The sequence below is a fragment of the Mus musculus genome, chromosome 5 (genome assembly GCF_000001635.26).
Source record: "Mus musculus strain C57BL/6J chromosome 5, GRCm38.p6 C57BL/6J".
Lineage (NCBI taxonomy): Eukaryota > Metazoa > Chordata > Mammalia > Rodentia > Muridae > Mus > Mus musculus.
The window spans coordinates 90,135,287-90,397,541 of record NC_000071.6 but is presented as its reverse complement, the minus strand read 5'-3'; the positions used below and the strand labels follow the sequence as shown (position 1 = coordinate 90,397,541).

Below are 262,255 nucleotides of genomic sequence, written 5' to 3'. Positions count from 1 at the left end.
TTTTGTTTTTTGAGACAGCGTTTCTCTCTGTAGCCCTGGCTGTCCTAGTACTCACTCTGTAGTCCAGGCTAGCCTCAAACTCAAAATCCACCTGCCTCTGCCTCCCAAGTGCTGGGATTAAAGGCGTGTGTCACCACTGCCCAGCCATAATTCTCTTTTACAGATGCTTTGGTTATAGGAAATGAGGAAGGATTTTCCATAGCTCCCAAAGAAGACGGGCTCATTCAGCACTTGTCCCCCGCGCTGTACAGTGGACGGTCATTTAAAATACTGTACTTCCCAGAATCCTCCAGCTGTCACTTGGAATCTACTGTTTAATGTTACTCCTGAAACTCTGATTTGGAAGCGGACCATAGGAAAGAGGACAAGGGGATGAGCACCCACCCTGTTGCAGTTAAGTGTGACAAACTCCTTCATTTCCTAAGCTGGGAGCTGAGGAAAAGTGAGCTGACAGCTTCCCTCCCAGTGAGCAGAAGGTATAGGTCCCGAACCTGTCCATCAGTGAAGGCTCCCTATCTGATTGGCTGAGATCATGTGCTGCTATGGCAACTTCCTGGTCATGGTGGAAGCACAAGTACCATAATTTTCAAATGTTTCATTGTAGCACCCGCTGTCTCATCTTTGGTGACCCAGTTCTGCAATACGGATTTGGTCATAGTTCCTGGAAACTTAAGGGAAAAAATGTCCTTTTTCAGCCCTTAGAATTCTAAGTAAGCCATTTACCAACTGTCGAGAGGAGTTTAGATAAATGTAACTTCTTCAGAGCCATGTTTAGCATATGTGAGCCTGGGTTCTATCCCAACACCATGTGCACATAAAAAGAATCCTACAGGAAGGAGCGGGGCATAATAAAGCATACTGTAACTTCAGTACTTGGGATTATGGGGGCAGAAAAGCAGGAAATCGGGATATCTATGCTACAGAGCATGTTCACAACCAACCAGGGATATATACACTGTCATGGGGTTTCCATTGCTCTGAAGAGACACAATGACCAAGGTGACTCTTACAAAGGAAAACCACTTAATTGGGGCTGGCTTACAGTTTCAGAGGTTTAGTCCATCATCATTACGGTGGGAAGCATGAAGGCATCCAGGCAGAAAAGATGCTTGAGAAGGTCTGAGAGTTCTCTATCTTGATCTACAGGCAGCAGAAGGTGACTGTGTGTCACACTAGGGCTAGTTTGAGCATAGGAGACCTCAAAGCCTGCCACCACGGTGTGTTACTCCTTATGGACCAAGCATTCAAACACATGAGTCTATGGAGACCAAAGTTATTCAAACAATCACACAGTGATTCCGTTAAAAAAACAAACAAACAAACAAACAAAAACATCAGTGGGTAAAAGACACTTGCTGTGCAAAGCTAACCACCTCAGTTAAATCCATGGAAATCACGTAAAGGTGAAAAGAGAGTATCAACTTCAGAGAGTTGTTCTATGACTTCCAAATGTGATCTATGGTGAAACTTACAGAGACACAAAATAGGTTTTTTTTAAATATGGCTGGCAAGATAGCTCAGAGGTAAATGCACTTGCTGCCAAGCCTGAGAACCTGAGTTCAAGTCTCAGAACACTTGAAAACCAACTCCCACAAGTTGTCCTCCAACCTCTGTAAGTGCCACACAAGCACCTTGCCAATGAGCCCCCACCCCCACTTTAATTAATGAATTGAAAATAAATAAAAGAAAAAAAAACAGAATAGAGACAAAGCCAGGAGATGGCCCAGGCAGTAAGAGCGCCTCCTTCTGGAGGATCTGGGTTTTACTCCCAGCACCTACACAGCCCTTTACAACTGTGTGTAACTCCAGTTCCAGGCAATCTAAAGAACGTTGCTGGCTTCCGTGGACACTCTGCATGTGATACACTTACATGCATGCAGGCAAAACATCCATTCATATTGAATAATAAAATGTAATGATAATGATAGTAAAGGCAGGGGCTGGTCGGTGACTCACTGGGTAAGAACTTGCTATTCTACCATGTGGTCTGTCCTGCCAGGGTTTGGACCCCAGGAGGCACACGGAGACCAGGGGCTGATGTCTGGTATCCACCTTATCTTTTGAGAAACAGTCACTGCCTAAGCTTGGCACTCAGCGATTCCGTGTTCAAAATGTAAATGCTCAGCTCCCTCTTCCTGCCACCATTCCTGCCACCTGCTTCCATGTGTCCCCACTGTTACGGACTCTAGCTCTCTGGAACTGTAAGCCAACTTTTCTTCTATAAGTTACCTTGGGTGTGGTGTTTTATCATAGCGACAGAAATGTGACTGATACAGGTGTATATGCAACCAGACCAACAACGTATGAAACTCTGAGCAAATGTGCAGGGGAAACATGCACAGACTCCTGATGAATGGAAACCGTGGCCCTACTATACGCAACCTTCACCAAGCAGCAGCTCCTCTGCAAAGGAAGCTGAGAAGAACAAGTGTCTGATGTTTTCACTGTCTTTGGGGGTGGGGTGGGGGTAGGGGTAGGGGGTGGGAGTCTCTTTTTATATCATCTCTAACCTTCATGGTCTCTAGACCAATAAGATGGCTCAAATCCTTGCTTTGTATGAGGAATGTGAAATGACAGTCTCAGACTCAGGCTGATAAACACTCACCACATTTACAGTCGTGGGAAGTTCAGAGAACATAGGAAGTCAAACTACTTAATGAGCACCCAAACTTAACGGCGGGTGTCGTCCATGTTTAAAATGTTGTACACCTTGCAATTCGCAACTACAATCTTTACATTTTCTAAAGACACCCTCACACCAGCACGAGACAGAAACGAGGGCCTTTTAAAGCACTGAATGTGACAGCAAATTCGTGAAAGGGTGTCAGATGCCTTTGTTAAAGGGTCAGCTAAGTAGGTAGATAATGTAGTTCTCTACAGCCGGGCACTGAGAAACTAGAGCATCAGTTGCCATGAAGAACTATGAGTACAGAGGGTTATATAGATATCACTTTTTAAAGACTGCTTTTGAAGCGCCCCCTAAAGAACAAACTCATATAGGCACTTGTGTTACTAGGCACGTTATCATACAGGAAAGGCTCAACAGGACTGTGTATGTGGTGTTAAGATGGGGCAGTTCAGATTCTAACTGTCTACAGTAACTGGAGAAGTGCCCTAGAGGAAAAAAAAAAGCCGGAGAGAAGTTAGGAGTCACAGTCCACACTGGAGCACACACCAGTGACACAACATATTTCTGAAAAGAGCTGTTAAAGTGTTTGGTGTGCTTGATATGCACAAACAAAGAGTACTTTGTAGCAGAACTATGGCATGTGGGGAAAACCTCTAGGAAGAAACTGCAAGTTTCACAGAAACTCATCTCCAACCTCAAAGTGAAGTCAGACACAGAAAAGCTGAGTATTCCAGGCATGGTCCCACTTAAAAGTCTCAGCAACGCAAAAATATTCCTACAAATAACACAGGGTTAACTTAGCCAATGTAAAACACACACACACACACACACACACAAACATAAATAAATGACTCATAGAAAACCAATCAATAGAAAATTTTTCGCCTTAGTTTTTAAAAACGTTGCCATCTAGTGGCTTGCCAAAAAAAAAAAAAATAGTGACTCATTCCTACATGCCGTAGAAGATGTTCCTTTGGCATTTCTCAGCTATATAAATCTACCCATGAATCTGTTCAAGAGAGAGCAATGGACTATGGGGTTTTGGAGTTTTGCTTCATCATTGTTTTAGTCAGGACTTCTATTGCTGCACAAACATCATGACCAAGAAGCAAGTTGGGGAGGAAAGGGTTTATTCAGCTTACACGTCCCACATTGCTGTTCATCACCAAAGAACGTCAGGACTGGAACTCAAGCAGGTCAGGAAGCAGGAACTGATGCAGAGGCCATGGAGGGATGTTACTTACTGGCTTGCTTCCCCTGGCTTGCTCAATTTGCTTTCTTATAGAACTCAAGACTACCAGCCCAAGGATGGCACCACCCACAATAGGCTGGGTCCTCTCCCCTTGAACACTAATTGAGAAAATGTCTTACAGCTGGATCTCCTGGAGGCATTTCCTCACCTGAAGCTCCTTTCTCTGTGATAACTCCAGCTTGTGTCAAGTTGACACACAAAACCGGCCAGTACAATCCTGAATGCCAATAGGTTGATTGGCAGCAGGAAGGTGCTACTCTCTTTAATTCACATAATAACCGTGCTTATTTCCCAAAGTCGACAGGAAGTACTAAGAACATCCACATGAGGTTGTTTAGAAGAACCTAGCATCACAGGTTCGATACCTAAAGGTGACCAGAATTATATTACATAGTAAGAGGTAGTTGGAAGATAACAGAGTTCTCAGTGGCACTGAAGTCTGAGCGTGACATTCCTTGACATGTGGCAAATGTATAGGCAGCTCCAGTTTGAACCCTGTGTCTTTCAGGATTTATAGTAATAGCACAGAAGCACATGGGCACTACGTGGATGGTGGTTGGTAATGGCGTTCATTCTCTAATATTAAAGGGACCCTTGACTCAAACTGACGGCGATATACCATAATGATGTGTTTAAAGTCCAATTCATACCTGATTTTGTCTCTTACTTACTTTCTACAAGGAAATAGAAGACATTCTATGAAAACTTAAATGAAATAGCAGGGGGAAGTGGGAAAGGCCCCAATGCAATGCATTGAAACCGTCTGTCATGAAGACATGGTGCACTCTCCATTTAGAGCATCCTTTAAGATGAAATGTTGCTATGTCACAATTTGGTCTCCAAGGTTAGCCTTGGGGCTTGGTTTAAATTGATGTCACCCACCCAATGAAGCAAAATGAGATGAGTTTAAGAATCTGTTTGACAAGTGTCTCCTAAGATCTGTGAGGATGTGATGATAAAATGTTATACAGATCTATGATGGAGAATTTACAGTGAGACAAGTAGCTGTGTTCTTAGGATTGGTCAGTAGACTAGAGTCATTTGGGGGAACAAGGAGCATGCTATAGGCAGTCATAAACATGCAATAGCCTATAACCAAATCCTGCCAAGTCCCACCTGAGAAGCACATCTCTACCAGGGTTTCTCTGTATAGCCCTGGCTGTCCTGGAATGCACTCTGTAGACCAGCTGGCCTCAAACTCAGAAATTCATCTGTCTCTGCCTTTCAAGTGCACCACCACTGGGTGGAATTTTTGTTTGTTTGATTTTGAGACAGTATCTTATAGCATTCGCTGGCCTGGAACTCAAGATGAAAAGCACAATGGCCTTGAACCTGAGATACTCCCCCTGCCTCAGCCTCCTGAATACTGGAACTACTGGTGTTCAACACTATGTTTGGCTTGCACTTTCATTTTGGAAGTGAGTTTTCTTACTTGCCAGGTGTAGGTCAGATTGCTGAACCAATTAGAGATGAAATATTTTCAAACACTATCATTTAATATATTATAAAATCTAATCAATAGTAGCATTAGATATGCTTTTTATATTATTTTATTTTGGTTTTTTGTTGTTGTTGTTGTTGTTGTTGTTCGTTTGTTTGGTTTGGTTTGGTTTGGTTTTGGTTTTGGTTTTTTGAGACTGGGTTTCTCTGTGTAGCCCTGGCTGCCCTGGATTTTACTCTGTAGACCAGGCTGGACTCGAACTCAGAAATCTGCCTGCCTCTGCCTCCCAAGTGCTGGGATTACAGGCGAAAGCCACCACTGCCCGACTTTATATTATTTTATGTTAGTAAATATATTTTAAGATGGTAATCCTCAATATGTTTTTAATGTAATATTATTATAATCCCTCCCTCGCTCCCGTCCCTCCCTCAAACCCCTCCCAGGATCCCCACAACTCTCAGTGATAGCTTCATTTTCTTTATTATTACGTATCCACATGAATAGATGTGTATATGTGAATGTTTAATTATGTATAAATACAACCTGCTGAGTTCATTCTTACTGTCTGTGTGCATTTGGTTTCAGGGCTGGTTACTCTACCTTGGACAAACAAAAGGACTCGTCTCTGTAAGAAGTTAATTCTCCTATCAGAGGCATCACATGCCTGTAGTTCTTTGTCTAGAAGTAGGGTCCTGTGACATTTTCCCTTTCACATGTTAACATGCCTATTGATGTTGCCATTGTCCTGGTCGTGTGTGTGTGTGTGTGTGTGTGTGTGTGTGTGTGTGTATATATTTTTTTTCTTAATGTTAATTATGCATCCTATGATTCTCATATTTCCCTTACAAACAGCAGCACAGCAGGATTTCCAAAAGTTCTTCCACCAAAGTTCATTTAACCATTTTTTTTATCACTAGACATTCATATTTTCCCCTTGACATTCTATAAAATCATAATCCACATCATATTACTTTTTTAGTGTTTTCACAAGAATAGATTCCTATAATTGTTAGATTATCAGAAGAGAGCCTAACAGTGGTGGCGCACGCCTTTAGTCCCAGCACTAGGGAGGCAGAGGCAGGCAGATCTCAGAGTTCAAGGCTAGCCTGTTTCACAGAGTAAGTTCCAGGACAGCCAAGGCTTCTCAAAGAAAATGTGTCTCAAAAATCCAAAAACAAATCAAACTAAAACAAGACTAAAAGAAAACATCGTATATAACTTTTTATATGTGTTGCCTAATAACATCACAAATAGTTTGAACAATATATTTGTCAACAGCAAATACAATTCCAATGTCATTCCATCACTGGCCACTTTAATTTTAATGCATCTATAATATAATATATTAATATATTTATATAAGAGTAAAATTCTTATTCAATAATATACTTTTAATTATTACTGAAACAATATTTTTAATTTTAATATTACATGATTATTTTTTATTAATTGATCATATTGCATCATCTGTTCAGTTTATTGGAGCAAATTTATTAAGCTTAGTACTTAGACTAACATTCCCCAATTCCTTTAATTCAAATATTCAGATGTGCCCTTATATTTTGTAAGCCACTTTAAGCTTGCTTCCTTGGATGTGAGTATTTCTGAAGGTTTGGTTTGTCAAATGGTGAAATAATTATGTTCAGCTGGCTTGCAAGTTGCAGCAGTCACTCCTGGCAATGACTTAGTTCCTCCTGCCTCACATGTCACACAGCCTTCTTCCAGGTACTGAGCTGCTCTGAAAGCTTAAATCCAAATCTTTCACTGTGAATCTCGGTTCAAGTTCATGTGCAAAACCCTTGCCCGTTTCCCCTCATCTCAGTAGCTCCAGAAAGCTGTTGCTATCTTTTTGAAATGTTTTTCACGGGGCTTGCTAGAGCGGTTTGTTTTGATTGGAGTCTTCCTGTGCTTCTCTTTTGAAGATATTATATTTTATTTCCAGTCACTTGAGTTCCTTCACGTGTTTATTTGTCTCTTAGTATCTAAGATCGTTCCCACACTAACACTTAGAGGTACTGAAATATGCTACAGATGATACTAAAAGAATAGGAAATTCTCTGGATTACCAGTATCAGCGGTCAAGGAAAGTGGGAGGAGAGGGGGAGGAAGAGAGAACGAGCGAGAGAGGACATAACTTTTGTAATTTTTTTTACAACAGATACATGGAACATAAATTGTACGTCTTACGGGGTAATGGCTGTTTTCATTTCCAACGTTCTTGCTGCCATTCTTAATAATGAATTCTATAATGAGTTCAGATCGACCTTAAGCACTCTGTAATTAGAGGTATAAGTTTTGTATCATCGTCCCAATCCGTGTGTGCCTAGATTCTGTGAACAGGAACGTACACAGTCGGAGTCACGTTGCCCAGAGCTACAAAGAGAGCCTTTCAGCTATGTGAGAGCAAGCCTTGGCCTGTTAGTTTTAACTTTTCTATGTCATTGGAACGCCTATGCTTGCTGTCTCTCTGTGGCCACAATAAGCAGTAGCAGAGTTCCTGCGCACAGAAAATAGCATCCGGGGGGTGAGGGGGACCCACGAGGAACAGAAAGATTCTGGAAGAAAACCCTGGCTGGGTACAACTCAAGCTGTAAGCGGGCACTATTGTTTCAACTTTCTGTCCGCAGTAGGATGAGGAAGAACCGGAGTTGGGAGATAGGAGGGAGAGAAAGTACTGGAAGGTTTTGCATAGCTGCACTTGAGTGTCATAATGGTCTTGGTCTTGTGACCCCTCTTGTTCACTCAATATGGTCAAGTCACTCTGGAGGACAGTGAAATTTTTTTCATTTTAAACTTTACCACCTTCAACAAACAAGCTTGTAGGTCATTTCTCACACTTTACTGACTAATGAGATAGTTTTCTTGTTATAGCAGTGGAACCAATAGGAATTATGCAAAGTTATTATCATGATTACTTTTGTGTTTGCTATGAATTCTAAATATTTTTCAAAGCAGAATATGTCAAAATATATTGAGAGTTTCAATAACACACAATTTCCTCCTAAATAGTTCATAGAAACTGAGAAGTTTTGAAAATACCTTATTTGTCAGTACTTGGGAGGTTAGAGCAAGAGAATCATGAGTTTGTACCCAAACTTGACTATTTAGCGAGGTCTTGTCTCAAAGTCAAACCAAAACAAAAGATCTATTATAGATATAAACACATAAAATCGTAATACTCAGTTCTTTAATTCATCTGAAAATATATACTTTATGCTTTTTTAATATATATATATTCTTCCATTTAAAAATCACAAAAAACATTAAATTTTATGCATTAAGAGATCCTGTCTCAAAAATAAAATAAATGTTATGCATTAAACTATCGAATTTTTTCAAGTACTTAATGAATCATGGCCTTTATTTGGATATAGGTTTGTTGTGTGTCCCTCAAAACTTGAATCCAGATTTGATTCCTATTATGAGGGGGTTTGTTTTGGGTTTTTTTGGTTGGTTATTTGATGCAGGGTTTCTCTGTATAGCCCTGGTTGTCCTAGAACTCACTCTGTAGACCAGGCTGGCCTTGAACTCACAGATCTGCCTGCCTCTGCCTCCTGAATGAAAAGGACCATGCCCGACCTATTCTCATGTATTAAAAGAATAGAAACAAATGAGATAGGGTGAGTTCAGGGTGCTATGGCCCTTGGAGTTCTCAGAGTCTGAACCACCAACCAAAGAACACATGCTGGGCAGGACCTCGGCCTCCCTGCTCATATGTAGCAGATGGGCAGCTTATTCTTCATGTGGGTCCCAAATAACTGGAGCAGGAGCTATTCCCAAAGCTGTTGCCTGTACACGGGATATGTTCTTCTAGCTGGGCTGCCTTGTCTGGCCTCAGTGGGAGAGGATGTGCCTAACCTCACAGAGATTTTAAGTGCCAGGATGGGAGGTCCCACCTTCTCAGAGAAGAAAGGAAAGGGGGTGGGGGAGGATTGGGGAAGGGTTTGACAGGAAGGAGAGCAGCAAGTGGAACACAAAGTGAATAAGTAAAAAATAAATTAAATTGAGACGGGGGGTGGGGTGGGGTGAGGGTGGGGGGAAGAAACAATCCAACAATGGTTTCTGGAAGTGACAGGTTTACTTCCCCTTTTTGTGTCCAAAGTACCTGAGAGAACAGCTCTTCGGAGGAAAGGTTCATTTTGGATCACTGCTTTAAAGGGTTCCATGCGTGCTCAGCTGGACAGAACCTTACTGTGGCAGAAGGGTATGGCGGAAGAGCTTCTTCACCTTGTGTTGGACACACAGAGAGCATGAGGGAGATAGCAGAAACAGGAAACTCCCAATGTTGTGTTCTCCAGCGATCTACATCCTAAAGTGTGGGGAGGAGGGCATGTCTCATACAACCCATATCAGGTGGTAAGAATTATGAGAAGTCAGCATCCTGTGAACCCACGGTTGGATCCTGTCTATGCCTTGTCTATGCAGAATACCATCTGTGCTTTGGTATTCTGTCAACAAGAGTGCCATCAAAATACAAACCCTAAGGCTTCCACTTGCAAACTCATGAGCCAAAATAGACCTGCTTCCTTCACAGTCCCCCCAATTCCATGTGGGTTACTGGCATCAGAGGGTGTAATTGCATCTCCATTATGTCATCCCCTTTCTACTGTTCTAACTTTTGATTGAAGGTTGATACTGAAAGCAATGTTTAGACATTCTGCAAACTCTTACGCAGCTAATATTGAACTGATGTTTTCTACATCACCATTTCTCATTGTTTCCAGTTTCTCAAGACCACAGAATCTTCTCCTGTAGAATTTTCCTACTTGATTCTCAACAATCTGCAGTGTTCTCCTAGTTGGCTTGTACTTCAGTCATCCACATGTTATCTGTTGAATGAAAAGATGGCACAAGTTCCAGAATCAAACAAACCAGCTTAAAATAGGCATCCTACCATTGACCATGAGGTTCCTTAACTCTCTATTTGCCCTTGTTTCCTTATCTGTCAAAAGGAGGAAATCTAGTGTCATATGTGTGTTGTAAAGGCTCAAAGAGGCAGCTCAGTGGCAAGAGGGAAGATTAGAGGCCACATCTGTGAAATTGGAAGGATATGGCAAACTCACAAAAACAAATGTTGTATGTTGCCTCCTACATGCAGACACTAGAATAAACATACACGAATACTGTGTGTGTGTGTGTGTGTGTGTGTGTGTGTGTGTGTGTGTGTGTAACATGAAAGTTAGAAAGAAGAAAGGAATAGAAGAGAGACAGAGAACAGAACAGGATGGTGAGGGTAACTTGTCAAAGTATCTATTGTAGTTGAATGAAAACGTCATTAGGAAATCCATTTCTTCATACAAATGATATAAGCTAATGATATTTTAAGTACCATGAAAGCAAGATGAGCAAGATAACTCAAGTCTGTGATCCCAGCAATCTGAAAGGCTGAGGCCAGGCAATTGATATGAATTTTGGGCTATGCTGGGCTTCATAGTAAGAACTTTTCTCAAAAAACAAAGCAAGCAAACAAACAAACAAAAATCAGACAAACAAAAAGATCGCCAACATCAAACAAAGTACCACCTAAAAGTGGAAGGAAGTGGTTGGAGAGATGGCTCAGTGATTAAGAGCACTGACTGCTCTTCCAGAGGTCCTGAGTTCAATTTGAAGCAACCACATGGTGGCTCACAAGCACTTCTTTCTTTCTTTCTTTCTTTCTTTCTTTCTTTCTTTCTTTCTTTCTTTCTTTCTTTCTCTCTCTCTCTCTCTCTCTCTCTCTCTCTCTCTCTCTCTCTCTCTCTCTCTCCCTCCCTCCCTCCCTCCCTCCCTCCCTCCTTTCTTTCTCTCTCTCTCCCTCCCTCCCTCCCTCCCTCCCTCCCTCCCTCCCTCCCTCCCTCCTTTCTTTCTGAAACCAAATGCACACAGACAGTAAGAATGAACTCAGCAGGTTGTATTTATACATAATTAAACATTCACATATACACATCTATTCATGTGGATACGTAATAATAAAGAAAATGAAGCTATCACTGAGAGTTGTGGGGATCCTGGGAGGGGTTTGAGGGAGGAAAGGGAGCGAGGGAGGGATTATGATAATATTACATTAAAACATATTGAAGATTACCATCTTAAAATATATTTATTAATATAAAATAATATAAAGTCGGGCAGTGGTGGCTTTCGCCTTTAATCCCAGCACTTGGGAGGCAGAGGCAGGCAGATTTCTGAGTTCGAGTCCAGCCTGGTCTACAGAGTGAAATCCAGGGCAGCCAGGGCTACACAGACAAACCCAGTCTCAAAAAACCAAAACCAAAACCAAACCAAACCAAACCCTTTCGGTTTTTTTGTTTGTTTGTTTCTGTTTTTTGAGACATGGTTTCTCTACATAGCCCTGGCTGTCCTAGAACTCACTTTGTAGACCAGGCTGGCCTCAAACTCAGAAATCTGCCTGCCTCTGTCTCCTGAGTGCTGGGAATAAGGGCGCCACCATGCCCAGCCTTTCTTTCTTTTTTTATTAGATATTTTCTTTATTTACATTTCAAATGTTATTCCTTTTCCTAGTTTCCCCTCTGAAAATCCCCTATCCTCTCCCCTCTCCCACTGCTCCCCAATCCACCCACTCCTGCTTCCTGTCCCTGGGGCATAGAACCTTCCCAAAGCCAAGGGCCTCTCCTCCCATTGATGGCCTACTAGGCCATCCTCTGCTACATATGCAACTAGAGACACAAGTTCTGGAGGGTAATGGTTAGTTCATATTGTTGTTCCTCCTATAGAGTTACAGACACCGTTAGCTCCTTGAGTACTTTCTCTAGCTCCTCCATTGAGGACCCTGTGCTCTGTCCAATGGATGACGGTAAGCACACACTTCTGTATTTGCCAGGCACTGGCAGAGCCTCTCAGGAAACAGGTATATCAGGCTCCTGTCAAAAAAAATCTTGTTGGCATCTGCAATAGTGTCTGGGTTTGGTGGTTGTTTATGGGATGGATCCCAAGGTGGGGCAGTCTCTGGATGGTCATTCCTTTAGTCTCTGCTCCACACTTTGTCTCTGTAACACCTTCCATGGGTATCCTGTTTCCCCTTCTAAGAAGGATCGAAGTATCCACACTTTGGTTTTCCTTCTTGAGTTTTATATGTTTTGTAAATTGTATCTTGGGTATTCTGAGCTTCTGGGCTAATATCCACTTATCAGTGAGTGCATATCATGTGTGTTCTTTTGTGGTTTGGTTACCTTACTCAAGATAATATCCTCCAGACCCATCCATTTGTCTAATAATTTCATGAATTCATTGTTTTTAATAGCTGTGTAGTACTCCATTGTGTAAATGTACCACATTTTCTGTATCCATTTCTCTGTTGAGGGACATTTGGGTTCCTTCCAGCCTCTGGCTATTATAAATAAGGCTGCTATGAACATAGTGGAGCATGTGTCCCTATTACAAGTTGGAACATCTTCTGGGTATATGCCCAGGAGTGGTACTGCTGGATCTTCTGGTAGTACTATGTGCAGTTTTCTGAGGAACAGCCAAACTGATTTCCAGAGTGGTTGTACCAGCTCGCAATCCCACCAGCAATGGAGGAATGTTCCTCTTTCTCCACATCCTTGCCAGCATCTGCTGTCACCTGAGTTTTTGATCTTAGCCATTCTGACTGGTGTGAGGTGGAATCTCAAGGGTTGTCTTGATTTGCATTTCCCTGATGATTAAGGAGGTTGAACATTTTTTTTAGGTGCTTCTCAGCCATTCCTCAGTTAAGAATTCTTTGTTTACCTCTGTACCCCATTTTAATAGGGTTATTTGGTTTTCTGGAGGGGTTTATTTTATTGTATTTGGGTTTGTTGTTGTTGTTTGTTTGTTTGTTTGTAGAGACAGGATCTTACTGTGTATCTCTGGCTGTTCTGGAGCTCACTTACATAGACACTCCAACCACTCACTCTAGGCCCTGTTCTATTTTTGGGAAAGGGGATTGGATCTTCTATTCTGATCTTTTGCTTGGTATGTTGCCTTATGTGTCAGAATCATTCTGTTTTTGTCACTATGGCTCTGTAGAATACTTTGAGATTGGGTATTGCGATCCAGTGTTTTTTTTTCTGCTTAGGATTGTGTTAGCTATTTAGAGTTTCTGTGTTTCCATGTGAGTTTTGAAATTTGTTTCTAACTCTGTGAAAAAAAAATAAATGGCATTAGGACTTTAATGGGATTTCACTGAATCTGTAGTTAGCTTTTAGCTTATTTCATTATATTAATTCTGCCTATCCATGAACAAAGGAGAGCTTCTTACCTTCTAGTGTCTTCATTAATTTTTCTTTCAACATCTTAAAGTTTTCTGTGTAAAGAACTTTCACCTCCTTGGTTAAGTTTATTTCTAGGTATTTTTTTTATAACTAATGTGAGAGAGATTTTCTTCCTTCATTTTCTTAGAAAGAAAATGGTCACAGTTATAGAGTTGATAAGTCATATGTCTTAGTCATCAATCTTACAGGGAAATTAGCTGTATAGTAAAAGTTTTATGTACCCTTTTTTCAAATCAGAAAATATAGACACAATTCCCATTGGTTTTCTTTATGCATAGTACACCACTATCTTTGATACAAGCCAGATCCTGGAGGAGATCCAAAATGACTCAAAGCAGGTATGGACATCCCTGGATACAAAGTTTCTACCGTTTGTATAGCTGCCACCACCTGGCACCACACAAGTCTCCAATGTTGATACACAGTGAGTAAGCAAGCCTTCTACTAGAAGATCAGCTGATTTCAGTATCTAGCCACAAGTCCTTAAAATGTTTTTCCTGTACCTTTCACCAGTACTTGCCTTGTTTGACAAAGTATTTCCCACTCACCACTTCTTATCATTTTCTTGCATTTCCTTTTTGCAGATCAATAGACATGTCCTCTGTCTTCCAGACTTAAGTAAGGAGCTAAGAATGGCAGCCAAGTCTTACAGAGATATCTCCAGTAGGGGGCCACCTTCCCAGGGCCACAGTGGGTAGAGAGTAAAACTACATGCAACAGTCTCCGGATCACCTTTAGAAACATGTCTGAGCTTGTCCTCTGTTCTCTTACTTTAACTGTAAGCACTCTCTCCCTTGAAGACACAACCTTCCCTCAGCCCCTTTTAAGGGCAGAACTGTGGACAGGTAAGAAAGAAGGTTTTCTCTGATGACTTTCATTTTCTTAGCAAAGCTTGAGAGGTGAGCATTTTTATAAAGTGACTGGCTAGTTGAAGCATCCATAATTTGAGCAGTATTATAGTCTATCTCTAACCAATCAGTAAGCCTTATTAACTCACTTCTACATTTTACTTGAATTCCACCACTGCTACTGACCTCCCTGCTTAGGTAATGGTCTAAGACAGCATAGTATCTTTCTTGGATCTACCAAGTTAGCCTCCAGCTAGTAGACATGTGTCCTTTGGGCTACTTCCACAGAGGCAACTAACATCTTCAAAGCACAGATCATAGCATGCTCTGAAATACATCTCCTTCCCAGTGTACCTTTCTTTGAATAAAGATAGAAATCCTTACAATACCACTCTATGACTGTCCTTTTAATTCATTTTATGGTGTGTGTGTGTGTGTGTGTGTGTGTGTGTGTGTGTGTGTGTATGTTCTGCATGCATACTTGTGCCCCTGGAAGTCAGAAGGATAGCAGATCCCTTGGAGTGGTAGTTATAGGGGGTTGTAAGCCACATGACATTAGCCCTGGGATCTGAACTGTGATCTTCTGGCAGAGCAGTAAACACTCCAACTGGTGAGCCATTCTTCTAGGCCCTCTGATTAGCCTTTGCTTGCTTCTTAGACCCACCTGGCAACATGATCTCCATAGTTCTCTGAAGTAGTGAGAATAACAACCTCTTTTCATTCTTTGGCACTGGCATGATTTAAGCTTTAGGCACATCAGGGCCCAGGCCTGATTTTGTTCACTGTTGTATCAAGTTCTAGTCCCATAATTAGTACATACATGGTAGGTTCTCAATAAGTGTCTCTTGAATACCTGAAAAATTTAGCTCACTACTCTTGAAGATGAAGAAGATGATTCAGACTCTGTGATTCCACTCACAGCAGCTACCCAGTGCTCAGGACTGTTCCTTAATCTATACAATAATGAGTTGCTTGATTTGTAAAACAGAAACTCTTCACTTTGAGGATAGATATAGATATAGATATAGATATCCTAGATTTATTGTAATAGCTCTAGCTCTTCACTAGGAATCCAGTGCCTTTGCAACCTACTCTGAATACTGAAGAGAAGCAAAAAACAAACAACAACAACAACAACAAAAAAACCCCAAGAATCAATCAAACAAACAAAAACAGTGAGCAGTGATCTGGACTTTGCCATTGCATCTATGAGAATGGTATTAATAAAGTAAAACTATATGAATAACTACTGATGAGAATCTTCATGTACGGCCCACTGATTTTGAGAGAGTCAGTGTGGCTCCTGACCAGAGGTGGGTGCTGCCTCCTTGCAGAATCGTAAAAATAAAGTGCTTTGGAGTGAGAGTGACCATTGGTACATTTTTTGAGCAAGCCAAGAATCAAAAACAGGAAACCAAATACTGCCAAGTCTAGTGAAAAGGACAAGAGCACAGCTATAGATCTGGAGTGGAGCCAGAGGCAGACTCCAGATGTCTGCAGGCTCAGTGAGTGCGAACATGGAAGGAGGAGGCCCATGAATAGTAATCCTTACGAGAAGACCATAGCAGTCAAGTGCCTGGGTGACGTGCCAGGTCTTGCTAACTTACAGCACACAATTGGAACACAAACTCCCCTTTCTGATTTCCTTTCTCATATATATTTTCTGGATATGAGAAAAATTATATTTGCATTTTTGTTTTCCCATTATATACCCCCAGTTCCTTTAGACCACTCCAACTCCTCTTATATTAATATATATTCCTGTCTAGACTCTGGATATTAGGAGAAAAGTGGGATTTGCCTTTCTGGGTTTGGCTTGTTTTGCCTAGCACAGTTATCTCTAGTTCTAGACATTTTCCTAGAAATGACATCATTCTATCTTTGCTTAGAGCTGAATAAACTTCCACTGTGTATCCATCCATCTCTTGAAAGACATCTAGGCTCATTTCTTACCTTAGCTATTGTGACTAGAGTAAAAATAAATATGTAAGAGTGTAAAAGGAGAGAGAGAGAGAGAGAGAGAAGAGAAGAGAAGAGAAGAGAAGAGAAGAGAAGAGAAGAGAAGAGAAGAGAAGAGAAGAGAAGAGAAGAGAGACGGAGGGGGGAAATGAGATGAGAGAGAGAATGTGTGTGTGTGTGTGTGTGTGTGAGAGAGAGAGAGAGAGAGAGAGAGAGAGAGAGAGAGAGAGAGAATGAGAAAGAGAGAAAGAGAGAGAGAAATTGAGAGAGATTGAGAGACTCTTTCCAAAGAGAATGTAAGAATGTCCAGGGGAAACCCTGGAAAATCTAATCGTGTTCTCTAACCGGTTCCCTAGAATCAGACCTACATAGTCACTACTGACTTCTGTGTAATATGGACAGCTTCAGGCTGTCTGGCCCCTCACTTGTAGAGCATTAAGTGCTCTAGATTGATTATGGTCTTTCCTTATTGTCTGCTTGCATGGACTCAGCTCATGACTTGCCATTGTCTCCTGGTCTTTTCTCCAACCTCCAACACTGACTCTTCACATCGACAACATTTCAACCACTTGACCTTTATACATTTTCTTCAGTCAATCACTTGTCCCTAACTTGTGCTTCATTTTTCTTCTAAAAGTTTCAGATTAATCTACCCGATTAATTACATCTGGATCTGGTAAACTTCATTGCCTGGTATGCTGCCTAACTTGTCCCAAACCTTCCGATAGTAGCAAAAATGGGAACTATATTTATTTAAATACACTCATTATCTGCAAACTTAGCTAACATTTTCTATTTGTCAGCTTGGATTTCACTAAATTCATCTTAAGTTTCTAGAGGAGTGGATTGGTTCTATATCCATTCTTTAGTCCTTATGACTATTTTATATAAGTGAATTGTAAATGAAGTATGTATAAATATCAACATTTAATTTCAGATGAAGTCTTCATAGAATGTTACATGCAACTAGATCCCATTCAAATAAATTAACTAAATTCCTATATTATCTTCACAAACATATTCTTTCAAAATGACATTTTAGGGGTTGGTTTGGTTTGGTTTGGTTTTGGTAATATGTGTTGGATTTTTTATGCACAGAAATTTTACAACTTGCAGGAGCCTCAGAAATTATTCAGTATATTATAGCATCTCAATGTCAGTGTTGATTTTAAAGGTTAAGGGCAAGCATAAAATCATCATGCTATGTTTTGAATACTGTGTGTGCTTGTCTAGAGAAGTTTCATGTCTTGAGCTGCTCCCTGGCCTTAAAGAATACTGGGAGGTATGATTTTAAAAGGTGAGACACAGTGAGAGATTTGTGGGTTAACCCAAAGTCCTTGGAAACACTTGTGACAGCCCAGAGCTCCCATGGCTTCCAGTTCTGTGATGTGATTTCTTGTTACCATACATGTCCCTAGTACAACCCAATCAGCTGTGATGTGTTATCGCCAACAGGGCTGTCATTATAGGTTAAACTGCCTGGAGCGTGGAGTTGTCTGGTCTCAAAATCTGTGAGCCATAAACCTCTTTCCTTTCAAAAGTTAGCCTCTGCTAGGCTTTTCATTACAGTAAGGAAATCTAACTAATATATACAACTTACTGGGGGAAGCTTAGGATGGCTTCCCTGAAAAAACGATACTCAGGCAAACTCTGGAGACCAGAGTTAAGTAACTGTGTGGAAGGGAGGTAGAGATGAAGTGCCTGTTGAGTCTGGACAAATGGAAGTTGGCTGGTTTGCCTGAGATTAGGAAAAGGTGGCTTGAGATAAACAAGAGGTGGCAAGATTTGATAACTTCCTTAAGAAGTGTGGACTCTAGCCTAAGCACAGTGAGAAACATTTTCTGAGAAGCATAATATGGGCTGGAGAGAGGGCTCAGCCATTAAAGGTTAGGCTTGCAACCAGAAATATAAGATGTGTCCACATTAAAAACTCAATTTGGACTTTGATTTCTCGTCAAAGCAAGTGATGAAGAACTGGAATTGTTGATCCTCCTAAGACAACTAGGGGAAAACAGATTCACAGAACAATGGCTTTCAGGACAAGGGGTATCAGACAATGAAGGTCAGTGACGTCCACCCGAAGAAAGCCAAACAAATGAGTCACACTGCACCATAATGCTAACAAAGTGTCTAGAAAATTCTCTCTAGACTCTAGGGAATAGAAATTGGGAGTGAGAAGAGACTGGGACTCTAGGCAAGTTAGGACGGCTAGAGTTATTGGGAAAGCACCGTAGAGAAGAGTCTCCAAGATCCCAAGAGAATTTCTTGAATGTTCAGGTAAATACCAGTCATTTGTGTAAGGACAGTACCCGCATGCAGGAGGGAAGGCTCATGACCAGAGCAAACAACCTTTGTAGGACACGTGAGGGCTGTCTGAATGCCTGCTCTCTGCAGTCAGAGGTGAACGCCTCTTCAGAAGATGACAAGGCAACAGAGACATCTTGCCTCAGTGTTATGCTTCACCCCAGAACAAATATTGGTTTGGTTCTTATAATATTGCTTAACAGCAAAATATCATCGAAAGAGTGATAAGAAGAAAATTGTATGTTAATCAAAGGGAAAAGGTGTTGATATAAAGAAAAAAAGATGAGAATCGGTTTCTTATCAGGAGCAATGTGAGCTACAGGACATAATAATTACATACTAAAAGTACTAAAATAATCCCCCAACAACTTGGAGTACTTTAATCACTGAAAATAGTCCTCAAAAGCCAAAATGAATGAGGACTTTAGACATTCTTTAAAAGGTGGAACAAATTCACCACCAGCAGATGCACACTAAAAGAAATGGTGGAGGAAGTCTCTTAGCAAAATTAACAATGATTAATATTTTATTAATAATACTTTAATAACTAATAAATATTAATAATAACAATGCTAAATGGATTCAAAAATTTATATAAAGAAATGGAAACCAGAATGATATAAAGAAATGTGAGCAGAAATGGCCACCAGAAGGATGAACAAAAAGAGGTCTTTATTCAGCCATCCTTAAAAAGCAATGATGATAACTAACTTTTTTGAGGCAGTATCTTTGGGGGGATGAAGAGAGGTGAATAAATGTGTGTCTCTCTCTTTGTCTCTGTGTGTGTGCAAGCGTGTACTTACCATAGAGTTCAGTAGGTAAATAGGGTATTTGCACCAAGCCTGAAAACCTGAGTTTAATCCCAAGACTCACACAGTAGATAGAGAGAACTGAATTCTGCAAGTTGTCCTCTGACCTCTACACACAAGCCACAGCACGCACACACACAAAATAAATAGATAAATAGGTAAATTCAGTTTTAAAACATAATGAAATTGTTATTCTAAAAGACAGGTCAGAAAGAGAAAGGGGAAAATACATGAATCAAACAAACAAGAACGTATCATAGTATTAAGCCAAATTACTAATGATTGCATTAAATGGCAATGGTGTAATTGCTGTCATTTGAAATCCTCAAAATACAAAAAAAAAAAAAAAAAAAAAAAACAATATAAAAGACAAAGATTTGGGCTGCAGAGATAGCTCACTGGCTAAGTACATGTTCTAGTCTTCCAGAAGCTGTGAGTTCCCAGCACACACATCAGGTAGCTCACAACTGCTCCGGGGGATATGATGTCTCTGGCCTTTGAGCACACCCACGCTCTTGTACTCACACTCACACACTCACACACACAAACACATAGCCACCACTAAGTCTTTAATAAAAACCCATAGAGAGTTAATAGATACAAATGTTAAAGAAAAAAAGAGTAATAGGAACCAAAAGAAAGTTAGGATAGTACGTTACAATAAAATAATCCCTCTTTCAAGGTAAATGATAGTACCAGAGATGAGGGACTTCTGCTAGAGAAACTCCTTGGAAGACAATAATTATACAAGACTACTATAAAAGAAAGAGTAATGAAATAGTTCTTTAGTTATTCAAGAATTTGAACCTATAAAAATTTCCCACAAAAACTATAGGTCCATAAGGATTCACTGATAAATTCAACACAACAATAAAGCAAGAGACAACACCAGTTTTATACCAGCTTTCTAAAAATAGGTGAGACAGACAGAAGCTTTTTGTTTCCTGCTTTGAGGACAGAATTGGTACCCAAATCAACCAATGATCTAAGAAAACTACAGACCAATAAATCTCATAAACACACCTGCATGGTTTCCTAACAAAATTCTAAATTGTAATGATAATATACAAAATGATGATACACCATGATTAAAAGGTATCTTAGGAGTACACACTTAATATAATACCCAATAATCAATCAATGCAATTTATCAAACTTAGAAAGAAAAGAAAGAAAAATAAGATCATCTCGATAAATACAGAAAGGGTATTTTAGGATACAAAAGTTGTGTCAGATAGAAGCTCTTGGAAAACCAGTAACACGAGGTGACATCCTCATTTTTAGGAATGTCACCTTCTGCAGCTCACTTTCAGATATGATTATTCTGAATCTGAAGATGGGAGAGTTGCTTTTAGAATTATTTTAAAAGAAACTCCTTAAATCTCTCTCCATCTGAACAGATTCACAGATTAAATTTAAAATATGGAGTTTGTTGTGATCTTTATTTAAACACTTCCCTCCCTCTTGTTTCCTCCCTCCCTTCCTTCCCCTCCCCCCTCTCCCTCCCCTTCTCCTTTCCCCTCTAGTACAGCTAAAAGCATGTAGTTCAGCCCAGAAATCTGCATGCTCTGTCTTCACTGTGGCTATGTGTTTTGCCCAAACCCTATACTCAGTCGCCTTCTTTTATCTTGACTGCTACAGTGCTTGCTCACTTATATAAAGATTGGTGATCACCCACTGATGTCACAAGGATTTCCATTTCTGTGAATACACTGAGATCAGATAACTAACCACAACTCCCAGTTTTAATTCTATGTATTTGTTCATCACATACGTGTGTGTTTGTGCATCATATCTTAGGGATAGGTCAGAGCACCACTTCTAGGAATCTATTCTCTCTGCCCACCCTTTGAGTTGGAGAGTAGGACGGTGCCGGGAAATGCAGATCCTCTCCAAAGCATGTCCTTTAGATATTCTACTTCCATTGCTAGAGAAACAGTCAGAAAACTTCCAGTCAAACCTCATTCTAAGGTCCTCTGCCTTTTACATGCCACGTAATTTTGCTGAAAGGTGATCATGCTATACTGAGTCAAGGGAACTGTAGACGTGCAGAGGGAGGAGATACATTCTACAGTCTTGTGACCGAGTCCTTCGCTGTTAGTAAGCCTGGGAACAGACACCGTGAGCTCTCAATGCTTTATCCTAAATAACCCCTGGGCAGATAGTTCTTTCCCTCTGTTTTACTTTGAGGAAATCTCAACAAGTTAGGTCATTTCTCCCGAGGGCAGGTCCTGAAGCCAGAAAGCTCCGACAACAGGAAGAAGGATTTTCTCTGCTATTCAGCACGAGAATTTGCTAGTGTTTAGAGTGGGAAATTTGGACCCTCTCCCCAGACATATTAAGATCTGAATCCCCCGACTTGCCCATGCTGTGTCTCCAGCAAGCTCACGGGTTGCCGCTGAGATTTTCCTAACCAAGCGCTGCGTCCCACAGATGTCTCCACTGTTACAGTTCTCTAGGTCTACCAGTCTGTCTCACGGATCTTGGAGCTATAGTTCTCCCTGTGAACTCATACCATCTAAAAATTGTTTTGTTTGGCCAGGCCTTTTCCTTGTTACCAGCGTGGTGTGGCATCTTCTAAACTTCCTACGTGCTACAGAAACCCTGTCTGACTTCTTAAACTTCCGTTATGTATGACGATGCAGATACTCGGTTGTATTTCATTTTCTTGGTTAAAATGTATACTGTAAATACTTGCATATGTGGGGTTCCAGGTGATATCGGCCAGTTTCTTGTGTGAATTTCAAAGGATGAACTCTTCCCTTAAGACTCCCTGGATTCTGGGGCCACAGAGATGGTTCATATTCTAATCTGTTCTGAGTCTGCACCCTGAAAACGTTTCTCTTGACAGTCAGTCAAAAGTTACAAAATTCAGGAACAACACACACATCCCTGGACAGGAGTCTATGCAATACCCACTTTAAGTCTTGCAAAGAAAAGGCATTGCTAAACCAGCATAAAATGGAATATAAATAACTGAAGGTAGCTCGTTTGCACACTGAGCAAGATTTCAACACGTATTAATTGGTTGCTCATTACTCTGGGGTATTTTTCTTTTCATTCTGGTTATCCACTAATCTCTAAGTTTTTTCATCCATTTATTCTTCTTTATCTAACATATGACAGGTAGAAAGCAATATTGATTATAATTTGGGTCTAAATAAAATTTTGTGCAAAAAAAAAAATTGAGCCTAAAACTAATACAGATAATGGATCTGAGGATTGTGGTGTGTCCCTAAAATTCCTGCACTTGGGAAACAGAGGTCAGAGGGCTGAGAGTTTGAGGCCAGCCTGGGCTATGAAACAATACTTACTTGAATAGTTTATGTAGCAATTCTACTATTCAGAAGTGCTCAGTAGGTAATGACTATGGGTTCTTGGACTGTCAGCCCCCAGACCTCAGCTTAATAGTTTACCTTGGCTATTAGTTCTAGAACTAAGAAAATTATTAATGTTACAAAAGAGACTAGAGGGTAAAGGGGACCATAAAACATGAGTGACAAGAGATTAAGGAAAAGAGGATTGACGTCGTTGATGAATAAGTATGAGAGAGAGAGAGAAAGAGAGAGAGAGAGCATCTCAACGTCTAAGATCCTTAGCATTTCCCACAAGACCTGTCCAATTTGTCTTCTCCCATCCTTCCAGATTCATCCTTGTAAACATTTTTCACTCATTTTCCATGTTTTTGCCTACATTTTCCCCACGTTTGTAGCTTAGTATCATCTATTTATTTATTAGTTCTGATACTGGAGCTCAATTTCAGTCCTTCTTGAGTCTTGATAAAAACTTTATCACGGAGCCACATCCCAGGCCAATACCTCTTTTTCTTAGTATGGTTTAAAACTTGTATGTATGTATTGGCAGCTACATACCACAGCACATGGATAATGGCCAGGGACAGCTTGTAGGAGTCAGTTCTCTCCTTCTACCTTGACGGTCCTTGAGATCAAACTCAAGTCTTCAGGATTGGTGGTAACCAACTTTACTTTCACTACCTGCCATGCCCCCCACCCCTTCAAATGCTCCTTTGTCTAAACATATTCTTTGCTCTCTTCCTCTGCCCTAAGAACTTCCTATGACAGAGCTCTGTTTAAAGAAGGGTCTATTGTTGACATATCTTGCAACCTAGTCAACCATCAAAGTGGGATTGTTTGCTCTCTGTCCTACCTCAGGGAAGTCCCACTTCCCCAAACAAGAGTTCCCGGGTCAGATTTACAGCAGTCTTGTACCTGCCTCTCAGTGCACCAGTACTTCTTTCAAAGTGTGAAGACTACGTATGGTTTGCTCACCGTTTTCACACCTAACACAGTGCCTGGTGCACTAGCGGTTTTCATCCTCATGTTGGAGAAAATGTTAATTTTTATCTTAAATGCCCAAATTTTAAAAGTCCACAAAAGTTTTTTAAAAAATTAAAAATAGCCAAAACAATTGAAATAAGTGAATAATATGACTAGATGAATTGTGAGAACTTATATAAAGCACGCCTGTATAAAACATCTGGCCACCTCAAAAGAGCATTAGGACAGTGTAGCATGGTCATCTGTCAGACCTGGCTATAGAACAGGATTTGTCTGAAATAAGTTGACATAACCATCACCTTTCATATATCATAGATGACAGTTCTGTAAAGTGACAAAAAGTGCATTCATTGTTGTTTGAAAATACATCAGTGGATTTGTTGTTGTTGTTGTTAAATACTCAAAAAAAGACGCAAAGGTCTGTATAAAAATGTCAACAGAGGCTACCTCTAGTTGATATTTTTGTGTGTATTTTGTACTTCTTATTATTCTATAATGAATATAGGTTTGTTTTTGTTGTTGTTGTTCAAATTCAAATTACTTTTACAAGGATGAGAAGTCAGATGGCGTTATGGAGGTTACAGTGGAGTAGCCTGAGTGATCAGGAACAGGACTGACTACTACAACTGTATAGGTGAAATACGAGGTAGTCAAATCAGCCAGTGACTAGGAGAACAAAAGTGTAATTAAATATAGAGAGGAGGTGGGCGGGAGGTGTCTTATATGGATTGCTATTGCCTTGGTAAAACACAGAAAGGACCAGAGAAACTTGGGGGAGGAGAGGGTTTTTTGGCGTACACTTCCACAGCCCAGTTCATCACTGAAGTCAGGACTGGAACTCAAATAGGGCAGGAACCTGGAGGCAGGTACTGATGCAGAAGCCATGGAGAGGCGCTGTTTACTGGTGTGCTTCTATAGATTGTTTAACCTGTGGAGAGCCGTGCCACGAGCAATCGCCATTATAAGATGGCACTGGCTTCCACTGCGCCTAACTAGTAAACAAGCCTTATGCGCAAGTGCAAGAGTGAATTCACGCCTAGTCATTGCCCATCTCGCGGAGGCGTAGTAATGGGGTGATGGGCGAGCAAGGAATCAGGAGCTGTCACGCCACATCAGGTGCTGAAACGTCACGCTGCGGGCTATATAAGCAGCGGCATTTTCCCGGTTCGGGGATAAAAGCTTTGCCGCAGAAGATTCCGGTTGTCCTGAGTGTGTTCTTGCCGGCGGGGACAAAAGCTTGGGATATTAACCTGTTTTCTTCTGGAACCCAGAGCCACCAGATCAGGGGTGGCCCCACAATGGGCTGGGCCCTTCACCATCAATCTCTAGTTAAGAAAATGCCCTACAGGCCTGCCTATAGCCGGATCCTTTAAAGACATTTTCTCAATTGAGGTTCCGTGCTTTCAGCTGAGTCTAGTTTTTGGTAAGTTGACATAAAACTCGCCAGGGCAATTGACCCCTTGTCAACTTGGCACACAAATATACCACGGTTAGCCATAAATGTTCCTTTCTTGCCTTATCTCCAAGAGTACACATTAGCATTAACATCACAACATATAACATTTTACACATTTTTAAAGTTCCACAGTTTTTACAAATTTGAACACTTTAAAATTCAGTTTCTTTAAAAATCCAAAGTCTCTTTTAAAATCTAAAAATCTCCTTAAAAATTCAGCCTTTCAAGCCGGGCATGGTGGTGCACACCTTTAATTCCAGCACTCAGGAGGCAGAGGCAGACAGATTTCTGAGTTCGAGGCCAACCTGGTCTACAAAGTGAGTTCCAGGACAACCAGGGCTATACAGAGAAACCCTGTCTTGAAAACAAACAAACAAACAAACAAACAAACAAAAACTTCAGTCTTTCAACTGTGGATGCAGGTAAAAAATAATAATAATAAAATACTTCCTTACTTTAAAAGGAAGAGCTAGCAAATAATCACAATCTGAAGGAAGCAAAACCAAATGCCCAAACTCCAAAAGTATAAATAACTCAACGACCGACTTCCTGAGACTCACTCAGGATCTTCTGGGCTCCTCCAAAGGCCGTGGGTCACTGCTCTGTCTCTGTCCTCTGCAGCATTCCCAGCTTATTTTCAAGGCTCCAGCTGGTTCCACACTACTGTTAATGCTGTCCTAGATGGTCATCCCATGGCACTGGCATCTCCAAAACTGCTGGGCTCTCTTGCTGCAACTGGTCTGCACTTTCACCAATAGCCTCTCATAGGCTCTCTTCAATTTCTCTGCATAACCTCTTCAGTCCTGGGCCTTCAACTGCTACCGAGGCAGTACCTTCACTGATGGCCTCTTCAAGCCTGTCACAGTGCCCAGCCTCAGTTGCTTTCCATGACCTGTTCATGCCTTCAAACGGAGTACCACTTGGTTGACTCTTACATTACTGAGTTCAGCTGCCAGCAAGGTACAATGTTGGCTGCCTCTGGAGCACAGCTTGCATGTGCTGACTCAGAGGAAACACCTCAATGATGTTGGTCTCTTCTTAATCACTGCTAATTTTTTTTTCTTTTCTTTCTTTCTTTCTTTTTTAGCTCCAGCTGACCAGGATCTAGTATCCCAGCAAAACAAAGGTTTCACTTTAGTAGTCCTGGTATCTTGTTAATCAGAGCAGATTCTTCAGTCCCAGCGAACCAGCACTATAGATTTCTTCTTTTTTTCCCATAAGAAGCCTTGTTAGAGTCTTTGCTTCCCTCTGAAACTTCACAGGCAAGGCCTCCATTATCTACACTGTTCTCAATGTTCTTATCTTCCAATGACTTTTCTAGCCCAAAGTTCTAAAGTCCTTCCGCAATGCTTCCCCAATATGGTCAAGTCTGTCACAGCAATACTCCATTACTCTGGTACCAACTTCTGTCTTAGTTAAAAGTTTCTAGAACTATCAGGGATGGAGGGAGAAGGACAGTCTGGAGGGTGGGAGAGATGTTTGGCAAATGGGATGAAGAGATAGCCCTGCCGCTGCTGAGATTCCCCTAGCCCCTCCAGTCTGGTAGGAAAGGGGCAGCCTGCAACACCCAAGAGCAGGTCTGTGTCTGCTAGATGCTCCAGACAGGGGGCTGGAGGTGGCTCACAAAGGCTCGCGCTTCAGGGAAATGATGATTCTGCTACCTAGTTTCTCTGCCAGGGTGCATCGGTCCTTGACCTCCTCGTATCACTTAGATTGTAATTCATGCTTGATTCCTGTCAGCTTCTTCTTGATGGCATCCTTGGAGCTGGCATAGATCATTTTGCTTTTAAGGGGTGCATTCTTGACAGTTCTGGCCTTCCCAAACCGCTTTTGATCTTCTGATTCCTCTTAGGTTGAAGCAGACCAAGTCCCATCCTAGGCACTCAGTTTGGGGGGAGCCTGCATTTTTTCTTTAATGACACCCCTACTCTTCATCCCTCCCCATCCCATGCTGCCAACTTCTAACCACAATAGTGACTTGGTGCTTGTCTATGACCCTCCCTGCACCAGCTGGCTGCCCTCCCCTTTCCCTTGATTTTGGCCATTCACAGGGGAAGCAGGACCAGTAAGGACCTTCAGTTAAAACAAAACAAAACCCCAACAACAAAAAGGCTAATTAACAATGAAAAAAAAAAAAGGTTTCTATTGCTGTGATGTAGCATTATGGGCAAAGAAACCTGGGAAAGAGAGGGTTTATTTAGCTTACACTTCTACAACACAATTCATCACTGAGAGAAGTCAGGACAGGAACTCAAGCAGGCCAGGAACCTGGAGGAGGGAGCTGATGCAGAAGCCATGGAAGGGTGCTGCTTACTGGCTTGCTTCCATGGCTTCCTCAGCCTGCTTTCTTCTGGAACCCACAACCACCAGCTCAGGGGCATCACCACCCATCACTAGTTAAGAAAATGCCTAACAGTCAGATCTTATGCAGACATTTTCTTAGTTGAGGATCCCTCGTCTCTGACTCTAGCTTGTGTCAAGCTGACAATAAAACTAGCTAGGACAGGGTGGGTATGACTTAGTAACCTTGAGTATGCTTAGATTATACTGAAAGCTCAGAAAAATATTGGCTTACACATTCTAGTATCCACTGGTAGTTCTGGATCTTAATGAAGTTAGGAATAAAGGCTGCATGTTAGCCTTAAGCATGGTTGGTGGAACTGAAAATATAGAAGCAAAATAAAAGTTAGGGAAAAGGTGTGGACTGATGTGGAACTCCTGAAGTGTGAGCCCTGACCCAGGCAGAAGAAAGATGTATGAAACACTTAGTAAGAGTGATTAGAGAGATAAATAGCCCAATGTTTATGATGGGAAATGAAAATGGTCAATGATACTGGTGGGAAACCTCGTTGAGATCTTGCTTTCTGTAAAAGAACCATGATTCATTCCTGGTCTTTTTCTACATTTGCAGAGGCAAGTGAGTAGAATAATTAATAAATCTGTGAAGAATGTGTGATTTAAGCTGTTTCTAATCACATAATAAGGCTGTCCAGAGATCAAATTCTTTCATTCCTCCATGCTGTCTTTGTCAAGCATTGCTGGGGACTGGAAATATAAATTTCCCTCAGTTTTGGAGGCAACATACTTGAATATATACACATATATGTATATATACACGCACATACACACACACATATATATACACATACATATGTATGTATATATATTCAGTTTTCATATATATGTAATTATTTGAATGTTTTAAGACTTATTTTTAGTTGTTTCTGCCTTTTTCCAGAGGTGTTTGTAATTACAGGTGGTCATGAGCCACCTAACATGGGCACTGGGAATTGAACTTCAGTTTCTGTATAAGAGCAGTATGTGCTCTTAACTACTGAGCCACCTCTCAGCCCTGCTTTTATATCCTTATTGGTGATGAATATGCTACCTCAGGCAATTTCCTCCTATCATTAATATGGTGATATTTTTGGCCTTCATTTGTACTCTCCCCCACCCCCGCCCAACTACTTGGAAATTAGGCAACAGAAGGGAATTCTTATACTGGGACTCTCTTGGAAACTTTAATAATAGATGTTTAATACTTGAAGCACCAGGTAAAGTTAGGGAGTCAAAATGTAATCTGAAGCTGTGTGTGGTGGTTCACGTCTGCAATCTGAGCACTTGGGATGTTGAGACAGGATCAGCCTCTCAAACTCTCTCTTCAGATTCTGATAACAGCAACAAATAGTTTCAAGATCACATGGCATTTCACTGGTATCAAGAGGGTGGAACATGAATTCAGTAGGACTCCCATTTGGCCTGAAACTGAGCATACTACCAACACGCACTTTATTTCCTAGAATTCAATCACCTGGACACAATCACATGAAAACACATGAGGTTTAGTTTATTGGTGTGCCTAATACATGGCCAGCCAGTTTTGGCTACAAGGCTGACAAAGGGAGAAAATATGTAAAAATTTACTAAGTAAAATATATTCAAAAATAGATACAAATCATTCCAGGGGACTTGACTATCCTAATAGTTTGGATTTACCTGACAAACCCCCAAAGATTATCTTTCATTTCTATACAGCAAAGCAAGAACTTTTTCCAAATAACGAAGTTGCATTTCATACATAATGTACAACTATGAAGGAATGAACCTGAGTAAGTTACAAAAGGGAGCCAAACTTTGTGAAGGACTGAAATCAGAAAAACAAAAAACAGGCCAAAGAGAGACACTGAAACCAGAATATAGTTGGAGAGTTGACTGACCTTGCATGAGGGCAAGGAGTTCTGTCATTCTCTCCATACTGAGAAAAGATCAGCCCATCTCTAGCATTTGGAAAATTGAAGGAATTTGCAGTCAATGGCCTCAGTCTTCTTGTGAAACTGTTAGTCAGTCGTATAATAAAACGGGGCTGGCACTCAAAGATTGCAAAAGGTATGGAGGTGGAAAGTGAGACAAAGGTGCTGAAGAATACAGAAAATGGACAAGATCCCGCTGAAACCATACAGTCCAAATCCATGGCTATCAGATACACAATAGTGTTCTGTATTATGTTGTATACTGGAACTCAGCTTTAGGCAGATGTTTAGCATTTTGTATATTTACTATTACACACAGAGAAGCCCCTGGAAACACAGACTCTGATTTCAGAGATAACACACACAGTAGACACATGAAGTTTTGCCTCAATGAATTGATTTAGTCATCACCAATTCGTCTGTGGTACTCCGTAGTGTACTGGCAACTGCCCACATTTCATATGGTATGCCAGTACTAAAAAGAAAATGCAAAAAAAAAAAAAAATTAAAAAATAAATAAAATAAATCAGGCACTCAGCTAAACTTAGAAGTCTTAAAATGGTAACTTTGTCAGTTGAGGGACTTTTTTATCTTGTGCCAGTACATCTGTCTTTGATGTTTGCTTTATTTTCCTTATGTCACTACTCGTACTAGCCCAGAAATGGCTAATTCTGAGTTCAATAAGCTACATAAACATGACACGGTGGTGTACAGACCCATATAATCTCAGGAAGATCGCCAGTTCAAGGCTAGCCTGGGCTACACTGGAGACGTCTGTTTGAAGAAGAAAGCTACATTTCAATCGGTCTGCAAGTTTTCTAAGTACTCAAAATGATCTCAGAATCCAGACCGAGAAATGCATACGATGATGGCCCAGCTCCCACACCCACCTCTTCGGAAGTGTATAGTCTTAAAAATCACTAGATTCCGTTCCTGCACATTACAAAGGTGTACAAAATAGTCAGATTTAGGAAGCCTAGGACCCGAGACTCAAACTCGGACAAGAGTTTTCTAAGTGAGGACGTGATCGCTCCAAGGGATGGTGGAGGGGAAACAGTTTTCTTTTGGACCTGACTTCAGTCTCTCTCCTCTCACGAAGTTCTCTCGGAAGATCCAATGCTCTCTGGCTTAGGCGGTGGAGAAAATGGCCAGGCAGGAAAAGTCCATCCAGGAGGTCCGGGGCGAGGCCCCACCTCCCGGATCTGAGGGGCCAGGCCTCGCGCTCGCCCAGCTTCCCCCGCGCTTCTGCGCTCGCCCCCGACTTAGCCCGGGCCCCACTGCTCGCCATCCCACTGCCTCTGCTTCCCTGCGCCCACGCACGCACGCTCGATCGCTCGCTCGCTCGCGGGGGAGCCCACTCCCCGGCCCTGGAGTCTGCACTTGGGAGAGGCAGGCAGGGCTCCGCGCTCGCGCGGCCGCCGCGGCGCCGGCTGATGGCGTCACCCGCGCTTCCGCCTGCGGCTGCGTTCTAATACGAAGCCAGGAAGGAAGGAGGGAGGGCTGCAGGGCTGTGTGTGTGGGGGAAGTAGCGCGGAGAAGACAAGCCACCCAGGCGCTCGTTCGCCCGCCCGCTTGCTCGCTCGCTCGTTCATTCGCTCGCCCGCCCGCCCGCCCGCGGTCCCTGCTTGCGGTCCCCGCTCAGACTCGGTCTCCCCAGAGGAAGCCACTCCAGGCGCACTCCCCCGGCGGCTCCTTCCGGACGCCTGCTCGGCTTTCCCGGGCACGGCGTTCGCGCTCCGCCTCGCCCCCCCTCAGCCCTCCCGCTCTCTCTCCCTCCCTCCCTTCCCTCCCTCCCTCTCTCCCTCCCTCCGCCAAGCTCCCCGCCCTTAGTATCGCGAGACGAGGTGAGAGCTGGCGGAGCGGCGGCGGCGGCGGCGGCAGTAGAGGTGACCGAGGCGGTGGCGGCGGCGGCGGCCCGGAGCGCTGTGTCGGCCCCGGCGCGACCGAAGTCGCGGTAGAGCGGAGCCCCCCCACGCCCCTCCCCCGTCCGCGTCCCCCACCCCCTCTTCCCGCGGGGATGGAGAAGGCGACGGTTCCGGCGGCGGCTGAGGGAGAAGGGAGTCCCCCGGCGGCGGCGGCAGTGGCGGCCCCCCCCGCGGCGGCGGCGGCGGAGGTCGGCGGCGGGGCTCGCCCGGCCTCTTCTCCTCGTGGGATGGTGCGAGTCTGCGACCTGCTCCTGAAGAAGAAGCCACCGCAGCAACAGCAGCAGCAGCAGCCGCCGCACCACAAGGCCAAGCGGAACCGGACTTGCCGACCCCCGAGCAGCAGCGAAAGCAGCAGCGACAGCGACAACAGCGGCGGCGGTGGCGGTGGAGGAGGAGGAGGAGGCGGCGGCACCAGCAGCAACAACAGCGAGGAAGAGGAGGACGACGACGACGAGGAAGAGGAGGTTTCTGAGGCAAGGGCCTGGTTTCACCTCGAGGAGGGCGGAAGGGACCGTGGAGGGCCTAAGGTGGGAGGGGACTCGCGGTGGGACCGAGCCCTCGGGGCTTACGATCTGCCCTGAGGGACCGGGCTTTCGGCTGCCCCCTTTCTTTGCTCGGCCTGAGTCGTGAGGTGTGGGGACGTGGGGGAGGGTAGCTGACACGTGGGGGTGGGAGGACCGGAGAGTGCACGGAGTTGCCGAGAAGCTGGCTAGCCGAGGATGCTGCTTCGCAGGGTGAAGGGTGGAGGGATTGATTGGTCGGATTCCCGGGTGGCACTTTGGGGCCGAAGGGTGGTCTCTCTGGGGCCAGTAAGGCCACCTCATTCCCGGGGCGGGGGCGGAGCTAAAGCGGGAGGGGTAAGATAATAGGTAGGAGAGTCTCCGGGGGACCGACTGCGAGCTTGGTAGTTTTCTGTCAGTGGAAGGTGGCCGGGAGCAGTTGTGGAGGGGCGGTAAGATTGTAATGGACTCGGAGCTAAGTATTTGTATCTGGGAGAGACACGTGAGAGGCTGTACTTTTCCATACTGTTTTGCTGCAGGGCTTTTTCTTTTCTCTTTCTCTCTCTCTCTCTCTCTCTCTCTCTCTAAACTCGTGGCTGCTGAAGTACTCTTCGCTTCCTCGATTTGTGAAAGATTTATGGATGAGCCGATCTTCTATCCCTCCATATGCGTTTACAAGTGACTTAGTACGTAAAAATTGTTAGGTGCTCTGCGTGTATGTGTAATAATCCATCGGGTTCTCCCTTAATAAGAAATAATCAAACCATACCCCGCTTTTATTTAATTAACTTTATTTATTTATCTATTGTAAAGTAAGCAGGGATGAAGTGTCTGTTTTGCACCCGGGCATGGTTGTGATTGGGATAGGGAGGCCTTATGTTCTAGTGATCTGGTTTCATAACTCCTTATAGTTTTTCCTGGGTCTACAGACAGGCGGCGTTGTAGGACCTTATTCCTTTTAACCCAAAAGCTTAATGAACCATACTGATAGCAAACTATGACCTACCAGTTGTTAGTTCTTTTAGAACAAACCCTTTTGTCAATATTAGGAAATGGAAGCTTTAAACACCCAAATATGGAGGAAATAGTAACTCGAGGCAGCAGAGGGAAAGAAGCTGTAAAAGTTGATTCTAAAGAGAAGACTAATTGAATTATCCAGAAATACTGCGTGCCACACTAGAGCCTGGTAAAAGGCTGCTTTTGAGTTAATTTGATTTCTTCTTTCCCATCCAGGTTCTGTTTATGTAGAGACCTTGGAAAGAGACTTGAGGCTCACCTGTTAGCAATAAGACAAACATTTTTTCCCTAACCTTAGATGAAGCTACATCGTAGAAAAAAGTTCTAAGAGTAGGAATATATATACCTCCAAACTTGTCCCTTCTGTTATTTCTATTGGGCCTATTGTGGTAAATGTGTATGGGTAGTTTGTACTTGCTTATTGATTGATTCTGGACAGCGTGTTGCTCAGGCTTCATTGTAAGCAATGTAGGCAAGGCTTAGTGTCTAGCAGGCCTAAGGCCCTAGACACCCTTAAATCAAACAAACACAAAAGAGAAAGCAAAACTTTAATATTGAAACAATGATGAGAAGGACGTGATGGAATCCTTTTCTGTTTTGGTACTTAGAATTGGCCAGCTTTATAGTTCTCAGAAGTGGGAAAGACTTTTCCTCTGCAGCTCAGCCTCTTTATTTTAAAAATAAGGGCAGCAAGGTTTAAAGGATACTGGAGGATAGTGTCTGATAGTTGCAAAAGTAGGAATCAAAGTTTTTAGAGACTCAGTGACATCTGTACATTTTGTCTCCCTTCTGACCTATTTCAAAAACTGGTGCTGAATTTCAGGTTTAGCAACTGTGAGTAAACCACCAGTAGTAAGATTTTAAGTTTTCTAACATTAAGCTCTGGTTTGGAACAAGGCCGTATACTTAATGTAATACTTAAAGAAGAATTCTGCTACAAACTGCACCTCCCTAGGTAGTTTTGTCCATGACCTGATATTTCCTCAAGTTGTATAGATGGCTTGAAGCATGTGGGTATGTTCCTTTTGTAGGTCTGAGTTTTTCATCTGAGAATATGTACAATATGTACTTTGACCAGCTAAGACAGTGTTGATCCTTACTGTGTTTTGCACTGCCATCTTCACAAGTAAAGCAATAGGTTTGTCATTTGTTGGGTGAAATATATGTAATAAGAAAGCTGAGCCATTAAAGAAATGTCTGTAACACATGATGAGAAATGGGCATGATAGAAAGGACTGGCCTGCATGCTGTGATCAGAGTGAAGGGGTGAAGCTCTGAGCTGTGTGCTGCAACTTGGAGTCAGGTGGGCGGGTTGGGTTGTGCAATAGTTTCTTTTCTCTTTCACTGTCTTTACATGTCTTCAGAAGTTTAATTTTCAGGACTTGGGAAGTGTACTTTTTTTTTCCCCAAAATTATTTTGGCCTACACAGTTTACAAATGCAGATAATCTGATCCTTGAACTAATTCTCCTGTAAAAATCATCAAAAGGTTAGGAGAGCATCTGAAAGTGTATACTTCTGCGGTGTCTCACTTGAAGATGTTGAAGGATGACAACATGACAAAAAGAAATGTTAGCTGGACATCCTATGTCTGGTGAAAGAGGAAAAATGGGAGAGAACATGGATTTAAGTAAGAGCTTTATTTGTAAGTTTTAGTACCTAGTTGCAAGCCCTATTTATCCTTTAGAGTAGGTATCTCCAAAGTATCTCCGATTGGATGGAATGGTTTTGATGCTCGTATAGCCTCAGCTGTACCTGGAAAGCGTGCAGAAGATTGAAAACTTTTCCTCTCTTCCCTTCTTTTGGCACAAGACTTTACCTCTAAGTTGAAAGTCTAATTTGCTCAGCTTTCAATGGGCTACTGACTAGTAAGGAACAAAATATATTTCCCAACATAGAAACACGTTGTACATTGGATTGAACTAAATATTTACAAGAAAAAGGTAGAATTGGAAGAGTTTATACTTCATTTCAGAAATAATATTGCATTCTATTGAACACACTTTGGGATATGAGTGGAAGGCAGCTTTCTCTGAAGCACAATTCAAAGGGAGGAAATGTTAATGATAGAACTTTTAAGTTCAAGAGCAATGTTGTTGAAGAGAAAAGAATAAAATATAAGTATGGTGAGAGTCGATCAGAATTCCACCTATATTTGAGGAAAAAGATGTGCTTTTTTATTTTAAATAAGAAAGAAACTTAGTGAAGAACTTTAGACAATGAGGGCCAGTGAATTAGTGTTGACAGTACTGAGGATCTGCAAGGCCAGGAGACTTGCATCTGTAAAAGAGGTAGGGTTGAGGATGAGGGAGAAGGGGAAACTATCATTAAGACTCTGGACACTAATTTCTTGTTTCATTTCTTTTGTTTTTAATGGAAAGATGCTAGGCTCCACTGTTGTAAATACATGAGATCAGAATAGGCCAGAGAACCTTGCCTGTACTGTTTCCCCAGTTCTGTTTCTTCAACTAATGTAGCATTATTTTTAAAATGGATAACCTTTGAAGAATTTCTCTCTTAATTATTTCCTTATCTTCTATTTGAAAAGGACTTGATCAAAAAGAAAAAAAGGGGGGGGGGGGACAGCATACAGATCTGTTCCGTCAACTAGTATCAGTTTTAGGGAGAATCCAGAATTCATTTAGGGACTCATGAATGGAGTTCCTTCTTCCTTTCTTGTCTTCCTTAGCCTGTGAATAGCTGATGTTTGGACACCGTCAACCCCCCACCCCCCACCCCAACACCACCAGTTTTGTTTTGTTTTGAAGACAGGGTCTCACTGTATAGCTCTTTCTGTCCTACAGCTCACGCTGTAGACCAGGCTGGCCCTGAACTCACCAAGATTAAAAGATACACCATTATGCCCAGCAGTGTCTTTTAATTTCTTAATTACTGTGAGTTATGAAACTTGCCTAGCGAGAGAAAACAAGTTAAACTAATCATCATTGGCTATTGAATGTCTAATAGGTGCTTTATGCCTCTAATATTCTAACATACTTAAAAAAATAGTACTTGAGTGCCCATTGTGTATGAAGACTTAACTAATGGTTCTGAGCATGGACTGTATGTGGAGTTTGTATTCAGTTTTTTGACCCATCACTCACTGGTGTTGTGGTCTTGGATCAGTTACTTAACCTCTCTAGCTCATTTTCTTATATATAAATGGGGATAATAGATCCTACTTTACAGCAGTTAAGAAAGTGAAAGGAGTTAATAGTTTTCATGTTTTCTCATTTTACATCTCCATAACGCTATGAAGTAGGTGTCACCATGTTTATTTCATTATTCAAAAATGAGTTCCCACTGGGTATGTTTTAGTCTGCATTGAGCAAGCAATGATAAACAATGTTTTTAAAAGACATGTACATTAAAAAATGTACCAATGAGTAAAGAGAGGTTGGGAAAAGTGTAAGAATGAGGTTTAATGGTTATATATTCTGTTTAAGGAATGAGTTTCAGAAGTATAAAACTTTTGCGCCAGGACCAGTTTGCTGTGAAGCCTGGAACTCCCATGATAGAAAGGAGAGAACGGAGAGAACTGACTCCCACAAGGAGTCCTCTGACCTCCTCACCCCCAGTCAGCCACTGAGTTTTGAGACATTGATTTTACAGGCAGAGATACTAGTTTAAAAGAGGTTTACGTGACTTTGTGAAGGATGTATATCTAATGAGTGTCATAGCAGGATTTAACCTCGGTTTGATTCCAAACATGCTCATTCGTTTATCACTCATTTTTTATTATGCTAAAAGAAAGATATTTCCTTTAAAATAGAGGTTTTGACCTGGAATCTGGATAAGGTTTATGTAATCATTTATTTTGGTTTGGATTTTCTTTTTAACTTTTCCCATAGACTTGTAGCTTATATCTAGCTTTTTATTAGATACCCAGAATGATGTTAATCTGGCATCCCTTTATTTCGGTCTAACTTGTATAAACTGCTTCAGAGGAAGTCAGTGGTAACAGAAGGCCTATCAGGAGAAGTAGTGCCCTCTCTTTCTTTTCTTGTGAATCTTTACCTTTAAGTGACCTAGCAGTTTATATCTAGAGTATTAGGACTATTAGGTCTGAAGGCAGAACCTTGGCTTTGCTTTTTTATGTCTTCTACAGTACAGTAGTATGTGTCCTATAAGTCTTAAGAGTCTTAACCGTTTGATTTTCATGAAGCCAAATTTCAAGTATGAATATTACATAAATATTCCTTATTATCTACTTTTGTTTTTAGATTTATTTATCTTATGTATGAGAACACTGTCGCTGTCTTCAGACACACCAATGGAGGACATCAGATTCCATTACAGATGGTTGTGAGCCACCACCATGTGGTTGCTGGGAATTGAACTCAAGACCTCTGGAAGAACAGCCAGTGTGCTCTTAACTGCTGAGCCATCTCTCCAGCCCCTTATTAGCTACTTAATCTGGAAAATGTTTGGAACATCATATCTTAAAGAATTTATTTGTACCTATTTATATTGTACCCATACAAACTATTTTTTAAATTGGATTCTAATTCTTAGTTTAATTGCCCAAGCTTATAGTCAGAAGTGCATGAGAAGTCCCCTAGATGGGATTTTCTTTTTTTCTCTTTTTTGGGGAGTTGGTGGTTGTCCTAGAAATTGCTCTGTAGGCTAGGCTGGCCTCCAACTCTAGAGATCCCCCTGCCTCTGCCTCCGCAGTGCTGGGATCAAAGGTGTGTGCCACCACTGCCTGGCTAAAAATAGTATTTTTTTTTAAGATTTGTTTATTTATTATATGTAAGTACACTGTAACTGTCTTCAGACACTTCAGAAGAGGGAGTCAGATCTCCTTATGGATGGTTGTGAGCCACCATGTGGTTGCTAGGATTTGAACTCAGGACCTTCGGAAATGCAGTTGAGTGTTCTTACCCTCTGAGCCATCTCACCAGCCCTAAAAATAGTATTTTTATCTTCATAACTGTCAACATTGACTGGTTTTATGTTTTTGCTTAGATTGTTTTTGAGAATTTCATGTTTGATTTCTTTATACTGGGCTTTTTTCTTGGTGATTTGTTGGTGCTGTTTATAAGTATTCTTTATGTCATTCCATATATTCTCTTTGTTTTCACAGTATAAAAACAGTATTTTGCTTAGTAAAATGTACTATTATTTTATGACTCATAGGACACTCCACACAAGAGACCTTCCTTGACCCCATATATAAAGATTTTCTAGAGTTTTTCTTTTGGTAGTAAGTATTCTGGTTCCCAGAGAAAACTTGGTACACTTTTTGGATACAGGGTTTGATTATTTTGTAAATTTCTCTCCTACTGTTTTTTTTTTTTTAATATGAATTGCCAAGTCTTCAGAGAACTTTGCCCTTTCCTTCTTTCCCTCTGGTTTCTATATTTACTAGCTAGTCTTTTGTTGGTCTTGCTTCCCTCTACACACCTCACTGCACATCCTTTGATGATTTACTGCTTCTTTTGGGTCTTGTTTTTAATTTGATCTTACGTGATTTTTGTCTCTTCTGTTTTGTTATGTTGTCTATAAGCCAGTCAGTCACCTTAAAATTGGTATCTCCAGTCTAAACTTGTTGATTTCAAACTGTGGCCACCCAACATTTGCACACACTTTTCTTTGTACATCTAGTCTTCTGGCCCTTCTCCCTTTTTTCCTGACTGCTTGAGGACATTGGAAATAATAGTTTTGAATGATTATCAGTCAGGAATTAATCAGAGAAGTGGATTTATACATGATTGGCAACTACCTGGTTAGCTAGATAGCATTCAGAGATTTATTAAAGGGAATTAATTGACTTATAAGATGGTAAGGGCTGCCTAAGGAAGCCCGTCTGGAAGGCAGTTAGGAATCGAAGTACTCTCCAGTGACTCCTATATTTCACACATGGTCAAGAAAAAGTCACCCAAGGACATAAACAACAGTCAAAAGAACACTCCTCCAAAGGGCCAAAATGTGGAAGGAGCTTGCACAGGGGCCAGCACGTAGCCTTCCACAGCTGCTGCCCCAGAAGGACCGCAGTGACATCTGTCTACTACCTTTTTCTTCCTCTCTAAAGAAACTTTGAGCAGAGTTACCCTGTTCTAGTCACCACTGGACAGTGCATTAGGCAAAAGAGGATTTGCTTTCTTTTTAGCTTGCAGAGTACTGAACTGGTGACTTCTACTTTTGAGTTGTTTGTAGTAGCTGAGTGAGATTTTGAATTGATTTTCTTAAAGGAAGGAAAGATAATTAAGTCTGAGCTCACTTATCAAGGACAAGTTTAGACTGGAGGTACAAATTTTAATGTGACCGACTGGCTTATAGACAATATATCAAAACAGAAGATGAGACAAAAATCATGTAAGATGAGATTCAAAACAAGACCCAAAGGAAGCAGTAAAGTAAATAATCAAAGGTTATGCAATTAGGTGGGTGGGGGAAGCCGGCCGAACAAAACAACCCTAGGACATCATTGCTTTGTAGCCCTGTGCATCATGTAGTTCAGGTTGGCGATTTATGGTGGTATACATGTTGGGGTCAGGGGACCACTTCTCTCCTACTCCATGGGTCCTGGGAATACAACTCAGTTTTTCAGGTGTGGCAGCAAGCATCATTAGCAGTTGAGTTGTCTCCTGGGTCCTGATCACAACTTTTTGTGATCATTAATGCAGTTTGGTGATAAAACTTTTGTCAGAAATTTGAGAGATTTCAATTTTTATGTGACATAAGCAATATAGTAAAAGATCTATATTTTTTTTAGGATTTATTTTTATTTGTATGCGTACACCTTAGCTGTCTCCAGACACACGAGAAGAGTGCATCAGATCCTATTACACATGGTTGTGAGCCACCATGTTGGGCGTGGTTGGGAATTGAACTCAGGACCTCTGCAAGAGCAGTCAGTGCGCTTAACCACTGAGCCATCTCTCCAGCCCGGTTTTTTGTTTGTTTGTTTGTTTGTTTTTAAATAAGTAAAGAAAAAAATTTTGATTATTCCTGTGGTAAGTCTGACCCTTCTCCCTTATGTTTCCTGGCCTCTTGAGGACATTGGAAATAATATTTGAATGATTTTTCAGTCAGGAATTAATCAGAGAAACAGAACAGGTAGGGGATGTATATATGATTGGTAACTACTTGGTTAGCTAGATAGCATTCAGAGATTTATTAAAGGGAATTAATTGTCTTATAAGATGGTAAGGGCTGCCTAAGGAAGCCAGTCTGCAAGGCAGTTAGGAATCAAGTTCATGAGCAAGCTGAAACTGATGGCCAAAGGCTGGAGTTGTTCTTCCTAGACACTTAGAAACAAATCGTGAAGAGAGAACAATTATCGACTCTGCTTTTGATCAGAGTTTGATTTTTGGTAGCAAGAACAAGGTTTCTTTTAGGAGCTCATTTGAGTAGGTCATGCTCACTAAGAAAAAATCAACTTTGCTTTAGTTAATTGATTAGGGATTTACATCTTCAAAATCTCAAGGCAGGACTACATTAGTATGTGATTGAAGATACTGTTTGCAAAAGAGTGGGTGCTGCCCTCCTTTCTCTTTTTTTTTTTTTTTCGGAGACAGGGTTTCTCTTTATAGCCCTGGCTGTCCTGGAACTCACTTTGTAGACCAGGCTGGCCTTGAACTCAGAAATCCACCTGCCTCTGCCTCCGGAGTGCTGGGATTAAAGGAGTGCACCACCACGCCCGGCTTCCTCCTTTCTTAATCTATTTAGAATAGCTAACTAGATTGTCTGTCTCATCAGAAGCCATCACCGGTAGGAAAGTAGCACGTCTTAGTCCGATCTTTGCTACTGTTGGCAGAAGAAAGATTGCTTTACAGCAGAACTACTACTGGGTATTTTAGAGTACCACAGCATCCTTGTTTAGGCTGAAAAGTAGCTGACCACGGGGCCTCATGGAGTTTGGGACTGGCTCCTTTAGGCTCCCTTAGTCTCCATTTCACAGGCTGTCTTTGCTTGCTCGCTCTCTGTAGCTAAACTTAGGAATTTGTTGTTGATACATAGCTAGCACCCTTCAATATGTTTTTCTGCTTTCTTGAGAGCTGTGTACTTAATAGATATGTTCTGGGCTCTCTTTACTATTGTAGGCAAGGGATTTCCCAGTGTTTCCTAAGTATAACCAGAGGCCATTGCTTTCCATCTTGGAACTTTCCAAGTTCTGTGACTTTGTAGTTTAAGTTGATGCCTTCTGATTGCTGTATTGAGGAATTAGATGAGTGATTGATATGAAAACACTCAGACATGTGCTACACACAGGGTAGAGTGGGGTTTTTTGTTCTTGTTGTGGAGTATTTTGTTTGTTCTTTGTTTCCTTTCTCTGACACTCTGGGCAGAGAGATCCACGGATCTAAGGTCTAGCTGTCTTAACTACTTACTGGATCACCCCATAAGTTGTGTTGCCTAGTACGGTAGTCACTGGTTACTGAGCCCTTGAAATGTGGTTAGTGCTATCTGAGAGTCTGAGTTTATAATTTTGCTTAAATTTTGAATTTACTTTAAGTAGTTATGCACGGCCACTGGCTACCATATCAAAGAGTGCAGACAGAGAACATTCCCATCAGCACAGAACATTCTGATAGCTCTACCTTGCAATGTTGATTTGATCTAAAAATTAGTGTAGCATAGCTTACCAACCAAAATGCCTGTGTTCCAGATGACCAGGACTGAATCTTGTATCAGGCAATGTCTGTGTTTAGTGATAAAGCCTTTAAAGAGTAATTGAGGTTAAATGAGGGCATATGGATACGTCCTACTCTAGTTTGACTGGTTTCCCTATAAAAGGAAGGTTAGCTACAGAATCAGATGTGCACACGGAGGAGGATGTATGAAGGTGAAGGAAGAACGTGAGCATCATCTGCAAGCAAAGCAAGGGGTCTCACGAGAAACCAAACTGCTGATAGAAAACTGTGAGAAAACCATCTCTGTGGGAACCACCCAGTTTATCTATAGTATTTTATATGATAGTCTTAGTGAGTTCATATGTGGCCTGTAAAGAATAGGAAACAGAAGGGTAGTCACGGATAGCCTCCTTTTATAAGGATTGGCCAGGGAGAGTAAATGTTGCTTCTTGTCTATATCCCCATTGGTCAGAACTTAGTTTCATAATGTAGTATTTAGTTGTTGCTATTTGGCTCTGTGCCTAGATAAAGCTTATGGGGAACTGGCTTTATACTAAAAGAAGGACTATGTGGACTTTTGGGAATAATTAGTATCTTACAAAGTTCTAGGATCACCTTGTCTTTTTAGCTAACAATACAAGAGAAAATGTCTCTACTGGTTTTCTGAAATAGTCTTGTTGGCCTAGCTGGGCTGTGGCTTCATTCAGAACTAGCTTCTATTCACTATGTAAAAGGTGAACTAGAGGAGTTTATTCCCACCTGAGTCTCATGGAATGGTTTCCATTACTAACGTGACTAGATGGGAAATGGAAAGGGAAAGCATAGAACCTCAAAACTCTATATATCTTGAGCCCTTCTATGTCATGCTTTTGTTACTTCCCGCTTGTTATCATACTTAGATTTCATAGAATCCTCCTAATTTTGTCTCTGCCTGGCACATTAACTTACCCTCATCTTTCTTTTTCCCTTTACTATCTTTTCTCCCAATATCTCATTCAGTTCTCATTTAATAAATGGCTACTCTTTCTGAAATGAAGGTCATTACAGAATAAAACTGAAGCTCCTAACTTGGTCTGCAAGACTTCTACTGGCTGCTTCCATTATCATTTGTACCCTTTTAGCTGGTCCTTATCTTTTTGTCATTCTGAGCTAGAAGGTTCTTACCTTAGAACCTGCGATTTTGTTTTTGTATGTGTGTGTTGGGGTCTTTTACCTAGACTGTTCTTCTCTTGGCTCTTGGTTTTTCTGCATCTTTTAAAAATTTTACAATTATTTTATGCATGAGTGTTTTACCTGTATCTTTGTCAATGCACACCTTCCATGCCTGTTATTTATGGAAGTCAGAAGAAGGTGTTGGATGCACTGGAACTGAAGTTACAGGTGGTTGTGAGCTGCCATGTGGGTGCTGGGAATTGAATCCATGTCTTCTGGAAGAGCAGCCAGTGTTCTTAACTCCTGAGCCATCTTTCCAGCCCCTCTTGATTTTTCTTATCCTTTAGGTTTCGAGGTAGCTTCTTCAACTCTCTCTAGGTTATTGAGGGAGATTGGCACATCTACACCTTTACATTTTTACCACTAAGTTGACTAGGATGAGAAACAGAAGTCCCATATTGTTCCTTCACTAAACTTTAGCAATACATATTTGAGTGGGTTTTAAAGACTATTGACACTTTTTAAAAAGGTGTGTGTGTGTGTTTTCTCATTTGTGTTTATGTTTGCCTATGTTATGTGCCTTGTTTGTCGGTACTGACGACATGGATATGTGTTTGTGGAGGTCCAGGATGTATTATTCCTCGATTGCTCTCCACTGGATGAAAGCAGTTCTTACTTGAACCCAGCAGTGTAGTTAGTTGGCTGTCTTGTTCCAGGTGTCTACCCAGTCTGCCTCTTACACATTGGGATTACCAGATGAGCTGCCTGCCTGCTGGGCTTTAACATGGGTGATAGGGACACAGCTCTGTCTATCATGCTTGCACTGCAAATCTTCTATCCACAGAGCCATCTCCTCATGTGATGCTTTTATAAAGTGACAAATCAGAAGTGTCTGTGGTTTCATATGATTAAGTGTAGTATTTTAGGCTGCTTTAATGATTTAGAAGATACGGTTTGTCTGAATTTTTTTCATTGATTTGTTTATTCACTTTACACCCTATTCACTTTGCATCCCACACCCTCTTTCTCCTCCCACAGCTCCTTTCTCCTTTCTTCCTCCCCTTCTCTGAGTGGGTGGGGCCCCCTGGTATCAACCCTATCCTGGCACATCAGGTCTTTGTAGGATTAGGTGTATCCTCTCTCCCTGAGGCCAGATAGGGCAGCCCAGCTGGATCCATAGACAGGCAGCAGATTCAGGGACAGCTCCTGCACCAGCATGAAGACCAGGCTGCACAGACCAGACTGCTGGGTAGGTCCAGCTCATGCTAGGCTCTTTGGTTGGTGATTCACTCTCTGGGAGCCACCCCCAAGGTTCAGATTAATTGATGAAATTGGATTCTAACTTGCCAGAATTATCTTTTGCAATGTCAGAAATATTTTTATGTGTTTGATAGGATATGCATTCTGCCATTATGTGTTACACAAACACAACATGCTCTTTTTGTTTTGTTTTGTTTTTTCGAGACAGGGTTTCTCTGTATAGTCCTACCTGTCCTGGAACTCACTTTGTAGACCAGGCTAGCCTCGAACTCAGAAATCCGCCTGCCTCTGCCTCCCGAGTGCTGGGAGTAAAGGCGTGCGCCACCACGCCTGGTGTACACAACATGCTTTTAGTTTTCAGGCTCTTCATCTTCTTCACTAAAGTTACACAGCTTCCTAGGATAGTGTGTGTGTGTATGTGTGTGTGTGTGTTTAATAATTCAATTTTATGTGTATGGGTGTTTTACCTGCATTGTATGTCTGCGAGGATGTCATCCCCTGGAACTACTTACAGACAGTTATGGGCTGCCATGTGTGTGCTGGGAATTGAATCCTGGTCCTCTGAAAAAGCAGCCAGTGCTCTTTAATAGCTGAGCCATTTCCAGTTCCAGGTCTCATTATGTTTCCTTGGCTATCCTGGGATTTCCCTGTGTATTAGACCAGGTTGGGCTTGAACTCACAGAGTTCTCCTTGCCTCTGTCTCTCCAGTGCTGAGATTAAAGTCCTGCACCATTATGTCTGCCAAGTTAGGCAGTTTTCATACAGCTTTTAAACATTTGTTGTGAATTGTTGTATGGTTCTTATTGCCATCATGAATTGTATTTTCCTTTATATCTTTAAATTAGTTATTGATGAAGTATGAACACTATTGTTTTTATCTTCTGCATGACAGCTGAACTTTTAGTTTATTCTATTGAGTTTTAAAACTGTCATGTTGAGTCTAGTATATTTTTTTTGTCTTCTTAGATTTTTATGCCAAGTGTTTTTCCTGTTCTGTGCCAGTTTTAAAAGGCCACTGTCAGGGCTAACACTCTGTCAGACTCTCTCCTTGTCTCCCCTTACTGTATTAAAGCTGTGTCCCCATTAATTATGATGCCAATATCTTTTAGCATTATAGTATATCGTTTTCTGTAAGCTCATTCAAATTTTACCAGAAATGATAAGCTTATCAAAAAAGTTTTTATAAGAAAGTTGCATTTGTAGGACTTGTTTGTATGAGATAGGGTCTAGTCATACTGTCTAGACTAGCTTCAAACTTGGAATCCTCTTCCCTCGGGTTTTAGTGCTGGGAATAAAGGTGTGTGTGTTACCACAGCCAATTGAAATGCGTTTTTAACACATTGGGCTTGATTTCAGAAGTATTCTAGCTTACGTTTTGTGAAGATTATTTATTTCACTTGACTATCCTGGAACTCACTCTGTAGACCAGGGTGGCCTCAAACTCAGAAATTCACCTGCCTCTGCCTCCCAAGTGCTGAGACTAAAGGCGTGCGCCACCAATGCATGGCTTGGATTCATCTTTATATGTGCCCATTTGTATATGTTAAAGACCCACACACAAAATATTTAGGGGCTGGTAAAAACTGAGTACGGCATGCCTGTGATCCCAGTGCTGAGGCTGTGGAGCCTGGAGGATCTCACTCTAGCTGAGCTCCAGGCTAAATGAGAGAGCTGCCTTAAAAGACAAGGAGCTGCTTCAAGTTTACCTATGGCCTGCATATTAATTTACATCCATTCAAAGTGTGCGCATGTACACAGGTACATTCTGTGAATCTTTCTACACAGAAAATTTATGTACACAAATGAGTTTCATATGTTCTTTGATAAATTGACAAACTAATTCTGTCTGGTTTTCATGTAACCCAGGTGTGTGTGTGTGTGTGTGTGTGTGTGTGTGTGTGTGTGTGTGTGTCTGTCTGTCTGTCTGTTTGTGGCTTGCTGTCCTGGGGATTAAATGCATATTAAGGGCCTGAGTTAAATGCCTGATTTTGTTTGTTTGTTTAGGTTTTTTGGGGAGGGGAAAGGTCTTAATACTAGCCCAGATTGTTAGTTCTGCCTCAGGTTCCAGGATTGATTACAAGTGTGTATGTAGTAGCATGCCTTTCTCATGGAGTCCCCTTTTGTTAGATATTTTTTTTTTCTTCCTGTGTAGGCCTGATTTCTTTCCTTCTTTCTCCTTTTTATAGATTTCTAGCAAAACAAACAAAACTTTTATTAAGAAGAGTTGCAGCCACTCGTAGTGTCCTTTTACGTGGTCATTGGTTTCATCTAGATCAGTGATTTTCAACCTTTTTAATGCCGTGACCACCTTTAATACAGTTCTTGATGTTGTGTTTAGCCCCGGCTGTGATATTATTTAGTCGCTAATTAATAACTGAAATTTTGCTACTGTTTTAAATCTTATGTAAATACCTGATATGCACGATATCTGATATACAACCCCATTGGGCTCACAACCCACAGGATGAGAACAGGATGTAGATTGGCTGTGGACCTACTTAGTGCAGGATAGACAGTGACTATTTTGTAGTTCTCTTGACTGTTGCTCTGGTCTCTTTTAAATTTTTTTTCATCTTTATTTTAAAGTATTCTATTTTTTCCCACTGTTAAAATACTGAATTTAAAGCCAATATTCAATTAAATATTTAGTTTAAATGCCAGGCAAGCACTCTTAACACTGAAGTCTGCAGCCCTCCTGTATATATTCAGATAAACTGTAAATGGTTTAAAACTCACACAGTTACTCTTCATGGAATAATGAGACTAGAACTTCTCTAAGATTTAAAGTGGATATGTTTCCTTCTGTGGAGGGAATAGGACAACATCCTTCAAAGAAAACCTTTTAAAAGTTTCTACCAGAAATATGAAATTGTTGGTAGCATTCAATTTTATGTTGTTGCAATCTTAAAGATATATTAACTTTCTTTGTTAGGTTACATAGTAAATGTTGTCTGAAAGATCAAAACAGTAGAGTAAAATAGAGAATAATAATAATAATTATATATCAGGTATGTTTTTAAGCTTTATTTTCTACCTTTTCCTCTACATTTTCTTACATGTGTATAAATAACATTTATAGAATCAAAAGTTTTGTTTTGCATAAATGGAGATGTTTAAAAAGTAGTTCCTGATGCTTCTTATTTAGTATCAGTTTCTATGTGTGTGTGTAAGTGTGTAAAGAGGTCAGGACGTTTTGTGGGGTCCACTTTCTCAGCCTTTATGTGGGCCTCAGCCTTTAGATCATGCTTACATGGCCATCCAGCACCTTCATCTGCTACTGAGCATCTTGTTAGCCCCATGCTCTGGTTTTTAACTCTTACTTTACTATTGGTGGCAACATACATTTTTGAAACTGTAATATTTGGAGAGAATTCCACTGACTGATCACTTCTCTGCATATTTAGTAGTAAATCAAAAACATAGTTAGTGCTTATTACTAAGTCCTAAGCAGAGTTTTGATTGCTTTATGTATATTCCATAATGGTAGGGCTCATCACTCCATTTTATAGTTGAAAAACAAGTTAAGACATGGAAGTGATTTTCTTGAGGTTAGAGTAAATGGTAGAATTGGTATATGTACAGTATCCACTAAAACTGACTTTCTTAAATGCTTTTGCTCTACTGCCTCCTTCCTGTGAATTGCTTAAAAAATGGGTTTTGTATAAATTACAGAATCCAGCAAATTAATCTCTCATCTGGGTCTTTTAGATCCCTAAGGATGGCTTTAGTCTACTGTAGGTGTAAGAACTACTCCCTACCAGACTTTGAGTGTCTTGTCCATTGTGTTCTGTTCTTTCATCCTGTTGGTTTCCTAACCTCCATCTTGAGAATATTCATGTAACTGATCTTGATGCTTGATGTATAGATTGTGAAGGTGATCAGTAAATCAGATTCTTCTCTTTACACTTTTGTTAAATATCGTATAAAAATACCACTGTGTAGATAACTTGGTATTGTACGTTCTCAAAATGTAAAGTGGGAAGAATGGCCATTCTGCCAGGTAAATATGACATGGTGGCTGAACCTTTCAGACCCTCTAACAAAAGCTTTGTTAAATGTTCTTAAAAGTAATAACTGATTGTAAATGAAACCTTGTGAACTTAGTGTTTCTATAAATTGTTAAAGTTGAAAGGTAAAGAATTTTAGAGAGCCTTGTGAAAAATAGTTATTTAAGGTATTTGGCTATTTAAAATGTTTTTATTATGTTTACTTGTGTATGTTTGCCATGGCACACATATGGAATTTAGGGACAACTTGGAGGACTTGTGGGTCCTGGGAATTGAACTTGGGCCACCAGGCTTAAGTGGCAAGCACTTTTATCCTCTGAGCCATATTATGTGCCTTTGACTAAACTTTTAAAACATTTATTTAGAACTCTCTTTATTTCTCTTAAGTAAATGGGCAATGTTAAGGTTTGTGTGCCTTAATGAAATACTAGGGTCCTCCGGTCCTCCTGTCCTCCTGTCCTCAGTACTGTAACAGTTTAGTTGTTAGGTTTGAGTTATGTCTGTCTGTCTGTCTGCCTCCCTGCCTATCTATCCTGCTTTGCTTACATGTGTATCTGTGCACCATTAGTGTGCTGGTGTCCATGGAGGCGGGAAGAGGACAGCAGATCCCTTGAAACTGGACCTAGAAAAGCTGTGAGCTGCCATGTGGTTGTAGGGAAGGAATTGGACCTAGATCCTCTGGAAAAAGCTAGAGCTCTTAACCACTGAGGCTCCCACAGAAGAAGAGTGGTCATATTCTAATACCTGTAAAATCTGAGTACTTTACAGATACTGTACTTAATGTTGTGTTTGATTTTGAAGTCATCTTTGCACTTTGTTTCCTAGCATTATGTCTCCTGGATTTATAATTTGAAATTGAGCTATCTTATTTTAGAGTCCTTCTTTGGTACTTCCTGATTTGAGGCAGATTATTTAATCTTGTTTTCTTCATGTTCAATCTAATGAATTTTTTTTATTTTTAACAGGATCTCTTTAAATTGGAGTTTTTTAACTATTCAGCTTAGGATCCTTTTTCTGTTGAAGACTTCCATATCCATCTGCATACATAGGTATATAAAATAGGTGTACATACAGATAAAACATGTATTGATTCCTTTGCTGAATATGTGTGTGTGTGTGTCTATATATATATACACACATATATGTGTATATATACAATTTATCATATTTGTAAAGATGAAGGCTAATTTAAATACTAGTAGGGTGGATCTGCTTATTCATTTTTACAAAAGGGGTTGAATCTTGATTGAATATTTGATATTGCAGGACATGGTATTTTCAATATTTTAAAGATTTCACTGATGCATTGATTTTTATAGTCATCAGTGCTGGAAAGCTGCTTTGTATAAACGAAGAACACAGAATAGCAAAAATGTGTCTAGGGCCACCTCAGAAATCTTTGAAAATTCTGTTCTAATCCAGAGTCAAAATCATTAATATTTTTATATGATACCCATAGGCAACTCAGACAGCAATTTAAAAAATCAAATATTATATTGCAGTACTATCTGAAAAATATTAATTCAATATATGATGAAGAATGATAGTAGGAAAATATTGCAAGTCTTTATTTTCTATATTTAAGTATATTTTTATAAGTTCAGAAAACTGTATGTACAGTAAAAACGCTTTAATCCAAAACATATATGATAGTTTTGAGTCATTGTTGCTTTAAGTTTTATGTTATATTCAGAATCAAGGACTGTAGTGAAGTTACATAGGCAACGTGGTTGAAAGCTGTCAGAAACACATTAAATTCATTCTGAATTTGCTTTAGAATTTTTGTTGTGCGTTTAGAAGCTTGTTCTTTTGAGACAGCATCTTTACCATATAACTGGCTGACTTGGAATTGGCTCTGTAGACCAAATTTAACAAAGCTGTACTGGATTGCCACCTAAGTGGTAGTATTAGCAGTACCACCTTGCCTATTTTTTTCCTTGTTGTTTTCTTTTTCCAAACTTTTGATTATTTCAGAAACTACTTAGTATTGCCTTTTTTTTCCTTTTCTTTTCTTTTTTTTTTTCTCTCTCTAAAGAATGAAGATACTTTACATAGATGACTTAATATATGGTTTTTTTTTGTTTGTTTGTTTGTTTGTTTGTTTTGGTTTTTTGAAACAGGGTTTTTCTGTGTAACCCTGGCTGTCCTGGAACTCACTGTAAATCAGGCTGGCCTTAAACTCAGAAATCTGCCTGCCTCTGCCTTCTGAGTACTGGGATTAAAGGCGTGTGCCATCACTGTCCAGCCTTAATATATAGTTTTACATGTTACTTGCTAACTCATTTTCAACTTAATCTGAAGTTTGGATTAAATTTTTTTTGGTCAGGAACAATTCGTTTTACCTTTTTAAGGTTGCGGTCAACTATTTCCTTACCTCAGCCCTCAGTAATTATGTCAAGCAATTACAGAAATTTCCATTTGAGAGAAGTTGCCATATAACATTTGAGAAACTATAGTTGATTCAAATGTTTTGTTTGTTTATGTGTATATGGTGTGTGAGTGCATTCCTGCCTGCCGTGGTGTGGGTGTAGATGTTAGAAGATAACTTTTGAGAAGTTGGTTCTCCCGGTCTGTGGATTACAGAGATAAAGTGCAAGTCTGATGTCCTGCCCAGCAAATCATCTTACCAGAGCCAATGAGTAAATTTTATTTTTACTCTAATTTTTTTAAGACATATTTTATCTAGGTGTGTGTGTTCATGTCCACAGAGGAGGCTTGGAGAAGGGTGTCAGGTCCCCTGGAGCTGGAGTTCCAGGGGTTTGCCAAGGACCCAGTGTGGGCCCATGATTAAGCAGTAAACACTTGTAGCCACTAGCCATCTTTCTAGCTCCTAATTAAAAACAAAAAAGTTACTATCTACCATCCTTTCTTTTTCTTTGATCAGCCAGGAAAGAAAAAGTCCTGTGTGAGAATTAGCTTTTGTAACTGCTGTCCTCTCCTTGGATAGATGAAGGGCTACATGGAAAGCTTGAGTTATGATTAATAAAGTGCACAGTTATTGCATCATATTCTTAGCCACCTATGAAGTTATAACTATCTTATTGATAATTGATGAAAATTTTCTTTGAAATTAGTAGACTTACATAAATGATCTAACATTTTTTATACTTCCTTTCTCACAGTGTTGATTAATGATAGTAGTCTTGGTTACTCTTTTGTTCCTGTGAAGAGATACCATGACCAAGGCAACTCTTATAAAAGAACACATTTAATTGTGGGCTTGCTTAGAGTTTCAAAGGTTTGGTCCATCATCAGAGCAGGGAGCGTGGCAGCATGCATGCATGGCGTGGAGCAATAGTTGAAAGCTACATCCTCCTAATGGAGACTGGCTACTTCTCCAATAGATCAATAGGTTTGTTTCTTAGCATTTACATGGTCTGGTATTCTTGAGCTTGTGTATGGACATACATGCAGGCAAAAAACTCACACACTTAAGAGTCATTTTCTTAAAAATATAGACCAGTGGTTTAGAAGACTGATCATTGAGAAGTTGCATACTGATGGGAAACACTAAAGCTGAGTTTTCTCCCTGTGACAGCTCTGTAGTGATCCCTCAAAGGGGTAATGCCTCTTTGTAGTTTCTAGCCCAGGCCTAGAGACAATTTAATGTAATATGTTTCTTAATACATTGTAGTAGGAGTTTGAAAAGAAGAGTATCAAGTCTCGTTATTGAAGTAATTGCTTGCAGGTCAGCCATTCAAAGTTTGTTAAGATAGATTAGGCTAGAATTAGCATAATGATAATGTATCTTGACATCATACTATTGAACAATATCAGGGAACCTAGACCAGCAAAGAATCAGGGGAAGAGAGCTAGTGACAGCGAAAGGAGTCTCTAAGCATCTGGGATTGTTTTATATCTCACTTCTTCATGCCTCTGGCTTTTAAGATTTTTTCCCTTAGAATTTCAGTGTATATTCCCAGGTCACTTCCAACTTATGTATGTGGGTAAGGAAGTGTGTGTATGTGTATGTGTGTCTGATTTTTCTTCGTTAGTGGTTGCTTTAGAGAAGGGAATAGTTAAGTACATTGCTAGCTAGAATAAAAGTACTATACCATCAGTTGATTTAGACTTTTAAAAACCCAAAACAGGGGCTGGAAAGATGGTTCAGTGGTTAAGAGCACTGATTTCCAGAGGTCCTGAGTTCAATTCCTAGCAACCACATGGTAGCTTACAACCATCTGTAATGGAATGCCCTCTTCTAGTGTGTCTGAAGACAGCTACAGAATACTCACATACATAAAAAAAATCAAAATCAAATAAAATGAAAGATTGAAATAATTTCTCTTGTGCCTGTAATTTTTTATATGAAAATCTTGCACAGTGCTAATAAATTTGAAAAGTGGATGGAACTTAAAAATAGAAAATATTTTGTCAGTTTTAAATATACATAGATCCTATTATGTGACTACTAGAAAAATAATGAATTCATGGTGTAACTACTTGTCATGAGGAGAGGTAACAAATACCAAGTGTCACACAGACACAGCTATTACTTCAGATGTGCTGGGGGCACCAGTTGAATTCTTTGCTTTGCTTACTATGTCGCTTAAGTTTATATAAGACTGCTTAAATCATATTCTGTATACGGGATACATCAAGTTTAGAATATATGATATTTAAATATAATACTTCTCTTCTGTGCTGTTCTAAGTTGAATTTTATGTTTTATTTAGTAGTTAGATTTGGGAAGAATAGAAAAGGACTGTAATGAGAAAAAAATGACTATATTAGACAGATGGTAAACTTGGCCAGGAATCATGTAGATGGAGTTCATGTAGATTATGAATTTATAAAGTACACTTTAAAAAAAAATCATTGTTTATCTAGTGTGCAGTCTAGATCTTAAAACCTGGTAAGTACTCAGTAAGTGTATAAATGAATGCTCAAACTGTTAATGATGATCTTTAAAAAGAAAGTTACTGGCTTTAGGCCAGTAAGGCTTAGATAGTAAAGCCCAGCTTCTAACAAACAAACATAACAAAAATTACTTTGGTTTTGGGGTTTTTATATAAGCCTGAGAAAAATTTTATTTAGACAATAAAATTAAGTCTTTTAAGATATTTAATATAGAGAGACCATAGTGTCGTATTTAGAACATACTGTCAAATATAGGATATATGTTAGAAAACGGGTAGAAGTTACATAGTGCTCCGTGGTCAAGCTCTTTCAGTACTAGGACTAGTAGTGATACCATGCACTCTGGGGGGCTGGGGGTGTGTGTGTGATTAAAAACAGGAGTATCAACAATTTCCCAGCCATTTAACATTTTGTATGACAGCCTGTATGCCAGTGCTGTACAAGACTGTCTCAAAAATACTAAAACAGAAACAGAAGACTCTTTAATGTTGCCCATTCTTCCTCTTAGTATATATGCATGGGAAGATTACTTTAAAATTTCTCCTTTGCAAATAGATGCTTTGGCTGTGTATGGTGGTAGATGCCAGTAAGCCCAGCAATAATAAGATGAACTCTAGATTGAGCTACTGTTCTCTGTTATCCTGGACTACATAGTGAGGCTCTCTAAAAACAAACAAAAATCTCCACAGTAAATAGAAAGTAAATCACAAGACATAAGTTAATGCATTTAATCATATTTTACTTAATAAGAATATACTCAAATGTTCATGAAGGTTCTGGAATTTTAGTATTATTGAATTCTTTCAAAGATATCTATTTATTCACAGTCAATTTCAAGTAAAGAAAGCCCCAGCACCAAACCTTGGATGCAATTTGCATTTTAACAGTAGATTACATTTTTCAGACCAGATTATTTTATCCCATTCTTCTGTTCTCCAAATGCGTACATTTTGATACACTTCGCATTGTAGCACTTTAAACTAATTAATTGAAATTAATATAGCAAGAATTTATATATATATATATATATATATATATATAAAGGGAAGAAGTTAAACATAAGGTGTAGCTTCTGAGCCTTTAGTATAAGCCAAGATACTTTCGTGAATAATGCTGATTTCAGATCTAAGATTTGTCATAGATTTGTGTTAGTAATATTTTGTACTTGTAGAGAAACAATATCACTATCTAGTTATATAATACTGAAACATTTTTATACATATGTCTCTTTAGAAAGTTACTATATGGTTTATTCTGACATATACAGAGAATATATACTGAAGGCTGTTAAATATAGTGTTTGAGATGTTACGGATAATATAAATACCTTTCAGTAGTGGACTGAAATATGTTGCAATGCTGATTTTATTGGAAATTAGAACAGTTGTCAAAAATAGATTTTACATGTGCAAGTTGGAACATATGTTGTAGACTATTTCTTTTAAACAGGTTGTTCCACATACAGTTTGCATACACAGTCCGGTATGGTTTGGAGAACTGGGGCCAAAATACTCCTAGTCCCTTATATAAAATGTATATAGGTGTATAACTTTTGTGCAGCTTCCTATACTTGTTTTAAAAGGTTAAGAGCAGTTTCAGTAGGAAAATGAATGTGACTGATTGCTAACTTGAACAGTTTAGCTGTAGAAGAAAGATATGAAGGTTCTGTTGATGTCTTTCAAGATTTCAACACTATTATCTACATCTTTCTCCAGACCTAGAAATAAACAGCTACCTGTGATTCAGCAAGTGTTGATTCTTCTCCTTTCCATGGACAAACTCTTGATGGTCCCTCAGATAATTCCTTCCAATCAGATTTAACTCTTCGCCCCTGCCCCACCCCCTCCTGCTTACTTAAGTCATCTTTAGATTACTTAGATACATATAGTATGTGTGTTATGTAAATGGTTGCATAGTTGCCGTTTTTTGTCATTTCTGTTTTGGAGTGGATGGAATCCATAAGTGTAGAACCTGTAGAAACAGGGACAGCTATGCATAGCACGTTTCCATTTGTGTAAAAATAGTCTTACACTACTAAGGTGTGTATGGAAAATGTTATAAACTCAATTGGTTACACCTCTTAAGGAGGATAAGAGGTTTCCTTTTGTCTGCTTTTTAAGTCTATTTCGTGGTGCTGACACAGCTCAGAGTCTTACATATGCACGGTCAGTGTCCTACCATTGAGCTGCATCTTCAGTCTTGTGATGTATTCTGTTGTATGTTTGTTAGTGTTTTCAATGCTTATATATTACTTTATATGGAAAGACTATAGCTAGTAGAAGATAAAATAACTTAAAGGTAATTAAAAGTATCACTGTGATAAATTAGACATATATTTATACTCTTGTCATTTTATGACATAACCAGATTAGGACAGATATGGAGTAAAACATAATACACTGACATAGTTTTCTTTCAAAAAAATCTGTATTTTGTAACCATTTTCACTAAATTATTTTTTAAGTCTTTATGGTCTTTCACTTATGCTTGATTAGGCTATTCTCTAGCTGGTATTTTTGTATATGTCTCTAAACTGACATATACAATGTAGTTGATAATGTACAACATTATCTGATAATATAGGGGCAAAATTCAAATACGTTTTGAGAAATGAATTTTTTTCTTAGTATGTTTTTCTGTGGATTGTATCTTTACAGAGTACCTCTTTTGTTTGAAAATGTGGATTTTGAAATCTCACCAGGTTTGCTTGCCACCACCAAAAATAAACAAACAAATAAAATTTAGGGAACACCTCAATATTCAAAATGGTGTTCTGGCTAATTAACACATTTGTGCATACTCTCTGCCTTAGCTGCTGTTTTTTAGTTTTCTTGTTAAGGAAACCAATTCTGAGCCTAGATGCTAGTAAACTTTTGGCTGTATACTCCTTTTTAATGTGAAACTTTACAGAACATTTGAATTTTATTTTAGTAAATATTTTAAACATAAATAATTCTGTAAATTATTTTTATATATTAAAATATAGTTGTTTGTATTGTCATGTTAATTACTTTAATATCTTTTCCATTAGGGGGGAATGGTCTTTTTTCATTGAAATCTTTCTGAACAACTGACATGGGATATTTTTTCCCCTAAAAAATAAAGTTGAACTGAAGAATGATGAATCTTAAGGCTGATGTGTATGCATATCCTTTCATAGTATTTTGCTTGTTTTAACATTAAGTTTATATTAGCAAGATGGCTTAGAAAGGAAAGTTAATGGAAAATAAATATTTTGATGTATAACAAAATATTACAGAACATTTGGAATGTGTTCTCTTCATCCTGAATTTTGTACAGTTGGTTTTCTCCCTCTATCTTTATGTGGTTTCAGACTTAGGTTTGTATAGCTTTTACCCACTGAACTATCTTGCTAGCCCTGAGTGAGTATTTGGTTTGAGTTTTGGAGGAACCTATTTGTTTTTGAATAAGACATTTGAGAAGCCTTTAAGAAATGAGAATGAATGTTCTAACCATTGAGTCCTTGAGTTTAAACATATCTGATAGTGAAGTTCTGAGGGTAAGAAAGTTTGATCTTTAGTTTGAAGATGAAGTTTATTTGAAGCTTAAAGATTGCTTAAAGAAAGCTTAAAGTTGACCTTGAAGGTAGGAGGTAATGAAATTCAGATTGCTGGTTTTACTTTGTGCTGCGTTCCAACGGGGAGATGTTTTGGAGAAGCTGCCAAGTAACTTTGCCACACATAAATGCGGACACCGCATGTGGGCCAAGGGCAGCAGCATTTATGATACTACTTGTTTGCCACTAGCTTCACTTAGTCCCACAGTTCTAGATTAAATGTGGTTTTGTTTCTTATGTAATTCTGTGCCCAGCCTGGGGCATTGTTTCCTTATTGATAAAATGTAAATAATATTATCTGCAGAAAGGCTTCAGTAGCTGATTCTGAGAGTAATATCCAGAACCAGCTGCCTTGATTCACCAGTTTTAGTTCCTCAGCCAAGTCAGTTTAGCTAGGAATAATTGGTCAAGCAGCTTGTATTCTATGCCCTGCTTTCCACATCTTTAAAGTGGTATGATAATAGCACTTTAAGACAGTGGAAATTGTGTGAGTTAATAGACACAAAGACATTTCAGTGGCATATAGTAAACCCACTGTACTTAACTAGTGTAAGTTACTGTCACATAGTTGGCTTATTATGAGGGCAAAATAACATGTTTCTGTTGTTTTTTAAATCACAAGACGAAACTCATGTGTGACCTGCCACAGTAAAGGTGTCTCTTATACCATAGATACTTTACCTCACTTCATCTCTTATAGACTTGTTAGGAAGAAACCCGATATTGGCTACCCCTAACATACTTTCTGATATGCAGTGATTACGCCAGATGCTTTACAATATTTATATTAATAGGGAAGCTACATTGTTGTGATTAATGAAGTTAAAGGCATTACCAGAAAAAAGAATATACACTGCAGTATTTAGTAGATGTTAATTTTGTACTAACAGGATTTTGCAAACAGATGAGTTTATAGGAAAGCAGTTTACTATTTAAAAAGTCTGCATTAAGATAATTCTTACACTCTTTAAGTCAGGTACGATAGTTAGGTATATGGTATACTATATAGTCTATTTGCTTGGTGCCCCAAATTCCTAACTTAGCATTATCATGCCTCCTTTGCATCTTTAATACAGCAGTTAATCTCAGTGTAAGACTTTACAAAGGATAAATTGCTGTGTAACCCACTTGGACCTCTTTTGTTCAATCAGGAAGCCAACATGTTAAGTAGCTTAAAAATAAAAACACATACATATTCTTGTAGGAAAATTGGGATTTTATAATTTGCAATGGTAAAATGTGAGCTTTTTACCTATGAAAATGATTTGACAGAAGTTTGCTTCAGAATAGAGCTTCTGTGTCTTTAAAGACTACGGCCTGAGTCACCCCCTGCTCTTTTGGTAGATGCCTGGCTGGCGAACAGCTACGCTGCTTTAGGCATGGAATAGAACATTCCATTTCCTGTTCCCTTGCTGACACAGAGGAGTGTTCCTGCTGGCAATGATCTAATCATAGTGCAGTAAGAAACATGGCAGTTTGATAAAACATGGTGGAGACAGCGGCTGAAATGGAAGCATATGTGCTAGAAGACATTCTTGAGGTAGGGTTAGGTCTGTAAATGAAATGAAAGTTGAAATTTGAACAAAGAAATCTTATCTGCTAGAATTGTTTCACAGATGAATAGATTAGGGAGCAGAGAGAAGCAGAGCATAAAAAGCAAGATCCGGACAGACCTTATTTCCTGTGAGGATGTGTCAATCTGCTTCACATGATTATTAAACTGTCTAAACATCAGGTTTTATAAATTGTAGATGTGTTTGGTAGAAAAAAGAGAGAGAGGGTTTGGACTTAATTAAAAGCCTTGTGCTGGTGGTGACCTTTAGATTAACTCATTAGAAGGTGGGGTCTGCAAAGCAGCTTGAAGTAGGTTTAGTATCATATGTCTTAGGATTCATTTACATATCTAAGCCTAAAGCTGTGCTTGCAATTCTTATAAAAACTGTTGGTTATTTTAGCCTGGTAATATAATTGCTTAATTTAAGTGGTACACTCTGATCCTACATTTTCCATGTGACTTTATTGTAAAATAAATTAGGAATTTAATTTAAAACCCCTAAAATTTGAGTTGTGATGCTAGAATGCATATTAAAATCTACTCTGACTTAAGACCATGAGTATTTCAAATTATACATTTTTTTCTTATTACATTAGTTTTAAATGACACTATTTGAATAGAAAGCAGTCCAAGGAAATGGGTGCCAAAGTGCAACTGTAATTGATTATGGTCTTGGTTGTAGCATGCTAGCAAAAACTGTATTTACGTAAATCCCATATCCTTATCTGTGAGGATGCAGGGTTGTTATTGTGGTGGGCACTGTTTTTTCTTTCTCCTCTTTAAGAAAAGGAATAAAAAGCCTGGCTATTCAGATATCGAGGCTTTATGGTGGTGTAAGAATAATTGTTACCATTTCACTGTCTTCAAAAGAGAGATTTCATTGTGGGGAAAGGGCTTGGGAGCTGCTGCAAAGGGAAACTAGGCGGGGCCAAGAGGAGAAAAAAAAGCCTATGCGCATTATAAAGTGCTGCATGATCAATGAGCATTTTCTGGAGTCTTTCAGTGTGTGCCTGGAGCTGACATTGCAGCAAGTCTCAGGGTTCTGCAGAGTGAAAACTGATTCCATTGTATTACTACCTCCTTGCAGACACCTGCCAACCGCCCCCCCCCCCAAACCTTATTGTGTAAGTTGAATTGTGTGGTTAATTTCCATTCTCTCCCCTACTTGGCCCCTAGCTTTGACCCTATTAGTTAGTTTCCTTTAAAATGCTGTGAAATTATTTACTGTGAAACAGTGGTATACAGGTTCAGTAATTACAGGCGGTCACGTGACTTCTTTGGCAATCCAGTTTAAACAGACCTAATTTGATTTTAAAGGGCTGGTGGTGCTTTTTAATTTGTTCTTTAAAAGATTTGCTTGTATTTTATAGAAATGTGATTCATGGAGTTTTGATAAACCTATTTAACAGTTTTCTTAGAACATTTAAGATTATAAAATATTTTAGAAGTCTTCATTTTCTTAAGGAAAAAATACTTGATAAGAGTTTTATACTTTACAGATCCTTTCCTACTGGCATAGCAGTTGCTTATAATTATTTCCATTAAATGCCAGGTTTAGATGCTGCATCATATATTTATTCATTATTATCTGTTATTAAAGTCACTGTAATTTTGTTTATCTTAATTTCCCACCTATTTTAATTTGGTTTCTTTATACCTGTTGCATTAAACTCTACAGAGTAGGTTTCTGTTTAAAATACTACAATTTAATTTAGTTGGCAGAATAGATGTGAAAATTTGCAAGTAACAAGAGGATTACCTTTCAAAAGCGAAAGTATTTAGAACAGTACAAGGCCAGAATAAATAGGCAAAGAATATATTTTCTAACTCTGAATTGCACCATTTTCAAAAGTGTCTTAATAGTGTAAGTAAGTATACAGATCTTATATAATGAGCTTTCCAGAGAACTAACCTTTGGCTCCCCCCCCCCTTTTTTTTTTTAAGAGCTTACTTATTATAAATGTCCATGATGGATAATGAAGTGTATCTGTCTAGCAGTGCCATTCTTATTGTATATAACATTAAGCCAGTAACTTTAAGTGTGCTATTGTATTTTTGCCTTTACCATTTTAAATTTATTAAAAATACAGATATTTAAATATTTAGATATTTAAATTTATATTAAATAAATATCAACTTTTTTCCTGGTTTGTAACTTGACTCTTTAAATCATATAACTTTTAAAGGTTCTCTTATTAAATCTTAGAAAAAAGAGAACTTAAAACCAGAAATACAGATGTATCCATAGTACTGTGGCTCTGTTTTTAAATTTAATTTTTAAACTTTTTTGTGATTTACTTTTAAACCACACTTTTAACATCTTAAACATTTTAAATACAATCACAAGTATATGTATATATATATACACATAAACATGAAGAATAGTTGACATTTTAAATCTTTAAGATCTTGAATGAAATAAATTTCTGAAATTTAAAATAAAACTAAAAGGGATTTGTTATAGATTATATGATTGCTTTTTCAACTGTCCAGTTTGGTGAACAAGAATAATTTGGTTAACTAATCGGTATTTATCTTTCCAAACTAAAGTTGTCAAAATGGTTCTGTTCTGCTAAACTTCTATAAAAGGAACTAATAATGCTCAAGATAATAGAAAATTATTAGAAATAGGATAGGCTTTCATCCAGTGTATAAATACTTTGGTTAATCTAATATTTGTTGTTTTGTATAGACGTGGTTCTAATTTCAGAATGTCATGGTTTTCCTGTCAGTGATACGCAGTAGCCTGTCTCAGAATCCTCAGAAGATCAATGGGTAGAAAATACCTCAATGTTATGAGGCAGAGAAGCCTGATTTGGAGTGACTGAGAGCTGTGTGTTTGTAGAAACTTGAGGACTATGTATAGGTTTTGTAAACAACTTGAAATTCAGGAAATTATTCATCTTTTAATTAAATTCCAAATCCTTTAAACTATATTCTTTGGTTTTATTTATAAATAATATTCTTTGGTTTTATTTATAAATAAATTTCTGAAAGCAAGAATATTGAGTATAATTCTCATGCTCAGTCTTGTATCTCTTTGTCAGTTAAAGCTAGGATTATTGATTCATGTTTGATGTTATAGGTCACAGTATTTACAAGGTAAAAGGTCCGTCTCCATGTTCATGGCTTAAGCAGTTGACTGCACTCCTTTAAGTTGAAGCTGAAATAATAAGTATAATATTGAAATTAAGTAAACACATTTATCATATAACCCCATTGTATTATATACTCTTACTTGATATGCATGGGGTTTTGTTGGTTTGTTTGTTTTTTTTAAAGTAAGATTGAAAAAGCCATAAAGCAGTTATTTATTTTTCATTTGTCAAGAGGTGGGGCAAATGATAAATCATTCTATGTGTAGTTCAAGTAGGGAATCTCTGTGTAAATGACTGTTTTTGGAAGTGGTTCTAAGTCTCCCATGCAAGTAGTCTCTCCTCAGTTACTGGCTATATTTCTTTTTATATTATAAAACATAGCAACACATTTAACACATATTCTACTAGGAAGAACTGGATGGAGTAACCCTTAGGTCACAAATATAAGTGCTGTAAATAAGCTTAAGTATGTAAATTGTTTCAGTTGATCCGTAATTTCAATTCAGAAAGGTTTCATAATTAAAATGAAATATGTTGGGTGAGTAAATATCATGCTGATTCATTTCTGGTTTTGTAAAGTACATGTAGTGTGAGCAGATGAATACTAGAAATTCAGTAGTTAACCCAGATTATTTTGTTTCACAAGGTTAAAATTTAAGAGTACAGAGGAAGAAATTTTTGCCATTAAAGTCTAAAATTGAGAACCTATGTCGATCCATGTTTGTTTACTAACATTTACTGTCTAAATAATTTGAGGTCTATTTTTAGAAGTATCTTTAGAAAGCTGAAATTTTTCATTAATTTGATTACTCTTTACCTGTACTTGCTCACAGCTGCCTGGGTAAGAGACATTTGTCTAACTGTGGAAGAGTCCTGGGTCGCTTTGAACTCAAGAGTTCTCTCGTGCCTCTAGTGTAGCTGCATCTTCTAAACGTACCACCACCATTCTTGCTTAAATTGGTATTCTAAATTTTTTATTGTTTGGATTTCATTGTAACATTTTCATAGGTTGCCTTTTTATGTGTATATGTATTTATGTATATTTGTGAGGGGCTGCCAAGTATCACTTTTAACACTTAAAACTATGTACATATAATACATACATGCTTAAATATAATGCACACACATGTTCTTTTGGCTATAATTTTTGATATAAACCTGTTATTAGCCTAGTTTATTTTGGAATAGTAAGCAGAAGTTGCCACATTACTTTCATACCAACTTTGGGAGTGCAAAAAGACCTCTAAAAGCTAAGTTTATGGTAGTAATTCCATTATCATTTTAGAAACATTTTAATGGCTTATAGAGGTCCAAACTGTTTACACAAAGGTAGAAATAAATACAATTACTTCCACAGGAGAATATCAGTTTCAGATGAGGCTATGCAGTGAGCTTCTAATCTCACATTGATTGTTGTAATCTAGTGGTCAGTGCATTGTGTGGATCATGGCGTAGAATGATCTGTGTGATCCAGTATTTGCATGCATGCAACAACCTTGAGATCTTTCTCATTCTGCATTGTTGGGAAATTCACTGAAGAGCTCAGTTTGGTAGGAAGTAAACTTGATTGTTAGTTGGTGAGCATCAGAGTTCTGCTTTATTACTCGTTTAAGTGTGAAGGCCTGTGAGATGACTTTTGGTTTCATGAGTGATTGGATTAATATTGACTATTAATAACTAGTTTACAGATGAAGTCGGACTTTCAGTAATTGGTTAGGAGTTATAAATAGTTTGTTTACATTAGTTACCACTAATGATGAACTATATTAGCTATTTGTTGAATATGTAAGTTATTATCAAAGGGGGAATAATATGCCAAGTACTGCATAAGATGTTTATTGCTCTAGTGAATCTAAACAGTTCTATGAGGGACCGACTTCATAAAAGGAATAATGAAGTAACCTATATAAACATTGATCACAGTAACATACATAGTCAACAATTAATTCTTAGACTTGCTTTTAAAGTAGCAGTAACATTATGTGTCATGTTTATGCTATGATCCATTTGACAGATGAAAAGTTGATCTTGAGAGCTTATTTAAATAATCTTTGTAGCCTTAACATTCAAAGTACTTAAAAGTTAAGGGCGCAAAAGAGTTTTTGATTATGAGTTATGTCTATCAATATTTGTAGTATTAGCAATATCAGTATTTCTAATATTGAAAGTTAAAATGCCTAAAACTTACATTTGCATGTTTATTTAAATACTATATTTATTGGCATATATATATTTAAGTTATTTTTCAGAAAAACTAAAACGTGTTTAGTGTTGCTTTATATTTCTGCAGATTTTTTTTAAGTCTGCCTTAATAGAAGTAACTAAAGTATCATCTGCTTGTATATTCACTGTATAATAAATTGTTTTGGTAAAGTCTCAAGAAATTGAAGTGAGCAGTGATACAGGTTTGGAAAAAGTGTTAATAACTCAGATAATTGTAGGTATTCTTCTTAATGCCTCTCACAACTTGTACAGGTGGGAGTTTCTTTTTAAATGTGCATGCACTTATGTGTATGTGTTTGTATGTTTGGACCCTCGAATAAGGATGAGGAGACTGTAGACAACTTACAAGGAGTCTGCTCTTCCTATATTTGGGTTCTAGGGATAAAAGCTAGGTTGTCAACAAGAACTGGTAGTTTCTTAAACATGGAATCTGATAAATTATTCTTGTATTTTATGTTATTATAAACTTCTGTACTTTGAATATGTCAAAAACATTTTTATAACATACTAATTATTTGTGGGGTTTTGTTGGTAGGCTGAGATGTCTCAGCCTTCAAAGGCAAATGAATGGCTACCAAACCTCACAATCTGAATTTGGTCCCTAGGACCTACTTGGTGGAAAGAGATAATCGACTCCCACAAGTTCTCTAACCTCTTCACCAGTATTCCATAGCATGCACACACAGGTGCATGCGCGCGAGGTGCGCGCGCACACACACACACACACACACACACACACGTTATGTACCTAACATAGAAATGTAATTAATTTAAAGAATCATATTGTATAATGTTATCAGTACTGTCTAAACATTGAAAACTTGGCCATGCTGTGTTATGGTACAGTATCTGATGTTTTCCAGAATCTGCTTCTTCCGGGAAGCCTGAATTTAATAGTTAACAGCATATACTGTGAACAGTCTTTCTTGAAATGACATTCTCGGCTTCATTCATTTTTGAGAGAATGTCTACCAACTGAATCTGAATAAAAATTTCTTTAAAAAATGGCATCTCATGTTTTGTTCTGGTCACATCCTCAGGTTTTTCTTGAGGTAGCTATCATACACATTTAAGCAGAAATGCCTTCAAATTTACTATATAGAATTTTTTAAAAATGGTATACTCATGGTTAAAGATTGATAAGTTGCTGGGGCATAATGGCAGAACGCCTACAATCCTTGCTGAAATGTCCAAGATTCTGTGAGCTCTAGGATAGGATAAGATAGCCACAGGGTTCTGGCCAGCCTGGACTTCCAAGAGAAACCTTGACTAAGTAAACAGATGGGGGGGGGGGGGCAGGGAGGAAGGAGGAAGGATGGAAACAAAATAGGTGAACGTTTTTTACTGTTTTGCAAAAGAAACCGACATTATACTTCTTTGCCCTCACATCTACATTGATAGTAGGAAATCTACTACTATAGTAGGAAAAATACTACTATCTAGTATAGATTTGTATGTAGAGTGGTCTTCATTTGTAGAATCCAGCAGTTTTATGATCCATTACTTTTTTAGTGTATGATCTGTATGATGAATAAGCAAATAACATGCCAGGGTTTATGTTGTGCTTAGAGTCAACTGAGAGCGGCGGGGGGTGGGGTGGGGATGATTGGTTGGTTGGTTGGTTACAGGCTCATATCAGCATGCCAGGGCTTCTGTACTGCTTGGAGTCTGCTGCTGTGCTTTGTGTGCACTGTACAAGAAGACTGCTACCTGAGACCATCTCCTAAAAGTAATTGTGACCTTACAATACTTCTTGAGAGAGTCTTGGGTATCTGAAGAGGTAGATAACCTACTTTACTGAAGTTAGGTCCCAGTGATGACATTTGAATAACTATTATTTATATTTTAGACTTAGGTAAGCTTCATTCTAATGTATTTTGTCATTTTATTGAATTTATTAATTCACCGCGGTCTAAATTTGAGTCCTGTCTTTGTTACTCAGGATTCTTGGAAGTAAGGCATCTGAGGGCTTAAAGTAGTGATTGGTTACTTTTCTTTTAGGAGTTTCTAGATTATTATGTGTATTTTTGAGTGCCTGCATGCATATATGTACATGATGTGTGCCTCGTGCCTATGGAGTTTCTGAAGAGGGTGTCAGATCCCCGGGACTAGTAACACATGGTTGTGACTAGCTACCATGAGGCTGTCAGGAACTGACGCTGATTCTCTAGAATAGAAAGTGCTCAGAACTGCTGGGCTGTCACTCAAGCACCTAGGAACTGATTTTGTTGTAAAACAGTATTAAATACCAGTTATGTTAGAGATATTTAGAAACAGAAATGATTTTATAAATCCTAGCAGATACCATTTTTCTTTAATCTACATAATTAGGGATTACTTGTAAGTTGTCTGATCACATGGTCTGGGAAGTGAGAGTACAAGAGTGCAGTGGTGGCACAAGCCTTTAACCCCAGCATTTAGGAGGCAAGGGAGGTGGATCTCTGGGTTTAGGGAAAACCAGAACTACACAGAGAAACTGTCTTGGAATACCAAAGAGAGAGTCAGAAGACAGAGACATGAAACATTTATTTCAAGTTTAAACCATTTTCTTTTTCTTTCCTTCTTCCTTTTTTGGGGTGTGTGGGGTGATCCTTTATTAAGCCAGGTAAAGAGAGAAGGTGGCAGAATTTGCATTAAGGCAGAAACAGCTCTGAACAATTTTCACCTTGAAGGCTGTAGATTTCTTTTTGTCTTTGTGTGCTGACATGAATGCTGCTTTGGTTTTCATTCACTCCCCAGGCTTTTTAGTTTTTTGGTTTTGTTTTTTTGGTTTTTTTTTTTTTGTTTTGTTTTGTTTTGTTTTTTAACTCAGAGACTACTTTGAAAATGGCTGGCAAAATGACTTTGTGGGTAAATTGCCACAAAGTCTAAGTACCAGGATTCAGTTCCCAGAACCACACGGTGAAAAAGAAAGAACCAGTTCCTGCACCTCCATATTTATATTGTGGTAATGAGTGTGTGTGTGTGTGTGTGTGTGTGTGTGTGTGTGTGTGTAAACCAGTTCCTGCACCTCCATATTTATATTGTGGTAATGAGTGTGTGTGTGTGTGTGTGTAAACACTAAGCCAGGGCAGAAAGTGCTTGTTACACAAGCCTGAGTGCCTGAGTTTGGATCTGTAGCACCTAAGGGAAATCTGTGGGCAAAGTGGATTCCAGCAATAGAAGGCAAAAAGAACAGGATCCTTGGGGCTCTTTGCTAACTAGCCAGGGCAGTAGGTGAAGAGGACCATTTTCTCACACACAGGACAGTGTGTGTGTGTGTGTGTGTGTTGTTGTAGTAGTTGTTGTTGTTGGGATTGGGGGGACAGCAAAGCTTCAAACTCAGTTTGGCTCAATAAACACAGTATGGTATTGGATAAATCTAACTTGTCTTTACAGTCTTTGGTCTGTCACCTCACCAATGTAGTCAACGTGCTACTGATAGACACGTCAAAGTCCTACCTTAAGCTGATCTTCCCCTTGAATTTTTCTGTCTAACTTCCTTTTGTTCATTTCCTTCTCCTACCTTTTTTATTCTGAAAAAGTAATGAAACACTTTACATTTAAGATACTTTATAGTTTGTGTTACATCTCTGATTAAATGGTAATAGACATGGGGATTTTGACTCCTAGATTTAAAAAGTAGTTTGCATATGTTTTACATGTATTTATGTAAAGCATTATTATACTTATGTGATATAATTAGACAAAAATAATTTAAAGTAATTTATAGAGCATATACTCCATAAAAACTAAAAATAAAACCAGTATGAATAAGATAAGATTAGGGCTAAGGGCACAGCTCAGAAGTGTATATGCAATAAGCGTTTTTCATGTTAACTGACAACCAGTTCTAAATGTGGAATTGGATGAATTTTGATACGTGCATAGTTGATAGCTTCTTGGTACATGAGACAATCTGGTGAACTCATATTTCTCCCAAACTTAGATCTGAGGAAACATTTTATCCTTTGACCTCAATAATGGAAATATACAGCACCAAGCTTCATTTGTTTCTATAGAGTATTAGCCAAAGATTTATTAACAAAATGAATTTGGTCAAAAAATAATGAAGCACTCAGTTATCATATGTTCTGATTTGTTTCAGGCTAGTATTTAGAACTTCTGGAGTAGAGGCTGCAAATTGGTACGGTTGTGGTATGCTTTTGACCCTTGAGGTGAACAGAGTGCACACACTGCATTTTCTTGAACTTCTCTCTGCATTGGTGTGCAGTCTTCACAGTTAGCACTTTACCTTGCAAATAGTTTGGTGAATTTTACAAGTATCTTATCTGTTTAATGTTGTAGATGCTAATTCTTATTTAAAAATTAAATTCGTGTGTTCATTTTATTATGTGTGTGGTGTGTGGCAGCTCACATGTGCCATTGTGCACATGCAGAGGTCAGAGGACAGCTCTTGGGAGTTAGTTCTGTTCTGTCAAGTTATGACGCAGATCTTTAGGTTTGGTGCAGGTGTCTTTGTCTGCTAAGCCATTCTGCTGGCTTGATAATTGTTATTTTCTAATTGTTTGCTGCTGCTTCGTGTATAAGAACACAGTACATATTCACCTTGTAGCTTGTAAGGTAGCTAAACAGCTCTCTCTATATCTCTATATCTATATATCTACATATATAGATATATATCTACATATATAGATATATATTTGGAATTTCTGTATTATTTTTGGTGTTCTTTCATCTTATAAGAAATTGTATGTTTAGTCTTAAATAGTTGAGTTGACAGTTGCTAGGGATGGTGGTCGTGTTTGTGTTCATCTTTGTTTGCTTCCCTGACAGTAGGCTAACACATGCATCTGCTGTCGAGCCCCGCTTTATAGGGCCTCATGATTGACTAGCTTTCTAACTTCCCCACACCCACCCTTGCACTTCCAGTACTGGCCGTTTGTTCTCTTGCTTCCTTTGCACCAACATTGGTTCACATTTCATCTTACTGATATTGTTTCATCTTGTATTTTATAGATTTTTGCCAATCATTGTCTGTGTTCTCATGTTATATTTAATTTAGTTTTGTTTCCTAGTTTATGGCGAAACCTTTCTGTTTTCTTTTTATTAGCCTTCATGAGCTATACATTTTCTTCTATGGACTGCTTTATGTATATATCACATCTTTTGATACATTTTTTGGGTCAATTTTCAGGTTTCAGTGTTTTTAGCGTTCTCTTAACGCTTCATTTTTGATTCATTTTGTCTTGTTCAGTTGATTTCATTGTACAATTAAGCTCTTCTGCCTAACAGTGGGGCATTTGTTTCTATATAATGTCTATATAATGTTTATATGCTGTTTGGGGGAAGAATTTGAGAATATAATTATATAGATCATTTTTGGTCATATGGTCAAATTGGAAAACTTACTTGGAAAAGTTGTGTGAGCTGTTTAAAGTTGATTGTTACATTTCTGAATATGTTAGAATATTATGGGTTTCCAATTTAATTATATGTAATCAAAAATACACTTAGAGTTCATTTTATTTAAATCTGTTGAAATTTGTATGGACCATTTCGGTGAATGTTTGACAGGTACTTTAAAGAATGTATTAATTGTTAATGTGTACCATAAATGTGAGGCAGATTAGATTAACTAATGATGCGTAGATCTTTTACATCCTTATGGATTTTCTGTCTACTTGTTCTGTCGCTGAAAGACATGCTAGAATTACAATTCAATTATAATAATAGAGAGGTTCATTCTTTTTCTGTCAGCTTTTACTTTGTGTATTTTGGAGCTTCACCCTGACATATTTGCAAATTTGGGACCATTTTGTCTTCCTGTCAAAATGATCCTTTTAATGTTACTGTAGCTTTCTCTTTAGTTTTGTTAATGTTGTCTTGAAGTATACTGTTACTAATTTTTCTGTGAGAGATGCTCATGTGTAATATCTTCTTTATGTAAAGGATATTTCCTTGGAGTGGTTTGCCATGTAGATAATTCTTGCTTTTTTCTTTTTAAATCAGTCTGTATGTTTTAGCTGGTATTTAGTTCATCTCTCTTATGTAATTATAACTTTTGTTTTCTTTTTTTGTCTCATTTGTCATTACTCCTTTGTTTCATGCCTTTTTTGTGTGTAATTTTATGCATTCAAATTTTAATTGACAAGTCAAATGCATATTTATATTTTAGAATATGCTTCAAAATATAATTTAACATTAAAATATTTTAATATTTTATTATTAAATATTATGTTTCTGTTTCCATGTTCTCATGATAGTTTCTGTATTTTTAAAGGTTAAGTAGAGTATGTCCATTTTTTTTATCAATTCGTCCCTCTGTGGATGCTTTGTTTGAAGAGTACAATCTCTTTGAAGTAAAGAAAATACAGATTTATTTCTCTAGAGTGGGGTTGGTGAATCATGGTAATTCTGTTTTTAGTATTTTGAGGAATTTCAATACTATTTATATTAATGGCTTAATATACATTTCTTATAGTATCATATCAGTATTCTTTATTCTACACATTCTTGCAAACCTTCATTGCCACTTGTCATAATTTTTTGGTTTTGAGATACCAGTTTACTAATGTAGTCCTTCCTGACTTCAGATTCACAGTGCTCCTGCCTCCCAGGTTCTGTCATTAAAGCATGCATTACCTTGCTTGACTCGGTTGTTTTAATAATTGTCATTGAAGCAGGTATAAGGCATATCTCATGATGATTTCCAGTAACTTCTTAGAGGTGTACTGACTTCTCTGTGTATTTGTTGGCTGTCAGTTTTCTTTAAAAAAAAAAAAGTCTGGCAGAATGTCTAAATGCTTTTTGTTCAAGATACTATTTTAATCTTTATATAATAAACTTCATGGTTTAATTATTATCCTTTATCTGTCCATCATTGATTTTTGTCTTGACCTTACATTATTATTACTATTCTTATGTTGAAAGCATGTCCCAAGATGATTAAATTGGAATCTCTTGAGGGGGTGGAGAAGAAGAAAAGCAAATCTCAGTGTCCCTCATCTCTGGTAATGTGAGAATGATTGGAAATAGAAATTGTACGTAGACATTGCCATGTCTACAGTTTCCTCAAGGAGTATTTCATGGTCTGTCACAGTAGGCATCTTCAGTATTTAAAGAATTCAGACAAAGGTGTCCTTCACTAAGTCTTTTCAGTAGTCATCTCTGTAAAATACAGTTCTCATGAAATGTGTTTACTAATAGTACAAGCATATCACTGTTACAAGAACAATTCATAATTTATATTGTCTAGTTTTGTAAAAGACAGTAAATTCATACATTTTATTGCAACACTGAGACACTACACAAAGAAGCTGTGAATCTGTTCTCAGAGACTTTTTAGTGCATTAAAAACAAACAAACATGGAAATGGTTTAGCATCTCCAACCAAAGGCCTTGGCAAAGTTAAGTGTCCTTAGTGAAATTAGGTACGTTAAACAAGCTGCCTTCCAGGTTTCCTGTGCTGTTTTTGGCTTGAACTACAGCCAGAAATCAGATGAAGTTCCTACATTCATGAGGTTTATGAGGTTTATATTTTATTTGGCAAGACTGACAATATGCAGCTAGTTAAGTGAATGCCCTTTTACATATGAATAATATTAACTAGAATTATTATAAATCTAAAGCTTGAGCAGACTGTAACAAGAGGGTTTGTTCATAGGGACTTAGTGACAAATTGAGCAGATACTTGAATGTTGAATTCCAGATAAAGGAAACTGTAAGTATAATGTTTCTGAGGAAAGCCTCCATGATTGGTAATTTGAAGGGGAAGAAACTGAGAGACAGTAGAGAGGATGGTAATTTCTATAAAGAAATAGGTGAGACTTTTTTCCCCTCAATTGCATAGAAGATTGCTGTGAGGTTTGTGAAGGGAAATGGAGTGTGACTTGTTAACCTTTCTGGAGTTTTCTCCCCTTCCTCCTTCGTTTGTGTACACGCAGTGCACTTGGCATGTGCACATATGGAACCAAGCTAGCCTATGTCATTTGGGGGAACCTGTGGAGCCTCTGACCAATAATGTGTAGTTATCTCATGCCTGACACTAAGATTGTCATTTAATAACACCTGTCTTCTGGGAATAGCATTGTTTGTTCACTTATGCAGGATAGTTCCATTCAAACATTTTGTTGTTTTAAATTACATTTTTTAATTAACTTACAAACAAGAGTGTTTCCATAAGACTTTTTCAAACATCTTTGTTTTAGTCAGCTTACTTCTTTTCCTGTCTCCACATCCAGATCCCAGTGCCTTAATTTCTATAATGTAAACACTACTCAACCATATCAGTAGGAATATAAACTGTGATGTGGTAACATTATAACTTGATTTCCTATTTTCTATCACAGGACCTCTCCTTTTAGAAGCTGAGAACTATGCCCACCCAAGATACCTAATTAATTTGTAGTTTAGTTGGTAGGAAATTAGCTTGACTACTTAATACATAGCCACAGACAAATAGAACATTGGTCAAATGGGAAATGGTATAGATCTCTTAAAATTGAATGTATTGATTTTTTTCATATATTTTAGATGTAAAAAATAAATTCTAGTACTTTAAGTTGAGTTTTACATATAATACTGTGAAACTTTGATGTAGACATTCAGTGGCTCCAACCTAGTTTGCCTGCTAATACTTGTCTGTCAAGATACCATAATAATGTCACTGAAAAATTATGCAGCACCTCTTGGATTGATGGATTTTTTTTTTAGTTTAATTTTATCTTTCTAGAAAAAAAAATATTATAAAGAATTACTGTGCTGGCAAGATGGCTTATCAAGTAAAGCCTGTAGATATACGTTTGATAGCTGGAACTGACATAAATGTGAAAAGAACAAACCAACTCTGCAGAATTTTCACCTAAACTCTGCACATGTATACATACCTATGGTCTGCATTCTCATATACACATACATATACACATGCATACAATACTATTTTTTCAAAGTACAGGAAAATCCAATGAGTTACTGTGCACTTTTCAAAGCTCAGCATGGCGGTGCATGCCTCTAGTCCCAGCTCTTGGAAGCAGTGGCAGGCAGATCTCTGAGTTTGAAGCCAGCTTGATCTTTGTAGGGATCTCTTTGGTCAGATTGGTTTTTGTAGGCTTCTTAAGCCTACATGGTGAGATCCAGTTTTATAACTGTACCACTCTCCTGAATTACAATTTCCAGGGCTTGTGTTACTAAATTGAAAACCATTTTATTAGATTATGTTCTTCCCCCAAACCTTGCCCAGGATGAATAGCAAAAACCTTTTAGTTACAGAAAGCTAGTAATACTTCAGACATGTGAAATGGTTCTTTGAGAGGGTACTAAACATGGAAGCCACAATCCATATTCATTATTTAAATGTGTATTTTAGAACATAAAAGAAGTATTTAAAGGTTGGATTTAAAAGTAAGGAATGTTGTCTATGTTTTATGAAACAATTCTATTCAAAATCTATAGTTGTTAATACTTTTAATATTAATTGCTGTTTTGATTTATTTTCATTTTATGTGTTTGAGTATTTTGCCTGAAGAGGACAATGGATCCCCTATAACTGGAGTTCCAGAATGTTGTGAGCTGCCATGTGGGTTTTGGGGACTGAACCTGTCCTCTTCCAATACATCAAGTGCTTGTAACAGCCCCTAAAATTACTCTTTTAGGTTATCTGGCACACTTTCCAGGGCTTATGTAACTACTATTTAGGATTTTCCAGGTAAACCAGTTTCATAATAAGTATAATGCTGCATTTCAATTTGCAAATTCTACAATTTTATAACTCTAAAGTATTTGGGGCTTTCCATTTCCTCCTTTCTTGACCACTACAGTGAAGTCAGTGTATAGTTAAAATATAATACTTAAAAGGTTTCTGTAATAATAATAGAATTGATAGTGAACCTAGTTCCTTTTTTTTTTTTTGTTTTGTTACTTTGAGATAGTGTCTTACTATGTAGTTCTGGCTGACCTGAAACTCCCAGTGTAGACCTGGGTGGCCTTGAACTTGCAGATCTGCCCTCCTCTGTCTCTGCAGGCTCAGATGAATGGCAAGTGTAACCAAACCTATATCAAGAATAAATTTTTAGTAATCTTGTTTAGTTCCTTAAATTTTTTTCCTGCTTTTTGACCTTTTCATAAGCCATGCATATTATTTTGGACTAATCTTCTCTAAACAGAGGAAGCAAATGTGGGTAGTTGTCATATCTTCTGATGTGAAGGAGAGGAACACTGCTTTATATCTGGGTGTTATGAAACTTAGTATCTATATTCCCACAATTTTTAAAACTAATCTGTATAGGAAATGCAGTTTATTTTAAATTTAGGATTTCTCATTCTAATTTAGCCTAAATTTATGCTAATATAAATATTCGAAAGACTTACCATAAAAGTGGCTAATTTCTTCCCAGTTTTATTACTTTGGAATTGAATAGATACCCAAGCAAGCATAATATAGTATATTTTTCAGCATATGTATCTTTAGATTTGTATGAAATAAGTTAAAGGTCAGAGCAAAATGCTAGTTTAATTTATCTTTGCAGTGGGGTTTGCCACGCTACACATGTCGGGGTCAAGACAACCTGAGGAGGGAGTCAGTTCTCATTCCTACTGTGTGGCTCTTGTGGCTGGAACACAGGTCGTTGGGCTTCATATCAAATGATTATTTTGAGGTGCCATTTCATGGGTCAGGAAATTGTGTTTTGAATGACTTTTTACTTTTGAGAGCAAGTTTGTTCGACTGGTTTTGGCTTATCTTTCTAACCCAGAATGCCCTAGAAAGTGGAATCCTCCTGAGTGTTGGGATTGCACTGGTGAGACATCATTTCTGGTTTCTATTTTGTTGAATACCTGTAATGTTCTTGGGGATGGTAACAGCTTGGGTTGTATTTAAGTATTTAAGAACACATGCAGGAAAAGGTAATCTAGGCATTCTGTTGATACAGAGCTGGAGCTCAGCTGAGAAATTACTGAGAGACATTCTGCAAAGTTGGTAGTGAAGTAGGTCATTGTTAAAATGTGCTGTTGTTGATGAAGTCACCCTGCCATACAGTTTTAAAAATACAAAAGGAAATGGTGTAGAGGTCACATTTACATAAGTTGGTCAAAGAATAGAAGTTAATCAAAAATCTAAAAGTTCTGCATTAGAAAACCGGACAAAAAGAGTAAATTAAAGAAAAGTTCTGAATAAAGGAAATGGTGAAGTTTAAAAACAGAATCTCTAAAGGAATGATTAAAATTGAAAGAGAGGCTGGGCGGTGGTGGCGCACAAGAAGGCGAATTTCTTAGTTCGAGGCTAGCCTGGTCTACAAAGTGAGTTCCAGGACAGCCAGGGCTACACAGAGAAACCCTGTCTTGGAAGGGGGGGGGGGGGAGGTGAAAGAGAGGAGGGAAGAGATTGAAAGGATACATCTTGTTTGTTGACTGTGTAAACATGATGTTGTCAGGAAGCCTGACATTTAATATTTATTAAATGGCTAGTAACAGGGCCAGTGATGCCTCAGTGTACAAAAGTGTTTGCTGCCAAGCCTAATGCCTTGGGAACAATGACTGCTAATAAGTGTGATACTCAGGACCCACATGGAAAGAGAGAACCAGCTTCTTACAAGTTTTCCTCCGATGTCTACACAAGTGCTATGACACATTCCTGCCTACACACACAGATAAGTGTACTTTTGACAAGATAGACCTTAGTAGTACTTTCCTAACGTGTGAAAAGCTAAGTTTTGATTTGCAACATTTAGAAAATAAATAAAATTAACAAGGGACTGCTATGAATAGCTTTATGCCCATAAGGTTATGTTAGAAGAAATGAACAAATTCTAGAATACCCCTAACACCAAATCTTAAGAATCAAAACCCTGAAAAATCTGTTTGAGAAATTGTTTATAATTTAAAATGCTCTCACATAGACATCTTTCTGTCCAGATGGCTTTGTGTACAAACTACACGGAGTATTAAAGGGATATTCTCCATATATATACATATATGTATATGTGTGTGTGTGTGTGTGTGTATACATATATATAGTGGAAAACAGACAGCATTGGTGAATCACAGTCCCATGTTTGAGATCTGCATCAGTTTTATTCCAAACAATTATAAGACAGTTACAAGGGGTTTATGAGATACTTCTATGGTGTAGGCACCTTTTGCCAAGTCTGACTACCTTCTCCAGAATCCAACTGTTAGAGAACTGAGTCCTCCAAACTATCTTTTTCTCTTGCCCGTGTGTACACTTACAGAGTAAGTAAGCAAATGTGATTTTAATATGTGGAAAACAATATGTATCATCATGGTAGAAAAAAATCTTAGTAAAATAGTAGCTAACAGTCAGGCAATACAGTGTGTCAGATTAATGATGTGTACGTACAGTAAGTAAACTTGTTTGAACATTAGTTGACCAGTGTAATTCATGATGTCAACATACTTGAAGGAAAAATATTTTAATATCTCAAGTAGGTACAGAAAAAGGTCAAACTTGATACCCACCGATTAAAAGCTGATTATAAGAATCTGACCTGATAAGCATCAGAAAAACCTTTGTAGCCAGTGTAACACCTAGTATTGGTGCAAGTACCAATTGTAATACCACTGAAAAATGTTAAACAGTTAGGAATCAAATTTAATAAACAATACTTTATATGTTGAAATCTAAAAAAAATTGTCAGAGAAAACAGGTGGCTTAAAAAAATGAGCATATAATTGGATTATAAACCTAATATTGTGAAAGATGTCTATTCCCCTCATGGTATATATACATTGAACACAATTCCAGTCAAAAATTCCAAGCATTTTGATGGGATGGAGTCTTTGGGTTTAGCGGTGACATTTTAATATTTGTATAGGAAAAGCTGTGGAATATCCAAAATACTTTTGAAAAGTAAAGAAAAAAATTAAGATTTACTATAAACAAAGTTTTATTAACCATAACCATTATAAAGCCATACTCTTAAAGACGGTTTGTTCCATTGATAAGAGAAACATAACTTAATGAATTAGTTTGAAATTCTGGAGAAGATCCATAATACACATGATAACTTAGTTTTTGTCAGAGGTGCCAAAGTGATTTAATAAAGAAAATAGTTTTCTTAATGGTACCAAAATGTTCAAGTATCATTTTTATAGGAAGAAAGATAAGCTCAAAACTCATATATGCAAAAACTCACTACTGAATTATGGATGTAGTTGTATAAGACAGGACATTACACATTAGGAAAAACGCATAGGAGAAAATTTTTATAACTTTTGGATATTTTAGATAGGATACAGAACAAACATAAATGAAAATGAGAAATTTGGACTTTAACAGTATTAAAAGCCTGTTTTTCAGATGCTATTGAGAAAATGCCTACAAGAGAGGAACCCACCAGTTAAAAAACCCATGGTAAACCACATGACTTATAAAGGGCTTTTATACCCTGATAATCAGATTTCCTACAGATCCGTAACGAAAAACCCAATAAAAATTGAGAACGAACTGCAATAGACACTTTAGCTTACAGAATATTTTTTGGATATAGAAGTAGACATAATATGAATAAAGAACACAATACTTGGAATTTTAAAACTTTTATATACAAATAGCATTGATTGAATTGAGTCTTAACAGTACGTGATTTGGGGGTGCTGGAGGGCTGGCTTGGTGGTTAAGAGTATTGACTGGTCTTCCAGACGACTTGGGTTCAATACCCAGCACCCAAAAGAGGGCTTACAGTTGTCACACAGAAATACATGTATGCAAAACACCAATATATGCAACAGAAATAAATTTTTAAACAGTATTTGATTTGATACCAACACCTTTCTCATTAAAAAATAATCAGGCTGGGCAAGGTGTATCCCAGTCCTCTAGTGGCAGAGATGGTTTCTCTGTATTCAAGGTCATCACTATGTTCTACATTGTGAGCTCCAGGGCAGCCAAAACTTCATAGAGAGACCCTTTCTCAAAATAGTAGTAGGATTAATTGGGGAACAATGTGGTGGTGTGCACCTCTAATTCCAGCACTTGGAAGGTGATGGTTGAAGGATCATGGTCTACCTGGACTTCTTGGAACTCTAGCTAAAGACCAAAAGCAAAGTTACATGTTTTTAAGTGAATGGCATGTACCAGCGGTTTAAAAGTTAATCTTATATGTTTCAAATAACGTAAACTGTCATACTAGCTATTGGTATTTGTGCTAAATATATAGAAATAGCTAGATAATTCCTTTTTTGGGATCTTTGAGGTTGGAGATAGTGGTGAAACATCTTTGTGTAGCTCACTTGGGCCTAAAACCAATAGTTCTTGAATGCTAAGATCATAAGCACGGGTGAATGCTAGGATCATAAACACCTGAGACTATGTTCTACTGTGATTCTTTAGTGCCTGAACTCCCAAGTTTTTCTTTTGCTGAAACCACATTCCAGAAAAATGCACGGTCATTTTTGTTAGTTTTTAAAAATGTTTTATTTATTGTTGTTTCATGTACAGTAGTGTTTTGCTTGCATGTATGTAAGTACGTTGCATGTATGTATTGTTCAGGAGGGCCAGAATAGCGCTTTAGGTACCTTGGAACTGGAATTATGTTTGTGATGTTTGTGAGTGGTCATAGGGGTGCGGGGGACTGAATCTGGGGCCTTGGAAAGAGCAGTAACTGCCCTTAACTGCTAGCCCCTAATTTATAAGTTAAGGAATACGGAAGAGTATAGATAACTAAGAGACAAGATTCCCTCACGGATTTAAATTTTTTTTTTTTATCTCTGTTAATAACCTTGGTTTATCAGTCTTGACTGTGTATACTTTACTTTAGATAAGATAAACACATTTTCTGCAGTGTAGTTTTACTATCTAATATAACTATAGATATTTAATAGTATAGAAATTTTTGTACTTCAATATTCATATATTCATTTGATACATATTTTTATCTATTATGCTTAATGTTAAAACTCTAGTGCAAAAAAATTGGGCTTCTGTTAGATTCAAGTGAGAGGAGGTTAACATACTTGAGGAGCCAGCAGTAGTATTTAGTATGAAGTTTTGCAGGCTAAAGTGGTGAAAGGTGACAGGCACACTGAATGGTTTTTGAAGGGGGGGAGCCATGGTTATGCTAGGTAAGTACTGTGCCTCTGAGACACACTCACAAGCACCTATTGTTTCATTTTCAATCTATTCACCCACTGTTGTATTGATGTATATGAAGGTAATGTATAGCCTTTTTTTCCGGTAAGATCAGTATTGTAATGAACAACCATGTACATATATATCTTTGTTTTAGTGTGCAAATATTTTTGTAGATATAATTTCTGGAAAGAAAAATTTAATTGTTGAAATTTTATATTCTACCATCCATCTCAACTTTTAGACATTATTTGCCAGTGGGTATAAAATTAAATCTTATTTCAATTTGTATTATCTTATTTTTCAATAAAGTTGAGCATATTTATGAGAATTTTGTTTCAATTAAAAATTATTCACAAACTTTGTACATTTTACCCTTAGTAAAAATTTAAAATTTCTTTCTCTTACTAACATAATATGCTATAGTTTGTGATATTTTAACCTACCCTATGAAGTCTCTTATTTTGTAGCACTTTTAGATTTATTTTTATGCTGTCAAAACTTTACCAGTCTTCTCATGTGTCTTTCCCAAAGAGTTCTTATCAACAGTATCAGAGCACTTTAGTTCTTACATTTTCTTGTTCAATAGTTTTATTTATGTTACTAGTAAATTTATTTTTAATAATCATGGTAGTGGCCAAGTTAACTTTTCATGCTTCATAATCTTTTCTCCCACAGTAAATTGTTGATTGATACTTTCTTTTCTCCCACTAACATGGAAATCACCTTGATCATATTTTAAGTCCCAGATCATGTGCTCTAGATTCAATATTCTACTGTTTTGATTATTTTCATTTCATATTTAACAGCACCCCTCCCCACTGTCTTTTTCCAAAAATTTTTTTGGCAATTTTTGTGTATTTTCTCTTCCAGATGAACTTTAGAGTCAACATGTCAAGTTCCATTAAAAATCCCTTTGGGATTTTGATTGGAAGTGCATTGAATTTACAGATTAATTTGGGGAGAATTGACATCTTTACACTATTGAGTCTTCCCATCCAAGACCATGGTATGCCTCTCCATTTCTTTAGGTGTTCTTTTATGTCCTACAGTACAAATTTTATACAATTTTTTAAAAATTTATTTTGATAGATTTTTACACACATTTTTTAAAGGTATTTTCCTGAATATCGTTGTTATTATTGTGAGGAATATCTTTAAAAAAATATTTTCTAATGGGCTATTGCTGTTGTGTAGGAAGTCTATTTTTTATTATTATTTTGGTCTTAGTTTAGTTTTGCTGATTTCTATTTAAATTCTGGAAAGATAATTATGTTTTCTGTAAATGTTATTTCTTTTTCAATATCTATGCTTAGCAGTATTTTGGTTTTTTTTATATTTTTACTTTTTATTTATTTTTATTTTTTATTTTGGTAGGTTTTCAGAATAGCTGCTGTTCTTTCTGATTTGAATGTCCTATTCTTGATTTAAATTAAATGCTTTTCATTTTAAAGCTAATGAACACTCAAATTTTTAATAGAGAATAGAGCGATTTTTTTTTCCTCATTCAACAGGCACTTTTATGGTCGTTGACACTTTTTTTTTTTTAAAGATACATTTATTTTATGTATATGAGTACACGGTACTATCTTCAGACACACCAGAAAGAGAGGATCAGATTCTATTACAGGTAGTTGTGAGCCACCATGTGGTTGCTGGGAATTGAACTCAGGACTTCTGGAAGAGTAGCCAGTGCCTTTAACCGTAGAGCCATCTCTCTAGCTCAATACTTTATTTTACGAGGAAGTTTTAATCATGTAATATCGGGTGACTATGAACTCAGAGACCTACCAGTCTCTGCCTTCTGAGTGCTGGGATTAAAGGTGTATGCTACCATGCAGGGCAGTAGATGTTTACTTTAACCATACAGTTTTGTTGAGATGACACATGTTCTTTTTCACTTATAATATTTAATGTAATGACTTACGTGTTTATAATAGTTGATCATAATTTTGTTTATTTTAAATATTCCTTCAAGGATCTATTTAGATAATGTCAGAAACTGCCTCAAGTTAATGGCAGGATAGTTGCCACCACAATGACAAGTATTTGTATGGCTCTAAAACCGATTGCAAGTAGGTGAGAAGGTGGTATTTTAAGGCTGGTGTTATATTAGGTAGGAAGTGAGAGAATGGGTGTTGTGTAGAGTGCAGAGGACCAGACAGAGCCCGTTAGTGTGACTTGACGTGTAATGCCAGCTAGGAAGGTAAGAGGGCACGGATAAGGAGGGGAAAGCAGTCCCCAGAGGGAGAAAACAGTTCGTGCTTTGGAATTTCTTGTATCTTCTTTCTTATGGATACCCTTTTTATAGTACTGATACCATTTGCTAGTATATTTATTTTATTTAAAAAAGGATTAGGTGTGTTACATTTACTTAGGAGGCTTCTTCATAGGGCTGTGTGTGATGCGCTTGGTCGTATTCCCGTGTATTTTCCAGCGTTTGTAAGTAAGATACCCTGTTTGTTGATTATTATGATACTGCAGTTTTAATGAGAACCTTTTGTAGGATACTGTCCATCTCTCTCTCTTACGCTTGCTTCTGCACTTGTGGGAGCATGCGTCTCCTCATGCATTTTCTTTGAAACCTCGTCCATGACGATTGACAGAGCTTCACTTGCTTTTGCTGGACTCGTCCTACAAGTTGTCTTCGCTTTATTCATCCTGATTTGTAATTTTAAAATCTTAGATTTAAAGCTCTAATGTTTTTCTTTAAGGAAAAGGGTTTTGATCAAATCTTTCAGAAAGTAATTTCTTTTTAGATTTTTATTTTTTCTTATTAATGGATATTTTCTTTTTTAAAAATTTCAAATAGAATGTCAAACTATTAGTATTTAATATTCTGTTTCTTTATTTTCTGGACCAAGAACTTAACCTCATACATAAATTGCAAGGTCATCTCTTTCAAATCTTTTGAGTTTCTTCTTTTCCTAACGTATGTTCAGATATCATAATGTGCATATTCATCATTTTCTTAGCGAGGTAATATGCAAAACTTGCCACATTGGTGTTTTGTTTTGTTTAGCTGCATATAGTGGTAGTAGGTTGTTGTATGCTCATGACTGAACCACCCTGGATATACTCACTGTCTGCTAACATTATAAGATAGATACTCTTCCTGTGTAACTTGTTTTGCGTTATTTTGTAACTGATAGTAACTACTATCCTTTGATTGTGATTGCTGTTTCATCTATTTTCAACCCCTTTTCTTTAAAAGTTTTTATTCTCTGTGTGTGTGTTAAATGGTAAGAGTGTTATAGAAAAATCTACTTGAAATTTTAGACCATATAACTTTTATTTTAAACATGATTAGTCTACTTTGTAAAGTTTATACTTTTTAAAAACTTAATGCTAGATGACATTAGTGGTTTTGACTGACATGTAGACAGATAAGTACCTCGAAGCTTACAAATAGAAGTCATGTTTTGTGTCACTTCTATCAAGAAGGCTATGTTACTAATCACTAGTACATTCTTACATAATAGATCTTAGTGAAAGTATAATATTTGTGACATGGATAGTTCCAAATGTAAAAATACAGGACTGGACTAGTAATGATTTGTTATTTAGTCATGTTCACTTTCATTTTGCTAACTTCTATCTCAAAACCATGAGTCTTGCTATTCAACTTAACTCTCCCACCCCTCTTTAAACAAACAAACAAACAAACATGTATATGTGTTCATGTCTGGTGTGAATGTGGGAGCCTGCAGAAACCAAAGGCATTCTGGATCCTCTGGGCGTGAAGTTGTTAAGTGGTTATGAGCTGCTGATGTAGGGTGTGGGGAGCTGGTTTATCCTGGGTCTTCTGGAATAGCAATACGTGCTTTTAATTGTTCAGCCATATCTGTAGTGCCAATGTGTTCCTTTCTCTGGTTCTCGGGATTTATTTATTTGTTTTGTTCTGGCTTTTTAAGACATAGAATAGGGTTGAGATGACAGTGTTAGCTGTTCTTTGAATATCAAGACTCAGATTGTATGCAGTGACTTATGAATCCACTTCTGCATTCTGGAATCCAGTCCACTCGACTTAAACACTCATCCTGAAGTATTTTGGATGTGAGGGTGGTCTGTGTCTTGTTAATCAGCTGACCCATCACCAAAGAACCTACATACTCAGCCTGTGTGGAAAACAGTAGCATTTAAACACCTTTTGTGGCTTCAAGCTACCAGCACATAGGCACCTCTCAACATCCTTCATCTTCTCAGCTTTTCTCTGAAGAATTTGGCCTTCGCCATAACATGCTGTATAAGGAGCCTGCCTTTCCCCAGAACTTACAGTAGCCTGCTCGCACATCAGAGATGGCAACAGCTTCAGCCTTGTTGTTTTGTAGAATGAGCCTGTTTCCGGATTAGTGTTCACAATTTGGATAGGTTGCCAGTTGGGTAGAAATCCTGATTCTTTAAGTGGTGATTCCTCACACCAACTTTCCCAAAAGTCGCCCAGATGTTTGTTAAAGTTGATTTTGCTATGCATGCCACCAGCAACCCCCATCTTTCTAGGTGCTTGTGGCATTTATTGATTGCTCTGGCAGCCGTGGCTCAAGAGGTCCTGAAATGTCCAGGTCTTCACTAGTCTCCTTGGCATGGTGGGAGCTGAAAGGAAAGAAAGTCCCTCTTTTAACCAAAAAAAAGAAAAAAAATGTTTAAATATTTGTTTGTGTTTGCATGAGTGTGATGTGTGTGGGTATACCATTGTTCTGTCATGTATGTGGAAGTCAGAGGACAACTTGGTGGAGTTGTTTTTCTCCTACCTTTCTATAGGTTCTGGGGGGCAAGCTGAGCCACCTCCTAACCCCATTGATTTTATAAGATTTCAAGTGTTTTAAAAATATTTTACTGCTGAAAATCTTTGGAATTATATTAGTTTAAAAATGATTAACTCAATTAACAATTGTAATATTTTCTGAAGTCTCACTCTTACAGTACTGGGCCATGTGTAAAAGAACATTGTAATGACTAATTATAAATACTTATATTTACAGTGAGTCTTCACTGTATCCAGGTAACTGGGAAGTACAAATAACTTTTTTTTCTGGCTTTGAAAGACAGAAGTTAGGATCAAACAAGATTTTACTTGGAAATTTGTGGGCTAGGTCAGTGGCACACCACTTTACTGCCTAGCCTGTTTAAGGCAGGTTATCTCTAGCAATCAGCCACTTTGATAACATTATAGATTCAGATTTGTCCCTTAAATTTGTTTTGTGTTTGTTTTTTGAGACAGGTTTCTCTGTGTAACATCCTTGGAACTTACTTTGTTAGATCAGGCTGACCTTGAACTCACAGAGATCTGCCTGTCTCTGCCTCCTGAGTGCTAGAACTAAAGGTTAATATATTAAAACCATGTTGGCCTTCATTCCTTAAAGTTTTATATCTGCCATTTTGTGCTGCTTTTTAGTATCTTTTATATGCAAAAGATATTTTCTTAATGATTAATTCTATCAGTATTCAGAAACATGTTAAATTATGTTTATTTAACCTGTCATACTGAATATTACTAGAGAATCTTGAGTTTAGGGTTTAGTTCATGATCACAGCTTCAAATAGCTGATGCTTTTATGTTTTATTATATAATTATTATAGTTGTTAGAGGTTCTATATGTGTAAATATTCCATTTTTTCATTGAAATTATCAAATTGATTATAAGAATCACATATAGATACTAAAAGTAGATTCATAAAAAAATTCATCAGAGACAAATAACTTTTAATTGTAGACACCTTGTTATGGAGCAAATGGCAAATCATTTGTTGTTGTATAGGACATTCGTAGCTGGTTATGGTGGCAGCAAAACATACCTGTAGTCTCAGCACAGAGGAGGTGGAAGCAGGAGGACTATTCTTAGCCAGATGGAGTTCTAGACTAACCTGGGTTACATAGGACCCTCAAAACAAAACCAAAGAAAGGGACTTTTCCCCTAATGTTTATTTATTGATGGACTGATTGAGTGTACAGATGCACAAGAGAGTGATTTTGGGAGTCAGGTCTCTCCTTCCAACCATGAGGGTCCTGGGGATTAAACTCGGGTCTTCAGCTTTGGAGACAAGTACTTTAACCCACTGAGGCATCTTTGCTAGCCTGGAAATTTTTAATGAGCCTTTTAGTCAAAATATGAGGTTCTTTTCTTGAAGCCTACATTTTCAAAGTGTAAACTTTTGCCAGAAGAGAACAAAATTGGTAATAATGGTGACTAGTACTGCCAAAAGAAATGCAGAATGTTGAATTTCACATAGTCCCAATTTGAATACACTTATGTTCATAGCCAAAGCTTCTCTAGTATAATAACTCATACTTTATATGTAATATATTAAAACTTTCTTAATAGGTTTCATCTTTGAAGTCCCGTTTATCTAAAACAACTGCTTTCATGGTATCTTAATTATGTGCCTGAAAATTTTTGCCTAAATGAAGTCTTTCGGTAGGTTTTATAAACTGAATGTTTCAGCATTGTATAAAGGTGCCCTATTCCTTTAAGCAATGCTTGTAGAGAATTGTTTTCTTCCTATCTATTTAATGTTCTTTTTTTAAAAGTCTATTTCATACTCCTTTGCACTTAGCATGTTTTTCTGTATTGCATATTTATGGAAGACAATGATTATAATAAAAGTACTCTTGTGTTACTAATAGCTAACTTATTGCTTTGAATACAAGGAATAATTGGTGGCCAATGTTTGCTGAGTGGAGTTGTGAATGCCCATTAATTAATGTATACTACTTTCTTATTCTTTGGATTTAGCTACAAGGTTAATAGAGTATATTTTGAGAAAAGAAATAGCTTAAATTACTGATGTTCACATTTGGTCCAGATTGTTTTGCTACTTCAAATCACCATATGACATGTCTTTTTGTTTTGAGTATAAAACTACTAGTGTTAATATCTATTTGGATTTTACCATTGTTAAAATATCTTTTTGGGTTTTTTGTTTTTGTTTGGTTTTTTTTTTTTTTTTTTTTTTTTTTTTTTGGGTTTTCGAGACAGGGTTTCTCTGTGTAGCCCTGGCTATCCTGGAACTCAGAAATCCGCCTGCCTCTGCTTCCCGAGTGCTGGGATTAAAGGCGTGCGCCACCACGCCCGGCTTTGGTTTTTCATTGGGGAAGATTTAATAGACTACTATTATCACTACTGAAACTGAGCAGTGGTGTTGCACTCCTTTACTCCCTTCACCTGGTACACAGAGGCAGGCGAATCTCCCGAGTTCAAGGCCAGCCTGGTCTACAGAGTGAATTCCAGGACCACCAGAGCTACTCTGAGAAACTCTGTCTTGAAAATAAAATTTTTTAAAATTAAAAAAAAAATGGATAAAAACATACTTCCTAATATTCACAAATTATTAGTACCTAATATTTGCTTTTAAAAACAAATTAAACTGAAGCAGTCTTTGCAGTAAAGTCACTACAAAGTAAGACTTTAACAAACACAAAAAGAGACCAGTCCAAAATGCCTTTATTATACATATATGTAGCTCTAATTGAACGTTCAGAACTTTCTAGAGCTGAAGACGAAGCTTATTTGGTGGTGTGCTTGCCTAACATGCACAAAGCTTAAATATAGATAAATATATTAATTATATTTATATACATTTGTAAAGTTTAAATATAAATAAAGCATTGATGCATAAAGCATTAATACCTAGTTGGATCCTTGGTATTGCATAAAACTGGACATGGTGGTATACATTTGTAATTTTAGCAAGTTATCCAAGTTCAGGATCATCTTGGCTGAATAAGTGAGTTTGAGGCCATTAGGAGATACATGAGACTATCTCGGCAAAACAAAGTAAGTTTTCCCAAAAAATTCCTATTCCTTCTCATATCTCAAATGCCCTCTTTCTCTATTCGGCTGGTTCAAGCCAGGTTTCAGATAGGATCTGTATTATGATTTATTGTTGTTGCTTGAGTCTTGTTAACTTAGAACAATTCTTTAATCTTTGCTCCCATTCTGCTTAGTAGAAGAAAATAGTTTTACTCTAACTGTTGTACATTTTTGATTTATGTTTGCTTCTGTCTTCTTCAGAGGTTCACTACCTCCTCAGGTCTGTGTGTTTGTTTTTGTGGGGGAAGGAATTGAGAAGGTAGTTTTTCTTTCCCAAGGAGACATTTGGCTGTTTCTGGGTTCGGTTGTTAAATTACTACTGGCATCTGGTGAGTAAAGGCATTTTATCCAGAATAGTTGTAGTGCTTAGGTTAAGAAAAAAAGGTTCATCTCCTGGTGTGCCTTATGACGATTTTCAAAACTGAGTTATTTCTAAAAGCCCTACTAAATTCTTATTTATTGGGAAAGGGGTGATGTCAAGACAACCTCATAGGGAAGGGGTGGTTCAGTGGGTTAAAGGCATTTGCTGCCAAGCTTGATAACCTGAGTTTGATCCCAGGAACCCACATAATACAAGAAGACAATTGACACTTGCAAGTTGTCATCTGACCTCTATACATGCACTGTTGGATATGTCTCCAAATAGAAATGAATAGAATTTATTAAGAGAACAGTACTTCCTAGGAGAGATGCTTCACATTGTATGGTGCATCCGGGCCTAAAATGTTTGATTGTACTACTTTTACTTTTAGTCATTAGTGATGAGGTCATTTAGGAACCTTGATGTTTAAATAAAACATTTAAAGTTAGAATTTTTAGTGCTTTATAAGCATACAGCTGCTTCTTGTTCTAGCGTAGGTGTTTGTTGTTTTGTTTTGTTTTGGGGGCGTAGGGAATACTGAATGAGTTGGGTCTAGGTTTTAACTGGTCTTCTCTACTACATTGAGTTTTTTTGAACTTTTTTTTTCCTTTTCTGTTACACTGAATTAGACCTGTGATTTATTTCTAAGATTTTTAATTTTCTTTTCCAGCTTTCTGTCTTTAAATTTGTCAGGAATTTAATGCAGGCAGATTCCTTCTCCAGGGACAAGCTCCCACTTACATATTCCATCCCTAGTGGTCAGCCTTGGGCATGTGTAAATAATGAGCAAAGGTAAATAATCTCACATGCACGTGTACATACATTTGTGTGTGATGTTGACTTAATAATTAAGATGGGATCATGAAGATTGGAGGACACACTAGAGGAGTTGAAAGTTACAGAATGAGAGACAGGAGTGGTAGAAATGCAGTGCTTACATATGAAATTCTCAAAATGGAAACAAAACAGTGGTTGCATTATCATTTTTATGAAATACTACTCAGTTCTAACAATACATCCACCATATTTTAAATATAGTAGTTGTCATACTTAAATACTCATTAACTTTGATACCTTTTAAGGGATAAACTAGTAGCATTTATTTACACTTTATGAAAGTCTGTGTTTCATTTAAAGAAAGAAAATAATTGAAAAGGCTTAGTGCATGGCTTAGTGCCAGAGTGGTTACTTAGTACACAAACAAGGACCGGAATTCATCTTGCAAGCTGCAAAAATTAAAATACTGTTTAATTTTCCTATTTTGATCATTTGAAATTTTTATGTTTTCAAACGTGGTTATGGTCAAGACTTACTTATAGAAATTATATAATAAAATGAGTTAGATTTCAGTGCAAACATTTCAGTTTTTAATCTGCACTATTTTAGTTTAGAATGTGATAAGGAGGTATACATGCATGCATAATCTAGTTTAAATTTGAATAAGAGGCTATTTTGAATATTTATAAGATTATATCTCTCGTGTCATTTTATCTGTGTTTATTAGGAAAAGCACATGCCTTAGGGTTTTACTGCTGTGAACAGACACCATGACCAAGGCAAGTCTTATAAATGATACCATTTAATTGGGGTTGAATTACAGGTTCAGAGGTTCAGTCCATAATCGTCAAGGCAGCATCTAGGCAGGCATGATGCAGGTAGAACTGAGAGGAGCTGAGAGTTCTACATCTTCATTTGAAGGCTGCAAGCAGAATACTGACTTGCAGGCAGCTAGGGTGAGAGTCTTAAGCCCACACCCACAGTGACACGCCTACTTCAACAAGGCCACACCTCCAATAGTGCTACTCCCTTTCCCCCATAGGCTTATTCAAACATACGAGTCTGTGGGGACCAAATCTAGCCATAACATAATACGTACATTTAGTCCAAAGTTCAGAGTCTCTTCTGAGATCCATCCAATCACTTAACTGTAATCCAGAATCAAGACAGGAAACCAGGTAGGCAAACTCCAGACTCTGCATCTCTGAGTCTGATGTCAAAGCTGTCTTCAGATCTGTCAACTCCTTTTTCATCTTTGTTGACTGCAACAAACTGATTTTCCTGGGCAGGATCCACTCCCTGTTAGCAGCATGCCTCAGGAGATATCCTATGGCTGTAGTATCTTGAAAATCTTCAGGTCTCCAAGGCAACTTCAGTATCACAGCTTCTTGTTTCAATGTCTGTGATCCACACATGATTTTCTGGGCTCCTCCAAGGGGCTGGCGTCACTTCTCCAATTCTGCTCTCTGTAGCACTCCAAAGTCAGATTGGTCCATTCTACTGCCACTGCTGTTCTTGGTGATCATCCCATGGTACTGGCATTTCCAGTATGCTGGGGTCTTCCACATCACCAATAGCCTCTTATGGGCTCTCTTCACGGTGCCAAGCCACAAATCCTTGCATGACCCCTTCAGTCCTGGGCCAATACCACCTGAGTGACTTACACATTACCAAGTACAGGTGCAACACAAGGTACAACCTTGGTTATCTCTGGAACACAGCTTTTTTTGTGTCTCAGAAAATACTTCCCAGAAGATTTCACTTCAATGATGCTGGTCTCTTCTTCAATCACCACTAATTTATTTCCAGCTAACCAGTGTGAATTATCCCAGTAGTCCTTTCTGTTCTGGACTCTCAAACCACATGGCCGAAGGTGCCAAGTTCTGCTGCTTGCTGGGGCTTGAACCTGGCTGGCTTCTTTGTTCTATTATGTTATCACCAGCTTTCTTTTTTCCAACTGCCTACGCTTGGCTGTCCTGGATCTTGCTTTGTAGATTGACATTGATTTGCGTGGTTCTGTCTTCTAGGATTAAAGGTGTGTACCATCATACCTGGATCTAAACTTAGCTGGATACAATCTTGCCCCAAAGTCACATTCCCTTAATTCAGTTTAATATCCTTGAACACAGGATTCAACTTCATTTCACATCCTCGTGCCCCTTCTATACTCAAACCGTATATTTTATATTTTTCCTTACTAAGTTTGCTATACTTACTCAAAAAGCTCTTCATGAGACTCAGCCAGAGAACAAAGTCTATGTTGGGTGTTTCTGAGAGTTCCTTTTTCAGTGCAATTAATCTGAGTCTCTTTATCTTTACTTCAGGCAGACTCTTCAGACAAGGGCCAAAAAAAAAAAAAAAAAAAAAAAGCTACATTCTTGACCAAAATACTACAAAACAGTCTGTAGGCTACGTATTGAAATTCTCCACTGAAACCTCTTGGACCAGGTCCGCACAATTCATATCACTCCCAGCAACAGTCTTCCATATTCCTAACTAGTTCCAAATCCAAAGTCTCAAAATCCACATTCTTCCAAACAAAAGCATGATCAGGCCGATCACTCCAGTCCCTCGTGCCAACTTCTATCTTAGTTAGGATTTTACTGCTGTGAATGGACACCATGACCAAGGCAACTCTTACAAAGACAACATTTAGTTGGGGCTGAATTACAGGTTCAGAGGTTCACTCAAGGCAGCATCTAGGCTGTCAGAGCTGAGAGTTCTACATCTTCATCTTAAGGCTGCTAGCAGAATACTGATTTACAGGCAGCTAGGGTGAGAGTCTTAAGCCCACACCCACAGTGACACGCCTACTCCAAGGCCACATCTACTCCAATAGTGCCATTCCCAATCTTTCTATTTTGAAAAGGAATATTGAATATTTCTTATTAATACTCTGGGGATTGAACTCAGGACTTGGTGCTTGCAGAATATGAATAAGATCTATACTTAGAGCCTCCATATGGAGGAAAGGGTAAACAGGGTTACAGGAGCAGTTTCTTGATTTTTTTTCTCTAGTTGTCTGTAGTCTTTTACCACCCTACACATGCTGTATTATATTCCTTTTCTAGTATTATTCACTTTTTGTAAGTGCTCATTTAAAAATAAATAAGTTCCTCGCCAGTAAACTTGTTTCTATACATTGATGTGTAAATGCAATAGTAAACACTTGATAATAGGATGTCAATGGTATGTGTCTAATCAATGAAGGGCACTTTTGTTCCTTTTATATAAAATTTTATAATTAGCTTTTCTTTCAGTATACCCTAAGCTTTTCAAAAAGGGAAGAATCTCAGAGTCATCTGGTCATTTTAAAATCTTTTTTAAAAAATTCAATGTGGGGCTGGTGAGATGGCTCAGCAGGTAAGAGCACCCGACTGCTCTTCCGAAGGTCCAGAGTTCAAATCCCAGCAACCACATGGTGGCTCACAACCATCCGTAACAAGACCTGACTCCCTCTTCTGGTGTGTCTGAAGATAGCTACAGTGTACTTATATATAATAATAAATAAATCTTAAAAAAAAAAAAAAAAAAATTCAATGTGTGTGTGTGCGCGCACGTGTAGCAAGCAGACGGGTGGATCTCACAATGGTCCTCTGGAGATCAGAGGTCGCGCAACTGTGGATCCCAGGGATTGAACTCAAGCTGCTGTCTAGCTTGGCAATTTTCAATTTTTTTTCTGTTTTAACTACTACAGTTTCATGATTACTTAAAGTTGATTATTATACTTGTTGGTTGTAAGTTAACATTTGTTTTCACAGAGCATAGAAACCATGTAGACACAAACACATATGTGGAATAAATTATTGATATGGGGTGGAGGAGCAGGTATGATGAACATGTGGCAGTTAGAGGGCGGCTTGTGGGAAATGATTCTCTCTTCCCGACACATGGGCTCTGGTCAGAGCCCTCCAGTCTCGGCTGCAAATGCCTTTACTTAGCCAACTCATAGGCTTTGCACAGCTACTCCTTTCCCCGCTGTGTGTATTTTCCTATGATATAGGACATTGTTGTTCTATACTCCTGTATCTTTTAGCCAGGTTTGTAACAAGGAATTTAGATAATGAGAAAGAAAATCCCTCATTTTGAGTAAAATACAATTTTCTTGATAAGTTTTCATTAGGCTTAGCAATGACACATTGTAATGTAGGGGACTTTATAAGCCACCTCCCTGCAACCTATAACCTTAATTCTCCTACTGTGAATTCTACATTGTTACATCGGACTAAAATTGCATGTGTGTCTGCTAGTGGAACATTCTATTTTCTTCTCTCATCTTATACAGACTGGTTATTTTGGCTGTGTGCGTTGTTTCTTTTGTCTTTTTAGATAGTAGGCCTGAACACACACTCGTGGGTGAGTGTGTGTGTGTGTGTTTAATTTACATTTTATGTGTATCAGTATTCTGCCGATATGCATGTCTGTGCACACTTGAATGCCTGCTGCCTGTAGAGGCCAAAGGAAGGTCTCAGATTCCCCAGAAACTGTAATTGTGAGCCACTTAGCAGGATCCTCTGAAGAGTATCTAGTGTACGTTACTGAGCCATCTCTCTAGGCCCCCAGTCTGCGTAGGTTCCCACTGCTTCTCAGTATGGTCTCTTGAGTTCAAGATTTTCTTGTGGATTTGACAGCATAGCCAGCCAAACTATCAAAACCAACCAACCAACCATACTTGGTGTGGTGGGTGGGGTTTTACTACCTCAAATTTCTTTCTATTTGCTCTGGTTTCTTTCTTGCGAATATATCTAAAACAGGTGGGCTATACTTCTCAGGCTCTAAGAGATCATGTAAGGCTATTAGGTCAAAATTGTTATCCTTAGAATACTAAGATGCTATTAATTGGTTTTAACGCGTTGATTTGTACTGATACTATAAAAGCAGAAATAAATACTTTTTGTTTCCCTATGGTTATAGCACCAAAGTAAACAAACATTTTTCATTGCTGTACACTTGGAGTTAAATAAAGAAAATACTTCAGACTTCACTTCTCTATTTTTTAAATGGTTATATGTCTACATATGTGGATGTGTCCACAGGAGTATAGGTTGTAAGTTTATGTAAACTCCCCAAAGTAGATGCTGTGAATTGAACTTGGGTTCTTGGAAAGAGCAGTCTTTATGTACTTTTAACTGCTAGGTCATCTCTACAGTCCTCTTTTCATTAATTTTTTGAAATCTAAGAAAATATTTCCGCAACATGGTTACTTGTTGCTGAACAGTACAACTGGCAAACGGTCACTATTAATTTGGATTTTTAACATTCTCAAAAGTGACTCTAATGAACCTACCATTTAAATTGGTACTTGTTATAATGAAATAAAGTTAAACTTTGATGCATAAATTGTTAAAAGTTTAAAATTCTTTTTTTTTCTTTTCTTTTCTTTCTTTTTTTTTTTTTTTTTTTTTTTTTTTTTTTGGTTTTTCGAGACAGGGCTTCTCTCTATAGCCCTGGCTGTCCTGGAACTCACTCTGTAGACCAGGCTGGCCTCGAACTCAGAAATCCGCCTGCCTCTGCCTCCCAAGTGCTGGGATTAAAGGCGTGCGCCACCACGCCCGGCTAAGTTTAAAATTCTTATTTGCTTAAGCCTCATAACTTCCCAATATTTACACTTCTCTGATGAAATCATTGGTGATACTAATAAGTGTACTTTCTGCAATATTTTAGTTTAGTATTTAACATGTAAACACCAGTTAATAAATAGCTCTTGTAGGAAGTGTGTTCAGTCCTTCATAAGTGCAAAAAAGTCAGGAAAGTCAAGTGTTTAATTAATTTCCTAAGCAGCTGGAACTGAGAAGGGTACAGGATTTATGTTCACAAGCTCAGGTATATCTCATTAAAACTTGAAAGAATGCATATGATTTGAGGAGATAAAAGGATTGCAGTTGCATAATGAGTTATGCTGTTTTGTTTTGTTTTGTTTTGTTTTGAGACAGAGTATTTCTGTGTAGCCCTGGCTGTCCTGGAACTCACTCCATAGTCTAGGCTGACCTCAAACTCTAGAGATCTGCCTGCCTCTGCCTTCTGAGTGCTGGGATTAAAGGTGTATACCACCACCACCCTTCGAATAATGAGCTCTTTAAATTGTCAACATTGATTTTCTTTTTATTTAAACAATGGGCTTTGGCTGTTTGAATTTATTTAGTATTGCTACTATACTTATCATTGGTAATTAAAATATTTTTCTACCTCTGATCTTATTTTGTTTTTGTTCCCCTCCCTGATTTCCTGTCCTTTCTTTTTCTTTTTTTCTGTTTTCTGTATCTGTTTTTTTAGGTGGAGTCTTTCATTTTGGACCAGGATGATTTGGAGAATCCAATGCTGGAAACAGCTTCCAAGTTGCTTCTATCAGGCACTGCTGACGGTGCTGACCTCAGGACAGTAGATCCAGAGACGCAGGCTCGACTGGAAGCTTTACTAGAAGCTGCAGGTATGCTGTGTATTCTTCATAGTTGGATCTCCTCTGTTATCCCTAGCTTGCTACTTAACTGTAAGTGTGCTACTCTATGTTTTGTGTAATGACCATTCATAAATATTAATTACATTTCAATGGAAGTGTCATGACTGAAAACATTGTCATGATAAAATTCACTATGGATTAACATTGGTAAATTTAAATAAAGTTTTAATTGAATTGAAATCTATATAAAATTTACATCCCACTTTTTGCCTTACTAAAAAGGACTTTATATACATGATTCTCAGTACTTAATAGATACAGTATTGGAATTTGCGTACCCCCTAAAGACTCTGATTAGTACTCAGAGTTATCATGTCCAGAGCAGTGGAAACTAGCAATTCCCCTATTTATATTCACAGCTAAAGTGCTGCTTTCTGTCTTCTGCTTGTGCCATACCTGAGCAGGTCTGCTTAAACACTCTGTTCTTCACATTATACTTTTTCCCTGAAGATGTCATTGTTCAGAATGGCCTTGTAGCCATGTGTGATGACTAATAATCTAAGTAAAGTATTTGGGAAGCTGAGGCAGAAGGCTTGTTACAAGTTTATTTCAGTCCAGGCTAGCCTAGCCTAGTACACCAAAGAGGCCTCTAGACATGCTATGTAGTGTTCTTTAATCTAAGAAAATTGTAATGTGTTTTATTTGGAAAATATATTAGGTAAGATTCAGTGAAGCATAGCTTTTTTGCAGTGCTGTTGACTGTTATTATTAATGAATAAACTGTATATTAATATCTTTAACACAGAGCACACATGAAACTAGGTTATAGTTTGGAGAAACTTTTACCTTATGCTGGCACAGCCTTACCCCATGTACAGTGCAGGCTATATTCTTAAACTGTGTTATTTCCATAGAGTGGATTTTATTTTCTCCTTAAGAACATTATTTTAATTAGAGAATTATATATATTATTTCTTCTTCCTCCTCATTCTGATTTTTGCTTCTCCATTCATTTCTTTTCCTTTTTCAAACAATAATTTAATTTCATTCTTTATGTGTACTGCTGTGGGGCTGTCATCCCCTGGAACTGGATTTACAGACAGCTGGGAGCTGTCGTGTAGGTGCTGGGAATTGAACCAAGGTCCTTTGGAAGACCAGCCAGTTCTCTTAATCGCTGAGCCATCTCTCCAGTCCCTTTCTTTTCCTTTTTAATGGAAAATTTCACACAAAAACTTAGAATAGCATAACAAACCCTCTGATTGTGATGTTCAAGTTCAGTAAGCATAAGTACTTGGGTAGTCTTGTTTTATCTTACTCATTACACTTTGTTGATATTTTCATGTTTTGTTTTGTTTTTTTTAATTTGGAAGTTAATTCTTCCTTCAGTTTTTTGCTGTTTGGATTTATTGATTGATTGATTGATTGTGTATGAGTACACTGTAGCTGTCTTCAGACATACCAGAAGAGAATATCAAATCTCATTACAGTTGGTTGTAAGCCACCATGTGGATGCTGGGAATTGAACTCAGAATTTCTGGAAGAGCAGCCACTGAACCATTGAACCATCTTTCCAGCCCTCCTCATGTCTTTGAATATAGGTCTAACTTTTATGTGATTTCATTTATAAATTCTTCCATATGTATCTAAGGAGTTCCTTAAAAAGACAGCCATAAAGACAATCAAGGGGAAAAATAGTAGAAATTTACTATTAATATTTCTAAATATCCTGTCATTGTTTAGAATTGATGAATTATTTTATATTGTCTAGGTTTTTTTGTTTGTTTGATCGATTTTAGAATGAGTTTCTGGTACTCTTTTAATTATTGAGTCATTTCTACAGCTCCAGAACACTTTTCTCCAGAGAGATGTGTGAAATGTGCAGATTTTTTTGTTGGTTTTGATGTAGCTGTAGTTGGTGGTGGTGGTCTCTGTTTTATTCCCTTATTTTTCCTGTTAGGGGCTAAAGTTTCTGAGATCTTGTGAAAATGTCCTGCTGTCCTCATGCATAGTAGTTTATGAGTTGAAGTTTAGTTTAAAAAAATCATTACCTCTTATTTTTAAACTCATTGCTCTTTAGTGTTCCAGTTGAAGTTTGATATTACAGTTGTGATAGTTTTCCTCATCTATACACTTGTTTTCAGGCTTTCTCAGAATTTGTTTCCATTCGAAAATTGGTTGCATTGCGTTGTCTTTTCAAATCATAAAACTTTCTTTGACCCTGAGTTCTGTTATAACCAATAGCAATGACATAAAAAAAAACCAGATTTCAAAAGATACATATCTCTTTTGTCAAGTGATGCTTTACATCCTGAAATATTCACTGATTTCCTATTGCGTTATTATAATTTATTTTTAATGCAGCCATGAGAAACAATATTCATTTGCTTTTTAATTTCTGTGTATCAGATATTAGGACATAATGTGTCTGAATTGTCTTGTCTTAAGATCTTGTAGACTGAAGCCACCTGTGCTAAGTTTTTACCTATCTACTGTGAGGGAAAGTTTATTTCTAATTTCATTGTGACTGAGAGATCAGTTCCTGGCTATGGTAGTTCTGAGAGCACCCTTCTGTCCCACAGACACTCAATTGGATCTCCCCTTGCTTTCTTAGGGTTATGCACATTGCTTCATCCACAGATCCTCTTCATCTTAAAGACTTACTTTTTAAATTCCCTGCCTTTGTTATCTCCAGGCAAAGAATTCTTTCTACTGTCCATGAGTTTCTGATTGGTTTGGACTCACTAGGATAATCTGTTTGATATAGTATAACTTCATGTTGGGAGTAAACTTTATTATATGTGTAGTTTTGGGAGGTAGACTGTAGAAATTGATTCAATGGTTTGTAGCACTTAATGTTCTTGAAAAGGACCAGGGTTTATTTCCCAGCACTTAAGTGCTGGCTCACAACCACTGTAACACCATTTCCAGGGGAGTTGATCCCATATTGTGACCTTTCTCCTCATCATGCATGCACACAATACATATACATTGCATACAGTAAAACACTTAAAAACATGTAAAAAATAAATAAGCCCAAGGGAAATAAACAAAAGAATAGTATATAGGATATGTGTAACAGTGTTAGTTGGTAGAACATTTTGGTTTTCCTAGCTGTGATTACACACAGAAGCTTTTATTTCTTTGGGATCACTAATGTATTAGTATGTAAGTCTTCCCTCTAAGTCTGTTGGACTTTTTTTTGAGAGACATGCTTGCAAGTTTTATAGTCTTTGCATAATAAGCTTGACTGCCAACATTGTGGTCCTGGGAGAGTACAAAGGAGGCTGAGGGCAGAGTAGGGGTACTCAGAATGTCGGCATTCACCCTCTGTGCTCCTCCTTACCCAGTCGGGGTCCTTTGTTTATGATCTCCTTATTTCTCTTCACTAGCTGTGTATCAACTTAATCTACTCTAGTTACCTTCCCGGTAGTAACTTAGATTTAATGATGTATCTTAGTTTTATCAAGAATGGAATTCCTTTTGCATTCTAAAGTCTATGAGGAAAGGGAGAAAACAATTATTCTCTCTTATTCTTAAATCAAACCTAGATATTGTGATATATTCTCTGTGCTAAGTTTTGTACTCCTGAGACAGAGTGCCTTAGGTCATGCATCCAAGAACATATGGCATGGATAAAACCTCTAGGTTCGAGGAGAGTTATTTACCTAAAGATTAGAGACAGATATATCCAGTATAGTATATGAAGGTTACTTGTTAACATACAGGTTTTAGTAACCTAAGTTTTGCTTTGTTTCTGTTTGGGTACTTCCATATTGCTGTGAAAATACTGTAACAGGAATAGGCAAGTTATCGACGGCGGATGGTAAAGCCTTTGCAGACCCTGAAGTGCTCCGCAGGTTAACATCGTCTGTCAGTTGTGCGTTGGATGAAGCTGCTGCTGCACTTACCCGGATGAGAGCTGAGAGCACAGCAAATGCAGGGCAGTCGGACAAGTGAGTGCTTTGTGTCGTGTTCCATACAAACGTGGTTTTCATAGGAATGAAAATAACTAATATTTGTTAAGCTTTTTTTTCTTTTGCCTGATACTGTGTCTACTTAGTGTGATACCTTTTTTTGTGTATATGCCCAAAAAATCCATACCTGTCAAACTTCTTAACATCAGTTCTATAAGTAAGCTGAGAGAGAGATCTTCAAGTCGGTGGAGTGTGCACCAGTCTATAAGTAGTGCTGGCAGCAGTTAGGGTCTGGCTGGCGGCTTTGTTAAGAGACTTTGCTGCTTTCCTCGGAAGCACTGAGTTTAGTACCTGGCACCCCCATTGGGTGCTGACATCTCTCACCAGTGGTTTGTACACACAGAAACATACACATAAAATTTAAAAATCAAAATAAGACTTTTCATTTACTTAGGTTGCTTTTTATGTATTAGTGACAAAGAAGTCACTGCTAGTCTATCAATTGTGTTACTTTTTTTCAGTTTATTTGTATAATTTAGACCCTTTTAAAGGATGAGGTTTAGTATTTGCTTTCTATTGTTTTAAAAGAGTCATAAAACCTTGTTTCTAATAATCTGAATGTCAGGCCAGGAGACCTTAACGTGGCTCTCATGCCTTGTATCTGTGCTTTTAGTCTTATTAAGGATTCAGTGTAAGTAATATTTTAAGGTTTTCTAGTGCTTTATAATGAAAACCATATTTCATATGTAAAATATGGATGTGTTGGATGTGTTGTGGAGCATGATCGAAGCATCTGAAGAAGTAGCCTCGTCCAATTGAACATGAAGCTATATGGGGAGATAGCACAGTGGGTGAAGTTATTGCTGAGCAAGAGTGAGGACATGCGTGTGACTACCCAAGCACAAGGAAAGCCAGGCACAGGAAGTGGAGACGAGAGAAGTCCCAGAAGGTTGAGGGCCTGCTAGCCTGTCCTGTCTCAACAAGGTAGAAGAGCCCTGACTGTGAGGCAATTATAGAAGTAAATACTTCCCTACCTACTCATTTATTAACATTACTTGCTCCCATCTTGTGATACTCTTTTATGGATGTAAGAACTCCGGTAGGTTTTTATAATTAGTTAGGTGTCTTCCATATTTTATGAATTTTTTAATTTCATATAAAATTTCTAGCAATTGAACAAAAGTTTAATGTATATTTTCGTTTCAACATTACATTGTACATAACTGAAAACATTTTAGAGTAGTGATAATTTTAATTAGATGACCTGGAAACCACTACTGGTATGATGCAGGTTTTCTGTCATCCCGAGGTGATCCTGTTCATCTCTATTCCCACTGTAGCCGCAGTCTGGCAGAAGCGTGTTCAGAAGGAGATGTAAATGCTGTGCGGAAACTACTCATTGAAGGTCGGAGTGTGAATGAGCACACCGAGGAAGGGGAGAGCCTCCTTTGTCTCGCTTGTTCTGCTGGGTACTATGAGCTTGCACAGGTTTGTGTCCGGAAAATAAACCTTGAAAAGAAATCTCTCAGCCGGGCGTGGTGACACAAGCCTTTAATCCCAGCACTTGGGAGGCAGAAGCAGGTGGATTTCTGAGTTCGAGGCCAGCCTGGTCTACAGAGTGAGTTCCAGGACAGCCAGGACTACACAGAGAAACCCTGTCTCAAAAAAAACCAAAAAAAAAAAGAAAAAAAAAAAAGAAAGGAATCTCTCATTTACTAAGAAAAGAATGAATTTTTGTCCATTAAGCTAGTTTTAGTACATTGCTACATACGGCTTGTATATATTTAACTCTGAGGAATTTTACGAGTTTATGTAGGTCTTATATAAATAAGTATATTGAAAACTTTCAGATTTTATTAATAATCTTTAGATTCTATTTTTTTCTTTGTCAAGGTTTTATTGGCAATGCACGCAAATGTGGAAGACAGGGGAATCAAAGGTGACATCACACCTTTAATGGCTGCTGCTAATGGAGGACATGTCAAAATCGTGAAGTTGCTGCTAGCTCATAAAGCTGATGTCAATGCACAGTCTTCAACAGGTCATGCATGCTTCTGTTCCAGCTCCATTTGCTTGTAGCTTCCCTTTTAATAATAGTTTTCTGTATGATTATTCCCTTTTAAAGATTTAACAGTTTCTTAGAAGTGCTACATATTTGAATAATTTCTATAAGGGTTAACTATACAAATTTAATACAATTTATATTAATATATAATTATACATTATACAATTAACATATAATTTATAATAATATAAAGTAACATCTCCTGTTTTGTTTATGAGACACTCTTAGGTTCTTTTAAAATATATTAATTTTTTAAGCACTCAGTTTGAAAGACTGCTCTGTAGTTGTAGAAAGGTATGATTTATACGTCTCAAAACCTGGCTTCCTTTTTATTACAAGTACAAGATAGGGAGAATAGGAAGAACAGTAAGGACTTTACCACGTTCTCCTAATTTTGCTAAATTGTGGCCAATGAAAAAACTATAAAAAGAGGTCCAATGGCCCCCAATTTTAGCCTTAAATATTTCTAGTTTCTCTGGCTCTAACAGTTATGTGAAATTGTATTTTGTGAGTTTTCTTGGGATTAAAAAAATCAAATTTAGTTGTGTTTTAAATAAAAGTCTACATAATTTTTTTTTAAACTTTTTTACTTACCAAGTTGGGATCTCTTGGGGAGTTTTTAATCACTAAGCAGGGAATCTTTGCTCATTGTTTTGTCTCATGCCTTTTGTTCTAGGACATGGGAGGCTGAGTCAGGAAGGTTCTGTGTGTTTAGACCAGCCTGAACTACACAACATGTTCCAAAAATAAAAATATGAAATCATTTGACATTGATCAGTTAGCATATGGGTTATATATGAGAGGTTTGGGGTATAATACCATTTATTAAAAATAATGCTTTATGAAACATTTTTCTGATTAAAGTTAACTATAATCTCATTTGGGAAGGAAAAAGTTAATTTCAGGAAAGAAAGTCACAGTTCACTTACAATTCTCAAAGTTTTTTTTTTCCTTTAATTTCAAAGTAAAATATAAGTATATCAAAGTAATATAAGTAAATACTTCTACATTCTCTGTCCTGCCTCCATTACTTTGAATTTCCCTTCTAAACCCTCTTATGTCCCTCCCTCCAATCGCCCCCTCCAACATTCCTTTTTTGCCACTCACTTTCAAACTGGCAGTCTCTTTTATTATTAAATGTTACCAATATATGTATGATGCAGAAATATGGCTGACTGAGTTGACTTAGCGTGGGTTGTCTGTGTATTATTTTAGTGGTGCACTTGTTATTAGATAACCAGTTAGAGGGCTTTGGAAAAGGCTGACTCTGTCAGCAGTCATTAGTTGCCTACAGTTCTTTGTCTAGGGCTGGGATCCTTTGAGATTTCTTATTTCAGTGTTAGTGTGTCTATTAGAATTATTGATTGTTCAGGTCTTGTTTAGGTAGCTGTTTTGTTGTGGTATCATGGGTTTGGCTTCCCTGTCATCTGTCAGTTCTCCAATCTTGATAAGTTTATTTGATTTTTCTGTTATTTGACATGTATTTTGTTTCTGTTGTTTGGTGCTACAAGGAATTGAGTTCAGAATCTTGCACCTGTTAGGCAAGCGTTGACCAAATAAGCTAAGTCTGAGGCCTTTTAGTTCATATTGTAAGCCAGGCACTAACCAAGCTTTCTAGGCTCTCTTAGAGTCAGAGTGTGACTAGGGCTGGCCTTAGGTTTTCCATCCTTTTGTTTTAGCCTTCTCATAGTTGGGATCAAAACCCATCCACCAGGCACAGCTTGATACTGTGTTTAAATAGAAAGGGAGGATAGGAAGTTGATTTCAGAAAAAGAAAGTACAGCCAAGTAATGAAATTATATGTATCTATTTAGTGTTTATTATGGATACAGTTTCCACATTAGCTTTTGTGATATAAATTGGTTTTATGTGAAAAAGCTTTACATTTATTTTTATTTATGTGTGTGCGTGCATGTGTGTGCCATGGTGCATGTGGGGAAATCAAAGGACAACATCCAGGACTTAGGTCTTTCCTCCTCCTCCTCCTCCTCCATGTGGGTCCCCAGGATCAAACTCAGGCCATCCAGCCTGGTGGTATGTCCATTTACATGCAGAAGCATCTTACTGGGTCGAGGTGCACGTGCATGCTTGTGTTTGTGTGTCTGTGAGTGATATTAACATCTTTTCATTGTTTTCTTAAACAGGCAACACAGCTCTCACCTATGCTTGTGCTGGAGGCTACGTAGATGTTGTAAAGGTGCTCTTGGAATCCGGTGCTAGTATTGAGGACCATAATGAGAATGGTCACACACCTCTTATGGAAGCTGGAAGTGCTGGGCATGTGGAAGTAGCCAGATTGCTGCTAGAAAATGGAGCTGGCATCAATACGCATTCCAATGAATTTAAAGAGAGTGCCCTTACATTAGCTTGTTATAAAGGTATCATTTAAATCTTTTTGTGAAATGAAATAATGAAATTAAAATCGGTTTCTAAATTAACAATAAAACATAGTATATAGTGTTATTAGACATGAGTAAGTTTGTTTAAAGTGTTTTATAACTAATATTTAATATTGTATAGTCTCAGCATTGTAATTTTGTCAATGGAAGTGACAATCCAACTCTTTTATCAGAAAGCTGATGATTTTATGTGGTTACACTTTTTGATGGTTTTCCATTTTGGAAACATTTTACCTTTTGCAAGAAGATACATGATAATTAAATGTCAACCAATGTGAAATTATTACTAATATGGAATATGGATTATTTGGTGGGCCAAATATGTCCACCTACAAGAAATCAACATAAGAGATTTTTGTTTGTTTGTTTGTTTGCTTTTTTTTTTGTTTTGTTTTGTTTTGATTTTGATTTTTCAAGACAGGGTTTCTCTGTGCAGCCCTGGCTGTCCTGGAATTCACTTTGTAGACCAGGCTGGCCTTGAGCTCAGAAACCTGCCTGCCTCTGCCTCCCAAGTGCTGGGATTAAAGGCGTGCGCCACCATGCCCGGCCTAGAGATTTCTTAAAAAAAGTCAAAGAGTCACAGTTTTCATACTCTACTGGTATGACAAATATGTGACTATAAAGTGAGTGTTTCTTTTTTCCGTTTTTTTTTTTTTTTTTTAAGATTTATTATATCTAAGTACGCTATAGCTGTCTTCAGACACAGCAGAAGAGGGCATCAGATCTCATTATAGATGGTTGTGAGCCACCAATTGGTTGCTGGGATTTCAACTCAGGACCTTGGGAAGAGTAGTCAGTGCTCCTAACCACTGAGCCATCTCTCCAGCCCCCTTTTTTTTCTTTAAAGAACCTAAAAATGAGCCATGCAACTTTGTGCTTGCATCTATACCATGGCACATTTAGGTCATAAAACACCATTTCATCTGAAGTATTAAGACAAAGGTTTTGCAAGTGCAGATACAAAATGTAAGGACCCTTCAGGTCTGTCCTCTGCGTAATCATGTCACTGAGGGCCTTTTCACGCCGATCACATGCTCAGCCTGTTATATGCTGAGATGTGTAAATAGTTAAGATTTACATTGTTTAATTGTGAGTGTGTGATGTTAGCAGATTTTCATGTAGCCAGCACAATTGAAGTCACTTACTGTCCTCTCCTAGGCACAAGGGCTGCTCTTCATTAAGGATTGGAGGAGTTAAGCTTTGGGAACTTTGATTGGATGACTTTATACAAACACTTTTGAACCCAGTACTGGTTCCATTGCATTACTCATTCCCAGCTGGCTAGAGCACTTGGTGACAGATCTTGTCTCTTACCTTTCTTTTGTAGCCTACTCTACTTTCTAGAGAGCACCTAAGGTTGAGTGCAAACTTTAGTTTGAAGCTAGTTAGAAAATTAAGCTAGTGGAATGCACCTGGAATACTGACAGGGATCAGTGAACTCTGTTAGTTTCTTTTGTTTCTATTGGGATTACTTGAGAGTTTGACGAGATAGGAAAGATATAGACACAGACAGACTTGAGTATTGATATATTGATGAGATAGTCAGCCTAATCACCAGGTAGTAGATAGTGTGCTTACTGTCTTGTTTTAGTGCGCCTAGGGCTGTTTTATTTTTTCCTTTCTGGTCTAATTCTAGTTGATTATAAATTGATTATAACTCAGTTCATATTACTCTCTTACATAGTTAGTATCCAAAGTACTATTTATATATATAATTGGTCTACTTTTTAGTCACTTTTTGAAGTTTCTTTGAAAGTGTGCATTTCTATCATATGTATTAGTAATAAAAGAATGCATATAATTCAATGTTTTAACAATACTTTCATAAATGGGGTTTACAAATTATAAATAAGAGTCCCCTGAACAGTTTGTTAGTTGTAATTTTAAGCACTTGGTCTCATAAGGTAATAGCTTCAATGATTTTCATCCCAGGCTACTTCTCTTGACAAATACATAAAATATAGCACAGGAGCCAAAGAGATGGCTCTGCAGCTAGAGTGATGGCTGTTCTTACAGAGGATCCGATTTCAGTGTGAACACACCTGCCTGGCAGCTCACAACTCCAGCTGCAGGGGATCTGTTAGCTTCTGCTGCTCTCTATGGGCACTGCAATCAGAGTACAGACACATAATTGAAAATGGCAGAAAGATCATTTGAGATGTTGGGACGTGACATCTTTGTTTATTTGCACCAAAAATGATCTATCACTTTTATTTTAAGAATAGTTTTTGAAAATAAGTAAGTAATCCAACACAATTTTGATTTAGGACATCTAGAGATGGTGCGATTTCTTTTGGAAGCAGGCGCTGATCAAGAACATAAGACAGATGAAATGCACACTGCTCTAATGGAGGCTTGCATGGTAAGATGGATAAAATGCACATAGATTTTCGTACTATTGGGAGTGGGAGAGCTACTGGGAAGTAAATAGCCTTTCTTGTTTTGCAAAAGCTCTTATTTTGTCTTACTTTATTGTGGAGCAGAATCTCAGCTGAACTATTATTTTTAAGTTGTACTTGGTGATCACATGTAATTCAAGCATTTAGGAAGTTGAAACAAGATTATTGCTGTTATTTTGAGGCAAGATTGGACTATATAGTGAGTACCAGCTCAACCATGGTTATATCACAAGATTCTGTCAAACTATAAAGAACTGCCAGACAAGATTTCTGCCTTCAATCCCAGCAGTAAGAAGTCAGAAACCAGTGGGTCTGTATCAGTTTCAGGACAGCCTCCTGCCCATAGTGAGTTTCAGGACAGCCAGAACTATGTAAAGAGGACCAAAAAAGCAAGTGTGTGTATATACATGCACGCATACACACACATATGCATGCACACATCTTTGAAAGCAAAATATAAAAAAGAATTGTATAGAGTTTGTCTTTGAAATTTAAATTATGTTAATACTCTTAAAAATGTTTGCATCTTAAATTTATTTTCTTTACAAAAGAGATGTATCTAAAAAAAACTATAGGAAGATTTATAAGAAATGTTGTACAGTTGTCATTTAGTACTTAAATTATATATTGCTTTTTTATTTTCAGCCCTGTATTTGCTTTAATGAATTTCTCTTTTGTGCATGTATAAATTTTTTTGGAGCTTTTGAGTTCCTTGTCTGGCGTTCTTATGAGGATCATAAGAGACCAACACACAGCAACAATATTGATGTTTCCAGTAATCTCTCTGATAAGGAAATTCAGTCACTGTTACTACCTTATACCACAAAAATTCGTGGTATTTAGACAGAGGAATTTTTCTGTAAATACATATACTTAAAAAAAAAAACCAAAATCACAAATAAATGCAAATATTTGGGCATGGATCTGATACTCAGTCTCAATAAATAATATAGATAGGTAGGTAGGTAGCAAGCATAGATAGATAGATAGATAGATAGATAGATAGATAGATAGATAGATAGCAAGCATAGATAGATAGCAAGCATAGATAGATAGATAGATAGATAGATAGATAGATAGATAGATAGACAGACAGACAGACTTGTAATCCCAGTTATTAGTCACAATAAAAAATAATGGGTGGGAGTTCGGGCTGATGGATGTGATCAAAAGGTGCATGAATCGAAGCCAGGCATTGGGAGATCTCGCTAAAAACTTGAAGCTCTGAATTTATGGAAAGCATTTCAAAACTGCTAAAATAGTAATGTTACTTGGAAATAAGACATTAGAGGTGTCAGATATGTCTTGTTCTTAGGCCAGGGTGGATATGACCTTTAGAGCAAGGCTTGAGGAAGTATATGAAGGATTAAAAGAAACTAGTTATTGAAAGGAAAGCACAGTGGAAAGGAAATTCTCATGTAGTTGCCAGTAATAAGCTACCTTCTTTTTCTTTTCACTTGTGTTTAAATAATGAACAACGAACAAAACCTCATGTGCACATTGCATTTACTCATTTCACACACGGTACAGTGTATTCTACGATGTTTGAGATGCTGTTTTCTGCCTGCCTAATCAAGTTTGCTCACTCTTAAGAGCTTATGAAAAATTTGCTTTTCTGTATCTGAGCTTTGTTACTTATCAGTTAATTGTCCACTGTGCTCTGCAGGCTCTCTGTGACCTTAGATTTGTCTTAATCCATGTACTTGCCATTGCTTCCTTGATGGCTGATAAGCACTTCTTGATTACAGGCATCCTTCTCTAATTTGCTTTAAATCCCCAAGCTCCTAGTTTTTAGTTCTGTACGATAAAAGGGTACTGGCAACACAGCATATAATTACTGAAATGTCAGATGTAGATTATTCTAGTGTGAGGGAACATCAACAAACTTTCGTGTCAATACATAATTTAGAAATTTTTAAATTTGAAGGTTTTTTTTTAATGGTGCTAACTTAATTTCATTTTTAATTGCTTATGAATAGGATGGCCATGTTGAAGTAGCTAGGTTGCTTCTGGACAGTGGTGCTCAAGTGAACATGCCAGCTGATTCATTTGAGTCACCATTGACTTTGGCTGCATGTGGAGGACATGTGGAACTTGCAGCCTTACTTATTGAAAGAGGAGCTAGCCTGGAAGAGGTCAATGATGAAGGTTATACTCCTTTGATGGAGGCAGCTCGTGAAGGACATGAAGAAATGGTGGCGTTACTTCTTGGCCAAGGTAAGCACATCTAGCTAATGCTAAATAACAAATCTATAGAACACAAGTCTCTTCAACACAAGTTGAATTTCTGCACTGAGCTGTTGCTCCCAAACTTCTGCTTTGTCTGCTGTAAAATGACTCACATACCCTGTTTAAACAAATGATGTAGAACTTTCTTCAATGTAGAACTTTCAATATTGTGTGCTATGAGAAAATAAAAGAACAAACAAAAATCAAGTTCAAATGGACAATTTTCTTAGGGTAATATGAGGTATAGTTCTTGAAGCCTTGAATGTAATGAGGGAAATCTTTAGAGGTAGAACACTTCCCCATAAGTAAGTGTGTGATAGAACCAGTGCCCGATGGAGGAGCATGGGGAACACTGCTGTGGAGGTTTAAGCCATGAAATGTACAGCAGGCCAGATGAGGATTACACACTGTAATCCCAGTGATAGGTGCCTGAGGCCAACCAGGGCTTATATGGTGACACTCTAGGAAAAGCAAGACAACACAGAAAACCAACAGGTACATCGGAAACTGTTTCTCATAGCATGAGGATCTTCTGGAAAAAGAAAGGTGGTCTAGTAGTTTAAATACCTTACATTTAGATGATAATTTCCTACTAGATTTATTTTTCATCCAATAGTATTTTTTAACATTGTAAAATCTGATCCATTTAATACAAGGAGGCACATTTTTTGTTTTTATGTATAGGTTCTTTTGACTAGAACTCTAAGGTACAGATTTTTGAAAAGTGGATTCTTTTTAAAAGTGAGTCATTTACACTGTGTGGTAATTTTGTTACTTTAGTCAGTTGTTTCTGTGGGGGTGGCTCAGGAAGCTCCTACAACAGTGCTTGTCATATGGTGCTAATTAAAATCAACTCTGGTGTGGTGAGAGTAATGATGGTAATGATGTTGCCTATGGTAATTCAATTAAGAGAATTAACTTCAGCTTGTGCAGCCTTATGTAAAATGCTGCTGTAAATAAAACCAACATAAGGCCTTAGGGATATGTTGCTCAGGGATGTAGTACTTACTCAATGTTCTCAAGGACTTGTTCCCCCTGCCCCCCAACAGCTCACACTTGCCTAATATGGCAGGCCATGGGTTCATTCTCCAACACTGCCCCTCCTCTAAGTTCAAATTATGTATATAAATGTACCTTCACAGTCTGTACTTTGAATAGTGTCCAGGAAATAGTAATGACTTAATAAATGTTAGCTACTGTAACTGACATTGTATCAATTGATACTGTAATTGGTAAAGTATCTTTATCACCTACCCTCTTAATGCGAGGGGATTTGGGTAATGTTATGACTCCTTTTAGTTATTACTGGTTCCTTTTAAAACAGATATAACAACTGCATTTATCAAACACAGACTCAATGAATGTACATTGTTTTTATTTTTTTATTTCCAAGAGTAGGGAAGAGATATCTCTATTCTTTTAGATATATTTCATTAGAAAACAGTTATGTTTTGTTTGTATCTGATTAAATGCATGAACTTCCTTTAAGTTGAATCTTTATTTTAGGAGCAAATATCAATGCACAGACAGAAGAAACTCAAGAAACTGCCTTGACCCTGGCTTGCTGTGGAGGCTTTCTGGAAGTAGCAGACTTTCTGATTAAGGCTGGGGCTGATATAGAACTAGGGTGTTCTACTCCTTTGATGGAAGCTGCTCAAGAAGGTCACTTGGAGTTAGTGAAATACTTACTAGCTGCAGGTATGCTTTTTGTTTTCAATTTGGGAATATATTGTATGATGTAAATAAGTATCACAGCATCCAAATATGTTTAGGTTGTTTTGGTACATAGAATATATTTTGAAAAGTTAGGATATGCTTCGTGTATGTTCTGAATAATTTACCTATCATAGGAAATACTTGCAATTTTAACTTCTTTTTAAGTAGAATTTTAAAGTATTTTTTAACTTTTTTTTTTTTTCAAAAAAATTTTTTTTGTTTGTGGTAGACATGCCACTCACTGTGCATATGTTAAGGGGTAGAGGACACACCTTGTGGGAGTTAGCTTTCTTTCCTTCATGTAGGCTGGGGGACCAAATTTGGGTGGTCAGGCTTTGGCAGCAAGTGGTGTTACCAGCTGAGCCATTTCTTGCAGATTTCCCTCACACCCTCTAGTAAAGAGGCTGTCAGTGTGCTCATTCTAAACATGGATATGGATATTCTGTCTGATTTAGGAGATGGGGACTATCATGAAGAAATAGGTTTATGTTCATTTTTAAAAAGTAATCATATGTAACTGTTACAGGAGCTAATGTTCATGCAACGACAGCAACAGGAGACACAGCTTTAACATATGCCTGTGAAAATGGCCATACGGATGTAGCAGACGTCTTACTCCAGGCAGGTGCAGATCTGGTAAGCTTTGTCCCTTAAATCTTCATCTGTAAAATAAGGAAAGAGTTAAGGCATCGTAGCACATTCCTATGTACTCGGAGGCTAAAGCAGGAAGATGCATAAAAGTTTAAGGGCAGCCAAGGCTGCCTGAGTTCAAGGTTTCCCTGCAGTGCATGGTAAGACCCTGCCTAATCAAACAAAACCAAGAAATCAATTCAAAGACATATTTCTCCTACCTTTGTTAGCTTTTTTCCTTATTTAAATTTACACAGTCTGGTTTTTGGTTTTTGTTTGTTTTTACACATTATTTAGTCTTTAGTCTTTGTTCTTATTTTTGTAGTATTATTCAGTTCACTAATCTTATTCCTGTTTATGCAGAAATTTTTTCTGCTAGAGATAGTTCTACAAATTAATTTTCCTTAGTTGTTTATTTAAGGCAAATGTGACTTATAAGCATTTCTTTGTAGGTTGGGGAAAAAATTGCCTGTATAAAAAGCACCATAAAATGTTGAAAAAGAAACAGTATTTATATACATAAATTACTTAGAAAGGTAAAATATATTGTAAGTTCATTTAATGCTGGTTATTAAGAAATGTCATAGGGAATGCACAGAAAGTAAGAAAGGTCAGAAGGTGTAGCTAGTTATTTGATGTAGTTACTGGCTGGGTGGGGTTTGGAAAGGGAGGCCTGGAAATGGTATGACAAGAGATGCATAATTGGAAAAAAATTTGTCAGAGGAAGTCTTAGAGCTTAGAAGTTGTCAAGTTCCTTTGTGTAAGGGAAGAGCTATTCTCACTGGAGCACTTAGGAATTCAAATGGAACCTCAATTCCATAGGGAGTTTAAGACTAGACTTCACTACATGAAACTCTCTTTTAAAAAGTAATATGTGTTTGAGGAGATTATAATCTGAGCATTCAGAAGACTAAAGTAGGAGTTTCATATCCAGTGCATACCTGAGATACGGAAGTAGGTTGACCATCTACTTCCTGGTATCTAGGATTACAGGTGTGTGTAATCACCAACTTTAGTCTTCAAATTATTACAATAGCACATATCTATTTTAATTGAAAGCATATTCTTTTTAGTTTGCTCATTACATGAAATATTTATATGTGTGTGTGCATATATGTATGTGGGATATGCTCAAAAGTAAGCCCACTTTTCCTTTTGATTTGCATGAAAAGAGTAATTGACTATTGGCTTTAGTTATCAACTGTGGTTTGGTTTGGTTTTGGTTTGGTTTTTATGCTTTTGTTTTAAAACAGGAACATGAGTCAGAAGGTGGAAGAACTCCTTTAATGAAAGCTGCAAGAGCGGGTCATGTTTGCACAGTCCAGTTCTTAATTAGCAAAGGTAAGCTTATGTAGAGGGATTCTGTGTGAAGTATCTTCCTATATGTATGCTAAGGCATGTTGACATTGGAAGGCTAAAGAACATCTTGTGGTTGTTACATCTCATGGAGAAGGATGCTCTTCACATTAGTAATAAACTTATCATATATACTAGTTGTGAACTACTATAAACCAAATAACCCCTCTTTTTGGAGAAAGGGTTTTGGAAACACATGTAGCTTTTGCTGTCCTTGAACTCACTCTCTATAGACCAGCCCTCAAACTCTCTGAGGGAAAAGCTTACCTGCTCTTTCCTCTTTATACAGAAAGATGGGAGAAAAGCATTGCTTGGTCTTTTTATTCCTTGTGAGTTTTTTAAATGTATTTAGACCATAGAATACTGTGTTTGTCATTTTGAAAATAGATTTTATTTCTGTGAATTAAAGTTACATGTATATGCGGTTTTTGCCTTTGGTTTATATTCATGAGTGCAGTGCCCATAGCTGCCAGAAGAGGGCATGAGGTATAGGTGAGAAGCCTGGTGTGCGTGCTGGGAAGCAAATTTTGGTTCCCCAGAAGAGTCTAGTACTCTTAACCATTGAGTGAGCCACTTTTTTTTTTTTTTTCTGTCCCTGTATTTTACTTTTTTAACATAGTAATTGCCTTTGGTATAACACAACCTTTTATTATCTTTATTTCCCCATATTAAATCTTTTATGAAAGAAATATATTTTCAGGGGATTTGCTTCAGAATAATTTTGTATAGGAGAGAAAAGAAAGTTTTTGAAACACAAGAGGCTGTTTATAATTAATGAGACTGAGTAATGAGTGCGTGAGGTTTCATTGTCCCATTTTCTTTAGTCTATGATTATCTCCTTTTTCATAGTCCTCAGCCTGTAAAATGAGTCAGGGAGGAAAGGTATTTCTGCTTAGTCCTGAGTTTGATGCTTGGAAACCACATGCAAGAAAGAGAAAATCAACTTCTACGAGCTGTCCTGCTTCCACACGCACACCGTGCCACATGTACACCCCTATATATTTGCTTGCAAGCATAAACACTAAATAATCTAGCATCTTACCATTGGTGCTGAAAGACTGCATCAGTGGTTAAGAGCACTTGCAGTTCAGTTTCCAGCACCCACATGAAGTAGCTCACAACTTCCTGTAACTATAGCTCCAGTGGGTACCAATTTTAGTCTTCTGTATGCACATGGGGGGAGGCACATAATCACACATAGGCACACACATATACATGTAATTCTACTAATGTGTTCTCCCCTCCCCCCCTCCTCCCATTTTTGTTTTAGGAGCAAATGTGAATCGAACCACAGCTAATAATGATCATACTGTACTGTCCCTGGCTTGTGCAGGAGGTCATTTGGCAGTGGTAGAACTACTTTTGGCTCATGGAGCAGACCCTACTCACCGTTTAAAAGTAGGTAACTCAAGTACTTAAGGCAGCATCATGAAAACTTCTTCATCTTGAACATAATAAAATTATCATATATAAGCTATACCTGTAATGACACTCTGAGTATTAAGTTACCTGATGTTAATGCAAAAACAACTGTCCTGTATTAGCTATTTAAGTTAAGTGTATCTGAGACCTAACTGCTTTCTTGTGTGTTCATTCTTCTAGGATGGCTCAACCATGTTGATAGAAGCAGCAAAGGGTGGCCATACGAGTGTTGTTTGCTATCTTTTAGACTATCCCAATAATCTACTTGCAGCCCCTCCACCAGATGTCACTCAGCTAACTCCCCCATCCCATGATTTAAATAGGGTAAGATTCAAAACTAAAGCACCGCATATTTCCTTTAGCATTTAAATAATTTTCATTTAAACTTTTATTGTTTTTAACGTTCTTTGTATAATTATGTCAAGGCGAATGTATATCTAGTAGAACATTTTATTTTTGGATTGGTAGAATTATGTTTTCCTCTTTAAATTATGATCAGGAATAACAGTTCAATTCATAGTCACTTTTTAAAAATCAAAGAATAAGGAAAGTAATTTGTAAATATGTCATTGTCTGAAATGGATATTACATATTCTTAACAGTTCTGCAGTTTATTAGCATGATAATAGATCGAGCACTAACGAGTGACTGTCGTCCTTTTTCCTTAGGCACCTCGAGTACCAGTTCAAGCACTGCCCATGGTTGTCCCACCTCAGGAGCCTGACAAACCACCTGCCAACCTTGCTGCTACTCTTCCCGTTAGGAGTAAAGGTCAGTTATACTTCTAAAGATTGTTCTTACATGTTCAGGTGAAAACAAAAGAATAACCAGCCCTTACTCTTCAAGAGCAATGCACTTACTAAGTTGGAATCAGTAATGTTTTTCAGGTGAAAGTAAGAAAACAAAAACTAGCCCTTAAAAATTATTTTCACCAACGAGGAAGTTTCTTAAGTTGGTATCATTAATGTCTTTTTGTTTGTTGTTTGTTTTAAACCAATGAGAAAAAGCAAGTTTCTGGGAGGGAAAATAGGTGCTAAGAGAAACTCAGAAGAGATTCAGGTGGTTCTTTTTGATGGAATTCTGACTACTAACCAAACCTAACTCTTTGTAGTGGCATGAGGCAATAAAGATTAAGAAGTTGGATCAAATATTAAAATTCAATGTAAAAGCTGGTTTAACATAGATTTATATCTTAGATACTTTTTCCTCAGCCTAATATTCAAAGATATGTAAGATGTAATACATTCATTATATCTTAAAATACCAAGGTCCTTTTTTTTTTTTGACTTGTATATGTCATACCATGCCTGTTCTTAAGTATATCCCCAATTACCAGTTTAAGTCAGTTTTTCCTTTGAAAAGTTTTACATGAAGAAATTGTGATTTTTTTTTTTTAATTTTAATTTTAATTTTTTTATTTTTTTGCATCTTGGTTTTGGCTACCTGTGTTCTTTTACCAACAAGTATGCTATGTGTTCCTAGCAGCTCTTTTCGGTCACTACAAGCAGCCTGTTGTCTTGGCATTCTTTTCGGTTGTTTCTAAACCTGTTAGCCAGACCAGTCTGTTTTCCTGGCTGTCAGACGGTAACAGAGGATGGCGTAGTCTAGCATCTTTTCTTCCAGGGACACTAAATCCCAGTTCTCTATTGGCTAGGCAGCTGTGTGAATATGCGAGTTTCTATCTCTTTCCTTTGTCAGTCTTATAGATGGTAGGTCCCAACGAAGACATATATTTTAGTTGGATTTTAATTTCTTGGTACATCTCAGTGGTTTGGGTTCTCTTTGTGTGTATGTGTGTGTGTTTATAAAAGGCACAGCTATTTTATTAAGTGTGGAAAATCATTTTTCTGATCTTATGATGAGTTGTTACATCTGACCATATGAAATACTACACGTAGCCTTAGACTTGACGTAAACTGCACCACTTAGGTGTCACAGCTTACATCCCTCTAGTGTCTTAATTTTAGCCTTGTGGTATTTATAAAATTCTGAACTTTACTTCCAGATGTTACTCTATGCACATAAAATACATACATTCTATATTTATGATAGAGAAGGTGGACTTGTGTTTAACTACTTAAAAGTACATTTCACCTTCATGGATATGATAGCTTGGTGCATAACTGTTGGCACTAACCCTCCCAACAGTAACTCTGTAATGAGGATGCCATTCACGTGCACTTCTGAGGGGGTTTCTTTTTCACACAGCTGCTTCTAAACAAAAGTCCAACAGCCATTTGCCAGCAAACAGCCAGGATGTACAGGGTTACATCACCAATCAGTCTCCAGAGAGCATTGTAGAAGAGGCTCAGGGAAAGTTAACAGAACTGGAACAGAGGATAAAAGAAGCCATAGAAAAAAATGCACAGCTGCAGTCCTTGGAGCTGGCTCATGCTGACCAACTCACCAAGGAGAAGATCGAGGAGCTGAACAAAACGAGGGAGGAACAAATTCAGAAGAAGCAAAAGATTCTGGAGGAGCTGCAGAAAGTAGAGCGAGAGCTACAACTGAAAACTCAGCAGCAGCTTAAAAAACAGTATCTAGAAGTTAAAGCTCAACGAATTCAGCTTCAGCAGCAGCAGCAACAGTCTTGCCAGCATCTGGGACTATTTACTTCTGTTGGGGTTGGAGAGCAGCTTTCCGAGGGAGACTATGCACGGTTACAGCAAGTGGATCCTGTTTTGCTTAAAGATGAACCCCAGCAGACTGCTGCTCAGATGGGTTTTGCACCAATCCAGCCTCTGGCGATGCCTCAAGCTTTGCCTCTGGCAACGGGTCCCTTGCCTCCAGGGTCCATCGCAAATCTTACAGAACTTCAAGGAGTGATAGTTGGACAGCCAGTACTGGGCCAAGCACAGTTGGCAGGGCTGGGGCAAGGAATTCTCACTGAAACACAACAAGGGTTAATGGTAGCCAGCCCTGCTCAGACCCTCAATGACACGCTGGATGACATCATGGCAGGTGGGTTTATATTGTTATGAGCAGGTATCAAATATGATTTGCTTAAGGCGAGTAAGAGTGTGCCAGCATTTTTTTTTCTTTTTCTTTTTTTTTCTTTTTTTTTTTTTCCTTTTTAAAAAAAAAAAAAAAACATTGCTCAATATTCAACTTGAGAAGTATTTTTTTGGACTCTTGACCCATTATGTCTTTAGAAAAACTACATTAAATAGTTCTCAGATGGCTACAGGTCAAATTAAAGATTAGCTCATACACTGTAAATGAACAAATCTGTCATGGCTGGGAATCTGTTTTTCAGTAGTGGGTTGAATCTTGGTTTTTACTTTTGGTTTTGTTTTTCCACTTTAAGTTCAGAACACGGGTTGGGTTTTGGCATTTTTGCTTCTGTATTCATACCAATAAAAGGGAAATTGATAAAAATCTAGGTACAAAGGTAGTAGGACATATTAGGAAGTCTACTTGTGATTGAACAAAAACCCAAAACTTTTATACTAATGTACCAAGCTTCATGGTGGCTAAAGACAAGCAAACAACAATCAAAGCAGACACTTTGACAACATAAATAAAGTATCAAACAAGTAGAGTCTGATTTTACTGTATGTCAGTAATTTTTATCCCCTGTGAATGTTAATGTATAGTCTGTTTCTGACTGTATTATGGGAAGATATTTTCCCCATGGTAAATGACATGTTTTTAAATGTGTAGCCAGTAAGATTTTATTCTATTTTAACAAGGACTGCACTTTAAGAAGAGTGTTAATATTGCTTATTTGGGATTGCAATTTTGTAAATTGTTTAACAGAGTAGAATAAGATTTCATAAGGATATAGGTTATAAGAATGCTAACTGAAATAATTTTTCTTCAGGAAGAAAACTTGATAAGGAAGGGAGAAATAAATAGTAAATGGTTGTTGAATTTTGATACGTTTCTTCTGCTATTTTCCCATTTTTTACATTTATTTGTTTTTACTTGGGTTGTTTAGTATTTCTACTTTGAAAACTCTGAGAAACATTTATTATGATGGAGTCATTATTGTAAGGTTCCTTTCTTGAAAGAAAATATGCTGTGTAGTGTTTAGATGTTTAGATTGAGATAACATTAAGAAACTGAGAAAAACAAGTATATGCATTTCAAAAACTGTTATAGTTTCCCAATCCTTTTATTTTTAATTTTCTTAGCAATATGTAATATGAAAATCTGTTAGAGGCTGGAGAGATGGCTTAGTGTTTAAGAGCACTGACTGCTCTTCCAGAGGTCCTGAGTTCAAATCCAAATGATAGCTTACAACCATCTGTAATGAGATCTGACGCCCTCTTCTGGTGTGTCTGAAGACAGCTACAGTGTACTTAGTTAGATACTATAATAAATTTTTTTAAAAAAGAAAAAATCTGTTAATCTTAAGAGTAAAACTACACCAGTAAGATTGCTAGTAGTGACTTATAATAAGAATTGTAACAATCTTAATATCTATCAGTATAAGATTTTCCAAAACTTAAAGCCCTGTTAATCATCTCTAACTAGTCATGATTAGATATCTAATAAACTTTAAAGACTTTAACATTGAATGACCATGCATAGTAGCATAAATTAATACTATGTCCATTAAGTTAGATTGTAATTCCTTATTATCTCAGGTTACCAAAGGGTTTTAGTTAAGTTTTAAGTGTTATTTATTGATGAAATGAAGACTTGGTCGTTCTATACCAATGACTGTTGGAAATTTGTTTTTAATGTGCTATCAGAGTTTACCTGATGTTCATGGGCTGATGTAAAAATTTTTAATTCTGATAGTCATCAGATGTTTGTAAAGCAGCATTTTCTATTGATTCATTTATTCCCAAAATTTCTGTCTGTGTGTTCAAGATTTTTCCTTTATAAAAGTTGTTTTTGTTTTGTTTTGTTTTGTTTTTTACTTGAATGAAGATTAGATTTTAGAGTTACGACAAATTTGTTATTTTCTAAAAAGGTTACTTTTGTATCATGCTCTTCTGTGTGGGTAAAGAGAAGTGCCTAGCAGAGAAAGAACAGAATTAATCTTACTGTCTGCCTGCAGATCATTCCTACCTAGTATCTCATTCGTATTCACATGCTGTGCACATACATGTGTGCACTCTTACACACCCCTTTTCTGTATTCTGATTGTTTGAACAACTTCTGATCGTATTTGTCCTTTGAGTTGACTAAAGATCCTTTTCACCTCTTATGTTGGGCTTCGTGTGTAATGAAGCCTCAATTGGGCTTCTTCCCTCAGCACTGTCCCCTAATTCCTTAGGTCTCATTTGTTAGGTTTCTCCTAGGACTCTCTCATTTCTTCCCAGTACTTAGCTGGCTAAGTCTTTAACCTGCCTTATTTCCCATACTCACCAAAGCAAAACTGGGTACTTGTTTAACTTCCCCTAAAACATGCTTTTGTTCTGTCTATATACTTTTCCAATCCCACTTTTAACTTTTCAAACATGTGGTTTTTGTTCTCTAATTTGAATTTTAAAATGTAAAGAAAAGAAAACGGAAAAAAAAACAGCTTAATACTAGAATTCCTTTAGCTATGTAGATGTTTAAAGCTTTTTCTTTTTATCTATGTAGTACATGGTGGAATGGTGAGCACTTACTCTTGATAAAGCAGTTTCAGAGGTACTCCAAAGGAAATGAGGGTTTTTTTCTTCAAAACTTTAGATGAGATGAAAAGAATTAATTTGAAACATTAAAAGTAGTTTTTTTATGTTCTCTAAAATACATTATTCCAGTTGGAATGTGGATTAATTTGCTAATTTTTTAATCCATTTAAAAATCATAGAATAAAAAGTTTGTGAGGGCTAAGGATATAGCTCAATTGGTAGAGAGCTTGTATAGCATCCATATATACCCTGGGTTTGATCCCCAGGACTCAATAACTCCACCTGTAGTGGAACAGTTTTACAATCCTGGTACAGAGGAGGTGGAGTCAGCAGTTGTGGACATTCAGGGTCATTTTTAGCCATTTCTTTTTTTTGAAAGCCTGTCCAAAAGAAACATGTAATCTATCTTAAGAGCTGTAGATTTTATATGATTTTGAAATTCATATATAGGATAAAAAATTTCAATGAAATTATTTGATCCTTAAGTCTGTGCGGTGGCTCGTGCCTGTAATACCAGCAATCTTGAGGTAGATTCAGGTCAGAATTGCAAGACTGACAATAAATAAATAAGCCAATCCTGAACAGTTTCAGAGCCGTTAGATAATCAGTAGTACATGCCCCTTATCTTGGTCTGCTTCCTTAATGATTAAAGTGTTATGTTTGGTTTTTTTGTTCCTTGTTTTTCTTTTGACCTTTAAGTGGACTAAAAATGTACAATCATAGAGTTTGTGTTGCTATAATGTACAGTGTATGTTTGTGCCTGACCTAAGGATTATATGTAAAGTAGATTTCTTAATGGATAGTCATGTTTATAACTGTTGGAAGATCAATTTCAGTATTATTTGTGGCAATATAAGTTCTTTTTGCCTGGTTTCAGATTCAGCTGTGAAACATAATTGTTTTCTGTCTGTAGCCGACAATACTTGGGAAACACACATCTACACTCTATTCAGAGATTACTGTCCAAACTTAATACTAATGCAGCAGCATTCTTACTGTGGGTGAAGAGAAGATGTTCTCACATTGACTTCAGAATTGAGTTATCTGGAGAATAAAATCCCTTAATCCAACTTCCAGTCTGTCCTATGCTTCTTTAGCATTCTCCACCTCAAGTACAGACTAGCCATTATTTGAATCATATAGTGGGTGAAATAAGATCATACCAGATTTCCTACATAGAAACATCAGGGTCCATACTGGGAGGATGATTGTGTAAAATATATTTATTTCTAGCCTAATCTTAATTTTGTTCTGTCAGTGTGATTGTCCGATTGAATGTAAGACACTTTATTCCTCTCAGAATAATTCTTAATGTAAGAAAATCTATATCTGTGTGAGAGTCAAACTTTTATAGTTGAGAAAACCATCACACCGTGTTTCAAAGTTACTATTGCCCTGTAGTAGTTAGTATATTTTGTGTTTCGGGTAGTTTTACTTTGAGGATCTTCCATCCCAAAAATGAAGTAACTTTTATTTGCTCCAAAATATAAGGTATGAAGTTGCCACTTTTTAAAAAACAAAACAAAACACCCTTCCCCTTTCATTCTATCATTTATTCCTTTTCTAGTAATTTTAGTACATAAAGCTTTTGTTTTCAGGATTATTTTGATTGGAATATTTTTTGTTTACTTTAAATAAAAGAAAATTTGTCTTTCAGGTGGATTTTATGGGAAGTGTATTAATCAATATACATTCTAATTTGGGGTTCTCCTCCAATCAAAAATCATCAGAGAATTAGTTATAATAGCATTTTAGAGACATTTTGTTGCAAAAACTCTTTAATACTTTAAAATATCTCTTGCTAACAGTGTTTCCTCCTTATTAAGTGCAGTTATTTTGTTCAACAGCAGTCAGTGGAAGAGCATCTGCAATGTCAAACACTCCTACCCACAGTATCGCTGCTTCTGTTTCCCAACCTCAGACTCCAACTCCAAGTCCCATCATCTCTCCTTCAGCCATGCTACCTATCTACCCTGCCATTGATATTGATGCACAGGTAAGCTCCGCATTTAGGAAAGATGGTTTTCCTGGAATCACACTGCTTTTAGTGATCTTACACATCTAAGATTTTGTTGTCAGAGACTCCAGATACAATTAAAAATTAAAACCCATTTAAAAAAAAAAAAGTATCAAGCCAGACAGGCATGGTGGCTCACACCTAATTTTGCATTTAGAAGGATAAATTATTATTACATGAGTTCAAGGCCAGCCTGGACCTTCATAGTCAGTGCCATGTTCTGGCTGAGTTAAAACTTTAGGGTTGTTTGTTTGTTTTTCTTTTCTTTCCTTTCTTTCTTTTCTTTTTCTTTTTCTTTTCTTTTTTTGAGACAGGGTTTCACTGTGAAGCCCTGGCTGTCCTGGAACTCACTCTGTAGACCAGGCTGGCCTCAAACTCAGAAATCCATCTGCCTCTGCCTCCCAAGTGCTGGGATTAAAGATGTGCGCCACCACTGTCCAGCTAAAACTTTAGTTTTTAAAAGACTAGAATATAAAAGGAGTATAAAAGCAAGATTAAAATGAAACCAGAGCTGTGATCCCAGCCTTTGGGAAGTTGGGTAGAGAGGATCAGGAGTTCAAGGTCATGCTTAGTTGTGTAATGGTTGAAGCTAGTCTGGGTTGCATCACACCCTGTCTCAATAGAGCAAACATTAGGATTGCTGTATATCTCCTTAAATAGTCAATGGAGTGTTTATAAAAGAAAAGGCTGGGGCTGAGACTGTATCAGTGGAGGAACACTTAAAGGCCTGGGTTTAGTTTCTAGCTTCAACCAAAGGTGATTCTGTAACTTAATCAACTTCATGTTTCTGAACATAATATAGTCTTAGTAACTTTTCCCCCTTAAGACGGGGTATCTGTATAGCCTGGGCTGGTCTCCCAGCAATCTTCTTTAAGCCTCCTGAGTGTTAGGATTAGGCATGAATAACCACACCTGGCTCTATATTATATTTTTAAATTATGATGGAATTACATATTGTTTATGAGGAAATATATAGTAATTTATGCAATTTTAACTAATAGCAGATTCTATTGAGGGAATAGAAACACTTTCTTTGGATTAAGAATATATATGAAGTGAAAAAAAGATACTGTTACAGTTTAGAAAGGGTGAGCTCTATTAAATAAGCTGCTGCATTAAAAAAATTAGTTGCTTCCCAGCATTAAGGAGATGGAGGCAGGCGGATTTCTAGATGAGTTTGTGGCCAGTTAGGGCTGCATAGTAAGACCCTGTCTAAATAAGATTAGTTGACTGTCAATGGCAAGACTTCTTAGTGGTTAAAGATGCTTTTCATCAAGTCTAATAGCCTCAGTTTGATCACTATAATCTAAATTGTAGGAGAATAAACCCACTTACCACTTTTCTTGTGATCTACATCTGTACTATGCCATGTGTTCTCACACACATACACATATAGGTAGGTAGATAAGTAGATAGACGCATACATACATTACATTACATATTTGTAAATTCAGCATGATGTCTCAGGGCAAGATGGGATTGACAAATTTGCTTGTTTATATCTTGACAAGGCCAAAAGATGGCAGGTACGGTGCTACAAGCCTATAATCTCAGTGCTTGAGAGATAGAGGCAGGAAGGCTACATAGTAATTCTGAGAATGTCCTGGACTACAGAAGACCTTTGTCTCACAACAAATCAATGAAGTAAAATTAAATTAAAATTTAGAAAGAAAAGACGAAAAGATTAAGAAGTGTGTGAGGAGAGAGAGGCTATTAAAAAAGGTAAAGTTATGGTGGTGGAGTGATGGCTCATTGGTTAAAAGCACTGACTGCTCTTCCAGAGGACCCCGGTTCAATTCCCAGCACCTGCATGGCAGCTCACAACTGTCTGTAACTCCAGTTTCAGGGGACCTTGTACCCTCACACACATGCAGGCCACAAAAAAAAAGAAAAAGAAAAAAAAAAGAAAAAGGAAAAAAGGTAAAGTGATAGTAAGAAAATGTAGGATTTTGATGAATATCTGGGGTGAAGAAGTATATGCTGTTAAGACTTAAACCAGCTTTTTATAAATTTGAGTTTCGAGGAATGTGTGTATATACCATTAAAACCATGTATTTCAGAGCTATAGCAGTTCCTTTTTATGTATGGGTTTGTTTGTTTATTCTTAGACAGGGTCTTACTGTATAGACCAGACTAGCCTGAAACTCAGAACCGCCTGTCTTTGCCCTCCTAAGTGCTGGGATTAAAGGTGTGTATTACTACCAGACTCACACCTGGTGTGTTTTAACTTTCTGTTTATTTTGTTCGGTGTGTGGGTATTTGAACAGCATGTTCTTCTCTGTTCCACAAGCATGCTTGGTCTCTATGGAAGCCACTAGAGTCTGTGTCATAGTTTTCTGAAACAGCCAGCCATGAGCTGCCATGTGGGTGCTGAGAAATGAATGTAGGTTCTCTGCAAGAGCACCAGGTACACTGGCTCACTGAACCCTCTCTCTAGGCTGTAATGTTGCTGGAGGATAAAGAAATCCTGCATTCCTCAGACCACACCACTTACTTTACTATCTGGAATAGAAAAGCATTTGGTTGGTCATTTGGCAAAGGAGGAAAAAGCGAGGAGCCTGACTTTAAAACTACAAAAACAATGTGCATTTATATTTATTATTGATCAAATAGTAGAATTCAGTAAAACTTGGAATTGAATATGCATTATTTCCCTTGTCCTTTTGATTTTGAGACTATTGCATTTGACCCAGAAGTGTGTTCTGATTTTTAGGGGACCAGGAAACTGTGTAGGGGCCCTTAGTACAAAGTTAAGTTCTTGTTTTCCAAACATTTAAAAATGAAATGAGCCTAAAACTGTGTGCCCAAGCACAATGTGATTTTACTGAGTGTTAAGTTATTAATGATAAAATTATTTTACTCAAACACTTAAGCAACAGCTATGTACATTAATGGAGGATTTACATAAATTAAAATGTACTTTTGTTTATATATAAAGATTTGACTGACAGTTGCTAGGCAGTGGCACACACCTTTAGTCCAAGCACTCACAGATCTCTTGAGTCCAAGGACAGCTAGATTACAGGACAGCCAAGGCTAAAACAAAGAAACCCTCTCTTGAAAACAAAAAGTGATCTGATGATGGATCCTTAAAATACTCATGTTTGGGAACTTGAGCTCACCAGTTAGGATTGTCTGTTGCTCTTAAGTGGGTCCCACTGTTTTCCAGCATCTACATGGTGGTTCACACCCATCCTTATCTCAAGTTCCTGGTGACCCAGTGCCTTCTTCAGGCCTCTGAGGGCACCAGGCAGTAATGTGGCACACATAGATGTAGGCAAAACACACATAGAATAAATGAATCTGAAATGAATGAATGAATGAATGAATGAATAAATAAATAAGTAAATAAATAAATTGTTTTGTAAATCCCTGTCTGGTTTCTACATTGAGCCTTTAAAAAACGTGTTGCACTTTTGCCTAACATGACATAAGTTTGCTATTTGTGCTTATCTAGAGATAGAAAAAATCTTTGCACATTAGAAAACAAACAGAACAGATAAAATGATAATTATTACACTTCTTCCTGATTTAGTTATTGAAATTGATTTAGAAATTTTGCTTCTGTGTCAAGGAGGTACATCAATATAAAAGTTAAATTCTTTTTTTAAAAAAAATATAATCTCTAAAAACACTTAATACTAGAATAAAAATCCCATCAACTCTAATGTTAATAGGTAATTTGTATGACCAAAATGTGCTGAACACACAAATGATCTTCTGAGTACTACCAAACTAAAGAGCTACTATGAGAGATTGAACATTCTCAAATGGGATAAAATGTCCAGGTTTCTTTTAATTAGTACTATTCAGAGGTAGAGGTCCTGACCTTGATTTCTAGCACAAACTAGGCAAAAGGCTTTATGAAGTTGTAAATAAAATTTGGAGATTAAAGTGCAGTACTCACAAATTATTTCTTGTTTCTATGAAATCTGATTGACTCTTGTAGACATGGAGGTAAAAGAAAGAACTAGTAGTTTTGCTCACGGTTTGTAAACGCTTGTATTAGCCTCTTTGCTGTCATATGTACATTATGTATGTCTGAACTTCTTGCCTTTATTTTTAAACTGCTATGGACTTTTCTCAAGTTAGAAGTAATATGAGAAGAAATAATTTTTATAATGTATCCATTATTTCCATCTATTTACTATCTCTTCAAAGGTGTAGATATGGGCTAGGACTATGGCCTAGGTGGTAGAGTACGGCCTAGCACACAAAGAATACTGGGTTTCACACCCTAGCACCATATTAATAAACCTGTTATGATGATCTATACCTCAAATTCCAGCACACAGGTTGAATCAGGAAAATCAAACGTTCAGTGTCATCCATTAGTACAGAGCATGTTTGAGGCCAGCCTGGGTTACATAAACTATGAAGTTTAACTTGGCTTAACATCAAGACTCAAATTATAGCTGGATGTGAATTATAGTGGGGCATAACAGCACATGCCTGTGATCCTTAGACTTTGAAGGTTGGGGATTATCTCAAGTTGTAGGTAAGTCTAGAGTTCAAAATGTTACGGACAGTGTTCCTCCCCCAATTCCTAAAGAGATAAAACACAGCTGTAAAGTGTATGTCATTGTCTTTTACCTCAATTGCCTAAGTCTTAGGTAGATGGGTTTTTTGCTTGTTTTTTCTGTTACTCTGCATTTTGTAATCTAGAGAAGAGTTTCACTAGAGTGATAGAAATACCTGAGGAGGCAATACTGTGCATTAAAGTCTTCTACTGTGTTCTGGGAAATCTGAGGCAGAGGGATTGGGAGTTGGAGCCTGGCATGTATTAACAAGACTCTGTCTCAACAACAACAACAACAAAATAGTTTAATTTAAAATTGTGGCTTGTATTAGTTGGAGAGACTCTGGGTTTAGCACTTGCTGTTTTTGCAGAATACCTATCACCCATGTGGCAGCTCATACCTGCCTCTAACTCAGGTTCTGGGAGAACTCATACCCTTTCTTAGCCCCTTCAGCACACAGACAGAGAGGTCCTGAGGGCAGCCTACATTCATTCTGTCCCTGCTTCATAAGAATTGTGCTTAGAAAAGCAGTTCATTAAAATTAAGTTTAAATTTGGTGATTTTTCTCATCTATTTGATACCTTAAAATGTTAGTTTAGTTAAACTTGCACATGATTTAGCTGTATCAGGAGATGAAATATTTGAAATTGTGAAGGTTTTCTTTATGCAGGTATTTAAAAGTACTTAGGTCTTTCGGTCCTTCCTGGTTTTAAATGTAAATATTTAGAAATAATAGGCTTATTATTAAATAATCGAGGCTAGCCTGGTCTACAGAGTGAGTTCCAGGACAACCAGGGCTATACAGAGAAACCCTGTCTCGAAAAAAAAAACAAAAAACAAAACAAAAAAAGAATAGGTTTGCTTCCTATACTAGATTTTTAAAAATTTGTATAATAATTAGCTTATTGAAGGTTTCATTTTCCTACAATACTCTCATGTTTTGTACTCCTTTGAATTAAGTCATGTGTATGGTTGTATCACCTAGTCATATAAATAGTAAAGGTGTTTGTCTGTTTTATTCATTGTTTTTGAGAGTTTCTCACTGTATATCGTTGGCTATCCTAGAACTCATTATATAGATCAGACTGGCCTCCAACTCAAACATTCACCAACCAGTACCCAAATCTCTGAGAGCTGTTACCATGCCTGGTTTTTAATACATGCACGCACATACAAACACACGGCGTTATTTTTCTTTCCTTTTTCTTTCTTCTTCTTCTTTTTTTTTTCTTTTCCCTATGCTTGAGATTTTACCTTAGGTACTTGAAATAATGCAGTACCTGTTTGGCCAGTATATAGTGTGAAGTCCGTAAAGGATCCTGACCTCTCAGGCACGCTTTCTTTCTTTTTTTGCACTGTAAATCATTGTTAAAATTCCAGTTTGTATTAATGGAGTATAAAAGCAAGATGATATCAATTGGAAATTGTGCACTTTGTGGGATAGAAGCAGTCTTCAGAACTTTACAGTTCTTATGTTATCTTCAAATCTTAGTCCCTTTAAGTTATTAATGAGAGAAATAAAACAGAGTGGGCCTCCTCCTCCTTTTAACTAACTTCAATTCCCTAAAAAATTTGACAACTCTCCTTACTCAGCTTTAAAATTTTTTTGATTTTTCAAAATAAATAGTTCTAGGTGTTTTTTTAAAATAGCTTTTACTTTAATTACTTTAAATTAAATTAAATAGTCATTGACAAGATCCTGCGGAATCCTCTACTTATCAACCTAACATGGAACAGAGCACTTGGGGGAAATGATGCTTAAAATTAATATTAAATATATGTTTTATGATGAGGGAAATATGTTTTGTTGATCACCTATTTTTTCATGCTTGTCTTTTTCATATTTTATATATTTTATATTTTCTATATATTTTTCTGCATTTAAGTGGGACATTGCTATTATAAATTACTCTCCAGAAGAATTTTTACACCTCATAACCTAAACCTATCTGTAGATTGCATATAAATACAGAGACTGTGGGTAGGGTAGGACAGGTATTTTTAACAGTCTCAGAATACTTGTAGATTTTCTTTGTGATACGGTTTGATATATAGAGTGTCCTTCTTTAAAAGCCCATCTTTAGTAGACAGTTTAATGTGGCCATCAAAATCTGAGTTTCTGTTTCCTTTTTTCTGAAATAAGACACAGTTTCTTTTCTTTCCATTTTTTTTTTAATGTAAAACATGAAATGAAGAGCATATACTGAAACAGAACTGTGACTCATTGACGTTTCATGTCCTTCTCCATTGTTGTAGTTGGTGCGTCTCTCCCTTGTGGCCACCCCTGATCTCTGCAGTCAGTGGCTGTGTCTCTGCCAGCTCTTCTGCAGAGCATCTATTGTGGCTCCCTCTCCATCACTGACTAATAGGATTTTTCTCATTTCTTGACTCTTGATCAGTTACACTTTTTGTCTTGTTTTTAGTTTTTTTGTAATGGAATTTGGCACTTATAGTTACTAGGAGGCTTTTATTATGTAAATATTAGTGTAGAAGAACATAAATATTTTATATAAATCTGTATTAGTAAGTCTTTGGTTATGTGACTTTTTTACAGCTATTGTCATTCATTGAACATTCCATTGATGTTTCCTGAACAAAAAAGAGAAAACAGCATAAGTTCCTTAGCTTTTTAAGAGTTCCATGGGCACCAAGTCTTTAATCCCTATGCATGCACAGATCTCTGAATTCAATGCTAGTCTGGACTATATATAGTGAGAGCCTCTCAAAAACAAGCATAACAAAGACAATTTTTTAAATCATCTGTGGATAGATAAACACTATGGTAATAGAATATAAACATCTTTTAAGATGAAATGGAGCTAGCCTGATACAGTTGCATATGACAGTGATTCTACTCTTACTGAGTTCAGGTGGGATTGTGAGTTCCCAGGCCAGCTTTAGCTACATAGCAAGACAAATGTCAGAACAAAGAAACCACAAAGGAAAGTAGAGACACATAATTTAGAACATTTTTAATTACTGTGTTAAAAAACAAGAAGAGCCATGCATGATGACACATAGCTTTAATCTCAGTACTCAGGAAGCAAGTCGTGTCTGTCTTCAGAGTGAGGCCAGTCCCCCAAAGAAAACCCACCATAATACATTGGGAGGCAGAGGCAGGCAGATCTCTGTAAGTTCAAGACCAGCCCTGTTTACATATAGAGTTCCAAGAGAGGACTACATAGACCCTGTCTCAAAGCATGACTTAAAGGATTGCAAAGCACATGGTCAGTTTATCACCTGAGAATGGTTTTCGTATTGAAAGACCCCATTACAGAGGCTCCTCTTACCCAGTTTGTGAGCTTGTCAGACTTCTCAATTTTATACATGGATTTCTTTTGGAAATACTTTTATTTATATTTAAATCCAACTACATAGTGGAAAAAGTACATTCACATCTTCATTTTTTTCAGACTACCTAAAACATTTTGCAATGTTTTAGTCAGACTGGTTAAGTTAAAAAATGCTTTGCAAACCGAACCAGGCAGTTTTCTGAGTTTGAGGCCAACCTGAGTCACAAAGAATATTCCAGGCCCCCAAGAGCTATAGTAAGACCCTATCTCAAAAGCCAGGTACAGTGGCATTCAGCTGTATTCACAGCATTCATAAGTGAGTAAGATCCTGTCTCAAAAAGAAAAAAAAAGGGTTGTGAATCTGTTAGTATTCACACATTACTCCAGAAGTTAATAGCATGATTAGCCTTCAGTTTTCAAAATACAGTGTGTTTCACGTGTTTTATCTCTTAAAGAATTTAGGGCCTTTATTTACAATTAGGTTACTTGAAAACAATTGTTTTGGGTTTTTTTCTTTTTCAAAGCAGAGTTTCTTTGTGGAACTGGCTCTGCCTCTGCCTCCCAAGCACTGGGATTAAAGGCATGTGAAACTATGCCTGCTACATTCTTTAAATTTTAAGGCTTTTAGCTTGGGGTGGTTTGTGGCAGGGAAGGGGATGTCAAAACAACCAACTTGGTCTCTGTATGGAGGAGTCTTCATCTTGTATGCTGTAAATTTTTCTGCTCTAACTAGTAGTCCTCTATTCCTAACCTTTTGTTCCCATTCTCAATGTTATACCTGATCTTTTCTGCTGGTTTTTCGTTCTCGATGATTATTTCCTCATGTACACAGGCTAGTGAAAATCGCCTGAAGCCATCAGAAGAATTCTCTGCTGATCTTCAGAGCACTCTCTCTGTAGTCCTTTCCTCTTTAGACTCTATTTTCAGCTAGGCTCTGGCTACCTGCCATTCCTACATTTGCATTTCTCCGCATTTTTTCCTTTGGAACCACCTATCTACCCATATCTCAACTAGTGTGTATGTGAAGGTTTGTGCATGTATGCACGTCTATATATGTGTGTGTATATTTTATATATGTATAACATATGTATATATATATAGCATATAAATTATAGACCAGGTATGGTGACACCGCTCTATAAATTCTAATAGTAAAGAGGCAGAGGATAAAGGAAGGAATGATAAAAGTTCAAAACCAACCTAGTACAGTGATGTTCCATCTCAAAAATTTAAACAATGTTATTTAAAAATAGTGAATATAATGTTTTAGTAGCCTTTGTACTATGTAAGTCACTGAAGCTAGCATATGGAAGAGGCTTCTAATTTCAGCACTCCAGTGGTGATGATCGCAATGAAAAAGAGTTCAAGGTCATCCTGAACTAAGGCAAATCTGAGCTATGAAGTTTCAGAATCACCACCCTAAAAGAAAAACAAACCATAGTTTGGCTAGTCATTGATAGAAGAGTTGTTAGTAAACCACATAGCATCCTAGTACTTGAGGAGGCCTGAGGCAGGATATTGTACATTCCAACCTAGCATGGACCACAGATTTTGATGTCCTCACATAATAGAGTGGTACATATGTATCTTTGTGCTTCTCATTAACACTGGAAAGTATTCAGATAAACTAAACTGATCTCTTTTTTTTTTTTTTAACAGACTGAGAGTAATCATGATACTGCACTAACACTTGCCTGTGCTGGTGGCCATGAGGAACTGGTACAAACACTACTAGAGAGAGGAGCTAGTATTGAACATCGAGACAAGAAAGGTAGCCCTTATTTTTGTCAGTTTTTCTTTATGGAATGTTTATAGAAACTATGTATTTATCAACAGCTTATAGCCAAGTATTGGTGCTTAGGTGTATTGGAAAAGAGTTGTTACTGGTTCTTTGCTTAACATATAGTAAGATGATCTTTTTCTTTCCCCAGGTTTTACTCCACTCATCTTGGCTGCTACAGCTGGTCATGTTGGTGTTGTAGAGATATTGCTGGACAATGGTGCAGACATTGAAGCCCAGTCAGAAAGAACCAAGGACACACCACTGTCCTTGGCTTGTTCTGGGGGCAGGCAGGAGGTAACTTTTCTCTTTAGCAAATATGAACTCATATATTTGTTTTCCATATAGGAAAATATTTGCCTGATTTATTGAAATTACTGTATAGGAATACGGTTAATACAATGTTCCGAGAAAAGTCATATATTGTATAGGGGAAACAGGTTAAATACACCAGTTATACTATCTTTTTGGAGTCACAACTTTCCAGTTTTAGATTTAGAAATTGCCCTGTCATCCATGTAGTTTCCTGTTCAGTGTAAAAGGCTTGTTGAGCCCGCCTGAGGACTCCAGATCTCCAGGCAGGAGGGGAGAGAGGCTTTCTGAAGTTTTCCTTTGACCTCCCCCGTTCTCGCTGCTGCACATGCTCACACACAACACAAATTCTATCCAATGTTAAATCTAGACGGTGTTACAATTTCTATCCATTGAAAAATCAGGAGCGTGTGATGGCTTGTATCTTTAATATTAGTACTCTGTAAGTAGAGGAAGGCAAATCTCAGGCTTGTAGATCAACTTGGTCTTTGTAGAGAGCTGTAGTCCACCCATGGAGACAGTGCACATAACAAAACCAACAAAACCAAAAACCAAAAACTTTTGTCTTAGTGTACTAATGCTGTGAAGAGACTACAGCTATTATAAAAGAAGACATTTCAGTTGTGGACTACCTTAACAGTTTCAGAGGTTTCGTCCATTATGGTCATGGCAGCATTCGAAGCTGTAGGAGCTCATTTCTGAGAGACTCTGGGTTTGGTGTGGGCTTTGGAAACTTGAAAGCCTACCCTGAGTGACATACTTCATCCAGCAAAGGCCACACCACCTGACCCCTCTCAAGAAGCACTGCTCCCTTATGACCAGGCATTCAGTGTAGGAGCCTATGGGGGCTATTGCTATTCACACCTCCACAGTAGCTTCCTGTCAATTCCTAATCATGATTTAGCTTGAAATATCCATTCCAGATAGAAGTTCAGTGGCAGAAAATTTTGCAGTTAAGTCTTCTATAAGTCCTAATCATGAGTTAGCTTTAAATACTACTTTCACAAATTAACAGATATTTTATTTTTAAACCAGAGAAATGTAAATTAATTTCCTTGATTTTAAAACAATAGGACATACTTTTTTGGGTTATTTACAACAAAAAAAAACAGGTGGGCTAGAGGTAAACTTATTAATAAATATGATTGATTAGCATGTTTAAGGCATTGGGTTTCAACTTAATATACATCAAAGCATAACCAAGATATAAGTTACTTCTGATGGAAAACTCTTGCCTATAAACACATTGCTCTTATTTGGTATCATTACAACAGGTATTTTGAAATAATTAGTATGATCTGGAAAAATCAATATAAAATTACAAGAACATTGCCTTTACATAATGAGATTTAGAATTTGCACACATTTGTCCTGTGATAGGTACTGTAGAACACTCAAAATATTTAAAACAGATATGCTTTGTGCCTGTTATTGGCATATGCTTGTAATCCCTGGACTTGGGAGGAAAAGTAGAAGAATTAATGTAAGCTTAGCCTATATAGTCCTAGGTCATGGCTATACAATAAAACACTCCATTAAAGTAATGCAGAGTAGGCTTATGGCTAGGCCAGCATACAAAGCGACTTGCCGCAGCCTGACTTATGATTTCCCACACACATGCTGATTAACAAATTTTTTTTTTTTTTTTTGGGTTTTTTTTTGGTTTTTCGAGACAGGGTTTCTCTGTATAGCCCTGGCTGTCCTGGAGCTCACTTTGTAGACCAGGCTGGCCTCGAACTCAGAAATCCGCCTGCCTCTGCCTCCCGAGTGCTGGGATTAAAGGCGTGCGCCACCACGCCCGGCTAACAAATTTTATAAGAAAAAGAAAGAAACAAAACAAAACAGAAAAATAGCTCATTGTGTCAAAGTGCACAAGAGACTCTCTGCCTCAGTGAGATGGAAACTGAGAACCAACTAATGAAAGTTGCTTCTGCTCTCTGCCACCTTCCTTATGAGGCTGCATATGTGCAACCATACAAAAAAAAAAAAAAAATGAAAGCCACTTACTCTTGCTGGCTTTAATGAAAGTAATCTATATCTTTATCTAAATAAATGGGCTTTAACAGACACGTCTCTGAATGGCCAAAAAGCTCTTGATACTCAACATTTGGCTCTCAGAGAAAAGTGCACTTGAGTCCCAGCAGTAGTGTCAGCCTTAGCTCCTGCATTGTTGATGGAGTTATTTCTAACTGCTCTTGGAATAATTCCAGCTGCATCTTAGAGAATTATACATCCAAGACAACTATTAGTAGTTAAGATTTAGTGCTGTGCCCACAGGCACAGACTAATATATTAAGGTTATTTAGGTTGCCAATATATGGAAAACAATTTTCAACTCTTCTGTTTGCTTAACAACAACGACAACAAAAACCACCATACAGATTGCCATTAGTCCCAGTGCTCAGGCCTGAGAGGCAGTCACATCTTATCCATTATCAGCCTGGCCTGCATGGTAATCACCATGTCCAAAAAAGAGGAGTGCTTGAAGTGATTCATGTGTGTAGATAAAATGGATCTTGGATAATTATTTTTGTAAATATAGAAATAACAAAAGTACTCATTTCTGAATATTCTCCCAAACTTTTGGGGTTTGAATCTTCTGTGAGCTCTTTATAAGGCTGTTGTCATCTGAGGCTGTAAGAATGAAAGAACTTATTTCCTTATATAACAGAAACCGGAAAGATACATCTAAAATTATCATTATCTTTAGAAAACATAGTCTACCTTTTTTTCCCTCCTTTAGGTGGTGGAGTTGTTGTTAGCTCGCGGTGCAAATAAAGAACACAGGAATGTTTCTGATTATACACCTCTAAGCCTGGCTGCTTCTGGTGGCTATGTGAACATCATCAAAATACTGCTAAATGCAGGAGCTGAGATCAATTCAAGGCAAGCTTTACTTGTCTATAGAAATTTCATTAAGAATATTGTGCTATAAATCTTTGGAGAATGCTGTTTTAGTGGTTTAAACAGTTTTTTTATAATTTGAAATAAAAATTTAAGATAGGTTTTATTCAAATATTTTAAAATGTTGACATAACTGAAAAATACAAACTGCTGTTTCTTAGGGTACTAAAGGCATTATTCTGAAACAGGTAAATATTTGGTTCATCATCATAGGATGGAGAATTTATTCCCTAGCTAGTTATTATATGCCATCTACTAAGAGTTCTCTGAGGAAGTTTTAATAGTATCTCAAAAGATGCAAGGGCTCATAAAGGTAGTTAAAATTTTAAGTAATCCTATAGAATCAAGAGTTTAGCCAGACTGGGTGGGTGATCCATTCCTGTCATCAAAGCATTTTGGGAGGTTGAATCAAGAAAATCAGGAATTCAGGTCATTTTGAGCTACCGTAGCTAGTTAGTCTGTCTCAAAAAAATGCAGGAAAATTTTATATTCAGGTTTTTTTAATCTTTGCTATACCTCTGCTGTGACACAAAGTTTTTTTCATTTTGTTCTCTCATACTTTTTAATCCTAGAACTGGCAGCAAATTGGGCATTTCTCCACTGATGTTGGCAGCTATGAATGGGCATACAGCTGCAGTTAAGCTCCTTTTAGACATGGGCTCTGACATAAATGCTCAGATAGAAACCAATCGGAACACTGCCCTTACATTAGCCTGCTTCCAAGGAAGAACTGAAGTGGTTAGCCTTCTGCTTGATCGAAAAGCAAATGTTGAACATAGGGCTAAGGTAAGAAAAATACTGAAATTTATAGTGTTTACTCTTAGGTACTGTGACAAAATATCTAAGAAAATAATTTTAAAGAAGGAAAATAGGTTTATTTTAGAGGTTATGATTTCATTACTTTCTAGCCTCATGCAAATGCGCGGGCATACATTTTTTTAAAGGTACTAATAAGTTATTAGCTGAAAATAATGTGGTTTTGTAAAGGTCAGGATACGTTATGAAGTGTCATTCACATCAACGAACTTGTATCTTGTACAGATTCTATTCCACTAATTTTAGGTAGAATTAAAGTTTTAATTAGCTGTAACTCAAACAAGTATCAGTACAGATATTTATGGATATGTGGAAACTATACCATATTGTTCCCTCAGATTGTTAACATTTTGGCTGTTTCTGGTCTCTTCCATAGTTTGTTTTTTTTTATTGTTTTTTTTTTTATTTATTTATTTTCCATTAAACCTAGACTGGCCTCACACCATTAATGGAAGCAGCGTCTGGTGGTTATGCAGAGGTGGGCCGAGTTCTTTTGGATAAAGGTGCTGATGTGAATGCCCCTCCAGTGCCCTCCTCCAGAGACACAGCTTTAACCATAGCCGCAGATAAAGGGCATTATAAATTTTGTGAACTTCTTATTGGCAAGTATGTCATGAGCATATTCTTTGTGTTATATATGTGTGTTAACATTCTGAGGGCAATGTCACTGTGTTAAAAAGTCAAATGCAATCTACACTTTCCTCTTTCTTTGGGCTTCAGGTTGACAGTAACTGTTCTGTGTCAGACAGTTGCAATTTTAGTTACATGATAGCTACCTGTCAGTTTTCCAGAAAAATGCTTGTGGGTTTTGGCTTTTGAACTTTAAAATTTTTAAAAGACTTATCTGTGTGTAGTGGCACGTGACTTTAATCCCAGCTCTTGAGAGACAGAGGCAGGTAGATCTCTGTGAGATAGAGACTGAACTGGTATGGATATTCCCTCGCAGGATGCTGTTCGTCTCCTTGACACTATTTATTTAAGGTGCTGAATGAGTGTTCAGAGTTAGTAACTTTTTAAAAGGAAAGCACATTGAATATATAAATGTTTAATTTGACAGAAGTTCTCTGTAATACAATTTGTCCTGAATTTTTTTCCTCTTTAAATTTTCATGGCAGTTTATTTTTACTGCTGCCCCATCATTCCATCTCATGTAAGAAGCTGTCTTCCATTTCCAGGGGAGCTCATATTGATGTGCGAAACAAGAAGGGGAACACTCCGTTATGGCTAGCAGCAAATGGTGGACACCTAGATGTGGTTCAGCTACTGGTGCAAGCAACTGCAGATGTAGATGCAGCAGATAACCGCAAGATAACTCCGCTCATGGCTGCATTTAGAAAGGTAGTTCTTATATCCTCATTCTCTTGCAGCACTGCACATGGCCAGTTGTGTGGGAGAACACGGCTTAGTGATTATTCTGAACTTAGTTCTGTGATGTAATAACTTTGATGAAAGCAGTAATACTATGTGCAAATGAGATGCTCTACTTGCAAGCCAAATAGATCTAATATTTCAAAAATCCTGCAAATGTGATTCATATTGGATATTAAAGCTAAGGATAGTTGCAAAGATATTCTAGGGTGACTGGCTGGATGACTCCGTGAGTAAAGGTGCCTGTCATGAAAGCCTGACAACTCCAGAATTGTCCTCTGACCGCTACATGCATGCCCTGGCATAGCCGCCCCACCCTCCACCCCAATCATGGGTATATACACATGGAATAATAAAGTAAAATAAGGCATGTATTCTAAGGTATACATTTGAAATCTAGTTATAATTTTGTCTCACAAAATAACATTTGGATGATTTCTTACATTCCCATTAAACAGTAAGTTTTATTGTTGGTTTTATTCATTCACCTGGGTTTTCTGTTATTGGCTTGGTTTGGGCTTTGTCTTTTTTTTTTTCTTTTTTAGTTTGGCTTTGATATGGATTCTCACGAAGTTGCTTTGGCTGGCTTTGAACTTTGCTGCAACTTACAGATTATACTTTTTCCTCTGTATAAGAGTGCTGGGATTGAGCTGGAGGGATGGCTCAGTGGTTAAGAGCACCGACTGCTCTTCTGAAGGTCCTGAGTTCAAACCCCAGCAACCACATGGTGGCTCACAACCATCCGTAATGAGATCTGACTCCCTCTTCTGGAGAGTCTGAAGACAGCTACAGTATACTTTAAAAAAAAAAAAAGAGTGCTGGGATCTATACAAGTGAGACTGGCCTTTTGTCAGTGAAAAGCCTATCAACAGTTTAAGGAAAAGTCAGTGTACTATATTTAGAACTAGGATTAAAATTTTTAGATGGAGCAGACACAACTTTTTATTTCTCTAGTCCAATTGCACAGAACTATTACAGGGTGTTTTGGCCCAGGCTATCTTGAAACTCTCTCTATAAGATGACTTTAAACCGTAGATACTCGTGGGTCAACCTTTCTGAAGGAGACACTTATATATAAACCCATCATTAGGATTATAGCTTAAAGAGAGAGTAGTTGTCTAATTGCGTGAAGGTCTGAGCTTTACCCCTCCCCCCACTACTACAAAAACTTTTCATTCATAAAGCTATCTTATGGACAACATGTAGTATTTTTAGGATGTAAGTTACATGATATCATTTTTCTTTCCTTTGAGTGTATTTTTATTTTTTCTACCCTTGGAGATAAGGTCTTGGCAAACTTATGAAGATCTGCCTGCCTCTGCCTCCCATGCTGTAGTTAAAGGTGAACACCACCACTCCCAGTTATGTATTCTTGTTTTTTATTCCTCCTTGCCTCTGGTTCGTGTAAACTACACAGACACTTGCTCCCTTTTTAGCATTTAAGGCTACTCTTGGCTCAGTGGCGTCTTTTCATATTAGAATCTTAACTCATTTGCTATTGAAGCCAGCACAGTTTAGTCCTTAAATCTCAGCTTCCATTATGAATCCCTAATGAAAGAGAGTCATGCTGTTGTTTGATCTTTTTCTTACCTCCTGTCTGGTTACCTTTGTTCTTAACTGGAATGCCCATTATTTTTCTAGTTATTCATTCTTTGGGGGATTTTAAATTTCCCCTTCACAAACTGTTCCATCTTGTTGGAGTTCATATAAAGGTTGTAGAAGTTCTATAATGCTTTTGCAACCCTTTGTTATGTCCTCATTTATTCTTTTCTACAAGTATTGCAATTACAAAAATAGATCGCCAAGTCCAGCAGCTTGCCCACCTAATTCTTTCCCTCCTTCCCTCTTATAAATGAATGTTAACAGGAAAGGTGATGTATTAGTGGTAGCATAGAAGCATTTTAAGGACTATAAGTATTCATTTAAAGCCAAGGATAAAACATACAAGTGCAAGTTAAAGGAAGAGAGAGCCTAACTTCTCTCAGTATTTTGGAAGCTGGGTTAGTACAGTCTGCCTTACATAACAGGTTCGAGACCAGCTTCAGCATGGGGAGTGCTCATCCTTAAAAGGTGGAGGGGCCATACACCTTTATTTTCAGCACTCAAGAGTCAGAATCAGGCAGAGATAAGCCACCCTGGTCTATCGACATAGTGACCCAGGACAGTCAGGGCTACATAATGATCTTCTGTATCAAAAATAGGCAAATAACTTAAAGCATGACAGAGTAAGAGCAAAATGGCTTAGCAGGTAAAGGTACTTTCCATGCGCACCTGCCCATGTAGAGGTGCTAGAAGGGAATTGAATTCATACATGACATAAACACATGAACATGTATATAGGAGAAAGTTTTTCCGTGTATATATACATGCAATACTAACTACTGTCTACCCATATTACCTAAATTGTAGGTATTATCTCAGAAATTAGTAAATGCTGAGGAAAAAGGACAGTAGGCTCATAACCAGAAGATGTGTGGGTATAGAGTTTCTTTCTTTGAGACTGTTGTGGGATACTTGGTCCTCACACTTAGCCTCCCTCACTTATGATTGTGATTAAGGAATGGGCAACCAGACCTCTCTGGTAACAAATTGTTACCTTTTTATTGAAGCAGGATCGTACTCTGGTCCTGCCTGTCCAAGGCTTGCTGTGTAAACCAGATTGGCCTTGAACTCTCAAAAGTCTTTCTGCCTCAGTCCTGGAATTGAAGGTATAAACTTAGAATTAAAAAATTAAAAATGAGTGATAGCAGAAAAAAGGATGATGACATTTATAGAATATTTTCTTACTGAATGTTTCTGTCACTTCATGCTGATATCCATTCTTTTATTCAGAGCGTTTTAGAATGTTAGTCCACATTGTTCTTTATTTTAGGGGAAGGCAACATGAGAATGAAAAATGGAACAAAAGACTGTTCTTTCCATTTATAGTATAAATACAAAGGTCTTCACTTTGCATCATGAACATTAATGTCAATGTTAGTTCAGACAGGGGATTTACTGAACTCTGTTAGCATCTGCTTTTGATCTAACAGCAATATCTGCTTTTAGGGTCATGTGAAGGTGGTGCGCTACTTAGTCAAAGAGGTCAATCAGTTTCCATCAGATTCGGAATGCATGAGGTATATAGCAACCATCACTGATAAGGTAATGTGGGGTTTAGATTCACTGTATATACAAACTGGGGATTAGTTTTGGTTAATACTGCTTTTGTGCCCATAGAACTTGGTGGGAGCAACAAAAAAAAAGTGTAATATTTATGAATTTTTAAAAGATGTAGCTAAATTTGTAATGTATTCTGAGAAAAATCTTAGTAGAGCCTTATTCTCTAGCAAGAAACCTTGATTCCTTAAACATCACAGAAATTGGTGGAGCTATAAATTTGAGGAGGATTCATGGCTGGAGGTAAAGTTCAGTGTTAGAGCAGTGGGTCCTGCATTCTTTTCTGCCCCAATAGGATTCTGTTTTGCCCAGCACTTGTGGCTTGAATTTTGGCAGGTGTAGGAGAATATAAATCCTACCAGAGAATTAATTGATAGCTCCCACTATCGTTTTTGACGTACCCCTCTATGTGTGTGTGTGTGTGTGTGTGTGTAATCTTGACGAAGGCCAACAAATCCATAATGTATTTTGTTGCATCATAATGAGCAGCTCTCCATTCATTTCAGTGTTTACATGAACTTGTTCATTGTCCTGCCTAACTCAGAATTGAATGTTTTTTATGAGGAATTGGAGGTAGGGTTGTTGTTTTTTTTTTTTTTTTTTTATTCCACTCCCTGGAGACAGGGGAACCTCTATCTCCATAACCCTTGGTACCCTGTGACTCACCATGTAGAACAGATTGGTCTAAAATTCAGAAACCCACCTGCCCCTGACTCCTGACTCCTGGGACCAAAGGTCCCAAAGCACTATCGCCCAGGCTTAAATAGTTATTTTAGTATTTTCTTGCTTGTTTTTTTGTTTTGTTTTGGTTTTTCAAGACAGGGTTTTTCTATGTGTTCCTGGCTGTCCTGGAACTATGTAGCTTCTGCCTGCCAGGTTCTGGGATTAAAGTTGTGTGCCACCATGCCCAGGCAAATTTTTTACTACTAGGTAATGAAATGTTCCTTTGTTGGTTTTTTTAAGTGTGTTTTGAGAATGAAATCATTAAATGACCCTGTATATGTCTTTACATCTGTTTTTTTGCTGACATTGATCCCATTTCTTTTCTTGTTTGTTTGTTTGGTTGGTTTGGTTTTTGGAGACAGGGTTTCTCTGTGTAGCCCCCCCGCTGTCCTGGAACTCACTCTGTAGACCAGGCTGGCCTCAAACTCAGAAATCCGCCTGCCTCTGCCTCCAAGTGTTGGGATTAAAGCCAAGAGCCACCACTGCCCGGCTATCCCATTTCTTTTTAGCAAGTTAACCAGTACGCAAAAATTATAGCTGTGGTGTGTATTTGTTTTTGTTATTAGATTTATTTATGTGTTTGAGTTATTTGCCTGCATGTATGTATGTACACTATGTGAGTATGCATTGTCATAGGCCTAAGATAATGTGTATTAGCTCTTTCATAGATGTTTTGAGATTACTCTGCCTACCCCCAGCTTGTTTTTTAAGTACCTTAATGAATGTCGTGTTTGTAAGACTCTTTAAGTATGAGTTGTCGTTTGAAGCTGGAAATATTTCCAATTTTTCATTGTAGGAGATGCTGAAGAAGTGTCATCTTTGTATGGAGTCAATAGTACAAGCCAAAGACAGGCAGGCTGCTGAAGCAAATAAGAATGCCAGCATACTACTGGAGGAGCTAGACCTGGAAAAGGTAACAGATGCCTCTCTGTGATACCTTCATCTTCTATAGTTTATCCATGTGTTCAATTCTGTTTTCTTTCTCTTCAATTTGTCACAAATTGTTGCAGTTGCTAATACTGTTTAAATGTTTACTTAGACTGTGTATCATAGCACTGGAGCAATATTGATCCCACCCCCCACCCCCACCCCACCCCCAGCCAACAAGGGAAAAGTAATTTTTTTAAATCTTCTAGATACATTCTATCTAGATTTTAGTCTTAACTAAATTTCTCTTGATTCTCAGCCACAACCATAGACTATATTTTATGTCTAGGGCTTGGGTCACTTTTCCAGTTCTGCACACATCTTGTCTTCTAGGCTCCAGATGCCTGTAATCTACAGCTGCTGCTGTTCATGGTGGTCATTTATGGTACTGGTATTTCCAAAATACTGCTGTCTTTCACTGTAACTAGGCTTCACCAGTAGCCTCTCATAGGCTCTCTTCATGGTGCCAAGCCTCAGCTCCTTTACATGACCCCTTCAAGTCCTGAGTTTTTGCAACCTTTCTTGGCCTCTCACAGTGCAGAGCCTCAGCTGCTCTTCAGGACCCCTTCATGCCTTCAAAACCAGTACCACTTGAGTAACTTTTACACATTACTAAGTCCAGCCACAGCACAAAGTACAACCTTGGCTATCTCTGGAACACAGCCTCTGTGCTCTCAGGAAACACTTCCCAGAAGATGTCACCTCAATGATGCTGGTCTCTTCTTAATCACCTCTAATTTCTTAGCTCCAGCTAACCAGCATCAATAGTCCCAGTAATGCAAACAGCACACCCCCACATCATGCACTAACTACCTGGGGTATCCTATTCCTTATTGACACAGTCCTCCTTTTTGACCCATTATTTCCCTGGATCATCATACAGTTTTGTTGTTTATTTTGGCTTGAGACAAGGCCACAAGTCTATCCTGACTCTCTGGATTCTACCTTCCACTGCTGGGATCACGGGTCAGGGCCCTTGCTCTCCAGTGACTTTCACTTACCTAAAACCATAAGCTACATGTTTATCCTGTTATTTCTTTTGTGTGTGACTATGTGAATGTATATACGGGTGCTTACAAAGCCAAGAAGAGGGTGTCTGATCCTCAGGAGCTGGAGCTATTGGTGTCTGAGATGCCTGAGTTGGATGCTAAGAACGAAACTCAGGTCTTCCGGAGTAGCATCAAATATGAAACTGCTGAGTTGTGTCCTTTTTTCATGATGCTAACTCTATTTGCATATCTGGGAGAATACATAGTAAACATGATCTTTAGCCATGTGGGGAGGTGGGGGAAGGAGAAGGGAGCCAGGTACAGTAGCTAAGGGTACAAAAGGAACAGTTAACCAAGGTGGTTAGATTATACAGGAAAGAACAGCTCAGCCCCCTGGGCTGAAGAGTTCAGGGTAGGGACAGAGTAAGAATACAAACCAGGAGGACCATATAACAGGTAGGGACTGAGCAGTGTTGAGAGAAGCTGGTGGCCAGGTTGGCTTTGATAAGGTAAGGCCTTTTGTCCTGCTTATGAAACTTAACATTAATATCTGGCTGACAATATCCCAACTGAAGTTAGATCTTCCCTTTAAACAAAGTTAATAGTTTTAGGATTTTTTGAAAATACTTAGGAAGAATCTAAGGTTGTCTAAGGCCTTGAAATTTACTGGGTGTTTTTACAAAATAGAAATAATTTTTAAATTAGTATGTGTCTGCAGTTGTTATTCAAACATATCAAAGAGGTTTTCCTCAGACACTGGGACAGTGTACTCATGGTGCCAGGCACCATTCTCAAAATGCAGTCTCAAATTCCATTAGTCAGGGCTTTATAAAGGCAAAACTCACAAAGCTATGTATTTCATAATGCCTTTGTGCCGCCAGGAGCAAGAATGTACACTGAAGCACTTTCCACCTACAGGAGTCAAGCACACGTTGCCTACATGCCGTCTGGGGCAAGCAAGCTTGTTCACAGAAGTAAGAGTGCTGGGCAAGATTAGGCAGTTACAAGAACATTCCCCATTCTAGGGCAAGTAGGGCTTTTTTTGCTTAAATCGTGGGGCTGGTGAGATGGCTCAGCGGGTAAGAGCACTGACTGCTCTTCTGAGTTCAAATCCCAGCAGCTCACAACCATCTGTAATGAGATCTGATGCCCTCTTCTTGTGTGTTTGAAGACAGCTATAGTACTTATAATAAATCTGTGGGCCAGAGCGAGCAGGGACTGAGCAAGTAGGGCGGACCGGAGTGAGCAGAGCAAGCAGAGATCCTAAATACAATTCCCAACAACCACATGAAGGTTCGCAACCATCTGTACAGCTACAGTATACTTACATACATTCTCAGCTCAGAGACTAACCCAACTCAGTTAAGGCCTCATCTTCCTCCCCCTGCCTTTAAAATCCTCCATTCCTGGTTTGCCTTAGTTTCATTAGTAAGTTACTACCCCCCACTCCTATCAACAGAATTTTATGTTTAAAGTCAGGAAACAAGGGTGTTTAAAGTGTTTTAAAATTCACCCTCTAGTGAGCATTCAAAAAGAGAAGCTTTAAAGTGACTTTTTCCTGCCAGTAAATCCCAGCTTGGAACATGAGGAAGGAGGGTCACCATGAGTTGGAGTACAGCCTGTTCTGCTCTGTGTAGTTAGTTTGGGGGTGAGAGAGTGTGTTGAACATCATGACAGTCTTTATCACCCTCCCTCCCTGCCTGGCCTGGCTTCATTCTAGGTGTCATTAGGTAAGCAGCCTGTCACTGTTCTGTATCTTCAGTTTGTATGACATCATTTTTTGTCAACTGTTTCCTAAAAATTTGCCTTTACCACTTCTTCATTATTGTGTGTATGTTGGGGGATACAGAGGGGAGGCAATGATTCGGTGCGTGAGGATGCTGAAGGCATTGGATCCTGCTGGAGCTCAAGTTAGAAATGATTGAACCATCAAACAAGGCTGCTTGGAGCCAAACCGTCTTTTGCCAGAGTAGTATAACCTCTCACTCCTGAACTCTCTCCAACCTTAAAAAAATTCCTATAATCATTAAAACAATTTTTTGAAGTGATAATTGCTGAGCCATATCCCAGACTTCTCTTTTGAGACAGGGATTGAGGTGTAGCTTATATTGGCCTCATACCCTTACTTTGGCGAGCCTTGAACTGAAAAGACCTTTGCTTAAAAACAGTAATTAAAACCTTTAATTCGAGTGCTCAGGAAGCAAAAGCAGGTGGATCTCTCTGAGCTTCAAGCCAGTCTATTCTACATTGTGAGTTCAAGGTCCGCCAAAGCTACATAGTACCTCCCAAAAAAGGAGAGGGTAGTATAGTATAAAAATGATCATTATACTCCTAATCTGTGTGCATTACTGTCCGCCTCTTCTTTTTTCCCCCAATCCTTCTACTTTTATAAGTCTGTAAGAAATTCTTGCTTGGAGCTTATTCTTCGGCCCAGAGTGGAGATACTGCCCTACCTGTGTCTCCCCTCTCTACAGTCACTGTCTGCTAAGTATGCTTTGTGTCATTTCTCTCCAGCAGCGAGTTCAATTCAGTGAATTTTAATGTTTTTAAATTGCCTTCTAATTAATGTTACATGACTACTTTTATTCAAAGTAAGTTTTATTTTTATTTTTCTAATAGTTAAGGGAAGAAAGTCGAAGGCTGGCTTTGGCTGCTAAAAGAGAAAAGCGAAAAGAGAAAAGAAGGAAAAAAAAGGAAGAACAAAGAAGGAAATTAGAGGAAATTGAAGCCAAAAATAAGGAGAACTTTGAACTTCAAGCTGCTCAAGAAAAAGAGAAACTTAAAGTTGAAGGTATTCTTTTCCAGCTGAGCATGCAGTCAAAATCAGCTGCACCTAGTAGCCCTAATTCCAGTTATATGGTAGGCTGAGGTAAAAGGATCATGTTCAAGTCCTGTTTGGTCTGCAGAGTGAGTGGCCCAGTGGCACAACTTGATTAGATTGTCTCAGAATGCCAGGAAAGTAGTGCTGGATCTGTCTCTGGTCTGCTCAGTTGTTTTTACTTAAGTATTTGATGACCACAGGTTATAAATGTAGTTGTCTCATTTTGTTTACTCACTTATTCCCCGACTTTATATTAACTTACATTCTAAAAACCTTTTTTGTTGTCGTTGTTTTTTTTTGTTTTTGTTTTTGTTTTTTTCGAGACAGGGATTCTCTGTATAGCCCTGGAACTCACTGTGTAGACCAGGCTGACCTTGAACTCAGAAATCCACCTACCTCTGCCTCCCAAGTGCTGGGATTAAAGGCCTGCGCCACCACCACCTTGCTTATAAAAACCTCTTAATGGACATTTTCTTCCATTCTTGATTTGTAAAACCTTTGGGTTCATGTCTTTCTCCCCTTTTTTTGAATTTATATAACCACATATAATTGACCACTTGAGTATTTTCCCATAAGTGATTTATTCCCAACTGTTTCCAAATATTTTCTCTTGCTGTCATATCAGTCTCATCAGTGAATGACTAACTCACTATTGCTGCTTTTACAGAAGAACCTGAAGTCTTGACAGAGCCTCCAAGTGCCACTACCACCACTACCATAGGAATATCTGCTACATGGACTACTTTGGCAGGTTCCCATGGTAAAAGAAATAATACCATAACTACAACCAGCTCAAAGAGGAAAAACAGGAAAAATAAAATTACTCCAGAAAATGTTCAAATTATATTTGATGATCCACTACCAATCTCGTACAGTCAGCCAGAGAAGGTGAATGGAGAGTCCAAGAGCAGCAGCACCAGCGAGAGTGGGGACAGTGACAACATGAGGATTTCCAGCTGCAGTGACGAGAGCAGCAACAGCAACAGCAGCAGAAAGAGTAACAATCATGCGTCGGCTGTGGTCACGACCACTATGGCCAGCAAGAAGCAGCCGTCTGTTCTTGTTACATTTCCAAAAGAGGAGAGAAAATCCGTTTCGGGCAAGGCTTCTATAAAGTTAGTTCCAAGTTCTGCTTTTACTGGTGCTGTGTTAAACACCTTGTGAGACAAGTAAATTACCAAATACTTTTGTATGGTAAAGAATACTAAGATGTTGTTTAGATTTTATGCTGAGAAAATAAATAATTTTCACTATGTAATTTTTCGTGATTGTTAAACTTAGCTTATGAAAAACATGGATAGTGAAGCTGGGTCATGCCTGTAGTCTCAGCCTTTGGGGAGGCTGAAGCAAGAGTTCAAAGGTTCAAAGCCAGTTTGGGCTACATGTTGACTTCAACATTCTTTTAGTATCTCAACTTAAATACCAATTGATGTTAAAGAAATTGGAAGAAATTCATTAACAAAATAAGACATATTAGCATTCATATTACTCATTTCTGCAACTGGTTACGTGGCCTTAATTGGTATTTATAACTATTTTCTTCTACTACCCAATCATTATTAATGTACTTTCCCTCCTTTGTTAAAGATTGTCAGAGACTGTCAATGAAGGGACCAGTAATTCTCTGTCAACTTGTACAAAATCTGGTCCGTCTCCTCTTTCCTCTCCAAATGGGAAGTTAACAGTAGCAAGTCCTAAGCGTGGGCCAAAGAGGGAAGAAGGATGGAAGGAGGTCGTAAGGCGGTGAGTGACTTTTGGCTTATTAGTTAGACTCCTCGAACTGTTCCCAAGGTTACAGACACAATCATGTCCCAAACCTCGATCTGGTCAATGGACAGCCTTTTACAAAGCGAGTCTTTAAACCCTGTCTTTCAAACATGAATAAACTCTGGGAAAAGCTGTGCTTCTCAAGAGACTCCTTTTTGTGGGGATGGAACCCAGGCCCTCTGCCGTGCTAGGTGAGCACTTCTGAATATCCGCAGTCCAGTTTGTGTTTTCATTTGAGACGAGGTTTTAAGTTTGGACTAACTTCTGATCTTTCCGTCCTCACCTCGGTGCTTTTCTAGGATAACCACATAGGGCTATTTATTGAGGCAGGGTTTAGCCTCCTAAGTCCTCAAAATAAAAATGACAGGCATGTGTCAACACATTATTGCTTATTCTCTCAAACTCCACCCCCCGCCTCCCCACCCCCCACACACATACTTTTTTTTTTTTTTTTTTTTTTAATTCAAGGTCTGATTGTGTAGCTCTGGGTAGCTTGGAGCTTAGATCGCCCTGTCTCTGCCTCTGTGTCTTAGGGATTTGTTTCTGTGAAGAGACACCATAGCAAGGCAACTCTTACAAAAGCAAACATTTCAGTTGGGGCTGGCCATTATCATCGTGGCAATTTTGCAGACAGGCATGGTGCTGGAGGAGCCAAGAGTTCTACATCTTGATCCAAAGGCAACCAAGAGGAGACTTTTCTTCTTCATTGAGCAGAGCTTGAACCATTCACAAAGTGTCACTCCATAATTATGGCCAAGCATTCAGCACACAAATCAGTGGGGGCCAAACCTATCAAAACCACCTCATTCTACCTCCTGAGTTGTGAGATTACTGCCATGTCCAGCTAGACTATGACTTTATGAAGTGTTCTCTTTAGCTACTGTTAGGAACTTATGTCGGCCTTTTTATTTTTCAGCAATGGTGATAAAATAAAACCAAGGGCCTCCCAGGTGCTAGGGAAGTGCGCTACCACTGAACAATCTCCCCAGGTTATATACCAGTTTGAAGATAAATGTGCCAAGCCAGGTAGCACTTGGGAAATGGAAGCACTGGAGGATCTGTAGTTTAATGTTATCCTCAGCTACATAGTGAGTTTGAGTGTTGAGATCCTCATTGTTCACAACATACAAATAAAATTGTAATTTTATGGGTACCTGCTTTCAATTGCTAACACCCGTATGGGGACAGCTCACAATTGCCTGTGTAACCATCATGTAAGGACATTAGACATCCTTTTCTGGCCTCTACAAGCACCTGCCCATACATGATATGCAGTCAGTCATATAGACACACATAAAGTGAACCATTTCTTCCAAGTTGTCCTGTGAGTTTCATATGACACATGGTTGCCTTGCAATACAATGTAAAAAAAAAGTCCTTGTAATTTTGCAAAGCCATGCATGATAATCCATGCCTATAGTCTAAGAACTGGAGAGTTGGAGACAAGCTTGTTTGACTTGGAAGCCAAGCTAGGCTACAGTCTTTCTTACGCAGTCCACACAAGTGGTACCCACTGATTAACACTGCTCTTCCTGATACCAACTTCCAGCTTTTGGCAGATTAATTTAGGTGGCTTTTCTTCTTTTAATTTCTAGTAGGCTTTTTGTCCCCCTCATGTGAGTTCAATGAACTATATATCAGATAAAACACCAGAAATAATTAAGTCAAACATAGAAGTGCCTACAAAATGCCTTTCTTGGACTTTAGGATAAATTAGATCCTTTAACCATCCCTGTTAATTTGTATCACAAGAATTTGCAGTAGCCGAGTACATACCTACCTAGTATATGCTTCAGGGATTAATAGGATGATAGTCAAGAGAGCAACAAGATGTGAAATGCTAGGCTAAGACAGGGTGTAGACCAGGCTAGCCTAGAAATCAAAGATCCATCTGCCTCTGCCTCCAGATTATTGGGATTAAAGGGACCTTTTAATCGCAATATCTAGCCACAGCATAATAAAAAAGTACATTTAGTCTAACTTCCAAAGTCACCATAGTCTATAGCAGTCTCGACAAAAGGTTTGTTTATCTGGATTAAGAATAAATAAAACGCTGGTGTGTGGTGGCTTAGACCTCTAATCCTAACATTGGAGGCAGGCCAATATCTACTTTTCTATCCACCCAAAGATACATACTGAGATCCTGTATTTACCCAGTATTTAAAATCAAAAGAATAAATATAAGCTTATTTAGCAGGTCAATTCTCCATTTATAGTAATAATTAACAAAAAAACCTTAATAGTAAAACTTTCTTACTTTCATTATAACCACTAATGTTTTAATTTACTAATTTATTGTTGATTGAACTTTTAAACAGGTCAAAAAAAGTATCTGTTCCATCAACTGTGATATCCAGAGTTATTGGAAGAGGTGGCTGTAATATCAATGCTATTCGGGAATGTACTGGTGCACACATAGATATTGACAAGCAAAAAGACAAGACTGGAGACCGGATAATAACTATAAGGTAAAGCTTTGGTTTTGTGTTTTCTTTTTTTTTTTTAAAGAATTTTTATTTATTATTATATGTAAGTACACTGTAGCTGTCTTCAGACACACCAGAAGAGGGAGTCAGATCTTGTTACAGATGGTTGTGAGCCACCATGTGGTTGCTGGGATTTTGAACTCTGGACCTTCGGAAGAGCAGTCGGGTGCTCTTACCCACTGAGCCATCTCACCAGCCCGGTTTTGTGTTTTCTTTGTACTGTAACTCAACAGAGTAAGAACCATTTGAGTAGGGGAGTAGTGTATCTGTGTGTGTGTGTGTGTGTGTGTGTGTGTGTGTGTGTGTGTGTGTTGCACAAGTTATTGTATGTACACTCACACTGCCAGAGAAGAATATCCCCTCAGTGAACCTGAAGCTTGCTGTTTGGGCTATACTGACTGGCCGGAGTTGCCAGGATCTTCTTCCATGAATAATGCGGATGTTATAGTCATTTTTATGTGGGCTATATACATTCAGCTCTTAGATGGCTGTTGAGGATTTGAACTCATGTCCTTATACTTTGTGCAGCAAGCACTCTTATCCACTAAGACATTGTCTTAGTTTGGCTTTTCCTGTGTGAACAGACACCATGACCAAGGCAACTCTTATAAAGACAACATCTAATTGGGGCTGACTTACAGATTTAGAGGTTCAGTCCATTATCATCAAGGTGGGGGAGCATGGTAATATCCAGCAGGCATGGTGCAGGCAGAGCTGAGTTCTGCGTCTTCATCTGAACGCTGGTAGCAGAATACTGGCTTCAAGGCAGCTAGGATGAGGGTATTAAAGCCCATTCCCATGGGAACACACCAATTTTTTTTTTCCCCCCTTTGAGACAGGGTTTAAAGGCATGCGCCACCACACCCGGCTAGGAACACACCAATTTTTTGGTTTTTCAAGTCAGGGTTTCTCTGTATGTATAGCCCTGGCTGTCCTGGAATTCACTCTGTAGACCAGGCTGGCCTCGAACTCAGAAATCCACCTGCCTCTGCCTCCCGAGTTCTGGGATTAAAGGTGTGCGCCACCACGCACAGCAGAACACACCAATTTCAACAAGGCCATACCTCCAAATAATGCCATTCCCTGGGCCAAGCACATACAAACTATCACATTCCATTCCCTGGTCCCCATAGACTTATTCAAACACATGAATCTATGGGGGGGGGGCCATACCTAGCCACAGCATAATAAAAAATTTAAAAAGTCTCTTCTGAGATCCACCCAATCGCTTAACTGTAATACCCAAATCAAGACAGGAAAACAGCTGGGCAAACTCCAGACTCTGCATCTCTATGTCTGATGTCAAAGTGGTCTTCACATCTCCAGGCCCTTTCTCTTTTCCTGGACTGGTTCCACATCCTGTTAGCAGCATGTCTCAGGAGATATCTTATGGCTCTGACATCTCAAACATTTTGGGGTCTCCAAGTATCACAGCTTCTTGTTTCAGTGTCTGGGATCCACACATGATCTTCTGGGCTCCTCCAAAGGGCTGGCGTCACTATCTCTGTGCTCTGTAGCACTATAACCTCCAGCTGATCCACTCCCACTGTTGCTGCTGTTCTTGATGATCATCCTGTGGTACTGGCATCTCCAATAAGCTGGCTGGGGTCTTCCACTACAACTAGGTTTCACCAAAAGCCTCTCACAGGCTCTCCTTTTAGTGTCAAAGCTCAACTCTTTTGCATGACCCCTTCAGTCCTGGGCCAAACTGCATTTAGGGCTGAACCTTCACCAGTGGCCTTCCATGGACTCTCTCAGTGCCAGGCCTCAGCTGCTCATCATGATCTCTTCATGCCTTCAAAACCAGTAGCGCCTGGGTGACTCTTACACATTACCAAAAGACAGCTGCAACAGGGGAAAATACCTTGACAATCTCTGGATCACAACTTCTTTGTGCTCTCAGAAAACACTTCCCAGAAGATTTCACTTTAGTGGTGCTGGTCTCTTAATCACCTCTATTCTATTCTATTCTATTCTATTCTATTCTATTCTATTCTATTCTATTCTATTCTATTCTATTCTATTCTATTCTTGATTGATTGGTTTTTCCAGGGTTTCTCTGTGTAGCCCTGGCTGTCCTAGATCTCACTCTGTAGACCAGGCTGGCTTTGAACTCAGAAATCTGCCTGCCTCTGCCTCCCAAGTGCTGGGATTAAAGGTGTGTGCCACCCAGCTAATTTATTTTTAATTCAAGTTTTTTAAGATTTGTTATAAATACACCATTCTACCTGCATGTATGTCTGCAGTACAGAAGAGAGCACCAGATCTTATTAGAGATAGTTTTGAACCACCATGTGGTTGCTGGGAATTGAACTCAGAACCTCTGGAAGAGCAGCCACTGCTCTTAACCTCTGAGCCATCTCTCTAGCCCCCTCACCACTAATTTCTTATCTCCAGCTAACCAGCATCATTTAATCCAGTAGTCTCTTCTATTCTGGACTCTTAAAGCCAGAGCCAAATAACCAAAGTTGCTGAGTTCTGCTTTTTGCTGGGGCTGGAACATGGCCTACTCTTGTATTCTATTATATTTTCACCAGCTTTCTGTTTCCCAACTCCTTCATTGCCTAAGCTTGGCAGTCCTGGAACTTGCTCTGTAGACTGACTTTGAACTCAGAGAACTAACTTTGAACTCATAGATCTGTATGCCTCTCTCCTAAAACACTGGGATTAAAGGTGTGGTCCACCAAGCCAGGATTTAAGTTTTTGTTCACCTAGAACTTGCTCTGTTGGACCTTGAACTCACATTTTGTCTTCCTCTTCTGGGAGTAAAGGTGTGTACTTCCATGCCTGGCCCTAAACTTAGCTGGGTGGATTTTGCTCCAAGGTCACTCACTACTCCCTTAATTCATTTACTATCTGTGAACACAGGATTCAGCTCCATTTTACTTCTGAGTGCCCCTTTAATATTCCAACCATATATTTTATATTTGTCCTTTCTTCTCAGCTTGTTCCTTTTCATTAAAATGTTTTTCATAAGAGTGAACTTTAGTAACCATACAACAGAAATTACCCCAGGCTGTTTTGAGACTTCCTTTTTCAAAGGAATCTAAATCTCTTGGCCTCAGGCAGACTCCTAGGACAATGCAAAAAAAAAAAAAGTCACATTCACCAAAGAACCACAAAAACAGTCTCTAGGCCACATACTGAAATTCTCCACTAAAACCTCGTGGGTCAGATGGTCACAGTTCAAACCACTCTCAGCAACAAAGTCTTCCACATTCCTTCTAGGATGACCCATTAAGACCCACTTAAAGCATTCCAGTGCTTTCCAAATCCAAAGTCCCAAAATCTACATTCTTCCAAACAAAAACATGGTCAGGCCGATCACAGCAGTACCCCAGTCCCTGGTACCAACTTCTGTCTTAGTGTTTTACTGCTGTGAACAGACACCACGACCAAGGCAACTCTTATAAGAACAACATGTAACTGGCTTACAGGTTCAGAGGTCCATTCAGTCCATTATCATCATGGCGGGAACATGGTGGCATCCAGGCCGGCATTTGCAGGCATTGCTGGGAGTCCTGTTTCTTTATCTGAAGGCTGCTAGCAGAATACTGGCTTCTAGGCAGCTCAGTGAGGGTCATAGCCCACACCCACAGTGACACGCCTACTCCAATCAGGCCACACCTCCAAATAATGCCACTCCCTGGGCCAAGCATAAACAAACCATCACTGGCATCTCCTCAGCCTTTATGTATTTAAAAGATTATAGTTTTAGAAGAGTTGTAATACAGGTATTTAATCTCAGCAGAGGCAGGCTGACAGAACTCTAAGTTTAAGGCCAGCCTGGACTTTATAATGATTTCCAGGACAGCCAGAGCTCTGTAGGGAGACCTTATCCCCCACATACACATCCCATCCCCCAAAGTATGAGTCTTTGGGAATATTATTCTCAGGATTTTTTCTAATGAATACATTCTTATGATATGTTTTAAATAATGTTATAAAAATTTGAGATAGTTAAAAATTTGTCTAGATTCTTGAGTAATAAATTTCTTACACATTTTAAAGCAGGGAGTTATTTTCTCTCAATTACTTTATAGATTTTTGTTGTGAAATGATATCCTTAGAATTTGAACTTATTAATGTAACATAATCAGTAGTGGCAGTGTAAATATTTAACCTGAAAACTCAACAAGTGTGTCTGCTGAAATACTCCAAGAATAAAGATGACAGTTTACGACATTATAAGGATGCAAAAGCTGTACTTAAAATAGCTATAGTATAAGTACATTTTGAAAAGCGGGTTCTCAGGGTAGGGTCGGAGGAGAGATGGCCCAGCAGCTAAAAACACTGACTGCTCTTCCAGAGAACTAGGTTTCGATTCCCCTCACCCACACGGCAGCTCACAACTGTCTATAACTCCAGTTCCAGGGTATCCAGACATGCAGGCAAAACACCAATGCCCATAAAATAAAAAGTAATAAATTATTTAAGAGAGAGAGAGAGAGAGAGAGAAGGAAAGAGAGAGAGAGAAAGAAAAAGGGAGGGAGGGAGGGAAGGAAAAGTGGGTTTTCAACTGAGTGTATACTAGGACTTACAGGTTTTTTTTTCTTTAAAGTAGGGAGACATTTAATCCATTTCATTTTCACCTTTTCCTCTGCTAGATTAACTTGCAGAATCCAGAGGAAAGGCAAGTAAATACCCTTTCTGGGTCATTTGTTCTTGAGGTTTCCATATGTAAACTTAAATCGGGCGTTTTCCTGAAGAGCCAACGTTCTAGTTTGCTGTCATTGTTGTTGCTGGCATTGTTAGAATTCCTCACTTGTTTTGAGAGGTTGTCCTCCAATGCTGTTCATAGGGAAGCCATTTAGGCAGTAAACTTATCTCAGATACTAAGATCAACGACCAAATCCTCTTCCCTTGCTTAGTTGTAAAGTGTTTCATGTTTACTTGAACATTGGTGTTTTGTTTTTTGATTTTACAGTGTTAAAAATTGAATGTAAATTCTCACCAATGAGCTACAATTCCAACTTTTTTTTTTTTTTTTTTTTTTTTGTTTTTGAGACCGGGTTTCTCTGTGTAGCCCTGGCTGTCCTGGAACTCACTCTGTAGACTAGGCTGGCCTTGAACTCAGAAATCCGCCTGCCTCTGCCTCCCAAGTGCTGGGATTAAAGATGTGCGCCACCACTGCCCGGCCAATTCCAACTTTTTAATAAGATTGTTTTAAATATTCATCACCCTTTTTGAGGCAGGCTTTCTATGTAACTCTTTACTAGGCTATGTCTTAAGTGTTAAGATTAAAGTCTTGCACCAACACTCTAGGCTTACCTTCTTTTCCCCTTTTTCTTTTAAGGCCTGCTCTCAGTAAGTAACTCAGGCTGGCCTGGAACTCACAGATCATTCTTCTGCTGGTACTATTGGCATTGAGTACCAGTTCTAGTTATTGACCGTATATTTATCTTCAAAATATTATTGTAGGCCACACAAGCTTTTATGTATAATCTGTTTCCTAATGATAAATCATGTTACAATAGGAGAAATAACATTTTAGTCTAAGGAAACAATGGGAAGATTTTTTTTTCTTTAAAAATAAAATAGAGGCTGGGACAGTGGCTTAGGAGTTAAGAGCACTTACTGCTCTTATAGAAGACATGGTTTCCAACACTTACTTGGTGGCTTACAACTGTCTAAACAGTTATACATGTGGACATAATCTTTTTTTTAAGTCACTTAAGGGGTGTGTGTGTGTGTGTGTGTGTGTGTGTGTGTGTGTGTGTGTGTTTGGTTTACCTGTTTAATGTGTGTTTATACATGCATACATGTAAATGTCTACATGAGAATGATAGACTGTACTACTAGAAAGTAGTGAAATTAAGGCTAATTTGGGGGCCATTTTTTTATCTGTTGATCAACATGCAGGGGTGGCACTGAATCAACAAGACAAGCAACTCAGTTGATCAATGCTTTGATCAAGGATCCAGACAAAGAAATTGATGAACTTATTCCAAAGAATCGTTTGAAAAGCTCCACAGCAAATTCCAAAATCGGGTCCTCAGCACCTACCACCACTGCTGCTAACAGTTCCTTAATGGGGATCAAAATGACAACTGTAGCTCTGTCGTCGACATCTCAGACTGCCACTGCACTCACCGTTCCTGCCATCTCTTCTGCATCCACTCACAAAACCATTAAGAACCCTGTGAATAATGTGAGGCCTGGGTTTCCAGTTTCTCTTCCATTAGCATATCCTCCTCCACAGTTTGCACACGCTTTGCTTGCTGCTCAGACTTTCCAGCAGATCCGTCCACCACGGTTGCCCATGACCCACTTTGGAGGTACTTTCCCACCAGCTCAGTCCACTTGGGGTCCTTTTCCTGTCAGGCCTTTGAGCCCTGCCAGAGCTACTAACTCGCCTAAGCCTCACATGGTGCCTCGCCATAGCAATCAGAATAGCAGTGGTTCTCAGGTGAATTCAGCAGGTTCTCTAACTTCAAGTCCAACAACTACAGCCAGTTCATCAGCTTCAGCGGTGCCTGGTACAACTTCAAATGGCAGTCCAAGTTCTCCTTCAGTCAGAAGGCAGCTTTTTGTCACAGTTGTGAAGACATCCAATGCCACAACCACAACAGTCACAACTACAGCAAGCAACAACAGCACCGCACCCACAAACGCCACATATCCTATGCCTACTGCCAAAGAACACTATCCAGTATCATCCCCATCTTCCCCATCACCACCAGCCCAGCCAGGAGGGGTTTCTAGAAACAGCCCTTTGGATTGTGGATCAGCATCCCCAAATAAAGGGGCATCTGCTTCCGAACAGGAAGCAAGCAGTCCACCAGTAGTAGAACCTGCAAATAGCAGACCCCCACACAGCAGCAGTTCTTCTGGGAGCTCATCAGGTCATTCCACTCAGCAGCAGCCTCCGGGATCTGTTCCTCAGGAGCCAAGACCCCCTCTTCAGCAGTCTCAGGTTCCTTCCCCGGATGTGAGAATGACTGTTCCTCCTACAGCAACAAGTTCTGCTCCAGTGGCGGTGCCTTCTACTGCGCCTGTGACGTACCCTATGCCTCAGACACAAATGGGATGCTCCCAGCCTCCTAAAATGGAAGCCCCTGCTATTAGACCACCCTCTCATGCCACAGCTGCCCCTCACAAGACTCCAGCTCCAGTGCAGAGTTCATCTGCTTCAGTCCTCAATGTCAATCACATTAAAAGACCTCATAGTGTCCCCTCCTCTGTCCAGCTACCTTCGACCTTAAGTACACAAAGTGCTTGTCAGAATTCAGTACATCCAGCAAATAAGCCTGTTGCTCCCAACTTCAGTGCCCCATTACCATTTGGGCCCTTTAGCACATTGTTTGAAAACAACCCTACTAATGCTCATGCCTTCTGGGGAGGACCTGTTGTTTCATCTCAGTCAACACCAGAATCTATGCTGTCAGGAAAATCCTCGTATTTGCCAAATTCAGATCCTTTACATCAGTCAGATACTTCCAAAGCACCAGGTTTTAGGCCACCATTACAGAGACCTGCTCCAAGTCCCTCAGGTAAGTGTATTTATTTGTTTGACATTATGTAGTTACTACTTGACATAGATGATACAAAAATTTTGGGCTACTTTATGATGTCCTTGCTCTGTGTATAGGCTACCTGTATAGAGAAGAGTTTTTGTTGTGCACTGCTATTGTTTCTGAGACAGGGTCTCAACTATGTGTAGCCCTGGCTGGCCTAGAATCAGGACTGTAGAGGAGCCTGGCCTTGACTTCAAGGTGTTTGCTGTGGTGCCCAGCCTTAGAGAGTTTTGTTTTATCTTTTTTGGTGATAGAGGTTGTACCCATTTGGTTTATGCATGCTGGATGAGCACTTTATTTTATCAGTGAGGTAGACCCCAAGTGTGAGAGGGTTTTAGTCCCTTTATACACTGTTGTATCATGTGCATTTGTTTAGTGTAGTGCTTTTATTTTAAAGTCTTTTCAAAGCTAATAGTAAATTTTGTCTTGAATTTACCTTATAAAGTTAATAGGTCTCATTTCTCCTCATCCTAGCCCTGCTTTGAAAAAGAAGTTTGTATTTGTGGGGAAGGGTGTGGTTACGGGATGTTTTGAGGAATGGAACCAACATTGAGAGGCTGAAGAAGAGTAGCCCTTTAGCACAATGTTTGATAATCTTACTAATGTTCATACCTCTGTTATTTCATCTCAGTGAACACCAGAATCTATGCTGTCAGGAAAATCCTCGTATTTGCCAAATTCAGATCCTTTCCATCAGTCAGATACTTCCAAAGCACCAGGTTTTAGGCCACCTTTACAGAGACCCACACCAAGTCCAAGTTATAAAGTATAACTTGGAAAAAGCCAGTAAAGGCCATGGTGATGCATGCCTGCAGTCCCAACATGTGGAAAGGAGTTGGTAGGAAGACCAGAAGTGTTAACATACCGATCTTGATTAGGGCTACAGGAGATCCTGTCTAGGAAGGAAGGAAAACAAAGGTTTTACATTAATAAAGAGATGCTGGCAATTTTATTAAATTGGAATTCATTTCCGTTTGTCTTTGTTTTAATATGAGAAAGATGTCCAGCTACACCTTCTAATGTGGTAGCCATTTGCTACTTCTTTCATTTCTATTTAACAATGAAAATTGACCAGGTACAGTAGTGAATACCTTTAATCCCAGCCTTGGAAAGCAGAGGCAGGCAGGTCTTCCCAGCCAGGGCTGCATAGTAGGTATTACCCTGTCTAAAAATAACACTTTCATCTTCTTAGTCCAAGTTGTAAGTACTGTGGACTACTGGCTACCATTTGGACAGGAAAATTATGGAACATTACTATTTTAAGGGAAGTTCTTTTTGACAGCACTGGTATTTACAGAGGATTTAAAGAGTTTTTAATTCTGTTATACTTTTTTAAGTTCACTTTTTTTAGATTCATAAAGGAGAAATTGTAGTTTCTCATGTAAATATCTTAGATGACTATAGCATGTACACTCAAGAAGTAATTAGTATTTGGCAGTTGGTTTTTTTGTTGTTGTAGTTGTTGTTTTGTGGTTTTTGTTTTTTGTTTTTGTTTTTGTTTTTTCCTGAGACAGGGTTTCTTTGTGTAGCCTGGCTGTCCTGGAACTCACTCTGTAGACCAGGCTGGCCTTGAACTCAGAAATCCTTCTGCCTCTGCCTCCAAGTGCTGGGATTAAAAGTGTGTATACAACCACCTGGCAGAGATCCTGTCCCTTTTTTGTTTTTGTTTTTGTTTTTGGTTGGTTGGTTTGGGGTTTTGGGTTTTTTGGGTTTTGTTGTTGTTGTTGTTGTTGTTTCAGTTTTTTATTAGATATTTTCTTCATTTACATTTCAAATGCTATCCGAGAGTCCCCTATACCCGACCCCTGACCTCCCTACCCTGCTCCCCTACCCACCCATTCACTTCTTGTTTTTGTTTTTTAACTAGTGAAACTATCGTGGTCAAGTAATTGAGAAAATCTACGTGAGAGATGGACATACTATATAGTCTGTGGTTTACATGATCTGATCCTATTTACAAATATTCTAAGGAATATTTTGTTTTATTTTGGGGGTTGGATTTTGTTTTCTGAGAGTGCTGGGATTAAAGCCATGTTCCTCCACTACCAGCAGAGTTCTTAATGTGTGTTTCTCAGCTTTCCATGTTCTAGAGTTACAGGTTTTACTGTAGTCACATAGGCTGGGGTAGAGTGATGGGGGATTCCTGTTGTTTTTTATTTGAGGAAGGGCCTTGTTGTGTACCCTGGCTGGCCTGTTGCTAGCTAGTCCAGGCTGACTCTGAAATCTGATGAGTCTTTCCACCTTCTGCCTCTTCAGTGGAAGGATTAAATGCTTTTACCAATGTACAGTGTACCCTGACAACTACTGATTTTCCTTCCCTTCTTGTTTCTTTGTTCTTAAGATGGGCTTTTCCTGGTCCACCTGACAAGGGTCTTGCACAGGCAGGTCTTGAACCTGGCTCTACCTTACCAGAGCTGGTATTATAGGCCTGTGCCACCACACCATGGGCTCTCTAAGTAAAGTGTTACCATAGCTATCTTTGTTCATTCTCATACTATTTATAGCTAATTTTATATTTAATACATGGACAGAGACCATGTGACATGCAAATACTCGTGAACATACAATTCAAAAAGATTCAAAAAGAATCGTACTTTAAATAAAATGTAGTGCATTGCTGCACACAGGTAAGAGCATTATACTACACATTTTTTATTTAAGTTTATTTATTTATTTATTTATTTATTTATTTATTTATTTATTGGTTTTTCGAGACAGGGTTTCTCTGTATAGCCCTGGCTGTCCTGGAACTTACTTTGTAGACCAGGCTGGCCTCGAACTCAGAAATCCGCCTGCCTCTACCTCCCGAGTGCTGGGATTAAAGGCGTGCACCACCACGCCCGGCACATTTTTTATTTTTATTTATTGTGAGACAGATTCTCACTGTGTAGCTTTTGCCACCCAGGAATTCACTATATAGACTAGGCTGGACTCAAAGTCACATAAATTGCCCTGCCTCTGCCAGCCTATATCTTTTTTATTACTAGTATGAATGATACTGTTTTCCGGTGTGTGTTGGTTGCATGCATATATGTACACCAATGTTTGCCTGTTGCTCAGGGAAGTTAGAAGACACTTGGATTCCCTGGAGCTGAGATAGTTGAGCCATCCTTTGGGTGCTGGGATCCAATCTCAGGTCCTCTGCAAGAAGAGCAAGTGTTCCTCACTGCTAAGCTAGCTCCAACTCCAGCTCCAAGCCTGTGGCTCTTCTTACATAAACAGATTGTTTAAAGAACAGAATGCAGACTAGTAAATATTGTTCCCTCATTCATATTATCCTTTTGTTCATCTCTTTTTATGAGGGAATGCTTTTGAAAGGGATCTTTCTTTATAGATGTCAAACTTGAATTGTGGCCATTCTCCACCCCATTGGGATTATAGACGTGTATGACCTTGTGAGATTCCCGGTACGTGAGTGTGCCCGTTTTTGAGTTAGAGTCTCCCTTACATCAAGTCTGGCCTTGAATTTATTATGTAGCCAAAGATCATCTTAATCTGACCCTCTTGACTATCTCCCAGATGCCGGCATTACAGGTATTTGCCACCACACCCAGCTAAGAAGTTCTCTCTTTTTTTCTCTTCTCTCTTCTCTTTCCCTCCCTTCCTCCTTCCCTCTAAAATTAACGCATCTTCCAGCCCTCTCTTGGGGGGTAATTGCTGTAAGTAATGATGGTCTTCTACATTACAGGTATTGTCAACATGGACACACCATATGGTTCTGTAACACCTTCTTCTACACATTTGGGAAACTTTGCCTCAAGTCTTTCAGGAGGTCAGATGTATGGGCCTGGAGCACCTCTTGGAGGAGCACCCCTTGGAGGAGCACCTACTGCTGCTAACTTTAACAGACAGCATTTTTCCCCACTTAGTTTGTTGACTCCATGTTCATCAGCATCAAATGGTAAGTGTCTGTATCCCAGATCCTTAAAAGCAAAGAGGTTTGAGATCTGTAAATACAGGATATTTGCTTTTAAGACAGGCTCTCCTGTGTACTGGGCTAGCCCCAGCTTCGTTGCTTCCAGTTCCCACAAGCTGGAAATACGATCTTGTGCTACTTCGAGCAACTCACACCAAATTTGAGATTTTAACCTCACCATAACTTTAATGCAGAAAGGAATGTAATTTTTAACTCAACAGTCTGTGTAAAATTTGTAGTTTTTAAACCATTTATTGGGACTAGAGAAATGGCTCAGTACTTAAGATCACTTGCTACTCTTGGGGAACCCACTTTTGATCCCAGCACTTATTTGATGGCTTATGGTCGTGTATAACTCCCGTTCCAGGCATCTGACTCCCTTTTCTGACCTTCATGAGCACCACGCCTATATGTGATACACATACATAAATGAAGGCAAAATCTTCCAAAAATCCTTTAAAACCTACTTTTTGAATGGTGGTGAAACCAGAGTGTCTTTCCTGCAGTGAAGCACCTACTTAATGTCAATTTACATTTATTCTTCAGATCGACTAGTGATAGAAACGATTTCTAGCTTTATAAAACATGTGACTGGAAAGCCTAGCATTATGGAACATAGTTATAATTCTAGCTACTTTAGAGACCAAGGTAGGAGAATTTGTATTTCAGACAGCCTCAGTAAATTGCCAAGCACTTAGGCAATAATGTAAAAAACGGTCTCTAATGCAAATAGAAACACTTGTCTGTATAGACAACAAAAACTTTTCCACACCTTTTAAATTTTATCTGTGTAGTGCTGACTGTCCAGGAGCTCAGCTGGAGTCATGGCTGGTTTCAAATTCAGATCCCATCCCCTGGCTTTTTGTTGGTTTTGGTGTTTTGCAACAAGGCTTCTCTGTTTATACCTAGCTATGCTAGAACTCACTCTGTGAACCAGGTTAGCCAGTGCTTAGATTAAAGGGTTGCACTGCCACCACCACCCTGCTTTTATTTTTTATTAGTAATATATTTAAAAACTTCAATTTCTAATGGGCATATAAAAGTATCCCAGTTTGTGTTAATAGTGTATACCCCCAGATTCTAGGCTTGCAAGGCTAAGACAGAGGGAGGGTAAGTTAAAGACTTGCCAGCACCTATATCAACAAACAAAAAAACAAACAAAACCTATTGTGTTTGGCTGTGAGACAACTCTCCAGTATACCTCACCCCCATTATTTTAAGACGATTAGATGGTCATTACCAAAACTACATCTTGTGTAATGCCAACAATCCTGTTGATAGATGATGAGGAATTGCTTCCAATTAGTATTTTATAGTCATGTGGAAAGTACTGTGTGTAGCAGCCTGGTGTTCACTGATTTTTCTCCTCCTAAGCTAGACTTCACTGACTTAGATACTGCTTTGCATCGGAACAACTGTCCCAAGTTACTTTTCTGTTGCTGTGAAGGCAACATGACCAAGTCAACTTACAAAAGAAAGAATCTCTAGGGAACCTACAGTTGAGGGGGTTAGAGTTCATGACCACTGGTGAGGAGCATGGCTGCAGGTGGGCTAGCACACAGTGGAGTGTGAGGTGACAGCTCAGACTGCATCTACAAGCATGAGAGAGAGATGTGGTGGGCGTGCACTAAGATGGGGATGATGTGGGCCTCTGAAACTTCTGCCCATCACCAGTGTCACACCTCTTTCAAAAAAGCCATACTTTTAGTTCTTCTCAAACAATTCTACCAACTGGAGACACATAAGAGTCTGTGGGAGCCATTCTCACACAACCACATTTTTCTCCCTGGCCCCCATAGACTTGTGGCCACAGCAGAATACAAAAATACTCTTAATACAACTTCAAAATTCCCCAGTTTCAGTCTCAAAACTATTTAACTGTCCAAGGTCTCTTCTGAGACTCAAGGCAATCTTGACTCAAGGCAATTATAAGCCCCCTATAAAATCAAAAATGAAATTTCATAACTCCAATATGATGTCAAAGCACTTAAATCAGTCTGCCCTCCCAACCTTTCTGATTGTTACCGACTTCTCTCTTTTGGCCTGGCCACACACCTGGCTTTATGGCTTTCTTAACCCTGGAGGAAGAGTTCGCAAGCCAGAACCACATTTGCCCTAAACTACCAAATCCTACTGCCTGCTTAGGGTAGGACCTGGCCTTGCCCTTCAGTTACATTTGCATTAATCTGGTGCTCTGCTTTCCTCCTGCATTTTCTCTGTTCAAGCAGGAAGGTTACAGGTGGGGGCTGGCCCTGAGGCACCACTCCTTCTATTCCATTATCTATAAAACCTCTCCTAATCTCTTTCAGCCTTGGTCCATCATTAAATTCCCTGGTTCTCCTTTTCAAGCTGAAAATTTTCATTTATTTTTCCCCAGCCTTCTCATTTTCATTGTAGTGCAGAATGAGAGCAAGTCCTATTAACCTATTGAAAAGTCAGAATTAGGCTATCGGCCAGTGAAATTTGTCCAAAACTTCTCAGGCAGATTCTTTTGACAAGTACAAAACAACAACAAAACAAAAAAAAAACCAAACTTCATTCTTTTGTGAGAATAGCGTATGAAAGATCTCTACTCAACAGTGCTAATGTTCTTCCCCTCCGAAACCCCTTGAGCCAGGCCTCCTCAGTCAGTATAGCTCCCAACTGTACTGTTTTCTATACCCCTGCTATGGTGGCCCATTTAGCATCTCCCAGAGTGCTCATCCACTTTCCTAGTCCAGAGTCCAATGAAAATCTTTTACATTCTTCCCAAAAGAAACATGACCAGGCCTCTTGCAGCAATTTAGCCCATCCCCAAGTACCTACTTCTTTCTGTTTTCTGTGAAGAGACACCATGACCAAGGGAGCTTAAAGAAGAAACAAACAGTTTATAGAGGGTGAGCATCCATAAGCATCCTGGCCGGGAGCATGGCAGCAACCAGGAAGCATGGTGCTGGAACAGTAGCCAAGAGTGCAGACCTCCTCCACAGGGGAGGGCAGAGAGACAAACTAACCTGGAATGCCTTAGGGGTTTTTTGGTTTTTTAATTTTTGTTTATATTTTTTGTTTTTGTTTTTGAGATGGTATCTATAAAACTCTGCCTACCCTGAATCACGCCATAGACCATCTTGGCCTGGAATTTCCAGAGATATGCCTGTTTCTGCCTCCAGAGTGCTGGGATTAAAGGCATATGGTTGGGCCTTTGAAACCTCAAAGCCAGCTGGTCCCCAGTGACACGCCTTCAACAAGACCATACCTTCTAATCTTATCTAAATCTCGTACTGATTTGAGACTAAGTATTTGATCTTAAGAGTCTCTGAAGAGTCATTCTCATTCAGAGTACCTCAACAGGAAACACAGTTGTTTTCGAAGAGTACAGTTTGAGGGAACTGGAGTTACGGCCCAGTTAATAAAGTACTTGTCTAGTACACACAGTATTTGAATCTGATCTCTAGCACTCATGAAGAATCTGAAGCTCCGCGGCAAAGGCTGGGAACTGGCATGCTGATGAACCAGTGTAGACCTGAGTGCAGCTTCCTGTAACCTTGACCTGTGAAAGGTGGAGCAAGAAAAGGAATCCCTAGGGCTTGTTTCTGTTAACCTAGCTCCAGTTTCACCGAGAAACCCTGTCTCAAGGGCAGAGGAATTGAGCAGGTTGGATACACAATATCCTCCTACGGCAGGCACACCTGCACAGAAACTTGTGCGCGTATCATCACACTTGGACACACAAATACTCATTATTCTTAGCTATACAGAGATCAATGCCAGCCTGGGGGTAGTGGGCATGCACTTAATTTAAACATTGTTCTTTTAAATGTTTTGATTTTAAGCCAGGCGTGGTGGCACATGCCTTTAATCCCAGCACTCTGGAGGCAGAGGCAGGCGGATTTCTGTGTTCTCGAGGCCAGCCTGGTCTACAGAGTGAGTTCCAGGACAGCCAGGGCTATACAGAGAAACCCTGTCTCGAAAAAAAAAAAACAAAAACAAAAAAAAAAAAAGTTTTGATTTTATATTAGCAGCAGATATTGGCTTAATTAAATAATAGGATGGTGATTTACTAAATGAGTAGCTCTCCACTTTGTAGCATTGAGATCATTATAGTCTAACATTAAATCCTTGGCCTTTTTATAAAACGTGTGTGGGAGGGGTGGGTTATTAAGAGTTGAGCTCAGGGAGGGCCTCATGAATGCCAAGTAAGCACTATATTATTGAACTAAATTGTTATTGTAAGTCAGTTCTTAATTTCCAAATATGTTGCTTTTAAAGACAGAGTCTTATTTTGTAGCCTAGCCTGGCCTTGAACTTGTAGTCTTCCTGTATTGTGTTTTTTTTTGAGACAGGGTTTCATTATGTAGCCTTGGCTGTCCTGAAACTTGCTATATAGAGATTCTGCTCTTGAACTCACAGATATCCTCCTGTCTCTGTCTCCAGAAGGCTGGGATTATGCGCCACCATGCCTGGCTGCAGTCATCTTGATTATACCTCTGTAGCTCTGATTGCAAATGTGCACCATCATGCTCAGCTTAAACATTCTTCTTAAAACAGAACAGAAGAGAAAATTGTTTCAAAGCAAGAAAGAGGCTGTTGAGGAAGGAGGAGAAGGATAAGACAGTGATGGGAGTAAGGGAGGTAAAAATAAAGAATATGGTGTATATATACGAACTGGACTCTTTGTATGGAATTCAAAAGTAATATTAAATCTCAGCTATCCTCAGAAAAACTAAAATTTGGTTTTGCAAAATTAAATATTTTACAGAGTACCTGTATAATATTTCAAAATATCCTTTTTCAGAGTCTCCAGCACAGTCTGTATCCTCTGGAGTTCGTGCACCGTCTCCTGCCCCATCCTCAGTACCTTTAGGGTCTGAAAAGCCCAGCAGTGTCTCTCAGGACAGGAAAGTACCAGTCCCAATTGGGACTGAGCGTTCTGCACGGATCAGGCAAACTGGAACTTCAGCTCCATCTGTTATTGGGAGTAATTTGTCTACATCAGTAGGACATAGTGGCATCTGGTCCTTTGAAGGGATTGGTGGCAATCAAGGTATGATATGCTGTATATTACTGGAAATGAAGTTTATTCATTTAGCTAAATATTTTAATCAGTTTCACATTCACTTAATTTTTTGAGATTTTACTTTTTTGGTTTTTCGAGACAGGGTTTCTCTGTATAGCCTTGGCTGTCCTGGAATTCACTCTGTAGACCAGGCTGGCCTCGAACTCAGAAATCTGCCTGCCTCTGCCTCCAGAGTGCTGGGATTAAAGGCGGCATGCACCATCACGCCCAATGAGATTTTACTTTTATGTGTGGTGTTTTTCCTGCATATGTGTCTATGCAACACTCATATGCCTGGTGTGTGAGGAGACTAGATGAGAGCATTGAATCCCCTGAAACTGGAGATGCAGCCAGTTGTTAGCTGCCATCTGGGTGCTGGGAATGGAACCATCTGTCTAGCCCTCATCATTCCTTTAAAGGATCTCTATTCCTGTCTCTTCAGTTAGACTAATCTTCTCTTAGTTCTGGTTTCATGTGCTCTTTCCCTCTGCACTTACTCATCTCTTAAAATAATCTAATGACGTAAACAATATTGGTTTATTAAGAGTCTCCTGTAGACCGTTGAATCCTTGAACTAACTATGTCGATGGATGAGGCTAGCCTTGACCCTGGTCCTTTTGCCTTCACGTCCCAGTACTTGATTGCAGGTGTTTGCTATCTTGCCCTACAGAAGTCTCCTTGTATTTTCATTTTGCCATATTAAGATGTTGGTGTTTCCTTTGAGACGTTTTGGCTTCTTCATAGCTTTGATTTTCTTTTGTAGTTTGGTTGTCATTGTTGCTGCTATTGCTATTTAAGTGAATAAATGTTTATTTAAGGGATTTCTCATGTAAATCCTCCACTGTCCATTAACGTTTCTCATGGTCAAGATTTCTCAAGATTGCCCTCTCAAATAACTGATGTATTCCGGTTGCATTGTTAGAATACTCACACAATTCTTTTGTGTGTTATTTTATGAATTAGTGACATTTGTGACAACTTCAGAATTCTTCATATGAAATTGTTAGCATCTTATTTCTTCAGACATTTTACTTTAGGAATCGTATTGCCCTTCTCCCTCTCTCTCCACTTACTAAGGATGAGTTTATATCATACTCATTTCTAAGAGAACAAGTTCATTAATGTCATAAATCTGTAGGATACACCAGTGCCTAAAATCAAAAGACAGTCACTGTTTCCTAATTGTCTTGTAGTTTCTTCCCACACTTAGAGTGAGAAAAGCAATTCCATGCATTTACTATACCAGGCATTTCTAATGATGTGTAATTTTTTGTTTTATGATACTGTTCACTAAGCAACATGGATATACTGCTGTAAACATAGCAAAAATAGATTATTTTGAAAGAATTCACAATTTGGTATAAGTTAAAATAGGAATTAAAAAGCCTTTTTTAAATTTTCTTTTTTTTAAAGCTGTGTCTTGATTTTGAATGTTACCAACGTTTGTTTCCGACTTTCTTTTCTCTCAGACAAAGTGGACTGGTGTAACCCTGGGATGGGAAATCCCATGATTCACAGGCCAATGTCTGACCCAGGAGTGTTTTCACAGCATCAAGCAATGGAGCGAGATAGTACAGGGATTGTAACCCCTTCTGGTACATTCCATCAGCATGTTCCTGCAGGATACATGGACTTTCCTAAAGTTGGGGTAATTTAAATACATATTTTCATTATTACAAAAGATCTTTTTGTTTGTCTGATTGTTTGTGCTTGTTTATCCCTAGTCATCTTTCATTTCCAAGTGCATAAGCTGTGAAGTCTGGAGCTTGGCAGGTCAGACTGGCTAGGATAGTCTTTCTAGCCATTTAGGGGACTCCTATTTCAGCAGTTGTTTGTTGGTTTGTTTGGTTGGGGTATGTTGTTTATTTAGGGTTTTTTTAGATTTTTATTTTTACTTATTTGTACATGTGAATATGTATGTGCACATGAATGCAGATGCCCACTGAGTCCAAAGAGGGCATTTGATCACTTGGAACTGGAATTACAGGAAGCCATGAGCCATCAAAAATAGAAGCTAAGAACTGAACTCTGGTATTCTTCAAGAGCAGCAAACACTTTTAACCGTTAAGCCATTTCTCCAGCCCACGTAGAACCCTTTGTGGGGCTAGGATTACTTTCTGCTTGTGGTTTTTTTTTTTAAAAAAGATTGATTGATTGATTGATTGATTGATTGGTTGATTTAAAGATTTATTTATTTATTATATGTAAGTACACTGTAGCTGTCTTCAGACACACCAGAAGAGGGAGTCAGATCTCGTTACGGATGGTTGTAAGCCACCATGTGGTTTCTGGGATTTGAACTCAGGACCTTCGGAAGAGCAGTCGAGTGCTCTTACCTGCTGAGCCATCTCACCAGCCCTCTGCTTGTTTTTTATTGGGTTTGGGAGATTTTTGTTCATGAGACAGAGTCTCAACAGGTAGCTCTGGCTGGTCTGGAACTCTGTGTAGACCAAACTGGCCTCCAACATACAGATATCACCTGCTTCTGCCTCCTGGATATTGAGGTGAAAGGCCTTGGCCAGCGTGTCTAGCTAAATAAGTGCACATCAGAGAATACTTTCTGGATTCTGTGAATTACCTAGGAGTTCATAAAGTCAATTGAGACTTTAAAATCAATTTTAGGAATCTTGGCTCTTTTGTTTTTCATTTCTGTTTCTTTTTGTTGTTGTTGTTGTTGTTATTTAGTTTTGGTTTTTGTTTTTTCATGGAGTATGTATTTATCCCTGGCTGACCTGAAACTCACTCCATAAACCGGACAGCCTTTGCCTCTCAAATACCTCTTTTTGTTTTCTGTGACAGAGTTCTCTCCACATAGTCCTTATAAGATTTTTATTGTTTATCAGAGGTAGGATGCTAAGAAGAAGATAGTGACTTGGATATTAATCTCTCTCTTTCTCTTTTTGTCCTCTTTCTTTAAGAGTATGCCTTTTTCTGTATATGGGAATGCAATGCTTCCTCCAGTAGCACCTATCGCTGATGGTGCTGGAGGACCCATATTTAATGGCCCTCATTCTGCAGAACCTTCTTGGAACTCACTGATAAAGATGGTTTCAAGTTCCACAGAAAACAATGGTCCTCAAACGGTAAGGCTGATTATTCAGCAAGCAGTCACTTACATGTTTACAAAATATGAAGCAAATAGAATTCAGGTAAACCATGGTAGCTTTAGAGCACAGAGAGTGCATCCAGCAGAGGACATTGGCTATATAGATGAAGTACATCAGCAATCTTTAGTAATATGGTACTCAGTTTTTAAGTTAATTATGGGAATCTATTTTATATTTTATTCTGTAGCAGATGATATGTAGGAGAATTTAATTATATAGCTGGCCGTGGTAGTGCACACCTTTAATCTCAACACTCAGCAGGTGGATCTTCATAAGTTATGGGTTAGCCTGGTTTACATGGAGAGTTCCAGGCCATCTAGGGCTACATAGTCAGGTCCTGTTTTCAAAAACAAACTAAAAAGTAAGATGCAAAGTGATCTTCATGTAAAATAATCATATTAACATTACTATTTGCTACTTTGTTAAGAGTTCTACACTATATGAAAACCTAGAGCAATAATTATACACTTGGTTTTGGACAGAATGTATCTGTACATTTTTTGTCTTGTCTGACAGTCACTAGATACCCCAGGCTGATCACAAACTTAAGGTACAACTGCTTCAGCCTCCCCGGTCCTTGGATAATAAGAATAAGGAACTGTACTAGTCTAATCTGAAGTTGCCATGGGGTCTGTTCAGGGTCTCTGGAAAATCACCCTTTCACAGCAGTCTCCATGCTATTAAGTAGCTTTAAAGTTGTGAGCACCTCCTCCTGTTAGGATTTCAGAAAGAAAAGGGAAGCACGGAGAGCAGATTTGGTAACTAGAAGGTGTGGCTTAGTGACAGGACACATGCTTAGCATCCTAAGTTCCCAGGCTCATTCCCAGGCAGGGCTGCGACATACATTATTGATTTTTTTCTCTAGTATTTCCTAATGTGCTGCTGTCTTTTATTTTTATCCCTACCCACTCCCACCCCCACTCCCTGGGTATTGCATGTTTTATTTATCCAGTGTTCAGAAATTGTAGTTTTTTTAAGTGATATTTTTTTCCAGTTTGTGAGTGTGTACCTGTGTTTATGTCTGTATCACATGCATGTTTTGTGCCTTTGGAGCCCAGAAGAGTATCTTGGAACTAGAATTATAGCCCGTTAAAAGGTACCATGTAACCCTAGGGACCAAGCCTATGTCTGCTACAAGAGCATCCTGTGCTCTTAGCAATTGAGCCATCTCTGCAGGCCCCGCCTTTTATTCTTCTGTTTGAGTTCTTTGACAAGAGGTCTCAAGTAACCCAAGCTGTCCCTACTGTACAGATAAGGATGACCTTGAACTCCAGAGTATTTCCTTTTCTTTATTAGGACTAAATGTGTTGCCAAATCCAGCTATATGTTGACGATTGAATGAGATTATGTTGTCTTAGTCCATAAATGTTTCATTGTTTGTCCTAGTATTCTAAGTATCTGCCTGACTTGTATTTGGTGACACGAATGCTCTGTTTGTAGGTATGGACTGGACCCTGGGCACCTCACATGAACAGTGTGCACATGAACCAGCTTGGCTGATGAGGAGAAGCCTGGTAGCCTGCAGATTCCTTTCATTCAGAGGAAATCACAAGTGGCCGAGAAACATTTTTATGCTCCCAAATCATTCTACTGATGTGCTTGACTGAAGTGTGTAGGCTTTTTGCAGAAGAACTTACTAACTGACCTATTTTCTGTGAACATTTGTGACAGCCAATTCTCCATCATCATCCGTTTTTACCTTAGTTAGAATTTTTTCTTATCATTTTTCTTCTTTCTTTCCCTCTTCTCCTTTGGACATAACTTTCTGTTGACGCTGTTCTTTGGCTGGTTGGTTTTAGTACTGTAAACTGCTTCTGAGCAAACACGGAAATTTAGCAAAATTATGTAAACTTGATCCTGAAGTTTTAGAATGGCAAATAAATGTACAATTGTTTACATAACAGAAAAGGCTAAGCAGAAAGTAAATTTCAGTGTGTCAGTCTAGAGGCTCTACTTTATGTAGACTTAAATTCATGTGAGATATGTACCTTCATATTCAGAAATCTGGATGTCTCCTTCATACATTAAACTATTAATAAGCACCACTTTTCTACTTGTATATTTTAAGCATAGAGTAAAATGATGGGCATTATCAACTGATGTTCCCTGCGTTAGCTCTGAAACACCCATCTTATTCCCTGTTGGGTTTGATTGTAGCAAGGCAGATAGAAGAAATTTCTGATTTTTCCGTGTCTTTATTAAATTTGTCACACTTTTCAAACTCATGCACACACATCTCTTCAGTTTGGACTCTCTCTTTGCCACTATTGCTACTTAGTAAGATTCTCTTGCTCAATAGTGAGAACCTTCTTGTAAAGTTTTTTCCCATAGTGGCTGTGACACAGATGTGGAGCATCTTCAGTGGCACCAGTGGTTTTTTCTAACCAGAAAGCTTGAGACTTTTGAGCAACTTAAAAGCCACCACAGCTCTCAGTCAGCATATATTGTTTATTTTTAAAGATTTCAGCATATTTTATATTGGATGATATTGATTCTTAACATTGGCCCTTCCTGGTCAGCAAGAGTCAACATGCAGTTTTCCCTTTTCAAGCATCTATGTCTTAGTTTGAAAGGCTCCTCTCTCTGTAGTTGTTGGTAGAAATGAAAAGGATGAACAGCTAACTTGGGCCAACTCAAAAAGGAGTGTTTGGGTTCCTTTTTAAAATGAATACACGGATTATAAATTAAAGTCTCCATTTAACTTGTTTATATGTGATTCAGGGCCACACTAAACTACTCAGTGGGAATTATATATTCCAACCACTTGAAACAATAAACAATAATGTATACAAGAAGAATATGTGTCCTGCCCTGTCTCCTATGGAAAAGTAACTCACATGATTGAAATATAAAACAGTTTATACATGAGAAATACTGTCATAATACATGTCAAATACTATCAATTTGGTTTTTAATTAGAGACAAACTTAACACTGTAAAATATGAACTAAAGCTTACACATGCCACCTAAGGTTGATAATAACATTCATTGGTTGTCATAGTATGTGATATGATTTTATGCCTGTAGTGACCTGAGTGAAGAGGATAAGGTAGTTTCTCAAACCCACCCAGCACTCTGGATGCTAAGTATATACATTCAGTTCCACCTTTGCTTAATACACACAAAATAGGAGGAAAATAGCCTACAAATACAGCCATGAATTTAAAAGAAATTTAAAAAGCACTTTACTTACACAAAGCAACAAAACTGCATGATGTTAATATTTTGTATTGAATTTTGCCACGGTTCTGTCTTCTTTGCTCCCAGAAGACTTTTCTGAGATACCTAGAGTTATTTTCTGCCTAAAATAATAGAGTTGGAGAACAGACACTACTCAGGGTGTGCTGCCACGTGTGAGTAGTGGTGTTCACCACACATAACCTCCTAGCGAGTGTCTTACTGAAAAAGGAAGAAGGGTGGGAAAGCGAGTATTTTCTTGGTTTTAAAATGTGGAGCATGGAAATAGATTTGAGCCCTGTCTCTCTACACTGAGAGAGCAGGATGGCGCCATGGTTCTAGAAGTTTGTACCAGGAACATTTTTCAAATACATTTTTATACTTCAGATGTAATATAGAACATTTTATTTATTTAAACAATAAAAAAAAAGTTCTTGAGACCGTGCAGGTCTTTTTTTTTCCCCCCTTTTTGAAGTATGTGATTATCTCTGCACACTACATAGTTTGCTTCTTTTTAAGAAGCGACTTAACAGATAGCTGTGGTGCTGCACACCTTGAAATCCCAGCAGTCAGGAGGCAGAGCCTGCTGAATCTCCGAGTTCAACCCACCTGGTCTACTTAGTCCTTCCTAGGACAGCCAGGGCTACAAAGAGAAACCCTGCCTCAAAAAAGAAGAAAAGCGGGGAAAGTGTGGCAGATGTGGAGCCTGGCAGAAGGGTCTCTTCAATTCAAGACCAGCCAGGTCTATAAAGTTCCAGGCCCAACAGGGCTACATAGTGAGACCCTGTCTCAACTTCCCCCCCAAAGCAAAAATATACCTGAGTCTGACTTGAAGGGGTTATTTTTTATAATTTCTCATAAGAATTTGCCTCATATGTATTTTCTTAAATTTTCCTAAAGAAGTTTAGAAATTTTATTTGGACTATGAGCCCTGTAAAATGACAATATAACTTATATTAAAATTTTGAGCAGTGTGCTAATATTCTATAATAAACATGTTGAGGTTTAGGGTTTGAAGGTTAGTAAGATACTTGTCTAGTATATGTCATGCTGCTTAATCCTAGCCCTGAAAAATTCAATTGCAGGTGGTGGCACATGCCTGGTGCTTGTGGTCCCAGCACTTTGTAGCTGAAGTTGGCATGGAACACTGGATCTTCCTGCCTCTGCCTACTAAGCGCTGGGTTTCTGCTGAGCAGGTGCTGCTTGCTTTCATCCCATCGTAAGGTAGAAAAATGGTGTGGAGGGGGAGGCCGAAGATTGTTATGCATTCCTTGAGTTTGCTATGTAGTCTAGGCACTGACCTCAGCTTGTGGCAATCCTCCAACCCTTGCTTTTTGAGTGTGGATACAGATCTGTGCCACTGTACTCCTCTCCCTCCACCCACCCACCCACACACACACACACATACCCCCTTGGATTAGACTGGAACTCAGCAGGTAACCCAGGATGGCCTCAAGCATACCTTGCTGCCTCTTAAAAACTGTGTGTGTGTGTGTGATTGATAGATTTACTGTGCAGGTGTCTGAGACCAGAAGAGAGAAGAGGGTGTTGCTGGGGTGGCAGATAGTTGTTTGTGAATGGCTTGAGGTCAGAGCTAGAAGGTGAACTTGAGTTCTCTGAAGGAGTAACAGGCCATCTCTCCAGCCCCCTTAGATGGTTCTCTTCAAAGAAGTCAAAAGTTAAGAAGAAAAATGAGTTGTATGACACAAGTAAAATTGAAAAAATTGATGGCAAGTACTGAGAAGTGTGTGTGTATTTATACACATTTATATACAGAAACATTTATATATTTTATATATATTTCAGGGAGCTATTGCAAGCGGTGGCCCCTTAATTTTTAGGTGTTCAGAGAAGGATCTTGGGAGAGACCCAGACTTGAATTCTTAACCTCCCTTTGCCTCCCTCAGGCACTAGTGCATGAGGTTTTCTCAAAAGTACACTTCAGCCTGAATTACAGTGAGTCCTTGAATAGCCTGTGCTACAGAGAGAACATATTGTATATCTCAAGGGCCTATGGGGGAGGCATAAAGCTATGCCTGATAACCTCAATCCAATCCTTAGAATTCTCAAGTGGTCTCTGATACCACATGAGTTTCCTCCTCAGGGTTAGTGTTAGATTTACAGACACGTCATATGCACATTATTAAGAAGACAAAAAGTTAAATATGCTCATATATGCAACATCACAAAATAAGTATTAAGAAGTTTAGTTCACATAACAATATATGGGTTTAGTTTTTAAATTTATTTCCATTACTTTGACATGAATGCAGGTGTGCAGTTTTATCAGAAGAGGTTGTCAGTTACCTGTAGCTGTAGAAAAAAATTGTTAAAGATTTTAATAACTGCTTGAAATTTTTGGTTTAGGGTTTGTGAACAATAGATCTACAAATAACAGGCTTATTTATTACACATAATAAATTTACCTACTTTCCCAGTGTTGAGAATTAATTCTAGGTTCTCATGTATGGTAAGTTGGGACTTGGGGGAGTTGTTTTTAAGTAACTTCTCTGGCTTAAGGCCATCTTGGAAGGGCCTACTGGATATTAACAGTTTTATGGAAATACGGTGGTTTCTTAAACTAGCAAGAGATAAGTGAGCTGTTTTTAAAAGGGATTATGCTATGGGAACTAAAGGCAGGTTACCCAAGTTTCAGAAAATACGCTATCTGACAGCTTTGGTAGGTGTTCAATAAAGTAGAGGACAGTGTCCACAGTTTGGCTTTACCAAACATGGGAGAGGTTTCTAAAAACTCAATTCACTTTGGCCTACCCTAGGAGTGGGCACTTCGTTGTTCCATTTATTTTCTGTTGACAGGAACACGAATGTGAAAAACACACAGTTGTTAAAAGCCCTGTGCATTCCATTTAACCGTTGAAGCAAAATTGTGCTGTTGATGGAATTCATTTTGTAAAATGAAAAATAGTATTTTTCCCTGCTCCTTATTATGATGGTGATTCTTCTTCTTATTTATTTATTTCGTTTTTTTCTTTTCTTTTTTTTTTTTTGGTTTTTCGAGACAGGGTTTCTCTTTATAGCCCTGGCTGTCCTGGAACTCACTCAGTAGACCAGGCTGGCCTCGAACTCAGAAATTCGCCTGCCTCTGCCTCCCAAGTGCTGGGATTAAAGGCGTGCGCCACCACTCGGCATTTCTGCATTCTGTTTATAAAGGAATACAGAATGCTAACCGGAACAGATAAAGACATTTAGGTCTTATTATAAAGTAGAGCTGCCTAGGGGGATAAAGGACGCAGACTTAACACTGACCGAGCCAGAAACACTATTCCCAAAGTAGGTGTTTCAGCAGTGCGTAGAGAAAACGGAGATAGATGCTGCGCGCCTTGGGCGGAAACAGCCGAGTCACAAAAAGTACTCAAGCCACAATTTCCTTGAGTGGAAACTGAAACTCAACAGCAAGGCAGTTTGCTCGCCCCGCCTACCCCTGCAGTTCCGGTTCCCGCTCTGAACTCCACCCCAGCAAGGAAAGGAGTTAAGAGAGCCTCAAGCGGCTCATTGCCGCGTGGGAAAGGCGGAGTCTTACGTCATCTCTAGCGCGACACTGGACAGGGCTTTCGGCTGGGAAGGTCAGGCGTGGCCTCGGGTTCGCGCATGCGCGCAACCTCCTGGTGCTAGTGCTCTAGTTGGCCGCCCGCTCCGTGTAACCATGCTGTGCCGGTCGTGTGCCGGGTGGCTCAGGTCGCTGCCCACCCTGCGGCTCCCGGCACCGGGATCACCGCCCGCCTGGAGCAGCGCGCGGCTCCCAGCCCTTCCGGTATGGGCAGCCGCTTCGGTGTCTGCGGCCTCTCCAGGTGGCTGGTATGAGGCCCTGGCAGCGTCGGCGCCGGTGCGCACCGCGGAGGAAGTGCTGCTGGGCGCGCAGGAGGCTACCGGCCTCCCCTGGTGGAGCAACATCATACTCAGCACCGTTGCCCTGCGCGGTGCTGTCACTCTGCCCCTGGCCGCCTATCAGCACTACATCCTGGCTAAGGTGAGGGGCGTCGGTCCCCGTGCTGCCTGCCTGCTAGTGTTAACATGGAGGCTAAAATAATTTAGTTAGCATTGCATGTTAAATGATGGTTGGTGACTCGAGTACCTTCCAGTTCACCCGACCTACCAAGTATTTATTCGAAATACAAGTGCCTCCCAAATGTTCGGTTGAGACCAATATTCAGAAGAAATGGCACGGAGGAACCTGAAACATTAGGGTCATAAACATTTTAAGAGTCTGCAGCATCATTTGTCACTATTGATACTGCTCTTTATTACTAGAAAGGTATCACTAAGTTAGCAGTTTCCAGACATGAATTCTTCCTCTGGGCCTACCACCTACTACCCTGTATCTGATGGATTGAAACTTCGAGTTGGCTTTTTAGGAACTCTGTTCAGTGGAATTGGTATAACGTTACCTCCCCCATGGCTGTGCCTGGGGGTGGGGGTGGGGTAAGTCAAGATTTTAATTTGAGTCACAGAGGATTGCCAGGAAGGGAGCAGCAGCATTGAGCCAGGAAGCATTCACAGTGAGGTGTTAACACTGGAATGCTGTTTTCTCTCTCCTGGGAAATGTAGGGATGGAACAGTAAGAACCAGGATGCAGTTTTCATTTACTCGAAATCCTATGGAGGAGGTGCTGTTAGATATGCTACATACTGGGAATCAGGATTTCAGGTTATGCACAGCCAGAAACAGAAAACATCAGGTACCCATAACCAAGAAGTTGCAGTTGGTTTAACTCAGTATGGTTGCCAAGATCACGCAGATAGATGTACAGGCAAGGAATTTAAATCTGGGGTCAAAGATACTTTAAGCAAACTAATATCTAATAGAGTTTTCTTAAATGTTTTCGATTACAAGTGTGATCAGTAAACAACATTTGTATATGGTCTAGGGAACAGAGACTAGAACTGTGAGTTTGGTTGTCCTGACCAAATGCTGAGTGGGGGAGGAAAGGGATTATGTGGTTTGTAGGTTATATAGTCTATTGTGGAGGCATTACAGAGCAGGGACAGCAGCAGAGTCCTTGGAGGAACACTGCTTACTGGCTTTTTATACAGCTCACGTTCACATGCCTGGGGCTGGTGGCACACAGTGTCCTGTGTTCTTCCATGTCAATTAGTGATTAAAAAATGCCCCATAGGCTAATCTGATGGGTGAAATGTCTTAGTTGAAGGCCCTTTCTTCTGGATGTGCCAAGTTGACAGCTGAAGCTAACCATGCAGTAGTTATCAGTAAAGATCCTTTATGAACTCATCAAACAACTTTTTTCTTTAGTTAGGTGGAAAACTTGCAACCAGAAATAAAAGACATCGCCAAGCGCCTTAACCAAGAAGTTGCAGTCTGTGCCCGTCAGTTTGGATGGTCCAAGAGAGTGGCTAGGTATGCAGCTTTGGGTCTGCGGTCACGAAAATGTGTGTGTGGTGTGTGCGTGTATACACGGTTAGGTATTCTTTTGATTGGCGTATTCATATTAATCACTATGCTGCATGGTGGTTTTATGTATTGGAATGGAATCAAAGAAAGGAAGAAACAGGCGTTATTCCAACTCCTGTGAAGCTGAATCGTCCTCCTATCTCAGCCTCTCTCTCAGCTCTGAGATTACAGGTGCAGACCATTGTATCTGGCTCTGTATGTCAGAATATGACAGGGTTTCATGTGCACCAGGGATGCCCAGTGGGTAACTGTACCCAGGAATGACCTTGAACTTCTAATCCTCCAACCCCGACCTCCCAAGTGCTTAGATTACACATTTGTGATACCACACCTGGCCTGTGTTCTTGGGAGCCACTGAAAAGATAAAGTCAGTGAATTAAATACTGTATTAAGATTTGACGTAAGTCAGTGGAGCTGGGCAAGTAATGTGCCACCATGCTTGGCAAATTCTATTTAATGTGAGCTTTGTCATCTTTATTTGGTGCTAATACAAACTTGACATTGCACTGAAGAGCAGCTGAATCAGCAATTAAGAGCACTTGCTTTCATTTGTTTATTTGTTCGTTGATGTTTTAATCTAAGACAGGGTTTCTCTGTATAGCTCTGGCTGTCCAGGAACTCACTTTGTAGATCAGGCTGGCCTTGATCTCAGAGATTCGCCTGCCTTTGCCTTCTGAGTGCTGGGATTAAAAGCATTGGTCTCTGTATCTTGCCTAAAGAACACGTACTGCTCTTTCGGAGGACCTAGGTTTGATTCTCAATACTCACATGGTGGCTTATGGCTGTTTGTGGCTTCAGTCCCCGAAGTATCCAGTACCCACTTCTGACCTCTGAGGGCATCAGGCATTCATGTGGTGCAATTAAATACATGTAAGCAAACCACTTATGCACATAAAATAATAAAACAAATCTTAAACAAGAACAGCAAAGAAAACTTGACATGTAGGGAAACATTGTAGCTAAACAGTTGAGGCAAGACATTATTAATCTCAGTACTGTGGAGGAAGACGTGGGTATATCTCTTAAGTTCCCCCAGCCTGTTTTACCTAATGGTAAAACCCAGGCCTTTCAGGCCACAGACTGAGACCTTGTCTCAGAAAGAGAAGAAACTAGAAAGTGTATGTATTAATGCATGAAACATAAAGCCTTATTTGTTACATATAAGCTTAAGTACGCATGGTGTTTTGATATTTTTATGAAGAGAAATCTGAGAGCTAGAGCAGTGGACCAGGACCAGGTGAATAGTTAGCTGTCCATTTGGGTTGCAGACGGCTTGATGAAGTGACATTTATGATGCCTTCCTTGCCTGTACTACACTGGTCCATTTTGTTGGATGACCTAAAAATTTTAAGGACCCGGATGTGCAAGTGTACGTAGAGAAAGAAAGTACAGATAAAAGTAGAAGGGTCTAGTGTGTGCTGTCTTAGTTCAGCATATTACAAATTGATTAAACTCAATACACCAACTAAAGGCCTATCTTGTACTAAATGTGTATGATATGAGATTGAATATGAGGAAGAAACTGGGCAAGGTCAGCGGTGGGCACACAGGAGGCTACCCTGGGCTAGTGCTACCCTCCCTGCCTCAAACAAAACAAAACAAAACAAACAAAAAACCCTCCAATAATCCTCCCTCAAGACCTTGGCCTAGAAAGTAAGACTTAACAGTCAAAAGCAACAGTTTAGTGTGGCTGCACGTAATCCCGAGATCCTGGCACTTCGGAGGTGGGTATGGGAAGGGTAAGGTAGCCTTGGCTACCAAGTTCAAGGTCATCCTGGGCTGTCTGAGGCCACATCTCAGAAAACCACTAACATAACTGAGCTGGGTGTAGTGCTGCATATTTTAATCCCTGCATCTAGGCAGCTGAAGCAGGTGGATCTCTGAATTCAGGGCCAGCTTGGTACTGACTGAGTGCCAGGCCAGTCAGGGCTCACAGTGAGACTCTGCCTTTCAAAAGCAAAAGAATCTGATTTGGTGAACAGATTAACATAGCCCTTGGTGGGAAGTTGATTTGGTGAACAGATTAACATAGCCCTTGGTGGGAAGTTGATTTGGTGAACAGAATAACATAACCCTTGGTGGGAAGTTGATTTGGTGAACAGGTTAACATAACCCTTGGTGAGAAGTTGATTGAAAACACTGGAGGCCATTTTGGCAGTCTCAGACTATACACTGTTGGAACCCCCAGAACAGAAGAGCTATTTTAGGAGGTGAAGTAATAGTATTTGCCTGAACTACAGAGTTAAGTAAAATATGCTTTCAGCTGTAATATCTGTAGTTAAAAATGTGTTAAACTTTGTTGGTCTTGAAACCCCAATACACTTTTTTTTTTCTTGATTTTGAGACAGGAGTTCATAGATAGCCCAGGTTTGCCTTATTAAACTGGCTATGTAGCTGGAGCCTGGCCTCAAGCAGTTAGAGACTGTGGTAAATAAAATTATTTTTAAAAACCTTATTGGCTAGAGATCATTAGATACTAAAGCTGTAGTCTGACAGTATCAGTAGAAGGCTACATGCCTTCTGCTTAGTGGCTGTCCCCTACTGGTTACCATGGTTTAAACCCCTTTCAACCCTTCGGCCATCGCCACAGACTGCTGTAGGGTGACCCTTCTGCCGGTGGTCAGGTGTCATTCCCTCTGCACCTTCCCCGTAGACTCACCTATCTGAAGAACATGCGGAGACTTATCTCAGAGCTGTATGTCCGTGACAACTGCCACCCTTTCAAAGCCACGGTGCTGGTCTGGGTCCAGCTTCCAATGTGGGTTTTCATCTCTGTCGCCCTCCGGAACCTCAGCACTGGGGCCACACATTCAGACGGTAACTATCGCAGAAACCCTCATCTCTCAAAATCTTCAGGGTTGCATCCCAGTAGAAAAACAATCTTAGCTTTTATTATTACCATTTACTGTCTTCCTTACATACAGAATTCAGAGTCTTAAGTATAAACACACAATCTGTGTTGAGAACAAAAACTTGAGAAAATGAAACACAAAAAAAATATTGACTATAAATAGCTTGAATACAAAGGATGCAGATGTTTGAGTGAGGCTCTCTGGGAGTGTTGGGCTGCTCCTCTGTGTATGTTCCTGACAGTTCTCAGCTGTTCTGAGCATTCCTGTTTTGTGTATCCACTGTTTCAGCAGGCATTTCTGTTCAGGAACAGTTAGCTGCTGGCGGGACGCTGTGGTTTCCTGACCTCACCGCAGTGGATTCCACCTGGATTCTGCCTGTCTCTGTTGGTGTTGTCAACCTACTGATAGTGGAGGTCGGTGCCTCACATTGGGGTTGCTGACCACTTCAGGCACTGGGATTGCCTACTCCGGGGGCAGGAACTGTGTTATGCCTTCCCTTCCAAATAGCCATGCACGACTGTAGCACCCAAGGATTTATGAATCCCTGTGGAAGAAAGAAAAGATGGGGCTAGAGAAGTAGCTTGGTGGTGAACACTGGCTGCTCTTGCACAGGTCCTGGGCTCGATTCCCTGCACCCACAACAGACTTTACCTTCTGTTGCTGGGATAAAGTATAGAAACACATACACAAAAGCACAGGGTTTGTCAGTCACTCTTCAGCTACCCACAGTGCTTCTGAACTCCATGGCACCAGGCACACGTATGGTACATAGAAAACTGAAGTCATCGGTGAACTTTTGTTGGGGAAGGACGTCATGTGTAGTATAAATGTTCTTCCTTAAGAACACTCCGTGTGGCTCTGGTTTGTGCTCAGTGACTGTCTGATAGTAAGAAGGCAGTGATGGATGGAGGCTGAAACGAATTACTGTCAGTGCTGACAAAGAGCTCTAACTCTACACTGCGGTGTGCCAGCGACTGAACATTTGACACAGATTACCTAATCCCGACCAACCCAGTGAGAATTACACGGTGGTTATTTCACTTTTAGGGAGGGATAGCAGTGCACAGAGTTAGAGCTTGTGTAAGATGATAGTCTCTGGGATACAGGGCTGCCGGATGTGGGGACACCTGTCTATAATCTCATCACCTGCAAAGTGAGCCACTCCTGAAGTCAGCAGCAACAGCAGCAGGAGGCAGCTTGCCTCTGCAATCAGAGCCCTGCTTCACAGGCAGAGGCTTAACTGGCTCCCAGCCTTGGAGATAGACAGTTAGTTATGTAAGTTCATTGATGTTGAAGTTGTTGTGTTCAAGTGCTGGGTATGGAGGCCACGGCCTTGTACACACTAGTCGAAGTGCTGTGCCATTGAACCAGTGCCAGCCCTTAAAGGTACTGATAGAGGCTGGTCTCAAACCAGCTTTTAACAGACCATGGGGGTCCACGCCTGTGATCCCAGCTTAGGCAGTGTTTGAGGCTACCCTAATCTATTGAGTGAGTTCCAGGCCAGACAGGGCTGTGCATAGTGGAACCCTATCAGAGGACACTAGCTGGTCACAAATCCATAGGCTAAAAATGACGTTGAGTTGCTGATCCAGTTTATCAATGCAGGGATTATAGCAGCGCCTTAAAGCCTAGGCGTCAGCTGGTGTTTTATTTATCTGATTTAATGTGTGCTTTAGTAATCGTGGTGTGTTCTACTTCAGATTTTTGCTCTACAAAAAATTGGGACGTCTCGTTTTCAAATGTATGTTACAAATTTTGTCCGAGCTGTATCCGTGTTGATGATTCCAGTTGCTGCAACAGTACCCTCGGTGAGTAACATAGCATTGCCTAGGACCATGAGGCGCTTCCACGCCTGCCGTCCTGCCTTGGGGATTCCTTTTACCCACAGGACCCTTGCTGTTGAAAAGGATTGCATAACTGTCGTCTGTATCACTGCCTGACACTGAGCACTGCCTAGACTGAGTCACCTTTCACGTGAATGTGTCCAGCTGTCCTGTCACTCCCTGCTCCCCGTCCTCTATTTTAATCTGACAACACCTCCATAGTCAGGTCGCTACCTACTCCACTAGCTAAGATATTTGAACAACTTCCATATAGACTGCATCATGAACTAAAGTACGTACAAGAGGAAAAGTCCATATGGATTCCTGAGGACATCTTAATCTTATGTGTTACTGTGGCCTTGTTCACTTGTCTCTGTTGAGACCTAAGCAAGGTTTTGAAAGAAATGGAAGAACAATTGATTGTTCAGTCTTTTCCATGGTTTCCACAGATACTTTAGAAGTTGTCAAAAGTGCCGGGCGTGGTGGCGCATGCCTTTAATCCCAGCACTCGGGAGGCAGAGGCAGGTGGATTTCTGAGTTCGAGGCCAGCCTGGTCTACAGAGTGAGGTCCAGGACAGCCAGGGCTATACAGAGAAGCCCTGTCTCGAAAAGCCAAAAAAACAAAAAAAAAAAAAAAAAAAGAAGTTGTCAAAAGCGATGTCAGGTTGGTTTTCATCTTTACTCCACGCCAACATGAAGCCAGTAATTGGCATTCAGTGGCTGGCATTAAGGTTGGATGAGCAGGTAGGAACTTCCCACCATCCTTGGGGATCCACAGCGATGTGATATTGGTGTGAAAGTGTATTTTTAAGTTGGTCCCTGTGCAAAATAAGCTTCCATGTATCTGAAGCCCACCTGAAATGGTGGCTATCACAGCGCTTTCCCATGGGGGAGCATTGCTGTAAGATTCTGTGTAACCCAGCACGGCGGCAGAAGAAACCCCCGATGAAGCAGGTGTGCCAAGGATCGAGCTCAGAGTTTATAACAGATGTGAAACGGTGTCTTAACTCTGACCCGAGTCCAGAGTGGTCCAGATGAGAGATGAACTCCACAGGGGCATCCAGAGGCCTGCGGCTGCTTCCTGCTCCATCACACACTGCCTCTGATACGTGTCCTCATGGCCACGGTGCTCATGGTGCCTGCTGGAGCAGGTTAGGTTGCAGACAGCAGAGGGTGCCTCAGGTACACATGGTCCTTCTGAGAAGTGTTGCTAGGTGTCCCACCGAAGAAGAAGTGTCCTTATGTCACATTTAATCACATCTAATTTAAGAGCCTAGAAAATATGTATAGTGGCTTTTTAGATATCATATAGCCAGCAAAGTTAGGGTTTTGTTTCTTAGCAACAAAAGGAATTATGTAGATGGCAGCTTATGGTTCCATCTGGTTGCACTGAAAAGTGTGGTGAGCTAAAGGCTTGGCATTGCTTGTGTGAGCTGAAGGTGGTGTCCAGCCACTGTCCCAGCTACTCAGAATGTGACAGGGTGCATGTGTGGTTGTCACAGACAGCCTCCTAGAGTCGGTTCTCCCTTCCCCCATGTGAGTTCCAGGAGTTACACTCGTGTCATCTGGGTTGGGGCTGAACGCTGGTGCACCGTGCCGTTTGTAGGCATGCTTATTAATGCACCTAGTATGTCACCTCGAGTCTCCCGGCGGTACAGTGAGGCAGGCCCGCTACAGTCTCGCTGAGTGATGAGCCTGAGCACGGGAGGGAACTTAACGCTGACTCTGCTCCTCGGGCTGCCCTTTTCCAGGCGCCTCAGGTACTGACTAACTGCTGTGCCGATCTGCCTTTGGTGTGTTCCTTCTGCCCTTGCGGTCTCTCTGTGGGTACTGTGTTGTGCTTATCATTCTGTACAAATGCTCTCAGAACAGCACTCTGAGGTGGGAACAGTTGCTGTCCTGTTTATAGGTAGGAAACAAGCAAGAGCAATGACCAATACAAAGCCGGAGGATAGAGAACAGGACTCAGACTTAGAGAGCTTCGTCCATTTGGGGCTCAACAGCCACATAGTTTTACTTCCGAGACCTGACTGCCTTCTGATGCTCAAGCAAAGCATGAGACACACGTATGTTTACAAAATCCATGTATGTGTAGGAAACACGTGTGTATAGAAAGGCTTCAGGGCTTAGTCTGAAGTGCCACCCTGGGTTGTATCACAAAAGAAAGTTGATAATTCTGTCTTGAAGAACTAAAGAGAAATCCGTCCTGCCGACAGAGAAGCTAGTCCACGCTCTCCGGTAGCTTGCTCAGAATGCCAGTGCTCTTTACCGTCTGTGCCAAGCTTGGCCATGCAGGCCCAGCTGCTGACCCATGTGTTCTCTCTAGGCGCTTGTTCTCTACTGGCTGTGCTCCAGCCTCATGGGCCTCGCACAGAACCTGCTGCTGCGCTCCCCTGGGTTCCGCCAGCTCTGCCGGATACCACCAAGCAAGTCCGACTCAGAGACCCCGTACCGAGACCTCTCTGCTGCCTTTTGCGCCAAGTTCCTTTCAAGAAAACGATGAGAGTCCACTCCCAACACCCTTGAAATAATTACAAATGTCACTGTCAGTTTCATGCATTGAATTTGGAAGTCTATATTTAAATATCATGAAGCACTGTGGGAAATTCAGATGTATTTGACGTTTAGTAATTAAAAACTAAATATTCAATTGTAAGAGTATAAAAATAACATAGGATGCCTGGCCTTATTCATAAAAATCATAGTTTTGCTGAGAACAGGATTAGGTCCTGTGTGATCTCTACCCAACTGTCCACAAATAAAGTTTTGTAAGTTAAAGGCTCTGGTGAGATAATTTCTTTCTTTCTCTCTTCCTTGCTTTCTTTCTTTCTTTCTCTTTTTTCTTTTTGGATTTTGTCTTATATAAATTATGAGTGTTGTTGTGGGGGTATGTGCATCTGTGTATAAGTGTGCTGGAAACCAGACTCTGGAAAAGCAGTATATACTCAACGCTGAGCGTCTCACAAGCCCTCCAGTGAGGTAACTCAACCACTGAGCCGTTTAGCCACCTCTCCAGCCCGTGAGATAATTCTTTTTTTTTTTTTCTATTTACTTATTTATTACATTTAAGTACACTGTAGCTGTCTTCAGACACTCCAGAAAAGGGAATCAGATCTTGGTTGTAAGCTACCGTGTGATTGCTGGGATTTGAATTCGGGACTTTGAGAAGAGCAGTCAGTGCTCCTAACCACTGAGCCATCTCTCCAGTCCCCCACCCCCCTTGTGAGATCGCAGGTAAGTTCACGGGTGATAGAGATCGTAGCTTCAGCTCTTGTGGCATTCAGGAAACTGGCAGTTGTGGGTGATGGATTTAGGAATAAGTTCCACAGGAATTCTTCGTATTTTAGCGTAGTTGCTGATTCTGAAATCCCTGGGGCTTAGAGGCCACCAGACAGCTGCAGCTGGGTATGTTCCCTGGTGTTCCCAGCGCTGTTCTGCAGCTGCCGGGTCACAGGGAGAAGAGATTGCTGGGTACAGTCAACCCTGACTTTTGGTAGATTTTTGTACTTAACAAATCTGCCGGGCTGGCAAGATGGCTCAGTGGGTAAGAGCACTGACTTGCTCTTCCGAAGGTCATGAGTTCAAATCCCAGCAACCACATGGTGGCTCACAACCACCCATAATGGGATCTGATGCCCTCTGCTGGTGCGTCTGAAGTCAGCTACATTGTACTTATATATAATAATAAATAAATCTTTAAAAGAAAAAACCAAATCTGCCTTCAGGATAAAATGTATTCACGTCTGCAGATCAACATTCCTAGTACTTTTAAGGTCATTGGTGAAGAAATTGAGTCACTTGATGAATCGGCAGAATTCAAACTGGCTGATGCTGGACAGGGTTCTGAGCGTGCTGCCTTCACGGTTCTGAAGCTGCGTTGTTCTCAGTCCTTTGCCTCCTCTTCGCTTTTTCTTCAGTTATGTTTTTTAAAAATTTGTGTGCCTGCATGTGTGTGCACAGATGTGACACGACACGTGTGCCGTAATGAGCGGTCAGAGGGTGACTTGAAGTCGTCGTTTCTCATCTTCCCTCCTGTGGGTTCCCTGGAATCTAACTCAGACTGTGAGACTTGGCAGCCAGTGTCTTTACCCACTGAGCCATTTCACTGGCCTTTTCTATCTAACAGGCCACTAAGTGTCCTGCGGAAGTATCCATCCAATGCTTGGAGGAACATGTGATATGCCCTGGGGTGGCAGTATGTACATAGATTACAGCAGTATTGGCAGAGGGCTCCATGTTCCTGAGCCATCAGTGTGTTTATCTGTGAACAAATATGCCAGCAACTTGCAGGAATCTAACCCTGTATGTTCCCTAGGAGCTATGACTAATTCATGGCTCAGTTCCTGAATCTGGACCATGGTCGTGGCGTATGCACAGCAAACCAACCCTGTCTGACTGAGATCCGCGTTCACTAACTCTGTTGAGCTGAACGAAGAGAGTTCACTAGTTGGCTACCCAGATGAATCCTCATTCATGATGATGGTGCATCCCGATAAACCCATTGTAAATTGAAAGTCTAGTTGTCTTAGGGTTTTACTGCTGTGAACAGACACCATGACCAAGGCAACTCTTATGAGGACATTTAATTTGGGCTGGCTTACAGGTTCAGAGGGTCAGTCCATTATCATCAAGGCAGGAACGTGGCAACTTCCAGGCAGGGGTGTGCAGGAGGAGCCGGGAGTTCAGCATCTTCATCCAAAGGTGCTAGCAGACAGTCTCCAACGAGGGTAGGAGGAGGGTCTCATTGACCACCCCTACAGTGACACATTTCCTCCAATAACGCCGTACCTCCTAATAGTGCCACTTCCTAAGCCAAGCATATTCAAACCACAACAAGTCAAACAAATACATACCAGTAATCCTAGCCTCCATAAGACCAAGGCAGGATTGCACAATTTCTAGGCAAACCTAGCCTAGATACTGTATGGAAAAAGTGTTAAAACAAACAACAACAAAAACCCATGGCACTGTGGCTTCCTGTTGTAGTACAGGTTTTGTTGGGGTCCAGGAATCGCCTCACAAACCACATGAACACCGATCTCATATATAGGTTCAGGGAGTGCTGTTGGGTGGTGGGTTCAGGTCCAAACTTATTGTGGGTAACTATACAAAACAGTTATACTGACTTCTATCATGATCAGTTTCTAAGGGCACAGATCATAACAGAATATGGCATTAGACAGTTTCCTAGTAACAGCAGGAACATATAAGGTTTCCTTATGATGGCAGGCTAGCCAGGTAACAGTTACCTAGGCCTTAACATTCTACATAGGTCATTGGGTTTTGCTGAGTAAAATTGAAAAATCAGATGCTAGATCATTGTAAACCAGCAACTGCCTGTGTTGGCACACAATCAAAGAAACAGAAATATGTTCCATCAATATGTAGTAAAGAGACAAGGGGATTCAAAATGCTCTTGGGTGGTGCAGGAGTCTCAGTAACACGCTGGCCCTTGCTGTGATGTCACTGGGCACCCCTCTGACATTGTCATCAGGATAAAGGAAGTCTCCCCTTTCTCTACCGCTTGTAACTCAAAGGTGTAAAAACTAAAGGAGTACTGGACTCGATACTGCCAGAAATATACCTGGACTTTCCTTTCCCAATACAGACCTAGCAAGCCTTTGCAATCCATAGGGTCTTAGCAATAAAACTGTTTTTTCAACTGTTTTTTCAAAGCTTTACACATGAGTGTAGGTGCCTTCAGAGGCCAGAGACATTGGATGGACTGCAACTGAAGTTAGGAGCTGTGAGCTACCGTGTGGGTGCTGGGGACGGAATTCAGGACCTCCGCAAGAGCAAGTGCATCCCTTTTGACCCTAAAAAAATTAAAATGACTTTAAAAATTTAAATGCTGCCAGGCATGGTGGCTCACTCCTTTAATCCCAGCACTCGGGAGGCAGAGGCAGGCGGATTTCTGAGTTCGAGTCCAGCCTGGTCTACAGAGTGAGCTCCAGGACAGCCAGGGCTACACAGAGAAACCCTGTCTTGAAAAACAAAACAAAACAAAACAAAACAAAACAAAACAAAACAAACAAACAAAAAAATTAAATGCTGCCAGGGAGTGGTGGCACATGCCAAGTGTTCAAGGCCAGCTTGGTCTACAGAGTTAGTTCCAGGGCAGTGAAGGCTACACAAAGAAACTCTGTCTCAAAAAAAAAAAAAAAAAAAGAAACAAAACAAAATCATTAAAAATAAAAGTGACAGCAGTTTTAAAGTGTGTGGACAGGAGCTGTCTGTCTCATGAAGTCCCAGCTGGCCTTGAAACCACTGTGTGGCTGAGGGTGACCCTGAGCTCGGGATTCCCCTATCTCTACCTTGCTATCTCTACCTTGCTATCTCTACCTTGCTATCTCTACCTTCTACCTTGCTGCTGGCTAACAGCAATTTCTTTTTATTGTTCTCAGGCAGGGCTACATAGTGAGACCCTGTCTCGAAACAAACAAGCAAACACAAAACAAAGTAAAATACTTCATGGGTCAACATAAGCTAGCCAAATGCCAATAAGAGATTGAAAGAGTCCTTTTGAAGATGTCAGAACAGTGAGTGTCCACAGACAGTTGCTTTTGTTTACAAATATACCTGAGATTTTAGAAGCCCTAAGCCGGGCAGTGGTGGTGTATGCCTTTAATCCCAGCACTTGGGAGGCAGAGATTTCTGAGTTTGAGGCCAGCCTGGTCTACAGAGTGAGTTCCAGGACAGCCAGGACTACACAGAGAAACCCTGTCTTGAAAAAAAAACAAAAAACAAAAAATATATATGTTTAGAAGCCCTTGTCTGTTAGCCATATTAGGCTTAAAGGCTGGAGCTGAGTTAGTGTCTCAGTGATGCAGGGCTTGTCCTGCATGTACAGACCTCGGTTCAGTCACCGAACTGCATACAAATAAAAACTTCTAGAATTAAGGACTGGAGTTCTTATTATCTACAAACGAGAGTTAATCATGACAGGTTTGAGGGAGCATGCTATAATTTGGAATTTCTGGGCTTCTGCAGTAAGAGCACTGAGTTTTAGGTCAGCCTGGGCTATTTAGTAATCTCATGTCTTAATAAAATAAAATGAAATAAAATAAAATAAAATAAATTGGGCTGGAAAGATGGCTCAGTGGTTAAGATCACTGACTGTTCTTCCAAAGGTCCTGAGTTCAGCTCTCAACAACAACATGGTGGCTCACAAACCATCTGTAATGGGATGTGATGCCCTTTTCTGAAGTGTCTGAAGACAGCCACAGTATATTCACATACAATAAATAGATAAATCTTTTTTAAAAAAATTTTTTAAAATCATGAAAACCCATTTTAATAATTCTAAATGTATAATCTAGAAGCCCAAGAAAAATCCATAGAAAAAAATCAATGACAGATAAAAATAAAGCCCTACCTATGATTATGTTATTTCTTAATCTTTAACATGAAAATTTGGTGGGTGGAATGCTCAGAAACATGGTATGTGTTATTCCAAATTTCATACTCAAGTAGAAAGTTTGATAATATTACAAAGTTAAAGAATAGAGAATTAGCTTCAAAAGGTTTTGCTCTTATTTTTAAAGTTAAGTGTAAATGTGTATATAGGGAGCCGACTGCCTGTAAGAGTTCATGTCTTCAGAGGCCAATGGAGGCTGTCAAATCCCCTGGAGTTAGAATGACAAGATCAAGATCGTGAGCTGTTCAACTCAGACCCTCTGCAAGAATTAATATGCTCTTACCCACTGGGCCATTGTTCCGGCCCCCTAATCAGCTTCTCAGAGAGAGAAAGGAAAGACAGATCTTGATCCATATCTTGGATTTATGGTTACATTACATATCCCAGCACTATAGATGGATTGTAGTTCACTTGGCCTCAAAATAACAAGGTTCAGTGTTTTACGACTGAGCTGACGGTGTTCCTATCATCTCCGAGTGGAGGACAGTTTTTTCGTCTCTCCATGAGCATCTGAAAGATGTAGCATCCCAAGAGTCTAGAGTCATCAGTTAGCCAAAAGCCAGCTAACAGTGAATTCAAGCAAGGCAAGAGGACTTAGTAACAGGACAGTAGGAAGCCCTGGGGCCCAGTGACCTTGACTGAAGGTCACTGGAGGAATTCATTCCAAAAGGGAAGGAATTAGAAACATTAGAACTTCCATAATTAAATTGCTCTTACTGCATTATTTTTGAGCATTTTTGTTGTGGGATTAATAGTTATATGAGTTGTTTGTGTGGCCATCACAAATTCCTTAATGTAAACCACCATAAAGATCATATTGAAGATACTATAAAATACATCTCTTTCACAGTTGTCTGGATGTTGTAGACATAAGACTGAAAACCTTGCCAGGTGTGGTGGCGCACGCCTTTAATCCCAGCACTTGGGAGGCAGAGGCAGGCAGATTTCTGAGTTTGAGGCCAGCCTGGGACTCTGTAGAGAGTGAGTTCCAGGACAGCCAGGGCTACACAGAGAAAAAAAAAAAAACAAAGACTGAAGACCTGTTTTGTTTTTTTGTTTTTTTTTTACTTTTCTTTTTTTTTTTTTTTTCCATTTTTTATTAGGTATTTTGCTCATTTACATTTGCAATGCTATACCAAAAGTCCCCCATAGCCACCCACCCCCTCTCCCCTACCCACCCACTCCCCTTTTATGGCCCTGGCATTCCCCTGTACTGGGGCATATAAAGTTTGCGTGTCCAATGGGCCTCTCTTTCCAGTGATGGCCGACTAGGCCATCTTTTGATGCATATGCAGCTAGAGTCAAGAGCTCCGGGGTACTGGTTAGTTCATAATGTTGTTCCACCTATAGGGTTGCAGATCCCTTTAGCTTCTTTGGTACTTTCTCTAGCTCCTTCATTGGGGGCCATGTGATCCATCCAATAGCCGACTGTGAGCATCCACTTCTATGTTTGCTAGGCCCAGGCATACTCTGACAAGAGACAGCTATATCAGGTTCCTTTCAGCATAATCTTGCTAGTGTATGCAATGGTGTCAGCATTTGGAAGCTGATTATGGGATGGATCCCCGGATATGGTAGTGTCTACATGGTTCATCCTTTTATCTCAGCTCCAAACTTTGTCTCTGTAACTCCTTCCAAGGGTGTTTTGTTCCCACTTCTAAGGAGGGGCATAGTGTTCACACTTCAGTCTTCATTTTTCTTGAGTTTCATGTGTTTAGGAAATTGTATCTTATATCTTGGGTATCTTAGGTTTTGGGCTAATATCCACTTATCAGTGAGTACATATTGTGTGAGTTCCTTTGTGAATGTGTTACCTCACTCAGGATGATGCCCTCCAGGTCCATCCATTTGGCTAGGAATTTCATAAATTCATTCTTTTTAATAGCTGAGTAGTACTCCATTGTGTAGATGTACCACATTTTCTGTATCCATTCCTCTGTTGAGGGGCATCTGGGTTCCTTCCAGCTTCTGGCTATTATAAATAAGGCTGCTATGAACATAGTGGAGCATGTGTCCTTCTTACCAGTTGGGGCATCTTCTGGATATATGCCCAGGAGAGGTATTGCTGGATCCTCCGGTAGTACTATATCCAGTTTTCTGAGGAACCGCCAGACTGATTTCCATAGTGGTTGTACAAGCCTGCAATCCCACCAACAATGGAGGAGTGTTCTAGCGATGGTCTATAACTCCAGGCTCAGAAAGCCTACTGTTGCATGCGGCTTTCTTTCTTTCTTTTTCTTTTTTCTTTTTCTTTTCTTTCTTTTTTTTTTTTTTTTGGTATTTTTGAGACAGGGTTTCTTTGTATAGCCCTGGCTGTCCTGGAACTCACTTTGTAGACCAGGTTGGCCTCGAACTCAGAAATCCGCCTGCCTCTGCCTCCTGAGTGCTGGGATTAAAGGCGTGCGCCACCACGCCCGGCTTCTGTGAACCTTCTTGACAGTGCTGCTGAGGTGAGTTCTTCAAGCTTGCCTTGCTCTTACGACTTATCCCTATGGTATTGGTCTTGTTTTAGAAAAGCAGGACTTCTGGGTGTTTGGGAACCAAACCATTGGTGGAAAAATAAAATAGAAGGAAAGTGTTCCAAGAAATCAACCAACTCCTTTTGTTTTATTGAAAGGGGGACGGGGACCCAAAGAGGTTTGTGTCTTTGCTGGATTTCAAAGGGCCAAAAATACTCTTTTAAACAGGTTACTATGGGAAAATGTTTAATTTTGGTGTTTTCCCATTCAGAGATTTCAAAGGCAAGCTTTATTCTGACTCCCTGCTAAGGCAATTACGATTGTTTTTGCCTCAGACAGAAACTGGGAAGGCAATCTTGATTTTTTTAAATTTGGTTTTAGTTTTCTCTTCTACACAAACTATATAATCTTAAAAACGTAACAGGAAGTGTATCTAAGCGTACTTCTTCTGTCGCCTTCGTGTCCCTGCATGTTCTGACTTTTGTACAAATAAAAACTTTAAGACATTTATTCTCATGATAACCTCATACTTTTTTTGTTTATTTGTTTTTGAATGTCTGAATAATGGATGCTTCTGAGCATGGGAATATTAAAAAACAGAATCTCCATAAAGTAGAATTTGTAGCTTACTCCATGTTGTTTAAAATCTACTCTGTGGCCTGGTGAGATGGCTCAGCAGGTAAAGGTTTGTCACCACGGTTGACCACTTACGGTCCTTCTCTAGAACCCACATGGCCAGGGAAAGCTCCCACCTCCACATGAGCACCGTGGCATGCATATGCCTCCCTCTTGTATACAACACATACATACACTGACAGACAGACACACACACACACACACATACACTAAATACTTGCATCAAAAATCTAATCCAAAAACAAACAAACAAACAAACAAACAAACAAACAAACAAACAAACTCTAATCCACCTCAGGGGTTGAGAGAAATTCTTTTCTGTCTACAATATCACAAATATATTATTCTTTTTCAGTGAGTTTACCTTCTATACCCTACCCTTGTGGCAACCACTGGGTGCTGCGTGCTGAGTGCTGAGTGCTAAGTACTTTCAGCTTCTCTGTTAAAGGCACCCCACATCAGCAGCATATTCCTTCCTCCCTTCACTTATTCTTTCTTCCCTCCTTTCTTCTCTCCTTCCTTTCTTTCTTTCTTCCTTTCTTCCTTCCTTCCTTCCTTCCTTCCTTCCTTCCTTTCTTTCTTTCTTTCTTTCTTTCTTTCTTTCTTTCTTTCTTTCTTTCTCAAGACAGGGTCTCTCTGTGTAGTCCTGGAACTCACTCACTCTGTACACCAGGCTGGCCTTGAACTCAGAAATCCACCTGCCTCTGCCTCCTAAGTGCTAGGATTAAAGGCGTGCGCCACCATGTCCGGCCCCTCCCTTCTTTCTCTCTTTCTGTGTCTCTGTATCTCTCTCTCTGTCTCTCTGTTTGTCTCTTTTTCCAGGGTCTCACTGTGCAGACATGGCTGGCCTGGAACTTGCTATATGGACTAAGCTGGCCTCAAACTCACAGAGCTCTTTCTTTCTCCCTGTCTCTGTACCATATGCCTTTGCATGTTCTTAATCCCCAGATTTCTCTGTCCTGGAGCAGATTTGCTGCCCTGTCTCTTCACTTAGTTCTTTGAGGTAAGTTTGACTTTATTATTATTATTATTATTATTATTATTATTATTATTATTATTATTAGTGTGTGTGTGTGTGTGTGTGTTGGCGGGGGCGGGGTTGGGAGCATAGTTCTGTCCTTCCACCTCTACGTGGTTTCCAAGGATCAACCTGAAGTGAGCAGGCTTGCCCTCAAAAGTGCTTTTAGCCTCTGAGCCATCTTGCTGGCCCTGGTCTAGTCCGTTATGGTTTTATCCAGATAGGCTGGATACTGTTCGGTGCCCCAGGGACTACCCTAGGTAGAAATCTCAAACATAACTGGACCATTCTGCCTCATATCTTTGAAATGGAATGTTGTGACAAACATTAAAGAAAATATCAAGAAAGCAAAAGGTGTGTGTGTGTGTGTGTGTATGTGTGTGTATGTGTGTGTGTATGTGTGTGCTTGTGTGTGTGTGCGTGCATGTGTATGTGTGTATGTGTGTGTGTACATGTATGTGCCTTTTGCTGTTCTTTATTTTTGAGAGTGCAATTTAATTGTATTTTCTGCTATTAATTGACAAGAGAAAACATCTGAACTTTAAACTGTAAACTTAGCTGGGGCATTTCTCAGAAATAGAAATCATAATTCTAGTTTTTCCTGTTTGAGTAAGTTTGAGTTTTAAAAGTTTAAAAACAAAAAACAAAAGTGAACCCCTAGCCTGTCATGATGGCACAGGCTTTTAAATCCCAGCATTTGAGAGGCAGAGGAAGACGAATCTCCGAGAGTTTGCGTCAGCCTCATCTACAAAGAGTTCCAGGACAGCCAGGGCTGTTACACAGAGAAACCCTGTCTGGAACGAGCTTCCCATGCCAAATAAACAACAAAATAAAAGGATTGAAAACTGGGGTCTGGATTTGAGAAATTTTTGTCTGGATTTTAACATTTTGGATTATGGGCCATTAACGATATATACAGATTCAGCAATAAGATCCTTTCCATTTCTACATTGTAAGAATTTGTAAATGTCAGTAGAAATGATGGAGAAGGTGATGAAATAGAAGTATACATGACAACACAGAGAGAAAAGATCAATGTACAGAGAGTGAGTTGTTTTGAGACATGTCCCTTTATGTAGCTCTGGCCGGTCTGGCACTAATGTGTAGCTCACACTGGCCTTGAACTTGCTTCAAGCAATGCACTTGAGCATCTCAAACTGGGATTAGAGGACTGTACCACATTTGGGGTGCTCAGCAACAATGTAAATGCAGCGTGGGGGCCCGACAGTGGCACATGCTTTAGTTGCGGTGCTTGGGGGCGGGGCAGGGCAGGTGGCTCTCTAGGAGTTCTTTCAAGGCCAACTTAGTCTACATAGTGAGTAGTGAGTTCTGTAACAGCAGCCAGGGCTACATAGTGGGACCCTGCCTCAGAGAGGGGGTGGGGGGAAGAGAGAGAGAGAGAGAGAGAGAGAGAGAGAGAGAGAGAGAGAGAGAGAGAGAGAGAGAGAGAGAGAGAACAAAAATTGACAAAAGTTGATTTTATACATTTAGTCCCAGGGCTAGGAGAGCAGAGGCAAGTGGGTTTCTGTGAGTTTAAAGTCAGCCTGTTCTGCATAGTATATCAAGTTCCAGGGCAGCCAGGGCTACATAGTGAGATCTTGTTTCAAAAAGAACAACAACCAATCAATAAATAGTAAGTAACCATAGCAAAAGCTAAGTCTTATACAATTATTAATAGGGATATTTTATTTTCCTATATTAAAATGTGTAGGATTCACTAGTCTCTATGACTTTCTGAATTTAAAAATGGATAAAGTCTATTTACCTTTGACAGAAAAGTATTTGTGCACACAGTTTGTCAATATACAGTTTTTGATGAAACTGGAACCTCTGTAATTATTCTCATTAACCAAGATCTTAGGCTGTGGGTGTGAGTCAAGTGCCCCCCCCCCCCACACACACACACTGTTAGTCAATCAACTAACTAAATTAGAAACAGCCTTGACTGGCCTCAAAACTCATAGAGATTCTTCTGCCCTGTCTCTCAGTGCTTGGATCAAAGGTGAGTACCGCCAGGTGTGGTGGTTTATGCCTTTAATCCCAGCACTTGGGAGGCAGAGGCAGGTGAATTTCTGAGTTCGAGGACAGCCAGGGCTACACAGAGAAACCCTGAAAAACCAAAACCAAGACAAAAGAAAACATGAGTACCGCCAAACCCAGCTTAGTTTATTTCTAGCAACTGTAGGTTTTAAAGAATATATATGGTCATTTAAAGATTTGTTTATTTTATGGATGTGAATACACTGTAGCTGTCTTCAGACCCACCAGAAGAGGGCATCAGATCTCATTACGGATGATTGTGAGCCACCATGTGGTTGCTGGGATTTGAACTCAGGACCTTTGGAAGGGCAGTCAGTGCTCTTAACCATTGAGCTATCTCTCTAGCCCATATGATCATTTAAATAGTAAAATAAAGATTAACCTAAAAAAGGGTATCACTGAGAACAGGACCTCATGTGAACAGTGAAAACAGAACAGATTTAGTCTTTAGCCTTTTGTTCTTTCGGCTTTGATGACTCTCACTGCTGAGAGAGTCTGGAAGCACACACAAAAAGTCGATGAGCTACAGGTAATTCTTGTAATTCTGGTACTTCAACCACCATGCAGGTTGTTTTAGACAGTTAGCCCAACACTGCCCTCTAGTGGCTAGTAGAAACACGCCAACAAGCATTTTACGGTTTTCAGTTAACAAAGGACATTTTTTTCCCCCTGTTATTTTCTTTTTTCCTTAATACACACAGATATTTCTTCTGGGTCTTATTATACCATACACTTTTAAATTATGATTTTTTTGTTCGTAGGAATTTTTAATTATTGACCAGCTGCTTTTTAAATCATATAGCTGTGAACTCTGAGAATTTAAATAAGTGATGTTAGATCCCCTGTTAGAGAGTGATAATAAATAAGGGACCAGAGGGTGGGAATGCATTGTGTCTAGCCAGTCTCTCTTATGCCAAGCTGAGCTGCCTTTTAAACTCAGCTGCTTGTGGCCCAGGAGGCCAAGGCTTTTATCCGCCATAGACGTGAGTTGTGGACTCAATTGTACCCAGGAAGCTTCCAGCAACTTCTTATACTCAACTCACTCTTGACTTTCTTTCCACAGTCATTATCTTGAGTAAACACAAGGCTTTGAACTTTAGGACTCTATTACTCCAGTTGGTGCTACAAGAACAAGATGTGTATATGATTAAAACATCATCCCGATCTTTTATTACAAAGGCTTGGCACACAGAAGAAGAGCTTTCTGGAAATGCACTCTTTGTCCCTACCTGGCAGTGACCGTAGCCAGGAGGATCTGATGTAACTTGTGGCCGGTGTATGGTGTGCAGTGTTCAAAGGGCATGGTCTTATTTCCATCAAGGCTGGCTGGAGTTATTGGAGCCCTGACGTTGCTGTCATTGCCGATAACCCAGTAGTAAAACTGTGTCCTTTCTGTTTACACTTTTCTCATCGTGTCTGTGAAGCCAGGACAGGTAAACACATGGGATTGTGGGACAGGGAAGCGCAGTGGGTATATGGACCATTTACACATCCCCTTGTTTGTCTTACTATGTTACCTTGAAAGCTTTCGCAGGGCTGGAGACACGCGGCTCAGTGATCAAGAGTACATGCAGAGGACTCAGGTTTGGTTTCTAGTACCTGTATGGCAGCTCACAACCATCCAAGTTATGGATGCATATGTGTAAATGCAGAATATAATAAAATAGATAAATGAGAGACAGAGGGAGGGGGGTTGGGGAAGGGGAGGGAGGGGAGGAGGAGGGAGAGGCAGAGGGGGAAGGGGAGGTGAGGGAGAGGGAGAGAGGGGAGGGGGAAGGAGAGGGGAGGGATAGGGAGAGGGGAAAGGGGAGGGGAGAGGGAGGGAGAGAGAGCGGGAAGAGAAGAGGAAGAGGAAGAGGAAGGGGGAGGAGGAGGGAGAGGGAGAAATCACTTTATTAATCAGTTTTCTAGTCTGCACAGAGGAAACAATTGGATTTTGAACTAACCCTTATGAGACACTCAGGCTTTGTCAGATGTAGAGGTAAGAGGTAGAGAACAGCCCAATTGTTATGCTTCCCGTGGGGAGAGCAATGTAAAAGGACCCAGTGTGAGCAAGGGGGCTCGATTCAGTTTTCTTCATCTCTTTTCTTCCTCCCCCACCCCACACCCGTTGAGGTTTCCATAAAGTTGATATTGGTAGGAAGGCAAAGCTATTGAGGGGATCTTGGGGTTTTAACAACTTGCAACTGGGCTAGAGAGGTAGCTCAGTGGTTAAGAGCACTTGCTGTTCTTCCAGAGGACCAGGGTTTGGTTCCCTCCATGCGGGTCTGGCGGCTCACAATTGCTTGTAACCCCAGCCTCAAAGGCACATTTTCTTGGTACCTGGAGGTACCATACATACATGTCATTCAGAGAGAGAGAGAGAGAGAGAGAGAGAGAGAGAGAGAGAGAGAGAGAGAGGAACAACAACAACAACAAAACCCCTGTTACTAAGCCAAGAGTGTGAGAGCAGCTGAGTCTCAGTGCTGGAGAGTTAGAAGCCGAAAACTCGCTTCCAGATAAGTGTAGCTCTTACTCCTCATCAAAGAAACTCCTTTTGCTGCAGGAGACCATTGCAGCGGTGAAAGCTGTTGTCGAACAGCTGACTGTGGTGTGCCCGTACCCGGTTAATCCATCTATAACCCAAACTCAGGAAACAGTGCAGAAGAGTTGGGGGAAAGATTGTAAGAAGCAGTGGTTCCCACTGGAAAGTCTGACGTTTGCAGGCATGGAAGGAGGACGGAGAGTTCAGGCTCTTTCTCAGCTACACAAGGAATCGGAGGCGACTTCCGGCTGCACGGGAATCTATGCTTAAAAAACCCAGCAAGGAAACAAACAACAAACCAAAAATGAGTGTATCCTGATCTGGGTGTGGTGGTTCATGCCTGCCTGTAATCTCAGGGCTCGGGAGGGGGTGCAGAAGGAGTGTGAATTTGAGTTCAGCCTATGCTATATAGTAAAACCTTGTATCAAAAAGACTGAAGGGATATACGCACGCCTTTAATCCCACCACTAGGGAGGCAGAGACAGGCGGATTTCTGAGTTCGAGGCCAGCCTGGTCTACAAAGTGAGTTCCAGGACAGCCAGGGCTATACAGAGAAACCCTGTCTCAAAAAGCCAAAAAAATACAAAAACAAAAACAAAACTTCACTGTGACATTTTCATGTACTTGGTGTGTTCTGATCACATTCACACTCTGGTCCCCTCTCTTGCTCTCTGAGCTCCAATCCGTTTTTCTCTAGTCATCACCTTTCTTTCCTACCTTAGATCCTGCTTACTGAATGTAAGAGGAAATGTGCTGTTTGTCCTTCTGACTCTGGTCCAGCTCCAGTTCCATCTGCTTGTTCACAAGTGGCTTCATTGTGTTCCTTGTGATTGTACATATAGACATCACGTTTCCTCTGTCTGGTCACCCACTGATGGACACGTGGGCTGTTTCTGCAATCTGACCGTTACGGGTAGTGTTGGGAGGAGCATGACTATACAGGTATCCCCATGACAAGTTGACGATGGTGCTTTGGGGTACAGGCCCATATGGGGTATGTTGTGTCTGGCCAGCTGCTCGAATGTCTGGGTTCTAGTCTGGAAAGGCATCTTGGAAACCTGGAAGAGAAGAGGGAGCTAGGAGGGCGAGAAAAAGATGTAGCTAAGACAGTCATTCTGATCAAAGCTCAATTTTTTATTTCCGACACTCAGTTATGAAGGAGGGGAAGGGGCCCGATTCACGCCAAATAATCCTGGAGTCCAGTAGCAGGGTGACCACGTGTATGGCTCCGGAAAAGCAAAGTGGCAGGCTCCAGCAGTGGGCGTGGCAGAACGATTGAGTGGCAAGCTCCACCCCAAAGTAAACAGTGAAACCTGAGCAAGCAGGTTTCAGGCTGGGGAGGGGAGGCTACAGGGTATACCTAGATCATATGGAAGATCCATTTCTAGCTCTTTGAAGAAATCCTGAACCACTTTTCATAATAGTTGTACTGATTTCCATTCTCACAGTAACCCCTGCCCCGTTGCCCTCTTTAACGTTTCCTTGCTGTTCCGTGACTGTCTTTGTCAGGGTTTCTATTCCTGCACAAACAACATGACCAAGAAGCAAGGGTTTATTCAGCTTACACTTCTACACTGCTGTTCATCACCAAAGGAAGTCAGGATTGGATCTCAAGTAGGTCAGGAAGCAGGAGCTGATGCAGAGGCCATAGAGGGATGTTCTTTACTGGTTTGCTTCCCCTGGCTTGCTCAGCCTGCTCTCTTATAGAATCCAAGATTACCAGCCCAGAGATGGTCCCACCCACAAGGAACCCTCCCCTCCTTGATCACTAATTGAGAAAATGCCTTATGGAGGCGCTTCCCCAACTGAAGCTCCTTTCTCTGTGATAACTCCAGCCTGTGTCAAGTTGACACATACAACCAGCCAGTACAATTGACCCCTTGTCAACTTGACACACAAACACATCACTAGTAAGCCTCAACCCTTAGTTTCTTATTCATCCCCAAGATCTAAATAACTTTAAAAATCCCACAGTCTTTACATATTAAAAGTTCAATCCCTTTAAAATGTCCAATATCCTTTAAAATTCAAAGTCTCTTAATTGTGGGCTCCACTAAAATACTTTCTTCCTTCAAGGGGGAAAAATATCAGGTCGCAGTCACAATCAAAAGCAAAAATCAAACCCCAACTGTCCAATGTCTGGGATCCAACTCACGATCTTCTGGGCTCCTCCAAGGGCTTGGGTCACTTCTCCAGCCCTGTCCTTTGTAGCACAGAGCTTGTCTTCTAGGCTCCAGCTGCCTGTAGTCCACTGCTGCTGCTGTTCTTGGTGGTCATCTCATGGTACTGGCATCTCCAAAATACTGCATGACCCCTTCAGTCCTGGGCCGTCAATTGCAACTGAGGCTGTACCTTCACTAATGGCCTTCCATGGCCTCTCACAGTGCCGAGCCTCAGCTGCTCTGCATGACCCCTTCATGCCTTCAAAACCAGTACCACCTGGGTGACTCTTACATATTACCAAGTCCTGCTGCAGCATGAGGTACAACTTTGGCTATCTCTGGAACACAGCCTCTTTGTGCTTTCAGAAAACACTTCCCAGAAGATGTCACCTCAATGATGCTGGTCTCTTCTTAATCACAGCTAATTTCTTAGCTCCAGCTAACCAGCATCAATAGTCCCAGTAATGCAAAGTTTTCACTTTAGTAGTTCTGGTATCTTGTTAATCACAGCTCATTCTTCAGCCCCAGCTAACCAGAACCACAGAATCTTCACAATCAAAATAGCAATGGCCCTGAAAAGAGTCTTTAAGTTTCCCTCTGAAATTACACAAGCCAGGCCTCCATCTTCTGCACTGTTCTCAACATTATCTTCCAAGTTCCTATACAACATCCCAAAGAGCTCTTAACACAAAATGGATCTTCTAGCCCAAAGTTCCAAAGTCCTTCCACAGTCCTCTGCAAAACATGGTCAGGTTGTTACAGGAATACCCCACTATGCTGGTACCAATTTGTCTTAGTCAGGGTTTCCATTCCTGCACGAACATCATGACCAAGAAGCAGTTGGGGAGGAAAAGGTTTATTCAGCTGACACTTTCCACATTGCTGTTGATCACCGAAGGATGTCAGGACTGGAACTCAAGCAAGCCAGTAAGTAATATCCCTCCATGGCCTCTGCATCAGCTCCTGCTTCCTGACCTGCTTGAGTTTCAGTCCTGACTTCCTTTGGTGATGAACAGCAATGTGGAAGTGTAAGCCCCAACTTGCTTCTTGGTCATAATGTTCATGCAGGAATAGAAACCCTGACTAAGACAGTGACAATGGCCATTCTGGCTGCGGTAAGAAAGCATCTTGTAGTTTTGTTTTGTTTTGTTTTGTTTCTTTGTTTGGTTTGGTTTGGTTTGGTTTTTTTTTTTTTTTTTTGGTTTTTCGAGACAGGGTTTCTCTGTGTGGCCCTGGCTGTCCTGGCACTCACTTTGTAGACCAGGTTGGCCTTGAACTCAGAAATCTGCCTGCCTCTGCCTCGCAAGTACTGGGATTAAAGGTGTGTGCCACCACGCCCGGCTTACATCTTGTAGTCTTAATTTGCATGGACACAACGTTGTACTTTTCTCTCTGTGGTTATTGATCATTTGGATTTCTCCCTGCTCACTTCATCTGTCCCTATATTGATTGGATTATTTGTTCTATTGCTATTTAAATCCTCTGTCTATTCTGGGTATTAGCCCCCTGGCTGGTGAGGAAATACTCTCTCCCATGCTGTGTGCTCTCTCTTACCGGTAGCTCTGACCAAGGTGTTAGAGCTGAAAAAAGACGACACACAGGTAGCTGGTGTGCCTTTGTTACCACTCATGTCCATGGGCCTATGGATAGGGGGAGAGGCCTTCTGGTGGCAGAAGGAAAGACTATCAAAAATAAAGAGGAAATCTTCTCCCCACTAAGGGCTCTACAAGGGTCTACAAAGCTGGCTGTCATTCGCTACTTGAGACACCAGAAAAGAAAGGACCCAGTTTCAAAAGTCAACGATAGGGCAGGTGAAGCAGCCAGCCATGCTGCCCTGTAGGTCAGACCTCTCTTGCCCCCGACTTCCCTGCATCTGGGGGATCCTATACTCCCTTACCACCCTAAGTATTCAAAAGATGACACAGTCTGAGCTAAGAATTTGCCCATGTCCCAGTGTGTTACAGATGGTGGAGAACAGCAGATAACAAACTCATTATGCCAGAAGACATGGGAGTACACATACTTCAGAAGATCTACTGCTCTCCCCGCATGGGTGTCCAGAGAATCCAGGATCTGATACAGCTGCCTAATGTCAGGATTAGAGATGCCAACTCGGGCTAGAAAGATGGCTCAGAGCACTGACTGCTCTTCTGAAGGTTCTGAGTTCAAATCCCAGCAACCACATGGTGGCTCAGAGCTATCCGTAATGAGATCTGATGCCCTCTTCTGGTGTGTCTACAGTGTACTTAGATATAATAATAAACACATCTTTAGGCTGGAGTGAGCAGGATTCACCAGAGCAAGCAGAGGTCCTGAATTCAAATTCCCAGCAACCACATGATGGCTCACAACCATCAGTACAGCTACACTGTACTCATATACATAAAATAAATAAATAATAAATAAATCTTAAAAAGAGAGAGATGCCAACTTGAAGATAGCTAATGTTGTCAAGAACCATGATGCCTGCCCGTGAGGGACAAGGCTAGGCCTGGAGTCTACTGAGAGACAGGCTTCACACAGTTAGAACAAGAAAACATTTAGATATAAATATTTACTGATGCTTGTAGATACCTTTTCGGGTTGGACTGACGCTTTCCCAACTGAGTATGAGACTGCTCAGATGATAACACAGAAACTGCTAAAAGAAATTCTCCTAAGGTACAGTTTTCCTAGGTTTATAGGGTCAGACAAAGGACCTACATGTGTGTCCCAGGTAAGTCAGGAATTAAATAATATTCTGTAGATTGATTGGAAACTTCATTGTGCTTACAGACCCCAGAGTTTAGAATAGGTAGAAAAGATAAATAGTACCCTAAAGAGACCTTAACTAAATTGACCTTAGAGACTGTCAGAGACTGGGTGACTCTCCTCCCCTTTGCCCTTTATAGCGTATGGAAGTCCCCAATACCAGATGAGACTCACCCCCCCCTTTTTTGTTTTTTTGTTTTTGTTTGTTTTTTTGTTTTTTTGTTTTTGTTTTTGTTTTTTTTGGTTTTTTGAGACAGGGTTTCTTTGTGTATCCCTGGCTGTCCTGGAACTCACTTTGTAGACCAGGCTGGCCTGGAACTCAGAAATCTGCCTGCCTCTGCCTCCCGAGTGCTGGGATTAAAGGCCTGTGCCACCACGCCTGGCTGAGACTCACCCCTTTTAAAATTATGTTTGATTCACCTGCTGGCAGAAGTTATTATAGAAGCAGATGATCACCAATTATTAGACAATCTTGAGGGTGTCCAATGGGTATATAACATGTTTGGCCTAAACTTCGTGCTTTCTATAAAACAAGTTCACCTCCGGAGCTCCACTAACTTTAGGTCCTAGTCAAGAGACACTGCCAGCGGTCACTAGAGCCTCACTGAAGGGGTCCCAATGCTACAAAGTTGCACTGTGGATCCACCACACATCTGTTTGCAGTAGACTATGACCCTGGCCAGCAGGAGGAGAATTCAGCCCCAAGACTTCCTCCTGACTCCCACTGATGGGCTACATCCCATGCCTCAGGGACACCACAAAGATATCGCCCTGTTACTGCTTATGAAACTTCAGAAAGCTCCATGATTGGGCCTTCTAGTTACAAGAGAAAGCGGGGAATTGAGACCAAATCTTTTAAGTTCACACTGTGTTTTAGAGAACCTGACCTAAGTTTGAACGCAGGTAAACTAACCGGCTGGTACCTAGCATTAGTTTCCAAGTTGTCCCCCAACAAAACCTGAGCCTAGCTCATCCCCAACAAGACCTGTGTCTCCAGGTTAATCTCCCCCAACAAATCAAGGATTTCCAGGGTATCCCCCAGCAAGAAGTCTTCACCCCAGGTTACAAACCTGCCCCTACTTAAGGCAGAGGGAAACAAAATAGTTTGTGGTTTGGTTTCCAGAACCATCCGATTGTGCTAAAGGCTACAGTAGCACTCCAATTAGATGCCTGTCAGGCTAGAAACACATGCCCCTCACTTGCCATGTTCTATAAAACCCAGTAAGTTTTCGGTGATCGTCTCCACCCAAACTGTCCTATTCACAAGCTCAGCTTGTAAATCAAGGCCCTCATGGGATTGCATCGGATCGGCTCCTGACTCGTCTTTTGGGGTTCACTAACACTTCCTTGGCACTACAGTATCTTTATTCTATGTACAGTTCTACAAATGACATGGCACTTAACGAATGGATGAAAATTCTAGAGTAACCAGTCTTTACCAAAAGGACCAGCAGAGGGCAGCCAACACTGTCGGATGAAGATCCTTCTCCAGCCTACAGGACACAGGGCTTCTGGGATTCTCTTTTCTCCGTTCACTTCAGAAAGGAAACAAGAAAGGTTTTTTTTTTGTTTGTTTTGTTTTGTTTTTTTTTTTTTTTGATTCTTTAATGTGTCTACACTAACACTTAAATAAGATTCTAAGATGGTTATGGTAGTGCTGGCCTTTAATCCCAACGTTCAGTAGGTAAAACAGGTGGGTCTCTGAGTTCTAGGACAGCCAGGGCTACAGAGACACTGTCAAAATAAAAATACCCCATCCACCAACACCAAATTATAGTATATTGTCTTATAGCATTTAGAGATTGTCAATGTTATATATAGAGGTATATGGTATTATAGCACACTGAGACTATGTTAGACGATATATAGCATACAGAAATTGTCAATGCTACATAGAGAGGTATATGGTATTATAGCATATAGAGACTGTCAGTGCTGTATGGGGAGCTTTGAGCTTGTTGGTAGCATGACTGTGACTTCTAAAATATATGTATTTTTTGAGGCTTCTATGAAAATTAGGATTTCTTTTGCGGGGCTAAAACACCAAAGTAACTCGGGAAGAAAGGGGTTTATTTGACTTACTCTTCCATGCCACAAATTCAGCACTGAAGGAAATCAAGGCAGAAACTTCCTTCCTTCCTTCCTTTTTTTTTTTTTTTTTTGTGTAGTCCTGGTTTTCCTGGAACTCACCTTGTAGACCAGGCTGGCCTCAAACTCCCCTCCCCCCGCCCTGCTCCCCTACCCACTCCCTCTCACTTCTTGGCGCTGGCGTTCCCCTGTACTGGGGCATATAAAGTTTGCTAGACCAAGGGGCCTCTCTTCCCAATGATGGCCGACTAGGCCACCTTCTTTAGCCTGCTTTCTTATAGCACCCAGCCCAGGGATGGCACTGCCCACAGTGAACTAGGCCCTCCCTCATTTAAGAAAATGTTCCCTAGGCTTGCCCTCAGGCCAATCTGATGGAGGCCTTTTCTCAACTTCAGGCCATTCTTCACAGATTAACTTGTGTCAACTTGACAAAAACAGCCAGAATAGAGATGCTGCTGTAGGATGGGCAGGCACCAGACCCGCCCTGATCCCTTTCTCCAGCTCTCTGATGTTATCCAGTCCTGGTCCAGCTTCCACAGCCAAAATGAAATTCCTTTCCCCATAATAAGGTAATTTCTTCCTCCTTGGTTCTCAGGGAACATTCTCTACCCATCACATTCTTGAGTATGACTCTGAAGTCTCATAGTGGCTCTGAGCCACCTAACATTACTCAGGTAACTCCTGCCTTATTCCCTCTGTCCTACAAAGGGCAGCTAGCTTTATTTTATTTTCTGGTTTATAAAATCAGCCCAAGAAAATTTTATAATATGGGATGTTTTCTGTGCACTTGCTGAGATGTGTGTTCATGTGGGTGGCTGTATAATGTGTTGGCTGAAAATATTTTTTGCCAAATGATCTATTACTGTGCAATTAAAAAAAAAACACCTTACTGTTTCAGACCGTGCCTACAAAGCACAAGCCTGCCAGACATTCACACACTAACTAGACGGTAGCCTGGCAAAGGAACAGACAGTTGAGGCTTTTCCTGGGCTCTTTGCTCCGAGTATCTTGACATTCACCCAGGTCATCTACACTCACCCCTAAACGCCCCTTTTGCCTACCAACGGACTCCTTGACAGACACTCATCCCAGCCCCTAGGCTTCTAGGCTGTGTATTCTGTCCCTCCCCCCGGAGCTCTGCCTACGGACTCCCTTACGTCAGGCACTTGCGTCACCGGGTAGCCACCGTATCAAGTGTTTCACAGCACACTGACTGGTTTTTTTTTAATTAATTTATTTTAAATGATATGGGTGTGTGTATATCTGAGTGTAGTTTTGTGCATGTGCATGCAGTGCTCACGGAAGCTAGCAGAGGGCATCAGATCCCCTGGAACTGGAGTTTCAGGTGTTGGGAGCCGCCCTAGTGGGTGCTAGAGACAGAACTTGGGCCTTCTGCAAGAGGAATACAACTTAACTTCTGAACCATCTTTCTTGCATCTTAAAAAAAAATAAGTTGAGAATTTCAAACATGCACATAAGGTGTTTTAATCAGACCCACCCACCCCCCTCTTTCTCTTCCCTGCAATTTGTCCTCTAATCTCCCTTCTGAACTTCATTTTTAGTTTTAGATCACTGAGCCCACTTAGTGCTATCTCCGTGGGCTTCGGTGTTAAAGCATCTAATGAGGCATGGGTAGATTAGGGGCCATGTGCCTGAGTAAAACTTGGCTCTCATTTTCCCATTAACTGCCATTAACTGCCAATAGCTTCTTGGCTTAGGGTCGAGCTAGACGAGCCCTCCCTCATCCATGCTGGGATCCCGTGCGGGTCATGTGCATGCAGTTGTGGCTTCTGTGGACTCATGTGTGCAACAGCCCAATTGCGTGTGGCAAGTAATGATATAAGAGCAGATATCCCTACGTCTGGCTCTTTATAGTCTCTCCACCCCACCTTCTGCAATGTTCTCTGAGGCTTACTCTCTCTCTCGTTCTCTGCATTAACCACTCAGGGGTCTCTTATTCACTGCTACCTACTTCAGGAGGAAGCTTCTCTGATGAGAGGTGAAAGACGCTCCAGTTTACAGATGAGAGACATACCCTGAAGGACGTAGGGGTAGTTTATGGCCATATCCATTTAGTAAAATAATAGTATCACATTCTCTCTTAGGCCTATGACCTAGCTAGTCGTAGGATTTTTGGCCCAGTTAGTGCCAGGCCTGAGTTCTTCTTGTATAGCAAGATTTTCTTTAAAAAATGACCCATTAGTCAGAAATTGGTTATTCACTTAGCATTCATATCACTATTGAACTAATAGATGTAGCTCATCAGACAAGTTATTATTTTAGGCCTTGGGACTCACAGCTGCACAAAATTGTGAAATAGTTTTCTCTCCTGGCAGCGTAAATAGAACCTGCTGGCACCATGAAAGCTACCCAATAGGGGTGAAGCTTATAGGTCAGCTCCAGTTTAGATTCTACACATCCTATGACTCAAACAGGTGGCATCTTTGGGAGTAGGGTCTTACCATCAAGTTCTAGAGGATCACAAGAGCAGGGACCATAGCCTGTAATGCTATGTGAGGTCTCTGGGACCAGAAGCTCAGAAAGAGGGAGCCTGTAAGTGACACTGCTTGTGTTGGGTTTTATTTGACTTCCTGCAGTGTCTGAGAGACATGTTGTCCCCTACTACTACCTGCCAGCCATGCTTGATTTTTTTCTTTGTACTTGGTAAAATACCTATGTATCTGTACTCCGAGGAGTGTGGGAGGATGCTCTCTGTAGCATGTTATTTGGAGTCTCACCTCTAGAAACTATGTAGTTTCGGGTTGACAATATATTTTCACTGTTTGGCATTTTCATAGATTTATATAATAAATTTTAGTTGTTTTTCATCCCCTGCTCTCCAATGAGTTTAGGGTTTCTTACGTGAACATAGGTAGGAAGTGTTTCCTGGAGCAAGGAGAAATTACTAATGCCTACACCCCTGAGTAAAACAACACACCACTCAGCAACTTCAAACTTCCAAGTCCTTCAGGAAGAGGTTGGGCTTCATGGGATCCTCCCTTATCTGCAAGGAACCATTGGCATGCCTAATGTTGACAGGCCTGATATAGTAGACAAACACTGTGCCAACTGAGTTACATCCCCAGTGTCCACACGAACAATTTTATTTTTTAAGATGGGGTTTCACTGTATAACTCTGGTTGACCTTCGACCTAGAACTGACAATAAAGGCCAAGTGTACTGGGTAGTTTTGTGTCAACTTGACCCAAGCTGGAGTTATCACATAGAAAGGAGCTTCAGGTGAGGAAATGCCTCCATGACATCCAACTGTAAAGCATTTTCTCAATTAGTGATCAAGGGTGGGAGGGCCCTTTGTGGGTGGGACCATCCCTGGGCTGGTAGTCTTTGGGTTCTATAAGAAAGTAAGCTGAGCAAGCCAGGGGAAGCAAGCCAGCAAATAACATCTCTCCATGGCTCTGCATCAGCTCCTGCTTTCTGCCCTGCTTGAGTTCCAGTCCTGACTTCCTTTGATGGTGAACAGCAATCTGGAAATGTAAGCTCAATAAACCCTTTCCTCCCCAACTGCTTCTTGGTCATGATGTTTGTGCAGGAATAGAAACCCTGACTAAGACACCAAGGTACCCTCAAACACACAGAAATCTGCTTGTCTCAGTCTCCTGATTAAAGGCATACATCACCATTCCTGGCATAAACAATTTTTTATTGATTTATTGATTCATTATTTCAAGAAAATTGTTCAATTAAGTATTAACATCAAACCTTTTAAGAACTGGATAGACGATTCTCTCCTGGTATAACATGGCTCTTTTATACCAGGTTCAAATATTACTTTGCAGACTAGGCCCAGCCAGGTTCTCTGTCCCGCTCACTACCGGCTTCATCTCTCTTGTATAAATTTTTTGGCGCATATAACTTTGAGATTCATTGCATTATTTTGCCAGCAGGCATTGATTAATCTATGCATATTTATAAAAAGCATGTGCTCTATTCAACTCACCTCAGATATCTAAGTTCTCAGTTGGAAGGCTGTGTTGAGAGAGGTAATACAACCTCCTTATAGAGTCAGGGTCCTTTGTAACATCGTCTAACAGGCATAAAATTTTCAATTCTTTCCCCCTCATTTCTCTTCCCCAGCTTTCCATATAATAAATGCCAGTTGGTATCACTAACTATTCATTGGAAACATGATCTTCAACACTGGAGTAGTTACCCATCATTATCAATTGTGCCATAAACTATTTCACTATATTATTAGATAAGTTAACTTATTTTTTTTTTTTTTTTTTTTTTTTGGTTTTTCGAGACAGGGTTTCTCTGTATAGCCCTAGCTGTCCTGGAACTTACTTTGTAGACCAGGCTGGCCTCGAACTCAGAAATCCACCTGCCTCTGCCTCCCAAGTGCTGGGATTAAAGGCGTGCGCCACCACGCCCGGCAAGTTAACTTATTTACTTGTTCATTTATTTTATAATTTAGAGACACGTTCTCATTTTGCCCAGTCTGTCCCCAGACTCATTAAATAGCTGAGGATGACCTTGAACTCCTGACCCTCTATCTCCGCCTTCTAAATGTTATACTTTCATGCTATGCTATACAGGTGTGTATGTCACTATATCCAGTGACATTTTAAGTTATTTTTAATGATTTATTTATTTATCTCTCCCTGTGTATGTGTGTGTGTATGTGTGTGTACGTGTATACACACAGTGGCCAGAAGACCCAGAGCATGTTTACACTTGTTTTTGGAATGCCCAGCATATTAAGTAGGTACTAGGATTCAAGCTCCATTTGTTATGATGGCACAGCAAGCACTCTTAACTGTGAATCCATCTCCACAGCCCCAAATAAGCCGTTTTTATAATTTTGTGTAGTTAGAAAGCTTTGGTGAGTTGAATGTTGTATTTGTTTCATTGTTGGGAAGAGACACCATGACCAAGGCAACTCTTATCAAGGCAAACATCCAATTAAGGCTGGCTTACAGTTTCAGAGGTTCAGTCCATTATCATCATGGAGGGAAGCATGGTGGCATGTAGGAGGAGCCAAGAGTTCTACATCTTGATCCATAGGCAGTAGAAGGAGAAACTGTGTGCTACACTGAGTGTAGCTTAAGCATAGGAGACCTCAAAGCCTGCCCCTACAATGACACGTCTTCCTGAAAGAAAGATGAAATTTCAAAACCTGTAAGTCATATAAAGTACTCAGAAATTGCTGGTTGTTTGTGAGCTTAGGGGCTGCCTGGGGCTGAGAAAAAAGAAAAACAAACCTGGGTATGCCCCGTAGTTAAAACATTACTGGGAATAGCTTAACCTTAAAGATAAACAGGAATGTGAAGACATAACAGGGCTATCTAAACTAAGTCAACAACTCACAGAACTCTGACACCCTGCACGTACATGTAATTTTTCTGCTGATGTTTGAATAAGCCAATAGTGTGTCGATATGCTGAATTCCACACCCCCAAGCCCCTTACCCCATAAAAACCCCTAGCTTTCGAGCCTCGTGGCCGACATCCGTTATCTCCTGTGTGGGATGCATGTCGGTCCGGAGCTCCGTCATTAAACGACCTCATGTAATTACATCAAGATGGTCCTTCGGGAATTGAGTGGGGGTTTCCCCACTAAGTCTAACACTCCAGCAAGGCCACACCTCCTAATAGAGCCACTCCCTATGGGCCAAGCATTCAAATACAAGGAGCCATACCTATGCAAACCACCGTGATTTGACAATGTCCAAATGAAACCTATTATGTTATATAATGAATATATGTTAAAAATGAAAATATGACTTGAGAAATCTGCATATAGTATAAATCTCAGGCATATTTGGTTATTTCTAGAAGATGTGCTGAATCTAATTAAATATGAAATTTCATCAATTTTCCTACCATCAATGTATAAGAGGCTATCTCATTCTTTCTATTAACAAGAACTTTAACTGTACATGTTGGACATTTTTATAAGATACATTTATGCTTTTTCTTTATATATTTATACTTAATTAAATATACTTAAAAAAGATTTATTTCATTTATATGAGTACACTGTAGCTGTATTCAGACACACCAGAAGAGGGCATCAGATCCCATTACAGATGGTTGTGAACCACCATGTGGTTGCTGGGAATTGAACTCAGAACTTCTGGAAGAGCAGCCAGCACTCTTATTTTTTTTTTTTTTTTTTTTTTTTTTTTTTTTTTTTTTTTTTTTTGGTTTGGTTTTTTCGAGACAGGGTTTCTCTGTGTAGCCCTGGCTGTCCTGGAACTCACTTTGTAGACCAGGCTGGCCTCGAACTCAGAAATCCGCCTGCCTCTGCCTCCCAAGTGCTGGGATTAAAGGCGTGCGCCACCACCGCCCGGCGCAGCCAGCACTCTTAACCTCTGAGCCATCTTTCCAGCCCAATATACTTAATTTTTAAAATTTAATTTTTCTTTAGAATTGGCAGCTTTCTACACAGGTATAATGACACATGATGATGCATACTCTCCCATTTTTCCCTTACAGCTTTGGGGAGCACCCTCAACGCGTCCCCCCTCCCAAACTCATGCCCTTGATGTTTTTTATAACCTGCTAAGTCCAGTTAGAGCTGCCCATGTGTACACGGGTGTGTAACCATCACTGGAGTATAGGAACCCCACTAGGGGCCACATTCAGTGAAATTTAGTAAATAGATTTATAGAATAGTTTCTTTGTTTGCTTCAAAGTTTTCTCTCCTCTCACACCCTTTGTTGAATAATAATATATAGAGTCCATTATTTTATACCACTAAAAAGTTAATATATTAAGGCCTCTGGATGTATGCAGAAGCTTTGGCTGCTTCTGTTTAATTTTATCAATATGTCTGCCTTTCCTTTACAAAGCTTGCTTAATGGGTCATTTCAGTTAGATATTAATATTTATTAAAGTCTTCTTTTTTTAAACAAAAGATTTATTTATTATTTATATGTAAGTAAACTATAGCTGTCTTCAGACACACCAGTAGAGGATGTCAGATGTCATTATAGATGGTTGTAAGCCACCATGTAGTTGCTGGAATTTGAACTCAGGACCTTCATAAGGACAGTCAGTGTTCTTAACCACTGAGCCATCTCTCCAGCCCCCTATTAAAGTCTTCTTAATGAATGCGCTAAGAACCAATGCATAATCATTATATTCATAATTATAGATTAAATTTAGAATCATCTTTGCCCATTTGGAGTTTTTACTGTCCCATTCAATCAGTATTGAGGAGTCTTGCTTTGTGTTTGGTGTTCATGGTTTGAGGAGCTGGGGGAAGGGGAGTGCAGGTAACCACGGTCATTGCCATAATGAGGTTGAGACAATAGCAAAAGCTGGGAGTGGACACACACTGGAACACTTTTTAGTGACAGACATGACAGAGAAAAGCCCCGGCAAGGCAGGTGAGGCAGGACAGCTCCAATGTCCACCATCCTTCCTTGGAGAACAGCTAAGAGGAAAAGGGTTGGTGTCTTTAGCACTATTGGTAGCCACACCAAATCAAGAGTGATATTAGATATCTTTGTATATTTATTGCTTATAGAAACAACTGTAGGGATTTATGCTTAATACATTGTTGCTATTTTAGGATATTTCTTTTTTTTTTCTTTTTTCTTTTTTCTTTTTTTCTTTCTTTTTTTTTTTTTTTTTTTTTTTTTTTCGAGACAGGGTTTCTCTGTGTAGCCCTGGCTGTCCTGGAACTCACTTTGTAGACCAGGTTGGCCTCAAACTCAGAAATCTGCCTGCCTCTGCCTCCCAAGTGCTGGGATTAAAGGTGTGTGCGACCACGCCCAGCCCTTCTTTCTTTCTTTCTTTCTTTTTTTTTTTAAAGATTTATTTATTTTATGTATGTGAGTACTGATTGTTGTGAGCTTTCATGTGGTTGTTGGGAATTGAATTTTTAGGACCTCTGCTCGCTCTGGTCAGCCCTGCTCGCTCAGGTCAACTCTGCTCACTCAGTCCCTGCTTGTTCTGGCCCAAAGATGTATTTATCATTATACATAAGTACACTGTATCTGACTTCAGACACACCAGAAGAGGGCATCAGATCTCATTATGGGTGGTTGTGAGCCACCATGTGGTTGCTGGGATTTGAACTCAGGACCCGCTGAGCCATCGCTCCAGCCCCCAGGATATTCCTTTATTTTTCTTTATTAGTATATTAAACATTTCTCTGGTCTTATTTCACTTTATTTGTCTGTCTATCTATCTCTCTATCTATCTCTATCTATCTATCTATCTATCTATCTATCTATCTATCTATCTATCTGTCTATGTAGTAATACAGGGTCTTGTGGTAGCTCAGGCTGGCCTCAAACTTACTATATAACCAAGGCTGGCCTTGAACCGCTGCCTCTGTTTCTCAAATTCTAGAATTTGTGCTTGTGCTCCCATTAATTACTCCTCTAAGCTTCTTCAGTGTCTGAGTGCTAGAAGCTGAGCTCAGGCGTAGGCTTGCCACAGAGTTCTCTGTCCTTGGCCTGCAGCCTGGCCTGTGAGTCTGACGATAAATTCCTTTCTTTGTTTAACGAATTTCTTCTTAGCTCCCATTGAAATGAAATTACACTTTTATTCTTTGAGTTAACTTTAGTTCTTCCTGTATGAAGGACTTGTGGGACTCCTAAAATGGAGGTCAGTTAATATGGTAGATATCTCTGCCAAGCCTCTGCTTGCTTTACTTTGATTATCTTATGCCCTCACCTACCTAAATAAGATTGATTTCTCAAAAATATTTTAGGTTTATTTATTTATTTTTGAGCATTTTGCCTGTGTGTATGCATGTGCATTATAAGTGTATCTGGTGAAGAAGAAGAAGAAGAAGAAGAAGAAGAAGAAGAAGGAGGAGGAGGAGGAGGAGGAGGAGGAGGAGGAGGAGGAGGAGGAGGAGGAGGAGGAGGAGGAGAAGAAGAAGAAGAAGAAGAAGAAGAAGAAGAAGAAGAAGAAGAAGAAGAAGAAGAAGAAGAAGAAGAAGAAGCAGCAGCAGCAGCAGCAACAGCAGCAACAGCAGCATCCCTGGGACTCCTGGGAAGTTATGAATGGTTGTGAGCCACCATGTGGGTGCTGGGAACTGAACCCCAGTCCTCTGCAAAAACAGCCCTTGTTCTGAACTGCTGAGTCAGCTCTCCAGGTCTGATTTAGAGTTCTTTTGCTTATTTTGTATTAGTAGACATCATAACACAGTAGAAGCGAGAGGCTAAAGAGCTGTGCATACAGGTTGTAGGAAACTCAGGTATGATCTCCTTAGCTGTGGACATCCTGGGAAGATGTCGTGGAATGGGACCCCATCCAGAGTCACCTTTAATTAAATAAAGCCGCTTTACCACAGCATATAGTTCTTTATGCCCCCAACCATCTGGAAAATCGGAATCACTTTAAATTACTAATACCATCCTAGAGCTCCCAGACAACACAGTTAGGGTTCCCAAGCAAGGCCATTTTCTTCCCACTCCAGACTCAGAAGATCTGAGTAGGGATGTCAGAAACAGCAAGCTCTTCAGCTGGAAGCACAGCAAACTGGCCATCAGGTGCCCCATTAACAGCGCAAGTTTCACACAGAAGGTGTAGATTCTGAAGACGCAAATACCACAAGGCTTACACGGGGTGTGAACTCCTGTAAAGAAAGAATGGGCTTCTTTTTTTTTTTTTTTTTGGTTAAGAAAGTTTTTTGGGGGTGGGTGGTTTAGGAGAGGGTGATGGCTTTACATCTAAGAGCACTACCTGCTCTTCCAGAGGACTTGGGTTAGATTCCCAGCACCCCACAGCGTAGTTCACAACCATCTATAGCTCTAGTCCCAGAGGATCTGACATCCTCTTCTGGCTTCCTTGGGTAGTGCACATATATGCCGTGTGGATCTGCATGAATTTAAAATTTAACATGAATATATTTAAACATGCATATATTTAAATTTTTAAAAATTAAAATTAACTAAATAAAGGTTAAAAAATACTTTTGGCCTTTCCCCCTATTTTTCTTTTCTTGAAAATAGATTTGTTTTTCATACAATATATTCTGACTATGGTTTCTGCTTTCTCCAAAAAGAAGTTTGTTGGGCTGGTGAGATGGCTCAGTGGGTAAGAGCACTGACTGCTCTTCTGAAGGTCCTGAGTTCAATTCCCAGCACCCACATGGTGGCTCACAACCACCCATAATGAGATCTTACACCCTCTTCTGGTGCATCTGAAGACAACTACAGTGTACTTATTTATAATAATAAATAAATATTTGGGCCGGAGCAAGCAGGGATGGAGCAAGCGGGGTCAACTGGAGCGAGCAGAGGTCCTAAGGTCAATTCCCAACAACCAGATGAAGATTCACAACTATCTGTTCAGCTATAGTGTGTACTCATATACATAAAATAAATAAATGAATAAATCTTTAAAAAAAGAAGTTTGTTCCTTTTTAAGAATACTTTTCTTCTTTGAAAACAAAAAAAGCGGTGTACATTTATACCATTTGATGTTTTGATACCTGTATATAGTGTATAATGTTTAAATCAGGAAAATAGCTTTCTTTTTGAATGAAGAAAATATCATTTCTTCTCGGGGGAAACTTTACAACTTGTATTTTCTAACTCCACAGACCCTTGTTTGTGCGGCCCACACAGTGCGCTGGGGCACTTGCGTCTACGAGTGTTTCCCAAGCCTGATCTTGGTCACTTGAAAGATCTCTTTGTCTCAGACTGAATTGTAGACTCTGACATTATGAGTTGATTGTTTCCTGGGACCCTGCACCTTCAGGACACCGATGGGAATTTCTGTGTTCTTATCTGACCTTCCAGGAATAAATATTTTAGATCCAAGAGCCTCCTTTGCTCATTTAAAAACAAAAACAAAAACAAAAAGAAAACAAAAAAACCTTTATTTTCAAATTTAGTGTGTGTGCATATACACCTGTGTGCACCTGTGTGGTCTGAAGCCAGCTTTTGTTGTCTTGTCTTTCTTTCCAGTGTGTTGGTTCTGAGGGGAATCGAACCGAGGAAGTGAGGTGTGGCGGCAAGCACCTTTACCCCCTGAGCCATCCCGCTGGTCCCTTACTTAAAGACATTTCGAGTCAATGCCGGCAGTTTCCAAACTGCATCTGCAAAGGAATCTTTATTATTTGGGCAGACTTGAAAGGTTCCTGGAGATGTGGAAGAACTTAATTATGCTCTCAACACACGCTGGCATGCTTGGAACCATCCAGAGGAAGACAGAGCTGTCTGAGCATTTCAGTCAAACTACTCCATCCTAACAAGGCTGTGACTTGGTGTTTATTTTACCAGAAAATATTCTCAGAAATACCAAGTAATTGGGCTTCATTCTATAGCCCGAAGGCCAATATCCTGGTAAAACCAACTGAAAAAAAAAAAAAAAGTGAATTCCAAAGATGGAATGTGTCTGTGGCAAACACATAGTTCCAGCCCCTGGTATTCACACCTAAGGCCCATTGGCAGCTGACACAGACATGGGGGTACATAAAGGCAGTTTCTATGGAAACCTGAACCCACGTGCTGTTGGGGCTTTGAGATCAAAGGCAGTGCCCTGAATTGTTTAGAGAGCCCAAGGAAGGTTCCAGAGTTTTATTCTTCTTTACAGAAAACACGGCCATCAAGGCTTTGGAATGCTTTCTTGCCCAGGTGTTTCGGAGTTATGGGGCTGATTTAAAAGTTTGCAATTCGTTGTGAATTTATCTGTTGTAATTATTTTGCCAGTTACTCTTATAACATGCATTTCTGTTTTGAAGGAAACTACCATCTTCTATCTCTTCCTTTTTCTTTTTAGATTATTTTATTAGATATTATCTTCATTTACATTTCAAATGTTATCCCCATTCCTGGTTTCCCCTCCAAAACCCCCCTATCCCCTCCCCCTGCTCACCAACCCACCCACTCCTGCTTCCTGGCCCTGGTATTCCCTATACTGGGGCATAGAACCTTCATAGAACCTAGGGCCTCTCCTCCCATTGATGAGCGACTAGGCAATCCTCTGTTACATATGCAGCTGGAGCCATGAGTCCCACCATGGTGGTTTAGTCTCAGGGAGCTCTGGGGGTTACTGGTTGGTTCATATTGTTGTTCCTCCTATGGGGCTGCAAACCCCTTCAGCTCCTTGGGTCCTTTCTCTAGCTCCTTCATTGGGGACCTTGTACTCAGCCCAATGGATGGCTGTGAGAATCCACTTCTGTATTTGTCAGGCACTGGCAGAGCCTCTCAGGAGACAGCTAAGTCAGGCTCCTGTCAGCAAGCACTTGTTGGCATCCACAATAGTGTCTGGGTTTGGTGGTTGTTTATGAGATGGATCCCCAGGTAGGGCAGTCTCTGGATGGCCTTTCCTTCAGTCTCTGCTCTACACTTTGTCTCTGTGACTCCTTCTCTTTTCCATATTAATAAAAAGATGAGAAAATTAGGCATGCAGAATAAACCTTGTAAATTTGGTGGTAGGTGGCCATTCTTGCCATATAGCCATGCATAATGTATTCATGCTAGCATCTCTCCCTCATGCTTTTTGATATATACAAAAGGTGGGTTGCTAGTATGTGGTAGACAGCTTCAGTTCTGCCTATAATGTGCCTGTGAGGTGGCTCAGTGGGTAAAGTGGTTTGCCATTCAAGCCTGGCAACAGGAGGTCAATCGCTGGAACCAGTATAAAGGTGGAAGAAAAGGATGCTCTCTGTGGAGTGACTTTCTAACCTCGACATATGCACCCCCACACACAGTGATGATGGTAAGGATAATAAAAATGAAAAAATTAAAGAGGCTTTAGCTAAAGTAGCACTCACTCACATATGAGTAGCCTGTATATTGATTTCTTATTTAGTTTTGCATGCATTCGTGTCTGTGTGTCTGTGTGTGTGACAGATGTTATCCCCAAAATGTTGGTAGATATTAAAGTGGAAGGACACATTTTCAATGGATGTCTATTACCAAATAGCAGGTTTTTGTTTGTTTGTTTGCTTAGTTTTTTGGTTAGTTTAGTTTTGGTCTTTGTTTAGTTTTTTTGTTTTCTTTTGCTTTGGTCTTTGTTTTTTTTTTTTTTTTTTTTTTTTTTTTTTTTGTTTTCTTGTTGTTTGCTTTGTTTTGTTTTGTTTGAGCCTGGTTTAGACTTGTGATTCTCCTGCCTCAATCTCGTGGATGCTGGGATAATTGGGCTTCCTGACTCTACCCTAATCTTTTTGGTTTTATTTTCTTCCTTTTCCTTTTGGCAAATCTTGGCTTAGATATATTTCTTTTGACAAATTCTCATGTTATAAAAGTTACAGCAGCCTGACTAGTGACAATGAGATTGGTGATCTGTGTGTTGTGCTGATCTATTGGGGTTGCTAGCCTTGCCCCCTCCCCCAAACCTCAGGGAATTTCAGAATTGAAAACAGCAGGGGTGGGGCCAGCTTCCTGCCAAGCTCTACCTGATCTGGAATATGTAACCATGACACCCCACTGAGAGGACCATGACAACTGGTCACATAGCTAAAAACCTGGAGTTCTCCATGCTAATGAGGTATCTAGATAGGCCCTGAGTGGTTAGCCAATGAGCTTCCCTTCCTGGGCACTCCTTCCTGAAAAAGGTATTTAATCTCTGGTTTACCCTGAGTAAGGTGTATGCATTTACATTTGCCATCAAATAAAGCCGTTTGGAAAAGCAAGGACAGTCTCCTTCATCAAGCATCACATTGTGGGTGGGGAGTTTGTTGTAAAGAGCCATTTCTAAGTCTCCCAGAGAAGGCTTTCTCTCTTCCAAGCCCTCCGTACACACAGCCAGACAACCTCCCTGGTAAACTGTCCCCTTTTCTGCTTTTATATTATACATATTTTATTGCTTCTTCTTGTTTCTTCTCCGTCTCTGTTTAGAATTAATTTTTCATAGCTCTATTTGAACTTTCTTTTCTTTCTTTCTTTCTTTTTTTTTTTTTTTTTTTTCGAGACAGGGTTTCTCTGTGTAGCCTTGGCTGTCCTGGAGCACACTCTGTAGACCAGGCTGGCCTCAAATTCAGAAATTCGCCTGCCTCTGCCTCCCAAGTGCTGGGATTAAAGGCATGCACCACCATGCCCGGCTCCTATTTCAACTTTCATGTCACATATGTACACACACAAATGTAAATTTGCATCTACATTCCTCATATGAGAGAGAACCCGAAGTCTTTGTCTTTCTGGGTCTGGCTTGTTTCACTTAACATGATGTGATCTCCAGTTCTGCCTATTTTCCTGAAAATATTATGGTTTCACTCTTCTTTTAATATTTAGGTTACAATACAAGGTATTGGGTGTTGTGCATGTGTGTTACTGTGCTTTGTCCTCAGTCAGTCCCCTTCCCTCTACTGTTTGCTGTCTGTCCTGTCTGTCCACTTGCTCTTTCTTCCCTCAGTCCCTACTTTAGCTTTCCTACTACTTCTATTCCATTGCTCTATTTACCTCCCTAGAGAATATTTTCTGCATTCTGTGATCCTCTTTAAGTTTCATGATCTATAAACACTCATGGAAACACACACACACACACACACACACACACACACACACACACACACACACTTTTAAATTAAGTTTCTACATATGAGGCAAGATGTGGCATTTGTCTTCCCCAGTCTGGCTCCTTCCCTTTAGCAAGGTGATTTTCAATTGCCTTCACTGTTTTGCGAAAGTGCCATGAATTTATTGATAAAAAAATCCATAAAATTCCATGTGTACACATTCCACATTTTCTTTATCCATCCATCTGTTGATGGGCATGAAGGTTGGCTTGATATCTTGCCTATTGTAAGCAATGCAGCAGTAGACATGGCTACAACTCTCTTTGTGGTGTGCTCACGGATACTTGCTGTGTTGTGGGTGGTATTTAAAGAAGGATACGTTTTACAGATACTTGAGAAGGCAGGACATACTTGTTTGCATAGAAGTTTCTCTCTCTCTCTCTCTCTCTCTCTCTCTCTCTCTCTCTCTCTCTCTCTCTCTCTCTCTCTGGAACTTGCTCTGTGACTGGCTGGCCTCAGAGTGTTTATCTTTCCTGGTACGTCGAGGCAGGGGAGAAGGGAGCACGGCATGTGGTGGGTATCTTTCCTGGTGGAGGCAGGGGAGAAGGGGCACGGCATGTGGTGGGTATCTGGATAAAGCCAGGATAGAAGCCCTGTGTCTGACCAGTTCCTCTCCTACTCTGAGCCTTTTCTGTAGCTCACTGAAGCGCATCATGAACAGGACTCTAGGAAGCATGGCCCTGTACTAGGTGACTAGGTGTGTGGGAATGATTTATGAATCACTAGGAGAAGGTCTCTGCTCTTGACTTTTGTTCTAGCAGAGGAAGCTTGTATAAGAAGTAAAAAGAAGCAAACAATGTCACTAAGGGGATAATGGGGTAGTCCTGTGTACAACTTGGGAAAGAAAATTCAGGGTAGCAGGGAATGCCCCTACAAACTATGCAAAGAAAGGGCATATCTGAGGAAATGAAGGAGGCAAGCCATGGCTATAGTGTAAGTAGGGCTGGGCATTCTTAAGTTTTTGGCCTTTACTCTGAAAAAAGGGACAAATTGCTTCTTCTCACCTCCCCCCCCCCCCCACAGGCACCTTTGGCTTAATTCTTTTTTTTTTTTTTTTTAAAGATTTATTTATTTATTTATTATACATAAGTACACTGTAGCTGTCTTCAGACACACCAGAAGAGGGCATCAGATCTCATTACGGATGGTTGTGAGCCACTATGTGGTTGCTGGGATTTGAACTCAGGACCTTCAGAAGAGCAGTCAGTGCTCTTAACCACGGAGCCATCTCGCCAGCCCCCAATTTTTAAGCTATTTTGTGACTACATATTTTATACATCTTACAGTCATTTCTAAGCCTAAGTATAAATTTCTATCTGGTATTTGTTATCTATAAGATCAAGAATCAGAGACCAATATAGCTGAAGGGCCCAGCTTCAAGGGCTCAGCTTAACATACCAACTCCAGTTTGCTTTCAGACTCCATTTTATAATTAACTTGCTCTCTGAATGAACTTAGATACTGGAAGAATCCCCAACTTTTTCCAGGAGCCATGTTGCCCTGGTAACAATCACAATTTTGCAGGGAAATAGCCACTCTACTCCTAGCAACAACCAATCAGTTCTTAAAGGGAGAGTATTTAGTGTCTTAAAATAGATTGACTAAGCTGGCAACCATTGTTCATACCAAGCTGAAGTCATTACTAGACAATAGAAGTGCACCAACCAAATGTCAACCAATCCTGTAACTGCCATGTTAGAAAGTCCCTCACTCTGCTACTATGATAAAAAGGCAAGGCTTGTACCAGCTCAGGACCTTCCACACTGTCCATTGTGCTGGAGAGGCTGGAGGGTCTGCACTTGAGCTTGAAGAAAGACTTTACTTTTGCATGCGAGTTGGATTCCTGGTCGTTGCTGGTGATCTGTGAGGAGCTCTAGATCTGAGAATAACAAAGCTTAGTTATCCTTGTGGATTATTTACTTATGGATTCCAAGTTGCTGTAAGACTCTGAGTTCTGACTGACTGTCTTTGCTTATGACCCTGCTGATCTCAACACCAACCTGGAGGCACATTTACAGAACGTGAATGGTTGTCACCAACCTTAGGGTGATATGACGTTTGCATATTAGGATGTTGCTCTTGGTTGTCACCTTGACAGGACCTGAAATCAACTAACAGGCAAGCTGCTGGAAACGTCAGGGAAGGATTTTCTTGATTGGATTATATGAACCAGAAAGATCAGCTCAAAACATAGGTGATAATTTCTGGTAGCAACTTAGCTTCTAATGTAGACTGAAGACTAGCGGCTTTCAAAGAATCTCCCAGGCCTTTGGTAAAAGATTGTGACTGCTGAGATATCCAGCCACAGGGACTGGAAACGACCAGATTCTCAGCCTCTCCAGTGTGAGACTGATGTTTGACTACTCAGACTGTGTTGTGTAAGCCAGTCCAGTAAATCTCCTTTAGTATGTATTCATACTATTGAGTCTGTTCCCCTAGAGAACCCCAGCAGATGGGGTATTATATCTTGTAACTTGCTTTATTTAACTTCATCTGAACATAACCCTGTTCCACTAGGTGAAGACATTTTTCTTCAGCACAGTGGTTCTCCTAAGCGTAAAAATATGAGCAAGGTTATATTTCATATGTTAAGTACACATTCTTCTGTAAACTAGTTATAGGACTCTTCATATACATTACACAAGGACCTTGAATCTTCCGTGTGTGCCAGCTTCCACATGTTGGTGGGATGGTTAATTTTGATTGCTACCTTGATTATATCAAGAATCACACAGGGCATTACTAATTGCCTTTGAGGGTGTGTCCAAAAGGCTTTAACAGGGGAGGAAAAAACAAAACAAAACAAAACAAAACAACAACCCGCCCTGAATGTGGGCAGTACCATCCTATGAACTGTGATCCTGGATTGAATCAAAATGAGAGGAAGGAGAAAGCCAACCAAGTATTGGCTTGACCCCGTCTCTGCCTCCAGTCTACCAGGTTCCCACAGCCATGGCTGTGAGCTGCTCCTTCCGCTGTTCCTTACCCACTGTGAGAGACTGTATTCCTCTAAACTGTGAAGCACAATAGACCCCTCCTCTCTTAAGTTTTGATCACTGTGATGAAAAAACTAGGTAATACAGTAGATTCTGGGTCTGAAGAGGTTGTTGTCCAGTTTTTCCCTTTACCTCAGAGTAGAGCAGGGAGTGAAATTTGTAGAGAGCTAGGCACATCTGAGAAGGAAGTGTTTAATACCCGTCTGTTTTCACGGAGAGAGTTGAATGGTTAGAGGATTGAACTAGTTGGTAATTTCTTCTGGTAACAGAAATAGTTCTTTACACAGCTGGTAGTACAGCAGTTTGGTTACACCAGTGTCACCACAAACACAGGCGAGGTATGCTTCCTCAACATTGACAAGGAACATTATGGTAGGGTTCTGTAAGTTCAGAGGCAGGAAGATCATGAGTTCAATGCCAGCCTGGATTATATAGAGTATCACTAAAAAAAAAAGTATTATGATATATCAACATTTCACTTGTTGATAATAATTGTTTACCTCAATTATAATCTAATGGGACGACTATTAGTCATGGTTTGTGGTTGCCAGTCATTATGGAAGATTTTTTTTTTAATCTAGAACTTTATTTTGTGGGTGTCAAGGGGTTAGGGATGAAAAAATGGAGAACTTTTTATGGGCTTCTAGGCATAGAAGACAGCTCAGACTGTAGCCTATGAGGAGGTTGGCCCTGAGCCACTGGGGACAGTTGTAGTTATAGGAGCAGCTCTGATCCAGGGATCTTGCTTTTGTCCGGGGTGACCTGATCTCCAGTACAGTTTAAGTTTGTGAAGTGTCTAAAGAAAGAACGAAGTCAATACTTCTTGCTTAAAAACCCCGGGTCCACCAGCAGCTATGAAGGGAGGAGGGGGTTATTAGAGTTTATCATCTCAGTGCCTTTGTACACAGCAGCTTTGTCTTTTGCTGAAGTGAGCCATGCTTACATGGTCAAAGATCAAATAAGAAGATTTTTAGAAGAACACATGAACCAGAGACTTTTTTTTCTCAATGAAATTTTAAAATTAATTTTAAACTAATTTTTCTCATACAACATATTTTGTTCATGTTCTTTTCCCTCTGACAATTCCTCCCAGATCCTCCCCACCTCCCTACCCATCCATCCATATTCTCTCTTTCCCTCCGACTCAAAAAACATATTTCATGCTTTTATTTTGTTTTATTTTGGTCAACTTCTTGTTTTGTTTCTGCTTTTTTTTTCCATTTTTTATTAGGTATTTAGCTCATTTACATTTCCAATGCTATACCAAAAGTCCCCCATATCCACCCACCCCCACTCCCCTTCCCACCCACTCCCCCTTTTTGGCCCTGGTGTTCCCCTGTACTGGGGCATATAAAGTTTGCAAGTCCAATGGGCCTCTCTTTCCAGTGATGGCCGACTAGGCCATCTTTTGATATATATGCAGCTAGAGTCAAGAGCTCCGGGGTACTGGTTAGTTCATAATGTTGTTCCACCTATAGGGTTGCAGATCCCTTTAGCTCCTTGGCTACTTTCTCTAGCTCCTCCATTGGGAGCCCTATGATCCATCCATTAGCTGACTGTGAGCATCCACTTCTGTGTTTGCTAGGCCCCGGCATAGTCTCACAAGAGACAGCTACATCTGGGTCCTTTCAATAAAATCTTGCTAGTGTATGCAATGGTGTCAGCGTTTGGATGCTGATTATGGGGTGGATCCCTGGATATGGCAGTCTCTACATGGTCCATCCTTTCATCTCAGCTCCAAACTTTGTCTCTGTAACTCCTTCCATGGGTGTTTTGTTCCCAAATCTAAGGAGGGGCATAGTGTCCACACTTCAGTCTTCATTCTTCTTGAGTTTCATGTGTTTGGAAATTGTATCTTATATCTTGGGTATCCTAGGTTTGGGGCTAATATCCACTTATCAGTGAGTACATATTATGTGAGTTTCTTTGTGAATGTGTTACCTCACTCAGGATGATGCCCTCCAGGTCCATCCATTTGGCTAGGAATTTCATAAATTCATTATTTTTCATAGCTGAGTAGTACTCCATTGTGTAGATGTACCACATTTTCTGTATCCATTCCTCTGTTGAGGGGCATCTGGGTTCTTTCCAGCTTCTGGCTATTATAAATAAGGCTGCTATGAACATAGTGGAGCATGTGTCCTTCTTACCAGTTGGGGCATCTTCTGGATATATGCCCAGGAGAGGTATTGCTGGATCCTCGGGTAGTACTATGTCCAATTTTCTGAGGAACCGCCAGACTGATTTCCAGAGTGGTTGGACAAGCCTGCAATCCCACCAACAATGGAGGAGTGTTCCTCTTTCTCCACATCCACGCCAGCATCTGCTGTCACCTGAATTTTTGATCTTAGCCATTCTGACTGGTGTGAGGTGGAATCTCAGGGTTGTTTTGATTTGCATTTCCCTGATGATTAAGGATGTTGAACATTTTTTCAGGTGCTTCTCTGCCATTTGGTATTCCTCAGGTGAGAATTCTTTGTTCAGTTCTGAGCCCCATTTTTTAATGGGGTTATTTGATTTTCTGAAGTCCACCTTCTTGAGTTCTTTATATATGTTGGATATTAGTCCCCTATCTGATTTAGGATAGGTAAAGATCCTTTCCCAATCTGTTGGTGGTCTTTTTGTCTTATTGACGGTGTCTTTTGCCTTGCAGAAACTTTGGAGTTTCATTAGGTCCCATTTGTCAATTCTCGATCTTACAGCACAAGCCATTGCTGTTCTGTTCAGGAATTTTTCCCCTGTGCCCATATCTTCAAGGCTTTTCCCCACTTTCTCCTCTATAAGTTTCAGTGTCTCTGGTTTTATGTGAAGTTCCTTGATCCACTTAGATTTGACCTTAGTACAAGGAGATAAGTATGGATCGATTTGCATTCTTCTACACGATAACAACCAGTTGTGCCAGCACCAATTGTTGAAAATGCTGTCTTTCTTCCACTGGATGGTTTTAGCTCCCTTGTCGAAGATCAAGTGACCATAGGTGTGTGGGTTTATTTCTGGGTCTTCAATTCTATTCCATTGGTCTATTTGTCTGTCTCTATACCAGTACCATGCAGTTTTTATCACAATTGCTCTGTAGTAAAGCTTTAGGTCTGGCATGGTGATTCCGCCAGAAGTTCTTTTATCCTTGAGAAGACTTTTTGCTATCCTAGGTTTTTTGTTATTCCAGACGAATTTGCAAATTGCTCCTTCCAATTCGTTGAAGAATTGAGTTGGAATTTTGATGGGGATTGCATTGAATCTGTAGATTGCTTTTGGCAAGATAGCCATTTTTACAATGTTGATCCTGCCAATCCATGAGCATGTGAGATCTTTCCATCTTCTGAGATCTTCTTTAATTTCTTTCTTCAGAGATTTGAAGTTTTTATCATACAGATCTTTCACTTCCTTAGTTAGAGTCACGCCGAGATATTTTATATTATTTGTGACTATTGAGAAGGGTGTTGTTTCCCTAATTTCTTTCTCAGCCTGTTTATTCTTTGTATAGAGAAAGGCCATTGACTTGTTTGAGTTTATTTTATATCCAGCTACTTCACCGAAGCTGTTTATCAGGTTTAGGAGTTCTCCGGTAGAATTTTTAGGGTCACTTATATATACTATCATATCATCTGCAAAAAGTGATATTTTGACCTCCTCTTTCCCAATTTGTATCCCCTTGATCTCCTTTTGTTGTCGAATTGCTCTGGCTAATACTTCAAGTACTATGTTGAAAAGGTAGGGAGAAAGTGGGCAGCCTTGTTTAGTCCCTGATTTTACTGGGATTGCTTCCAGCTTCTCTCCATTTACTTTGATGTTGGCTACTGGTTTGCTGTAGATTGCTTTTATCATGTTTAGGTATGGGCCTTGAATTCCTGATCTTTCCAAAACTTTTATCATGAATGGGTGTTGGATCTTGTCAAATGCTTTTTCTGCATCTAACGAGATGATCATGTGGTTTTTGTCTTTGAGTTTGTTTATATAATGGATTACATTGATGGATTTTCGTATATTAAACCATCCCTGCATCCCTGGAATAAAACCTACTTGGTCAGGATGGATGATTGCTTTAATGTGTTCTTGGATTCGGTTAGCGAGAATTTTATTGAGGATTTTTGCATCGATATTCATAAGAGAAATTGGTCTGAAGTTCTCTATCTTTGTTGGGTCTTTCTGTGGTTTAGGTATCAGAGTAATAGTGGCTTCATAAAATGAGTTGGGTAGAGTACCTTCTACTTCTATTTTGTGAAATAGTTTGTGCAGAACTGGAATTAGATCTTCTTTGAAGGTCTGATAGAACTCTGCACTAAACCCGTCTGGTCCTGGGCTTTTTTTTGGCTGGGAGACTATTAATAACTGCTTCTATTTCTTTAGGTGATATGGGACTGTTTAGATGGTCAACTTGATCCTGATTCAACTTTGGTACCTGGTATCAGTCCAGAAATTTGTCCATTTCGTCCAGGTTTTCCAGTTTTGTTGAGTATAGCCTTTTGTAGAAGGATCTGATGGTGTTTTGGATTTCTTCAGGATCTGTTGTTATGTCTCCCTTTTCATTTCTGATTTTGTTAATTAGGATTTTGTCCCTGTGCCCTTTAGTGAGTCTAGCTAAGGGTTTATCTATCTTGTTGATTTTCTCAAAGAACCAACTCCTCGTTTGGTTAATTCTTTGAATAGTTCTTCTTGTTTCCACTTGGTTGATTTCACCCCTGAGTTTGATTATTTCCTGCCGTCTACTCCTCTTGGGTGAATTTGCTTCATTTTTTTCTAGGGCTTTTAGATGTGTTGTCAAGCTGCTAGTATGTGCTTTCTCCCGTTTCTTCTTGGAGGCACTCAGAGCTATGAGTTTCCCTCTTAGAAATGCTTTCATTGTGTCCCATAGGTTTGGGTACGTTGTGGCTTCATTTTCATTAAACTCTAAAAAGTCTTTAATTTCTTTCTTTATTCCTTCCTTGACCAAGGTATCATTGAGAAGAGTGTTATTCAGTTTCCACGTGAATGTTGGCTTTCCATTATTTATGTTGTTATTCAAGATCAGTCTTAGGCCATGGTGGTCTGATAGGATACATGGGACAATTTCAATATTTTTGTATCTATTGAGGCCTGTTTTGTGACCAATTATATGGTCAATTTTGGAGAAGGTCCCGTGGGGTGCTGAGAAGAAGGTATATCCTTTTGTTTTAGGATAAAATGTTCTGTAGATATCTGTCAGGTCCATTTGTTTCATAACTTCTGTTAGTTTCACTGTGTCCCTGTTTAGTTTCTGTTTCCACGATCTGTCCATTGATGAAAGTGGTGTGTTGAAGTCTCCCACTATTATTGTGTGAGGTGCAATGTATGCTTTGAGCTTTACTAAAGTGTCTCTAATGAATGTGGCTGCCCTTGCATTTGGTGCGTAGATATTCAGAATTGAGAGTTCCTCTTGGAGGATTTTACCTTTGATGAGTATGAAGTGTCCCTCCTTGTCTTTTTTGATAACTTTGGGTTGGAAGTCGATTTTATCCGATATTAAAATGGCTACTCCAGCTTGTTTCTTCAGTCCATTTGCTTGGAAAATTGTTTTCCAGCCTTTCACTCTGAGGTAGTGTCTGTCTTTTTCCCTGAGATGGGTTTCCTGTAAGCAGCAGAATGTTGGGTCCTGTTTGTGTAGCCAGTTTGTTAGTCTATGTCTTTTTATTGGGGAATTGAGTCCATTGATATTAAGAGATATTAAGGAAAAGTAATTGTTGCTTCCTTTTATTTTTGTTGTTAGAGTTGGCATTCTGTTCTTGTGGCTGTCTTCTTTTTGGTTTGTTGAATGATTACTTTCTTGGTTTTTCTAGGGCGTGATTTCCGTCCTTGTATTGCTTCTTTTTTGTTATTATCCTTTGAAGGGCTGGATTCGTGGAAAGATATTGTGTGAATTTGGTTTTGTCGTGGAATACTTTGGTTTCTCCATCTATGGTAATTGAGAGTTTGGCCGGGTATAGTAGCCTGGGCTGGCATTTGTGTTCTCTTAGTGTCTGTATAACATCTGTCCAGGCTCTTCTGGCTTTCATAGTCTCTGGTGAAAAGTCTGGTGTAATTCTGATAGGCCTTCCTTTATATGTTACTTGACCTTTCTCCCTTACTGCTTTTAATATTCTATCTTTATTTAGTGCATTTGTTGTTCTGATTATTATGTGTCAGGAGGAATTTCTTTTCTGGTCCAGTCTATTTGGAGTTCTGTAGGCTTCTTGTATGATCATGGGCATCTCTTTCTTTATGTTTGGGAAGTTTTCTTCTATTATTTTGTTGAAGATATTAGCTGGACCTTTAAGTTGAAAATCTTCATTCTCATCAATTCCTATTATCCGTAGGTTTGGTCTTCTCATTGTGTCCTGGATTACCTGGATGTTTTGAGTTAGGATCCTTTTGCATTTTGTATTTTCTTTGACTGTTGTGTCGATGTTCTCTATGGAATCTTCTGCACCTGAGATTCTCTCTTCCATTTCTCGTATTCTGTTGCTGATGCTCGCATCTATGGTTCCAGATCTCTTTCCTAGGGTTTCTATCTCCAGCGTTGCCTCGCTTTGGGTTTTCTTTATTGTGTCTACTTCCCCTTTTAGTTCTAGTATGGTTTTGTTCATTTCCATCACCTGTTTGGATGTGTTTTCCTGTTTTTCTTTAATGATTTCTACCTGTTTGGCTGTGTTTTCCTGCTTTTCTTTAAGGGCCTGTAACTCTTTAGCAGTGCTCTCCTGTAATTCTTTAAGTGACTTATGAAAGTCCTTCTTGATGTCCTCTATCATCATCATGAGAAATGTTTTTAAATCTGTGTCTAGATTTTCGGTTGTGTTGGGGTGCCCAGGACTAGGTGGGGTGGGAGTGCTGCGTTCTGATGATGGTGAGTGGTCTTGATTTCTGTTAGTAGGATTCTTACGTTTGCCTTTCGCCACCTGGTAATCTCTGAAGCTAGCTGTTTTAGTTGTCACTGTTAAGAGCTTGTTCTTCAGGTGACTCTTTTAGCCTCTATAAGCAGACCTGGAGGGTAGCACTCTCCTTAGTTTCAGTGGGCAGAGTATTCTCTGCAGGCAAGCTCTCTTCTTGCAGGGCAGGTACCCAGATATCTGGTGTTCGAACCAGACTCCTGGCAGAAGTTGTGTTCCACTCACTAGAGGTCTTAGGATCCCGTGTGGAATCCTGTGTGGGCCCTTGCGGGTGTCATGCGACTCCGCTGGCAAGGTAGCCCGGGGCTCGAGTGGAGCAGAAGGGGTTTGTGCCCCAGATCAAGCCCGGGTAGCCTGCTTCCCTATGTACCGCAGTCTCAGGTTCCGCGTGATTGGATTGGGGCAGGCGCTGTGTTCCACTCACCAGAGGTCTTAGGATCCCGTGGGGGAGTCCTGTGTGGGCCCTTGCAGGTGTTGGGCGAGACTCTGCTGGCAAGGTAGCTCGGGGCTCGAGTGGAGCGGAAGGGGCTTGTGCCCCAGATCAGGCCCGGGTAGCCTGCTTCCCTATCTTGTTTCTGCTTTTTTGGTCTCTTTTTCTTTCTTCCTCCTCTTCCTCCTCCTCCTCCTCCTCGTCCTTTTCTTCCTCCTAGTTTGTTTAGTTGCTTCAGTTTTTCTTTTTTGGAGAGAGGGAAACCTTCTTTCATTTTCTGGGGGGAAATTTTCTTTTGAAAACTTTGTCCATGAGCCCCATGCCCACGTTCCCTTGGTTCACACCTATAAGACCGCCAGTTGTTCACAAGCCCCTGTACTTGTGGCACTTCCATCTCTCTACATGACCCTACCCTAACACCTTTCTTTCATTGAGTTAGTCGAGAGCCACAGAAGCAAGATCTTGAAGGCCATGGTAAGAGTTTGCACCTCAGGAGTCCCAGGGAGCAGTTGCAGAGACTGTAGCAGTAGAGTGATGTATATACTTATATTGAAGACAATTCTTGCCAGGCCTGGGTGGCACTGCCTCTGATTCTGTCACTGAGCAGACTGAGACAGGAGGATCAAGAGTTCCAGGCCAGGCCTTGGAAGATGGCTCAACAGATAAAGGTGCTTGCTGCTAACCCCGAAGACCTGAGTTGAATTCCTTTTCTGTTGTTGTTGTTTTTCAAGACAGGGTTTCTCTGTGTAGCCCTGACTGTCCTGAAACTCACTCTGTAGACCAGGCTGGCCTTAAACTCAGAAATCTGCCTGCCTCTGCCTCCCAAGTGCTGGGATTAAAGGCATGTGCCACCATTGCCTGGCAGCTGAGTTGAATTCTTGTGACTTCCGTGGTAGAAGGAGAAAGCATCAACTCTTGCAAATTATCCTCTGACTTCAACATGCATGCCCTGAGTCATGTGTGAGTACACACACATGCACACGCACACACACACACACACACACACACACACACACACACACACACACTATAAAAGAAAAAGTTTAAAAAATTTAAAGCCAACCTGGGCTACATAATGAGATCCAGTCTTAGGAACAACAATAACAAAAAGACAACTAACTGTGTGTGTATGAGTATCATAGAAATCCTGTATTAGTTAACTCTTCGGTTGTGATCAAACACCATGACCAAGGCAATTTATGGAGGGCGGAGCTTACTTGGGCTGCGGTTCAGGGGGATTAGAGTCTGGGGTTACGGGGAAGCATGGTAGCAAGTATCAGGTATGGCGACTGGAACAAGATGCTGAGCACATGCATCCGTTACCATGAGCATAAAACAGAGAGAGCAACTGAAAACTGGGGAGACCCTTAAGCTTTCAAAACCCACCTCCCGGGACACCTCCAAAACCTTCCCAAATAGCACCCATCTGGGACCAAGTGTTTAAATGTCTAAGACTATGGGAGGACATTTCTCATTCAAACAGATACATTATGTACATATATGGAAATATCATAATTAAACCAAACATTATTTGTAATTAATGTATACAAATAAAATATTAAAAAACCCTTTAGGTGCGTGACAAATATAAGTGGGTCTGTGAGACATTTGCAATTAAGACACTGTGTTGATAGTGAAGAGACAATGAATCTACAGTGGGTATTCCCATTAATTAGTGCTGATTAATACTGAATACGACCTATTTATGTCTAGGTTAATAACCCTAGAAAGTTGCTTTTTTTTTTTCAAAGTTTTTTTTTTTTTAAGATTTATTTATTTTTTACATGTAAGTACACTGTCTTCAGACACTCCAGAAGAAGGCATCAGATCTTGTTACAGATGGTTGTGAGCCACCATGTGGTTGCTGGGATTTGAACTTAGGAACTTCGGAAGAGCAATCGGTGCTCTTAACCACTGAGCCATCTCTCCAGCCTGAAAGCTGCTTCTAAATTCAGCCTTTCTTATGTCAAAATTCACAGAAGTACTATATTTTATTGTCTCATTGTCTTCTTACTGTCTCTTCTTAGAATCTCCCTCTGGCTTTTATCCTGTAGCCCTACAAACATTTGCCCAAGAGTCTCATCCTTTTTGTGAAGGAAGACTTGGAATGCCAGCCTCGTGGTAGGACTGGCTTTCTGCAGGAGGCTTGGGCCAGTCGCCTCTGGCAACACCTTGCTTTGGCTCTTGGATGATTACCCTAGACAAGAATGTGCTATAGTTTATTTGGGCATCACCTGATTTTTTCAATGAGCCAAGGAATGTAACAGCCTCCACGGTCTGCAGAGAAAAGCAGGTTGTTAGCAATTGGTCACCACTTAACCCCTGTAGGTGCCAAACTCTCTTAGTGTCTGGACCAGAGGTGAGTCCATCTCAGGTTAATTTTAGGACAGGGCCGGGGGTGGGGTGGGGTTGGGTGAGGTGTGAAAGCTCGAGGTGCAAGTCCCACTGGATGCTGCTCCTTTTTCCTCCTTTTGATTAGCACCTACTCATTCAGTTCCTCTCATTGTGAAGTCACAAAAGCCACAGATGTTGGTTTGGCAAGTGTGAACAAGGCCGTAAGAAAAATGGAGTAGCAAGAGTGTTCACTGTGCCAGGGGCCGGGGGTAGGGGTGGGGGTGGGAGGGGTAGGATGAAGTTTCAAGGAAGTATCACCTGCCAGTTCACTGCTAAACAGTAAAAGCATTTTAAGCTTTACATTCCTCCCCGTTTCCTTGCGGTGTTAGGAAAGGGTTGGCCGAGATCACTTGGTCAGGTTGGATCTGGTTGGCGAGCAAAGGCAGAAAGGACTCGCACCAATGTTGGTTCTTCCAGCCAGCCGGGGTCTCTGTCTGCATCTTATATTTGATTGTGGATTTATTGGTTCATAGTTGAAATATATAAAAGCCAGGAGCCAGCAAGATTGAAAAGTCATCTGGAATGAAGACTGGAGGTGACTGGGACCTAGCGGGAAGGATGTTGTTGCTCACCGAGACGTAGAAATTTTGCACCGTGGTGGGCGGCTGCCGTGTCATTCACTTCCAGGGGAAGTGGGTGACTCGTGTCTCAGGGGAAGCACACCAATAGCTGGGAGAAATGTTCTGAAGCATGTGGACTGAGCACTTGGAATCTCTCACTGCTTTCTTTCTACCATCATATTTCCCAACTCTTTGGGTATAAAAAAACTCTCTGTATAGAAAACTCTCTGTTCCATACAGGCAGTTGATTCTTCAATTCAACACAGAGATTAGAGAACTTGAAATATACTATGTCAATACTCTGTGGAAACTGGATTTTTAATTTTTTATTTCTTTCGAAGTCCGGGGAATGGAATCAAGGGCATCACGTGTGCTAAGCAGGCTCTCTACCGTTGAGCTGTGGCTCCAGTTCTGTGCTCTTTTCCTTCCTTCCTTTCCTCCTTTTTTCTCTCTCTCATTCTCTCTTTTTCTTCCTCCCTCCCTTCCTTCCTTCCTTCCTTCCTTCCTTCCTTCCTTCCTTCCTTCCTTCCTTCCTTTCTTCCTATATTACTTTTCTTTTTTCTTTCTTTTTTTTGTTTTTTTTTTTTTCTTTTTCTTTTTCTTTTTGGTTTTTCAAGACAGGGTTTCTCTGTGTAGCTCTGGCTGTCCTGGCACTCACTTTGTAGACCAGGATGGCCTCGAACTCAGAAACCCGCCTGCCTCTGCCTCCCAAGCGCTGGGATTAAAGGCGTGCGCCACCACGCCTGGCCCCTATATTACTTTTCTAAAGGTTTGTTTTTACTTTAAAATTATGTGTCTGTGTGTGTGGTTGTATGAGTTCAGGTACCCATGGAGACCAGAGGAATACTGGGTTTCCTTGGCGTTTGAATTATAGGTGGTTACAGGCTGCTCCTTTTGAATGCTGGAAAGTGAACCTAGGTCCTCTGGAAGGCAGCAATGGCTGTGAACTATTGAGCCATTTCACAAGCTCCTACTTTTAATTCTTGAGGCAGGGTCTTACTAAGTTGCCAAAGCTGGCCTTGTACTTGTGATCCTCCTGCCTCAGTCTCCAAGTAGCTAAGATTACAGCCTATACCACCATGCCTTGTAACAGATTAGCCTGATACTGCCATGAGTCAAAAATAACACGAGAAGCCAATAATAAGTCAGCCAGCTTCAATTGTGTAAGCCATTCAGCTTGTAGTAGTTATTGTTAGCAATTCCTCTAGACTCCACCCAACAATTACCTAGCAACAGCTTGCTTCTCTACCCCTCCCGCTCTTCTCTTCTGCCTCTCTTTCCTCTCTCTGTTCTTTCTATCCCCCTCCTTTCTCTGCCTCTACCCCTCCCCCAGGTCTCCTTCCCAGCAATAAACTTTTATGTTTGGTCTGTCTCATGGCTTGACTGTTCAGGGGGACACTTGGCCAGGCTGCTGAGGTGCTCTTTCCTGCCACGTTGCACCATAGCCATTTTACAAAGCACAAAAGTTATGGCAACTAACACTATGGAACTATGAAAGCTAGCCAGGAGGGACAAAGCTTCCAGATCAGTCAGTGTCAGTTTGATAGCTCTCTGTTCTGTGATTCAAGTATGTGTTGCCTTCAGCAGCAGGGTCAGGGATGGTTTGGAGTATATGCTCATTCAGTAACGCATAGGAATGAACGTGTTTCCTGGTCTGGCAGAGTGGGAGACAATAGACAAACCAAAACAGGCCACAGTGCTGAATGCTGGGATACGTTATGATGTTATGAAGAGTATATGAGTGCCCAGAAGGTGTCGTTTTTTTGTTTTTTTTTTTTGTTTTTTTTGTTTTTTGTTTTTTTTTTGTCTTGGTCTTCTTAATGTGTGTAGAAATTCAGGGGACAGAGAAGCAACTTTTTTTGTTTGCTTGTTTTGTTTTTCAAGACAGGGTTTGTCTGTGCAGCCCTGGCTGTCCTGGAACTCACTCTGTAGACCAGGCTGGCCTCGAACTCAGAGCCTGCCTCTGCCTCCCAATTGCTGGGATTAAAGGTTTACGCCACCACTGCCCGAGAAGCAGCTTTTTAGGCTGGTACAATTTGCAGGAACTTGGAGACGTTGCTGGGCCCACAGCCAGCGCTGTCACACAGATAAGAGACGCATTTCCGGTATCACAGAACATTCTAGTAGACAGCACTGGCGCACTGGAGTAGAGAGTTGCTCTGCTTTAACTCTGGACAATGCAACTTAGCCAAAATGGGGAATAAAAAAGAAAGAGAAAATATAAAAGGAAAAAGGAATTGTTTGGATACATTGAGTTTTGGGATTTGGGTGGGGGGCATCCAGGTAAATATGTCCGTTTATGTCGTTAAAAACTGGATCTAGAGCCAGCACTCAGGGAGAGGTGTGTTAGAGCCTCCAGCCTCTGAGTGCTCGCTGCTGACAGGGAAGCAGAGGTGCAGGGGAGCAGAGGTGCGTGGAGGAGTCGGGGGATTCCATTGACTCCCCTCACTAAAGGCCTGGGGTGAGGGTTGGGTGTGGGGGGAGACGGGCTGTAGTACAGAGGGAAAAGCCGTCCAAGGAAGAGCAATCCCTGAAAACAGAACTCTTGAGTTGTAACCCTGAAGTTAAGGGTGAGTTAGCAAACAGGTCCAAAGCTTAAGAACACCAAAACAGGATTTGTCCTGAAAAGACTCCGCTGTTTTTGGAGGTCAGGAAGTCATTAGCAGCCTTGCCTGGAGAAGTTTCAGTAAACCGAGGAGAAGTAGCCAGAGTCCAGCTGGGCTTTGATGGATGGAAGAGATGTGCGGGGTGGGTGAGGAGGCACAAGCCTCCCTCCCGCAGGAAGTTTGGGCAGGAGGATGAGAAAGAGCCATGGTGAACTCGAGGGCCAAGAGAGGACAGGGGAAAGGTTTTAGTGTTTAGAAAGTGTGAAACTTGAAAACAGGCTTTAAGCTGCAGGGGAAAGCGTGGGTGGAACGGAGAAGTCGGCCTAACCTTAGGGGAAAGGTGTCCTGGCTGAGCCAAGTGCTGGTGATGGTGGAAGGGAAGGCGAAGGAAAGGCACACCCTGCTTCTCAGGGGCTGGAGGAGGGATGGGGGGGGGGGGGAGTGTGGGAGCACAGAGATTAAGTCTCAGGGGTGGAGGTAGGGAATTTGAGGGTCACTCTCTTCGTAGTTTCGTGACATGACGTTTTGAACTCTGGTTCCAAGGCCATAAGAAGCCGCACACATGTTACTTTTATTGAACCTTGCTAGAGCCAAGAGAGTGATGACCATGCAGGTCAAGTCATATCATTTTTCAGTGTGGGAGCTACGGATAAACAGTCAACTTTCCAGACGAGGACCGTGGCTCCTTGGCTGAGCGGAACTCCTCAGAGGCAGTTAATCCCCATCCCTCAGAAGTCTGGATTTGTGATGGGTGCCAAGGACAACATAACAAACAAATAAATAAATCCACACCTGGGCTCGGCCTCCTCAACCTCCCAAGCACCAATGGAGAGCAGTAAAAGAGAGCCTTAAAAAACGAGCCGAGGAGAGATGATTAACTGACTGCTGGTGAGATTGACGACAGACTTGGAAGTGGCAATGTCAGAGATCAGAAGGAAGGTGTTTTTAAAGAAAAGAATGGTTAACAGCTAGGTCTGGTCATTTACGCTATCACCCAGCATTTCAGAGGTGGAGACAGGGACATGTGAAGTAACGTGAAACATATGGCCTTGTTTGGGGGAAGGTGACTGGCCAGGGGTCTCCCAGGCCTCGGCTACATAGTGAGTTTTATAGCTCAGGCTGGCCTTGAACTCCAGATCCCTTGACTCATTCCCCTGAATCCTGGGAGTGTAGGTACAAATACCACACCTAGCTGAAATGCTGTTCATAATATCGCCCCAAATGAAGAAATCCCAGAAAGAGACTGCTGGAATATTTGGATATTTGGAATTGTAAATATTCTGGAGGAATATTTAAAATTCCTATTCAAAACGTAGAATATTTGAAGCTTCAGGGCTGGCTCAGACCCCGAGCTGGGATTTTCAGCAAACGCTAGGAGGGGTGTGATCGTGTGTACCTGTAATCCCAGGGTTGGGAAACAGAAGAAAGAGGATCCTGGGAGATCCCTGGCTAGTCAGCCTCGCTCAAACAAGAAGCTCTAGGCTTAGTGAAAGACCCTATCTCAAAGAAAGTGAGGTAGAGAGAAATTAAAGGAGACATGCAGTGTCCACTTCTGGCCCTTTTGCAGATATACACCCAGTAGCATCCAAAATCCACTCCCACAAAAGCACATAAGATTTGGAGAATTAAAATAAAGATGTTAATATTCCTCAAACTAAACATTTAACACATTCCCAGTTAAATTTTCTTTTCTTTTTTCTTTTTTTTTCTTCTTCTTTTTTTTTTTTTTTTTTTTTTTACTATTTTTATTTATTTATTATATGTAAGTACACTGTAGCTGCCTTTAGACACATCAGAAAAGGCATCAGATCCCATTACAGATGGTTGTGAGCCACCATGTAGTTGCTGGGATTTGAACTAAGGACCTCTGGAAGAGCAGTCAGTGCTCTTAACCGCCGAGCCATCTCTCCAGCCCCTTAAAATTTCACTTATGTTTTCTATCTGTTTAGAAAAGGTAGAAATCTGTCAATAACTAATTCATATTTGAAAAGCACAGAGAAAGAATTTGCCAGGTCATATATTAATGTGCTGGGTAATAACATAGTTAAACATGATTATTTAAAGAGCAAATACATCAATAGAAATGAAAAGAACTATCCTGTGTGTTCATGGTACTTAATATACACCTGGCAGATAAAGGTGTATCTTTAAAAAGATGACAGCTTATTTTTGGTGACACTGGAGAAATTCTTGCCCAATGAAGCCAAACGAATTTGGATTCCTATGCTATTATCTACAGAGTGAACTCTGGTGTATTAGTTAGGACATCACGGAATGTTAAAAACCGTAGAGCTAATAGAAGAGAATATTTCTGTGACCAAGGGATGGCACAAGACTTTTCATAAAAGAATTTAAAAATCATCAGGAGAGATATTATTGGCTTTAACTATATTCAAATCGGTCCAGGACTTCACAGACAAGGTTAAGAGACAAACAGGACAGAAGGAAGATGCCTTAGGGTTACTAATGCTGTGATGAAACACCATGACCAAAAGCCACGTGGGAAGGAACAGGTTTATTCGGCTTCCAAATCACTGTTCATTATCAAAGGGAGTAAGGACAAGACATTAAGCAGGGCAGGAACCTGGTGGCAGGAGCTGATGCAGAGGCCATGGAGGGGTGCTGCTTACTGGCTTGCTCATTATGGCTTGCTCAGTCTGTTCTCTTATAGAACCCAGGACCACCAGCCCAGGGATGGCCCCATTCACAGTGGGCTTGGCCCTCCCCCACCAATCACTAATTAATAAAATGCTTTACAACCAGATCTTATGGAGGCATTTTCTCAGTTGAGGGTCCCTCCTTTTAGATAACTGTAGCTTGTATCAAGTTGACATAAAATTAGCCAGCACAGAAAATAAAAAGGTACATCATAGCCAAGACTGGAAGACACAGGCATCTGTAGGAAGTAAGGCAGTTAATGAAAACAGTGAGCTCGTGGTCTGAAGAAGCCGTTTAAAGTGGACAGTGTGAATGGCTACGTTCTTAAAAAGAGGCTGGCAGTCTGTGACAGAAGCATTAAAGGCAGAGAGTGACTAATAAAGTTAGCAGCAGACCTTACAGATGTGCCTGGGAAGTTCCAGGGAGGATAGGCGGGGTGGAGGTAGAGGTTGGGGGAGTGAGGGGTGGGGTGGGAGGGGGTGGATGTTGCCTCATTGTCCCGTGGATATGTGAAGCAGTGTCTTGTTAATGTTGTGCCCAACTAGCTAGCATGGGAGAGAGAATCCTACAGAAGTCTCTGAAGGATTGTATTAGGTGAGGTGAGGGCATCCAAAGATGTTACTGTAGAGCCAGTGAAAGCAGGGTTTGAAGAGATGGGCAAGTAAGGCAGATAGCTGTAGCTGTCCAGCAGCCATGGATGAACTGGGTATACCTGAAAGGGAGGCTGGAAATGAAAAAGGACGGGCGGGCAAGAGAAGGATGAAGCCAAGAAAAAGGTTTCTGATCAAGGCTCAAAGTTTAATATTCAGCTCTGAATTTATATAGGCAAAACCCACAGATCCATCTTTTGTTTCAGCTTGATTGAGTTGCAAAGCAAACTCAGCAGGCAGTCGACTCCTCAAAGCTCAAAGCTGAAAGTAGGAAGTTACAAATGTAGCAAGGCCTGCACGAACTCCAGGACTGCAGCTGGCTTGTAAAACCAAGGGAGGGCAGGTGTGGGTGGGGCTTTTTTAGCCCACTCAAGACTGGGGGAAGGACACAGGGATCTTCAGTGCTGCTCTACTCTCCGGCCTCAGCCTTGGGGGAGCCCTTAAAAGTATCGCCATAGATCTGGGTGTGTGCTCAGGTCTGTCTTAAACACACTGCTTTGGGCTTGAGCCACACCTAACATATGAGGCAGGAAAATAAACAGGTGAAGGGTAGTGTCTGGAGAAGTGAAGAGGAGCTTGAGATGGTTTTAAGATGAGAGTGTGTCATAAGTTATTTATTTTTTTTGTCAATTTGACTCTGTGTGTGTGTGTGTGTGTGTGTGTGTGTGTGTGTGTGTGTGTGTGTGTGAAGGCAGACTCTCAGTTGAGGAATTGCTTCCATCAGATTGTGGGGGTATTTCATTAATGGATAATTGATGTGGGAGGATGCAGCCCAGTGTGGATGCTACCATGTCTGGGCAGGTGGGCCTGGGCCATATTAGAAAGATGTCTGCCTTAGTCAGTGTTCTATTGCTGTGAAGGGACACCATAGCAACTATTATAAAAGAATTTAATTGGGACTGGCTTACACTCAGAGGTTTAGTCCATTATGGTCATGCGGGAAGCCGGGTGGCATGTAGGCAGACATGGTGCTGGAGAGGCCACTGAGAGTTCTTTACCTGGATCAACAGGCAGCAGGAAAAGAGAGTGGAGTGAGCCACTGGGCCTGGCTTGGGCTTCTGAAACTCCAATGCCACTGCCATTGACACACTTCCTCCAACAAGGCCACACCCACCCCAACAAGGCCACACCCACTTTACCAAGACCACACCCACCCCACTAAGGCCACACCTCCAAATAGTGCCACTTCATATGAATCTATGGTGGCCATTTTCATTCAAACCACCACAATGGCCAAGCATGCTGGGGGAAGCAAGCCAGCGAACAGCGTTTCTTTACCCTTTTTGCCTTAGTTCCTGCCCCGGCTTCCCTGTAATCTATAAGGGAAGTAAATCCCTTTCTTCCCCAAGTTGTTTTGGGTTGTAGTATTTATCACAGCAACAGAAATCTAACTGGAACAGAGGTAAATAAGAATTCTGGAGACATGGGCTTGGGACAGAGAGGCAGCAACATGGAACTCCTGTGGATAATTAACTGATTTTGGCAGTTGTGTTTACATGATGCTCCCACAAGGTTAGGATTGATGAGTCACTTGTCAATAGACATTGCTGGGAAATGAACAGGGGCCCAACTGATGCGACTGGTTCCAAAGGATCAAGAGAAGACAAAGACGCACGTGTGAGGCTCTGAAGTTCTCTTACCTCTGATGGAACTGCAAACTTTCCCTCATCCAACCAGACACTAGACTGCAGAGGAGACTGGCAGAGCAGGTAGCCTACAAGGATAGAGCACACTTTTAAGTAGGAAGAGATGGAGCCATCCTTCCTTGGCAGAAGGGATTAGGTCAATGTTAAAAAAGAATCAGCACTTTTCTTCTCTAGATCTGAGTGTGAAGTTTGGGGCATGACCTCGTACTGTATGCATTTTCATTACATCGCATTAAGTGTATGATCTAGGTAATTCTTTCTCGCATGTGACCTAATCAGAGGAAGTCACATGGAGGTAAAGGAAGGATGGCTCAGCAGAAAGCCAGAGTCAAGAATCACATGCAGTGGGCTCATGCATCCACCCACTGAGCACAGATCTTTGAGGAGAAGAGGCAGCTTCTGTGACTCTTAGTAGTTTTGTTTTGTTTGCCTGTCTATGGCTGTGTGGTGTATGTTCTTGTGTGTGAGTATGTTAATGTGTGTGTGTGGGAGATCTCTTTCTCCCCCTCCCCCTCTCGGTTGTGTGCCCGTGTGTTCCAGAGGCTCACACCAGCTGTCCCCCTCTATCCCTCCCCACCTTTCATACAGAGGCAATGTCTCTCACTTGAGTCCAGAACTCACTGCCTCACCTAATCTGGACCATTTACTCCAGGGCCTCCTTTTCACTCTCCCAAGGCTGGGTTTACAGGTGGAGCTTCATATGTAGGTGCTAGGGATTTGAGCTCTGGTCCCCATACTTGTAAGACAAGTACCTTACCCACTGAACCATCTGATCCCTCTTAAAGGATGAACTGAGAATCACGAGTCAGCATCCAGCCCCTCACAGTTGCAGCCATCTGTTCTGTAGTTCTTGTTGAAGGTTTTATTTTCCATCAAGTGAACGCATCTAGATGTAACTTGACTTAAGGCAATTTTACCCATTCTTTCCTCCAATCTTTTTTTACTATTTATATCTCTCAACTATGTTTTTGGCAATACTGTCATTCAGAAAAATATAAAATATTATAAGATAGTTATTTCTCAGTTTTGATTTTCAAAGAAATAGAACAGAATTTCAAACGAGAACTTCTGGCCTGTGCAAGCCAGCTGCCCCCGCCTCTCAGGGTGGTTTATTCTAGGACAGAGCTACTGTGTCACCCCTAAACACCTATTTATCACTTTCAGGAATTCCAAAGTGGAGACTGTAAACAAAGAAGCTGGTACATATTTGGAGAGAATACTTGGATGGGTTATCGAAGGAGTTTCCAGGCCAGCTTAGTGGCTTTTATTTAGTCAGTGCATTTCACTAAACTTCATTCACGTAAAAAAGACCCAAAGGGTCTAGAGATAGCTCAGTGGTTAAGAGCACTGGCTGCTCTTTTTTTGTTTGTTTATTTAAAAATATTTATTTATTTTATTTATATGAGTACACTGCAGCGGTCTTCAGACACATCATAAGAAGGCATCGGATCCTATTATAGATGGTTGTGAGCCAACTTGTGGTTGTTGGGAATTGAACACAGGACCTCTAAAAGAGCAGTCAGTGCTCTTAACCACTGAGCCACGTCTCCAACTTACGGCAGTCCTCCTGCCTCAGCCTTCCCAGTGCTGGGATTTTAAGTGGAAGCCACCACAGCCAGCTTCTACTTTCAAACTCTTAAATTCCTTTACCCAAATCCCTGCAAGACAAGAATCTTGATTCCTCTCAGCCAGATCCTGACTGGATTATGCTTCTTCATCTTCCTGGGTCCGTGGAGCTCTTGGAGCAGGATAACCGGGCCTGGATGTCTTTACAGCCTTTCAGTGGCCACACTAACAACTCTCACTCTGCATACATTAATTGTCTTTGAGTCACAGAGCAAAAGCATCACTCAGACCTGTTTTTCTGGGTTAACTCGAGCCAAGTAAATGACTCCCTCTTTGGGCAACATTCATGTAAAAAAGAGCAAAAAGGGCTAGAGATGCTTCATTTTTTAAAAAAAAGATTTGTTTATTTTATTTATATAATCAGTCAGTGCTCTTAAACACTGAGCCATCACCCACCCCACTGGTTGCTCTTTTAGAGGACCTGGCTTCAATTCCCAGCACTCACATGGCAACTAATAACCTTCTGTAACTGCAGTTACAGGATTATGATGTCCTCTTCTGGCTTCTGGTGTATGTAAATGCAAGCGCGTAAAACATTCATACACATAAAATACATAAGTTAAAAAAAGAGCAAAAGACACCCTACATCATTGGGGTGAATGTAGATGGTTCAGTGTGCATGACGTGCCTGATATTTAACAGTGTTTGTCACAGTTACTTTATCTGAGGGATTGTTTGAAGCCAGTCATAGAACGGATGAAAACATATATGTAGATTACTGTAGTACTATTCATAAATGCAAATAAGAAAGCAAAGAAGAATTTAAATGAGCTTGGGAGATGGCCTACTGGGTAAAACTCTTGCCATGCAAACATGGGGGCATATGGTGGATTCCTCAAACCTATGAGGAGGGGAGGCAGGCACCCTACATTCCCAAGTCCAAAGAATCTAAGTGTGTGCCACCAAGACTGGCTTACACTTGGTTCTCCCTGACATGGTCTCGTAGAAGCGTCACTTGGTATCCATAATCTTGCATCTGTATTTCCATTCTCATTTTTGGAGCACTTTTCTTTTTATATATTATTGGCTCCCTTATTAATTAGTTATTTGAGAAATCTTGTTGAAATTTCTTTCAAGCATTGAAAGTAACAAAATTTATTTTAAAATGATGTGAGTTTTCAATGTGCCACCCTCCTCCATTTCTTCCAACATGTATGTCTACGGGCAGGCAGATCATCAAACTAATTTTAGCAATAGGTCACGGTGGTGGTTTGAATATGCTTGGCCCATGGGAAGTGGCACTATCAGGAGGTGTGGACTTACAGAAACACAGGTGTGGGGGTCTGAAAGGAGTGTGGGGGACACAAAACATCTGCATGGTAGATGGTTAATTCATAGAAGCTGCATCATGGAATCCTGCCTTCAGCCAGTCTTTTATCTCTCAAGATCAAGGACAATTGGGAAGCCAGATGAATGCGGGGGAATTTCCCCAGTCCCATAAGCATCACCTTAGAGCTAGCTGCTACCATGCTAGTATGCTGATTTTAATTGCTACGACTATAGGGCCAAAGTCACAGCTTTTTCATGATGGCTGACAGCCGGGCAAGCCTACAACAGACTGCTACCCCAAAGTAACAAAGACAACAAAGTAACAAAATTAAGCTACAAAGATCTAACAGAAAGTGTTAAAATCAGGCTGCATCCTGTTCTAAGTCACTCCATTGTGTGTAAAACAGACTTTTTGTTTTGTTTTGTCTTGGTTCTGTGGTATCTTGAGAGACTCCATTTTATAAGGGGCTATAAAATTGAGTCTATTTGATAACTGCCTTTCTTAGTGGGCACATAAACAACACCCATGAAGTTCAGACTGAGAAGCAACTTATTCCTCAAAGTAAAAGGGTAACCTGTAGATTTATTAAAGAACACTGGAATCATATGAGCACACAGGTGTGTTAAAGTCCCAGCAGGAGATGCAGGCCTGAGAACTCATGACACATGCAGCTCCCTCACCTAGACCCCATCAAGAGGAGGACACAGCACTGATCTCCCCTCTGACTAAGCAGTGTGTGTGTGTGTGTGTGTGTGTGTGTGTGTGTGTGTGTGTGTTAGGACTGATGAGCAAGGGACTCCCTACTGTCCAGGGCTTCAGCTCAGCTCTGTCCTCACTGTTGGTATAGCTACTTAGGCTGTCACCCATCCACGTACCCATTTGTCCCTCTGGACCATCTATTTGTCTGCAGGAGAATTTGCTATTTTATTTCCACAGAGACTTTCTTTCAGTCTCCTTCATATACTTGGTATATTTTAGAAACTCGTTGAACTCAGTTTTAGGTTCTTTATCCATTTGTAGCTACTCTGATTACTTACACATGCATATATACATACATAATGCATATATACATGCATGAATACATACATACACACATATGTATATACAGCACACACACAAACATACATATAGATAAGTTAATAGGTGTGATATATGTAATGTGTGTGTGTGTGTGTGAGAGAGAGAGAGAGAGCGCTGGGAATTGATATTTATAGGGTAGTAGTGGACTGCTAGAGAGATGGTTAGTGAGTAAAGGTGCTGTCTGCCAAACCTGACTACACACATCATTGTGGAAGGAGGGAGACAACTCCCACAAGTTGTTCTTTGACCTCCACATGTGTCTTTTGACACATATGTATCAAACACACACACACACACACACACACACACACACACACACACACACACACACACACACACAAAATGTAATAACTTAAAAAGTATTAGGACCAGATAACTTTTTCCTTACTCAGCTTTCAAGGGAACCTGAACCACTTGACATGTTACTGCCCCCAACCCTGAAAAAACTTATTTATTGTTATTTAATAAATTCTGATAATTTGGAAAGACACAGGTGTGTTTCGGGCCTGGAACATTCACAATGAGACTAAAAATTGGCATGCAAGAAGGTTTTCCTCTCATAGGAGAGAATCCGTATCTCTCCTGGTTTCTAATATTTGCTCACAGTCCTTGTGATCTTGTTTTGGGGGTGCTCCACCCCCATCTCTGCTTTCGTCATCAAAGGTCTCTGTTTTCACTGTGCCCAAATTTCCTGTTTTTATGAAGGTTCCAGTTATCATAACAGTCCCCATCTTCATATCATTATATAGTTATCCATATAGAATGACTTCATCTTTACATCCATATCTGTAACAACCCTGTAGCTAAGCAAAGTATTAGTGTTTAGAAATCCAACCTATGGATTTGAGAGGGAGAGATACAATGAACTCATAACATGGAAAAAGTAGAAATTCTAGAAGAAAGAAATTGATGACTCGTAGCCAGAGAGTTGACGAGGGACCTTGAGCTTTTCATGGATGTTTATTTACTTTAAGGCTCCAAGTCGTGCAAACTGGGGGTCCCGGAGTGTTCCTCCTGGTTGGCCAGCTGTTTTGGAGGAGCTCTACTAAGCCCACATTTTTAAATTCAAAGGTGGCTTGGCGGTGGCCGTGTCTGAGAGACCTTGAGGTGGGTGAGTCCAGATGAGAGTTGAAAAGGACGTTTCTCCCTGGATTGACTTCCCAAAACCATTACAGAAAGCAAGTTCTCAGTGGACCTGGGAAACATGCCTTCCTTCCCAGCGGAAGGTGACCGACTCCTTCCAGAGCCACGGGTTTATGAGGGTTCCCGCGGCGTCTTTATTTTCATCTTCCCAGCTGCTTAGAGGAAAATGAGGATAATTCTGAAAGTAAAACTTTCTATCCAGGGCTCTTTTTTATTTTATTTTTCTACTGCTCCTAGGCTTGTGGTTTTGGGTTTTATTAATGCATTTACACCCACAAAGTAAGCTCGAACTGTTGAAATGTGGTTATTAATTAATCGATTAATCTCAGTGAGACCTCCCCTGTTAGGTGTGGCTTGCCTCATCTTTCCAGTGAGCTTGAAACCAAATTGCAATAATTTCTAGTCATGAAGGTCCCTCTGGCCGATGACTCCTGGTCGGGAAGTTCATGGAAAGCCTGGGGTGTTAACGTCTTTCCTGGTTGGACTCCAGCTGGTGTTAAGTCCTCTGCTTGCTTTGGCTTTCCCTCTTTACCACTTTACGTGGGTGTTACAGGAACCTTCCTCACAGTGTCCAATAAAACCCACCCCTTCCCCTTCTAACCTCGCTACAAAAGGTTGGAAAAAAACCTCACTGAGATTTTAATTTAGACAAAGGTAACCCGGAGGACAGAGTGAGACATAGTTGGCACAGGTCACACCGAGGGACAATTGGGATCCAGCTCATCAGAGAGATGCCCCCTTCAGTAATAAGAGTCATGGGAACTTAAGGAACTCACATCACAGTTAAATAATGGTCAAATCACATGTTCTAAGAGCCAATGGCAAGAAGACACTACTCTTGAGTCATGGGTGGGCAAATGTCTGTAATTCTGTGGGGTTATTGGAAGGACATGGTAGCCATGGGGAAGAACAAAGAACATCTTGTCTCCTAAGCAGACAGTTGTGTGTGCAGAACCCAGGCGAGTGCTGGGGGCACAGCTGAGCTGTGGAGGGGTAGAGAGCCATGCTCAGCTGCAGCTGGGGCTCCTGGTCCTGGTTGCCATTTTTGCTTCTCTGGGTGCACAAAGAGAACAAAGCAAATTGAAAGTCAAGACCAAAGGTGCTAACAGCGAGATGCTTTCCTTATTAAAAACTGTAGTTGCTGTTCTTGTAAAATTGCCCAAATAGTAGGATTGCAGTAAAGAACAGTCAGAGGATACAGAAAATTTAAAGAACTAAAACAACGGTGGCACACAGCTCTAATCCCACTTGCAAGGCAGAGGCTGGTCCTCTGTGTGGTCTGGGACAGCCTGGTCTACTGGGAGTTCAAGCTGGCAGAGCTACACAGTGAAACACTGTCTCAAACAAACACTAAGGAATCAAACCCAAAAGATACCGCCAGCTCTCCTCACAGCTACTTTTAATAAAAGTCTACTCACCAGCTTTGTCTGTTAACGAGTCCATATTTTTCAAGTTGTCATCTTCTTAATAAATAATAAAGATTTCCCCATTTTGTTCAAGTACTTTGAGTATCATTTTACATGGCTATGTGGGAATACATCATATTTGGTGCAATAAATCATTTCTCTGTGGTTGAGCACCGAGAGGAAAACACTGTTTTGCCTTTGATTCTGATTTACATATATTAATCATAGCCATTAGTGGGTTATTATGACATTTTATACATGCATATGATCTATTTTGATCATGTACACTCTCAGCCCTTTTCTTGGCTTTGCCACCTCGGCCTGTGTCTTTCTTCCTCCCAACCGTACCTCTTCCATTGTCTTCCTCCCAACCGTACCTCTTCCATTGTCTGGCTTCTCCTCCTCTTCTCCTCCAGCTCCCTTTTCTTCCTCCCTCCTCCTCATCCTCAAACCCCTTCTTTATCTTCTTCTCTCCCTCCTCCGTTTTAGTGACTGTTGAATTTACTTAGGGTCACTTGCAGAGACACAGGTGAGATGTTCATTGTAAAAGTGTTGACATAATACCAATGGCTCTACTACTGAAGAAAATATTGCTCTCTTTCCCTGCACCCATGAACTACATGTCTACCTTCAGGGAGGGAAGGGTTCTCCCCTTTATTGACAGGCCTAATCTTGTACAGATCTTGTGCTTGTAATCATAGCTCATAGCTGCTGAAACTTCAGGATGCCTAGAAGAGTGCTCTATAGCATTCTGTTCCTTCCTGTGGCTCTTACAGTCTTGTGACTCCTCTTGCAGGATGTCCCCTGAGCATTTGGAGGGAGATATAAAATTCCCATTTGGGGATGAGCCCTTATTCTTTTCACTCTGAGCATTTGTAAATCTTTGCAGTAATTGCCACCCATTGCAAAATCACACCCGTCTGTCCAATGTTGACAGTAGCACTTAGTTATGGGTGTAAACAAAATGTTTACAAGGTGGTTTGTTAGGCAAGCACTTTTATAGGTAATTTGAATTAGACTTTTTTTTTTTTTTGGTCAGCAGTACTTCAAAGTGTTCTTCATGGGTAGTTGTCAATAACAGTGCCTTTGATGGGGATGTGGTTTCAAGAAGCACTCATCTTGAGCTCCATAGAAATAAGAATCTGATCAAAATGAGCTCTACAGTACAGGTTCCACCAAGCATTTGAATAAGATTACTAATGCCAGGTATGGCAGCAAATGTGATCTCCTTACTTAGGGGCGGAGGTGGGAGGATCTCTAGGTCTAGGCTAGCATGGGACGCATGAAGAGCTCCAGCTTAGACTTGGATACACAGGAAGGCCCTATGTCAGGAAACAAAACAAAAATGAATGACAAGCGGAAAAGAAAGGATGAAAGGAAGACAAAGAAAAGGGAATGGTGTGTGGAGTAGTCTGACATGGAGATGTTTGTAATACAGCCATCAGAAAAAGGAGGAGGCAGGAGGATTGCTACTAATTGAAGGCTAACCTGTGATACATAGCGAGTTCCAACAAGCTTGGACTATATAATAATACCATGTACATGTATCAGAGAGAGGGGGAGAGGGAAAGAGGGAAAGAGGGGGAGAGGGAGACAGGGAAAAAGGGAGAGGGGGCTAGGGGGAGAGGGAGAGAAGGGGGAAGGAGGAGGAATAGGAGAGGAAGGTACAAAACCATGTTGTACATGTATCAGAGAGAGAGAGAGAGAGAGAGAGAGAGAGAGAGAGAGAGAGAGAGAGAGAGGAAAAGGTGGAGGAGGAAGAGAAGGAAGAGGAGGAAGAGGAAGAGGAAGAGGAGAGGAAGGTACAACATGATAACTAAAAATTGATTTCTCAGAAAATAGGACAACAAAAAGAAGGAGTGGAAGGTGGAAGGGTCTTTTGGGGTACGGAGGAGTCCAGGAGAACATGAAAACCTCAGAGAGAAGTCTGTTTATTCTTTGTAGCCTAAGAAGGCAGTGGCCATGGTATACGCCAATGAACACACAGGCTCAGGTAACGGGCCACGACTGTAAGGAAACACTCGTCGGCACTATCAGCTCACACTTGTATTTTTTATGTGTTCTGAAGTTGGACAAATGTTAACACTGCGAAGTACCGAGGCCACAGCTGTAAAGAAGGTCAAGGTTTTCAGCCAGATCCGTGAGCCCAAGAAAATAGGTGTTGGGGTACGAGAACTGCTGTTCTATCAGCACTCTTTCAGGCCGCTGTGGCTTGGACCTCTGCCCGTGTGAAGTTGCTTTTGCTGGCAGCAGTTCAAACAAAAACAGAAGCAAGCCACCGTTGTCTAACAGAGAAAAAGATGAAGACTTCAAATCTTTCATGGAAATCATTTGCACATTTATTTTACTGCTATTTAAAGAAGTAGGAACCTCGTGACAGAAGTAAGTCGGGAAGGAAACTGCGCATGTCTTTTTGGGTTGGAAGTGTGATAAACGGGACGTGAGCTAGAGGAAAATAAACGTACTCGAGAAGCATGGTTACCATTTTTCTTTTCTTTTGTTTTACTGAGACAAGGTTTCGCAATGTAGTCCTGGAACTCACTCTGTAGACGATGCTGTCTTCAAATTCAGAGATCTGCCTTCCTCTGCCTCCCGATTTCGAGGATTAAAGGCCTGCATCACCATTGCACAGCGAAAATGTGACTACTATTAGCTTCAGGTTTCTCTGACATTTGCAGATAACGGAGGAGCCTGCACAAGACAATGTGCATTGCCTGTCTGAAATTCACCCAATTCTTTTTTGTATTTAAGAAATTCAGCTTGGCAGTGCATGCCTTTAACTCCAGCAGCCTCAAGGCAGAGACAGGCAGATCCCTGTGAGTTCAAGGTCAGCTTGGACTATGTATCATCTACAAAGTTCTAGGCCAACCGGGGCTACACAGTGAGACCTTGTCTCAGAACAATTTATCTTTGCTTACAACATCCATGTACCCGACTCAAATATTTTTTCTAAACTTGCTTGAAGTTAGTAGGAGGTCCCTGATATTTCAGCCAATGAAATTATTGGAGAAATCACTAGGTTGTGTTCCTTTGTTCTATCTTCTTCTGTATTGTTTTTGCCCAGAGAGCAGTTTGAATTAACTAGTTAATTTGAAATTGCTCCATAGCAAAGATGAGAGATGGTTAGGTAGGAATGGCGGGGGGGGGGGGGGGGGGGAGGGGGGACGACACACAGATATTGGTGGGACCATTAACTCAGTGGTCTGGTTGCCTCCATTTCCCCTCCTAAAATAACATTGATTCTTTGGGGGATTTCAGATCATACTTCCTGATCACACTCACTTCCCAGTCCTTCCATGTTCACCCCTTGTACTGGCTAGTTTTGTGTCAACTTGACATAGCTGGAGTTATCACAGAGAAAGGAGCTTCAGTTGAGGAAATGCCTCCATGAGATACAACTATAAGGCATTTTCTCAATTAGTGATCAAGGGGGAAAGGCCCTTGTGGGTGATGCCATCTCTGGGCTGGTAGTCTTGGATCTATAAGAGAGCAGGCTGAGCAAGCCAGGGGAAGCAAGCCAGTAAAGAACATGCCTCCATGGCCTCTGCATCAGCTCCTGCTTTCTGACCTGCTTGAGTTCCAGTCCTGACTTCCTTTGGTCATGAACAGCAGCATGGAAGTGTAAGCCGAATAAACCCTTTCCTCCCCACCTTGCTTCTTGGTCATGATGTTTGTGCAGGAATAGAAACCCTGAGTAAGACACCCCTCCTTGTGACCCCCCAATAATAATAAAAACAAGTCCAATTTGTGTTGTCTAAATACTCAGTGGAGCATGGTCAAACTCCCAGTGACTAACCCCTAAAGAAAACCAAGTCCTTCTCAACCGGTACCCCTGCCAGAAGCTATCAATTGTAGAAAGCTACACTACATCTACATCTACATCTACATCTACATCTACATCTACATCTACATCTACATCTACATCTACATCTACATCATCTACATCTAAAACATCTATCTATCTATCTATCTATCTATCTATCTATCTATCTATCTATCTATTTATTGTTTTTGAGACAGGGTCTTGCTTTGTAGCCATGGCTGGCCTGAAACTATAATGTAGACCAGGCTTGCCTCAATATCATGGAGATCTGCTTGCCTCTGCCTTCTGAGTGCTGGGATTAGAGACCTGCACCTCCATGCTCAATAATATGGTGATCTTGACAATGTATTCTGCACAGCACAACTTGAGGGTTTCAGGCTGCGAACTAGGGTGAGGGTGGGAGTCCCAGTCTGAAAGTACTCTCCCGGCCGGCACTCTGAGCTCCTCTACTGTGTTGCCCACTCCCAATGTCTTCCTTCCATTCCCTCTCCCCACATCTTGCTCCACCAAAGCTCAGCTTGAGTTGAGCAGGCAGCCTTCCAAGTTGTCTTGCATCTGAAGTTTGGGGGCGGGGGAAAGTGGTCTTGGCTTAGAGCTGGAGCAATATCTGTGTTCTGAGGGCAGAGGGAGCTGCAGGGGAAGAGGCTGGCCACTGAGGAAGGAATGTGGGGTCCCTGCTAAAGGGGAGAAGCAAACACTGCTACTTCTGCCAAAGTGCTCACTGTATACAGGATAGAGTCGGTGGGAGGGCAGGTGACTTAGACCCGGAAATTCCTTAAGATGTCAGGCTTTTCAGTCATGTTTTGATTTCTGTCTGACTTTTCTGGATTTTGGTCGCCATGAATAGAGCAACACTGGTTATTTTCCCTTGTGATTTTCATCTTCTGAAACAACTGGATTAGGCATCAAGCATTATGTAAGGAACAAAGTACTTTTTTGTTTGTTTGTTTGTTTGTTTTGAGACAGGGTTTCTCTGTGTAGCCCTGGCTGTCCTGGTACTCACTCTGTAGACCAGGCTGGCCTCGAACTCAGAAATCCTCCTGCTTCTGCCTCCCGAGCACTGGGATTAAAGGCGTGCGCCATCACTGCCCAGCCCAACAGGCAAATACTATTATTCAAATAATAGTAACAGTAAAATTTTAAGATACCTGGCTTTTTTTCTCTCTCTCACCCCTCACATTCTTGCCAACTTTAAAACCACAATAGACCATTGCCTGTACACTCACATTTTGGGTTAGCACCTCACTTTTCTTAGTGCTTGCATTGACTGGCAGATGGAGGGTTAGCTGACACCAGAGCTTTAGGTACAGTGCAGTAGCTTGTTATCAATCACAAACACTCCAGGGCACAGTCAGTTTGAGAGAGCCTGGATTTGCATATCACTGGATTTTCAAGGCTTTAAAATTGCCTGACCTCTGGCGGTTCCTCAGAAAATTGGACATAGTACTACCGGAGGATCCCGAAATACCTCTCCTGGGCATATATCCAGAAGATGCCCCAACTGGTAAGAAGGACACATGCTCCACTATGTTCATAGCAGCCTTATTTATAATAGCCAGAAGCTGGAAAGAACCCAGATGCCCCTCAACAGAGGAATGGATACAGAAAATGTGGTACATCTACACAATGGAGTACTACTCAGCTATTAAAAATAATGAATTTATGAAATTCCTAGCCAAATGGATGGACCTGGAGGGCATCATCCTGAGTGAGGTAACACATTCACAAAGGAACTCACACAATATGTACTCACTGATAAGTGGATATTAGCCCAAAACCTAGGATACCCAAGATATAAGATACAATTTGCTAAACGCATGAAACTCAAGAAAAATGAAGACTGAAGTGTGGACACTATGCCCCTCCTTAGAAGTGGGAACAAAACACCCATGGAAGGAGTTACAGAGACAAAGTTTGGAGCTGAGATTAAAGGATGGACCATGTAGAGACTGCCATATCCAGGGATCCACCCCATAATCAGCATCCAAACACTGACACCATTGCATACACTAGCAAGATTTTATCGAAAGGACCCAGATGTAGCTGTCTCTTGTGAGACTATGCCGGGGCCTAGCAAACACAGAAGTGGATGCTCACAGTCAGCTAATGGATGGATCACAGGGCTCCCAATGGAGGAGCTAGAGAAAGTAGCCAAGGAGCTAAAGGGATCTGCAACCCTATGGGTGGAACAACATTATGAACTAGCCAGTACCCCAGAGCTCTTGACTCTAGCTGCATATGTATCAAAAGATGGCCTAGTCGGCCATCACTGGAAAGAGAGGCCCATTGGACACGCAAACTTTATATGCCCCAGTACAGGGGAACGCCAGGGCCAAGAAGTGGGAGTGGGTGGGTAGGGGAGTGGGGGTGGGTGGGTATGGGGGACTTTTGGTATAGCATTGGAAATGTAAATGAGCTAAATACCTAATAAAAAATGGAAAAAAAATTGCCTGACCTGTGCCAGTCTCAGGGTAACAGACGCAAAGTGTGCATGTGTGTATGTGTGCGTGCGTGCGTGCATGCATGCGTGCGTGCGTGCGTGTGTGTGTGTGTATGTGCTCACAGGTTACTGTGCAGCCTGAACGAAATGGTGTTAGTCAAGCCTCTGACCCAATACTAGGCAATACTAATGGCTCAGTAGATGTTGGCTGTTAATAGGATGGTGAGGTATGGTTGCTCTTCTTCATCTCATTGACAGTCTTATTATATAAACGTAAAAGCTAACATCAATTTAGGATGGACCATAGCCCAGAATGCTTGTGAAAACCCTACAACAGTATTTGCTTAATTATTTTTTTTTTAGGCTGAGACGTGATATTTATGCATCTTATTCAGGTCTCTCAGAGAGCTTTAATGAGTTACATTGTGGGTAATCATCAAATCAGAGAGTAAGCATCCTCACATCTTCAAACGCTGGTAACTTTCGTATTTTGGGGATCTCCCATCCTTCTAGTCATTTTGAAGTGTAGCAGATTGTTTTAATTAATAGTTCCCCTACTGTGTTATAAAGAGCATACCATTTCCTCCTGTCTGCTTTGTGCCCTTTATACAGCATCTTTCCACCCTTCTGCTTCTCTGACCTTCCCAGTTTCCCACGACCACAACTCCATTGCAGTCTCCTGTAAAACAGATCTACTATTTTCCACAAATGAGGGAGAACATGTGATAGTTGTCTTTCTGCATTGAGTTTCTTGGCTTGCCATAAGGAACTCAAACTCTATGTTGCTGCAAGTGACTGGGTTGGCTCCTGTTTAGGGGTGAGTTATTCCAGTGTGCACACACACTTCATTTCTTCGCATTCTTCTGTTGCTGGATAACTAGTCAACCAACAAATTTGGATATTGTGAATAGCAATAAACGTGAGACTGCAACTGTTTTTACATAGCAATTTTATATCCTTTGTGAGTTCCAGAGGTACAGTTGCTGGGCAGTAGCTCTCTTTTTAGTCTTTGGAGGACTCTCCATGCTGTTTTCCATAATGAGTGCACTAACTTACATTCCCCTCTACACTGTGTAACAGCATCCCTTTGTTTCCATTTTCACCGGCAGTGTGTGTGTGTGAGAGTGTTGGTATATATGTGTGATTGTGTGTATGTGTGTGCTCATGTGTGCATGTGTGAGTGTTCATATGTGTGTGTGAGTGTGTGTGTGCATGTGTATACCAGGCTGACCTCGAACTCAGAAATCTGCCTGCCGCTGCCTCCCAAGTGCTGGGATCAAAGGCGTGCGCCACCACTGCCTGGCCTGGTGTTGCTTTTCTAATACAGGATATAGAGGAGAGCTTTAAGTTTCACAGGTCTGGTGGACATGGTGGTGCTGGTATGGCTTTGGTAGCTGTTGTCCTGGAGATGCAGGATATTGATAGGAACGTTTGCATGAGAACATGGTACAGGCTCGATGGGGATATGACTGTGTCACCACTAGCCGCAGTTGGAATTGCACACAGGAACCTGGCATTACTTGGTCTCCAGGGATAAACTAGGATGCTGCTGCTGCTGCTTTTTACGCCTGCAGCTACAGTCCCAAGACTGAGTGCTGGGGGTGGGGTCGGGGTGGGGCTGTCCTTAATTCTTGCTGGGTTGATGCAGTCTGTCCCTCCTAGTGTCCCTGGTGGTCATGTTTTTGGATCTGTGGATTGGCTGGGCTCTTTCACAGCTTCCGGTGGGTAGGGGCAAATGAAGCTGAGTCATGGTAGTAGTGGGTGGGAACTGTTTCAAGACTGCAGGCTTGGGAAGAGATCTCCCTCAGTCTCTGCTTACAGAAGTGGTAATGAGGGTAGATCTATTGCTTGCTGGTATGGCAGGCATTGATTCTAGAAATGTGGGCTGCTGAAGGAAGGTGTTGAGGATGAGCCAATGTGAGTTCCTTCTCAAGGCAGAAGAGTCACTCAGACAGGCTGGCTCCTCAAATGGACTGAAAACTTGTGACGTGTGTGGAGCCTTCCATGGTTGGAGTTGCAGGGACCTTCATTTATTTTATTCCTAGCAGCACTAACACTAATCTCCTGATCTTTAGCAGTCCCATTCCCTTACTGATTTTCAGAATTCTCTCTTAATCTCTCTTCTCAAATGGTTTGTTCTTTGTTGCCCCGTTTCTTCCCTATGACGGAGTCATATTCAGGATATCTCTATTCAGCCATCTTGGCTACTCAGCCCCTCCCTCATTATCATCTCCTCTTCCTCCTCCTTTTCTCCACATCACCATTATCATCACCATCACCATCATCATCTCTCCCTTCTTTCTTCCTCTTCCTTTGATTCTTGTAGATGGTTTCATTATAGATATAATTGTTTTCCTTATTAATAAAACATAATTAAAAGTCAGAGGGCAAAGGGACCCACAGAGTTTATTTACACAGACTAATACTTGAAAGTGTAGAGTGAGTGTCTCTGTCTCTGTCTCTGTCTCTCTCTGTGTAGTAGATTTAGAGGGATGCACTGAAAAAGTCAATATACGCACAGAGAGTCTGTCAGGCCACAGGGGGGCAAGTAGTCATTTTCTTCTTATTCAGCTCAGAAAGGAACGAGCCAGGCCCATGCTTACACTCTTCCCTGCCAAACCTCTTTGATTCCGTTTATAACATAGGGAGCTGGAGAAACGGCCCATCAACAGTAATGAATTTTAATCGTATACATCTACATTCTCTGGATCTGTGAAATTAATATCCATGAAGATCAGCAATGCTTTTCTCCAAGAGGAGACATGAAGTCAGACTTCAGCTCCTGTGTATGTCAGACGCCATGGCTTTGACGTCACAGAAGGAAAGTCAAGTCAAGAGAAACCTTGGCAGTTTCAGAAGTCTGGGGAAATGCTCAATGTTGAAAGAGCTCACCACAAGTTTGCAAACATAAATCAGGTTCGAGACATCATTTTCTTTGGATGTGGTCATTGAAGAATTTTCTCACTAGCCCGTTTTATGAGCATCATCATAATATTTTTAATGCCCGAGTTCTATTTGGTTATTCTGAAGGTTGCAAGGGCTTTGCTTTGCCTCCAGAGTTACCTAATGTCTCACATGCAGTGAGTTTTTAGAGCTGGGGACCAATTTCGTTATAGTTTTATTTTGGTAACTGAATTCAGGATTCAGAAGCAAGTGCTTAGCAGTTTTCAGCAACTGGTTTGTGGCTTCGGACTTGGCCAGAAACAGAATACAATCTGTACAGGTCACACTTTGACATGTCTCATTGAGGGTTATAGGAAAATTATGGAGTTTGGAAGAAAACACATGTTCATAAAGAGGAAAATGAGAAACATACACGATGAACAGTTAAAGAAATACGTATAGTTTAGCTTAAGCAAGGTGATATTTGAAGACAAATACATTAAAAACACTCGACAGTGGGATCTGCATTTTTATTTAGGATGTGATGGCCTTACTGGGTATAAAAAGGGTATTCTGTTAGGATCACAAAGGATCGGCTAGAGTGTCTCAGTTTTGCTTCCTCTGAGGTGATAAATAACTTGACAAAAGTTCATTATGGAAAAACTGTTAATTTTAGCATCCAGTTCCAGGTTATAGTCTACATGTGCAAGGGAGTCAGGTTGGCGAGAATTAAAGCAGCCAGGCACATCTGCATCTGCAGTAGAGAGCAAAGAAGGAGTGAATGGGTGTTCTTCTCAGACCAGCTCCTGGTTTCCACTCTTTTGTCTTTCTTTCTTTCTTTCTTTCTTTCTTTCTTTCTTTCTTTCTTTCTTTCTTTCTTTCTTCCTTCCTTCCTTCCTTCCTTCCTTCCTTCCTTCTTTCCTTCCTTTCTCTCTCTCTCTCTCTCTCTCTCTCTCTCTCTCTCTCTCTGTTTATTTAGAGACAAGGTCTCACTATATACCTCTGGCTGTCCTGGAACTCAGTATGTAGATCAGGCTGGCCTCAAGCTCTCAGAGATCTATCTGCTTCTGTCTTCCTGGGATTAAAGGCTGTGCCAACATGCCTGGCTTCCTTTTCCACTCTTACACGGAATCCTCTTCCTGGAGAGTAGTACCACCCACAGTGACTGGGTCTTTCGACCTTAGTTAATCAAGACAATTCCATACATACAGGCCAACCTAACCTAGGCAATCCTTCAGTAAAATTGGTTTTTAGGTAATTTTAGACTGTGTCAAATTGACAATTAAAACTAACCACCACAGAGTCAGTAAGTTCCAAGTACTTACTGAAAGCACATCACCTTGGCTCAATTCCTCAACTCATTTGACCTTCAGTTTTCCCATCTGAAAACTATGTAATAGCGGTGAAGTCTTCATGAGGTAGATGGGAGAGTTAAATGTGTCAGCTTTGCCCCTGATGCAGAGTAAATATCTGAGAAATGTAAGCTCTTTTTATTATATGAGGAGGTTGGAATCTTTGAATGAATCACTGAAAGAATAGATCTTTCCCCCGTGACCACAGAGACTGTGACAACACTCTTACCAGACAATGCAGTTAAGTATTTTACTGGCCCACCGTAGGCATTAGCTGTGTGTAAAAGCATCTTTACTCTGTTAGTGTTGGCTTGCCGTCTCTGACAAGTGCTTTGCCTCGGGAATTCTGTTTTCTCCTGCTTTGAGTTAAAATTGACGCCTTTCTGCTGGTGGTGCTACACCATAAACGGCTGGCCAGTGCCTGAAATGTGGAATGAAGAGGCCACCTTGACTGTTCAGAATCCATCTTGTGTTCTCACGGACAGGGCTGATCTGTTTGTCTCTGTCTAGTGGCATTACCAAAGTTGTAGCTGCAATGGGAGGCACCTGGCACCTGGAGGGGCAGGGAACAACAGTCACCAAGAGCAGCCATCACCACTAAGGGTCCAGAGTCAGTAGAGACATTTCTTGGCTATGTTGAACTTCCAATGAGGAAATTTCCTGTAATACTATTTTCCTCCAGGAATCAGCCCCACCCAGCCAATGGGACAACTCTCCCTTTATTACTGTCTGCCCTTCCTGGTCTTACTTTCTCTATTTGACTTCTGATATTTTGAGGATCGTCTCTCAAACTGCTTACATTAAGAATGACTGCTAGGCTTGATGACACAGACCCACACTCCCAGCCTGGGAGGCAGACAGGAGGATCTCTGCAAGTTTGCAGCCAGCATGCTCTTCAGAGAGTGTCAGGCTAGTCAGGGCCACACACTGAGACCCTGTAATTAAAACAAATAAAAATAAAGGAATCCTTGTTGGTGCTCTCTTCTGAGCAAGATATGACCATTGTGTTCAGGAACAACTCATTGTGACCACATAAGACCTACATAAGATGGAGCCATCAGCATCCCATCTCTAATGGGTTTCCCGAGGCTCCAGTCTTCCCCGAGGTGAAAGTTACAAGTTGTTGTGGGTATAGGAGTCATTTTATTCAACAGTACAAAACCCAAAAGCTTTTAATGTAAAGAGAAAATTTCTGTTTCAGCGTGCTTTTTGAGGATGCCAAAAGATGACGGGGCATCTGTGTCTCCATTCATGCATTAGAAGGAACAAACTTCACAGTGGTCACCCAAGGAGAGGTATGTGGGTTGAAGAATGGCTTGGGTGGATGGATGCCTATTTATTTTGATTATGAATGTTTTGTCTAAGAACCAGGCACCAGTGTACCCTGGTGACACAAGAGATAGGTTCTCTATCAATCTCCATGACTTAAGAAAGCTGACTCCAGAATGCTATGGGAGTACAGAGAAGACAGACACCATCAGACAGCTGATAGAGGTGTTCTGCATGCTCATCAAACAAGTGGTATTTGCTCTAAGGACTTTGGTGAGTAGCTGTACTGGCTAGTTTTGTGTCAACTTGAAACAGGCTGGAGTTATCACAGAGAAAGGAACTTCAGTTGGGGAAGTGCCTCCATGAGATCCAGCTGTGGGGCATTTTCTCAATTAGTGATCAAGGGGGAGAGGCTCCTTGTAGGTGGGACCATCTTTGGGCTGGTAGTCTTGGATTCTATAAGAAAGCAGGCTGAGCAAGCCAGGAGAGGCAAGCCAGTAAAGAGCATCCACCCCTCCATGGCCTCTGCATCAGCTCCTGTTTTCTGACCTGCTTGAGTTCCAGTCCTGACTTCCTTGGTGATGAATATCAGCATGGAAGTGTAAGCTGAATAAACCCTTTCCTCCCCAACTTGCTTCTTGGTCATGATGTTTGTGCAGGAATAGAAGCCCTGACTAAGACAGTAGCTGATTGCAGATGGGAAAACAGTTTACACAGTGATTTGCAGGAGTGTGGAGAATTTCCAGGAACTTTTGGAAGAGAGGGAATTGTGGGCTAAAGAAGAAGTAGGAGTTAGGGAAGAAAGAGAGGGCATATTAGTTTCATCGTTTGTTGCTGTAACAAAATACTCTAACTAAAGCAACTTAAGGGAAAAAGGGCTTATCTTGGCTTACAGTTCCAGAGGGTCCCGGTACATCCTGGAGAGAAAGGCATGTACACTGGAGCATGTGGCTGGCTATTGCACTGTCCTAGTAGTCCACAGTTAGAGTACAAAGAAGAAGTGGGACCAGGCTATTAAACCTGAACCCTATCTCCCCACTGACATACTTTCTGTCTCAAAGTTCATGTCCTAAAGGTTTCATAATCTTTCCAAACAGCAACACCTGCTGGGTTCAAGTGTAAGAGTGGATGGGGCCATTTCACATTCCAAGCCCAACAGTACTGACTGAAAAAAAAAATCTAGCCCCTTTAACAGGGGGTAGGAGAGAGGATGGGTTCTTCTTTTCTTCTTCTTCTTTCTTCTTTCCTCCTCCTCCTCATCTTCCTCCTCCTCATTCTTCTTCCTCTTCTTCCTCCTCCTCATTCTTCTTCTTCTTCTTCTTCTTCTTCTTCTTCTTCTTCTTCTTCTTCTTCTTCTTCTTCCTCTTCCTCTTCCTCTTCCTCCTCCTCCTCCTCCTCCTCCTCCTCCTCCTCCTCCTCCTCCTCCTCCTCCTCCTCCTTCTTCTTCTTCTTCTTCTTCTTCTTCTTCCCCTTCTCCCTTCTCCTTTCTTCTCCCTTCTCCTTCTTGTCTCCTTCTCTCCTTTTCTCTTTTTCTCCTTTTCTCCTCTTCCTCCTCTGCCTCCTCCTCTTCTTCCTCCTCTTCCTCCTCCTCCTCCATCTTGTCTTTTTGAGACAGGGTTTCTCTGTGTAGCCCTGACTGCCCTGGAACTCACTCTGTAGACCAGGCTGACACTGAACTCAGAACTCCACCCGCCTCTACCTCCCAAGTGCTGGGGTTAAAGGTGTGAGCCACTGCAGTACATCCATAGCACACAAAGTCATATTTTATAAGCCTTAAGCAAAACCTCTATCTTCTATCTCTTTTGCTTTGCTACTGTGTTTTGAACACACACACACACACACACACACACACACACACACACACACACACACCACACATTTTAGAAACCTTAGTCTTCAGAGCTCAATTACTGTACCAGAGGGTCAGACATTAACTTATTGAAGGTGACATTTGAGAATGCAGTTGGCCTAACAAATATGACTTTTTAAGAACTATTGGAAGTACATTTTAATAAAAGTACTTTTTTATTTTTTGCATTCAGATGGATTGGCATGTTGTTGTCTGAACTATGTGACATCAAGACTTTGCTTCCTGTGCCACAGGCCTCTGCCACTGTGTTATGGATGCCTCAGGGTTCTCTAGGCACATGGTAGACATATTCTCATCTACAGGAAGTCCTTGTGGCAGCATCAGGGATGGATTCTTATCAACTATTTAACCCCTTCCATACTGCTTCCACAGAGGGATATTTTTATGAATTTGAGGTTACTTGCCTTTTTTAGCCTAACCATCTTTTTTTTTTTTGTACTTTCTTTCCCCCCAATACGGAATCCTTGTGCGCTGAGGTAACAGTATGCAGTTTATGGTTATGCTGGTGGTTCTCCTCATGGCTTTCATATTTTCAGTTGTCACAGATCCACATTACCTAACTATCTTGACTCGTGATGGTTCTGATATGTGCTAACTAGAGATCCTACAACTTTGATCACAGATAGTATTCTGCTTGAAGGCCTCTGGGATGTCAAGCACGGGACCCCTGATGTAGGCCTAGTAATTCTCTTCAGCAGCAATGTCATCTAAACATCTACTCTGTACCTCTGGTATGGCTCCTTAAGTCATTCTAACAAACACCATCTGTGATGGTTTGTATATGCTCTGCCTAGGGAGTGGCACTATTAGAAGATCTGGCCCTGTTGGAGTAGGTGTGGCCCTGTTGGATGTGTGGCCCTGTTGGATGTGGCCCTGTTGGATGTGTGGCCCTGTGTGGCACTGTGGATGTGGGCTTTAAGACTCTCATCCTAGCTGCATGGAAGCCAGTCTTTCACTAGCAGCCTTCGGATGATGATGTAGAACTCTCAGCTCCTCCTGCCTGGATGCTGCCATACTCCTGCCTTGATGATAATGGATGTAAGCCAGCCTCAATTACATGTTGTCCTTATAAGAGTTGCCTTGGTCATGGTATCTGTTCACAGTAGTAAAACCTTAATTAAGACACTATCCTTAGATTAAGGTAAGTGAAATAAAGTTGCTTTTATACTTTGATAAATAATAGATAATTATTTACTCGAGCACAATGCCCGAGGGAGAGAAGGAAGGATGGTGTGGAATAGATAGTTGGAGATGAGACAGTGACCAGCATAGTCTATTTGTGTGACTGTATCAAAATCCCCACCAGCAGGTAATATATAAAGAACAGAATTTGATTGCCTCACAGATGAGGATGCTGGGAAATACAAGGCCAAAGTGTTGATCTGGCATGAAGACCTTCTTACATCCTCTCACCACATGGTAGACGATGAGAGAGCAAGAGGCTTTGCTCTTTCTAACAGTGCCAATCCATCAGTGAGTGTGGAGCCTGCATGGTTCATGACGTTACCAAACTCTCTCCTCCCAACACTACTACAATGGGAACTCAATCCCAATACTAGTTCCAGAAGGACATTCAAGTCATTTCAGTACTTGTTAAACACATGGCCAAAACATGCAACTTCCTTACACCCAGGTGTGATTCTGCTCAACTGCAATCCCTGCACCCAGGGGGCTGAGGTAGGAGGATGGTAGTTCAATGGCAACTCAGGTACTGTCTTAGGGCTTTACTGCTGTGAACACACACCATGACCAAGGTAACTGTCATAAAGACAACATTTAATTGGAGCTGGCTTACAGATTCAGAGGTTCTGTCCATTATCATCAAGTGGGAACATGACAGCATCCAGGCAGTCATGGTGCAGACAGGGCTGAGAGTTCTACATCTTCATCTGAAGGCTGCTAGTAGAATACTGACTTCCAGTCATCTAGGATGAGTCTTAAAGCCCATGCACACAGTGACACACCTACTACAACAAGGTTACACCTACTACAACAAGGCCACACCTACTACAACAAGGCCAGACCTCCAAATAGTGCCACTCCCTGAGCCAAACATATAAAACCATCACAGGTACAAAGTCATACCTTTTCTCAAATAAATCACAAATAAATAAGTAATAAAAGCCAGGAGTGGTAGTAGATACCCTTAATCTTAGCACTCAAGAGCTTGAGGCAAGAGAACCAGGCCAACCTGGGCAATATGATGCACTGTCTCAAAAAACCAAAACCTCCTCCCCCCAACTCAAAACAGCAGCAACAACAAAAACAGTAACAACAGTCAAAAGATCCAAATTCCCACCCCCAAAAGCACCCCTCTCAATTCCAGAACATTCAACGTCTAGTCTTTCAAGACTGCTAATCTTATTCTATCAGAACTCTAAAACAGTGCAGAAACAAAATCCTTCTGCTGCCTTGAAATCCGTGAACCTAGGGTTGTAAGAACAGAAAGTATTCTGAGCAGAGCTTGCTTCTGGTGTTGATGTTGGGACAAGCTCTTAAGCAGTTTGCTCCACGGTTTATTGACCTCCATCTCCCTTCTAGAACTGGGACAGTTCAATCTGTCTCGTAGATGGTAAGTCATCTATGAAACACCCTGAACACTTGAGCTTGCTGGTTGTAAGGATACCTGGTAGCGACTACTCTTTAAGCAGCAGAAGGGAAAAATTTGATGCATTCACTGAAGAACTTTATTTGCTACGGGAATTTGCTTTGGCTAATGCAACTTTTAAGACCTGTTAGTTCACTCCAAGGCCAGGGAACATTTATGTAAGGAATCTTCAGTAACATTCCTTCAGTTTGGCAAGCCCCGGGCTCCCTCATGCCAGTTTTTCCCTCTTTGGAGTATTCAATTCGAGTATGGCTTCATTTGACTTCCAAAATGTTTTCAATGTTAAAAATAATGCAGATAAGATCGAGTAAACTTAAGAGACGTTGATGTTGCTTTTCCTTCCTTCTCGGTGGTTTTGTTCTTGGTTGTTTTGAAACATGGAGCACAACCAAAACCTGCCCTTTGACTTTTCTTTTCACTAGACAAGTCAGCTTGCATTAAGGGTGCTTCTTAAATGGTGCTGACACGTATTTCCCAAAGTACACTCTGCAAGCCCATAGGTCGAAGCCCATAGACCCAAGCGCTGGCTCTTAGGCTGGTAATTGCATCATCCATGACAGTGTTCTGTGTTAAACAAGTGTTGGTGATCCTAGAACTTTAATGATTAGACGGGAACTCTCTTTTCTTCTATTCCAACTTGTAGAGACTTAACTCTTTAGAGCCCGGACTATGCTGATTCCAAGGCCCCGGGATATGGGTAAAGCCTGGGTCATTGAGGCTCTGAAGTATTGGTAAGGCCTAAGTGCTAGGTGGCCCTAGGGTATAGGAAAGGCTTAGATACTAGGAGGCCCTGGGATGTGGGTAAGGCAGATAACTGAGGGGTCCTTGAGCCTGAGTAATGAGTACTGGATGGTCCAGGGGTATGGTGGAGGCTAAGGTACTAGTAGGCCTTGGAGTGTGGGTAAGGCAGAGGTACTAGGAAGTTCTTTTGGTGTAAAGTAGCCTGAGACTTCCTTGGCTAAAACAGTGAACAAGGAAATTAATCCAGAGAAAAATCTGGAGTAATATCACCTTAATTCCAGGTGAGTAAACTCAGTCTTACTTTCCAATGTGTGTAGAGACACCAAGAAGGATAGTTTGT

The 262,255-nt window shown here is 40.1% G+C and overlaps 2 protein-coding genes and 2 long non-coding RNA genes across 15 annotated transcripts; 2 read left to right on the top strand and 2 right to left on the bottom strand.

The window, feature by feature from the left end:
* Positions 1-28,848: 28,848 nt before the first annotated feature.
* On the top strand, positions 28,849-170,376 carry Ankrd17 (ankyrin repeat domain 17). 9 transcript variants are annotated; one of them, XM_006535287.4, is made up of 34 exons: positions 28,849-31,875; positions 93,477-93,630; positions 97,397-97,553; positions 98,855-99,002; positions 99,408-99,555; positions 101,724-101,957; positions 104,246-104,340; positions 106,357-106,594; positions 108,113-108,304; positions 108,849-108,958; positions 110,206-110,293; positions 111,579-111,706; positions 111,911-112,054; positions 112,399-112,501; positions 113,939-114,691; positions 119,154-119,299; positions 128,793-128,904; positions 129,065-129,210; positions 131,969-132,111; positions 132,702-132,915; positions 133,376-133,551; positions 134,121-134,283; positions 137,362-137,457; positions 138,992-139,108; positions 142,731-142,902; positions 143,600-144,047; positions 144,520-144,675; positions 147,018-147,167; positions 153,048-154,678; positions 158,391-158,603; positions 163,393-163,641; positions 165,123-165,301; positions 166,572-166,736; positions 168,201-169,555. In XM_006535287.4, the coding sequence occupies exons 1-34, from the start codon at positions 30,622-30,624 to the stop codon at positions 168,258-168,260; spliced, it is 8,682 nt and encodes a 2,893-aa protein (XP_006535350.3). In that variant the 5' UTR covers positions 28,849-30,621; the 3' UTR covers positions 168,261-169,555. The 9 variants fall into 9 exon arrangements, with proteins under 9 accessions (XP_006535350.3, XP_006535352.3, XP_006535351.3 ...); NM_030886.2 differs by having other exon boundaries at positions 31,357-31,875; positions 119,151-119,299; positions 168,201-170,376; XM_006535290.4 differs by lacking the exon at positions 28,849-31,875 and adding an exon at positions 54,763-57,893 and having other exon boundaries at positions 119,151-119,299.
* Positions 29,054-30,545, bottom strand: Gm9958 (predicted gene 9958). Its single transcript, NR_045618.1, has one exon. It is a non-coding gene; the product is annotated as a predicted gene 9958 (long non-coding RNA).
* Positions 170,377-172,946: 2,570 nt separating the features above from the next.
* Cox18 (cytochrome c oxidase assembly protein 18) lies at positions 172,947-182,818 on the top strand. Of its 4 annotated transcripts, none has more exons than XM_017320845.2 (6): positions 172,947-173,926; positions 175,207-175,311; positions 178,019-178,182; positions 178,506-178,630; positions 179,918-180,025; positions 182,367-182,818. In XM_017320845.2, the coding sequence occupies exons 3-6, from the start codon at positions 178,038-178,040 to the stop codon at positions 182,541-182,543; spliced, it is 555 nt and encodes a 184-aa protein (XP_017176334.1). In that variant the 5' UTR covers positions 172,947-173,926; positions 175,207-175,311; positions 178,019-178,037; the 3' UTR covers positions 182,544-182,818. The 4 variants fall into 4 exon arrangements, 3 of the variants coding, with proteins under 3 accessions (XP_017176334.1, NP_001028482.2, NP_001156928.1); NR_028088.1 differs by having other exon boundaries at positions 173,546-173,926; positions 178,509-178,630; NM_001033310.3 differs by having other exon boundaries at positions 173,546-173,926; positions 175,211-175,311; positions 178,509-178,630.
* Positions 182,819-197,181: 14,363 nt separating this feature from the next.
* Positions 197,182-204,237, bottom strand: Gm35936. Its single transcript, XR_389324.1, has 3 exons — positions 204,197-204,237; positions 202,487-202,582; positions 197,182-197,210 (listed from the first exon to the last, which is right to left on the bottom strand). It is a non-coding gene; the product is annotated as a predicted gene, 35936 (long non-coding RNA).
* Positions 204,238-262,255: the final 58,018 nt, after the last annotated feature.

Coding starts and splice junctions, on each gene's coding strand:
- Ankrd17 (XM_006535287.4), top strand. CDS start 30,622: ATGGCCAGGCAGGAAAAGTCCATCCAGGAGGTCCGGGGCGAGGCCCCA. Junction 101,958..104,245: donor TACATTAGCTTGTTATAAAG/GTATCATTTAAA, acceptor ATTTTGATTTAG/GACATCTAGAGATGGTGCGA. Junction 108,959..110,205: donor TCCAGGCAGGTGCAGATCTG/GTAAGCTTTGTC, acceptor GTTTTAAAACAG/GAACATGAGTCAGAAGGTGG.
- Cox18 (NM_001163456.1), top strand. CDS start 173,603: ATGCTGTGCCGGTCGTGTGCCGGGTGGCTCAGGTCGCTGCCCACCCTG. Junction 175,312..178,018: donor TGGTCCAAGAGAGTGGCTAG/GTATGCAGCTTT, acceptor CCTTCCCCGTAG/ACTCACCTATCTGAAGAACA. Junction 178,183..178,505: donor TGGGGCCACACATTCAGACG/GTAACTATCGCA, acceptor CCACTGTTTCAG/CAGGCATTTCTGTTCAGGAA.